The sequence below is a fragment of the Myotis myotis genome, unplaced genomic scaffold, assembly GCF_014108235.1.
Source record: "Myotis myotis isolate mMyoMyo1 unplaced genomic scaffold, mMyoMyo1.p scaffold_m19_p_6, whole genome shotgun sequence".
Taxonomy (NCBI): domain Eukaryota; kingdom Metazoa; phylum Chordata; class Mammalia; order Chiroptera; family Vespertilionidae; genus Myotis; species Myotis myotis.
The window spans coordinates 56,497,402-56,747,997 of NW_023416368.1; the positions used below are offsets into that span (position 1 = coordinate 56,497,402).

A 250,596-nucleotide genomic window follows, 5' to 3' on the forward strand; every position below is an offset into this window, starting at 1 on the left:
AAACTTACAGCAAACTATAACTTCGGCAGACTCAAAAGGCAGCCCTATCACTTACATGACTTCTCGAGTCCAAAAAGAGGTCACAAGAACTTATTTGAAATGTCCAAGAGAAATGCAAACGTACTTATATATCTCCCCCCCCCCCCCAAAAAAAAAATGTATAGAATAAAACTCCTCTGGAAAGCCCCCAAAACATTTCCATTAGCAACATTTACTTTCTTGGCACAAAAGTGCACGGGAGCATCTTCATTTTGCATCACCTCTCTTACATCGAAAGAGACAAGACACTGCCCCATTGAGGTCAGCAGACTTTTGTGCCGCTACCCATGGAAAAAGCCATCCTCGGCCCCAGTGAAGCACATGGCTCTCCCTTTTGAACTCCTGGTTCCTACACCCGATGAAAAGTGTCTAAGCTTTTAAAACAGGGTCTCTACTTACCAGGTTAAAGACCGTCTCGACGAGATCCCTATTGGAGACTTCTCCAACTTCAACCAGCCCGGTCAACACAGCAAATTTCATGCGGATGCCCCTGATGGGGAGCCCGGGGGCCAGGGACAGGGCACCCTCCTCTCCGGCAGAGGTTCCTTCTCCTCTCCCTCCGCCTCCCCCGTCATCACCTGTTGGTGGCGGGGAAGGGACCTTGGCGTCTTCACTGGCCATGGCCGGTTCCCGAGAGGCTCGAGTCACTTACAGGACGGCGATCGCTGCCCTGGTGTAAGGAGCACACGCCACGCAAAAACCGAGAGGGGGGGCCGCTCCCCCAAGTTGCGGAGAACCCCCAAAAGCAGTGGAAAGTCCTTGGCGTCGCCCTCCTCCTCTTGGAGAATAGTTGTCCAATCTCTCGCCCCGAGGCTGACAACAACGCCAAACCCTATTGGAAGATGAAATAAGCGTTAAATAGGCTAGGTTTTGTTTTAGGGTGTTTTAGGGGGGAGAAGGGGGATCCTTATTGCGCGTCCCGTAAGTTAGGAAAGGGGCCCCACCAGCAGCCGCCCGCTGCTCCCGGACTCGAGGAGCGAGCGGGCTGCGGAGGGGAGGCGGGCGCGGGCGGCTCCCGCACAGGTTCCGCCTCCCCCACTCGCAGGTTCCCGGCGCCGGGCAACCTCTCCTCACAGGTGCACCGAAAGGGAAACTGTCGCTGGGCGAGGGGGCGGGGGGGGGGGGTGCCGGAGGGAAGGACGGGGCCCCCGAGCTCCCACCGAGGCGGAAAGTTACTCCTCACCCAGATCCTCCGGACCCGTCCTCGCCCCCGCCGGGGCGCCGCGAGACGAGGTGGCGGCGGAGATCCGGGCAGGAAAAGGCGGGGGAAGGGGGCGGTGATTCCTCTCCACGCTCAGCCCAGGGGGAGGAGTGGAGCACCTCTCGGGCACCTGAGGTCCATGGAGGAGAGGAGGGCAGGTGTGTGGCGGCCAGAAGGGAGGGGAGGCCTGGCGGAGACCGCGAGGAGGGAGACGCGGGGGGGGGGGGGGGGGGGGGAGGTCAGTGCACCTGGTCGCAGCCTCCAAGTTTCCCTCTAGTCCGCTTCCCAGGAGTCCGCGGCTGCACAGAACTCCGTGGCTTCCTGGTCCGCCCCACCCCTACGGTCAGCCTTTGCAAAACGAGCCGCCGCTGGCGCTCCGGCCGCGGGGACCCAGGCTGCTGGCGCCGGTGAGGATGCTACTAGCACAGCCAGCCCCGCCTCGACTCGCGCGGCCGTCCCCGTGCGCGCTGGCGCCGCTCCCCGCCGCCATGACAGCGCCGAGGCTGCCGGGCGCGGCGTGCGCGTGCGCGGGCGCGGGCGGAGACGCGCCGGGGGCCGAGGGGGTCCGGGGAGGGCGGGGGCGCTGGGCGCGGACTTGCTCGCGGGGCCGCGTCAGACACACGCCCGAGTGGGCGCGCTGCTCACGCAGCACCAGGTGTGCCCCGGGCCGGGCGCGGAAGCCCTTTCCCTCCCGGAGCCGGCTCTTCCCGCGCCTCCCTCCCAGCCCCTGACCTGGGGAGGTGCCGAGCCCGAGGTCCTGACGCTCCTGCTGCTGTGGCCGGAGGTGCTCCGGGCGCGCGGGGAGCCCGCCCCACGTTGCCCAGGTGCCGGGCTGGGCTTGGAGAAGGACACCTGGGGGACCGCGGCGGCCCCGGGAGGTGGCGACGCTGGAGCCAGCGAGGCTGCGGTCCTCGCCTTAGGGGAGCGGAGCCCCCGCCGCTGACTGCGTTCAGCTGTTGCCCGCCCGCCGCTTTCTTGGAAGGAGGTTCCCACTGGGATGCCCCGGCAGCTGCCACCATTTGGGAGGGGGTGGGCGGGGGGTCGTGCCCACGAGGAGTGGGGAAGATGCCTTGCTGTGCAGCTGCCGCCGCGCCAGACCTCTCCCACATTCTAAGGCAGCGAGGATTCCCGGGGCAGCTGCTTCAGGCATCGTGCAGGCGGGGTGAACCTTGCCTGCACGTCTCTCAAGGGGTTTGTTGTTGTTTTTTCCCTCTAGTGATTTTCCAGTCTGAAAGTTAGGTGCTCCTCCTCCTCGGATTACTTTAAAAGACAAATTATATTAGGATGGAAACCAGCCCAGGTCATCATCACCTGTGCCTTTCCCCTGCACTCCCACAATTCACGGCAAAGCATTCTTCCTCGTGTATCAGTGAAAACCAAACAGGAAAGTGGTTTTTCACCCTTATGATTCTTTAAAGTCATAAAGGCCTTTAAAAAATAATAATGTTTACAATACTGGCAATTCCCTAATATGAAAGAGAAGCAAAAAGTGAGGGTCAAACAAAAGAAAGTACTGTGGAGGAGTCAGAAGAAAAAAAAAATAGTGCATGTTGATCTGGGAGATGAAATAGTTTCCTAGAGAGGGATAGTTGAGATGGGCTTGAAAAGCAAACTGAATTTTAACTATATCACATGGAAATTTGGGAGGAGGGAGGCAAGTAAGAAAAGATAAGCCCAAGAATGTTGAGAGAAGTGTTACCTTTTTAAAATACTAAAATGAGTTCAGCTGCACCAAATCTCATGTGATTGCAAATGTGTGTTGAAGATTTGTCTTCCATAAGTGGGTTTAAATACTCCGAAGATGAGGTAAACATTTTCCTCCTGATCTGAATTAGCGACTCGTGCATCGCCAGGGTAAGAGGCAACATCAGTGGCTTGCCATTCTTAAATTGCTGAAAAAACTATTTTAAACACCCCAGGTTTATAGTTCCGGTAGTGAAATGACTAAGTCTGGACTAGGGAGTGGGGTGTGACCTTTAACACTTCTGTAGGGTGGGAGGGAGAGAGGCACTAAACAATGGAAGGCTTCTAATAGCATTTTGCTTTCTCAGATTTGAGCAAATAGTCTAACTTTGAGTATCCTCCTAAATAATAAAAGCCTAATGTGCAAATCGACTGAACCTTGGAATGACCAGTCGCTATGACCAGGCAAGGCAGGTGCCAGGGGGCCCTCCCCTCCCCCTGATCACCCCACTGGTTGCCCCCCAGAGGGAGGTGACCGGCAGCAAGCCAACCAGGGGCAGCTTTTGCATTGAGCATCTGGCCCCCGAGAGGGAGGCAACTGGTGGCAGTGGCAGGACCATGGGGGGGGGGGGGGGAGCCATGGGGGGACAGGGCCAGGCTGGCCAAAGTGGGTGCCAGTGGGTGGCCCCCCGTCACCCTGCCAGTTGCCCCACAGATCGGCCCTGATCACCAGCCAGGCCTAGGACCCTACTCGTGCATGAATTTCGTGCACCGGGCCTCTAGTGTTAATATGTTGGGTTTATCAGGACTGTAAAGTATTTGTTAAATAAATAAATGTTCTCCATTAAGAAGGGACAGATGATAGTGAGAATGCCCTAAATACAGTGTGGTGACAATTATTCAATCTAAATGATCTAGGGCTAAGGTTTCTGTCTGTCCTGGATTTGCCAACTCACTATTAACACTTCTGGTGAAACAAAAAGGGACTGAAGGCAATCACACATATTGTCAACCATGAAGTGTAAAGAATAGAACCGCCCTAACCGGTTTGGCTCAGTGGATAGAGCGTCGGCCTACAGACTCAAGGGTCCCAGGTTCGATTCCGGTCAAGGGCATGTACCTTGGTTGCGGGCATAACCCCAGTAGGGGGTGTGCAGGAGGCAGCTGATTGATGTTTCTCTCTCATCGATGTTTCTAACTCTCTATCCCTCTCCCTTCCTCTCTGTAAAAAATCAATAAAATATATTTAAAAAAAAAAAAAAAAAGAATAGAACCATGAAAGTGCTTCAAGGTGTAATGGTCTATCAACTGTTAAGCTCCTTCCTGGCACAATACTCTGAACACTGTAGGTACTCGATACATATGATTTGGATTGAGTTAAAACTCTAACTTGCTTTAATTTTTCTGGCTGAAAGCCCTAGCTTGAGTCTATACAACTACTATCCGTTAAGAAGGAAGATCTTTGTCTATATGGTGATCTTAAAATGAAAAGCAGTTTTACCATTTGTTAAAATTTTGACTAGATTTCTAGGAAAAAAGCCTTCATATGAACTATCAGCAGATGTGTTTATCAGACTGCCTTCCCTGTATCCCTCTATCATACACTCAGCTACTACACAAACAGGAAAAGAAAGAAGAAAAGCCAGTCAGTGTGCTCAGTGGTTGAGTTTCAGCCCGTGAACCAGGAGGTCGAGGTTCCGTTCCCAGTATGTGCTGGGGGTTTGCGGGCTGGGTCCTTGGGGAGGGGATGTGTAGGGGAACAGCCAGTGGATGATTCTGTCTCATCCACCTTTCTATCTATCCCTCTCCCTTCCTCTCTCTGGAATCAATAAAAATATATTTTAAAAGAGAGGAAGGAAAAATAAGCCTCCTGTAAATCCAGGCTTAAGTTTTCTATCACTATCTAATTTGTATCTCTCTCTGACATCACCATCTTGACAAAATTAAGGACTAAAGGACTTTCATAATTTTACTTGTCTTCAGCATACACTGAAACCATAACAGAAAAACAAAACAGTGGATTCAGAGCAGGAAGACTTGTGCATAACTCAGAGGAAGTCAAGCAAAGAGAATGTGATTTTATGGAGAAATCAAGATTATGAATCTAAAAACCCTTACCTATAATACAAAGAAAAGAAATTTTTTATAACAAAAGTAGATGGGATTTTCTACTAAAAAGAACAAGCAACCCGCTGAATTGTAACTTTTTGACATTTTCCTAGGATATGGATTACATGATTTGCTATGCACCTAGATGTATATCCATGAATGGGGAGTTTTGTTCAAATTGTTATTTAGCACGGCTTATGATATCACAGGCTGGAAACTCATAGTCCTGGCTTGCAGCACTCTCCTTGTGAGAAAGTCAAACATTGCTTTTACTAGTCATTAAATTTTACTAATGATAAATAAAATTTTAAATGTTAGTTACCTTTATCAGTAACTTATTGGCCCTGGCTGGTTTTGCTCAGTGGATAGAGCATTGGCCTGCAGACTGAAGAGTCCCAGGTTTGATTCTGGTCAAGGGCACATGCCTGGGTTGCAGGCTCAATCCCCAGAAGGGGGCGTGCAGGAGGCAGCCAATCAATGATATTCTCTCCTTGATGTTTCTATCTCCCTCTCCCTTCCTCTCTGAAATCAATAAAAATATTAAAAAATAATAAAATAACTTATTGGGCATTAGACTCTGGGAATTTTTAAAATTTAAGAGGAAAAGACATTGTCTACTCTTGTAGTTGGAAGCTCAAAAGTTTAAGATAAAATTTCATATGGTTGTTCAAAATCTAGAAGTTCAAAATGATCTTTACCCATTTTTTACATGTTAGGCACTTAAATTATTTTTTTTCTTTTGATATGTCACAATAGGGGTAGAGACTCTGAAAAGGGCAACGTCTCTTCACTTTCAGCAAGTATGCTAGCCAAAGCATACTTTTAATACATAAAAATATTAATGAACTATTTCAGTTGACATGAACATAGACTAAGTTTGTTGATTTGTCTTTTCTGTTTTCCCATCTCTATTTTGTTGTTAAGTAGTATGTAAATAGGTAGTTCACTTGCAGTGTTCTCTTATGATGGTAAAAGAGTAATTGTCATGAGACTTAAATGAAATGTATCACCACCCTATCCCAAATTGCAATCTATCCTATCTAATAAAAGAGAAACATGGTAATTAGCGTACAACCGCTACCCTTCCCATTGGCTAATCAGGGTGATATGCAAATTAACTGCCAGCCAAGGTGGTGGCCGGCAGCCAGGCAGCTTGAAACTAACATGAGGCTTGCTTGCCTCAGTGACAGAGGACTCCAACGCTCCCTGCCTGCCGCTGCAGGCCTCTGAGCTGGCAGTTTGAAACATAGTTACAAAAATAGGAGCTAAACAAAACCCCAGAAACCAGCTTTCAGCTAGCCGGGATCTCAGACCTGGAGTTGATACAGAGTTTCGATTGTAGAACCTAAACAAACCAGATACCTGCTTTCAGGAGCGGAGGCCTAAGAGCTGGAGCCTCAGAGCTAAAGCTGGCTCAGAATTTAAAAAAACAAAAGACGAAAAAAAGGAGCAGTTGGGAGCTTCAGTCACCCGCCATCCTGAAAACAGCCCTCAGCCCCTCACCCAGACTGGCCAGGCACCCCAGTGGGGACCCCCACCCTGAAGGGTGTGTGACCAGCTGCAAACAGCCATCATCCCCTCACCCAGGCTGGCCAGGCACCCCAGTGGGGACCCCCACCCTGATCCAGGACACCCTTCAGGGCAAACCAGCCAGCCCCCACCCATGCACCAGGCCTCTATTCTATATAGTAAAAGGGTAATATGCCTCCCAAACACCGGGATCAGCGGAGCTGCGAGGTCTCCGGCACTGGGATCAGCATGACAGGGGGCAGCGCCCAAACCCCCTGATCGCCCTGTGGCTCTGTGTGTGACAGGGGGCGGGGCCACAACCTCCCTATCCGCCCTGCTCTGTTCCTGACAGGGGAAGGCGCCCCAACCCCCTGATCGGCCCTGCTCTGTGCTTGATGGGGGGAGCTCCCCAACCTCCTGATCGCCCTGGGGCTCTGTGTGTGACAGGGTGCGGCACCTCAACCCCCCCACCCCACGGGCCCTGCTCTGTGTGTGACAGGGTAGAGCCATAACCTCCCCATCGGCCCTGCCCTGAGTGTGAGAGTGGCGGCGCCCCAACCCCCTGATCAGCCCTGCTCTGTGGGTGATAGAGGGCGGTGCCCCAACCCCCCCACCCCACGGGCCCTGCTCTGTGTGTGATGGGGTAGAGCCATAACCTCCCCATCGGCCCTGCCCTGAGTGTGACAGTGGCGGCGCCCCAACCCTCTGATCCGCCCTGCTCTGTGCGTGACAGGGGGGAGCCCCCCGACCCCCTGATGGGCCCTGCTCTGTGCATGACAGGGGCGAGCTCCCCAACCCTGATTGGCCCTGCTCTGTGCGTGACAGGGGGGAGCTCCCCAACCCCCTGATCGGCCCTGCTCTGAGCATGACGGGGTGGCACCACAACCTCCCCATCAACCCTGCCTTGAGTGTGACGGGGGCGGTGCCCCAACCCCCCAATCGACCCTACCCTGAGCGTGACTGAGGGTGGCATCGCAACCTCCCAATCCGCCCTGCTCTGTGCATGACGGGGGGCGGCGCCCCAACTTCCCAATCGGCCCTGCTCTGAGCCCGACCAGGGGCTGCACCTAGGGATTGGGCCTGCCCTCTGCCACCCGGGAGCAGGCCTAAGCCAGCAGGTCGTTATCTCCCGAGGGGTCCCAGACTGCGAGAGGGCACAGGCCGGGCTGAGGGACCCCCCTCGCCCCCAAGTGCACAAATTTTTGTGCACTGGGCCTCTAGTCTATATTATAAAAGCCTAAGCAACTGGATGACTGGCTGGTAGCTATGACATGTACTGACCACCAGGGGGTAGACACTCAACACAGGAGCTGCCCCCTGGTGGTCAGTGTGCTCCCACAGTGGGAGTGCCGCTCAGCTGACAGACGGGTGCCAGACACTGGGCTCACAGCTGTCAAGCTCAGCTGCGGTGGCACGAGCCTCTCCCACGGACACTCCCGCTGAAAGCCTGAGCAATGGCGGGGGGCCCGGGGGGCAGGCACAGCGGGACCCAGATGAACAGGAGCGGCACGGCACCCAGCCCAGGCTCGGGCTCCTCCCTGGCTGCCTGCCACTTCACGCCCTACTTCATGCTGTGTGGGAGCAATGCCGACAGCGGGCTGGAGCCCTAGGAGCTGGTGGGTAAGGCTGGGCTGTGGTGCACGGAGGTCCACTGATCCCAGCAGGCCAGGCCAAGGGACCCCACCAGTGCACAAGTCTCTGCACTAGGCCTCTAGTCTATATAATAAGTGCATACCAACTACCAACATTATCAGCTAAATTCTGAATTACTTGTCCAGGTGATGTCTCTTGAAAGTTCAGTGTGTCCCCTAAAACTGGTAGATTATCATTTCAGTCATCGACAGGGTATTTCACATAAGAAATGAGACACCGGGAGACTGACTTCAAGCAGACAGGAAAATAAATTACTTTTTTGAGCCCTCACCTTATGGGGTTTGAACTCTGAAGTGCTTGCTATTACTCCAAGTAGAGAGAGAAAGATGACTACTGTGATGTAGAGGGTGGGGGACAGGGTGGAAGAATTGGGGAGACATCATCTAAGGGTACAAACTTGCAACTAGCAGATAAGTAAGTCCTGGAGCTTTCATGCACAGCATAGTGATTATAATCAACAATACTGAATTATAAACTTTAAAATTTCCACCATAAACTAATCCTATATAATAAAGAGGTGATATGCAAATTGACCATCATGCCCTCGCACAGATGGCCGCCCCCATGTGGGCACAAGATGGCCGGCAGGGGAGGGCAGTTGGGGGCCATCAGGATGGCAGGGGAGCAGGTAGGTGTCAATCAGGGTGGCAGGGGAGTGGTTAGGAGGTGATTGGGCTGGAAGGCAGGTGAGCAGTTGGGAGCCAGCAGCCTCGGATTGTGAGAGGATATGTCCAACTGCCGGTTTAGGCCCAATCCCTGGCAGTTGGACATCCCCCGAGGGGTCCCAGATTGGAGAGGGTGTGGGCTGGGCTGAGGGTCACCCTCCCCCCCCCCCCCCCCCGTGCACGAATTTCATGCACTGGGCCTCTAGTAATAATAATAATTATTATTATTATTATTATGTGACATGATAGAGATGGTAATCATATTGTAGTATATAAATATCAAATCAACAGGTTGCACACCTAAACTTACACAATGTTAAACGTCAATTATATCTCAATATTTTAAAAAAGTAAGAAAGCTTCCTGGAGATGGGAATGCCTTGACTCTTAAAGGAAAAAGAAGACAGTGTGACAGGAGAAAAGGGTGTTTAAACCAAGACAGCGAGTGTACAAAGACCTAAAGGTGAGAAGCACAGGTTCCAAAGTCTGTGGAACATCAAAGGGGAAATGTCCAATGAATAATTACAGCTGGAATTGGAGATACAAATGTGGTATCATCCACCAGAATGAGAAAGTGCATCAGGGACAGTGTCAAGTTAGGAGAGGAAAACAACTACAGACTATGGGTCTTGTAGTAGGCAGCAGCATACCCACTCATCAGCCCCAAAGATACCCACATCCTAATCCCCGGAACCCGTGACTATATTATCTCACATGGAAAAAGGACTTTGCAGATGATAAATTGAGCATCTTGAGGTGGGAGATTACCCTGGATTATATAGGTCCAATGGAAGTAATCCCAGGGTCCTTATAAGTGAAAGACAGAGGCAGACAGGTTAGAGTCAGTGAGAGATTTGAAGGTGCTACCCTGATGGCTTTGAAGAGAAAGTGGCCACAGGCCAAGGAGTTCATGCAGCCTCTAGTGGAGAAGGTGGAATAGGTAACCAGTCTCATCTATAGTCTCCAGAAGGAATGCAGTCCTGTCAGTACCTTATTTCAGCCTAGTCCATCCCATTTTGAACTTCTGACCTCTAGAACTATAAAATAATAAATGTGTTGTTTTAAAGCACTAAAAAAAAAAAGAATATATTGCCACCTTTTTTCATACATGCAGCTAGTCTCAGGTGTAGAAAATGATATCTTGGAGCTGTAATGCCTAATTCTATGGATTTTAACCTTGGCCTTACTTTAGAATAACCTGGAACCTTTTATAAATCCCAATGCCCAGGCCAATTACATCAGAACCTTGAGTAGGACTCAGGCATTAATATTTCTTTACAGCTTCCTAGGTAATTCAAATGCAAGGGCAAGGTTTATAACCAATGAACTAACTTACTTTTGTTTGATTTAATAATACTCCTTTGATGACACATATATACCAATAAGGTTAATGTTAATAAAAATAACTTGCATAAAGATTTTAGTGTCATTCATTTAGATTATTGGGAACAAACTAGAGAATCCCTAAACTTTGACAATCTGGACTATATATTTCTATTCCAAAAGCAACAGTCTTCTAAATCAGAAGGAAGAAGAATTGAGAGTTCTCTGTAAAGAAGAAAAAGAAAAATGCTAGATCTCATGTTAAGGGCACCACAGAAACAGTGTCAACTTCAAAATGGTTTATTTCTAAAGTAAAATGTGGTTAGTAAACAAGAAATTACCATTTAGGAAAATATACCCTAATTTCCAAGATCTAAATGAGATTACTGGAAATTCTGTAATCAGCAACTATGGGAAAATTATATTATATAGTAAAAATTAGAATGGCTTTACTCCTCTGCTAAATCCAATCTCTCTTAATGGGAAGTTGTTAGACAGTTTAACTTTGTGTTTAAGCTTAAAAAAAAACCAAAATGTATTTTGCTTATGTCATTTTAACCAGTTGAGAAAAAACTAATATAGAAAGTAACACATGGCAGAACTGATCTAGTTCTAGTTCTATGAGTCATAATTGTAGAAGCTTAGAAGGAAAAAAAAGAAAGAAACTACTGAAGTCCTGGGAAAATGAGGTAAAACTAACTTAAGTGGAAACAAATTTGCTAAGCCACCCTCAGATTATAATGCACATTTACTTCAGTCTTTCTGGTCTGTTCTTTACAGGTGGATGAGAATTAAGAATAGAATAGAATTTTCCTTTTAATCAATTCTCCATCAACCATTATTAACCAAGGTGGTAATAAATATGTGTTGTTTTAAACCATTAAAGGTGGTAATGTACAAAGTTAGAGAACAAGTGAGCAAACAAATTTTGTGTGTGTGTGTGTGTGTGTGTGTGTGTGTGTGTGTGTGTGTTTAGGTTCCCAAATATTTGGCTGCTAGGAAACCAAAGTGAATTCACTTTTTTTAGTGCTAATAAATTAATTCTGAATTCTGATCATTCAGACAAGCTAGGCATATTTTATTTTTTCAATAGGAAGAATGGAAGAATACTAGAGCCACATCTGAGTTTTCAATTCCAAATCCAAAGATTAGTACAACTGGCTGTGTGTGAAGAATGGATGATGGTCAGGCAAGAATAAAAGCAAAAAGACCATTTAGGGTCAACCTGAAATAGCCTATAAATAGCCTATGCAATATGGAGGCTAAAGGGGGAAAGAAAAGGATTTAAGATTTTACATATATATTGTTGGTTAGAACCAACCGGACTTGCTGATGTATGGGATGTGAAGAGGTGAAGATGAGGAAAAAGGAACAATAAAAGATGGCTTCTAAATTTTTGACTTGAGCAGTTGGTAGATATGCTATTTACTGGGGTGGAGATGGCTAGCATTGGGCCAGGGGGATTGTGAAATCAAGGAGTTGCTTCACTGACTTGTTACTAGCCTGGCTCCTGAAGGAATTTAATTTTCTTTTTTTTCATCTGGGGTAGATGTTGAAGAGGAGAATCAAGGCCAAGTCTGGGGCTCTTTGAAATGTAAAGGGAGGTGAGGAGAAGAGAAGGAACCATCAAAGGGGGTTGAGAAAGTGAGGCCAATGACTTGTAGATGGAAAGTAGGAGGGGGAGGCACAGAAGCCAAGGGAGGAAAGCGACTCAAGAAGGAGGAAAATGATCAGGATATGACTGCGCTTACTCATGGCCCTGGTTAATAAGATATTGGCTAATGGAAAATTATGAGACATAGCTGCACTGGTGGCTGCACCTGTGAAAGAAATTGCTGCATTTGTATCGCAGCTACATTGATTGATACGTTAAGTTCTCCTCACCCTTCTTTCCCCATACAATTCCAGTTATCTGTCACAAAATTAATGATGGTATATTTGTTACTCTGTACTGTGTTTCTCTCTTCTACTTTAAATAACATTGAAGGGTCTTACATAATTAGAAAAGTAATGCATGTGAATTGTAGAAAGTTTGGAAAATGTAGAAAAGTTCAAAAGTAAAAAATAAATATATACACTCATAATTGCAACACCCAGTGATATTCTCTCTCTCTCTCTCTCTCTCTCTCTCTCTCTCTCTCTCTCTCTCTCTCTCTCTCTCTCTCTAATATTAGAGGCCCGGGGCACGAAATTCATGCATGGGGGGGGGGGGGTGTCCCTCAGCCCAGCCTGCACCCTCTCTAATCTGGAACCTCTCGGGGGAGATGTCTGACTGCCAGTTTAGGCCCAATCCCTGTGGATTGTGAGAGGGATGTTACCTGCCTGCCTGCCTGATTGCCCCTAACCGCTTCTGCCTGCCAGCCTATCACCCCCTTACCACTCCCCTGCAGGCCTGGTCCCCCCAAACTGCCCTTTCATGCTGGCCTGGTCACCCCCAACTGCCCTCCACTGCCAGCCTAGTTGCCCCCAACAGCCCTCCCCTGCTGGCATGATCGCCACAACTGCCCTTCCCTGGAGGCCTGGTCCCCCCAACTGCCCTCCCCTGCAGGCCTGGTCACCCCCAACAGCCCTCCCCTGCCGGCCTGGTCCGCCCCTAACTGCCCTGCAGGCCTAGTCTCGCCCAACTGCCCTCCTCTGCAGGCCTACTCCCCTCCAACTGCCCTCCCCTGCAGGCCTACTCCCCTCCAACTGCCCTCCCCTGCAGGCCTACTCCCCTCCAACTGCCCTCCCCTGCAGGCCTACTCCCCTCCAATTGCCCTCCCCTGCAGGCCTAGTCCTTTCCAACTGCCCTCCCTGCAGGCCTAGTCCCCTCCAACTGCCCTCCCCTGCAGGCCTAGTCCTTTCCAACTGCCCTCCCCTGCAGGCCTAGTCCCCTCCAACTGCCCTCCTTGAATTTGTTTAAATTCAAGTTGTTTCCAATGTTTTGCTATTATAAACATCATAAAATTGTGTAGTAGGTAAGAGCATAGATTTTGACATATAACACATCTGGCTTAAATTCTATGTTCATGACTTACTGGCTGTGTGCTCTTGAGAAATTATTGAACAAATTATTAAAGTTTCAGTTTCTTTATCTATAAAATTATTATGATAATAGTTCCCTTTGTAAGGGTTACAGATGAAGTACTTAGCATGGCAACCAAAAGTAATTAGTGCTTAATAAATGTAAGCCATTATTACAATAATTAAAGTGTATGTTGTTAAATGACTATATTTTTAATTTTGGAAAAATTATATAAAAGTTTTTCTGACCAAGTTAGCTATTTACTATGCTATTTACCAGCTAGTCTGGTTAACATTTGGGACACCCATATAATCCTTGACTCAGTCACAAATTCCATTAGTTTCTTGGACCAAAAGAGGTAATTTTTTTTTAATCCTCACCCGAAGATATTTTTCCATTAATTTTTAGAGAGAGCAGAAGAGAAAGGGAAAGACAGAAAGTAACATCAATGTGAGAGAAACACATTGATTTGTTGTCTCCTGCACATGCTCCTACCAGGGCCCTGGCCAGGGAGGAACTGCAACAGAGGTACATGCCCTTGACCGGAATCGAACCCAGGACCCTTTGGTCTGCAGGCCAACGTTCTATCCACTGAGCCAAACCGGCCAGAGCCAAAAGAAGTAATTCTTGGCAACAGATTCTTCTTTGCTCACTCAAACCATTAGGAATCCATGAGGCAAAACAAATTCAAATGAGTTTTTCAGAATCAGAATCTCAGATAAAATTCTTCCAAATCACATCAAAAGTACTAATCTGTTTAAATATATCAAAAAGAATCTAATACTAAACACAACAAACTGGTACAGACTCCTGCTATGCCTGCTCAGCTCCTGCTGTTGCCTACTTCCTCTCTGCCACTTTTATTGTAGGTAATAAATGGAGAGAAGGCTAGGCAAAGTTCATGTGGCATCTAGGAGGATGACTAGAGTTACTGAATTCCATCTTGCCTAATACAACAGCCCCATCATCTTAAACCCTCTTCTAGCACACCCCACTGTTCATAAACTGCACTAGTTTCCAACCTTACCAGATCCTTTTCCTCCTGTGTTGACAAAGAATTGTGCTGACTTCCTTTGTAATAAAATGAGTTCTCACCTATTGTCTTGGTGACCTTTTTATCACTGAAAATTCTTTGGGGTTCCCACATGTAAGCTATTTGAATAAAAAGTTTTGACCAGAAGATGTTTTGAACAAAGCCGGAGCAGCCAGACACCCTCACCATTCCCCCTCCACTTTCTAAATAACCTCTATTTTGTGGATTGTGGGTTGTCTACTGTGCAATGGAAAGTGGAGAAAGTGCAGGTGCTATGTTTACACAGCCTTTATTTCTATTTACAAAATCTCTCTGTGTAGTTTGCAAAGTTTTTTTGTGTTGTTTTTTTTTTTTACTGCTACACCTGTTGGTCCAACTTTAACCATCAGCCAAAGAGCACTAAGGTCTGAAGTGAGTTTCTGATGGGGGAAGTGGGAGGGGTACCCATCAAACTGGTTTGACTGCCTGAAGATGACTGATTACCCAGTTTTAGAAGAAAAAAAAAAAAAGGAACATACAAAATAACATCAGTCTTTGGATTTCCCAACACTGAAATGGAATTTGAGGACTGTGAACAACTACAAATACATTTTCCACTTTTTAACCATTTTAGGACTGCCATGTAGACAGAGCTTTAGAGAACTGCATTGTTCTTACCACCATTACAGACTATTGCACTCTCTTGAGTTAAAAGAGTTATTATGTCCCCAAGCACCTAAACCAACTGCTGGGTCACTTTGACAAGAAAGAAAACGAGTCTCCTGTAGTCCATACAATTTAAGTGCTGGTATTTTGCTTCCCCGTTTAGTGAAAACCAAAAGAAAGAGTATACTTAAATAAACATTCTTCTTGCAGTTCCCTAAAGACTTCATTTCAAACAATGAAAAAAAAGAGAGAGAGTTTAAATCTATTTGAGGACAGTTTCCTACATTCTTATTTAATGCCTCTGAGTTTCAATTTCATCTGTAAAACAGGGCTAATGATACCTACCAAATAGGACTGTTTTGAGGGTCAAATGAGTAAAGGATTTGATAATCACTTTATAAAGAAAATTTTAATATTTATAGTATAATAAACCTATAATACAAGAGGAAAACAATTTTTCTTTAAGAATCACACAAACTTTATAACTTAGTGTTTTTCTTAACCAATGGGGCATTAGTAGCAAATGCCCTCATAATTAGAAGCAAGAGAGGACTGTGTTTGAAAAGTTCTGTTTGGCTGGGAAAGAGAACAGGAGTAAGGGAATGAAGAGAGACCCATATGGAAGGGATTTGTAAATTGCAATAATTTAGACTTAATCCTAAAGACCCAGGTGAACCAATGAAGAGTTTTAAGGAGGGGAATGGCTTGATCAGATTTGAGCATTCCCAAACCAGGATCTGACTGAAGATGGGGCACCTTGTTTAGAAGCTACAGCCTAAAACCAAGGGCATATAACTTGGGTCTATAATAGACTGACCTTGGATTTGGGGGAGGCGGGGGAGAATCTTAATTTTTACTGATCTCTCATTGAAATTTAGGAATTCCTCTAGTTATAAAAGTAGGCAATCAACCACAGTACTATTAACGATATCAGTGATTTTACTAGTATAACCAATGGAAATCAGATATTTTCATAATGCCTTCCAGTTATTATAGACATCTCAAATATTGTTTATCTTCATCACTAGTGAAATCATAGTAGCTATTATACCTACTGCTAGACCTAATATAAATAGATTACTAAAGAAATACATACAGCCCAGCCAGTGTTGCTCAGTGGTTGAGCATCAATCCATGATGCAAGAGGTCATGGTTCATTCCTAATCAGGGCACATGCCCCAGTTGTGGACTTGATCCCCAGTAAGGGGTGTGCAGGAAGCTACCTATTGATTATTCTCATCATTGATGTTTCTTCTCTCTCTCCTTCTCCCTCCTTCTCTCTGAAATCAATAAAAACATCCTATCTAATAAAAGAGAAACATGGTAATTAGCGTACGACCGCTACCCTTCCCGTTGGCTAATCAGCGAGATATGCAAATTAACTGCCAGCCAAGGTGGTGGCCGGCAGCCAGGCAGCTTGAAACTAACATGAGGCTTGCTTGCTTCAGTGACGGAGGACTCCAACGTTCCCCGCCTGCCTTGCCGGCCTCTGAGCTTGCAGTTTAAGAAACATTGTAACAAATATAGAAGCTAAACAAAACCCCAGAAACCTGCTTTCAGCGAGCCCGGGATCTCAGAGCTGGAGTTGATACAGAGTTTCGATTATAGAACGCAAACAAACCAGATACCTTCTTTCAGCAGCAGAGGCCTCAGAGCTGGAGCCAGAGCTAAAGCTGGCCAAGAATAAAAAAAGAAAAGAAAAAAAGGAGCAGTTGGGAGCTTCAGTCAGCCTGAAAACAGCCCTCAGCCCCTCACCCAGACTGGCCAGGCACCCCAGTGGGGACCCCCACCCTGAAGGGTGTGTGACCAGCTGCAAACAGCCATCATCCCCTCACCCAGGCTGTCCAGGCACCCCAGTGGGGACCCCCACCCTGATCCAGGACACCCTTCAGGGCAAACCAGCCAGCCCCACCCGTGCACAAGGCTCTATCCTATATAGTAAAAGGGTAATATGCCTCCCAGCATGCCGGGAGCCGGTCCATGCTTGCTGTTTCAAGGGACCTGGCATATATGGCATACTGTTCTTAATATGTTTGCTCACCTTCTTGGCACTATGTGTTTTAACCAAGGTCTCTGAGAAAGGTTGTTTCCCCAGGTAGGGATTTTCCCCTGAAGTTAGGGAGGGAATAAAACCTCTTAACTAAGTGCCAGGTGGGTAATTAATCACTTTAACTACGAACAATCATGCTTAAGCTACATAATCTTTACTCCCTGGAATGGAGATAAGAAACGCCCTAACCTTTGTAATAGAGATTGATAGGATTGAATCAACTGGTATAAATACAGATGTAATAAGACAGCAAGACACAGAACTCAGAAGACAGAACTTAGAATACAGAGCTTAGAACACAGAACTAAGAAGACAGAACCTAGGCACAGAACCTACAGACAGAAGAACTTCGCTGGAAAGAACATGGCAAAAGATCCTGGACTGAACCTGACTACAGAAATTGGCAAGAGAACCTGACTAGAACCTGGTGACTGAACCTGGCTGGAGAACCTGGACAGAACCTGGCTGGAGAACCTAGCGAGGGAACATGGCTACAGAACCTGGCTGGAGAACCTGGAGAACCTAGCAAGAGAACATGGACACAGACCCTGGCAGGAGATCCTAAGCAGAACCTCTCTGGAGATCCAGACCAGAACTTGGCTGGAGATCCTGGCTGGAGATCCTGGCTAGGCTGCTGATCAACTGAACACTGTCTTCATGTCATTCCTTCTTCGCCGACTCCGTCCACACCTTTGGGGACCCCTGGACCCGCTGGGGTTGGACCCCAGCAAGAGTCAGAACTTAGAATACAGAACTAGGAGAGACGGAACCTAGGCACAGAACCTACACAGAACATTCTCTAGAGACAGAAGAACTTCGCTGGAGAGAACATGGCAAAAGATCCTGGACAGAAACTGGCCTCAGAACCTAGAGACAGAACCTAGCGAGAGAACATGGCAAAAGATCCTGGACTGAACCTGACTACAGAAATTGGCAAAAGAACCTGACTAGAACCTGGTGACTGAACCTGGCTGGAGAACCTAGCAAGAGAACATGGACACAGAACCTGGCTGGAGAACCTAGCGAGGGAACATGGCTACAGAACCTGGCTGGAGAACCTGGAGAACCTAGCAAGAGAACATGGACACAGAACCTGGCTGGAGATCCTAAGCAGAACTTCGCTGGAGATCCAGACCAGAACTTGGCTGGAGATCCTGACTAGAGATCCTGGCTAGGCTGCTGATCAACTGAACGCTGTCTCCGTGTCATTCCTTCTTCGCCGACTCCGTCCACACCTTTGGGGACCCCTGGACCTGCTGGGGCTAGACCCCAGCACCAGCACTGGGATCAGCGGAGCCGAGAGGCCTCCCAGCACCGGGATCAGCGGAGCCGAGAGGCCTCCCAGCACCGGGATCAGCTTGACAGGGGGCAGCGCCCAAACCCCCTGATCGCCCTGCAGATCTGTGTGTGACAGGGGGCGGGGCCACAACCTCCCTATCTGCCCTGCTCTGTTCCTGACAGGGGAAGGCGCACCAACCCCCTGATCAGCCCTGCTCTGTGCCTGATAGGGGGGAGCTCCCCAACCCCCTGACCGCCCTGCGGCTCTGTGTGTGATAGGGTGCGGTGCCCCAAACCCCTGATCGGCCCTGCTCTGTGTGTGACAAGGTGCGGCGCCCCCTCCCCCCATGGGCCCTGCTCTGTGTGTGACAGTGGAGGCGCCCCAACCACCTGATCGGCCCTGCTCTGTGGGTGATAGAGGGCGGCGCCCCAACCCCCTGATCCGCCCTGCCCTGAGTGTGACAGGGGGCAGTGCCCCAACTCCCCAATCGGCCCTGCTCTGAGCCCGACCAGGGGCTGCACCTAGGGATTGGGCCTGCCCTCTGCCACCCGGGAGCAGGCCTAAGCCAGCAGGGCATTATCTTCTGAGGGGTCCCATACTGCAAGAGGGCACAGGCCGGGCTGAGGGACCCTCCCTTCCCCCCGAGTGCACAAATTTTTGTGCACCAGGCCTCTAGTCCTATATAATAAAAGCCTAATATGCAAATTGTTCGACTGGGAGTTCAACCACTCGCTATGATGTGTGCTGACCACCAGGGGGTGGCGTGGAACATGGCAGGTGTCGGCGACATGGCGCTGGAAGCAAGTGGCAGTAGAGGTGCTGCCGGCCCCAATGGGCCCCAATGAGAGCAGGACTGCAGTGGGATGGTGGAGCAAGTGAGTGGGTGGTACCAGGCCAAGGCAGGTGTAAGCTGGGGCCTGATTGATGGGCCCACCAATAGATCCGCAGATAGTGACCAGTGGCGGCGGCAGTGGGGAGGGCCATCACCCCACGCCCAGGCACTGAGGGAGCCAGGCAGGGGGCCCGGCCCCAACCGATCACCCTGTAGATGGCAACCAGTAACCAGCAGGCCCTGATCGCCCAACCAGGACTGGGCCCCCAGCTGGGACGACAAACTGGGGGTGAGTGGTGGCAACCAACCTCCCACGGCACCCAGGCAGGGGGCTGTGACCTCTTGCCAGCTACTTGGGGGCAGGGGTAATGGGGACGGAGGTGCGGTGAGAATGTGGGGTGTCCGCTGAGCTTGCTCTCACTCCCCCTGCTTCCCTCCCCCAGGACACCTGGGCTCGCGCTCTGGGGAAGCCCCCGTGCTCAGGTGCTGGTTGCCCATGCGGAGCCCACCCCGCACCCATGTGGCCTCTTCCGGGTGAGCTGGGCCACAGCCACGGGAACTGCAGGGGCTGGTTGGGCTCCCCATGGGTTTGCGCAGGAGCCGGTCTGCGAGGCTGGTCGTGAGAGAGCGCACTGCCTGCCCAACTTCCATAAAGCACCGTTGGGCGGCCCAGAGGCCCACACTGTGCCCCGGCCCACAGCGTCCGGCTGTGCTCACCACATCTTCACGTGGGGACTTGGGCACTGTGACTCAGGCAGTGGGAGGTGCGCGGGGGCCTGGGGGCCCAGGTGCTACCCAGGGCCCAGAGGTCAGTTGGGACCTGCCTTTCCATGCCAGATGCTCACACTTCGATCACCACTCAGGCCTAGGGACCACACCCATGCACAAATTTCATGCACCAGGCCTCTAGTTTTTAATAAAAATAAACACACACATTCCACTTGTATTTTAAATATTCTCATCACTGTACTGCAATTATTGTTTCCTACTTTATACATATAAAAACATTCCTCCCTGGAAGGATTCATTGGATTTATCAGTGGACAAAGAGGGCTATAGCACAAAAATGGCTTCAAATCCCGGCTCAGGCTCAAGTTGTACGGAAATACCTATGACTCCTCTAAAGCACCAGGCTCCCCTCTCTGACCTCCAACTACTTGTTCAATGTCTTCTGCTTCAAATGCCAGCTCTTTTCTCCACCCTCAGACTAACAGCCTCAGATCTCACCTAAGGATTCCCTGCACCCACCCTCATCCTCACTCAAGTGTCCTTTCTGTGTACCATCATGACAACCTGCTTTTACCCCAAACGTAGTATTTACCACATGGATCCCACATCCCACAATTTAACATTTGAAGTTTTAAATATCACCAGTGGCCCTGAAACTCCAGGACATGTAGTAATTTGTCAGTCTGCTGAGGCATGAAATAGGATTGTTACTGCTGAGATAGAGTCACTGAGCCACTCAGGAGACTGACCACCCAGGATCCACATTGCTACATGCTGTTATTTACTGCTCGCAACAATGCTATAAATAAAGTTACATTATTCCCATTTTACAGATGAAGAATTTGATGAAATCATAAATTAGAGTACAATTAGAGGATCTGGAGATTGTTAAAGGTCTTCAGTCACAGCCCTTTAAACTACTATATTGTTTCTGGCTCAACCATAAGGAAGTGAACTCTCTGAAGTTAAAGACTATGTCTTTTATCTTGGCACCCATAGGGCACACAATGGGCCTGACAATAAGCATGTGCTCCGTGAAGAGTGATCTAACTAACGAGGGGAGGGAGGGGTCCTAAGAATTCTGCCTTCCCTCCCTGAAAGGGGATTTCCTGGAGGTCATGGTTTCTATCTTGATCCCACTGAATTCCCAGCTCCTAGAAAATTACCTGGCTCATAAAAAGTGGAAGTATTTATTAATTCATTGTCTAACTCAACTTAAATTTGTGTTTGCCACCTGACACACATTTTCTTTTATCGGAGGTTGTCTATAAATGTCTTTGAACAGTAAAATAATGTACAGGTGAATAAGACCAATTTATAGATAATTAATAATTAAGCCCTGACTGGTTTGGCTCAGTGGATAGATAATTAATAATTATTTTCAGTTTTCAATTTTTATATTCTTTGGAATAACTTGAATATCAATCTTCTTGATTATTACAGGGAGTTTTTACTTATAAAATATGGGGAGAGAAAACTATATTTTGATTTGGCTATTAATCATCTGTAAACATACAACTGGTACATACAGGTAAGTGTACTTTCATATAATCATATTTTTCCTTAGGTACTATATAATTAAAATAATATTTATTAGTTTTTTTAAACTAGTACTTTATCTTACAGAATGGAAAAAATTAGACAAAAATAATAGAAGAGTACATCTTTTTCCATGTCTAGAATGTGTTGAATAAAAAAAGTGTCCTATCTCAAAACGCTTCCCTTCCTGACCAATCCAGAAATAGACACTTGAGATCCAAATGTGAAATGCACAAATTTCTACTTTAAAGTTCTTGCCCTTTCCCCTCATTACCTTCAGCTGAGCTGCTGTTGTTCAGATAGTCACTAATAACTATGTGCCTCATGTATATTTAGAAGCCACCTTGCAGGGGCATTTGTTTTTGCCACTAAGTAAGGACTTTCAATAGCATTTCCGTGACCATTTCTGGCATGTCACAAAAGCCTAACTTTGTAAAACAAATCACTTTCACTTTTTAAAAACAACAAATTTTTCATGTCATAAGGGATGACAAAAACATTTGGTACTGTTTCTTTATATGGCATTCAATGAAAGTAAATTTAATAATGATTTTTAAAACAATATCTATAAATAGAAGAAAAATAAATATAAATACATAAATAAAAAGAAAAATGCATATAAATATATGGATAAAATGTAATAAAGGAAAAACAGCTTCAGTTCTTCTTTGTAAACTTGGGGATACATTGACAAATAGGAACATTTTATTGAATCCCTATATATCCTGAACCTACATATAAGTGGGGTGACATAATGGGATCAAAATAATCTCCCATCAGTGTTCTTCCACACCTGAAATGTCAACAATAGGATTGGTCATTAAAGGTTTTCTTAGCACACAAACATACCCAATATGTTAAGTCACTCTATTGATTTTGTCTATGAATTCATTACTACTCATGTCATCTAGAGGAAACCATAGCTCTGAACATAACAGGTAAAGTTTGTTTGTTTTTCAATACGTTTTTATTGATTTCAGGGAGAGGAAGGGAGAGGAAGAAAGAGATAGAAACATCAGTGAGAGAGAATCATTGATCTGCTGCCTCCTGCATACCCTTTCCTGGGGATCAAGACCACAACCTGGGCATGTGCCTTCACCAGGAATCAAACCGTGACCTCCTGGTTCATGGGTATATGCTCAACACTGAGCCACACTGGCCAGGCAACAGGTAAGTTTTGGAGAAAAAAGTTCTTCTAGAGAAAAAGGCCCACCTCTTGATATTCCAAAGTAGGGACCCAGCATAGCCAGGAAGGAATGCTTCATCTTTCTCTACAGCGAGTTCCAGTCTCAAGGAATAGTGACTTTGACTTGGGAAAGAGGTAAAGAAATTCAGCGGTTATTCAAGCCTCACACATATGTCTTGCTAAGTGATGATTCTAAAAGTCAAATCCCAAAAGTTCCCACCCATAGCACAAAAGAGACAAAGTTTTAGTTCAAATCTAAAGAATATTATAATCTTATAACTACACAAAATTAAGTAAATTAAAAAAAAATTCCTAAATTTATTAGTTAGGATAGCAGATCAAACAGAGGCATTCATTTTCCTTCCAACACCACCAAAACTTTAGAAGTACAGGGAAAACAGATGGCAGCATCAAAATTTTGGAAGCTGAACCCAAAATAGACCAATAGTAACTGACTTATATCCAAAAAAACCTGAATCCCAAGACATCAGTAGGAAAACTAATAACCAACTCAATTTATTCTCAGGGTAAAGGCAGTTTGACCTCCCCTTTTCCAATGGGGAGCGATTACTCTTTCTACAAGGTTGGTGATAGATCATTTATTCTCTGACTATGAAAGTGCCTGGTACAGTTGAGGGGGATAGGTTTTGTGCCCCAAACAGTGGATTTATCAACTTTATGCATATTGAATACTCATTACAGAGGACCCCACCCCTTCCCTCACTTAGTGCCCAGAATGCTGGCAGCCGGGCACGTATCCACCTGGCAGATTAGGTGTTTCTCGCCTGGTGAATCTAACTCAATAGTTAAACTTGCCTGCCCAAGTTACCCTACAGTGAGGTATAAATCAATGAGCCCCATATTCATCACATTCAATAAGTTTATTTAGTCCCTCATATTTAAACATGGGGTTAAATATTCTTGCTTAATTGTAGAATTACATAATCAAGGATTACCAGTTATTGAGGGAATCTTCTAATGTAAAAGATACAGACAAATACAAACAGGGGGAAAAAGCAACTTGAAAGAATCAAAGACTATTCAGAGAGAAAAAACTTTAAAAAAATATCATGAATATCTTTAGAGTAAATTTTAAAAATACCAGCATCCATGAAATAAGAATAGGATGTCATAGAACAGTAATTCTTAGAGAACAAAAAAAGTCCTCGTTAGGAGAAGAAGAAGAAGAAGAAGAAGAAGAAGATGAAGAAGAAGAAGATGAGAGAAGGAGGAGGAGGAGGAGGAGGAGGAGGAGAAGGAGGAGGAGGAGGAGGAGGAGGAGGAGGAAGAAGAAGAAGAAGAAGAAGAAGAAGAAGAAGAAGAAGAAGAAGAAGAAGAAGAAGAAGAAGAAGAAGTTGTTGTTGTTGAAGGAAGCATCCCTGAAAGTAGAACAGAAAAAAAGATTAGAAAACCAAAGGAACAGAAAAAGAACAAATGAATCAGCAAAATCATTCAAGAAAAATTACCAGAGTTTAAGGACTTGACTTTTCAGATTAAAAGAACCCCCGCTGGTGTGGCTCAGTTGGTTGGGCATCATCCTCTGCACCAAAAGGTTGCTGGTTCAATTCCCATTCAGGGTACATGCCCAGGTCTTGGGCTCCATCCCTGGTAGGGGGACATGCAGGAGATAGCCAACTGATGCTTCACTCTAACATCTGAAAATCAATTTTAAAATATTGAGAGCTGAAGAAAACTGATGAAGATGAATTTATAACAAGTCACCCATTGTGAAATTTCAGAACACCTGGACAATGAAATGACTCTACTAGTTTTCAGAGGGAAAAATGTAAACAGGCTGGTTACACACAAAAGATACAGAAACACAATAGTTTGAGATTTCTCAACTACAGCTCTGGAAGCAAGAAGATAGGCTTTCAAAAAGCAAGAGAAGCCAAAACTGGTTTGGCTCAGTGGATAGAGCGTCGGCCTGCGGACTGAAAGGTCCCAGGTTCGATTCCGGTCAAGGGCATGTACCTAGGTTGCGGGCATATCCCCAGTAGGAGATGTGCAGGAGGCAGCTGATCGATGTTTCTCTCTCATCGATGTTTCTAACTCTCTCTTTCCCTTCCTCTCTGTAAAAAATCAATAAAATATATTAAAAAAAAAAAAGCAAGAGAAATGCATTAAAAATTCTGGACAAAATGCTCTCCAATGTGGAATCCTGTCCTTAGAGATTATCAATCAAGAATGAAGATTGCCCTGGCCAGTGTGGCTCAGTTGGTTGAGTGTCATCCCATGCAAGGAAAGGTCGCTAGTTTGATTCCTGGTCAGGGCATATACCCAGGTTGCAGGTTTCATCCATGGTTGGGGTGCATACCGCAGTCAACCAATCTGTGTTTCTCTCTCACATTGATGTTTCTCTCTCTCTAAATATATATATACTAGAGGCCTGGTGCACGAAATTGTGCGCGGGTACAGTCCCTAGGCCTAGCCTGCAATCAGGGCCATCTTCCCCAGTTGTCAGCAGCTGGCTCTGCCCCCACCCCCAACCCCAGTTCCCCATTCGTCATCCAGCGATAGGAGCCTGACAACTGGGGGAGGGACCAAGAGGTCGGCTGTTTCCGCCTGCTCGCCAGCCCCACCCCTGCTGCCAGTCGCCCTTTGTGTGTGGGGCGACCAGTGGGGCAGGGGCCTTGTTCTGGTGTTGCCCACATCCCCTGCCACCCACCCCAGTTCCCTTTTCGCCATTGGTGGCAATCGAAGCCTACAGGCCAGGGGGAGGGACCAAGAGGTTGGCCCATTCCACACACTCACTAGTCCCGCCCCCTGCCACCACCCACCCCAGTTCCCCGTTCCCCAGCTCGCGATGAGAGCCTGACGGCTGGGGAGGGACCGAGAGGTTAGCCATTCCTGCCCACTTGCCGGCCCCACCCTCGCCACAGGTCGCCCTCTGTGTGTGGAGTGACCGGCAGGGTGGGGGCCTTGGCCTGGCACCTCCCGCATCCCCTGCCATCCACCCCGGGTCCCCATTCACCATTGGCAATCGGAGCTTGCCAGCCGGGGAAAGGGACTCAGAGGTGGTCAGTGCACCTCATAGTGACTGGTCAAGCAGTCGTTCTGGTCGTTCTGCCATTATGGTCACTGGGCTTTTATTATATAGGGTACTAGAGGCCCAATGCACAAAAATTTGTACAAGAGTAGGCTTTCCTTCCTCTGGCGTCTTCCCTCCAGCACCTGGGACCTGGGCTGCTTCCCTCCTCTGGCCCTGGCAGGCACCCGGGACCTGGACTGGCTTCCCTCCAGCCCCAGCTTTGTCAAGAAGGATGTCCAGAATGACGTCCAGTCTAATTAGCATATTACCCTTTTATTATAGACTAGAGGCCCAGGGCACAAAATTCGTGCATGGGTGGGGTCCCTAGGCCTGGCAGTTAATCAGGACCAATCTGTGGGGCGATCGGGGGCCCCCCTGCTTGGCTGACCTGGGGCCTGTGGGCTGGGGGCAGCTCCTGCGTTGAGCATCTTCTCCCTGGTGGTCAGTGCATGTCATAGCGACCAATGGTCTGCCAGTTGTTCTGCTGGTCTTTCTGCTGTTCGGTCAATTTGCATATTAGGCTTTTATTATATAGGATATATGAAAAAAGATTGGACAAAGGTATTTTCATACATTCAAGGTATCAAAGAATTTATTTCCCACGTATCGTTTCTTAAGAAGTGACTAGAGGATGTGCTTCACCAATAAGGGAGACTAAACCAAGAAAGAGGAAGATAGATATGCAATACAGGAAGTTAAAACTCCAATAGAGGGGAAAGGAAATCCCAGATGACAGCTGTGTCCCACACATGAGGGTAACCAATCCAGCTGGGGCAGTATGACTCAAGAATCAGACATGGGCAGCACTGTCATCATCTGAGGATAGAGTACCTGGGTACTTTTCTGTACTGTTTGGCTTGTCTTGACCACATACTGATGAAGTTTTATTCTCCTCTTCATCTGTGGACAGTCATTTCACCCCAAAAGATTCTGGTTTGGTTTATTCCTAAAACCTAGAGATAGGCCATGGGAATTAAAAGTAGATACTAAAGAGCAGCCTTCCCTGTCTGACCAAACTTCGGCTGTGTAAACAGTACCTGATCCACAGTACTACATCCATGTCAGATGGATGAATTCTAATAAACTCTGTTTCCCAGGAATTACTACAGACAGAGAAAATCTCTTATAAACTCTCAGAGGAGCTGAAGCCAGACTATGACCCTGAGACTCTATTCAACATATTTTTTCCTGATAGCCTTCAAAAGTGATGATGGTATTGTTTTTTCCTCATACAAGTAAGTGTGTGATTGCTACTCTAGTTTTCAAAATGAAATAATGTATCATTTGGAGATATGTACGCAAATGGTGGGGCTTTGGGAAATCAAATGAATGGAAGACACAAACTAACAGTTGCCTCTCTGGAGAAAGAGGTGATGGAGAGGGGCACACAGAGCACCAGTACTAGTGACCCAGGTGGGGGGTACACAAATGTATCATGATTATTTGTGGCTTATACACTGTTCCCGAAATAGACATTTTATTAACATTATTTAACTGCATTTTATTAAATATACCTCTATTTTATAACCAACTTTGATTTCAGATCTTAATAAAATCTGAAGTGTTTATAAAACTTCATCTCTCCTGGTGCAACTATTTGTTTCAAATAAGAGCATTTAGACAAAAAGAAAAAGAAAAACCTCATTTCTCCTATATTCATGGAACATTTCAGCCAAAAGGAAATCGAATGATATAATATTGCTGCTATGTAGAAGACAGAAAGCAATTTTCTTCCAAACAAGCATAATGGAACATGTTTTGTACTGAGTAAGTTTTCTTTTGCCTTGACTGGCAATATACTTGGTTATACTATAAATATAAAAATGTAGGAATATTTGCTCAATATTTGTAATAGTTTTATAAGCAGCTCTTTAAGCCATTCAAATAAATATCAACTAAATAACAACATTATTTAATTAGGTAATTTAATAAATGTATATTAAAATCAGAAGATCTAATGTTGCCACTGATTTACCAATCTCAAGACTTTTTACCCTTTCTAAAATACTGAAGTATATATTCAGATTTATTTATTAAATCAATTGTGGCAATCTGCTTAAGTGAATCTGCTTATCTTTGTTTTGTGTGTGTGTGGCCTTTTTTTTCAATCCTCACCCGAGGATATGTTCTTACTGATTTCAGAGAAAGAGATAGAGCAAGAGAAAGAGAGAGAGAGAAACATTGTGAGAGAGAAACATTGACCTATTGCTGTCTGTATGCACCCCGATCTGGAATCTAACCCGAAACCTGGGTATGTGCCCTGACCAGTAATCGAACCCTTGACCTTTCGGTGCATGGGACAATGTTCCAACCAACTGAGCCATACTGGCCAGGGCTTGCCTTTGATTTTGAGACTAGTTGATGCAATACACTGATATTTTGATGACCCTGTTTTGTATTTTGATTTATTTTTTAATCCCCAAACATTGCTGTGGTCAGGTAAAGGAATTTTACAAAGGTTCATAAAACATGCAAATATTTATTTAGTTTGACTAAATATAAGCTATAGTTAAGAAATTTTTAATTTTCCTCTGAACACACTGCTTCCGGCAAATATCTACTTTTACCTATGCCCAGGAATGTTCTGACTCATCACTCATGAAAACTGCAATTCTCCATATATCTAAAAAATGCTAATTATAGGTACCTTTTCTAATATGCACTGCAATTGCAAAGCCAATGCCAATCTAAGACTAAAAATAAGTCAATTGCTCTAGTTATCAATAGCCTAAGTAGTTTCCATATAAAAATCCCTACTGTAAAAAGTGAGGTTTTGCTAATTAAGTAAACAAAATTTTATTGAGTACCCACTATGTGCAAAGCACTGTACTAGGAACTTTTGATATATCAGTGTATAAAACAGACAAAATCACCCTAGCCCAGTGGTTCTCAACCTTCCTACTGCCGCGACCCTTTAATACAGTTCCTCATGTTGTGGTGATCCCCAACCATAAAATTATTTTCGTTGCTACTTCATAACTGCAATTTTGCTACTGTTATGAATTGTAATGTAAATATCTGATATGCAGGATGTATTTTCATTGTTACAAATTGAACATAATTAAAGCATAGTGATTAATCACAAAACAACATGTAATAATATATGTGTTTTCCGATGGTCTTAGACGACCCCTGTGAAAGGGTCGTTCGACCCCCAAAGGGCTCACGACCCACAGGTTGAGAACCGCTGCCCTAGCCGGTTTGGCTCAGTGTATAGAACATTGGCCTGCGGACCAAAGGGTCCTGGATTTGATTCCCATCAAGGGCGTGTGCCTTGGTTGCAGGCTCCTCCCCGGCCCAGGCCCTGGTCAGGGGCTTGTGCAGGAGTCAACCAATTGATGTGTTTCTCTCACATGGATGTTTCTCTTTCTTTCCCTCTCTCTTCTACTCTCTCTAAAAATCAATGGAAAAATATCTTTGAGTGAGGAATAACAAAAACAAAACAAAACAAAAAGGAAATAAAATTCCTGACCTCTGTGACATAGAGCTTATATTCTAGTGGGGAAGGGGAACAGGTGATAAAAAATATAGGTACAGTATATAGCAAGTAAGACAGTAAGAAGAAATGTGAAGGAAAATATAGCAGGTAAGGAATGTGTATGTCGTGAAAGTTAAAATTTTTCAATAGAATTGATGAGGAAGGCCTCACTGAGAAAGTGCTATTTGAACAAAGGAGTTAGGTAATAAGGGCCTGAGACCCGCGACTATCTGGGCGAAGAGCATTTTAAGCAGAAGGAACAGCAAGTACAAAGATCCTGAGGTGTGTGCCCGGTATGTTTGTGAAGAAGGCCAGTATGACTAGGGAAGGAGTGAAGATTGTTGTACATGAGATCAGAAAATTAAGGGGCCAGATCATGGATTGGAGGAGTCCGATGGAAAGCCATTGGTCTGGAGCAGAGAGGACGGACATGGTTGGCATAAAATTTTTAAAAGTCACTCTGGCTGCTGGATTGAAAATAGGCTGCAGGCAGGGCAAAAGCCAAAGTACAAAGGCCAGTTAGCAGAATCCAGGCAACAGACGATGTTGGCTTTGACCAGGACAGTAGCAGTGGAAGTGCTGAGAAGTGGTCAGATTCTGAATATAGGAGATTGTGAAGACAGAACTGATATATATAAAAAAAAGAGAGGAGTTGAGGATATTTCTAAAGTGATCTACTGGAAGATTCAGTTGCTATTACTGAGATGAGGAAGGACCCACTCTATCGTGAATATGAGCCTCTGGGTTTATAAATGTTGTGAATTTATTTCTAAGTAATGTTTTATTATCACATATGCTGAAAGACAATTATTTATAACTGAAAAGCAACTTGAATTAGAGTATGATTTTTTTTATTCTGGAGGATCTGATAAGTGAAAAAACATTCACAATTATTCTTTTAAAAAAGCACTTCTTACATAATGGTTAAGTGTTGAGCTGATTAAGTCCTTGTTGTCTCATTGTAGGTGTTAAAGTGCTGGTGATACATGCTGGTACTGTCTCTATTGCACTTTAATTATAGGAATTATCTCTTAGCCTATCTGTCCTCTGATTTTTCATTGTATTTAGAGATAATTATACATAGAATTTCCACAATGATTATCACCGCCCTACACTGGTGACTCCTGAATCTGTTCATCATGATGTAAATAGGACCAGAATACGGGCCCACTACAGGGTCCCTTTCTAATACACAAATAATCCAAATCTAAAAATATATGCTCTTTTCTTCCTTGTTTCTTGAAAGGTAAAATTATTTGTTTTTAGAGCTTAGCTTTTATTTCAACCATGGTTACTATGACTGCATTTCATTCTGGTATTCTTTAATGGGAATGTACTGATTATTTCTGTAAAGTGGGTTTTGTTTCTAAGATTCTAGAATTCTGTTGTTACCGCCACGGTAAATATTGGTCTGTTTTTAAAGTCTTTTCTGTTGTTGTTGTTAATCCTCACCAGAGGATATTTTTCCATTGATTTTCTAGACAGAAGGGAAGGAAGGAGAGAGAGGGGGAGAAAGAATGGAGAGAGAAGCATTGATGTGAGAAAGACACATTGATTGGTTGCCTCCTGCATGTGCCCCAACCAGAGCTGGGATGGAACCTGCAATCTGGGTAAGTGTTCTTGACAGGGAATTGAACCCTGGACCCTTCGGTGTGTGGACTGATGTCTAATCACTTAGAAATACTGACCAAGGCTGTTTTGTATTCTTTTACCCTTAAAATTATATGGGATCAGATGCTAGAGTTTATTGAAAGCTTAGAAGTAATCTGAGTTTACTTAATGTCTAAATAAGTAGGTACCCAGGTCATTTATTTTAGCCATTTCCAATATCCAGGAGCCCACTACACCACTTAACTGTCCATTGCATTTTTAAAGAGCTCTAATTGCTTAAGTTCTTTCTCACAAATTATTAAAGTTGGCCTTCCTATAGCTTCTCTCAATAAATCCCTGGAGCTACAAAAAGTACAACTGCCATTGATTCAGTCATCCGGAGTTCTATTCTCAGGTCAGCCTGTAACTAGTCCTGTGACCTTAGGTCAGACTCATAACCACTCTGAGCCTCACTTCTGATCTATAAAAAGAGGGTGTTGGACCACTAAATACCTCTTAAGGTTTCTTGTAGATCTTCTATAGGATTTTATGATACCCAAGAGTAAAAATAAAATTTCTTCCTAAATTTACCTTTTTCTACTCTAATGTCCCGAGTTCACTCAAGGATTCTTTGTGTGATATAGTTTCTAGCTCCTTCACAATCCTTATCACTCTTCCCCAGAGACACTCCAGATTGTCAATATGCATAAAGATAGCACCCAGAACTGAAGAAAATGTTCTAGATGTGGTCTGGGTACTGAATTCCATTTTACTAGTACTCCATTGTCCTTGTATTAGTTATCTATTCATGAATAACAAATTACCTCAAACTTTGACAGTTTAAAACAACAATAAATATTTATTAACTTACAATTCCATGGGCCAGGAATTCAGAAAAGGCTTAGCTGAATGATTCTCGCTCAGCATCTCTGGTGAAGTTACAATAAAGTCATCAACCAAGACTGAACTGGAGCTGACGGATCTCTTTTAAACTCATTCCATGTGGTTGCTGGCAGGCTGAACTTCCTCATGGGATATTGAATAGGGCCTCAATTCCTCATCACACCATGTGGGCCTCTCCATAGGATTGCTCCCATCATGATACATCATGACAGTTTACTCGCCAGGGAAGAAGGGAGGGCAGAAGGTGGGGGGAGGGAGGGAGGCAGGGAGAGAGATAGAAGGGTGGATAAGGAAGAGAGAAGAAGAGAGAGAAGCCACAGTTGTGTGTGTGTGTGATTTTTTTATAATACAATCCCATATTCTATTTGTTAGAATTGAGTCACTAGGTCCAGCCTACAGGATTACACATAGACATGGAACATCACAAGGCAGGAAGCTGCCTACTTCAGTTGTGAATACCATCTTTCTATAAATGCAGTCTAAGATTGTATGATGGTTTTATGCCAATGGCTCATGTTGAGATTCTGGTCAATTAAAACAAAAAGTTTCTTTGTTTTACAAGTCCATTGATTTTACACTTAATCGTTTGAACTTTGGGGCAGAAATGATTTCTGACATTTTATTCCATGTATCTCTAATACATTTTAAAAAAATCACCTCCTGTTGTTTGTGACTCCCCCAAAATCTTATCTTTCTAACCCAGCTGAAATAACGTTAATATTAGATATAGTATCCACTTGGAGATTTATCCTCTATTCATTTTCTTTCTAATTAAAGTCATACACCATACATAAAATGAGAATATACAGCCCTAAAAAATGACACAGTCGCCTAGGTTTCAGGTTTGGTCCTCATCAGGGCACACACCTAGGTTGTAGGTTCAGAGGCAGCCAATCAATGTTTCTCTATGATGTTTCTCTATCACAATAATGTTTCTCTCTCTCTCCTTTCTCTCTCCTTTCTCTCTCCTTTCTCTCTCCTTTCTCTCTCTCTCTCTCTCTCTCTCTCTCTCTCTCTCTCTCTCTCTCTCTCTCTTTCTCTCTCCCTCTCCCTTTCTCTCTCTATAACATTCTCTCTCTCAAAGCAATCAATCAATAAAAAATGTTTAAATGACACAATTAATAATGTTTAGACTACAGCATAGTTCATTACATTTAAAAATTTTAAATTTTTACTTTAAATTTTTTTGGATTTCAGAGAAAGAGGAAGAGAGAGATGAGAGAGGAATGTCGATTTGTTGTCCCACTTATTTATGCATTCATTGGTTGATTCTTGTACGCGACCTGAGAGTCAAACCCACAACCTTGGTGTATCAGGAGGATGCTCTAACCAACTGAGCTACCCAGCCAGGGCTCATTACATTTAAAAAATCAACAATATAGCCCTAGCCAGTTTGGTTTACTGGGTAGAGCGTTGGCCTACAGACTGGAAGGTCCCGGGTTCAATTCTGGTCAAAGGCACATGCATGGGTTGCGGGCTCAATCCCCAGTGTGGGGCATGTGGGAAGCAGCCAATCAATGTTTCTCTCTCATCAGTGATGTTTCTATCTCTCTCTCCCTCTCTGAAATCAATAAAAAATATTTTTTTAAAAATCAACAATATAAAAATGTATTTAGTGCTATAAATATTGTCTACTTCAGTTTTTTAAAATTTTTAAAAAATATGCTTTTAGTGATTTTAGAGAGAGGGAGGGAAGGAAGAGAAAGAGATAGAAACATCAATGAGACAGAAACATCAACATCAATTGGCTCCCTCCTGCACATCCCCTACTGGAGTTCCAGCCCCTCAAACCCCCAATGTAGGCATGTGCCCTGAACAGGAATTGAACCTGTGACTTATTGGTGCATGAGTCAACACTCAACCATTGAGCCACACTGGCCAGGCTTCTTCACTTCAGTTTTTAAATAATTCCTTGTCCTTTAATGGAGAAAAGAAAACCTAAAAAATAAATATGAATAAAATGACATCTTTAAATGTTGAAGCTGTGCTGTACTGGTTTTGCAAAATATGAAACCACCATCTTTTGAGTGGCTATTTTTAGTAGTATAGATGTGTACTACAAATGAAAGTGTATTCGAGTTAAGAATCAGTGATCTGACTCAGAAATCTAATAAAAATAACATTGTATAGATTTTTGATAAGTGCGAGAAAACAGGGTTCACTTTTCTTCTTCTTCTTCTTTTTTTTTTTGCCCCTTTCAATAGGAAGAACCATTTTATTAAGAGTCTAAAGACCTGGGCTCTGGACATGGCACTGCCTCTATGGTGTGACCTTAGACAAGTCATCAATACTTCTACATCTTAGTTACTGGTCTATAAAAGAAAATGGTTGGATAAAAAAAAAGATGAATGATTTTAGGGCAGTGAAAATACTCTGTATGATATTATAGTTCCTTTTAGATATCGTTTCTGATTCTGTGAATTTTCTACTGTTCTCACTCTTTTCCTTGATAATTTCAATCTAAAATTGTAAGGAGTTGTAGAGAAGGGAAGCATAGGCAAAATTAAGCGTGCATCTGGGCTCTGGTCCATTGCTATAGCTGGGAATTTTCATTCCTCTGTTTTCTTTTAAAAACTTTATTTTTTTAAGGACAGTTTTAGGTTTATAATAAAATTGAGAAGGAAGGTTCAGAGATCTCTACATACCCCCTGTCCTCACACATGCATAGCCTCTCCCATTATTACCATCACTCACCAGAATGATACTTTTTTCTTTTCTTTTTTTACAAGGATGAACCTACATTTACACATCAAAATAACTCAAAATCCATAGATTGCCTTAGTCTTGGTATTGTACATTTTATAGATTTAGAAAGAAGAATAATGACGTATATCCATCACCATAATGTCATATAGAGTATTTTCACTGCCCTAAAATCATTAATCTTTTTTTAAAATCCTCACCTTCCTTCATTCCATGCCTCCTCCTGGTGGTCATCGAACATCATAGTGAGTGATCGAATTCCCAGTCTCCCTGTTGAACTCCCGAGGGGGCACTTTGCATATTAGCCTTTTACATATATAGATTTGTTTTTGTTAATCCTTATCCCAGGAGATTTTTTTCCACTGATATAGGGAGTACAGGGAGGGGGAGAGAGAGAGAGAGAGAGAGAGAGAGAGAGAGAGAGAGAGAGAGAGAGAGAGAGAGACACCCATGTGAGAGAGACACATTGATTGGTTGCCTCCCTCGCACACCCTGTCTGGGGCCAGGGATCAAGCCTGCAACCCTGGTACATGCCTCTGACTGGGAATCAAACCCAAAACCCTTTGGTGCTCAGACTGCTGCTCTAATCAGTGAGCAACATCAGCTAGGGCAAAGTGATTGTCTTTTTATTACTGAATGTAAGAGCTCTTTATACATTCTGGCACCTTGGCCAGTGCAGCTCAGGTGGCTGGGTGTGGTCCCATGCACCAGTCAGGGCACATGCCAGTGTGCATGAGGCAGCCGACTGATGTTTTGCTCTCACATAGATGTTTCTTTTTCTCTGTCTCCCTCTTCCTCCCTCTCAAAAAAAAAATCAAAATAATTTAAATAAATAAACAAACAAACAAACATACATTCTGGATACAAATCCATCAGATATATGATTAACACCTATTTTCTCCCATTCTTTGGGTTGTCTTTTAACTTTCTTAGTAGTGTACTTTGAAGCAGAAAAGTTTTAAAATTTTGATGATAAATTGCTTTTTAAACAAGCCATTGCAGATCTAGATTAAGAATGTTTTGTAACACATAATGAATAGTTTCATAGAACTTTAGAGCAGATAGGAAAGTAATTCAGGAGTATATTACAAGGAGAACAAGAGAAACTAATTGATAATTAAAAGAAAAAATACTTTGATAGGTAGAAAATTAAATTTCATATAGTTAATATATAAGAATAAAGGCTCTCTAATATATTTTGACTTTTTTCATATGTGTAAATGCACATAAAGCAGATTGCAAGAAACTATTTTACGAACACAAGCCATAGAAAAATATGTGGTTACCCCTAAACCTGACTAAATGAAACTGAAGGGAAACAGAGTTGATTACTCAGGTTAATGGGGTGGTGTCTATAAATGACAAATGGCTATATTAAATAAGTTATTACCTTTATATACTGAACTATTGCTAATGATATTTTAATTAAATAAAAGTTGCTCTTGAAATAAATATTTCTGGTTAATTTATCCCCCCTCTTTGGAATCGTTGGTAGTTAAACAAAAAACTAAATTCAATATGCATCTGAAACTTTTACAACAGTTCATGCAGAGGATACAAAGTTAACAGCTTATAAATTCTCCTTACCTCAGGAAAGAAAACAGGCATGGGAAATATGAAACACTGTTGCGGTCACTCCTGTTAAAATACTTCTCCAGTGCACTTTAGGCTACTCATTTCCTTCTTGTAAATACTTTTCATCGTGCTGTAAATAAACATGAAGGCACAGAAAGCCAGAGAAGGAAAGGTACAAGAATTCAGGTAGGCAGGTGAGGGGGAGCTCTTGAAGGTAAGATTGTAAGTAGTCCCTTCACTTTGCCAGTAACACAGGCAACAAGATGGGCAATATGGAGTCAGAAGCATATTCTAGCAGTGAAAAGAGGTCAGCACTCAAGCAGAGTTTAGATGACAGATAAGCTGGATCTTTATACCTGCGAATTTTTAATGCTTTCTGCTAAGAAAAGAAATTCTCAAACCTGGCCTGAATCTGCAATGGAGGTCAGTGGCTATAAGAAAGAGAACAGCAGCTTTTGACATAAACTAACCCTGACAATATATTAAGGGCTGGGTACCTGGGAGAGTTTCTAAAATTTTGGAGCCATGTATATTCTCCAGAGGGCTCTCTAATGACACTGAAAATACAGGAGTCATAGGAAGCAGTTTAGTAGCCCCTGGGGGAAATCAGTGTTACCACGTGGCACTAACAGTCAGTAGATCAGTTAGAAGGCTTTGGCTGTAAATAATTAATAAAACCAATAATACTCCAACAAAAAGAAATTGATTGTCATATAACAAGGAAGTTCAGAGGTAGGGCAGTGTTGATAGAGGCAGGTGCATAATGATGTCGTGAAGCATCGAGGGTTCTACCATCCCTTTACTCTTTCATCCTTCATCCTTCTGGTAACAATTTCATCCTCAGGCAATAGAAAGATGATAGCAGAAATTCTTGGCATCATAGCTCAGGCATGTCAACATCCAGAGAAAGACGACCTCTCTTAGGAGTGAGAAAGTATTTTTTAAATATATTTTTAATGATTTCAGAGAGGAAGCGAGATGGAGAGAGAGATAGAAATACCAATGATGAGAATCAGCTATCGGCTGCCTCCTGCACACCCACACTGGGGATCCAGCCTACAACCTGGGCATGTGCCCTGACTGGGAATCGGACCGTGATCTCCTGGTTCATAGGTTGATGCTCAACCACTTAGCCACATTGGCTGGGTGTGATGAAGTATTTTTAAGAACTCTAGCACAATTGATTATATGACTAATTTGGAACTAATTACTGGCAAGGATAATAGAATAATCATGATTGCTTTAGACCAGCCATCAGGGATGCATTAAATGTCAGTTAATTATTTATACTCAATACAACTTTGCTTTTGTTGGGATTTCCTTAGTTTTCCCTTAAAGTGCCTATAAATTGTTATAAGTGATAATCATTGATTGATGTCAGTTAATCTTTTTGCTCATCCATTTTGGTAAAGAACTTCCCCACCCCTTGCCCCAAAGCAATGAAGCCATAACTGAGGTGGCACTGTCCTTTTGTACTAAATAGATATATCTGCGTACCTGGCTAGTAAACTAAACTGATAAAGTGATGAAAAATGTCTCAGAGATAAATTAATTCACATTAACTATGGCATACATATATGAAACAGTTTAATCACGTGTAATTCAGTAAGATTAAGGTTCAGAATTAATGGTATAAATACTTACGATTGAACTCCAGGGAATACGGGGTGTGAGAGGGAGCATTGTGCCCTGTCTTGATCCCAGAAAGACATTTACATTATACAATGACACTTGAGCTTATCAGCATCATAATAAAGACCACAAAGACCAAGAAATTGAGGGGTGATGAGTGGTAAGTAGTTCATTTTCTCTAGATTACAACTGGTAGTCTTTCAGGGGAAGAGTCACACTCTCCCTGCCCATCAGCAGGCAAGGGTGAGTCCTGACACAGATGTGACAGGGAAAAGCCTAAACCTTTCTCTTCTTTCAGAAGAGATTAAATAAGTTCAAATCCCACCAAAGATCACTCTTTCCAGGCACCTAACCTCACCAGCAGCAGATGTGTCTTCATTCCTGGCAGGCCAAATAAAAGTGTTGACAGAGCTGTGAACTATTAAGCAATGCAAAATTCCTGAATGAAAGCAGCCAAAAGAATTTTTTTAAAAAAAGGGGGGTTATTTTTTACATGTGTTAAAGGGAAAAATCTCCGAGGGCACAAATTATAAAGTGGAAAAAAACACACACACAAGGAAATGTAAGGATTTCCCTCCCTTGATAAGTCTGATTTCATTAGATAGATACCAGTAACAATGGTTTTCAAACTTTTCTGATCATAACCCACAGTACAAAATACGTTTCACATGGTGACCCAACACACACACACACACACACACACACACACACACACACACACACACATTTCATAAAAATTGAAACAAATGCTCATAAAACCATGAACTTTCTATTTCATTTCACTTAAAAACAAGTGCTGATTGACAACCACTAAATTGATTTCATGATCTACTAATGACCTACAGATTGAAAAACATTGTTCTGAGGTAAATGGATAGGGAAACCCTGTCTCCCCCCCCCCCCCCCCCCAATATAAATCACCTCTCTGTTCCTCCTTAACAGGCAGTGGAGGAAAGGATACCTCAACAAGGACAATGGTGAGAAGTGGCTGGGCTGCTTAACCCCAACTTTGATGCCCCGGAGTTTTACCTTCCTTTCTGGAAGCTCACAATCAGTGCTGCCACCTCCAGGCTGGCCTCAAAAGTACCTACTTCCAATGTTTAGCCTGTGGTCTAAGTTGGACAGAGCTCTCTCTCTCTCTCTTTTTTAAACTCCTTGTAGCCTAGTTAAATCAGGCTGAAACATTTGAATAAGATTTTACCAAAGGCCTAGGGATAACAAGAGGGGAATGAACAAAAAGAGTAACATGAACCTAGATAATCTTTTGTTAAGATAACAAAAGCTTTGGTGCCGAGGCTTTCTGCAGAGATCAACTTTTCTTTTTCTTCCAGGAGGGCCTTAAAACGACTTCTCAAGTAAACAAGAGTGACTCCCAGTCAAATACCTCCAGTTCCCCCTCTCAGCCCTCTAAGATTCTGGTTTCTTGTTTCAATTCCCACCTCTTCTCTGATCCTTAGCACAGGAACAGTCCAACTCTTTGGTGGAGGCCCTCACCCCTACCTCAGGAGTGTCACCTTGCTCTGTGGCTTCATCCTTCTCAGACTATGATGTAACAATTCATCATTATTAGAAGGGATGTACATAAGGAAGTCTTTTTGTGAGTCCCCAAAGAACTGATTAAAATAAAATGTTCAAACTTCCAGAAAGCAGTAAATTGATGCTGGCCCTTCTGAAAGCAAACTGTGATAAGCTCGAATGGAATAGAGACATGATCAGAGCAGCAAAGACACCATGCTTCTCAGTTTTAACTTTTTTTTCCTTAAGAGCACAGGCTTAGGAGTCATGTGCGAAGTCCAACTCTCCTCATCTTAAAAGGCAAGCTTCTTGTTCTCTCTGAACCCCGGTTTACCAATCCATAGATGGACCTAAGTAGTACTCACTTCACAGGGTTGTAAAAAAGAAGTAGCTAATAAAAAAAAATATATAGAATTCACTTAGCAAATGATCAATAAATGACACCTGCTACTTATTTTAGGCCAGTTGGCGATAGACTGAGAAAGCAAATATTATCAACTCCTTGCTTAGCAAAAAGCGTTTTATGCTGCCCAATATTTCCTGGTCTGATGTTTTCCCCGGGGAAGCTCCAGATAGGCCAGTATCTAAAAGGATACTGCTATTTGTCTTCTAGTCTGGTAACTTCTGCTGTAACAGAATACTGACTGTAGGCACAGTGCATATAAAAGAAGACAAGCCCTAGCTGGTTTGGCTCAAAGGATGGAGGGTTGGCCTGCGGGCTGAAGGGTCCAGGGTTTGATTCCCACCAAGGGCACATTTCCAGGTTGCAGGCTCGATCCCTCAATGATTTTCTCTCATCATTGATATATCTATCTCTCTCCCTCTCCCATCCTCTCTGAAATCAATAAAAATATATTTAAATAAATCATCATAATAAAAGGCTAATATGCAAATGGTCATCACTCCTTGATGTGTAACGACCGATCAGCAGGGACCTGAGGATGGGTGACACCTGGCCAGGGTGGGGGACCTCAGGCCGAGCCCCACCCAGCGGAGCTTGACAGGGGACTTCAGGCCACGCCCCCTGCTCAGTGCTAGGCCTGGGGACCTGAAGCTGTGCCCTCCCCCCCCCCCCCGCCCCTGCCACAGGGCTTGATGGGGGGGACCTGAGGCTGTGCCCCCTGCCCAGCAGGGCTTGACGGGAATGGGGCTGCCGAGGTCTGGGTCTCACCCAATGGGGGTGGGGCCTGCTGGGTCTGGGTCTCCTGCAATTCCGAAGCGCGTGCAGGTGGGCAGGGACTTGACTCAGATTCTGACAGGAGGGAGATTTTCATATACATTTTACTAATTTTCTTTCATCTCTGACACTTCTATTATAGAGAAAGGGCAAATAGTAATATTAAAATATTCCCAAAGACCAACCTTCACCATGAATGACACGTAACCATCCGGACCAGGAAGTTCATGACCAACAGACTACTTCAGTGGAAGCAAATGGTCATTGATGTCCTTCATCCTGGGAAGGTAACAGTACCCAAGACAGAAGTCTGGGAAAAACTAGCCAAAATGTATGAGACAACACCTGATGTCATCTTTGTGTTTGGATTCAGAACCCACTTTGGTAGTGGCAAGACCACTGGCTTTGGCCTGATTTATGATTCCTTGGATTATGCAAAGAAAAATGAACCCAAACATAGACTTGCAAGACATGGCCTATATGAGAAGAAGACCTCAAGAAAACAGAGAAAGGAATGCAAGAACAGAATGAAGAAAGTCAGGGGGACTGCAAAGGCCACCGTTGGTGCTGGCAAAAAGTGAACTGGAGATTGAACTACAGAAGGAGTAAAGATTCTTTGGTGACTTTATCTGTGATGGTTGTGCAAATTTTTCATGAGAGGATTAATAAACTATAAACTTAAAAAAAATATATTTCCTCTAATTCCCTTTTAATGTGCACGAATTTCGTGCACTGGGCCACTAGTAAGTAAATAAATAAAAGATGACAAAAGGGCAAATAAAGTTTTTCATGTATTTCTTGCCATTCCTACCATACCCAATTTAGGGGCTTAAGGGGCTTAGACTGTTATAAATGATCTTGGCCTCTAGTTCATCTCCCTCCAATTAAACTTGTGATGCCAGATGGATTTGCTAAAGCAGAATTCTTATCGTGTCACTGCACTGCTCAATAAATCGTCATGGCTCCCCACAACCTACCAGAGTAACTCTGAACTGTATATTTTGGCAGCTGGCATACCATATGAAGTAAAAGGCGCTAACTTAAAGAAATTTTTTAAAAATCAATTTTTTCTGTTTTTTTTAAATTAAATTTATTGGGGTGACCTTGGCTATTAAAATCATATAGGTTTCAAATGTACATTTCTATGATACATGATCTGTATATTGCATTGTGTGCCAACCACCCAAAGTCGAATCATCTTCTGTAACCATATATTTGGCCCCATTAGCCCAATTTTTAAAAAATATATATTTTTTATTGATTTCAGAGAGAGGAAGGGAGAGGAGAGAGATGGAAACATCAATGATGAGAGAGAATCATTGCCCTAGCCAGTTTTGCTCAGTGGATAGAGCATCGATCCCAAGTGTGGTGCATGCAGAAGGCAGCCAATCAATGATTCTCCCTCATCATTGATGTTTCTAGCTCTTTCTCCCTCCCCCATCCTCTCTGAAATCAATAAAAATATGTTAAAAAAAAGTGGTACCAATTTAAAAAAACAAACAAAGAGAAAATCATTGATTGGCTGCCTCCTGCACACTCCCTACTGGGATTTAAGCTCACAACCCAGGCATGTGCCCTGACGAGGAATTGAACCTTGATCTCCTGGTTCATGGGTTGATGCTCAACCACTGAGCCACACCAGCTGGGCCCATTACCCAAATTTTAAAATCCTTTTTTTTAAAATATATTTTATTGATTTTTTACAGAGAGGAAGGGAGAGAGATAGAGAGTTGGAAACATCAATGAGAGAGAAACATTGACCAGCTGCCTCCTGCACATCTCCTATTGAGGATGTGCCCGCAACCCAGGTACATGCCCTTGACCAGAATCGAACCTGGGACCTTTCAGTCCGTAGGCCGACGCTCTATCCACTGAGCCAAACCGGTTTCGGCATTAAAATCCATTTTTATTGTTGAAGCTGGTTTGCTTTTTTGTACTTTCTGGGTTTTTATTTCACCATTATTATGGTAAAATACAAATAAAATTTACCATTAGTGTCATCTATAATAATAAAAGGGTAATATGCTAATTAGACCAGATGACTTCCAGACGTCATTCTGGACATCCCTCCTGACAAAAGCTGGGCTGAAGGGAAGTCGGTGCCGGAAGCCAGGGGGAAGGAAGGCCTACTCCTGCATGAATTTTTGTGCATTGGGCCTCTAGTTTAGTATATTCACAATATTGTGGCACTGTGACCACTACCTAGTTCCTGAACATTTTCATCACCCTGAAAGGAAATCCTGCCATTAAACAGTAACCACTTATTTCCTCTCCCTCCCCTCCCTCCTCCTGCCCCTCCAGAACATCACTAATCTGGTTTGTGGCTTTAAGGATCTGGTAACTCTGGTCTTTTGTGTCTGGATTCTTTTACTTAGCATAACATTTACAAGGTTCATCTATGTTGTAATATGTGCCATTCTTTTTTATGGCTGAATAATATTCCAAAAACCTGTTGTTTATCTATTTATCTGTTGATGAACTATTGGGTTATTTCTCTTTTTTTGCCTTTGTGAATAGTGTTGCTATAAATATTTGTGAGCAAGTTTTTGTTTGAACATCTGTTTTCAACTCTTTGGGTTATATACCTAGGAATGGGATTGCCAGATTATATGAAAACTCTATGTCTAACATTTTGAAAAACTGCCAATCTGTTTTGCAAAGTCACTGCGCAAATTAATATACCCACCAACATGTATAAATGTTCTGATTTCTTAATATCCTCACCAACATTTGTAATTATCTGACTTTTCAATTATAGCCATCTTAGTGGTTGAAGTAATATCCCATTGTAATTTTGATTTGCGTTCCCCTAAGGACTATTGATGACATTCAGTTTTACATGTGCTTCTTGGCCATTTATATATTTTTTCTTCTCTTTTCTTTTCTTTTTTCTTTTCTTTTCTTTTCTTTTTTTTCTTCTTTTCTTTCTTTTCTTTTCCTTTCTTTCTTTCTTTCTTTCTTTTTTTTTTTTGAGAAATCTCCCCTCAGATCTTTTGCCTGTTTAAATGAGATAATCTGTCTTATTATTGAGTTGATAGAGTTCTTTATATTTTCTATATTGAAACCCCTTCACAAATATGATTTGCAAATATTTTCTCCCATTCTGTGGATTGTCACTTTGTTGATAGTGTCATTTGAAGCTAAAAAGTTTTAAATTCTGATGAAGCACAACTTACATATATGTTTTCCTTTTTTTGTTTGTGCTTTTGGTGTCACATCTAAGAGTCAATTAACAAATTGGAGGTCAAAATTTACCTCTATTTTTGCTAAGTGTTTTATAATTTAATAAATTTATATCTTTGGCCCATGAGTTATTTCTTGAATATGGTATGAAGTGAGAATCTAATTTCATTCTTTTGCATGTGGCTATCTAGTTGTTCCAGCATCATTTGTTGAAAGAACTATTCTTTCTCCCTTCAATGGTCTTGGCACACTTGTAGAAAATTAGTTAATCATAGACACATAGTTTTTTTTCTATTTATGCATTTATTTTGTACTTACTCTATCAAATTTATCCCTAAATATTTTATTCTTTTTAATGCTATTGTAAATAGAATTGTTTCTTAATTTCATTTTCTAATTGTTTATTGCCAGTGTATAAAAATATAATTGCTTTTGGTATACTGATCTTGTTATCCTACAACCTTATTGTACTAGTTTATAGCTTTAATACTTTTCTTTGCATTTCTTTTTATTTTCTATATATAAGATCATACAATCTGTGAATACAATTTTATTTCTCCTTTTCCAATCTGGATGCCTTTTATTTTTTCTTTCTTGCCTAATTTCACTGCTAGAACCTCCATATAATGTTGAATGGAAGTAGCAACAGTAAACATCCATGTCTTAGTCCTGATCTTAGGAAGAAATAACCTAGTCTTTCAAGTATACAGTTAATGGTGGGATTTTCATAGATGCTCTTTATCAGGTTGAGGAAGCTCCCTTCTATTCCTAGTTTGTTGTGTTTTTATCATAAAAGTGTTTTGGCCCTAACCGGTTTGGCTCAGTGGATAGAGCATCAGCCTGTGGACTCAAGGGTCCCAGGTTCGATTCCAATCAAGGGCATGTACCTTGGTTGCAAGCACATACCCAGTGGGGAGTGTGCAGGAGGCAGCTGATTGATGTTTCTCTCTCATCGATGTTTCTAACTTTCTATCCCCCTCCCTTCCTCTCTGTAAAAATATCAATAAAATATATTTTTAAAAAAGAAAGTGTTTTGCAGTTTGTCAATGCCTTTTATTTTTTTCTTGTTCAATCTACATAAAGGTTTGTCATCTATTGAGGTGATCATGTGGTTTTTACTTTTGTGTTGATATGATGTACAACATTTATTGATTTTTGGATATTAAGCTATGTCACTTTCCTGAAATATATCCCATTTGATCATTGTGTATAACTTTTATTTGTTAGTATTTTGTGAGGATGTTGCATCATAATCATAAGAGATACTGGGTTTTAGTTTTCCTTTTTGTGATGCTTATCTAGTTTTGTTATCAGGGTAATACTAGCCTCATAGAATGAGATGGGAATGAGATTGCAAGAGTTTGTGACAAACTAGTATGAATTCTTCTTTTAAATGTTTGGTAAACTTTACCAATGAAGTTATCTGAGCCTTGCTTTTTTGTGTATGGAGATAGATTTTTAGTACCAATATATTTTATGGGTCTATTGCATATTGAGTCAGTTTTGTGTCTTTATTTTGTCTAAGTTATCTAATTTACTGACATATAATTGTTCATAGTATTCTTTATAATTCTTTTTATTTCTGTAAAGTCAGCAATAATGTCCCCTATTTTATTTGATTCTAATAATTTGAGTCTTTTCTTTTTTCTTGGTCAATCTAGATAAAGGTTTGTCAGTTTTGTTGATCTTGTCAAAGGACCAGCTTTTGTTTTCACTTATTTTCTCTATTGTTTTTCTATTCTCATTTCATTCATTTCCTCTCTTATCTTTATTCTTTCCTTTATTCTGCTTGCTTAAGATTTAGTTTGCTCTTCTTTTTCTTGTGTCTTAAGGTAGAAGGTTATTACTAAAGATCTTCCTTCTTTTTTAATATATTTTCAGCTATACATTATTTTTGTTCCTCTTATTTGTTTTTACACATAAGTGCACAAAAAAAGGAGTGTGTATGTTTCAAGAGTGGTAGCCTGAGTTGTTCCCTAGCTAGTACATTCTGGGCTTCCAACACAATGTTTAATATTTATAAGCACTTCTTTACTTTCCTCTCATAAGTTTTTTCATTGTTGTACTTTCATTCTCATTTATCTCAAAATTTTTTCAAATTTCTGTATTTTTCCCCCTCCTTTGACCCTTTTGGTGTTTAGGAGTATGTTGTTTAAATTAAAGATACTTGAGTGGGCCCTCACGCACAGTGCACTTCCCTGAGCTGTGGGGCTTGCATCAGGGACTGGGCTCAGACTTATGCAAAAATAAATAAATAAAACATACTTTTGAGTTTCCCCAAATTCTTTCTGTTATTGATTTTCAATCTCATTCCATTCTTGTTGTGGGACACATTTTGTATTATTTCTATCCTCTAAAGTGTATTTAGGTTTGTGGTATGGTTAGTGTATGGTCTATCCTGGAGAATCTCCCATGTGCACTTGAGAAGACTGTGTATTCTGCTGCTGTTGGGTGGTATGCTTTTAGATGTCCATTGGACCTAATAGCACTGTTTAAGTCTTCTATTTTCTTACAGGTCTTCTATCTAGTTGTTCTATCCCTTTTTATCTGTAAAAGCATTTTTTGTGAACCAACTTGGAGTATTTTGTCTGATATTAGTACAGCCACTCTAGCTTTCTTTTGTTGTTTTCATGATATACCTTTTCCACTTTTACTATCTTAAAATCTAAAGTGTAGACAGTATAAAGTTGGATCTTTTTCTTTAAATCCACTTTGACCATGTCTGCCTTTTGATTGGGTTGGTTAATTCATTCAGATGTAATGCTGTTGAATTGGATTTGCACTTGCTATTTTTTTAAATCTTGTTTTCTATATGTCTCATGTGTTTTTTGTTCCTCTTATTTTAGTGCATAAGAAAAGGAGTGTGTGTGCTTCAAAAGTGGTAACCTGAGTTGCTTCCTAGCCAGTACATTCTAGTCTTGCAGCCCAATGTTTAATACAGTATTACAGATACTAGACGATAAATACAGCAGAGTCTTGCCCAGTGAGTCTTTTTTTTTTAAATAAGTTCTTAAGGGACAATCTATTTATGTAAGTATGCATGCATGCGTGTACGTTAATCCTCACCCGAGGATATTTTTCCATTGATTTTTAGGGAGAGTGGAAGAGAGAGGGAAAGAGAGAGAGAAACATCGATGTGAGAGAAACACATTGATTTGGTTGCCTCCTGCACGAGCCCCGACCAGGGCCTGGGCTGGGTAGGAGCCTGCAACCAAGGTATGTGCCCTTGACAGGAATTGAATCCGGAACCTTTCAGTCTACAGGCTGAGATTCTATCCACTGAGCAAACCGGCCAGGGCTTTCCCAGTGATTCTTAAAACATGGATCCCAGTCCAGCAGAATCAACATCATTTGTGACTTAGGTAGAAAAAAAAAGTTAATCTCTGTAATGAAACTTGGGGTTGAATTCCTGCTCTACACTTAACAGCTGTGGGATTTGGGGCAAATCATTAACCCACTGAGTCTTGTTTCTTCATTAAATAATCCTACCCTACAGCATTGTTGTGAGGACTAAAATGGACTGAGATAACGTAAGTAATTCTACTCCTAGGTTAGGGCTTCCATAACATTAATTTTGTTTCCTATTGCCATAATATATTACCTTTTTCCTCAGTAGTTCCAGCGGCTTAAACACATAAACCACTTCTCATTTCAACAATTATTAGGAAGGAAACATGCAGAAACAGAAACAGGAATTGTAAACATAAGGTTGTTTGGTATTTCAGCAGAGAAACAGAGAAATTCAGTCTGAGCTCATCTTTCAAGGTGCTCCGAAAAGTTTGGTGACAATTTAGTATTACCCTGGATGCTAGTGTATGTTCAAGGCCTGAAACCATAGCAATTAAAAAAAAAAATGACTGTTTATGTAAGTTTTTTTTATTTCTACTGAGATCATGGCAACAAGCCTGTCAAGTGGACAGGGCTAGCTAGCATTACTATCTCCATTTTATAGGAACCTATAGATCAGAGGGATTAAGTGACCTGCCAGTGATTACAGGACTAGCTGGTAAGGAAGCTGGGCTTGAAGCCATGTCAGTTAATGACAAATTACATAGTATCTAAGTTTTTGAGAAAGTCTCAAGTAGTTAGATAATACTATTGAACAAATAAATATTTTATTTACAAGTAAAGATCTATTGCAATGAATACCACTGCAGAGATCCTATTTAAAAGGATCTCCATGCTATTTGAGAGGAGACTATGCTATTTGCAATACTGATTTTGGGAGAAGAGGATAGAAGTGTATGTGGATATTGATTCTGACCAAAAGTTTAAACAATATGCGTAATGTTTTCAAGGGCTTTGTATTCTGACTTGACTATGCATGGACTTTATGGTAATACACACATTGCTATTCTACCGTACCATTTGAAGGTGTCACTGAGTAGAATCCATATATAGAGCAGGCAATGTGTAAGTAAGTATACGGGTCTGCATTACTCAATCTCCTTAGCATACTAAGATTCTTGAAGGCACAGCCTATGCTTTATTTTCTAAGAAATATGGAATGCTTCAGGAATTTGTGCATCATCCTTTTTGTGCAGCGAGCGCCACCGCCTGTGCTTCTTCCACCCATTTTATAGTGTCTACTACTAATTAATGAATAAGCACATAAATGAGTAAATGAATGCACTTTCGTTAAGATTATCCTTTGTTTACTCCCCATTTCGTCAAAAGCACTTTTTTTACACCTGACCCTTGAAGGTCAACTTTTCTCTCCTGTCAATAAAAAATATTTCCACCCAAGCCCAGACTGTATTCCCTCAAGATCCTTTCTTCCCCAGGCCACCAATTTATCCCTTAAGCAACAGGTCAAAGTGACTCTCATAGTCATTTGGACCTTGACTATGGTGGGGTCCCCTGAACTGCTCACATAAATTTGCTTACAACCATTTCCATTATCTTATTCAGTTCTTATTAACCAAGCTTCTGATCAAAATCAGTACATACGAGGTTCTTTCTGGTGCTTCCCTTTACCAAGCTTTTTACTTCTGCAGCACCTCCCATGCACTTATTATAGTGTTCCACACTATTAGAAGAGATGAACTTTGTGATTAACCAGTTAATAAACAATAAAAAAATAGTAACAAAAAAGAAAAGAAAGAAATCTCCACAATTCTTATTTATATGTTGTCAATGTAGTGCTAATACGTGGCTGTTGGAAATAAGTTTCCTTTTTGGGTAAAAGGGTGAGAGTAGGGTTATGGAAAAAGAGAAAGGAAGAACTTTTTTTGCGCATCTACTTTATGTGATATACTTACTAAATTCACAAAAATCTTACAATTAAGGCAGAGAGAGAGTAGTTGTTTCTAAATATCCATTCTTGGAAAGTAATAGATTTTTTTTTTTGGAAGATTTTGAGTTTTATAGCAAACCATACTGTACAGACCCGGGGCCCAGCCCCGCTGAGTAATAGAATTTTTGGTGGGCACACTGCTATATAACTAAGGTTTACATTTCCCAGCCTCTCTCACAGCGCGGGACGGCGAGGTGATATGGGTAGAATGGAGGTGTGGAACTTGTGGCTTGTACTGCTCAAGGTAAGCAACATGCCCTCCTCTTTGCTTTCCCTCTCTCTGCTGGATTAAATGTTAACTTTTCATCTTGGGCCACATGGACAAGAGCAACACATTATGGATGGTAATAAGAGCAATAAGACTGAAATCATTAAAATCTAAGTCTCCAACACTGTGGAGTCTATACATCAGCCCTGGACTGTATACACTTAGTCACGTAAGTAAGAAAGAATTCCTATCTTGTTTATGCCACCATTATTTAGGTCTTTGTTACAGTTTCTGAAGAAAGTTTCACTCCCTGTGCAATCGATGTGAGTGGCCTCCCTGAAGACGTGCAACATGGCAACCTTGAACTGAACTTCCAACTAATAGAGTAAGGAGAGACAAATTCAGAAAGATTAAAAACTTCTTAAACTACTCTATGATAAGGTTAGAATAAGCCAAATCTACATGATACCAAACAGTGACAATACTAGATTCTAGCCCTCGGTTTTCACTTTGTGGATTGTTGAACAAAAGAAAAGTTCTACCACTTGGAATCCTACAGTGTGAGGAAGGTGGTTTCAATTCCTACCTCAAACAACAACAACAATAATGGCTGTGTGGGTATTGGGAAAAAAAATGGGTGTCTCCTGATTGTGTACCGTTCTTAGTGATAGTAATGGTAACATGGAATCTAATTTGATTGTACCATTGTACATTCGTAATGACACCAATATCACTGTGCGTAGATTTAATCTCGGTTTTTCTTCTCAATTCTCTTGCTCTGTCTCCTGGAACAAGTTTCTTCTTCCCATCTGCTATCCCCAACAAACCACCCAGGAAGGGGTAGGCAGGAGAAATTATTCCAATAAGAGCAACACTTGACATTTAACAAGGTTACGGATAGAGAGCTGTTGACATGAGTGTGAGCTGGTATTTATTTTGGAGAGAGAGAGAAAAGGAGAGCAAACAGTTACCGAGTACCTGCTATATGCGAAGCCCTGTTCCAGGCATCGACTAGTAAGTATATTGTGTAATTTAAGCCTTCAAATAGCCACAGGAGGTAGGTATTGTTTAAAAAGGAGACAATAGGCCCAAAATGGAGTAAGTTATGCTAGACCCTACATCAGTAAACCAATATTTAATACTTAACCTAATTGCAGTTTCAGTTTCCCAGGAATCTAACATTTTAAAATATACATATATATATTTCAGAGAAGGGAGAGGTAGAGAGAGCTAGAAACTTCAAACAATGATAGAGAATCATTGACCGGCTGCCTCCTGCACACGCCACACTGGGAATTGAGCCCACAACTCAGACATGTGCCCTGACTGGGAATCAAACCATGACCTCCTGGTTCATAGGTCCATGCTCAACCACTGACCCACACCTGGTGGGCAAGACTCTAACTTTCAACATGGAATGACCTGGTCAGCCCTACTGAGATAATCTACCCAACAGATACCTTTGGTTCCTCTTAGGAGGATAGCCTTCCTTGAAACAATGCACTCTTTGCTAATAATTTCCCTTTTTTCCTGCCCCTTTTGCACCTTTAAAAACTTTTCATTTTCTATAGCTCTACAGAACTCCTTTCTATTTGCTAGATGGGATGCTGCCTGATTCAAGAATCTTTCAATAGAGCCAATTAGATCTCTAAAATTTATTTGGTTGAATTTTTGTCATTCAACAGTATTCTCACTTTCTGGTGAGGAAAAAAAAAAGACAATATAAAGTCACAAAGCAGGTGACAGAGCAGTGATTTGAAACCAAGACTGACTATAAAATCCATGTTCTTTCTACTACACCTTGCTGCCTTTAAACTTTTTGAAGTCCTTTCAAAAACTGCATTTTCTTTATATATATATATATATATATATATATATATATATATATATATTATTGATTTCAGAGAGGAAATGAAAGGGAGATAGGAACATCAATGCTGAGAGAGAGAATCATTGATTGGCTGCCTCCTGCACGCCACCTACTGGGGATCGTGCCTGCAACCCGAGCATATGTCCTTGGCCAGAATCAAACCCGGGACTCTTCAGTCTGCATGCCAATACTCCATCCACTGAGCCAAACCGGCGAGGGCGAAAAACTACATTTTCTAATTTTCAAATACATTCTCCAGCAGGCTACCTCGGGTTTCTTAAATTAGTGAGCTCAAGTGTTCTAAAGAGCAGAAAGAGAGCAAGCCAAATACGTTTGGCAGCCTTTTTTTAAGCCATTGCTTGAATCATAGCTGCTAATGTCCCTTGGCCAAAGCAAGTCATGAACAGCCCAGAATCAGTGTGGGAGGGGACTGCACAAGGTCAGAGATACAAAGAGGAGGGGAAAAAAACAAACAAACTGGGGCAATAGGTCCATGGAAGGTGGGTTGCATATTAAACTAGGCTTAGAGTTTCCAGGGCAGGGTTGGATTGAAGGATAAGGCTGCCAGCAGGTACAGCGTTTTGTGAGAAAACTATGGGCTGCGGCTGAGAAGGACAGGACATGAGATCAGGAGGTATTTATGGGAGAAAATGATAATTAATTCTGGAACCCCTTTCAACGCGTGTGGGAGGTGCTCCCACATCAACAAGCAATTCTGACACACTCTACCAATAGATAGTGTCAGATCCCACAGGTTAAGGGCTCACTTCTGCCAACTGCTGCTTCCCTTCAGATGCCAGTCTCAAGTCCCGGTTATCACCTGGCATTCACAGAACTCAGAGAAACATTTTACTTACCAGATTTCTGGCTTATTGTAAAAAAAATATAATATTACAAAAATATATAATTAAAAATAAAAATATAATTCATGGAAGAGATGCATATGCCAAGGTATAGAGAAGGGGTATGGAGCTTCTAAGCCAGTGGTTCTCAACCTTCCTAATGCCGCGACCATTTAATACAGTTCCTCATGTTGTGGTGACCCCCAACCATAAAGTTATTTTCGTTGCTACTTCATAACTGTAATGTTGCTACTGTTATGAATCGTAATGTAAATATCTGATATGCAGGATGTATTTAGGCGACCCCTGTGAAAGGATCGTTCGACCGCCAAAGGGGTCGCGACCCACAGGTTGAGAACCACTGTTCTAAGCCCTCTGAGAGCACCACTCTCCCCATATATCCAGGTGTTCACCTATCCCCAATTACAGCTTTTTGGAACCTCCTGGGTTGCCCAGGAAGCCAAAAGCCAAAAACTAAATTAAAAAAAAAAAAGACAAACCTCCTTCCCATAAAACAAAACAAAAAAACACACCAAAAGCTAAGTGCCCGCGGGACTCTGTTTGGCAGGATATGCAATATTCTTTCTGGAAGAGGATATCTTCATCCTAGGCCTCAAAAGCAATGACCAGTACACAAATATAACTAGGAACTAGAGGAAGCTAGACTTTCATGAGGGAGAACCAGCACAAAAACAGACATTAGAAACAGTCTGGCAGACTTCAGATACTGGAACTCTCATACAGTGACCGTAAAACAATTATGCTAACTGGGTTTAAATCTATATTGAAGATACCTGCAAAGAATAATAAACTACGGCGATAAAAATGAAGTGGAACTTTTAGAAATAAAAAAAAACACTAATAAAAATTCCAACAACATTGGATGGATTTAATAGATTAGTCACAGATGAAAAGAAAATTAATGAAATATTGCCTGGCCAGTGTGGCTCAATGGTTGAGCATTGACCTATGAACCAGGAGCCCGGGTTTTGGGATCAGTCCCCAGTGAGGGGCATGCAGGAGGCAGCTTATCCATGATTCTCTCTCTCTCCTTCTCCCTTCCTCTCTGAAATAAAAATATATATATTTTTTTAAACAAAGAAATGTTGAAACCTTACTAGGTTTGATAGATTCTGACATTTTTCTATTACATTGTATTCTATCTTAATTTTGAAATTCTTAGATGGTTGAGAACCAAGAAACTAATTTTACCCGCCCATGCTGTCTTTTTTCAATATAATTTAAACTGATGATTGCTCCATTTAATGTAACAGTGCAGGGAAAAAAATTTTAAAGCTTTTATTATAAAACAAAGTTGAGGATTCAAATATATACATCTGACAAATCCCTTAGGTCAGTGGTTCTCAACGTTGGCTGCACATTAGAATCACCTGGGAATCTTTTTAAAATCCTGATTTCTGGGCCTCATCCTCTGGAAATTGTTTCTTTGTTACTAATGTTGTGGCTCCACCCCATAACAAAGAAACAGAATTTCCGGAGGATGAGGCCCAGAAATCAGGATTTTAAAAAGATTCCCAGGTGATTCTAATGTGCAGCCAACGTTGAGAACCACTGCCTTAGGTGCTGGTGTTGCTAGAATAAACCAAATGCAGTTGATTTCATTAATGTCTCCCCTGTGGCTTTTTCACTCTTGGGCAGAAAGAGGAATTTGACCAGGAAGAAGGCAAGTTTGGTTTTCAAGCTGGGTTATGTAGCCTTGGAGTCTATAACATTTTCCATTGGGAAACTTTAAAACTGGTGAACTGCCACTTATAAAAAAAACTTAGTCAAGGTTACTATACGTATAGAATTAATACAGAGTTTATTAGACTCAATATTATATTTAGGAGGGACTCACTGAATTCTACTGGTCACTAGTTTTCACCAGTCTGCAATTAGACAAAAATAACGTCTACAGAATTTTTCATAAAGCTGATTTATTTAAAAGGATTGACCTTTTGTGGCCTTCACAGAAAAAAATAAAAGGGCCCACCTTTCAGAGGATATGTTTTTATTTTTATTTGGGGGGCGGGGGTCTAAATAATTTTAGAATGAAATGATGCGGATAGCAAATGGCAGTTGTTTTTTGTTTTATAATGTGGTGAAATTAAAAAATTGCAGTCCTATTGGTTCCCCTAATTATTTTGCAAATCTGGATTGATTCATGAAGTTCAAAAACTGGGACCAGCACTTATGTCATCTACCTCTTATGTGTTCATCCAACAAATATTCTGAGGGCCTATTACGTGCTAAGAGATGGAGCACAGATATGAAGGAGACTGCACTGTGTGCTCACAGGGAGAAAGGGACCAGTTGAATCATTAGTTACTAAGAAGCTACGCAGGGCTAGGTTTCCTGGGAGCCTGTCTGGGGGGATCAATCTCTCACTGAACAACCTGAAGCTGAGCTGTCTTGAAAATGAGCAGATATTTGCCTGCTGATGAGGGAAAAGGAATGAAGGCAAGAGAAAACCATTTTGTTCAGGGAATTTTTAAATAGTTCTAGATGCCTGGTGTTGGGGTATCTCGTAAAGCAGTGGTTCTCAACCTTCCTAATGCCGCGACCCTCATGTTGTGGTGACCCCCAATTTCATTGTTACAAATTGAACATAATTAAAGCATAGTGATTAATCACAAAAGCAATATGTAATTATGTATGTGTTTCCCAATGGTCTTAGGCGACCCCCAAAGGGGTCGCGACCCACAGGTTGAGAACCCCCGTTAAAGGCTAAGATGTGGTGAGGATGAAAGGGATAGTGAGTAGAGCTTGATAAAGGTGTGCTTGTTAAGCTTGGCCAAGGACTTTAGTATTTTTTGTTTTAATTGTGGTTAGAAAAACAAAAAAAAAAAACCACACCTAACATAAAATTTACCATCTTGACCATTTAAGTGAACAGTTCAATAGCATCAAGAACATTCATATTGTTGTATTCATTTTTTTTCTGTGAACGCCACAAAAGGTCAGTCCTTTTAAATAAATCATATTGTTGTGAACTAAGGATTCTGACACTATCCTATAAACAAATGAGATTAATGGAATTATTGATTCCGGAAGATTTAGAAGATGAGGGGGGGGAGGTAGTAGGAGGTAGGGGATGGAGGCTAAAATTACTGGGAGGGATTGCAGGGGTCCTCAAACTACGGCCCGCGGGCCACATGCAAATACAAATATTGTATTTGTTCCCGTTTTGTTTTTTTACTTCAAAATAAGATATGTGCAGTGCACATAGGAATTGGTTCATAGTTTTTTTTAAAACTATAGTCTGGCCCTCCAATGGTCTGAGGGACAGTGAACTGGCCCCCTGTTTAAAAAGTTTGAGGACCCCGGGATTACAGGATTTCAAGGCTTGTGGGGTGTTGTGGGTGGGGATGTTTGTGGCTTGGTCAGAGGGTTTTTTTTTGTTTTTTTTCAGGAGGGGAAGTTAGAGAAGGGAACTCAATATATCCAAGCCTGCATGGGCCAGCTTTCCAGAGGCTGCTCACTTGAAGCTAATCGGCCACCTCCAGCCGGGATAGAATCTGTTAAACCCCTACAGTTGAAAAAAATTTGATTAGTTGCAAAAATTGAACAATTTGATTTCACACTGGAACCATAGTCCCTCTGGGAACCACTTAGCAAAATTCACTCAAAAAAACAAAAACAAAAACAAAAACACACCACCACCACCCCACAAAACTATATATCAATGTATGAGAAACGTATAGAAAAATATACAAATACGTGTACGGCTTCATGGATGTTCACAAAGCGAACATACCCCACGCACCAGCACCCATATCAACAAGTAGAACATTACCAATAAGTACCTCCGGAGTTACACTTATTTAATCCTACTAACAATCTTGTGACGTAGATTATATTACTATATCCATTTTATTATTCCTTTTTCTTTTTTTACTTTTCACTTTTTTTTTTTTTTTTTTAACTGACCTGGAATCGAACCCTCAATCTTTGGGTATACGGGACGATGCTCCAACCAACTGAAACCCCCAGCCAGGGCTACTGTCTCCATTTAAAATACGAGGAAACTGAAGCACAGACAGGTCTCAAGGCTTAAATACTGTTGACGAGCATTTGGACCTGGATCTGCCCATTCCAAATCCAATGCTCTGGGGAAGAAACAGGTTTACAGGTGAGATGGAGAGTTCAGTTTTGAACGAGGTTGAGTGGGCGCCTCCTTCCACGGAAACTTAATTCCGGGCACCGGAGCCACGGAAACCACGGTAACCGAAGCCCGCAGCCCGGCCTTCCGCGCCCCCGCCGGTGGAGCACAGTCACCCAGCGAGCAGTTTCACCACATTAGAGGGCGCTGTTGCCGCTGCAGTCGCGGGAGTGCCTTCCTGTTGTCGCGATGTTTCCGGGGCCCGAGAAACGCAGGGGTCAAAGGTCACGTCGACGGCGCGCCCCGCCCCATTTCATACGCCTAAGTTCTCGCGCGAGTTGCACTTCCGCCCTTTTGGCTCTCTGAGCAGCACCATGGCGGTGGGCAAGAACAAGCGCCTTACGAAAGGCGGCAAAAAGGGAGCCAAGAAGAAAGTGTAAGTGGCGACTGTCGTGGCTCTCCACTTTTTGGGGTTCTGCTAGAGTCGGCGGGAGGGATCTGGGTCGCGGCGTGGGCCGGATGGCGAGGATGCCGGTCGGATTGAGCTGGCTGTGCCGGGTTGGTAAACTCCGAACCGCGGCCTGGCAGATGTGGGTGCTGCGTCTCGGCGGGCCGGCTGCTTTTCCCCCGGCCGTCTGGGTCTGTGCGCACCCCTTTGAGCCCGGTGGCCGCCGCGACTCGGGCTGACGTGTTCCGTATTGTGGGCTCACGGGCCGCCTGGGTTCCACAGGTAATGGATTCCACTCCAAGAGCCGGAGTTGAGGAAGGCACTCTTGTCCACCCAGGACCCTCACCGCTCCTCTGATTGGGCCGGGTGGAACCTGGGCCCTCCAGGGGGGCTTTGTAAAAGAGCCTGGGTTACCAGTAGGTGTCTTCCTGCACCAGTCAATCCGTGCCTGTGCTTTGGGGGCAGTGCCGCCTGCGTGGTGGCGGGACCGATAGGGTGGGAAGTGTGTATGTACATTGGTGGCTTAGAGACCAACACTGCGAAGGGCTCGATTGACACACGCGCCCTTCACCTCCCTCTGGGAGGGATAGAACCGTCCACTGCAGTGCTTACAGGCTAGTTAGCCTTTTAAAATCATTAGAATGAGGAAAGCAGAAAAGTCAAGAATTATGTATGATTTGCGATAAAACTTTTTTTTTTTTTCCCCCAAATCCAGGGTTGATCCATTTTCTAAGAAAGATTGGTATGATGTGAAAGCACCAGCTATGTTCAATATAAGAAACATTGGAAAAACACTGGTTACGAGAACTCAAGGAACCAGTGAGTATCTTATTCTTGGTTTGGGCTTTTTAAAATTGGTCTGTAGGTCCTGTGGTGGGAGGAGGCTTTATAAAGAAATGTCAACCCTTGTTTGCAGCTTTGGCCCCTGTTGTGCTTGTTTTTGGGACACCACTTGTAGAAGCAAATTTTAGAATTTTGCATGGGTAGTTTTGAGCTTTTAATGGGCCCTGTCAATAAGTCATTGGTGTCCTTGTGGATTTGGTTAGCAAAAGTTAAGGTCTTTATATAGTTTACCATTAACTTTGTGAGCTCAACTTTATGCATGAACCTTACCTTTGTTGGCTTGACTGCTTCTGTGGTTTGTAACGTTAATAAGACAATTGATTCTTGTTTTATAGAAATTGCATCTGATGGTCTCAAGGGTCGTGTTTTTGAAGTGAGCCTAGCTGATCTGCAGAATGATGAAGTTGCATTTAGAAAATTCAAGCTAATTACTGAGGATGTTCAGGGCAAAAACTGCCTGACTAATTTCCATGGCATGGACCTTACCCGGGACAAAATGTGCTCGATGGTCAAGAAGTGGCAGGTGAGAACAAAAGTTCCTCAGAGTCATGGTGTCATTACAGCAAGGAGCGTATCATACAGTTGAGGTTTAAATTTCACTTTAAAACCTTGATATTTTCTTGCTTAAAAAATTTTGAAAGAATTTGGCACTTGAATTTGAGCAACAGCAGTGAGCAAGCCATGACCCTCCTATTTATTTAAATTGAGTTCAACATACAACATTAGGTTAGTGTGGGGTTTTTTGCTGCACAAATTAGTGGCTCATTGAGGAACGTCTAGATTTCAGGTTTTTAGTTTTGCCTGTGTTCGGAATGTCTTTGGACCTCAAAACCTAGTGGATTTTAAAGTAGAGGGTGGTTTGGGCTAGTCCTGATTACCTCTGGCCATACATTATAGCATAATAGTAGCATCGCCTCTGGTGTGGAGTTGAAATCTTGGCTCCATTTCCCAGTTGTGTTCTCTTTTGCCAAGTAACTTAAAGCTTGTTAAGCCTTAGTTTCTTTATCTCTGAAATATACGTAAGAGTGTCTTCCCATGGAGTTAGGATGAATTCCACATTTTTAGTACAGAGCTTGACACATAAAAGCATTTACTAAACGTTTGCATTGATTCAGATGCCTCTGGCTAACCAGTTTGGGGATATTTTGTATAAGGGAATGAATGATGACAAAATGTTTTGGTCTCATGATACATACTGATTATACCATTAACATTTATTTTTGACATTTTTCTAAGGTTATATGGCTGCATTTCTGGGAATGTTTTAAGGTCCTTTTGCTATCATGGTAATATTTATTTTTTAAAACCAAGGTGTAAACTTTACAAAATGCAGAGGAGGAGATTCAGTTTTTGTTTTTGTTTTTTAAATTTAGGCAGTAATATTACTAATGGATTTTTACATTGTGTTTTAGCAGAGAAATTGAATATTTAATCCTCAGCATGGTTTTAGTTTGGAACAGGACATTTAAAAGTATATATATGCATTTAGTGTTAATAACATTTTACTTATTTGGAACACTTTAAAGATGTTACAAATAAGTGTAGATATCTATATTGTAGAATCTCTCATAGAACTTATTTTCCTCTTGTGTTGCAGAGTTGTACAGCTGAGTTGAGGGGAAGAATGTTAAAGGCTGTCATGTATTTGTAGAAAGTGTGGGGGTGGGTGCTGTTGCCAGTAATGGTGAGGATAGAGAGGAAAGAGGAGGGAGGACTGTTGAGAGGACTTATTTAACTGGATATGAAGGATAGTAAGAAATTTGGTAAGTTCACTTCAAGGAAGTTAATTCTGGAAATTTTGTGTGTACAATATCTTTTTTTCACTAGACCATGATTGAAGCTCATGTCGATGTCAAGACTACCGATGGTTATTTGCTTCGTCTCTTCTGTGTTGGTTTTACTAAAAAGCGCAACAATCAGATTCGGAAGACCTCTTATGCTCAGCATCAGCAGGTTCGCCAAATCCGGAAGAAGATGATGGAAATCATGACCCGAGAGGTGCAGACAAATGACTTGAAAGAAGTGGTCAATAAATTGTAAGTTTCTTTTTCATCACACAACACAACCCTGAATCTCTGATTAACCCAAAGATGAAGGAAAGCATATATGACAAGGTGCAATCAAACCGGTGTTTCTGTCTGTAAAACAATCTACCTACATCCCTTGAAATGAAAGCATGCTAAGTGCTCTGTAAATGTGATTTCGTTTCTTTATCCTTTTTTGGATGAAGCTATTTTATGGCAATTAGTAAGCCTGGGAGCACAGAAATGCTTGTCTTAGAAAATACACTGAATAGACAAAACCCTCCACAACCAGAAATGTATGGGAATAAGTGATGACAAAATGTTTCGGTCCCAAATGATGTCCAGTGATAAAACTTAAACATTTTTCTGATGTTCCCATGCAGTTGGCTAAGAGGGTGTAATGAAAAAGGCATAAGGCTTGGACTCAGAAGGCTCAAATGTGGATTAACTAAGGGGAGAGGAGCTCCATGTAGATTGATTCTAATCTATTGTTACTGGTTTGCAGGATTCCAGACAGCATTGGAAAAGACATAGAAAAGGCTTGCCAATCTATCTATCCGCTCCATGATGTCTTTGTTAGAAAAGTCAAAATGCTGAAGAAGCCCAAATTTGAATGTAAGTAAAACACTGGATCCCTGAAAAAATTTATGTGGCCAAATAGCATTTTTTGGGGTGGCAAGATAATGGCTTTTTTCTATCATGCCTATACAGTATTGAAGGACCGGTTTCAAGATATGGTATGCTATAACAATTTTCTTCTTCCTTTTAGTGGGAAAACTCATGGAGCTTCATGGTGAAGGTAGCAGTTCTGGAAAAGCTACTGGGGATGAGACAGGTGCTAAAGTTGAACGAGCTGATGGATATGAGCCTCCAGTCCAAGAATCTGTTTAAAATTCAGACATTTAATGACAATTAAAAAAACCTATTTGTGATATTTTATTTCTGATCATTTAAAAAAATAATCTGGTGAATTATGCTCTGAATTGATAGTAATGTGAACTTTTCTGTGCTGTTGTGTGGATTTTACCTATTTCCCTAATTAGCTGAGAAAGGATAGTGATTATCTGGAGGTGTTAGAGATGGCTAACAAAAGAACATTTTTTAAATTTTTTTACAGAGAGGAAGAGAGAGGGATAGAGAGTTAGAAACATCGATGAGAGAAAAACATTGATCAGCTGCTTCCTGCACACCTCCTACTGGGGATGTGCCCGCAACCAAGGTACACGCCCTTGACCGGAATCAAACCTGGGACCTTTCAGTCTGCAGGCCGACGCTCTAGCCACTGAGCCAAACCAATTAGGGCGAAAACCGTTTCTGAACATAGTTTAAGTTTTGATGGTTTTTAAACCATCTGGAAAGATAGTTAAAATATTGCAGGCCCCTGCCCCTGGAGTCATGAAACTTTCATGTAATGCTGATGCCCAGGACCACTTTGAGAACCATTGTGACAGACCGACTAGCAGTGGTTCTCAACCTTCCTAATGCCGCGACCCTTTAATACAGTTCCTCATGTGACCCAACCATAAAATTTTTGCTACTTCATAACTATAATTTTGCTACTGTTATGAATCGTAATGTAACCATCTGATATGTAGGATGTATTTAGGCGACCCCTGTGAAAGCGTTGTTCGACCCCCAAAGGGGTTGCGACTCACAGGTTGAGAACCGCTGGACTAATGGAAAGGAAAGAATCAATTGGCTTTTGGTTTTTTGCTTTTAAACCCAAATACTATCTCCTGGAGCTTTAAAATGCCCCACTGTGCACATGCACTGTGAAGCTGAACTCAGCCAGAGAAATTGATTACTGGTGTATTAATAAGTGGCCATTTCATGTCCACTATCCAGTAGTTACTCCTCCACTCAGTCTGTTCTGTATCCTTCCTTTTTAAACCTCTTTGCACTCAGATGATTCCCATGACTCCACCTTGCCACTTACGGGTGTGTGCACATTTCCTGCCTTACTGAATTTTTCGGACAACTATCCCATTTGAACGTAGGACTTCCCTCCCTCCTGCTTAATTAAGCTCATTGCTCCAGCAATTCTCACCTTTGTCAGTATTCCTTCTACCAAAGCTAAGTGTTAACCATGTTTTTTGCATCTACTTTTTTCTTGAATCTGCTACAATTGGGCTCTCTTCCACACCACTCGAAGCTGTTGCTGTCAAGATTACCATTGCCTTTGTTGCTAAGTCCAGTGGTTCATTCTTGGCCTTTCATTTTACTTAGCTTGACCTCTATTAAGTGATATTTGGTAGTTGATAACCTCCAGTTTTTAATTGCCCTTAAAAATCTCACCTCAAAGTTTTTCTCACATTACTGGTTACTCCTTTTGCTAGTTCATCCTCAAACCTAGGCTTAGTCCTTGGACATTGACCAGTACTGAACTGAAAGTGACCTGTGCCCTTATGTGGGGAAAATGGGTCACAAGATGCCTCTATTTCTGGAGAGTTTTTAGCCCATGTATTTTCTCTATTGACAGCAACTCCAAGAATTAGGTCAGTTTAAACTCGCTAGTAATAAATAGTCTGGCCTTAGAATACATAGGGGCAACTTAAGATCTGCTCCTCCACCCCCCCATGGATTTATTCAGTCTGGGAATCTGAAGAGAATGAGGTCAATGCTATAAGTTGGCTACATCTGTTACTTTGAATCTTAATAGATAATAGCTTTAATTAAATGTATGAGATTATATAACCTTGTTAGATTAATCAGTGGCTGATGGAGGAGCATATGTAAAAATTAGAGGCCCAGTGCACAAAATTTGTGCATGGGTGTGGACCCTAGGCCTGGCCAGCGATCGAAGCATAAGCATCTGGCATGGAAGGGCAGGTCCCAGCTGACCTCTGGGTCCCCGTGCACTGCTCTGCCTGAGTCACAGTGCCTGAGTCCCCACAATGAGATGTGGAGAGCACGGCTGGACACAGCGGGCCGTAGTACAGCGTGGGCCTCTGGGCCACCCAGCAGCACCACATGGAAGCTGAGCGGGCAGCGTGCTCTCCTGGCCAGCCTTGCAAACTGGCTCCTGCATGAACCCATGGGGACCGTGACAGGCCCCCATGGTGCCTGGGGCAGCGGCCCGGCTCACCCGGAAGAGGCTGTGCAGGTGCATGGCAGGCTCCTTGTGGGTGCCCAACACCTGAGCGCAGGGAGTGGGGGGCTTCTCCGGCATGTGAGCCCTGATGTCCCTGGGGAGGTAGCAGGGGGAGAGAGCAAGTTTGGCAGACACTGCACTCTCACCGCACCTCTGTCCCTGTCACCTCCGCCTCCAGGTAGCCAGTGAGAGATCACAGCGCATCACTGACTGCCATGTTCAGCGCCACCCCCTGGTGGTCAGTGCATGTCATAGCGAGCAGTCAAATTCCTGGTCGGACAATTGCCTGAGGGGATAATTTGCATATTAATTAGGGTTTTATTATATAGGATTTTAGTTTGGCCAAGAACATGTCATGCAAAGGAGTGAATTGTGAGAGGCAATCAGCTATAGATCCCATGTCCCTGCATGCTCTTGTTGGGTATGTCAAGACTACAGTTCTCTGACTGCTCTTTATCTGGGCTATTTCTCAGGGTTGTATTTGCATCCACATGAGAAACCTTGAGGGGTGAGGTAATGTCTCCCCCTGGAAAAAGAGCAGACTTGCTTCCACTTAATAGTGGTAAATCTTAGTGTACCTCTTCTGTAATGCAACCCACTGTGATCACTTTGCATCACTTCTTTGAGACTTGAGGGGAAGGGAGACAAATGAGCTTGAACCTCTGATTACTGCTTTTGCAGTGAGTAATAAAGCCCTTTTTGAGTCTTGTGTCTTGCCAGCATCCATGAAACTGGCAGGCTGACTTTTTAAGCTAAGTTGGGTAAAATGTCAAAGCAGCCCATTTCCTGACACCCCCTGCCCAGTTAATTTTGAAAAAGCATTTCAGCATATATCTCTAAAGTGACTTTTAAAAATAGTATACATGCTGCTGAGGTGGGCACTCATGATTTCTTGCCCAGCCAGTGTGGCTCAGTGGTTGAGTGTTGACTTATGAACCAGGAGGTCATGGTTGGTTCCTAGTGGGGGGTGTACAGAAAGCAGCTGATCAATGATTCTCATCTCTGATGTTTCTACTTCTCCCTCTCCCTCTCTGAAATCAATATTAAAAAAAAAAAATTTCTTAAAGAGGAAACAACCAGTCATTAACTCTAAATTTATATAATTCCGTAATATCATTCCAGTCACACCAATTTAATGGGTAATTCTTTACTGGATATAATGTGGTAGGCAATGTAAGTGTGAAAGCTAAGAAGGGTAGCTTCCTTTTACTAAGAGTAATTCTGAAGTCAAAAGTCAGAATTACTGCTGGTGTCATTAGCTCTTAGAAGTTTATTTGCAGTACTGTAATTGTGTTGTATGAAAATATAACCACAATGGTGGCAACTGACAATACAAATAGACTGACAAAATGTTGGTAAGGATATGGAGTAACTGAAACTGAAACATTAATAGCGAGGTATAAAATGGTATAACCACTTTGAACAATGGGCAGCTCTTTTTAAAAAAGTATATATTTTTTATTGATTTTAGAAATGGAGAGAGAAACATCAATGATGGCCCTAGCTAGTTGCTCAGTAGTTAGAGTGTCAGCCCTCTGGGGTTGTGGGTTCAACCCAGGGCACATACCTGGGTTGCAGTCTCAATCTGTCTGGCCCCAGTTGGGGCGTCTGCAGGAGACAACCAAACGATGTGTGTCTCACATTGATGTTTCTCTCCATGTCCCTTCCCCCACTCCCACTTTCTCTAAAATCAATGGAAAATATCCTCAGGTGAGGATTAACCAAAAAAAAAAAAAAAAAAAAAAAAGGAAAGAAACATCAATGATGAGAGAGAATCACTGATCAGCTATCTCCTGCACATCCCCCCATTGGTGATCTAGCCCGCAACGTGGCCATGTGCCCTGACTGGGAATCAAACCGTGACCTGTTGGTTCACAGGTTGACCCTCAAACACAGCCATGCCAGCGGGGCATGTTTGATTTTCCAGGTAATGTAAATATAAACTGTCTACATAGAACTGAGAAGCTGAGCAGGAATGTTCTTCGATGAAATTCAAGGCTTTAATTCACTGTAACTTGTTCTAGTTCTATTATATCTAAGAAGTCAAAGTTGTACAGGCCAATGTGAAGGAGCTGTCTCCACCTCCCATAGTTCTTTTTCCCGTGTCTTGTCTGCCCTGTATGTTCCTTTTCCTATACCTCCCTAGGCAGCCTGGGGAAAGTGGTTGGCTCAGGGTTTGACAGAAGGATGACAAATAAGTACTGTATTAATAAGAAAAGAAAAAAGTTGTACAGGCCAATAAAACGGATCAATTATACTTGTTTAACTGCTAAAGAGAAATGTACCACTTCAGCACAACAAATGGACAAAGTACTGAATTGGTAAATCAGTGGAGCTAGGTTTTGCTTTAGGTTCTGCCATACCTGTATGGCCTTAGGCAAATTATTTAACCTCTACAGGTCCAGCTCTGGTCTGCAGGCTCTCCTCCTCTGTGGTGTAACAGGATGAACTTGCCATTAGGTGAGCAGCCCCTAGATGGTGCTGTTGTTCTGAGATAGGCTTTGTATTTTTCCCCCCTCTATAATTACAGTGAAGTAAAAAGGCATAGGTTAGAAAATGATTTCCTATTCTGGAAAAATTCAGTGTTAAGAGCTCATTCAATGGCATTCAAAATGACAATGAATTATAAGTCATATGCATGGCCCATATGCATCTGACATTAATTAAAAGGAATAAATCATTAATGAATATACCAAATATCTCTGTATACTATGCCCATATAGCCATCAGTATTTCTTTAGGTATATTTACCTAAGCCTAAGATACTAAATAAAAATGAAGTAATTATTGTTAAGAATATTGATGTATAAAAACCCTATATAAAAATATTTTTAAAAATACTAGTTCTAATAATAAATTTTGATGAATGCACTGATACTTGGAATGTTTCAGATTGTATTCAAAACCTGTGATTTCCATGAACACAATGAAAGATTATATTACCCCTCCAGCTATGTAAGCAAGGGCATCTTTTAATGAAATCTGTCTTCTGGTGTTTAAACAGGTAATCAAAGGATAATAATAATATGTTAAATGTTCTCTAGTTTTAATAAAAATTTTTAAAAAAGGAGTAGGCTTAGATGAACAATATCAAGTTTTCACTTAAAATTCCCAAAAGGAAAAATAATACATTCCTATTTTTCCTTATGACATTCACAAACTATAAAATTATGCTCAATCAATATACAGAACAAGAAAGTATCTATGAAAACCTGTACCAAGCTACATTTTGTCTTGTCACTTGAGTGAATAATAAATGACAAGCAAAAACTGTAGCATGACAAAGTGAAATGACATATAAACTGCAAATTTTTGTTTCAATAAAGATTTTTGTCAACAAATTAAGGAGGAAAGATATTACATCTCAGTGTATCCAAGATGGTATTGCTATATAAGTTACCCATCCATCTAAACAATCAACCTTTATTGATATTATATTGAGCAAAGGGCTGGAGTCATAAAGAGAAGATACCATTTCCATTCTCAAAAAAAAAAAAAAATCTAGTTTGAGAAAAGTACTTTGAAAAGTTCAGTTTATTATAATGTCAAGTAGATTTACAACTATTGCACTTATCATTCTGCTGACTGCCAAAATTTAAGAGGATATTTTTCTCCAATAAAGCTAAGTTTCCATGATTTTTTAATGTAAGATGTTAAGATTACACAGGCAAATATGTGTACCTCATGTCCTTTTCCAGACACACACCCTACTTATTACACAGCTTGCTGCAAATGGGAATTTAATTGGGATAATGCTTTAAGTCCCATTTCTCTTGAAATTACTTCAGTAAAATTTGACACGAGTTTTCTTTATATCGTCTTCTTTACCCAAAACAAGTAGAAGAAACAGCCCCCATATCAATTATAACCACATAACTGGCAGATGACCTTTAATCAAAGACGAAGTAAATAACTCTTCCCTTAGAGAACACCATCTCGTGTTTGACCATTAGCTGCCTAACTTTTTGGACAATGGGAAACAATAATAAAAGCTAAAAAGTGGCCCTGTATATGAAATTCTTCTTAAAAATCGAAGAGAGTCATGAACATTGTTGGGAAAATGTTTCACATTTCCAATGAAATTCTATTCCATTGATCTGTTTGGAAGATTGTCTTGAACCTGTTTGGCTTTAGCCCATAAACCAGTGATGGCGAACCTTTTGAGCTCGGTATGTCAGCATTTTGAAAAACCCTAACTTAACTCTGGTGCCGTGTCACATATAGAAATTTTTTTTAAAAATATATTTTATTGATTTTTTACAGAGAGGAAGGGAGAGAGATAGAGAGTCAGAAACATCGATGAGAGAAACATCGATCAGCTGCCTCCTGCACATCTCCTACTGGGGATATGCCCGCAACCCAGGTACATGCCTTTGACCGGAATCGAATCTGGGACCCTTCAGTCCACAAGCCGACGCTCTATCCACTGAGCCAAACCGGTTTCGGCACATATAGAATTTTTTTGATATTTGCAACCATAGTAAAACAAAGTCGTATATTTTTTATATTTATTTTATATATTTAAATGCCATTTAACAAAGAAAAATCAACCAAAAAAATGAGTTTGCGTGTCACCTCTGACACGCGTGTCATAGGTTCGCCATCACTGCCATAAACTGTAATTGATTCAGTGGCATGAAGAACTGCTTTTATCTTAAGCCTGGCATGCGTAACAGTGGATATAGCAGGAAAGTGTGTTTTTTTTTAATTTTTAATTTTTTATTTATTCTATAATTGTGAACGGATGAGCTGGGGAAAAAACAACAAAAAGTATCAGCCTTCAGTCTTCTTAAATTATTTTTCATTTGATTATATTGGGAAGAAATGAGCTGTGGGGCTTGGCATTGTTTTCCATCTTAACAGTTACTCTGTATTTGGGATAATGTGATTCATAATGTATCACTATAACAAGACACAGCTTTTATATATTACTGGGGTAACACAAAGAAAATGAATTTTTCTTTGGGTACCAGTAATTGTCAAAAGAATGATTGCAGATTCAGAAAATGTGCTTTATAACAACCCTGTATAAAGTTATAAATGGAGGAAAGAAGTAAGTACAGCAAGTATGTGGAAGAGTTAGTCATATTAGCAAGGCATCTCAGGATGGTTTTGGTTCTTTTGACTAAGATGCTTCAAATTTTAATCCCCTTCAAATTCTTGGACAAAGGGGAAATACTTATTAACACCAGAAGCATTTGGTGAGCATGAGCTGATTCTCCACGTTCTTACACAGGCTCCAACTAGTTAATAAACTACCCCCTCCTGAAACAAGGATTTGCCCTGATAATAAGGGAAATGTGCTCAAGCTGTTAGAATTAATTTGAATATCACAAATAAAATTTAGATTACCAACCATGTCTTGATGGTTACAGCATGTAGAATACTGAATGTCCTCTTTTTAAACTAAAAGAAAAAAAAGTGAAGAAGCACGTTTAATTGACTTTTGCTGATGAAAATAGATGTTAAAGCACAGCTTTTGTGCGTAGGCCTCCTTGTGCTGCCATGTCACCAGGCACTTTCCCTGGGGGAAGTGTTTAATTGTCTTGCTCATACAGCTGATGTTTTCCTTGGTAGAATACTTGCTCATGGGTTTTCATGTGTACGTTTCTACTGTGATGAAATCCAGACATTTTCTACTTTCAGAAAATTCTAGTGTACCATTACAGCATAGATATTTCTTTCAGTTTAAAAAATAGTGCAAAAAAACCGTATCTGATAGTCAAAGTAATAGTTCTTGTGCCAAGGGACACAGTCAAGCTTCACCTTTAGCCGACTTGTAAAACCTGAACATAGTTTTTGGGAAATATTCCAGATTTCCCCATTAGTTCTCCACTCATCCAGTCATCGTCTACAGATTCCAGCTCTGTTATTGTATCTCCAGCCTGTAAGAAGACAGGAATTGGAAATAATTTTTAGTTTCTGTTGAGTACAAGCATGCTAGGCAGTATCTGGAGAGGCTTGTATTCTCTGACTTGCCGACAGGATTAGATGATATACCACAAAGATAATCTATACCTAATGGATGCCATTCCTTTGCCATTGTCACCCTTGTTGCCCTTTTATTTTCCTGCTGTATTTTGTGCCCCCTAAATTCACTCCTAATTTAAATTCTTCTTTAATAAATAACAATACCAGCTATTATATATATGTATTTGTGTGTGTGTGTGTGTATATATATATATATATATATATACACATATATATATATATATATATATATATAATTTACTAACAATATATATATATATGTGTGTGTGTGTATACACACACACACACCCCTCATGCCCCATCTAACATTTATTGAGCACCCACTATGTTTCAGACACTGTTATTCTGGGCATTATGGATACATCAATGAATAAAGAAGCCATTCTAGAGTGGGGAGACAAATAAGCTGGCAGAGAAAGAAAGTGTGGGGTTGGTTGCTATCTCATTAGAGCAGTCAGGGGAGGCCCCACTGAAGGTGACATTTAAGCCAAGACTTGGAGATAAGTGAGCCATGTGCTTACTGTATGTCTTGTCCTATTTTATGTACTTTATAGGAATTAATTCATATACACAACAGAGCAGTCCTAGAGAGATATTTGTATAGATTTCCTTATTTTAAAGGAAAGGAAATTTAAGCTCAGATTAAATAATTTGCTCAGTGTCCCATGTCCAGTTAGTTAGTGGTAGAGACATGACTCAAATCTAGTGTGATTTCAGGGCCCTTATTGCTAACCATCAAGCAAAACATGGCCACCACATTTTACAGCGGACCTCTTCACTTAGAAAGGCTTTTACTGTAATTGTCTTTTTTTCCACATCCTGAGCATTTTGTACTGTACATTTACTCTTCCACATAATGGTATTCTCTGCCATTTGGTTTATTCCATCCTCCCTGGCCTCAATAGCAAATTTGCATTCTTTCCTGTCTTAAAGAGCTTCACTGACCCAGAACACTGATTTATTCTCATCAGGACAGTCAAAGGGACTGTGTATCTTATTCATGTGTAAATTATAATTCCTCAGCAGATGACATCATTTTTGAAATTATCTCCTGGAACTATTTTGTTCTTTATTGTTTCTAACCATCTCTTAGAATCTGGGTTTAAGATTCTATAATGGTCCAAAATGATCCTGGCTACTTGAAAGATTATCAGGCTAAATGGATTTATTTGTAGCCCTAGTACATAGCCCTCTGGAAAAATGGTTTGATTTAAGGCCTTTCTTTATGGAAAATGGAAAGGAAAAATTCTGACTATCAAATGTCATTAATTTACTCTGCTAAAATCTGTTATACTTCCAGCTACTCAAAGTTTCTATTATAAAAAGTTCCTTCTGGTTCCTAAATTATAACATAATGGCTGATTAAAACTATTTTCCTTAGCTCTGTTCCATATATACATAGTATGTCAATTTTTCTGAGGGCTAGCACACTTTTAATATATTTTTTTTATTGATTTTTTACAGAGAGGAAGGGAGAGAGATAGAAAGTTAGAAACATCGATGAGAGAGAAACATCGATCAGCTGCCTCCTGCACATCTCCCACTGGGGATGTGCCCGCAACCCAAGTGCATGCCCCTGACCGGAATCGAACCTGGGACCTTTCAGTCCGCAGGCCGACGCTCTATCCACTGAGCCAAACCGATTTCGGCAGGGCTAGCACACTTTTAAAAAAGCTTTATCTACAAATATTTTGTGGATATTTATTAAAATATTAATGATCAATATTGAAGGCAGTGCAGAATCCCTTAACTCAAACCTCTAGAACTATCTTGCTTAGAGTCAGTCATTTGTAAAACAATGACCACCTATTTCTTTCTTTTTTTTTGTTTTTTTTTTTTTGTTAATCCTCATCCAATGATATTTTTCTATTAATTTTTAGAGAGAGTGGAAGGGAGGGAAGAAAGAGAGAGAGAGAGAGAGAAACATTGATGTGAAAGAGACACATGGATTGGGTGCCTCCCACAGGCGCCCTGACCAGGGCTGGGGAAGACCTTGCAACCCAGGTATGTGCCCTTGACTGGAATCGAACCCATGGCTCTTTGGTATGTGGGCTTACACTCTAACCATTGGGAAATACTGGCCAGAGTGACCACCTATTTGCTGAAAGATACTGTGAATTGTTATTGATATGCCTAACTTAAATGAATGCCAAAATAACATCCAAAAATTTTGAATCTATATTGTTCACTTTAAGTAACAATCCATGTACAGATAAAAGAAATGAATTTTGAGCTACTGGGGCAACAACTTAGCTTCCAAACATTTGGATTATAAGAACCAAGAACCTTTAGGAATAAATAAAAAAAACAAATAGATAAATGGATATAGGGTTACCAAATTATAATTTTGCATCAGAAATATCTATCATTTACTAACAGTATTTTATCATAGAAATGACATTTTAATATGAAAAAGATAAAAGAAATTCTCAGAAGGAACACCTCACTACAAAATAGGAAAGTTAACATCCTTATAACTGACATATCTCAGCATACCCCTTTTACCGACTCCCCAAAGGTCTGCACATACCCAATATCACCTAGTTTTACTCATTTTGTTATAGACAGGTGAAAATGTTGTTTGGGCACCCATTGTTTTAAAACTCATCTTGTCCAATCACTCCTTGATGCTTTCATTCTTTCTGTGGCATCTTAGCTCTCTGAATACCTCCAATGATGGAGAATTTGCTGCCGTCTGATACAGGCTCTTCTGAGAGCAATGACTACTAACCTTACCCTTCTTCCTCTGGCACAGTCCCAAAGTATTACAAAGGTGGCTTTCCTCTGACTATGGTCCAACTATGGACTGGGGAAACAGGATCATGAAAACATTCTGTTTTTACTTAAAAAAGAGGCACTTTTTAAAAAATTGTTTTATTGCTTAAAGTATTACAAAGAGTATTATATATGTCTCCTTTTTTTTCTCCCCTTGACCCTCCCCTAGCTTCCATGGCCCCCAGTGTCTTGTGTCCATTGGTTATGCTCGTATGCATGCATACAAGTCCTTCGGTTGATCTCTTACCCCACCCCCCCAACCCTCCCCAGCCTTCCCGCTGTAGTTTGACAGTCTGTTCGATGTTGCTCTGCCTTGGTATCTATTTTTGCTCATCAGTTTATAATGGTTTTAATTATCCATAAATGAGTGAGATCATGGGGTATTTTTCTTTCACTGACTGGCTTATTTCACTTAGCATAATGCTCTCCAGTTTCATCCATGCTGTTGCAAATGGTAAGAATTCCTTCTTTTTTTTACAGCAGCATAGTATTCCATTGTGTAGATGTACCACAGTTTTCTAATCCATTCATCTGCTGATGGGCACTTGGGCTGTTCCCAGATCTTAGCTATGGTGAATTGTGCTGCTATTAACATAGGGGTGTATATATCCTTTCTGATTGGTGTTTCTGATTTCTTGGGATATATTCCTAGAAGTGGGATCACTGGGTCAAATGGGAGTTCCATTTTTAACTTTTTGAGGAAACTCCATACTGTCTTCCATAGTGGCTGCACAGGTCTGCATTCCCACCAGCAGTGAACGAGTGTTCCTTTTTCTCCACATTCTCTCCAGCACTTGTCGTTGATTAGTTGAGGATAGCCATTCTGACAGGTGTGAGATGGTACCTCATTGATGTTTTGATTTGATTTGCATTTCTCAGATGATTAGTGACTTTGAGCATGTTTTCATATGTCTCTTGGCTTTCTGAATGTCCTCTTTTGAACAGTGTCTATTTAGGTCCTTTGCCCATTTTTTGATTGGATTGTTTATCTTCCTTTTGTTAAGTTGTATGAGTTCCCTATAAATGTTGGAGATTAAACCCTTATCGGAGATAACATTGGCAAATATGTTTTCCCATGCAGTGGGCTTTCTTGTTGTTTTGTTGATGGTTTCTTTTGCTCTGCAGAAGCTTTTTATTTTGATGTATTCCTATTTGTTTATTTTCTCTTTAGTTTCCAATGCCCTAGGAGATGTATCGGTGAAGAAACTGCTTCAGCATATGTCTGAGATTTTGTTGCCTTTGGATTCCTCTAGTATTTTTATGGTTTCCTGACTTACATTTAAGTCCTTTATCCATTTTGATTTATTTTTGTGTATGGTGTAAGTTGGTGATCTAGTTTCATTTTTTTGCATGTATATGTCCAATTTTCCCAACACCATTTATTGAAGAGACTGTCTTGACTCCATTGTATGTTCTTGCCTCCTTTGTCAAATATTAATTGAGCATATTGGTTTGGGTCGATTTCTGGGCTCTCTATTCTACTCCATTGATCTATATGTCTGTTCTTGTGCCAGTACCAGGCAGTTTTGAGAACTGTGGCTTTGTAATACAGCTTGATATCTGGTATTGAGATCCCACCTACTTTGTTCTTCTTTCTCAGGATTGCTACAGCTATTCGGGGTCTTTTTTTATTCCAGATGAAGTTTTGGAGAGTTCACTCTAGGTCTGTGAAATATGCTGTTGGTATTTTAATGGGAAGTGCGTTGAATTTATAGATTGCTTTGGGTAATATGGACATTTTAATGATGTTGATTCTACCAATCCATGAACATGGTATGTTCTTCCATCTGTTTATGTCTTCCTCTATCTCTTTTTTCAACATCCTGTAGTTTTCTGAGTAGAGTTCTTTTACCTCTTTAGTTAAGTTTATTCCTAGGTAGCTTAATTTTTTTGGTGCAATGGTAAATGGGATTGCTTTTTTGGTCTCTCTTTCTGAAAGTTCACTATTGGTGTATAGAAATGCAATAGATTTCTTGGCATTAATTTTGTATCCTGCTACATTGCCAAATTCATTTATTAAGTCTAATAGTTTTTTGATGGAGTCTTTAGGGTTTTTTATGTATAATATTATGTCATCTGCGAATAAGGACATTTTTACTTCTTTTCCAGTTTGGATGCCATTTATTTCTTCTTCTTGTCTAATTGCAATGGCTAATACTTCCAGTACTATGTTGAACAGGAGTGGTGAGAGTGGGCATCCTTGTCTTGTTCCTGTTCTTAGGGGAAATGGTTTTAGTTTTTGTCCATTGAGTATAATGTTGGCTGTGGGTTTGTCATATATGGCTTTTATTATGTTGAGGTATGATCCTTCTATTCCCACCTTGCTGAGAGTTTTTCTTAGAAATGGGTGTTGGATTTTGTCAAATGCTTTTTCTGCATCAATTGATATGACTGTGGTATTTTTCTTTCAATTTGTTTATGTGATGTATCACATTTATTGATTTGCGGCTATTGTACCATCCTTGCATCCCTGGGATAAATTTATTCTTGGTTCTTACGTAAGTTATTGATTTTTTCATCCATTTCTTTTTGATTCTTACATAAGTTGTTGATTTTTTCCCTCCATCCAGTTTATGCACTCTAGGACCCTTAATCTGAATTCTTTTTCTGACATGTTGCATGCCTCTGTTTCACTTAGCTACTTTTCTGGTGCATCCTCCTCTTCTTTCCTTTGGGAGTTTCTTTGTCTACCCATGTTTGATCTCACTGATAGATCTAGATGTTGAGTCGTTTAGGGGCTGCTCCTTTGGTGGCTGTGGCTCCTTGGGCTGCGGTTGCTCCTCGGGCAGTTGTGGTAGCAGTTGCTCCTCAGTTGGCAGCAGCTCCTCTGGTGGGTGCTGTTCACAGCCGTGGTGGCTCCTCTGGCTGGTGGGGGGAGGCTTCTCACACAGCTGCTGTTTCTCAGACAGAGGGTGTGCTGACCACGAGGCTGCTGTTTCTTGGATGGGGGAAAGCTACACACGCAGCTGCTACTCCTTGAACTGGGGCGGACTGCTCACGTGGCTGCTGTTCCTTGAATGGGGGCTGGCTGCACGCTGCTGTTGTTCCTCTGATGTGGTGGGCTGCTTGTGCAGCTACTGCTCCTTGGATTTGGACAGGTTGATTGCAAGTCTGCTGCTCCTTGGATAGGGGTGGGCTGCTTGCACGGCTGCTGCTCTTTGGACGGGGGTGAGCTGCACGCGTCGCTGCTCCTCCTCTCCAGGTGTCAGGTTATGTGGCTTGCTCTCTAGCACTTTAGCCAGACAGGATAAAATTCACCTTAACAAGACATGATTCAAGGGGAACAAAGCATGAATGTACCCATGACACCGATAACCCCTATATAAGTGACCACCTGAGAAAAGAGAATTAGGGGAGAGAAAAGAGAGTACAAATGATATCTAAGAGAGAGAGAAAAAAAAGAAGAAAAAAACGATAGGAGAGAAAAGAAAAAGGAGAATATATATATATATATATATATATATATATATATATATATATATGTAGAGAGAGAGAGAGAGAGAGAGAGAGAGAGAGAGAGAACACCACAGAACCAATAGATAAACCAAACAAATACAAACACCAAACACCCAGTAAAGTGGGTGGGGGCAGAATCTGTAGAGGCTGAGCTGATATCAAGAGGCACTTCTTTGATGAAGTAAGATTAAATTGTAATTTTCTAAAAGAAACCCCAAAACGACCCTTGGAAAAGTAGCTTAACTTTTTGGGATCATTTCCTGGCCAGTGTCTTCCTGGACAAGACTCACTCAGTGTCTTATGAGGCCCTGGTGCAGTGGCCAATTGCAGCAGGTACCTGACTTCTCCATTGATTTGATAGACATGACAATAGCAGGCAACAATGGCCATATAGAGAATCATCCTTTATTAGGTCTACCAATGAAAACTCCAATATTACTAACATCGAATGTTACAAGGCCTACAAATAAGGAATTCGTTTGGGGATTGTGGGGTTATCAAGCCAATTCAGTTTTATTTGAGTACCTAAATGCTTTGCTGATATTTGCCTAATCTTTTTCTTTGGATATAGGACATCAGATATGTTCATACTTGGCAAATAGTCAATATACCACCCAGATGTTCCACCCTTCAATGGGAGATATTTCAAAATTTATAATTGCTTAATACAGGAACTAAAAATGTACATTCTGACCTTGAAGGAAAGCTCATCTTCATTGTCCCCATGGAAATCATACAAGGCTTTGGCCTTCCTCCCCTTCAGTGCTAAAGGAGACATACTTTTCATGTCAGCTGTGGAAACACCAAAATACAGAACATACTAAAACACAAATCCAACATTTTAAGAAACCTCCTTGTTATCCCCAGGACAAAATATTTTCAATTTATTCAAAAATAATGTTGAATTTATTTAACTTGCAAAAAGATGAAGGAAGTTCTCTTAGCAGGAAAAAAATTATCTATCTATATAAAAGCCTAAGCTACCATTATAACCGAATGGATGACCGAACAGGCTGTGTGGGGCAACCAGGCCAGCAGGGGGGTTAGTGAGGGGCGACCAAACGACCAAGCAGCAAGCTGCGTGGGGCAACCAGGCAGGCAGGGGGGGCAATTAGGGGCAACCAGGCCGGTGGCGGGGGGGGGAGGTGTAGTTGGGGATGATCAGGCCAGCAGGCAGAGGCAGTTAGGGGTGATTAGGCTGGTGGGGGGGGGCAGTTAGAGGCGATCAGGCAAGCAGGCAGGTGAGCGGTTAGGAGCCAGTGGTCCAGGATTGTGAGAGGGATGTCCGACTGCTGTTTTAGGCCCGATCCCCAGGATCAGGCCTAAACCAGCAGTCGGACATCCCCCAAGGGGTCCTGGATTGGAGAGGATGCAGGCTGGGCTGAGGGGACCCTCCCCCACCACCTGTGCATGAAATTCTGTGCACCAGGCCTCTAGTAGAAATATATTATAGAAATATATTTGTATGTTTCTAAAAAAATTATAGAAAATTGGCCATTATCAAATGAAGGCATTTTTATCTTTTTCCCCCCTATAACTCAAACAAAGTATCAAGTATGAAGAAGAGCTTACAAAACTTTATGAATCAACTGTTTAAAATGAAGGCAAACAACTTAAACTGATCATGGCCAGAGGGAAAAGAAATATATATTGCTTTAAAGGTCTTGGGCTCCCCTTAGAGTGAAGAACCACTTCCCGGAGTTGTTGTACCTGGGCAGGGCCGCACAAAGACTGCTGGGAAGATCCCCTCCCTGTCTCGCAGTCTGCCCTTGTACCAGTCAGAGTCCAGCCGCTGTAGGATCAGGATCCGTTCTCCCCTCCTGAAGGGTAAGTCATCACTGGTCTCCGCTGTAAAACTGTGAAGAGCTTCACACCATTCTCCAGAAAGACTGTTATCCTGTTACAAAACAGAGGTTTGATAAGACATTTAAGATTTTATTTGAAACTAGAGGCCCGGTGCACGGATTCGTGCATCGGGGAGGGGGCATCCCTCAGCCTGGCCTGCGTCCTCTCGCAATCTGGGACTCCTTGGGGGATGTCTGACTGCCAGTTTATGCCTGATCCCTCAAGGGATGTAGCAGTGTGCCAAGAGGCAGGCAGCCAGGGAGGAGCCCGAGCCGGTGCCATGCAGCTCGCGCTCATCCTGGCCGGTTGTGCCTACTGTCGCTGCTCAGTAGTACTGCCGCAGAGTCAGGAGACGTTCCGCCACCGCAGCTGCGCTTGCCAGCTGTGAGCCTGGCTTCTGGCTGAGTGGTGCTCACCCTGTGGGAGTGCGCTGACCACCAGGGGGCAGCTTCTGCATTAAGCGTCTGTCCTCTGTTGGTCAGTGCACATCATAGCGACTGGTCAATTGGTCATTCTGGTTGTTCCAGTCATTCGGTCTTAACGGTCACTTAGGCGTTTATACATCTAGATTTATTTCTGCAGAGCTTAAAAAATGGTGGGGAAAAAGCTAAGGGGTCATAAGATTTCAAAGCCTGAAGCTTTCTTTAAATCACCCAACAATTTATGTTGCTATCAAGTTTCAGAAATAAAAATTTCCAAAAAGATTTTATCTTTGAAATATAATTCTATATGACAGATGTGATAGAATTTGTGGCTTTCCTGCTTTTAAAGGGTATATAATACTTAAGAAAAAACTTTTTTCTAATTATGATCTATGATATTAGTTCTATCTTAAAAATTAGGTAAAAGCATACAGTATTCATATATAGTATTTATTACACTATGAAAGAATTCTGGAAAACAATTTCCAGTGAAACTCTTTAAATTATGAAGGCTCATGCCAAAACCGGTTTGGCTCGGTGGATAGAGTGTCAGCCTGCGGACTGAAAGGTCCCAGGTTCGATTCCGGTCAAGGGCATATACCTTGGTTGCAGGCACATCCCCAGTAGGAGGTGTGCAGGAGGCAGCTGGTTGATCTTTCTCTCTCATCGATGTTTCTAACTCTCTATCCCTCTCCCTTCCTCTCTGTAAAAAATCAATAAAAATATATTTTAAAAAATTAAATCTTTAAAAAAAAAATTATGAAGGCTCATAATGGGCAGTCTGTTAGTTCCTAGGTCTTTACTTGATTCAGAAGCTATCAGATTCCATGGCACAAGACTTCATTAATTCACTATTAATTTTATAAGGCGTAGTTAGCACTAAAGCTGGCAGAATAACCACCCAAATATGGTGGGACAGTATGGTGGAATGTACCAGCAAGAATGCTTTCATTTCTACCAAGTTAGGATGGGAGCCCTATGTTCAAGAAACAATCAACTGAGCTACCCCTACCCATCCAGGGCTAGTATGTAAAAATTTTACTCGTTTTTTCTCTCTCCCATTAAAAAAATAATACAAATGCTCCTAAATATTAGGTAAGTTCAGAAATGTATGAAGAAGCAGGGGAAAAAACCTACCCACCCATAATCTTACCTCTTAGGGAAATATGAATATTAATAAATATATTTCCTTGTAGTCTTTGTATGCTATATATTCAATTCCCTATAACATTTTCTTCCCATTATGTTTATTTTATAAAACTAGTTTTTCATGGCCTCAGAACATTCTACCATTAATGATCATATTTAGGTTGGTTCCAATTTTTTTTCCCTATGATAATAAAACCACTATGACTATCTTTGTGACTAAAACCTTCTCTTTTTTACCCTATTTGGAGGGTAAAAATATAAAAATAATCATTTTTACTTTCTTGTTTTTTAAAAAATATATTTTTATTGATTTCGGAGAGGGAGAGAGAGATAGAAACATCAATGATGAGAATCATTGACCAGCTTACTCTTGCATGCCCCCCACTGGGGATACAGCCTGCAAGCTGGGGCACGTGCCCTGACTAGGAATTGAACTGGTGACCTCCTGGTTCATAGGTCGATGCTCAACCACTGAGCCACACCAGCTGGGCTGTACTTTGTTTTTAATACTCAAATAATTACTTGTTTATTGTTGAGTTGTATTGAATCTTTGTTAACTAGATAAGTTAAATGGTATTTCATCATTGCTTTATAAGGCATTTTGATTATTAGTAGGGTTAAATATTTTTTAATATCAGCCACTTATACTATCTCTTTATCTCTTCTATTCTCCAATCATGTCTTTTCCCCCGTTTTCTATCAGGGTTTACATTTCTTTCTAATCCATTTGTATGAGCTCTATATGCAATAAAGATGTTAACCATTTGCCCACAGAGGTGGGCAAAAGTGGGTTTCCAGCTGTAATACAAATAATATAATAACCCTATTAATAAAAGCCTATGTGGTCGTCATGCCCTCATGCTGTGACGCCCTCATGCCGTAGTGAGCGGTCACCAGGAGACTGAGTGCGTAGTGGGCACATATGGGCGGGCAGGGCTGTGTGCGCATGTGGTTGGGCGGGGGCTTGACGCTGTGTGTGCGGTGTGGAAGGGGGTCCTGTGGCTCCGTGTGGCAAGGCCTGGGGGTCCTGTGGGTCTGCGCGGTGCAGAGGCGGGTCCCGCGGCTCTGGCCTACCTCTTTGGGGCAATCCATCAAGGAGCCCTGGATGGGTGAGCAGGGCCTACCTCTTTGGGGCGATCGATCGCGGGGCTCCTGCACTGTGAGAGGGCAAAGGCCAGGCTGGGGGAGCTCCCCCCAACCCCCACTGAGTGCACAAATTTCGTGCACCGGGCCTCTAGTTAATACATAATGATACAAGAATAAAATCTGTGTTTTGTGTACTCACAATATAAATCTACTTTTGCTCATCCCTGTATTTATTTCAAATATTTACTATATGAATTGAAAAATGCTTTTATAACATTCTCTCCTGATAATTACAATTTTAATATCCTTCCCAGAGTTGAAACCTGGCTTTCATTATAGTTATCTATCCAAGCAGCCTACCTGAGAATTTGCTCCAGAATCTTCTTTTTTGGTCTTCAGTGGTACCTTTGTGCCTATGTTAAAAAAAAGTCAAAACTTCAGATGTAAAGACCATATAGTATTGGAGAAAAACCTTAGGGGAGAGTGAAAAGTCTGGGGTTGCAGACCAGTCTCTTCATAATTCTGACCAGGCACTGTCCTCTCTGGGCTTTTTCCCTTTTTTGTACAGTGAAGGAAGATACCATTAGTTATACTCTCTATCCCATTTCTGTTTAAAGGTCTATGATTATCCATATGCCATTTCTGATATGAGGCTATTGCTATTTACCTAAAATACCAACACCAGCTCTCTGAGAGATTACTTCAATAAGAGCTATCCCACACAAATGACCATTTTTAAATAATTTCTCCTTCTATCTTAAAAAATATGGCAATATGGATTATTATGCAGCTCAAGCACTATCCTATTATTTAGTTTATTTCAATTAAGACAGAATATGATAAAAAACGATACTCTCTGTACTCACTGAAAACATTTGTACCAGAGGTGGGTTGATCCTCAACAAGTTCCACAAGGTTAAGGGGGGAAGTCCTAGTTCTGCCTCGAGGTTCTCCTCCAGCCCATTCTTCATTCACATACTCATTAGGAACAATACTTTCTCCCTCCAAGAAACTTAGCACATCCTTCTGGTCTCCAATATATTCAAACTGAGTGCCACATCTTGGACCTCTGAACAAAGATTACATTTGTGGGTTAAACTAGAGAGTACTACTTTTTCAAAATGCTTTAAAACCTTTCATTCAGTCTTTCAATAAATATTGTGTTTACTATGGAACATGGTATACTAGACACAATTTAAACTTTTCCATGATAAAACTTTTTCAGATATGAACGTGTTCACCTAGAAAGGCTAGTCAATGTCACAGAGACACGCAGAATTCCATAAGCTGGTGGTCAGTTTGCACTGCCATGTCTCATGAGCAGTCTCTACATCTTTGTATTCCTGGACCACAGTAATCCATGGCTCAGTCTGAACTCTCTCAGTTATAAATGCACTGAGTTTAGGAGTGCTAACCCTAAGAATCTCAGGGCAAGACATCAAACTTCCATGACAGAATGCAACGGGCATCAGCTGGGCAGACTCAATGCACAATCAATGTTGACTCAATCATGAGTTGTATACATAGATGAATGATCTTCAAAATTAGAAGGTTCGAATAAAACAGAAACTCAGCATATTATCTTATAATACTTAATCTTTTACCTAACTCTGTTGTTTTAAAAATGATTTTTGTATCTCCTTTAAAAAAGGCTTAATTTCTGATAATTAGAACAATCCTTAAATGGTCAGCAATTCTGACTGAAAATAAGAGATAAAACTGTGTTACTGGAAGGCATGATTTAATACCAAACCTTCCATTTGAGGTGTTAGAAAGGAAGTTTCAATAGCAACAGGCTAAGGAGATGCGAATGCCTGAAAAGAAAAGGTTGGTACAGTCTCCAATCAGGTTCTGATTTAAGTCAGGTCAATGGACTGAGGGGCTGAGAGAGCCCACTTCAGATCCAACCTGCTGACACATTAAACACGGCTTAAAAATAGGAGGAAAAACTGAACCTGAAATAGAATTCCACTATTGTGGCATCAGTTTTCTTATTTGTGGTAACCTTTGCATTTATTTTCTAAAGCCCTCAGGGAGCATCTACATATGTCTGACCTATTCAAAGACAGGTTTACAGTCTTCAGCAAGTAGTGAAGTCTATTATTTTGCTCATTTAACTGGAACATAAAGTTGCACTGTGGCAGTGTTTTAAATCATACAAAAAAGTTACAATGATGCATAGAAAGGTCATTAATTCTTCAGACATAAAGGAAGACCCCTCCAACTTAACTCTTCCTTTAGTTTCTTCTAGTTCCTCTTAAAAACAAAACAATACAAAATGTCTAGCTGTTTTTGTAGGGTTCATATTTCTATAAGGTTAAATATTTTCTATGACAATAATTTTGAACCTTCTAAAAATGTGTTAGTAGATAAATACCAGCTGGCCCAATAGATTACACTGGATGACAAAGTGTCTCTGTTTAAGCCATGGCGAGGCGGTGGGAAATAGCAAGGTGGACTCCTTGTGCTGTCTACATGTCCTGTATTGATATGAGGAGTTGCTTAGGTCAGCTTGTACCAGCACGTTGAATTTTCATTAGCATTTTAATCCACTATGGCTTTTAAACAAGTACACTTTTCCTCATGAATCAAAAGACACACTGGGAATAAATAATCACACATCTGAAGTGTATAAGCTTGGTAATTATGATATAACAACAGGCCTGGTTCATGGGATTCGTGCACTGGAGGAGGTGTAACCTGTGGGGACGGGCTCACTGTGGGAGTGCTGCTCATCCTGGTCAGCTGAGCAGCTGTGGACCTGCCCTATGAGCGACTCAGCCCAGTCAGCCGAGTGGTGCTCCCACTGTGGGAGCGCACTGACCACCAGCGGGCAGCTCCTGCGTTGAGCATCTGCCGCCTGGTGATCAATGCGCGTCATAGCAACCAGTCGTTCCAGCGTTCAGTTGATTTTCATATTAGGCTTTTATTATATAGGATTGGTCACCTCCTTTGCATTTTGTGCAAAAGAACACAAATAAAACTTACTTATTAACACAATGAGATGAAACTGATTCTCTTTTCCCATTTCCTCCTTCTGGAACATCAATCTAGTAAAGACAAATCAAGGCAACCATTGTATTTTTTTCAGATTTTAATAAGATGAATTTAAGGCTAGGTAATTAGAAAATACATGATTGAAATTAACAAGTTTAGACAGGTGTTTAACTGGTTAAGTGGTACCATACGTGCCAAAGTTAAGAAATCCAGAATTTGGTTTTAAAAACACACACACACATAACTTGTGAGGCAGCCTTCCTTGAATAGCCAACCAATCCATTTCTTATTTCCTGGAATAAGCATATTAATATCATTCCACCCCTGACTGAATTTTCTCTATCCCATATCCCCTAAGTTGGAAACTTCAGATGAGGAGGACTTAAATTAGAGACTAGGCATCAGGCATTTGGCACCACTGCCATGCCTATTCAAAGTGTTGGTAAAATTCTGCAATACTTTCCGGACCCCAAAATAAAACCTTTTAATCAAACTTGTGGATACTCTCCATTTTCATAACTCTGGAATATTTTTTTCCACCAATGTGAATAGAAAAGGAATTAGTACTCAGTGGGCATCTACTAAGTGGCAAGCACGTTATATAATACCGCACTTACAAAGCTCAATGAAGCTAGGTTGTAATAAAAATTTTTGACCAAAGTATATTCAGTCTTTGAGATCTATATTAAATAAGTCAGTGCCCTTCTTAATGAATTCTAAAAGCTCAAAATTTCAAAATAATTTTTTCAACTTGCAGGCTTAGAAATAATACTTATACCAATAATGTGGCAGATTCAGTGTAACTTATTTGAGTGACGTAACTGTGCTGTAAAAAATACTGTTACATTGGGTAGGAGAAAAATGAGGAAGGGTGCTAAAGCTAACATTGTTCTTAATATTAATTTAGTGAATGTGGATAGATTTTTCCAACGTATCAGGGCATATTTACATTGGAAAATTTTTAAAGCCCACATTTTGTAATCCAAGAGACTCAAACTCATTTATATTAGAAAAACACAGGTTTAGTGCTTTAGTATTCCCAAGTCTATTTTTCTAAATGATGGAAATAAATGGAATGAAAGAATGAAAGAACCAAAAACAAAATGTACTTGAAAGAAAAGGAAAAGTGGTACCGTAAGCTCAGAGAACATTCCTTCAGAATAATCTTGTACCTTTTGAGTCTTGTTTATTAAATTTTTCAAATAATTAACATATATTCTTAAGTGCTTAACAATCCTCCAAGAATAGCTGATCACCAGTTGACCTATAGTGTTTTTTCACCTTAGGATTTCAGATAGCATTTAGAAATTAAGTTCTAGACCCCTATAATATATTAACAATTAAGCATTATCTAGTTGAAAAAACTTTTATTTTCTGAATTTTCCAAACACCAAATGAATTAATGGAAGAGAGAGAAGTAGAACCCAAGAATCAAAGCTTCCGATTACTTTTCCCAAAATGCACGTTACACAGAACCCACTGAACATATGACCAATTAAAACAATCATGACCCACTTACAATTACTTTGACATGGTTGGCAGGAAATACCCCAGTCTGGTTTCTACATTTCCCTCTGTACCAATCTGTATCTATTTTTTCCAGAAGATAAACAATTTCTCCAGAAGTGAGATTCAAATCACCAACTTGCTCTATAAAATAAAATTATAATTATGTATGATAAATTATTCTGGTTGCATGCAGATCTGATTAAAGCAGAGCACAAAGTATTTATTTCTGTCCACCGAGGCAGTATGTTCTACTGACTCTGAGAACAGATTATACTAATTGAATAGACTTAAAAATATCTTTTTTTTAATATTGCTGTTATGAGCTTCCTCTTTTAAGATCAAATTAAATACATTTATTATGCATTGACTGATGAGAAATGGTTAAAAAAAACCAAAAAAACAAAAAACCCCAAACACTGTGCTGGCCAATGATTCCTACTGTGTCAATACAAACCTTTTGCTGAATACATATTGAACTATGAAAGGGTTTTATAGATGTAAAATATTCTTATTCTCATTCATGCTTAAAAATCATTGCAATCTCAAAATATTAACTAAGCAGTGGTTCTCAACCTTCTGGCCCTTTAATTACAGTTCCTCATGTTGTGACCCAACCATAAAATTATTTTCGTTGCTACTTCATAACTGTAATGTTGCTACTGTTATGAATTGTAATGTAAATATCTGATATGCAGGATGCTCTTAGGCAACCCCTGTGAAAGGGTCGCTCGACCGCCAAAGGGGTTGCGACCCACAGGTTGAGAACAGCTAAACTAAGGGAATACTACTCTTTAGAAAGTAAATTTACTCACATTAAAATAAAAATCTATCAAGTAAATAATATATAAACTTATAAATAAATCAGGAGTTTATCTGTAGTTTTGGATATAAAAGATATTTAAAAGTTGATTTAAAAATTATATTTTCATCTCATTAGTAATAGCTGAGCTATATGTGTACGTTTTACAATCCTTAGGAGAAAAGAATTTTATTTATTAAATTTGAAATAATTTCACTATAATTATTAATTGGAACCCACTATTTTGAAAGAGGTAAAAAGTTTGCAACTGGTAGGTATTTTGCTGTTTGTGCATGTGTAGGGAAACACCCTCTTTTTCTCTCCTTCATGGGGAGTTTCAAAAGCAAGGGTATCCAGCTAAGCTTTCTGGAATGGTTGGGTACAATTGACCATTCCTGAAGGTGGGTGATTGACAAGATGACCTCTCCAGTCTAGGATTCTGTTGTGCAGAGAATGAAGAAGGCTGGCCTCAGAGATTAACCTAAGGAGGATGCCTGCTCCTGGATTCTAAGGGCTCTACCACTTTATTATTTATGTCCTTACCTGCTGGAAAATCATGAAGAACGACAGCATGAGGAGCACTACTGTCAACAGGCTTCTGAGTGTGGCTTGGATCCTTTGGGGGAAAACAGGGCTGTGAGTGAAGTATTCAGGATGGATGCTGGATTTACATTCACTCTGAGACCAATTTTTCCTCCCTCACTAGCATCCTCTTGACATATGAGTACAAGATGCAAAACATAGTTGAGCCAAATGAGAGAATCAATATCAAGTTGCAAAGGCATGTGTCCTTGCCCAGGGAGAACAGCAAATAACTCTCAATTATAATATCCTCCAGCATTTTTTAACAATGAGAGTAAAACAAAATGGAATTACTGAACTTTAAAAATTTTTTTCACTAGGACCTATTCTACCCTGAAGTAGTGTTTTGTTTGTTTGTTTGTTTGTTTGTTTAATCTCTTTTCCTATCTGGAGTAGCTTTTTCCTAAAACTGTGAACAGGACTAAATCTTAAGAACAGAGCCTTAAAAGTTGTATCTTCATTAAGATGGGAAACGAAGAAAGTTCTGCAGTTGATATGCTTGCCCTTTAATGAAAAGAGCTAATGACTTTCACAAAAGTATAATTCACAAAAGTAAAATCTACGTCATTTAGTGCCACTTAACTGAATGCTTTCTCTAATTTAAAAGCTAACACTACCTCCAGTGCTTGGCCTAGATTTTCTATTTAATCTGAATGGTTTATTCAATACAATTCTAAGTAAGTTAACAAAGAGAATTCAATATTCTCTAACCATATGGCCAACTGCCATAGATTGGCTAGAGGAGAGGAGAAAGCTGAAGAGTGACCTTTTCTTATTAATAAGCAGTTGTTATTCTTAGTTTCTTTATATAAACTGACAGGCTAATAATCCCTTCATCATCATCAAATCTGATTAAAGGATATTATTTGGAGTTACAATTTTAAAACTCTTCAATACTGGCAAACCTGCGAAATAAATGTAGGCACATTTTTTGTGTCTTTTTTGTCTCTTCAACCCAACTCTTGTCCCCTCAGGGGTATCCCCACGCTTCTATTCCTCTGCCCCTCCCTGGCCATGATGTACCCAGTTGATCAGACTGCACTGTGGATAATGGTCCACCTTCTCCATTTCCCTGCAGCACCTCTGCTCAGATCTTTTCTACATCTCACCTGCTCTTTCAACCAAAATGCAACTGTGGAGGCATGCTGCATTCTCTCAAGGTAGGTAAACTGAAATACCAATTTAGGTCAAGACAGTAACGGCTAATGGCAGTTTATTATATGAGTTTACAAAGTAACACTGACATTTTCTTAGGGGCCACTCAGCACTTTCCCCTAAACAAATGAGCATCATGGGAATTTCAGGGATTGCAGAAAGAAACTGTGACATATTTTAAGTCTGGAGGGGCTTTTAAAAAAATAATTATTTATGCCCTGGCCAGTGTGGCTCAGTTGGTTGGGCATCCTGTGCACTGGAAGGTTGTTGGTATGATTCCTGGTCAGGACATATGCCCAGGTTTTGGGCTCAATCACCTGTGGGGAAGTGCAGGAGGCAGTCAATCCATGTTTTGCTCTCGCATCAGTGTTTTTCTCTCTCCCTTTCCCTTCCTCTTATTCTAAAAATCAATTTAAAAATCTTAAAAAATAAAAGTAATTATCTACATAACTTATTATGTGTTCATATGTAAGTTTTTCATTACCCACCCCCCTGATTTATGTCTGTGGAAAAAAGGAATGACTACTCAATAAATTGTATTAGGCTAACATCCGGTCAAAATGGCGTAGGTCTATGCGGTACTCGCATCCTCCCACAACCACATCAAAATTACAACTAAACTATGGAACAACCAACTTCAGAACCACCTGAAACCTATAGAAATCCTATAACTAATAATACAAAGAAGCCACTTAATATGAATTTGGTAGGAGGGGTCTAGATGTGGAAGGGGCTGAACCTACACCCACATGTAGCAGATAAGAATTGGGAGGATATTGCCACTACAGAGGTCTTCCCTGGGTAGTGGGGTCCCAGCCCCACACCAGGCCCCTGAGCCCAGGGTTCCAGTGCCAAGGCACACATTAGAATCAACCAATGAGTCCTGGCCTGGTGGCTCAGTTGGTTGAGTGTCATCTGTGCTTTGGAAAGTTGTACGTTCGATTCCTTGTCAGGGCATATATCTAGGTTATGGGTTTGATCCCTGGTCAGGGCTTGTATGGGAGGCAACCAATTGATGTTTCTCTCTCATATCCATGTTTCTCTCTCTCTCTCTAAAAATCAATAAAAACATATCCTCAGGTGAGGATTAAAAAAAAAAGAATCACCAATAAATGCATAAATAAGTGGAACAACAAATTGATGTGTCTCTCTCTTCCTTCCTCTCTGAAAAAAAAAAAAAAGAAAACATTTAGAAAAAAAAGTACAAATTGATAGTTACACAATAGTCATGGGGATGTAACGTATAGGGTAGGGAATATAGTAAAAAATATTCTAATAACTGTGTATGGTGTCAGATGGTTACGAGATTATTAGTCATAATGATCACTAAGTTAAATAATGTCTAATTATTGGGTTGAAAGTAATATAATATTGTATGTCAACTCTAACTGAAAAATAAACAATTATATAAAGTAAAAAATAAGTAAATAAATTGTGTTAGGCTAGATGGCTATCCATTTGGAAAATAAATGATATCAGAGGCCTACCCCACACAAAACACAAACATGAATCTCTAAATGAACCAACAACCTAAACATAACCAGGCCTGGGAGAATAAAAGAGGAGAGATCTTAACTTGTGCCTCCCAATTAACTTCCCTCTCTGACTTCAGTGCATAGGTAACACTAGGAATGCTGCTCATCAACCTGGTCTGGAAGGTGAAGGGCAAGATGAAAAGGCTAAATAAGGTTGGCCACTAGAGGTCAGTACAACTCAGACCACACCATTAGGTAAATCTAATATAATTTAAAGCTCTTTTTAATATGACTCTGCTAATGCAAATGCGTAATAAAAGCCTTCATTGTTCCCTCACTGTGCTACTCACTGAGTTAAACACCTTATATGCGTTAATTAGCTCATTTAATTTTTAAAAACATTTTTGAGATATAATTCACATATAAAATTCACCCATTTAAAGTGTACATAGTTTTACTATATTCACAGAATTGTGCAACCAACACCAGAACTGAAGTTTAAAACTTTTTAAATCATCCCCCCACCCCAAAGAAACCTACCCATTAGCAGCCACTCCCATTTACCACCACTCCCCCCCGCCCCCCCCCCCCCCCCCCCAACTCCCAGCCCTAGGCAAAGCACTAATCTACTTTCTGGATTTACCTATGCTGGACTTTTATATAAATAGAACATATATGAATTCTAAAAACAACTCTGTGAGGAATTATCATACCTATTTCACACATTTAAAAAATGCAGCTTAGAGATAACTACCTAAGGTGGTGGGAGGGGAACTGAAACCCATCTCCCTGACACTCAAATCTGTGTTTGCAACAAGATAAACAATCTCCTACTTTTCCCATGATCTGCAGAGTCAACCTCATCTAACAGCATTAGATATTTTCTGTTTACTAAGATAGGGGAAAGTATAGCACATTTTCAGAGATCTTTACCTTAGAACTAGGCTTTCAAATAGGTAAGATTTATTTTCTAAAAAATGTAATGCTAGCCATGAACCCAGAAACCTGAATGAGGTTTCAGTTGAGCATCACTGTATGTAGTTGGCCATCAGAGGCCAACTCTGCAAGCCTACGGTACACGATGAGTGAGGCCATGTTTAATGTGGAAAAAAATTTGGACTATTAAAAAAGAATTCTCATCTTTTTAGCCCCTTCCTTCCTTCCTTCCTTCCTTCCTTCCTTCCTTCCTTCCTTCCTTCCTTCCTTCCTTCCTTCCTTCCTCCCTCCCTCCCTCCCTCCCTCCCTCCCTCCTTACCTTCCTTTAAAAAAACTTAAATCTTTATTGTTCAAAGCATTATATATGTAGCTTCTATTTTTCTTAAAGAAAAGCTTTTTGGCAGCCCAACTCCCATGGTTACCCCCCAGTGTGTTTGAGAGAGGAAGGAAGGCTGCGACAGAGGGATAATGCTGGATCAAAACAAAGAGAAAATGAGTGATAGAAGAACTTTCTGTACGTGAATTAAACTTAGAATTTTCAGTATCCCAGCTACAACTAGCTTAACATGTGTCTTCTCTGCTCTCTAATATACAAATTTTTAGTTTCTCAGCAAACTTCAAAACATAAACTGCCTTCTAAGAAGAAAGAATTGGACTAGATTATGAAAACTAGGATGAATGGGAAACCAAATACTTTACTTAGATTAAATGATTGGTGGATATTATTTTTCATGTTTGCTACATTAAATAACAGTCAAAAATTTAACTGGTTAACTTAAAAAGCTCTTTTAAAAAATATACCTCTAAACATAGTTCATTGGCATTTTTCTTGCTAAACAAATGAACTTCGATGATCACTGTATTCTCCCAGGATCCACAAATTTGTTAGGCTTAAATTGTAACTTCAGGTTGTTGGATTACATTTCATTTCATTACTTTATGAGCTATAATCAGAGAAATGAGGTTTACACTAAGCTTAAATCTTACAAGGGAAGTGCTTTTTTATGGCAGACTAAGCATTTATAGGGGCCCCTTTAAAATAATTATCCATTCTGCTGGGAAACTAATCTCTGGCACTTCAGTAAACATCTTTACATTATTTAAAAATAAATGGCTCTCACAGTTGAAAATTAATGACTGAGTGCTCTGGTTGCTGTAAGTCAGCACGATATGAAGAAGGCAAAACACATGGTAGTCACTGTGTACCAAGGTGATTAGTAAGGCAGTGGCAAGTCTCTTAGAAGTAATTTATTCTTCAAATGGAATAAAATGCTACTGTAATTTTCACTCTGGTTAAGAAAATGCTAAAACCTGAGGATGAGATATAATTAATTGTTCTTTGAAATGTGCTGCCATGGGTGATACGAGGGCTGTACAATATTAATTCCTTTACGTTTGGTCTGCTCCTAAGATGTTCATCAAGTGGGGTGATAATCTTCATCTGAGGCAGGTGAACTCTACCAGTGACTTTTCCCTTTTGGCATTCCCAGTAATTATTTCCTGCCTCCTTCAGCAGCACAAGTCCATCCCCACGCTGTAAGGTACAATACCACTCTCTGAAGCAATTATTATTTAATAAAACATTATTACTTTTCCCACATTTTAATCTTTGGAGCCTAAAGCATTTAATAACGTGTAAAGCAGTAATAACAGAGGCTGGTGATTTTTTTACATTTGTCACTAAAAAAAGAGCTCTATTTTACCTTACAAGAGAGTTCTCCGGGGTTTGCAAGACAATGTATTCATTGGCAATCCCATGAGGCACAGACAACTTAAATATAACCCAATAAAAGGATTATTCACAATCAAAAAACCCTCATCATAACTTGCTGGTCATTTGGGGATTTGGAAGGTGTAAAGTACAACTTCTCCAGGAAAATCTTCACCTGACTTCCTCATGCTCCAGGTCTAGTGGGGCCTGACATTTCTCATGGAGACCGAGTCCTTGGGAGTGTGGAGTTGAGCCTATAGCTAAATGTGGCCTAAAGTTCTCTTTTTACAACTAGAACCAGGAAGTTCTATTCTATAGGACAAGGTCCACCAAGTCACCTGGTGCTTGAAGGATAAATACTCAGCACCTGAGCTCACAGCCTATAAAGACCTACCTTTGAGTAAGGGTTTTCAATGGCTGTTGTCTTCTGAAGGCTGATGGGGGCGGGCAGCTCCTCTACAGGCTAATGACTCCTTCATTTGCCTTGAATCTCATCTTACAAAGCTTCTCTGCCACAAAGCGTCTACTTAAACCCAGTTCATTGCCTGACTAGTCACTTCCTGGTTCACTCAGCTCTGTCTTATTTTAGAATGGTTTTTATATCTGTACCCAGCCCTGGCCGGGGGACTCTGTTCCCTGCCATGGTCAGTTTTGGCTGGTGAGTACAGGTCAGAGGCCTTTACAATATAAAGGCATTCCCAGGGAATGTGATCACACAAGCTCACTTTCAACAAGCAAAGAGGCTGCTTGGGCCCCTCCATCACTCAGGAGCAAAGATGCAGAGTGCGAGGGGTTAGGTACTGATGCTTCCTAGCATTTCTGTCAGAGTCCCAGGGCTCCCAATGTACCCAGGTTCCTGGTTAGCAACTTAATGGCAAGGTAGCCTTGGAAAAAATGAGGAATTTAAGAAATTATTTCATAATGAGACATACTCCTCTAATATACCATATTTTAAATTTATTAATTTGATTCTTTGACTGCTTTATTGATATTACATGGCTATGCTAAGAACCATAAGTACTATTTCCATAGCATGGCATAATGGTTAAGAGCATAGGCTCAGAGTCAGTTGATCTGTGTTCAAAAGCTGGCTCCACCATTAACTAGCTTTGCTCCCTATTTTTTTAAATATATATTTTTTAGCCCTAGCTGGTTTGGCTCAGTGGATAGAGTATTGGCCTGCAGAGTGAAGGGTTTGATTCCAGTTAAGGGCACATGCCCAGGTTGCAGGCTCGATCCACAGTGGGGGCTGTACAGGAGGCTTCCAGTCAATGATTTTCTCTCAGCATTGATGTTTTTCTCTCTCCCTCTCCCTTCCTCTCTGAAATCAATAAAAAAAACCCTATATATATAAAAGCCTAAGTGACTGCCTGACCGTACAACCGCCCAACCGGTAGCTATGATGCACAATGACCACCAGGGGGCAGACGCTCAATGCAGCAGCTGCCGAGCTGTGGTGACTTGGCAGCTACGGTTCTCCGGTGATGCAGCTGGAATCAGAGAGGAGGGAGCTCGATTCTGGGGTGCATCACCTGAGAACCATCCTCTCGCAATCCGGGACCCCTCAGGGGATGTTGGAGAGCCGGTTTTGGCCCAATCCCCACATGCCAGGCAGAGGGACCCCACTGGTGCACAAATCTGTGCACCGGATCTCTAGTAATAAATAAAATGAAATATATTTTTTATTGTTGATAGTATTACAGATATCTCCCATTTCCACCCCTTTACCCCTACAGTTACTTGATGGCTCTGTGTACTATTTTTTTCATCTGTATAATCGAGATAATAGTAGTATCTACCTCACAGGGTTGGTGTGATGAATAAATGAGTTATTTAACATACATAATGTGCTTTGAACAATACCTGGTCCATAATAAGTGCACAATACATCAGGCATTATTTTTAAATAACCAAACCCAAATAATACTTCTGGGTTTTAGCAATTAAAAATGTCATCAAATTAAATGAATATGAATATATATATGAATACACTCGTCTTTCTTATCTATCCAAGGAAAATTTTATAAAACCCTATATGGCTTAAAGTGAAAGTAATTTCTGGCTCAATGATGGAAATGTAGCACAATATAAAATTATTAGCTGCTGTTCTTGATAAAAGCTACTGTCATGCAATTGTTTAAAAAGTACAAACAGGCCCTGGCCGGATAGCTGAGTGGGTTGAGGGTTGTCCCGATAAGCCAAGGCTTGATCTCTCTGGTCAGGGCACATACAAGAAACAACCAATGGATGCATAAATGAGTGGAACAACAAGTCAATGTATGTTTTTTCTCTCTCTTTAAAAATCAATCAGTAAAAAAAAAGTACAAACAGTCCTGATCTCCCTATTTTTTAAAACAAGTTTTCATTGATTTCAGAGAGAGAGGAAAGGAGAGGGAAGTATCAATCAGCTGCCTCCTGTACAACCCCTACTGGGAAGGTGACTTTTTGGTGCATGGGAGGACTCACAACCAACTGAGCCACACTGGCCAGGGCTCCCTATTTTTTTAAATATATATTTTTTTATTGTTGATAGTTATTACAGATACCTCCCAATTCTCCCCCCTTTACCCCCACAGCTCCCTATTTTTATTTGTCTTAGATTTTATGAGGTTAACCAAACCAAAGTGGTAAGAGCACATCAACTCTGTTTTTAAGTATGGAAAATGCAGCCAAAGGTTTAAGGTCATATGATGAGCAAAATATTCATAAAAGAACCAAATTAATACCTCAGCTATTCCAATTATTAATGAAAGCTTCTAATTGGCAACATGATAATTATGTTTACAAAAGGGGAATAACCATTCACCTTAATAAGACCTTTCTTTCTATTTTATTTTAAATTTTTACTCTGTGGGCAAGGGATATAAACTATAAAATCTGTCAGATTTTATAAAAACCCATTAGTGTAACTTACTGGTCAGGTTTCTTAGAGTTGCTGTTTGTTCAATTCCTGTCTGCACTGCCTCCTATTCCTCTATTTCTCCTAATAAAACCCTGCTTTAAAGACCTAGGTTTTATTATGGACTACTTATCTAAAGAACTCTTAAGGTCAAGGATCAAGTCTACATCTGTCTTATCATCTTCCTCTAAGGCAGTGGTTCTCAACCTTCCTAATGCCGCGATCCTTTAATACAGTTCCTCATGTTGTGGTGACCCCCAACCATAAAATTATTTTCGTTGCTACTTCATAACTGTAATTTTGCTACTTATGAATCGTAATGCAAATATCTGATATGCAGGATGTATTTTCATTGTTACAGATTGAACATAATTAAAGCATAGTGATTCATCACAAAAACAATATGTACTTATATATGTGTTTTCCGATGGTCTTAGGCGACCCCTGTGGAAGGGTTGTTCGACTCCGAAAGGGGTCGCGACCCACAGGTTGAGAATCGCTGCTATAAGGAATAATGGATCTTATATATTACTTTAGGACAAACCTCTTGACCACTAACATTTTTAAAAGCTAAATTTACCATGTATTTCCTGTAGAGAGGGTGTCCTGGTTTAGGGCGAGGGGGTAGCACCGGATCTTCACTTTTAAAAAATTGACTCTTGGTTTTTGTGAGTCTGGAAGCCATATTATTTTGTTTTTTCTGAAGATCCATGTCAGAAGAAGACCGATTAAAAGGCAGTTTTTTATTTGATGTTCTGGTTGCAGAAACTCTCGGGGGAGGTGGTCTTTCAGGGGCCCCCTTGGGAGGAGGCTGTCGAGCTGGTGTGACTTTTCCATTTATAGGTCTGAAAGGCAAGGTGGGATCTGTGAATCAGTGTTTGATCAACATTAGGTTCTGTTTGCTCTCTCTCTCTCTCTCTCTCTCTCTCTCTCTCTCTCTCTCTCTCTCACACACACACACACACACACACACACACACACGTGCGCGCGCACACGTGTGCACAGCTTTCTGCTAGTACAATTACCTAAACACGCAGGTTATGCTATTTCTGAGCAAATGGCTGCTGCATTAAACATTATATTATTAGAGGAAATGTCGATGTTCCAGCTTCCTCTCATCCTGCACTAGAGATTCATTAGTTCAAGACAAACAAGCATTTACTATCATGAGCTCTCTAATGCCCCATTTGCTTGTAAACACACCATGACTGTTTCAGGAAACTAAGCACATTCTACCAAAGTCTGAGATGAAAAGCTTACAATAAGATGTCAGGTATATGTGATGTGATCTAGTTCATGATTAGAAAAGGAACATCAAACTACCCTAATATTCATGTTATAGGAATTACTATTCTAACTCTGGGTTAGATTAATATAAAGAAAGCTGTTTTGAAAATGAGCTAGGACAACCATTACTTTGAAAACCTTTCCTTAATCCCAATGATAAAAATAATTTGTAACATAGGAATAGCTTCTGATAGTATCACAGCTTTTTGTTCCAATAGCCCTGGAACTCAGGCAGGCTGATCACCACGGTTCCTCATAACGGAGAGTGGGTGACAGTGTGAAAGTGAAAGTGTGAGTGTATAGGTGTGTGAGTGTGTGTTCATTCCAGAAGTGGAGTTGTTCCAGGTCCAGAAAGGAGTCTTGTTTGTTGGAGGAAAAGTAATAGAGATCTGTTTGTGTTCTGTGAGTTTTGGGGATTGAGTTCAAAGAAGCAGCAGAGATTCCTACAACCTGCTGTTAGAGCAGACTGTAGGCTAGTGGCCTGGGTGAATTCATGAGTTTAAAATGTATCTCTAAAAGAATATCTAAGGCCAACAGCACTCAGTTTTGATGACAGAAAGGGGAGTCCAGTCTCTGAGGCATTAGCTGCTCTCTTACTTTTTAAAACCTTTCCCACACTGACCTTGGTGGAAGCCTGGGGGGTCCTCGCACAGAGCCTCCCATTTGGCCAGCCTGGTCGGATTCCTGCAAGTATCAGAGAATGATTTTTAGTTAAGGTTCATCTGAAAGAAGACCTTGTCAAGAGGAGTTGTGGACAACTTTTTGGCTGGATCTATAAGTGGAAATGTAGCTGAGTTAGAGAAAATAAAATAAGTTAGAGAGAAAGTAGAGAAAGATTTTAGTCTTGAGCAATATTAACTCATCCCATGTTCCCACCTAAATTGTCTACATCCTAATACAAGTGAAGACATAGAGGAGGAGACCGGCGATCTGCTATTGTAGATCATGACCCAACCAATTTCCCTGCACCGCTGAACACCCAGCAGATTCAAAGGTATCAAGGATGATGCTTCAATCATGATGGGTTACACAGTAGCAATTTAAGCAGGAACTGTAGAAAACTAAAAACAAAGGCCTTTATTTATTTCATGATGACATGTAAGATATGTACTGCTCCTAAATTTAACACATAATAAGTGAAGTGGTGATTAGTTTGTTTTGCCTGTTTTGCCTGTTTTAGAACAGGCAGATCTCTCATCACTGGATGCAGTGGGTTCTGAACTAGGAGGCGACAGAACAATGTGAGAAGTTTAAGGGACGGCCTGAAAGGAAGGCATGTGAGGAGAAACAGAAAAGGCCCAAGAAAACAGAAAGCTGGGACCACTAGAGCAAAGGGGTGGGGTGTGCTGAGAAGAGATTTAAAAAAAAAATTTAATCCTCACCCAAGGATACGTTTAGAGAGAGGAGGGAGAGAGAGGGGGTGGAGAGAGGGAGAGGGGGAGAGGGAGAGAGAGAGAGAGATAGAGAGAGAGACAGACATATGTCCCCCAACTGGGGATCAAACCCACAACCTTTTGGTATACAGGATGACTCTCCACCATGCCAGTTCTGAGAAGAGTTTTGTAGGAAAGAGTATAGGGGGTCATGTGAAAAACAAAAGACAGCTTGGAATGTTTTAGCTTAATAGCACATGAGAGAAATTGGAAGTGTGGAGATCTATAGAAAGATTTTTCTAGGGAAAGGGCTTCAAACTGGGTCATTTAAGTAACTTTCATGGAGATGGTGTAGCCCAAGGATTGGGAAATGAATATAATACATGGAAAATATTTTCATATCTTCTGTTGAATGAGAAATTAAAACTTTTTTTCGAGGGAAAAGTCCTCACCAAATTATTCTAATTCTAATTGAATCTCCTTTTTTAACCTTTTCTACTTTCTAAGCACTGACTTCCAGGAAATAATATTTCTCCAGGACCTCAAAAGGAGAAAAATGCCAGCCCTTTAAAATTACACTGCCCTTATTTATTTATTTTAATATATTTTATTGATTTTTCACAGAGAGGAAGGGAGAGAGATAGAAAGTTAGAAACATCGATGAGAGAGAAACATCGATCAGCTGCCTCCTGCACATCTCCCACTGGGGATGTGCCCGCAACCCAGGTACATGCCCTTGACCGGAATTGAACCTGGGACCTTTCAGTCTGCAGGCCGACGCTCTATCCACTGAGCCAAACCGGTTTCGGTGCCCTTTTTTTTTTTTAAAGGAGGTTTAACTATACCTTGGGAGATCTTTGAACTAAGACTGTTTCACTCCTTCTCTTATATAAATGAGTTAAAACTCACTTCAATGGATTTTAATTCAGACTGAATATTTATAACTTTTTCTTAAGTACCAAATGATTAATTGCCAATAACTGTGATAACTGAAATGTGTTTCAATGTTTTAAAACCCCATTTTTAAAAACAAATTAAGCTTGCCCTTAAAACTTGGTTTCACTAATGAGTTCAGTTAATGTAGTGAAGAGAGTCACCAGCTCATAAACCCTGCAATATTCCGGACTATAATCCATGCCTTATAAATACGCTGCTGCTGATATTTCCCCCTGACAAATACTGCTATGATACTCAAAAAACTCAATTATTTCTTTGGCCACTTTAAAAATTAAAACAAGAAAGCAGAAAAACATTCTAGCAGATAGGCAGGAACTTTTGTTGTTTCTTCTCAACATTATAGTTTTTAGACAACTTAATAATTAAAAGCAACTTTTAAAAAATACAGATGTATAAATTTGACATAGAAAGTTATAGATGTACTGTAATAAATACATACCATATAATCCTAATCTAGTACCAAATACTAGATGTAGTTTTCTCCAGATGGTGGCATTTTATAAAAATCTTAAATATCTTTTTCTCAATTTTCTACAATGAGCAAACTCTAAATCAGAAAAAAGGCAGTATCCTCAAATCCCCGATGAACATTAGGCACCTTTTGAAAGGCACTGCTGTATCTGACACACTGAGTATAGGGAAACTGTTCTTGCAGAAGCCACTGCCTTAGTATTTGCTTAAATTCAGGTTTATGCAGAGGTTCTGCCAACAGTCTTTGGGAGATTACTGATTAGTGCTTTCCTCCTCTTCAATAATATTCCACACCTAACTGGAGTTGCTCTGACCTCTTTGAATGAACATACAATGGAGTCAAGACAGCCTCTTCAATAAATGGTGTTGGGAAAATTGGACATATACATGCAAAAAAAATGAAACTAGGCCACCAACTTACACCATACACATAAATAAACTCAAAATGGATAAAGGACTTAAACATAAGACGGGAAACCATAAAAATCCTAGAGGAATCCACAGGCAGCAAAATCTCAGACATATGCCGAAGCAATTTCTTCACTGATACATCTCCTAGGGCATTGGGAACTAAAGAGAAAATAAACAGATGGGACTACATCAAAATAAAAAGTTTTTGCACAGCAAAGGAAACCATCAACAAAACAACAAGAAAGTCCACTGCATGGGAGAACATATTTGCAAATGTTATCACCAATGAGGATTTACTCTCCAACATTTACAGGAACTCATACAACTTAACAAAAGGAAGATAAACAACCCAATCAAAAAATGGGCAATGAACCCAAATAGATACTTTTCGAAAGAAGACAGAAGAAAGGCCAAAAGACATATGAAAACATGCTCAAAGTCACTAGTCATCCGAGAGATGCAAATCAAAATGACAATAAGGTACCATCTCACACCTGTCAGAATGGCTATCATCAACAAATCAACAAATGACAAGTGCTGGTGAGGATGTGGAGAAAAAGGAACCCTCATGCACTGTTGGTGGGAATGCAGACTGGTGCAACCACTGGAGAACAATATGGAGTTTCCTCGAAAAACTAAAAATGGAACTCCCATTTGACCCAGTGATCCCACTTCTAGGAATATATCCCAAGAAACTAGAAACACCAATTAGAAAGGATATATGCAACCCTATGTTCATAACAGCACAATTTATAATAGCTAAGATTTGGAAACAGCCTAAGTGCCCATCTGCAGATGAGTGGATTAAAAAACTGTGGTATATCTACACAATGGAGTACTATGCTGCGGTAAAAAAGGAGTTCTTACCATTTGCAACAGCATGGATGCAACTGGAGAGCATTATGCTAAGTGAAATAAGCCAGTAAGAGAAAGATAAATATCACACGATCTCACTCATTTATGGAATATAATGAGTAACATTCTGGCTTTTTATGTAATGTGTGTGGATAGGCATTTTAGTTCCTGGAGAAGTTGGTTTTTCTGCTGTACTGACCCTATAGATGCCATCTTTTTTGTTCGCAGATGCTTCTTCTCTTCTTTCTCCAGGAACTGGTACCCTCTTTGTCCTGAATTCATGAGCCACATTCTGTGCTGTACCTGTGACACCCTCCTGCCCTAGCTGGCAGCCTCCTTGGGGAAGGCTTTGGGAGTCTTGGGTTCCCATGGTGGGCAACACGGCACACAGAACATCTGCCTCTGCTGGCAGAATGGCTCCAGTGGCTCCTGATGCTCCTCACCATGGAGCCCTTCATTGTTTAAGTGAAGAAAGTGAGATTTGGCAACGATAGCCATTGTCCTGAGATGGAAAGTTCCTCAGCACGGAAGGCATGAGAAACAGGATAGGGTTTTATGCTGTGCCACATAAGAAGACAAAGTGGCAAAGACCAAGCCTGTCCTCATGGGTCGTTACGCTGGAGAAAGTTTTCCCACCGATCCTCACCCACACCTGAAGTCTTTATGGCCTCTGGTCCAAAATCATTCAGTAACTATAACTCTCAAACGAAAGGAATTTCTCATAGATTTGACTTTCTGGCTATCTATTTGTGTGATTTCAGCCAAATTATTTAACTTGTGGTCTGTTTCTCATCTCTTCTTCCTTCAGACCCAGTGTGTCTATTATGAGATGTATTTATTACAGTTTAGCACAGAATGCTTTGACCCCCCACCCCTACCTTATAAATAGTGCAGACAGGATTTTCCTCATGTTGGTCATGTGAGGTACAAAAAAAATGTGAATATAGTACTTCTCCAGATGGCTTAGTTTATTCTAACTTCCTTTTCTTGTTTTTCTAAAATGCAGGAGTTGCTTTGTGGACTGCTTAACACCAAATGTAATACCGCGTGCTTTAATAGAGCGTTATGGCTTACAAAGCCCATGACTTAAATGAACGATATGTACGCCTACTCATTATTCTCTCACTCTCTTGTATAATCCTTTAGAGCAGATGCTGTAGCCTTCTCAGATACTTTCTCCTCTGTGGAAATTTTGGACTTTCCTATTCAACAATAGTATGGTAGGGGCCCTATCATCCTCTTTGGGAATTTTTGGGCCCAGTATTAATAAAAATTTATTAAAATGTAAGTGATCACTTTGAAAATACAGGTGATCACTAAATTTCAATTCAGCCTACAGAAAAATCTCCTTAACTTGATCTTGGCTAATTCAATTTAATGTCTTCTTCCAAGATATTTCTCTTCAACTAGATGATTAGATAGTTTGGCATGTAAAATAAGCATAGTTAATACACAATGCAAAACTATTATGAAATTTGAACTGAAAATTTGTTTCACAGACTTTAAAAATTGGTTCCTTTTGAAACAAACCTTAAAGATTATCTATCATATGGGAATTTCAAAAAGTATAGGGAAATTGTATTAAGGTTGAAGGGAAAAAAAGTATGTATAAAACTCTTGGCCCACAATTTGTTAAGAAGCACATGGTAAAGCACTATTTTTTAAAATTTAAAAATAGTTCTCCCCTAAATTTCAGAGTAACACATTTTTATGGTAATTATCTTTTTTTTTAAAATATATTTTATTGATTTTTTACAGAGAGGAAGGGAGAGAGATAGTTAGAAACATCGATGAGAAAGAAACATCGATCAGCTGCCTCCTGCACATCTCCTACTGGGGATATGCCCACAACCCAGGTACATGCTCCTGACCAGAATCGAACCTGGGACCTTTTAGTCCGCAGGCCGGTGCTCTATCCACTGAGCCAAACCGGTTTCGGCTATGGTAATTATCTTAAAATTATGTCACTAATTGATATTTTATTTTATTTTATTATTATTTTTTTGTCTTTTTTTTTTTTTTTTAATATATTTTATTGAGTTTTTACAGAGAGGAAAGGAGAGAGATAGAGAGTTAGAAACATCGATGAGAGAGAAACATCGACCAGCTGCCTCCTGTACACTCCCCACTGGGGATGTGCCCGCAACCAAGGTACATGCCCTTGACCGGAATCGAACCTGGGACCTTTCAGTCCACAGGCTGACGCTCTATCCACTGAGCCAAACCGGTTTCGGCACTAATTGATATTTTAAATAAAAACTGATCATTGAAATAAATCTATTTCCACAAATAGTACAGGTTTTTAGAGATTTTTCATAACTTCCTCATTATTAGGGCCATTTAGAAGAGATGGCTGATCAAAAAATAGACCCAGAGTCATAGAAGCTTGAACATACTGTTGAACCTCAGAGGGAAGGCAGGGGAGGGTGAATGGGAAGAGATCAACCAATGAACTTGTATACATAAAACATAACCCATGGACACAGACAATGGGGTGGTGAGGGTGGGGTGGGGTGGGGGGGAACAGAAACGGGCTTAAAGAGGTTAACGGGAGAAAAAGGAGGAACTATGTAATACTTTCAACCATAAAGATAAAAAAAAAAGATGACTAGAAATGAAAGAAAGGAGGCCATTATATAGGTACTAGAGGCCTGGTGCACAAAATTCGTGTATGGGAGGGGTCCCTCAGCCCGGCCTGCACCATCTCCAATCCAGGACCCCTCTCACAATCTGAGACTGCTGGCTCCTAACAGCTCACCTGCTTACCTGCCTGATCGCCCCTAACCACTCTGCCTGCCTGCCTGATATCCCTAACTGCTTCCCTGTCTGCCTGATCACCCCTAACCACCTCTGCCTGATCACCCCTAACCTCTCTGCCTGCCTGCCTGATCACCTCTAAGCACCTCTGTCTGCCGGCCTGATCACCCCAACTGCTGCCCTGCCAGCTGGATCGCCCCTAACTGCTCCCCTGCCTGCCTGATCACCCCTAACTGCCTCTGCCTGCCAGCCTGATCACCCCTAACTGCCCTCCCCTACCAGCCTGGTCACCCCTAACTGCCCTCCCCTGGTGGCCTGGTTGCCCCTAAGTGCCCTCCCCTGCCAGCCTGATCGCTTGTAACAGCTTCTGCCTTGGCCCCCAACACAGTGGCTTTGTCCAGAAGGATGTCTGGATGGATGTCCGAAAGATGTCTGGTCTAATTAGCATATTACCCTTTTTTTAGTATAGATAACATATATGCCCCTAAAAAGTTATTTTTTTTACATACTTTAAATTAAATTATACAGTACATATTCAACCTCTTTTACCCGTTTTTTTTTTCTTCTAAATATATCGATTTTTTTTTAATGGAAAGGAAGGGAGAGGGATAGAGAGTTAGGAACATCAAAGAGAGAGAAACATTGATCAGCTGCCTCCTGCACACCCCCAACTGGGGATGTGCCTGCAACCAAGGTACATGCCCTTGACTGGAATCGATCCTGGAACCCTTCAGTCTGCAGGCTGATGATCTATCCACTGAGCCAAACCAGTTAGGGCCCCCCCACTTTTTTTTTTTTTTTTTTAGATTATCCACGTTTATAGATATGGCATTAGTTCATTTTTCCATTGATTTTTAGAGAGAGTGCAAGGGAAAGGGATAGAGAGAGAGAAACATCAATGTAAGAAACATCCCTGCTGTTGCTTTCCTTAGGAGCCCTGACCAGGGATCCAACTTGAAACCCAAGTATGTGCCAGGCTGTGCCCTGACCTAGAATCGAACCTGCAACCTTTCCATGCACAGGACCACACTCATGCTCAACCAACCTATCTACTTCAGCCCGGCCATTATACGATTTCTGGAATTTTATTTCAATTAATTCTTGCAGTCTGTGGGTTAGGTAATATTCACATTTTGCTGATGAGAAAAAAAAACAAACCCGCTTCATTTTGAGACATTATTCTTCACTCATTGCCACGTTTTCCTGCCAACCCTAGAAAGGCTCCTGACCGCAGTTTCACTGGGTATCCAGAGTCAGAAGCATTCTCCTCACCACCACCCTTTCCAAAGCCGCCTCTGCACTGGCACTGAGGCTGCTCTGGAGAGCGCGGAGGCTAGGTAATGCAGACAATGACAGGATTTGGACCACTGGAGCCACCGTACCCACCTCTCCTCTCTCAGCCTTTCTCTGCTGTGCTGGAGACAGGCCAAGATTTGCGGTGCTAGCACTTCGGACACAGGAAGTGCTGCAGTTTTTCGCTCTCCAGAGCTGCTGTTGCCGCCTGGAGGTTATAGGGCTGCCCTGGAAGTCCTCAGCATGCCTCCCGTCGGGGCAAACATGATGGTGGACTACACAATGGAACTGCTATTTTTAGATACTTTTAAACACCCCAGCACTGAGGTAAGACTCCACTTCTTGATTCTGACTCTGCTTCTAGACCAGTGATGGCGAACCTATGACACGCGTGTCAGAGGTGACACACGAACTCATTTTTTTGGTTGATTTTTCTTTGTTAAATGGCATTTAAATATATAAAATAAATATTAAAAATATAAGTCTTTGTTTTACTATGGTTACAAATATCAAAAAATTTCTATAAATGACATGGCACCAGAGTTAAGTTAGGGTTTTTCAAAATGCTGACACGCCGAGCTCAAAAGGTTCGCCATCACTGTTCTAGACTGTGGGACATGTACAAAAAATCCTTAGGCATGCCTCGACTTTCGCGATCAGGATCATGGGCCGCAGGCAAAGCGGCTCCTGGGTCCCGGGGGTGCCACCTTGCCTGCGCCCGGCTTTCTGATTGTGATCACCGGCTGGGGGGTGGGCAAAGGCGGCCCCGGTTCTCCAATCCAGGGCCGGGGGGGCAGGGCAAAGGCGGTCCCCAGGGCCACCTTTGCCCTGCCCCCTGGCTCTTGCCTGCTGCCTGGGTCTCTGATCACCGTTCTTCTGTCCTTCCCCTTTTGCCTCCCATCATTGCGCCTACGTATGCAAATTAACTGCCATCTTTCTTGGCAATTAATTTGCATATCGTCTGGATTAGCCAATGGGAAGCATAGTGAAGGTACGGACAATTACCCTGTTTATCTTTTATTAGATAGGATAGGACAAATTATTTTATGATGAAGTACAATGAATTGGCCTAATTCTTTTGTTCTATAGGGGTTTGTAAAATATAAAGTATCACATTAAAATAAGTACATGAGACTTAGAACCTGATTTGTAATAAGATATTTTTTTAATCTGACCAGTAAAATAATTTGCACATATTTAAATTAGCGCATCAGTGGGTCTTCAACCTACAACACTCTATAACGACCACTTACCAAGTCTCTAGTTCTGTCAACATTACTGGGTTTTCCAGATACTGTACTGTAAGTGTTTCCAATAGGCTTTTCAATAGGGAGAGGAGGTGGGCTTTGTGGATCCTCATGTAAACCTGGAAAAATAGCAGTAATTCATCAATAATTTCTGGTCTTTGGGGATTCAAAAGAATGAAATGACTGCAGCTTGGTTCCTTAGGAAAATAGCTACTGTAAAAGATCCACACAAAGATGGATAGCTAGCCATGCAAGTGAGAAAGAACTCCCAGCAAACTTCAGAAAACTGATGGGTTAGTAGACATTAGTTATGAAATATTTTATAGAGAGTAAAAATAATGCTAAATCATTATGACAGCAGCCAACATTTTTGAGAACTTTCTATGTGCCAGGCATTAAGTTAAGGTACTTTATTCACATACATTTCTCCAACGAACATCTATCTATGCACTAGATCTGTGCACCCCACTAGCTAGTAGTTATATGTGGTGATTTAAATGTATTTCTTACTTACTTAAAATTAAATAAAATTAAGATTTCAGTTCCTCAGTTACACTAGCCACATTTTAAGTACCCAATAGCCGCATATGGTTAGTGGCTACCATATTGTACAGCACAGATCTGGAATATTTCCATCTTTGAAGAAAGACCTATTGGACACTAAATAATATTCTACCCGTTTTTCAGATGAAGAAACTGAAACTGAGAAGATAATATATGAGTCACCCAAGGTTTTAATGCTAGTAATTGTCAGAACCAGGGTTTTGAACTCAAAAGACTATGCTCATTGTAATAGGCATGCTGCTTCTTAACAGGTGGGGTAGTCAACCTTACCCCATCCAAATCATTAAATGTGTTTTGGAATCCATTAGCTCCAGATTAATGGGCATAACTGCCCCCTCAATTTAACAAATAATATCCTTACAGCCAAACTACATCCTTACCTCCATCATCGTGGACTCCCAACTTATTTTAAAAAGAAGAAAACAAAGATGACCAGATTTAATTAGTGACAACTAATTAAAATCTGTGTGCAAAAACACATGGAGAGGGGATGATTGCAACACACAAAGGAGGCTAAAACCATCTTTTACGCATGGTGTAGGCATTTAAAGGAGGTGGGAGGTTTTCCCATTCTTTCAAAAGACACTCTGCCTCCATTTCACAGGAAAAACCTGTAGCGAGAGGATGATCTGTCAGGTTCCTATTTTATCCAGAGACAGGAAAACACTCAAAAGGAGGAAAATACCCAGGCCAACTACTAGACAAACAATGATTTAGAGATAAGTGTTCTCAGTGAGAGACAGCGCTGCTCTGGGAATTAAGACACAGGAACATTCCAACTCAGTCACCATCTGGAAGCCTTTCTCTGTGCTGCAGTTACCTTATTCTTAACAAGGAAGTAATGAATTATTTAGGATACTAGAGGCCCGATGCACAAAAATTTGTGTACTCGGGGGTTCCTCAGCCCGGCCTATGCCCTCTTGCAGTGTGGGACCCCTCGGAGGATGTCCACCCCATTGGGGACCCTCACTCCATGGAGGTTTGGCCAGCCTGGGTGAGGGGCTGATGGCTGTTTTCAGGCTGGCCACACCCCCTTTAGGGTGGGGGGGTCCCCACTGGGGTGCCTGACCAGTCTGGTAAGGGGCTGAGGGCCGTTTTCAGGCTGGCCAAGCACCCTGGCGACGTAAGCTCCCAGCCTCTCCTTTATTTATTTATTTATTTATTTTTATTCTGGGATTTATTTACCTTCTATAATTCGTTGCTTTCAGTGGAGCTCAGAGCTGGGCCGCAGCAGGCGGGGAAGCTTGACTTCCTCCATCACTGGAGCAAGCAAGCCTCCTGATCACCCCCCACTTCATGGCAGCTGGCCGCCATCTTGGTTGGGTTAATTTGCATATAGTCGCTCTGATTGGCTGGTGGGCGTGGCTCAAGGCGTAGTGAAAGTATGGTCAATTTGTATGTTTGTCTTTTATTAGTATAGGATGATATTGTTGTGACAAACAATTACAGGTACAAAGTAGTAACAATATGCAAGGAGAGAGGAGACAGCTGACTGGCAGGCAGGGACATAGGAATTATCCGGAGTGGGTATGTGGGGAGATGGAGATTTCCAATTTCAAATAATGTGGTCAGCAGAAGTCTCAAAGAGAATAGTGGCATTTGAGCAAAGACCCGAAGGAATGGTAAAGAGGGGAGCCATGCAGATATCTGGGAAAAGAACATCCTAGTTAGAAGGAACAGGTCCCCAGGGGAAGGAGCTGACAGGTTCAAACAAGAGCCAGGGGTTTTGCACCACAAAGCTGTTCCTTCCTTCACTTATCCATTCCAAGTTCTTCAGACACCAAAAGTCTTACTTTTCTTCCTCCACGGCATATATGCATTGCTTGATAATTGTAATGATAAAATTCTTGGGAAATAACTCTCTGGAAACTGGCAATTCAGTTCTCTCAAATATAGTTTCTGGAGCTTTGTCAGGATAATAAGTAAAGGTGCTTCCTCAATATACCCGTTTCAGGATTTCAGAACTATTATTCCAATTTATAAGGGTGCTGACTGAAGTAATATACTTCCTATATATAATGGGATAATATGCTCTCTATGATAGACATATATAACTTCATTTGCCATCAGTTTTAATTCCTTTCCTACCATATCTTTACCAGAGGCACCAGAGGATATTATAATTATTCTGAGTTTTAGTCTCCCTCTATTCTCTCTACTTAAAGACATTGTTAAAAAGAAATAAAATCCAAATTTACTGTACTAATTGTCTAAAGAATTGTAAAAAAAACAACAACAACAACTTGCTTTTAAATGTCCTAGACTACAAATGATAATAAATGGCTGATCACACATACTTTCAAAGCAGACATTGATAAAAGAGCATGTATTATCCCCAGGCTCTTGGAGAGCAAATAAAGAAGGCATAGAAGTGCTTACATTTTCCTGGTTTGGCTGGAATTCGAATCACAGTGGGCTTTCTGGTGGGTGCTGGTTGAACTGCTGGTTCTTTTGTTGGTTCTGTCTTTGTGGGGACCTGGAAGGGATCTAATGAAAAACACAGTTTATTTTGCATGTTTTAGTTAACATGGACTCAAACAAAAAATCTCATTCATAATTAAAGAGTCATATTTTTCAGGCCCCAGGGAAAACTATTCATGGATAAACAAAATCTCAGTTTGCAGAGACAAAAACAAAGTCGGAGCTCATGAAAGGAAATAACTTGATGCTCTGTAAATAATTCATATGGCTTTTCTTCCTCTCTGATGAGAGGGATCCAGGACAATCTTGAATTATGTAGAAGCTATCTTTCATGGGAGTGCAATCATTTCCTAAGTGTCTGCCTGAAAATGAGGGGCAAGTGAACCGAAGAGCCAATTTTCCCTTAATGTGAAGCCTCCCAGGCCCCCAGGAAGAAAAGACCTCCGCTCCCCACACGCCTGTGCCTGTGGAAAACTTACCCACATGCCTAGCACATGCTGGGTGCTCAGCAGAGTCTTAGATTTTAATACTTTAGTAAAATGACACTTCAGTAAAATGAAAAAAACAAACAAAACGTTTTATCCTGAAAATAAGACATCCCCTTTCAAATATATCATTTCGGGGTAAGGATACATGACCTGGCATTTCTCTATCTTAACTGATTCATTTAAAATAGATAGTATATGCCCTGGCTGGTGTAGCTCAGTGGATGGAGTATCAGCCCAGCACCTGAGTTGTGGGTTCGATTCCTGGTCAAGGGCACGTACTTGTGTTACAGGTTCAATCCCCTGCACCTGATGGTGTGCATGCAGGAGGCATCCAATCTCTCTCTCTCTTTCTCTTTCTCTTTCTCTCTCTCTCTCTCTCTCTCTCTCTCTCTCTCTCTCTCTCTCTCTCTCTCTCTCTCTCTTTCTCCCTGTCCCTCCCTCCTCCTATCTCTAAAAATCAATGGAAAAAATATCCTTGGGTGAAGATTACCAAAGATAAATAAATAGGCAGTATATGCTTAGAAAAAGTATTTTTTTAAAAAACATATCCACTGAACTTTTTTCCTGAAAGGAATATTCTTTTTTTCTTTAATGTCAATGTTCTTTTCAGTAGTTTGGAAAAATGAATAAAATTTTTTGAAGATGAGAAATCTCAAAATAATTAGATTAGCAAATATAAAATAAAATGCTGTATAACTGATACTCTACACTGCACACAGGATCTCACGAGGCCACCTCTGCCTTTATTTAACAAGAGGCAGAATTAGTATAAGCTGTAATTCTGCACCTGCTCTCTGAGTATTTGCCTTAGGGAGACACTCCCTGTAAAACAATGCACCCCAGAGCTCCTGTGATGAACAGGACTCATGTTCTGCCCATTATGAGCTGCAGTCCAAGAAGCACCTTTTGCTGACCAGCTCTTTGCAGGATATGTGAAGAGCTGAGCTCAGAATAAGAAGGCCCTTCAGCTTCCTGACACTTCTCCTTGCCTTCCACCCAGTTCGCAGGCAATCCTACCATCCTATACCCCCCAAGGGTATCACTCACTTGCTCACCTATGTATGTCTGCCATGTGCCAGTAACAGTGCTGGGTGGGGAGATAGAAGAGTAAAGTACAATCCTATTTTAAGTTTATTATCTACCACCTAAGAAGGGCCTCCAAATGGTATGCTAGGTAAAATTATTATTAGATTACTGAGAAAATAAAATTAGATGACCCCTCTGTGAAACCCTATCAGTTCACAAATGAGGCGAGTCTTATCTAAGTTCAAAAAAACCAAGTCAAGATTATCAAAACATCAAACTTTTGAAAAAGGCTCTTGTAACAATATAACTTTCTTTCACTGTAACCTATGTCCCCACAAAATAAATAAAGGTCCTTCTTTTAGGCCTAACCAAATTCTTTAATCCTTACTTTGTTATAGCATTATTTTCTACTTCAAAAGTAATATTTATTGTAAAAATGGGAAACATATGACAGAAAATCTCCTGTGATCCTATTCCTCTGGGAGTAATTATTATCTAAGATGTGGTGTCTCTGTCTATAATTTTTCCTATAGTACATGTATTATTATCTAGGTATTTTGCAAAACAAAAACAGGATAATTTTATATCCATTTCTTTGTAGTTTGTTTTTCTACTTTTCTTACTCAGTATTGGTTGGGTGCCTGCTACACATCAAACAAGCTAGATGCTGGGAATACTTCAGTGAACAAAGCAAAGAACTTTGCCCTCATGGTACTTTTACTGCAGCAAGGAGATGGAAACAGTAAACAATAAATATAATAGATAAGTAGTTCATGGGGTATATTGGAAGGCAAGAGGTACTACTGAAAAAGGAAAAAGTAGAGCAAGGTGAGGCACTTCAGGTGTGGGCAGAGGGACACAGACTGTAGCATGAAACAGGAGGGTGAAGTTGGGGAGGGTGCCATGACCGTCTTTCCAACAACTGGATTTTACATATTCTAATAGTTCTTCTAACTTGAGTAATATACATTGGTCTTTAAGAAACAGCAGTACCACTGGATAAAAAGAGGTAGATACCCCTGTATTAATGCCCACTATTGCAAATATTACCTAAATCTGAACTCTCTGAATAGTTCATTTATTCTGAGTAACCCTAGCTAAAACAAAAGAATCTGAAGAGCCCATGTAATCTTGGCATTTTATTCAAATACAAAAACACAGTATCTTTCCTCTGTGTGTATTTTTCCTTTCTGTTCTTCTTTCTCGCCTGCCTTTGCCTCTGCTCTGCCAACATGACCCTTGTTGGCACCCAGTGAGCTCTAAGGAGCCACCTTCCTTCCCCAGCTGCTGTAGACTTGACTGTCCAAGAACTTGTCTGTCCTCCCTCTCCCAATCTTGGTTGTAATATCCCATTCCCTCAGGGCTCTGTTGTCTGCTGTGCCAGTAACAGTGCTGGGTGGGGAGGTATAAGAGTAAAGTACAATCCTTTTTTTTTTAAAATATATTTTTTATTAAGATATTACATATGTGTCCTTATCCCCACGTTACCCCCTTCCCCCACACCCCGCTCATGCCCTCACGCCCCCGTTGTCCGTTTCCATTGGTTAGGCCTATATGCTTGCATATAAGTCCTTTGGTTGATCTTTCCCCCTTCCCCCCACCCTCCCCTACCTTCCCTCCCAGGCCCGACAGTCCAATCAATGCCTCTCCGTCTCTGGATCAGTCCTTGTTCATCAGTTTATGTTGTTCATTATATTCCACAAATGAGTGAGATCATGTGGTATTTATCGGCTCTCCAGTTCCATCCATGCTGTGGCAAATGGTAAGAGTTCCTTTTTCTTCTTCCTCTTCTTAAAGAATACCTTTCAGCATTTCATATAATGCTGGTTTGGTGGTGATGAACTCCTTTAGCTTTTTCTTATCTGTGAAGCTCTTCATCTGACCTTCTATTCTGAATGATAGCTTTGCTGGATAAAGTAATCTTGGTTGTAGGTTCTTGCTATTCATCACTTTGAATATTTCTTGCCACTCTCTTCTGGCCTGCATGGTTTCTGTTGAGAAATCAGCTGACAGTCGTATGGGTACTCCCTTGTAGGTAACTGACTGTCTTTCTCTTGCTGCTTTTAAGATTCTCTCTTTGTCTTTTGCTCTTGGCATTTTAATTATGATGTGTCTTGGTGTGGTCCTCTTTGGGTTCCTTTTGTTTAGGGTTCTCTGTGCTTCCTGGGCTTGTAAGTCTATTTCTTTCACCAGGTAGGGGAAGTTTTCTGTCATTATTTCTTCAAATAGGTTTTCAATATCTTGCCTTCTCTCTTCTTCTGGTACCCCTATAATTCTGATGTTGGTATGCTTGAAGTTGTCCCAGAGGCTCCTCACACTATCTTCATATTTTTGGAATCTTTTTTCTTTTTTGGTTGGGTATTTTTTGTTTCTTTGTATCTCAAATCTTTGACTTGATTCTTGGCATCCTCTTGTCTGCTGTTGGATCTCTGTATATTATTCTTTATTTCAGTCAGTGTATGCTTAATTTCTAGTTGGTCTTTTTTCATATCCTCCAGGGTCTCACTAAATTTATCGGCGGTTTCCATAAAATTCTTGAAAAACCTTATAAACATGGTTTTGAACTCTATATCCAGTCGTTTGCTTTCCTCCATTTCTGTCATTTGTGACCTGTTTCTTTGTCTCCGCATTTTTTATGCTTCCCTGTGTTGGTAGAGTGGTTTTGCGTGCTAGATGTCCTGTAGGGCCCAGTGGCTCAGCCTCCCCAGTTACCTGAGGTGGACACTCTTGGTGCACCCCCTTGTGGGCTTTGTGCACAGTCTTGTTGTAGTTATGCCTTGATTGCTGTAGGATCACTGGGAGGAATTGACCTCCAGGCCAACTGGCAGTGAGAATCGGCTGTGTCTGCAGTGGGAGAACTTCTGTGCTGAAGACACCCTTCTGGGGCAAGACTTGCTTCAGTGGGGCTTTGGTGCTCACTGAGTCTGCCCTGAGTGTGTCCCTTATGGATCTGAGGAGTTGTAATCCGGGTGGTCCCCCTCTGACAACACTGGCTCTTGGATCTAAGGAGGTGCTAATTTAGCCTCGGCCTGAGGTTACCCGGCAGGAGCTATGAAGAGAACTGCAGATTCCTCTTCCTTTTTTGGAGTTTGGAGGTGCCCTGATGAGGCCCAGCTGTGAAGCAATGCAAGCTGCTGTGGGGCCTTGGGCCTTCTCTTGGAAGTTCTGGGTCTGTCTGGCCCAGCTGCAATTTGTTAGGTAATTTTCAGGTTGCAAAGGGCCAGGGCATTCATATGCAAAAGCCTCTGCCACAGCCTGGGTGGGGCGGGGTCTCAGGGAATCAAAGGGCGGAGCAAGCAGCTATGGTGGATCCTTAGCCCTGCCCTAAGGGGCCGCGCGTCTCAGTGTCCCGGTAATTGCTGCAAGCACCTCTGAGGGAAAGCCGCCCTTGAGTTCCGAGTTCTGCCTGCTGCCAGACAGTCCAGTTTCTCCCCGTATGAGTCCTGGGTCCCCAGAGACTTCCCGGAACCAGAGTTCAGAGCAGTCGGGAGCTTGTGCCTCCCTCCTGATTCAAAAAGACAGCCGAGTCCTCAGGTGCCAGCCCCTTTCCGCGCATGCGAGCCTCCATACCTCTGCACTTTACTTCCGCAGCTCCTCTGGCTCTCAGTGTGCTTTTCTTTCCTTCTAGTTGTAGAATTTCCACTCAGCCAGCCTAGTTCTGGATGATGTCTGTTTTGTCTTTTCATTGTATTTTTGAAGTTGTTGTGGGAGGCAGCAATTTCCCGGTATTTACCAATGCCGCCATCTTAGTTTCCCTACAATCCTATTTTAAGTTTATTATCTACCACCTAAGAAAGGCCCCCAGGGAAAAGGACTGAAAAAATCAAGAGAAGGGTTAAGGCTGATAATTGTTCATGGTGTTTTACTTTTCAAGTGGCATTTCTTCTCTAAAGGCTGCTTTTGGTACCTGTAATCTGCTGGTTATTAACACAGTGGAATCTTGGTTCTCGAACTTAATTTGTTCCAGAAGTCTGTTCGAGAACTGATTTTTTCGAAAAGCTAATCATTTTTTTTCACTTCTCTATATATAAAAGCCTAAGCAACCAAACAACCGAATGAGCGGTTGACTAGTCGCTATGACGCGCACTGACCACCAGGGGACAGATGCTCAATGCACAGGATTGGGCTCCCTCCTGTCTGGATTAGGCCTGTGAGGATTGGGCCAAAACCAGCTATTCAACATCCCACGAGGCGTCTTGTATTGCGAGAGGGCGCAGGCTAGGCTGAGGAACCCCACCGGTGCATGAATCTGTGCACCGGGTCTCTAGTTAGAAACAAAGTAAATTGAGTTAATCCATTCTAGGCCCCGAAATGATTCCATTTTAATCTTTCCAAATTGCCTGTGACCCTTGTTTCATGAGCACTTTCACATCCTTAGCAACATCAGCACTCTTGATGGCCCCTTTATGTTTTAAAATTGTGCTAATCGCCCAGTTGTGGTGGCTCAGTGGATTAAGCGTCTTCCCATGTACCAAGAGGTCCCAGGTTCTATTGGCTCCAGGTTCTATTCCCAGTCAGGCAGGTTGCGGGCTCAATCTCCAGTAGGGGGCATGCAAGAGGCAGTGGATCAGTTGTTTTCTCTCATTGATGTTTCTATCTCTCCCTTTCCCTTCCTCTATGAAAATCAATAAAAATATTTTTTTAAAATCATGCTAATCATCGATTTTGCCATGCCATACTTGGTAGCTAGATCATGCACACGAACACCTCTATCATACTTTGCAATTATTTCTTTTTAAAGCTTTATCATTGTTCACTTTGCTGCTATCATTAACCTTCTCAGAACCTATGGTGAATTACTGTATATATTTAATAATAAACAGCAACAAAAGCAAAAAACCACAAAAATATTCACAGCACAATTTCCTGATATGATAACAATGTGAGGTTTAGCAGTAAACTGACTCATACTCGCTCATTATCTCTTTTGTCACCTGAGAGATGCATGACTGATCGTAAGGTATCAGCATGAAAGGCCTGTTGGGTCAAGAAGTTTTGTTCAATAACCAAGATGTTTTTCTGTGAACAACTTTGTTGAGAACTGAATTGTTTGAGATAAGGGATGTTTGAGAATAGAGGTTTGACTGTATAGGTTTTTAGTTGATGATTTGGGGGGAGGTGCGTGGAGGGAAAAGCATGGAATAACTTCATTTGTTTCCCAACTCATACCAAATTCTGGGCCAGTATACCACCTACACACAGGCTCTCAAATTCCAGGAGTGAGGGCATTGAACAAGGGGGCAGGGGAAGGAGAAAAGAGGCAATCACTGCCCTTACCGGACGAGACACAGGGGGCACCCAAATGTGCTTGATTTTGGAGGACTAATGCCCCACCCCAAGTCCCACACACTGCAGCAGATCTCACTATTGCATTAAAGGGGTCCAGGCATCATTTTTAAACCTAAAGGATTTAAATTTAAGTAGCAACTATGCAACTTCAATACAAAGTATTCAAAGTCTCCTAGCCATCCACTCTGTCTCTTTTTTGTATTTATTTTTATTTCAAAGAGGAAGGGAGAGGGAGGGAGGGACGGAGGGAGAGCGAGAGCGAGAGCGAGAGCGAGAGCGAGAGCGAGAGAGAGAGAGAGAGAAAGATCAATAATGAGAGAGAATCATCAATCAACTGCCCTCTGCATGGCCCCCACTAGGGATCGATCCTGCAACTTGGGCATGTGCCCTGACCGGGAATTGAAGCATGACCTCTCGGTTCATAAGTCAATGCTAAACCACTGAGCCACAATGGCTAGGCTGGTCTTTATTTTTAATATCATTAGCTGCTCTTTAAGAATTAGCACTCAGATAACTGGTAATTATTCTACTATACATGCCTTTTTCATAAAGTGGAGCAAGGAAGCCTTAGTGTTCCAGCCCTGCGGGCTGTTTGGCAGGAGTGGGCTTGTTTAATGATCTACTTCAGCTGTGCTCACTGAGTCAGTGAGCTCGGCATCTGTCTCTTTGTCTGCATACTGTCCTGGGCTGTAATCCAGACCAGGTGTGCAGATTCGTGGAGAGGACAAGCAGGGTCACTTCAATGAGAAGGTGGAGCCAGAGGCCTGTTTTTCATCTTGATGATGGTGTGCAAGTCTCTCTCTAGTTACCCAGTATGAAGTTTACTCTTTATCTTTTCTTTTCTTTTTTCTTTTCCCCTTCCCTTCCCTTCCCTTTTCTTTTTTTCTTTCCTTCTTTCCTCTCTTCCTTTTCTTTTCTTTCTTTTTATTGTCTAAAGTTTTACATAAGTCTCCTTTTTCCCCAATTGACACGTCCCCCCAACCCCCCGCCATTCCCACCCCGGGAAAGTCCCCACCGCCCCAGTGTCTGTGTCCACTGGTTATGCTAATATGCATGCATACAAGTCCTTTGGTTGCTCTCTTACCCTACCCCTCCCCTGCCATTTGTCTCTGGATCTATTCTTGTTCATCAAATTATGTTGATCATTATATGCTACATATGAGATGTGATATTTATCTTTCTCCAACTGGCTTGCTTTGCTTAGCATAATGCTCTCCAGTTCTATCCATGCTGTTGCAAATGGTAAAAGTTCCTTCTTTTTTATAGTGGTGTAGTATTCCATTGTGTAGATGTACCACAGTTTTTTAATCCACTCATCTGCTGATGGGCACTTAGGCTGTTTCCAAATCTTAGCTATTGTAAATTGTGCTGTTATGAACATAGGGGTGCATATATCCTTTCTGATTGGTGTTTCTAGTTTCTTTGGATACAGTCCTAGAAATTGGATTGCTGGGTCAAAAGGGAGCTCCATTTTTAACTTTTTAAGGAAACTCCATACTGTCTTCCACAGTGGCTGCACCAGTCTGCATTCCAACCAGTGTGGGAGGGTTCCTTTTTCTCCACATCCCGCCAGCACTTGTTGTTTGTTGATTTGTTGATGATAGCCATTCTGATAGGTATGAGATGGTATAGATTTGATGTATGAGATTGTTGTTTTGATTTGCATCTCTCGGATGATTAGTGCCTTTAAGCATGTATTCATATGTCTCTCGGCCTTCTGTATGTCCTCTTTTGAAAAGTGTCTATTTAGATCCTTTGTGCATTTTTTAAATTGGATCGTTTATCTTCCTTTTGTTAAGTTGTATGAGTTCCCTGTAAATGTTGGAGATTAAACCCTTATCTGAAATATCATTGGCAAAAATGTTCTCCCATGCAGTGGGCTTTCTTGTTGTTTAGTTGGTTTCTTTTGCTGTGCAAAACCTTTTTATTTTGATGTAGTCCCATTTGTTTATTTTCTCCTTAGTCTCCACTGGCCTAGGAGCTGTGTCTGTAAAGATATTGCTATGGCATATGTCTGCCATTTTGCTGCTTATGGAGTCTTGTAGGATTTTTATAGTTTCCCACCTTACATTAAGTCTTTTATCCATTTTGAGTTTGTTTTTGTACATGGTGTAAGTTGGTGATCTAGTTTCATTTTTTTGCATGTATCTGACTAATTTTCCCAACACCCTGTATTGAAGAGCCTGTCTTGACTCCATTGTATGCACTTGCCACCTTTGTCAAATATTAATTGAGCATAATGGTTTGGGTTGATCTATGGGTTCTCTGTTCTGTTCCATTGGTCTATATGTCTGTTCTTGTGCCAGTACCAGGCAGTTTTCAGAACTGTGGCTTGGTAATATAGCTTGATATCTGGTATTGTGATCCCTCCAACATTATTCTTCTCAGGATTGCTGTGACTATTCAGGGTCTTTTCTTTTTTTTTTTTTTTTATTCCAGATGAATATTTGGAGAGTTTGTTCTAGATCTTTGAAATATGCTGTTGGTATTTTAATGGGGCTTGCATTGAATCTATAGATTGCTTTGGGTAGTATGGACATTTTAATGATGTTGGTTCTACCAGTCCATGAACATGGTATATTCTTCCATTTGTTCATGTCTTCCTCTATCTCTTTTTTCAATGTCCTGTAGTTTTTTGAATACAGGTCTTTTATCTCCTTAGTTAAGTTTATTCCTAGGTATCTTAATTTTTTTTGCGCAATGGTAAATGGGATTGTTTTTTTCGTGTCTCTTCCTGTGAATTCATTATTGATGTATAGAAAAGCCATAGACTTCTGGGTGTTAATTTTGTATCTTGCTAAATTGCTGAATTCATTTATTAGGTCTAGTTTTTTTGATGGAGTCTTTGGGGGTTTTTCTATGTATAATGTCATGTCATCTGCAAATAAGGACAGTTTTACTTCTTTCCCAGTTTGGATGCCTTTTATTTCTTCTTCTTGTCTGATGGCTATGGCTATCACTTCCAGTACTATATTGAACAGGAGCGGTGAAAGGGGGCATCCCTGTCTTGTTCCCATTATCAGGGGAAATGAGTTTAATTTTTGCTCATTGAGTATGATATTAGCTGTAGGTCTGTCATATAAGGCTTTTATTATATTGAGATATGATCCCTCTATTCCCAGTTAGCTGAGTTTTTACCAAGAAAGCATGTTGGATTTTGTCAAATGCTTTTTCTGCATCCATTGATGATTATGTGTTTTTTGTCTCTCAGTTTGTTTATGTGATGTTCACACTTATTGATTTGTAAATACTGTACCATCCTTGCATCCCCAGAATAAATCCCACTTGGTCATGGTATATGATCTTTCTAATGTAATGTTGATCTGATTTGCTAGAATTTTGTTGAGGATTTTAGCATCTATGTTCACCAAGGATATTGGCCTGTAGTTTTCTTTTTTTGTGGTGTCTTTATCTGGTTTTTGCAATTAAGGTAATGCTGCCTTCATAGAAAGAGTTCCATTGGAAAGGTGCCTTCCTCTTGAATTTTTTGGAATAGTCTGAGGAGGATAGGTTTTAGTTCTTCTTTGAATGCTTGGTAGAACTCCCCTGTAAAGCCATCTGGACCAGGGATTTTGTTTGCTGGAATATTTTTTATCACTGTTTCAATTTCTTCGGTAGTTATCGGCCTATTCATGTTTTTTGATTCTTCCTGATTGAGTTTTTGGAGCTTGTATTTTTCTAAGAATATGTCCATTTCATCTAGGTTGTCCATTTTGTTTGAATAGAGTTGTTCATAGTATTGTTTCATAATCGTTTGCATTTCTGTGGGATCGGTTATTTCGTCTCTTTCATTTCTGATTTTTTAATTTGGGTCCTCTCTCTTTGCTTCTTGGTGAGCCTGGCTAGAAGTTCATTAATCTTATTTATCTTTTCAAAGAACAAGCTCTTGGTTTTGTTGATCTTTATTATTATTATAATTATTATTTTTTGTCTCTATGTCGTTTATTTCTGCTCTGATCTTTATTATTTCCTTCCTTCTGCTTACGCTGGGCTTTTCTTGTTGCTCTCTTTCTAACTCTTTGAGTTGTAGGGTTAGGTAATTTATTACCATTTTTTCTTGTTTTTTGACGTAGGCCTGTAGAGCTATGAACTTCCCTCTCAAGACCGCTTTCACTGTGTCCTATAGATTTTGGATTGTTGTGTTTTCATTGTCGTTTATTGCTATGATGGTTTTTATTTCTTCTTTGATCTCTTTGGTAACCCATTGTTTAATAGCATGCTATTTAGCCTCCAGGTGTTTGACTTTTTTCACTGTTTTTATTGTAGTTGATTTCTAATTTTATGCCATTGTGATCTGAGAAGATGCTTGATATAATTTCTATCTTCTTGAATTTGAAGAGACTTTGCCTGTGTTCCAATATGTGGTCTATCTTTGAAAATGACCCATGTGCACTTGAGAAGAATGTATATTCTGTGGTTTTGGTGTGAAATGTTCTGAAGATGTCAATTAATTCCAACTGCTCTAGTGAGTCATTTAGGATTGGTGTTTCTTTGCTGATTTTTTATTTAAAAGGATTTATCCAGTGGTGTCAGTGGGGTATTAAAGTCCCCTACTGTGACTATATTGCTGTCAATCTCTCCCTTGATATTTTCCAGAAGTTTTTTTTTATGTATTTGGGTGCTCCAGTATTGGGTGCATATATGTTTTACCAGAGTTATATCTTCTTGTTGAATTGCTCCCTTTAGTATTATGAAGTGGCCTTCCTTATCTCCTGTTATGGCCTTCACTTTGAGGTCTAATTTGTCAGATATAAATATTGCTACCCCAGCTTTTTTTAAATTTCCATTCACCTGAAAAACCTTTTTCCATCCCTTCACCATTAGTTTATGTGAGTCCTTTGTTCCAAGGTGGGTCTCCTGTAGACAGCTGATATATGGGTCATGTTTTCTTATCCACTCAGCTACCCTATGTCTTTTGATTGGGGCATTTAATCCACTTACATTTAAAGTTATTATTGATAGGTATTTGTTTGTCACCATTTTTATTCTTTATGCCTGTGTTCCTTCTTCCCTTCCTATTTCTTCTTTTTACAGCAGTCCCTTTAACATTTCTTGCATTGCTGGTTTGGTGGTAATAAACTCCCTTAGTCCTTTATTGTCTGTGAAGCTCCTGATTTCACCCTCAACTCTGATTCATACAGTATTCTGGGATTCAGATCCTTGCTTTGCATGACTTTGTATATTTCATTCCATTCCCTTCTGGCTTGATGTGTTTCTGTTGAGAAATCAGTCAATAGTCTGATGGGAGATTCCTGGTAGGTAACTTTCTATCTCTCTATGGCAGCCTTTAAGATTCTTACTTTGTCGTTGGTGTTTGCCAACTTAATTATAATGTGTCTTGATGTTGGTATTTTTGGGTTCATCTAGTATGGGACTCTGTGAGCTTCTTGGACTTGTGTGAGTTTTTTCTTTTTCCCAATATCAGGGAAGTTTTCTGTCATTATTTCTTCAAACAGGTTTTCTAGTCCTTGCTCAGTTTCCTCTCCTTCTGGGACCCCTATTATTCGAATGTTGTTTCATTTCATGTGTCCCAAAGTTCCCTTAGGCTCTCCTCCTGTTTTTTAAGCTTTTTTTCCAGTTGCTGCTCTGTGTTTGGGTATTTTTTCCTACCTTGTCTTCTGGCTCACTGATGCAGTCCTCCACTTCTTCTAGACTACTGTTGATGCTTTCTATTGTGTTACTGCAGCGATGTCATTTTTCATTTCTTCTTGCTACTTTGTCATTTCCTCTTGGTTCTTACAAATATTGTTGTTTGTCTTCCATCCTTTTCAGTGTCTTTATGACCAATGCTCTGAAATTTTTCTCTGACATATTGCTTGCCTCCATTTTGTTTACTTCCTTTTCCGGTGATTCTCCTTTTCTTTCATATGGAGGCTGTTTCTTTGTCTTCTCATGTTTGCTCCTCTCAGGGTGTCTGGTTATGTAACTCTGTATCTCCTGCATTGACTTAAAGGCACAAAATACAACACGACAAGACACAACACATAGGGCACCAAACACAAATGTATTCATGATACCAATATCCCCAAATAAAAGTGACCACCAGAGAAAAGAGAAGTAGGGAAGAGAAGAGAGTGCAAAAATGATATTGAGAAAAGTAAAAAATGTAAGAGAGAAAAGAAAGAGAAGAAAAAAGAAGGGGGAAAATATATGTATATGGGGAGAAAACTCAAAAAAACCCCAACGGCTAATCCAAAAAATGCAAACAACAAACACTCTGAGATGAATGCAAACAACAAACAACAACTAATCCAAAAAATGAAAACAACAATCACCCAGCTGAATCTGAGGCAGAGCTCTCTCTAGGCAATCTCTGACCTTTCCGTCCATGGATTGCCTCACTAGCAGTGTTTAATTCATCAATTCCAGGTGGGTGTTGTTCAATTCAGCTGTTCCTTCTATCTGCTCTGTGAGAAGGCGCAGGGCTTGCCCATGTTTTTGGGGCTGCTTTGTCTTCCCCTGGACAAACTTTTTAGGCACCCGTGGCCAGGGAGGCTGGAGTCTCAGTGGTTGTGGGTTCACAGCTAAGGCAGCTGGTCCCTGGGAGATGTGGTTGTTGGGTCCCAGGAGGTATCTGAAGTCTCCCCAGTTGAAGGTAAGGCTGTGTTTCTGATCACAGCTGCTCTACTCTTCAAGATGGCGTGGTCTCTGGGGCAGAGCCAGCCGCTGCAGGAGAGATTTCAGCAGTAGTAAAGGCTGCCCGGCCAGGGGAGCCTGGTCTGCCAGTCCCCAACAGTGCTGTGGAACATAGCTGATGCACACTCATAAATACAGACACTCCCGCATATCCACACACTCTTCTTTCGCTCTCTCACACACTATCTTGCAGCCTGTCCCGTTGGCCACCATCATGGATCCTTCTACTCTTTATCTCTTTTCATGAGAGGGCACCTCCCTCTCCCCCAAAATGTTAGTGGACAACATATCGAGCAAAGACAGCATTCATGTTTGGGGACTCCAAGCAATGCCAGGTAGGAAACTGGATCAGTGGAACTATTAAAATGTTGAAAGTTCAAAACTTGGAGGTATCACGCTACCTGATATTGAATTATATGACAAGATTATGGTAATCAAAGCAGCATGGTAATGGCATAAAAATAGGTACAAAGATCAATGGAACAGAACAGAAAGTCCAGAAATAAATCCACACCTATATGGAGAATTAATGTAACAATGGAGGCAAAGATCTAACCATTATTCTGTAAACATAAAACTAATATAATATTGAATATAAACTGTAATTGAAAAAAAAATTTTAATGTTTAAAGTTCATAACCTTTTGCCAGTAGTCTCACTTTTGGAAATTTATTCCTCAGAAACAAAAGCACTAGTAGAAATGAAAATGTTTTTTAGGAGACTTTACTGCAGCATTTTTTGTTGTGGCAAAAAGAAAAAAAAAATTCTCCAAATTTGAAAACAAATAAAACAACCTGCTTGTCCATCAATAGGGGAAATGTTGAATCAACTGTGATGCACTCAGGCAGGTATAAGGACACAAGGAGTTAGACTTACATCTACTGGTCTGAAGAGAAGTCCATAAATCTCATTGTTAAATGAAAAAAAGCAAGCTGCTGAGTAATAGGTATAATACATTAAAATTTTTTATAAAAAGCTGGAAAAAGCACATGCATATATAAATATATATGTTCATAAGCTTTGGTTTGGAATGTCTAAAGGCACATATAACATTGCTCCCACTGGTTAGTCTGGGGATTTGGATTGACTTAGAGGGAGACTAATTTGTATATTTCACTAAATGTTTATATTGCTTGAGTTGTTACAGCAAATATATGTTATTTTGTAACTTCAAAAAATCCAATAAAATAAATTCGCTATCAAGAAAAAAGTTGTAACACCCCTCTCAAACAAACAAAGTAAAAACCATTTAAAAATAAGGGGAAAAAAGCAAAAACTCTTGTCCCTTTTGTTGCTTTTTCAAGGCAATAATGGCCATAAAATTTTCCACAAAGTAACTTGAAAAATAAAAATTCTGTATTTTTTTCCCCTTAATGTTCCAGAAGTGCTCTTACCGCAACTTTGCCGAATTATCCCCATGAGTAGAGTAGGCCTGTTGTCTCACCCTGCTCCTGCACCATCTAAATGTATAGGCACCTGTGGCTGATGAGGTGCTGTTTGTTCCTAGGCTGTTCTGTTCTTGGTGCGGAAAAAAAGCGATCATGTATGGTTGATGGCAAATATTTGAGAATAAAAACATCTCAAGTTTTCCAGCTGAGAAGTAAACTTGGCACCACAGAATTACTTATTTACAAACACTTTTAAAGTACTTACTCTGTGCTCGAGGTTATTCTGGTTCCCTTGAGTTAGGTACAAGTATCATCCCCATTTTACAGATGAAGTAACAGAGGTACAGAAATCACCCAATAGAGAAGTAGCAGAGCCAAGCTTCAAACCCAGGAGTCTGCTTAGAGTTAGTATCAGTTGGGGTTCTCCAGAGAAACAGAACCAATCGGGATTGGCTTATGTGATTATGGGGGCTGGCAAGTTTGATATGTATAGGGCAGGCAGGCAGGAAGTGATACTGAGGTCTTAAGACAGAATTTCTTTTTCCCCAGGGAAACCTTAGTTTTTCTCTTAAGCCTTTCAACTGGTTGGATGAGGCCTATCCACATTGTCAAGGAAGTCTACTGATCGTAGATGTTCACCACATCTACAAAATACATTCACAACAACACTTACAGATGAATGTTTGAATAACTGGGTACTATAGCTTAGTTTTGATGCACAAAAACTAAACATCATGGGGCTCATACTTTTACATGTTGGGTCTAAGATTTATAATAAACTAAAGATAATTTAGTAATGGGCTACCCCATTACAAAATAGTGCTCCTCACCTAATTAAAATAGAGATTAAAATAGAATTTGAATCTCTTTTTCAATTCAAGTAGCTTCTAGCACAAAATATTGCTTCAAGTAAGTGTTCAATAGATAATATTGAAAGAACGAGCAACTGAATTATTTAGGTGATATTTTATAAGACTTTCCAGGCATTGAGACCTCTGGCTCCCCTTTTAAATTTAAAATCATTTTGCTCAAGTGACATACAGGTTTTATGAATGAAAAATGGAGAATATCTGCATAAAAATTCTCTTTTTTATATTATTCCTCAGTGATCCTATTTGATAGGAAATAATGCAGATATATATATTTTTGAATTTGTCTAAATTAGACAGACTTAGTTCATAATAATTAGCTCTTATTTTTAACCTTGAAAAATATAACTTCTTTTTCAAAGGAAAAAGAAGATTTGCAAGTTAATCATATTCTCAGAGTTCTGTGATCCAGAAAGGGTTAAGAACCGCAGTGCCACAAGTCTCTCCATCACAGACTGTTTGCTCTGGCTTCTCCAGAAAAAACACAAAGCATCTCCAAAAGAATCTTTCATCTAAATCTCAGGAAGGCCAATGGCATTTTTCTCTACTTTTATTTGCAGTGTTATTCTGCCCTCCTTCTAGCCCAGGGGTGGGCAAACTTTTTGACTCGAGGGCCACAATGAGTTCTTAAACTGGACCGGAGGGCCGGAACAAAAGCATGGATGGAGTGTTTGTGTGAACTAATATAAATTCAAAGTAAACATCATTACATAAAAGGGTACGGTCTTTTTTTTTTTTAGTTTTATTCATTTCAAACGGCCGGATCCGGCCCGCAGGCTGTAGTTTGCCCACGGCTGTTCTAGCCCCTCACGCACATAACCAATTATTCTCCACCTGCCAAACTAGCAAGCGGCTTTACACCTGTATCCGCATGCTTTTCATTACCGGATAAAGAAAAACATTGATGATAATGTAGTTTTCTGCCCATTACCTGTCTCTAATAACATGCTTGTCATCATAATTAGTTTCACCATCCTTGGCTTGCTTTTCTGTCATTTCTTTCCCTTGAGTTCTGTTAATACCAGAAATTGACTGCTACACTATTATTCTGTTCTGTGTAATGGGGCTGACAGCAGAAGTATTCTGCCTTTTTGACAACTGGATATGATTGGTAAAGGTGTGAAGAGGAACTGCTAATACTTCTCAGCTCTATTATATTAACCTGGAAGGCATTCTACCCATGAAATGAATCCAATATTAAACTGCCTGTTTTATGAGTTTTTCTTTAATAAATTTTCTAATCTTTACAATGTTTTCATAGTATCAGTATTTTCTGATCTCTATTTCCTGAGATTAATATGGCAACTTCATTATATGAAAACTGTTTTATTAGATTTTCTTTATTTTTCAGAAAATAGAAAGAGAAGGAAAGACATATCTGTGAGTTTCTCGCCTTTATCCTGTGTTCCTCTCCCAGTTTCTGGCTGATGCTAGGATGATTAAGCAAGGTTTCGCAGAGACATAATCCAAAGACAGTGCTATTGATATGCCATCAAAAAGTCACAAAGTCCGAAAAAAAAAGTCACAAAGTCCAAATAAAAATAAATAAATAAACCCTCTACATGTTGAGGAATTCAGAGATGATCCTGGAGGGCAATAAGCAAAGAAGTCACAAGGTCCAATGTACACTCTAGAAATATTGCTTGGGTAGCCGTAAGATGGACGATGCTGCATTTGTGGAAGGAGGAGAGACTCAATTCAGGAGGCCACTGCAGTGATTGGGGCATAAAGGCCTAGGACAGGGCAGTAGCAGGAGGGATGGAAATGAGAGGAAGATCCGATCACTATTCAGAAGGTAACGCAGCAGGTTGGTAACTAATTGGATGTGAAGGGCAAGAAATAACAACAACTACCACTTAATGAGCACTTCACATGTTTCAGATCATAGGTAGGGCTTTCCTTCATAATCACATGTATCCTTGAAATACCTTGAGGAGTATTATTATCATGTTTTATAGATGAGGAAACCAAAGCATTGTGGGATTAAGTAAATTGTCCAAGGTCATATGCCAATTAAGTGGTAGACCCAGACCAGTCTGACTCCAAGTCCAAACAACTAGCCACTGTGTGACAGGAAGACTCAAGGATATCTCTAGGATTCTCTAGGGGAGGCTGGGAGTCTGACAGTACCACTAAATGAGGAGCAGAATATAGAAAGAGGTGTTCAGTTCAGTAAAACTCCACAGTCAAGAGCAATGGCTAAAGTCAGGCAGGGCAAGCAAGTTACACATTTTGCTGAAAGACTGCCTCAATAATTAAACGTTATGCAATGAAGTGGTAGAAATTATGAAACAGAAAAGGCTCAGGATGAAGCATGAGACTGCATTAATGTTGAATGTATGTTTTTGACCTTGTTTTTTGAAGATGACTGTAATTATCTGTTTAATGACACAGAAATAGTCTCAGCAATTATTAACTAAGTGCCATCCCCACAGAATCTAGCAGGTTCTATAAAAGGAGGCATTTCTTTGGCCTACACAATTGCTACCCCTTAAACAGCTTGCTGCTGTTAATTTACCCATCCCTGTCCTACCTTGAACCTTGTAACACCAAAAAGGCTTAAATAAGAAAATCGTATAACCAAGACTTGAAAAATTTTTAATGTATTGCCTAATATCAGTGGTCGGCAAACTGCAGCTCGCAAGCCACATGCGGCTCTTTGGCCCCTTGAGTGTGGCTCTTCCACAAAATACCATGTGCAGGCGCGCACATACAGTGCGATTGAAACTTCGTGGCCCATGCGCAGAAGTCGGTATTTTGTGGAAGAGCCACACTCAAGGGGCCAAAGAGCCGCAGGTGGCTCACGAGCCACAGTTTGCTGACCACTGGCCTAGTTTAAGGCTTCATGAAAAAATTGGGTAGCAACATGATATAGTGAAAAATAAACTAGGCTTAGAATAAAAAGATTGAATGCCCTGGCTGGGTAGGTCAGTTGGTTAGAACATCAGCCTAATGTACCAAGGTTGCAGATTCAATCCCCAGTCAGGGCACATACAAGAATCAACCAATAAATGAATAAATAAGTGGAACAACAAATCGATGTTTCTTTCTCTTTTCTTTTCTCTCTCTCTCTCTCTCTCTCTCTCTCTCTCTCTCTCTCTCTCTCAATAAACTAAAAAAATATTTTTTTCTAGAATAAATAGATTGAGTATGAATTCTGCCTTGGAAAACTGTAGTTTTATGACACTGGGCAAATCACCCATGGATCTTCTCAGCCTCATTTTCTTCATCTGAAAATTGAGGCTAATGATAGCTTACAAAGGATTTCTGTAAGTATTCAATTAAATAATAGATGTCAGGGTATTTAGTACCTGGGGTTTGGAACACTGCAGAAACTCAATATATCCCAACAGCTTCCCTTCGACTCCTTATGGGAAAGAGGCATGGTGCATGTTGTGTGTATGAAAAATATTTAATAAATATGTATTTATTATCATTTAAAATACACCTATGCTGTGCAGAAGCTGGTTTTGAATCAGAGTTTATACCACGGATGCATGTTAAACATTTTTACAGATGACAACTAACCTTTTGAAAATACTATTAAGCTTATATGATCAAAAATTCTACCCAAATAAGTAAACAGCAGTAAAAAAAATCTTATTAATGACAGGCAGAGCAGCTTAGTTTGACAAATCAGACATAAGCTTCACCATCACACCCTCTGCTGAACAGTGTGAGGGGAAAAAAAAGCACTCCTCTGCCTCTTGGGAAATTTAATTGTCCTGATCCTGGCAGGAAACTTATATTTATTTACAAAACAGCATTCTCAAGGGAATAGTTTATATAAAGATTATGGGGGGGGAAATTGCAGCATATGGCTGGGTTCTCACTTCTTGCATTGGTTTTGCCAGAGTCCTACCCAGGGCTGGCCCCTCTCCAGGCACTCCCAGCAGGGCTGGTTCAATCTCAGGAGCCCTTCCAGACACACTGCATGACTTCCCATGTATGGGAAGTTTCCCTGCTTCCTGCTCATGTTTGAATCTCCATCTGCCAGAGTAAGGGAGCCGGCCTCACATCTGGTTTGGTCCCTCATCCCAGGCTTGGATAATAGTAATCAACGTGCGTGTCTCCCTCGTTCTCTGTCTCCATCTTCCCATTCCGTATTTTCCCTTTCCTCCCTCTTAACACATTTCGTACCACTCAGGAGTTTTCTCGTGTTTCCGCGCCATCTCTTAAGGACCGCTCTCGAGTGTTCTCGTTTTTCACACCCATGGAAAAAGGTGCAAATCTAGATACTTATGTAAATTTTGTTTGGTCCCTCTTCATAGAGGAAAATGTTTTACGCAGTACCATACGTTAAAAAAGAACTAGGAACTTTGTTTGTTTTTGAAAATAAAAATGTTATAATTATTGAAAAACAACACCTAAAGTGCATTATGATGATTTAAATAATGTGCAGTTTGCCCAAAATGTGCGGTCCCTGGCGTATGTCTTAGAGATTTCTATGCGGTACGCAATGTGTTAATTTCCATCTCCCACCCAGCTCCATGTTTTTTAATTTCTCTGTGTTTCTCCCTCTCTCTACACATACACATCTCAATAACATATGTACTGGAAACTAAAACAGCAAGTGCCATTCAAGAGACCCTATGAATTTAGATTCCCCTCCACTTCTGACTTTTACTCACCCAGTGCCATCTCTGAACCAAGAGAGTCTTCAACCACATTCCCAGGTGGGATGGGTAAAACATCATCATCAAAGCTGATGAGGTCGATGTCCCCCAGAGGCTTGCTTTGCAGACCTGGGGCTGCGGGGTTGGCTGAGGCTCCTTCACCCAATGACCTGAATGCTTTGGCTTGTGATGCCACTGGGGGTCGGGGAGGAACAGTGACTGGTTTCAGCAAAGCGGCAGGGCAGCTGGGGTTTTCTGAGGAAACCGATTTCTTCGGCAGCAAAGGTCGAGGAGCAGGAGTTGGGACTCTCTTCCTGCCATCAGGGTTCTCAATCACAGGCCCTCCCCCCAGAGTCTCATGATTAACACTTCGTGTAAGGCCAGGGTTTGGTTTCTTTGGCAATTCAGGTTTGGTTACTGGGATGCTCCCTACTTCTTGCGGTGGAGAGTGTGGGGTGGGCCCTTCCCCTGAGGCCACCTTGCGTCTGTTTTCACTCCAGGAGTCCAGTTCTCCAGAAGCTCTGTTAGCAGCTGGTTTGGGAGCCACAGAGGGTTTCCCTGAGGGAACAGCAGGCCTGGGGGGGAGTGAGCGGGGAGCAATCTCTGGTTTCTTGGGCAGCTCAGAAGTTTCAGTATTTGTCTGACTATCCAATGCTTTGATCCTTGAAACAATACTATTTTGGCTTCGTTCTGTGTTCATAATGTTCATCCCTGCCTGACTGTCCAAGTCGTTGGTATTGTCCAACAGAGACTGGGGTTGGCTTGGGGCTGACTCCTCTTCGGTGGCCGCTGAGCTGATTTTCTGGAGATTCTGTCCTTTAATGTGAGAATCTCTGGCTACTGGTCTGAGGTTGCTTTTTGATCTTGGTTTTGGCACTGGACATCTTGTAGCATTGGAGTTTTCTGGACAAGTGTGTTCCTCAGAAATGTCAAAGACTATTAAAGGTGCCACATTTGTGGGAAGATCACTGGCTGAGACCCCTGGGGCAGGCTGAAGAGGTTTGAGAGGTGCCTGCAGTGCTGATAAGATCAAAATGAACAAAAATAAGTTGCAACATTATAATTTAAAAGAAAAACATAATAGAAGATAAACAGATTTTTAAAGATATACATGTAGAATAGCAAGAGAATTTGGTTCTCTCAATTAGTAAAAAGTAATTCCCAAATCAATGTGGAAATGTTTATACTCAGCTTTCTGCAGTGTTCAAATTATATTTATTCATATAAGAAACATTCATTTTGTAATAATTTAAAACACTGTTAAATTTCTGATTCTCAGTAGACTTATCACAAAAATCATTTCTCTCTCGCTGTCAAAATTCTAATGATTCTTGCTTTACTTTTCCAAAGTAACTTATTTCCGTCTGTTATCCTAATACAATGCATTTAAAAAGCCTAACAGGGCAAACACCTTTAGCATCCTATCAAGTTTACATTGCTAAATATAACATCCTTCTCGGTGGGAATAAAGGGCATCAGCAGTAATACCAACATGAGTTAAAGGATGTTTTGTGTTATGAATTAGGGTGAGCCCAAGGAAATGGGGCTTTGGGTCCTGAGAATGAACTATTATAATCATAGCAAATCCAAATAAAGAAAGCACACATGATCACACTGACTGGGAGGCAGAGCTCAATAAATTATGTGTGAATTGAAAATTATTTTTAAGACTAGAGCCTACTGATTACTTTCCTAGAACCAGGTCAGAATTAGGGGAGACAAATTACTTGCATTACTTTGAGGCAGGTGGTTGTCTATTTCTTCTGAAAAGTCAGTCTGAGTTGCAGAAGTAATAGTGTGCCTTGGAGAGGCAGCAGCATTATTGTTATTTGTAGTATTAACTTGAACTTGGTTGATTTCTTTTATGACTTGTTCATAAGATGGTGGGAGCTACAAAATAAAGAATGAAAATGTTAGACATCTATGGTTGACAGCCAACATGTTAACAGTCTCACTGTTCTAATCTTTGAATTTCATTTTAAAAATAAAATGTGAAGAGATAACAGGGTACTTATTCACCTCAGCAGGAACCAGCTCCCTGGGCCTCCAAGGGCCTGCTGCAGAGGGTGGGGGAAATGCCAATCCTGGGGCTGGGGCTCCTGGAAACCACGAGGCTGGCCTCAGTGGCTCAGCGGCCACAATGGTGATCTCCGGGCGCCTAGCAGACAGAAGCCTCAGTGAGATTTTGCAAGTTGGTAACACGCTATTGTCTATTTGCAAATGTTCAAAGCTTCATGAAAACAACTACCACCCAAACAAGTTACATAAGAACTACCGCAGTCACAGAAATGACCTGTGCAGTCTCTAACAGTACACCCAGGTAGGCTTCAAGGGATCAAATGGCAGCCATCCTCTATGAGTTTGGGCACAAAAAGTTAGAGATGTACCCTAAGCACACTTAGCTCTGCCTTGGTTGATAAGAATATGGACTAGGTAAGGTCCATACAAGCTCTTCATTCCAGGGCTCTGCTATCTAGCCTATAGACAAACATAAATATACCATAAGTAGAAAAGTGCATGGATCAAACAGAATTGTTTAGTTTTCTGTTATTATAAAGTATAAACTCAAAAATGATACCATATAAATGGAATACCTTCTTCCTCCTCACTCTACATCTGTCCCAATTCCAAGTTATCTTTAAGTACGTATTTAGAGTTCACATGTTCATTTCTAGACCCTGATGTGTGTGTCTGTGTTCCTTGTCAGTTTTGTACACGAATTTGATGATTATTCTTTTAACACTGAGGAGCCATAGTAATTTAGGCATGGCTTCTTTCATAATTTTCTTAACCTGATTATACAGTTTCATGTTTAAATCTTACCTTCAACCTGACTTCCTAACAAATACCAACTCTGAGCTGATCAATCACCTCTCTGAGCCTCAAAAGTTTCTGTTCTAACAAATAATGACGAGGATACCTGCTCTTCCTTTTTCTAGCACTCTATGCCAAATAAAAACAAAACCAAAAAGCACTATCATTATCAAAACTGTGTATAGCCTGGCTGGTGGCTGAGCATCAACCTATGAACTGGGAGGTAAGAGTTCAATTCCTGGTCAGGGCACATGCCCGAATTGCGGGCTCATTCCCTAGTGTGGGATGTGCAGGAGGCAGCCGATCAATGACTCTCTCTCATCATTGGCATTTCTCTCTCTCTCCCTCTCTGAAATCAATAAAAATATTAATAAAATAAACACCCTCCCCCCCCGACCCCATGTATAGACATACTCTCATGCTAGCTTGTGAAATGGCGGAACCTGCTTATTAATTACATTTGAATGGCAGTACCTAAGAACCTCTGCTTATAGCTTTTGTTTAACTAAATAATGAGTTACTAATTAATAAATTTTAACCACTCTACATGCATTAATCTGTATAACAACCTTATGAGGGAGGTCTGGTTTGTACTGCTTTAATGATGGGGATATTGAAGCGAAGAAGGGTTACATAGCTTGCCAAGGTCACATGGTGAGAAAGTAAAGTCATGATTTGAACTTGCATAATGTCTCACTCTAAAGTCCTTGTTTTTTATTCCCAGGTGCCATACCCTAAGAAATCTGAAAGCATGGAAGCTGTTTTATAAAAATCTATCCATTTATCCACCTGCTAATCTTTCCATCCATTCAGCCCTCTATTTGTCCTTCTTTTTGTGTATTCAGTGACCTTCTTCCCTTTCTCCAGCCAACCATCTTCTAGCCACTTATGCATTCAGCTATCTATCCAGCCTGCCTGCCTGCCTCTTTTCTTTTCTTTATCCTTCCACTCAATTTCCTATCCTGTCATTCATCATTTATCTATGCAACATGTACTAAGTAGCTATGAGGTACAAAGCACTCCTTTGAAGCAGTTCTGATAATGCTTTATATATAGTAGTTGCTTAATAAACATTTTCAAATTGATGTCAGTAAATAATTAGTCTCAAAGAACACTTTTAGGCTTGTATTGCTTCTCCTCTCAAGCAAAGTCTCTATCATTCAAGCTTATAGATTAATTCAGGAAATGTATTGATGAGGCAGAATGTTGTAATACACTGCTTATGAAAGAGAAATATTTAACTTACTAACTGATAAAATTTTTATTTCATTATGAGCAGAATATATGCCCTCTATTATAAATATAACCATACCTCCTATCTCGATGAAGCTCACTCTGTATAGAAGTCCGAGAAGCTATAAAAGAAAGAATACATTGATGTAGTACAAAATTAGTATATTCAATAAAGGTTTAAATTTTTATAGGGTATATTATTGAAAAAATAGCTTATACTTGATATCATACAGAATTATGGATTTTTTTCAAGGATTAAAAATAACTTTCATTTATTTTTTGCAAATCTTTTAATCACATCTTATATTTCTTTTATAATTAGAAATAAATTATAGTTATTAAAAACCAGTAGCTAATGATATATTTCTATATACTGAATTATAGATACAGATATAGAGACATAGGATAGTGCCTTAAAGAAAATGTTTTGATAAGGATAGAAGAAAGAAAGAAAGAAAGAAAGAAAGAAAGAAATATAAAGGTATTTTATACCTGAATTAGGTTTAGAGGGAATGATATCTAAGAGGAACATGGAGAAAAAGCAGAATGTATGTATTTTAACAACCACAGTAGAAAAGCAAATCAAAATGATCTTTTCATATGGTATCAAGTTAAGTATAGCATATATTTGAATTCATAAGATAGCATAGATTCAAAAACCCTGCAAAGCACATTCTGAAGTTCTGAAAATAAGTTAATGAATGAACAGAGGGAAAAAAGATAGCTATAAATAGAAATTGCATGACTAGAGCATTATAATTACATGAAGTAACAATGGGCAGAAAACTTTGTTACATGTCTATTCTGATCTATGACTATACTTTTATAAAGTTTTTTTATAACTCTATTGTAAAGAGAATAAAGGTGGTTAAATTTTCATCAATTTTCTAACTTTTCTGGAGTTTTATAGTCTTTGTTTTAGTACCTAAATTAAAAAATAATGAATACAAGAACTGTCCAAATCACTTTTATAAACATATTTATTATAGCATATATTATTATATATGCAGCACTAACTTTTCCCTCAAAGCTTCAATCTCAAGAAGCTAGATCATTTAAAAATTTTCCAAATTTTATTTTAAAATTAAATTAAGTCTTAATCAGATGATCTGGACAATATGTCACATATAGGGTCACATAGTACACATATGTGCAATCCAGAATTATATCCCTATTTTCAAAGAGCACATTCTAAAGATATCTTTTTTTTAAAATCTTCCTACACTACCAGGTATATCAAAATGATTTGTGCATAAACAGGAATTTGTCTCAGATATTAACTATTTCTGCCAGTTGCCCTCCTATCTCTCCAATACTCTGATTTTTTCAATTCTTCTGATTTGTAAAGGTTGAAGATATGAATCTTAGCTTTTTTCCTCTTATTAACTTCTGGTTCTCTCTGAACAAGGAGACTGACAAAGCTGGGAAGACAGGGTAGAGGTGGCTGTGACAGCTGAATCTATTCTGGGCTGGCAAAGCAAACCCAACATTTGAAACCAAAACTCTTGGATATCAAGTTGGAGGATGTCTTGTATTCATATCATCAACTGGTTTGACTTCAATTTTTATCAAAAGTTAAACCAAGCTGAGGTGCATTTTGTCTATTGCAATGAAAGGACAGAGAGGCTAGAGCTCTGAGTGGTGGGTCTGATTGGTAAGGCTGGTTTCATTAAGTAAGTGGCTCATTAAGTGTGCTACAATCACATCACCATCACCACTAAAGCCAGAATCAGCAGGCACAGCACTTGTACATGACATCATATTATTCGTCACAAACATACCTCTTCCACGGGGCATTTTTGCTGTGCACTATTCATGAGTGCTAAGGGAAAAAAAGAAGGGGTTATAGAAGAAGAAAGGGAGAAAAAAGAGTGAACCCAGTTGCTTATGCTCTAAAAGGAATTTGAGAGCAAGACTGTCTCACCATGCCACTCTGCATACTTCTACAGAAAGGAAAAGTTGATGAACCATAGTTTCAGGGAGTAAAGAAGTGTGCTGTGGCAAAGACATGTCTGTACAGACCAGACATCCACACTCATAAAAAAATAAAATAAAAAATCTACCTATAGTTTTTAACAACAGTGCAAAAAATATCCCTAAAAACCATTCTGCAAAATCAATTTGCGACTTCAATAGGAATCAATATTAAAGTATACATAATACTTAAAAGGAAATTCAGTATTCAATTTACATCATTTTAAATCAGTTGCTTGTTACTTGATTCAGCCCTTGCACACCACAGGCCATTAGTAAGAGGGCCCCCCCCCCGGTTAGCAGAGTGGCATTCCCACTCTGGAAGTAGCAAATGAGGGCAAGAAGGTCTCCCAAACATAACTCACAGATCTCTGCATCCTTTCAGAAGCACTGCCTTCTCCTTTCCTGCTCCGATTTTTTTTCACATTCACTCATTTGTGAAATTTCTTTTCTCTCTTGATCCCCATAGAATGACTGGCTCTTTTTGTAAATATTGAACAAGTTTAGCAGCTAGAAACACTTTAGATGTTCACGGCAGGTTTTCGTGTAGTATTTCACACTCTTCCGGCAAATTTCTTAACCACCCACTTAATCCATTCTCACTTTCCCAGATTAAACAGATTTGATGTAGTTGTTGCCAGGAAAACTGAATTTGCCACCAAAGCCCATACAGACAGGGCTCTTAACCCCTGCCACAAACTGCTGCTAGTCTCTTGTACATTTTGGATTAAACCACAGTATAAAGGCAATATGTTCAATTAAAGCTGTTGTATCATTTTGAAACTTTTCTAACTCATATAGTTAAATTCTAAGTACAAAACAAATTAATATTCAGCTGTTCATAAAATACTGAGACCTGGATCTGCAATATTAGTACTAATAAAGACTCTGCCTATGCTCCATCAGGATCATAAGCATGAAAGGACCCTCAGTGATCATCCTACTCCAACCTTACAGATGAGGAGACTGAGACACGGAGAGGTTAAATGGATTATCCCAGGGCCTACAGCCCATTACAGGAAGGGCTGGGGGCAGTTTGTTCCCTGAAGCTGTTTAACTCCTTGTGGAGCCAGGAGAGCTGGATGCTTCTCCTGATTCTCAATAATTCAAAAATATCGATAAAATGATGGTCAGAAGAAATAAACACACAGAAGGATCATCTATATATATAAAAGCCTAAGTGACCATCTGACCAGTAGCTATGATGTGCAATGACCACCAGGGGGCAGATGCTCAACACAGGAGCTGCCAAGCAACAGCAACTTTGCAGAGTGCCCTCTCACACTCTGGGACCGCTCGGGAGATGTGGGACTGCTGGTTTCAGCCCGATCCCCACAAACCAGGCAGAGGGACCCCATCTGCTGGAGGACCCCGCTCACTCAGCAGACATCCTTCGAGCCCTGGCGCCACTCCAGGTACATCCAGCCAGGGAAGGACCATGGGAGGTTGGCTCCAGGGCATGTCCAGCTCATCTCTCCCAGTCCCGCCCCATGGGCCACCTTCTAATTAATTTCCTTTCAATGAGCATGGACCCATGCACTGGGCCTCTAGTTATATTATAAGCTTCCTTGCTATAATCCTTACCAATGAAAATCACAATAATAAAATATAACTAACTACATTTGCTTGAGACAGGGTATGAACTAGATGCCTATGACATGGTAACAAGAACATCCATGCAATGGAAAAGCTCATGGCCTCAGAGTCTCGGGAAATCTAGGTTCACATCTAAGCTCTACCTGATGGAGCCATTTAACCTCTCAGTGTCCCTACCATGTATAAAATGAGGTTAACACCTAGAATGTAGATCATTATTTTATAATGTATAAGAACAGTTCCTGACTTACAGTAGGCAATGAATATTAGCTATTTCTGAATTTCAGAGAATAATTTTTCTTTTAAAAAGTTAATGAAAGGGAAAGCATGAAATCCTAGATATATCCAGTTAGAATATTTTATGATCTTTACCCAAAATATTTAGGAGTCATAAAAACAAATGAAAAAAGAAAGACCTAAGGGCTTGATTGAAACCATACTCATCATGAAAGAATTTAAAATACAACCAGCTAAGGAACATTGCCTTAAAAATGTGATAGTTTTTCTCCTTGGCAGGGTTAGATGATTATGTTTGGGATAATAAAGCAAACATTTCAATGTATTGAGTAAATAAAAAATTTCTTACAATTTTTTCTTATAGAATGAGCAAAAGGGTGCCATAATTATTCTTCATTCTGTATTTACATGGCATCATGTGAGAATCTGTTTGTCTTTTTATTTAACACTAGGGGCCCGGTGCACGAAATTCGTGCACTGGGTGTGTGTGTGTGTGGGGGGGGGGAGTGTCCCTCAGCCCAGCCTGCCCCCTCTCACATACTGGGAGCCCTCAGGCGTTGACCCCCATCACCCTCCAATCGCAGGATTGGCCCCTTGCCCAGGCCTGACGCCTCTGACAGAGGCGTCAGGCCTGGGCAGGGGACCCTCGTTTCCCCCCATCACTGGTTCTGCCCCCAGCCCAGGCCTGATGCCTCTGGCCCAGGCATCAGGCCTGGGCAGGGGACCCCCAGACCCCTCCCACTGCTGGCTCTGCCCCTTGCCCAGGCCTGATGCCTCGGCCAGAGGCGTTGACCCCCATCACCCTCCAATCGCAGGATTGGCCCCTTGCCCAGGCCTGACGCCTCTGACAGAGGTGTCAGGCTTGGACAGGGGACCCCCATCTCCCCCCGATCACTGGCTCTGACCCCCGCCCAGGCCTGAGGCCTCTGGCCCAGGAATCATGCCTGGGCAGGGGACCCCCATCTCCCTCTGATCGCTTGCTCCACCCCCCGCCCAAGCCTGACGCCTCTGACCCAGGCTTCAGGCCTGGGCAAGGGGACCATCATATCCCCCCAATCCCCAGCTCCGCCCCCCCAGCTCCCCGCGGTTGCAGGCTCTGGCCCTGCCCAGGCCTAATGCCTCTGGCCTGGGCGTCCGGCCGGGGCAGCGGGGACCCGCAGCTGCAGCGGCCCGGGATTGTGGGCTCCGCTTTAGGCCCAGGCAAGGGACCCCTAGCTCCTGGGACTGCCAGCTTCAACCGTGCCCAGCTCCCATCGCTGGCTCCACCCCTACTTCCTGCTATCACTGGCCAGGGCGGCAAAGGTGCCTGATTCTCCAATCATGGCTGGGGGGCAGGGCAAAGGCAGCCCCAGGGCCGCCTTTGCCCTGCCCCCCAGCTCTTAGCTCCCCCCTGGGTTTCTGATCACTGTCAGTGGCAGGGGGCTTCTTCCTGATTTCCCTTTCGCCTCCCTGCATTGTGCCTACATACGCAAATTAACCGCCATCTTGTTCGCAGTTAACTGCCAATCTTAGTTGGCAGTTAATTTGCATATAGCCCTGATTAGCCAATGAAAACGGTTCGCCGTATGCCAATTACCATTTTTCTCTTTTATTAGTGTAGACTAGAGGCCCAGTACACAAAAATTTGTGCATTCTGGGGGTGGCCCCTCAGCCCGGCCTATGCCCTCTCAGTCTGAGACCCCTTGGAGGATGTCCACCTGCTGGCTTAGGCCCGTTCCCTGGGGGATCAGGCCCAAGCTGGCAGTCGGACATTCCCTGGCAGCTCAGCAGCTCTCGGGGGATGTCCACTTGCCAGCGGGGAGCAGGCCTAAGCTACAGTCGGACATCCTTAGTGCTGCTGAGGAGGTGGGAGAGGCTCCCACCACCACCGCTGTACTGGCAGCCGTCAGCCTGGCTTGTGGCTGAGCAGAGCTCCCCCTGTGGGAGTGCACTGATCTCCAGGGTGAAGCTCCTGCATTGACCGTCTTCCCCCTGGTGGTCAGTGTGTGTCATAGTGACCAGTCATTCCCAGTCATTCTGCTGTTAGGGTCAGTTTGCATATTACCCTTTTATTATATAGGATAGAGGCCTGGTGCATGGGTGGGGGTCGGGTGGTTTGCCCTGAAGGGTGTCCCGGATCAGGGTGGGGTTCCCGCTTGGGTGCCTGGCCAGCCTGGGTGAGGAGCTGATGGCTGTTTTCAGCTGGTCACACCCCCTTCAGGGTGGGGGTCCCCACTGGGGTGGCCTGGCCAGTCTGGGTGAGGGGCTGATGGCTGTATGCAGGCTGGTTAAGCACCCCCCACAGTGGGAACCCTCACCCCCTAAAGGTTTGGCCAGCCTGGGTGAGGGGCTGATGGCTGTTTTCAAGCTGGCCACACCACCTTTAGGGTGGGGGGGTTCCCCACTGGGGTGCCTGGCCAGTCTGGGTGAAGGGCTGAGGGCCATTTTCAGGCTGGCCAAGCCCCCCCGGTGACAGAAGCTCTAAGCGTCTCCTTTCTTTCTTTCTTTCTTTTTTTATTCTGGGATTTATTTACCTTCTATAATTGAAACTTTGTAGCCTTGAGAGGAGCTCAGAGCTGGCCAGGGAGGGTGGGAGGGAAGCTTGGCTTCCTCCATCGCCAGGGGCAACCCAAGCCTCCTGCTTGCTCCAGCTCTGTGGCTGCTGGTCGCTATCTTGGTTGGGTTAATTTGCATATAGTCACTCTGATTGGCTAGTGGGCGTGGCTTAAGGCATAGCAAAGGTACAGTCAATTTGCATGTTTGTCTTTTATTAGTGTAGATCAGCAATACATACAACCAACAAATATTTCTTTAGCATATACTAACTAACACATAAGAATTAAAGACAAATGTGTTAATTTTTTTAAAAAGGTTCTTCAAAGCAAGAGTTTTCCCATTGTTTCACTTCCTCCTTCCTTTCTGCCGGGGTTGCTTCACCAATTTTCTCTTCACTCTGGCTGCAGTTTGATCTCTCCCCAGATTCCTTCCCTGCTGCCTACAGAGGCCTCCAACTTCCTCTTCCTAAATAGTCTGTGAACATGTTCAAATCTCCTCTCTGCTTGACCTTCATGCCTTCTCAAGCTACAACCCTTTCTTCTCCTATTTACCACCATATTTCATAGAAGACTAGCCTACCCCAGCTGTCCCAGCTTCTACATATTCCATTCATTGTTCAAATCAAAGTGTGGCTTCCAACTTCAATCATCTATTTAAACTGCTCTCTCAAAGGTCACCACTGACCTCCTGAGTGCCACATATAATGACCTATTCTCAGCCACCTTGTGCCTGACCTTCCTGCAGCATTAAGAGATATTTGTGGTCCACTCATTCTTTTCGAACCTCACTTCCTTTGACCTCTAATACACAGCCTTCTCCTAGTCCCCCTTCCTCCCTCCCTCCTTCCCTCCCTTCCTCCTTTCCTTTCTTTTTTTGTTAATCTTCATCTTAGGATATTTTACCATTGATTTTTAGAGAGAGTGAAAAAGAGGGGAAGAGACACAGAGAGAGAAACATTAATGTTAGACAGACACATCTCACATTGATTAGATACCTCCAGCATGCGACCAGGCCAGGGATTGAGCCTGGAACCAAAGTATGTGCCTTTGACCAGAAACGAAACCTTCAGTCCGTGGGCCAACACTCTATCCACTGAGCCAAAATGGCTAGGCTCTCCTAGTTTTTCTATTATCCTGACCACTCTTTTTCAGCCTCGTTTTGCCCATTCTTTATTAAGTACCTTCTCCTCAAGCCCTGCATGGCACACAGCCTCAGGGTAAGCAAGATCCATCCTGAAGGATCAATGGGAAGTCAGGTACAGATTTCAATCCCCAACAAAGAAGTCCTGAAACCCAAGAGAGAGAAAAGTAAAAAGCCAGAGGACAAAGGCAGGAGCCAGAGGACAGGACTCAGTGAAAGGAGGCCTCTCCTCAGCAGGACTGGGTTTTTGGGTCATGCATCTTTGCCCTACAGCACCTTTAAAGCACAGCTTAGTGCTTTAAATATCATGCTTCCTAAGATTCTGTCCTCTGTCATCTGCTGCATCCTTTACACGTTCTCTCTAAATGGTTAGCTATTGCCAGGATTTTGCCTATAACCTTGATTACCCCAAAATTGTATCTCCAGGAAGAAATTTTTTTTATTTAAATTTTTTTTTTGTTTAAAGTATTACGTAAGTCTCCTTTCCCCACCATTGACCTCTCCTCAGCCACTCCCACCCCCACCCCCTGCAGGAAGAAATTCTTGCCTAAATTCCAGACCTATTTAAATGATCTTTCTCCCCTTTTCTCTACCCATTCTCTCCCCAAGGGCTCTAAGGCATGTAAAGCTGTCATGAATTTTTTATTTTCATATTTGAACTCCCTTCAACATAAACTGTGGCAGCCCCACGTTTTTATAATTCACCACCAACAATAAAAATGAAATGTGGAGCAACATGGAGAACTGTGGAATTTCTTTCTGTATTGCCACCTTACAAACTATTCACTGCAATGAGTTCAAATGCATAGTCTTCACAACCTGTGGATATCCTAAATTCATACTGAATACTACAAATGATGTTTCTAAAAATAGTATACATTTTCCTTAGAGTGCTGATCTCAGCTCAAATAATGTGAAGAACATCTAAAATCCTTGTCTTATCTCTTTTTATAATGAGTAAGCCATGTTCTATTTGGAAAAGGGATCTTTGCTCAGCCTTTATTAAAAAGAATGTTGAGCCTGGCTGGCTTGGCTCAGTGGTTGAGCGTCAACCTATGAACCACGAGGTCAGGTTCAATTCCCGGTTAGGGCACATGTCCGGGTTGTGGGCTGGATCCCCAGTGTGGGGTGTGCAGGAGGCAGCCGATCAATGATTCTCTTTCATCATTCATATTTCTATCTCTCTTTCCTTCTCCCTTCTTCTCTGAAATCAATAAAAATGTATCTTAAAAAATAATGTTAAAATCCTACATACCAAGAGCATGTTTCAACGCTTTAACCAAGAGGTAAAGTTAGTAAGTATGACTCTACCATTCTGGAGAAATTCCATTAAGTCACTTCTACCTGTATGTGGAAGTATGAGCCAATCTCCATAGGCATTTTTACAGATAAATAAAAATACTGTGAAAGCAAATAAAAAAGGACAGGGCTTGTTTGGTATTTTTCAAATCCATCAGATGTCTCTACCATTAGAAAATGGTTACATAAAATTTATATTAGATCATAGAAACTAGGTAGATAATCCAGATTATTTTTAACAGCTTAGTGCTATAAGGGAAAAATGTTCTGAGGAACTGGCTTATCAATGAATAAAAGTTGAAAAGAAAGTTGAAAAACTAGCTGCATGTCTGAAATGGCTTATTACTCCTTAGGACAGTGATGGCAAACCTTTTGAGCTCGGCGTGTCAGCATTTTGAAAAACCCTAAGTTAACTCTGGTGCCGTGTCACATATAGAAATTTTTTGATATTTGCAACCATAGTAAAACAAAGTCTTATATTTTTGATATTTATTTTATATATTTAAATGCCATTTAACAAAGAAAAGTCAACCAAAAAAATGAGTTCGCGTGTCACCTCTGACACGTGTGTCATAGGTTCGCCATCACTGCCTTAGGAGAAACTCTTCTTGTTGGATTCTTTGTAAGATTCATCAAACACAATCACTTGCTAGAAATCTAAACCATCATTTAAAATTATTAGAGAGGAAAATGTAGAGCAGGAAAAAACAAACTTACATCTCTTGATTACCGCTCGAATGGATGACAAGGGTCCTTGGCTAGAAAAAGAAAGAAAACTTATTACACATTCATTAATCCTTTTGAAGAAGAATCATTGATCCTGCCAGGCCATTTCTGGACTCAATATGGCGCCAAGTAGCAAGTTTGATACATTAATTACTGGTCTATTCTTTTTATAAAACACAAATTAAAAAACATTTAAAAATTGCCTTTGATATTTAAAATGTTTTATGGGAGGCGAGGAGGCTGATGAAGTACATCTGCAGTATAAATAAAATTTTGCCTTGAAGTTGCTTTTATAGCTACCTACATACTGTCTCTTCCAGTGAACTTCTTTATTTTATTTTATTTTATTTTATTTTATTTTATTTTATTTTATTTTTTCCAGTGAACTTCTTGAAGTTAGGTGGCAATTACCTGGTGCTCAAATTAGGTGCGAATTACCTGGTGCTCAAAATTTTTTTTTAACCCTGCCCTCCATCTCCTCGTGTTTGACCTTGGAATTCTTATCTTCTCAGGTCAAAACAGATTATTTAAAGTCAATTTGACCTAAGCACCAATAGTATTTCACCCTAAGATTAGAATTAAAACATCACCACCTAAAAATAAAAGTCTGCTTTGATTTTTGTTCAATAGCTGGTTAGTCATGACTGCCTCTGACTGTGCAACCTTGGGCAGGTCACAGACCTCTTCCAAGCTTCTGTTTACTCATTTGTCAAAACCCTGTAGAACTGCAAAGGTTATGCTATTAGTTTTCCAGGTTGTTTATCTGTATTCATACCAGGTAGACTAACTGTTTTTGAATCATTTAGAAAAATATGCAAACATGAAAGTTTAATGCTATGATTTAGAAAAAAAAGTTATTTATGAAATTCTTCAGTTTTTTCAGAATAGTCTTTTAAAATTTATACTTATTTTTGAATTTATACTCTTTTAAAATTTCCACTTGTGTAACCTGTATAAATACGCTTGCTGTATCTTAGATAACTACAATAGGAAGACACAATAATATACCAGTCCATTTTATGGAAGAGATACTTTAAAAATATACTATTCTGCCACACAAGAAAAAAAGAAAAGTTCTATAATACCACAAAGCTAGGACAATAATATAAAAACGTGTTTTCAGTAATACTGATTTTTAAAAAATGTCTTGAAAGCTTTCTGTAAACAATTACTTGAAGAAAAAAAAACAGTATAAGGTAATATATAAGCGGTAATAGCACTAAAACCCAAATAGGTCGACTGAAGGCTTTAGGAAAAACTTCTTGGTATAAAACTGGAGTGAATTTGTATGTTAATATTGTGTCTATTGACTTAGGCACAGTAATTAAAAGAATCAAAATCAGTATTTAGAAGCAAGGGAAAAAAAGCCACAGTACCATCTGTGCACAGGCAAGACATAGGGATGTTATTGAATATCTACATCATACTCTCCTTGCTCATTAACACTTATTTGGTGTGATATTATTATTACTTAAAAATACCTTTGTTGCCTTTGTAAAGAAGAAAGGTGTATTGACTGAAGTAAAACATGGGGGGGGGGGATATTTGGGTCAAATTGCCCCTCCCCCCAAATATATGTTGAAGTCTTAACTCCCAGTACCTCAGAATGTGAACTTATTTGGAAATGGGGTCATTACAAATGTAATGAGTTAAGATGAGGTTATACTGGAGTAAGTGGGCCCCTAATCTAACATAACTGGTGTCTTTATAAGAAGGTTATGTGAAGACAGAGACACAAAGGGAAAGTGCTGTGTGACAACAAAGGCAGTCTTGAGTGACACAGCTGTAAGCCAAGGAATGCCAGAGTGCTGACAAATCACCAGAAGGTAGGAAGAGGTGAGGAAGGATTCAACTATGGATTTCAGAGGAATCATAGCCCTGCCAACATCTTGATTTCAGACTTCCAGCTTCCAGAACTGAGAGACAATAAATTTCTGTTATTTTAAGTCACTCAGTTTGTGGCACTTTGTTACAGCAGCCCTAAGAAACTAACACAGGGGGAGACAGGTCTTCTGAGGTGCTGAGTAGATGTGATAATCAATTGAGCTGCACACTTTGTGCAATTTTCTGTATGTTATACTTCAATAAAAAGTTGGGGGTGGGGAGGGAATCTTGGCCCCAAATAGAATTTTGACTGAGTTCAGTCCAAGTTCTACAGTCCTCAAGATTTACAGTGTCATATTTAGACTAGATCTATAAACAAACCAATGAACCAACTGATCAATGAACCAACTGACCACCCAACCAACCAATATTTTATGTCTAAAATGGCATTTCCCAAACTCTAAAACAGGGGTCCTCAAACTTTTTAAACAGGGGGCCAGTTCACTGTCCCTCAGACCGTTGGAGGGCCGGACTATAGTTTAAAAAAAATCTATGAACAAATTCCTATGCACACTGCACATATCTTATTTTGAAGTAAAAAAACAAAATGGGAACAAATACAATATTTGTATTTGCATGTGGCCCACGGGCCGTAGTTTGAGGACCCCTGCTCTAAAAGTTTAAAGTTCTCCTTTAGAGGTTAATGGGTTTTCTGAGAGGAACAAATGAAAAAGAAGGCCTGTGGTCAAGTACATTTCCATGAGAAGTAGTTTTGGGATATGCTGGCTGTGCAGTGCATACCATTTCTGTATCTCAAATGCAAAAACTGAGGTTTAAAGATGTTCTGCAGAGCAAAGACTAGAGGTGAAGTTACCACTCTATTGTCTGAGAAAACTTCATGGGAGTCCTCCCTCAGCATAAACTCAGGCTCATGTCTTAGCTGAAAACCTCCAAGGAGGGCCACCCTGGAGGTAGACATGGTCCCATGACCACTGATCAAAGGAGGGACAGCAGAGCCTGCTGGTTCAGAGAGCTAGTTCTGGAATCCAACTATCCATATTCCCTTCTGGTGCTCCACTTGATGGCTAGTGTGACTTTGTGCAAATTACTTATTTCTCTAAGGCATCTTGTTTCCTCATGTGTAAAAGCATGAGGTTGTTATAAAGAGTAAGAGGGAGAGTCCATTAGGCATTTTACACAGTGCCTGGAACAAAGTGTGTGTTCAATAAATGTGAGACACAATTATCATTTGTTCATAATCTTTAGGGGCAACACAAAACATCTGACAATACTTACAAACCTTGGCAGGTTCCCCCTTAGGGGTCTGATATCATGCAGATAGTAGGCCTAAGAGTTCACTGTATTTTTCTATATATAAGACGCCCCCCACACTTTTCCAACCCCAAATTAAGAAATCAATATTTTAAACATTTTGCTGGTTTCCCTCTTAAGGCCTTCTTCATTTTTGGCACCTTAAGGAGTTGTTCTTCCTGTTTTCTCTACTGTCTGATTATACACTCAGTGGGAGGAGGTTCAAATTGTCTCTGCAGCTCTATTTCCATGCTCTTTTGAATAGCTGATTACATTCAGTTTGAATTTTGCAGAATAAGACAATCGCTTACCAGTATTTATCTTTTTATTTTTTGACATAGTTATGGGCTCAGAACACTCCAGTCCCTGTTGCATCTGCACACTCTCCACCTCCACCTCCAATTAAGGCATCAGCTGACATCAGTAACAATAAGGCTCGTGATTGGAGGAAGCCTCTTTGACAAGGTATGGGCAGCTATACATCCGTGGGACTCCCTCCTTGACTTCCATGTATAAGATGCCCCTCAATTTTCAGTCTAATGATTTTAGAAAATAATAGTCTTATACACAGAAAAATACAGCATGTTTTTTAAAGATTTTTTTTTTCCTTTGCCCTGGTGGGGTAGCTTACCTAGTTGGAACATCATCCCATGCACCAAAAGGTTGTGGGTTTGATCCCGTCAGGGTGCATACAGGAGGCAACCACACAGTTTTTCTCTCATATCAATGTTTCTCTCTCTCTCTCTCTCTCTCTCTCTCTCTCTCTCTCTCTCTCTCTCTCTCTCTCCCCCCTCTCCCCTTCCTATCTCTCTAAAAACATATCCTTGGGTGAGGATTAAAAAAATAATTTTGTTTTCTTTGAGATTGCTATCCTCTGGTTTCTGCTGTTCAGATGGAACCTGAGCCTAAGTCCCTTCATGATAAAACAAAGGACTGCAAGACTGCATCTTCACTCCATCTAAATTTATAAGCCTACGTCCTGGCCATTGGCAGAGTTAATCCAAATCTTTTGCCTTTGGTTCTTAAAATATATAGATATAGATATATAGATATATAGACATATAGATATATAGATGTATATATATATATATTTTGCCCTAGCCGGTTTGGCTCAGTGGCTGAGCATCGGCCTGTGGACGAAAGGGACCCAGGTTCGATTCCATTCAAGGGCACGTACCTTAGTTGCAGGCTCCTCCCCAGGCCCTGGTATGGGTGTGTGCAGGAGGCAACCAATTGATGTGTCTCTCTCATATCAATGCTTCTCTCTCACATTGATGTTTCTCTCTTCCACTCTCTCTAAAAAAAGATCAATGGAAAAATATCCTTGGGTGAAGATTAACAACAAAAAAACCCCCACACAAATAAACAAACAAACAAACAAAATATATATATATTTTAAATTGAAGTTGACATACAATATTATGTTAGTTTCAGGTGTACAGTCCCGTGATTAGACATTTACATAACTTATGAAGTGATTACCCTGATACCTACACTCTAAGCCTCATTTTTTTTTCATGGTAAAATGGATTGTGTGTTGGGCACACATAATAATAAACTTATCATCATCCTCATTGTTGAAAACTCATCATTAGAAATTAATTTCATTTGGTAAAGACACTTTAAAAATGCAGTTTTCATTCTTGAAAATACCTTCTTAATAACTAAAGTTATGTGCAAAGGTAGTTAGAGAATGGTCCTACAGCACAGCCTGAGAAGGGCTTATCAAAAGAGGGTAGGGTGGAAGGCTAAAATGGGATTCTAAACAGATAGAGAGCCCCCCAAATCTTGGAAAAAGATAAATCATTAGGCAATGAGACCAGAGACAATTCTCTTTTGATCCCAGCTTTTGGTTCTTCTCCTCAGGTTCTGAAAGCCATTTCCCCTCACCCTTCATTTCCCTTTTGGAAGGGTCTTTGACCCTCACACCTCAGCATTAGTTTTCTATCCCACCGAGAACAAGGACACCTCGTAACAGCAGCAGCAGTCCTTAAAAGGCAGAAGGCAGGCTTCCGGTCAAGGCGGCTGTATGGGTAAACCCGGTACTCTGGTGCTCAAAACCTCCCACAACCATAACTGAACTACAGAACAACCATCATTCAGAACTGCCCAAAATTTAGCTAACAGAAGCTCTACAACCAAGGATGTAAAGGAGAAGCCACATCGAGGAGGTCCCAGAGCCAGTGTACCTGGTGGACAACTTCAGATCATGCAGAAGTACCACCCAACCACCTCCATGAGCAACACTCTAAGGGTGTACTTATTGGGTACCTGAACCCCACCGAAGTGAGTTCTGCTCCTGGGGTCTGCCCTGCATAGCAGATCCTTCACAGTGGTCATGGCCAGTCCTCCGAGCCAATTAGCCTGGAGGTAAATACCACCCATTGATGTGCCAAATGCAACCAAAGCTCAACTACAACAGGAGAATGCACCTGGAGTGCCCAGTGCGAGTGAATGGGGAGGCTGTGCCACTGGACCCTACAGGACACCTACTACAAGGCCATTCTACCAAGCCCCAGAGACATAGTAGCTCTATCTAATACATACAAACACAGGGAGGCAGCCAAAATGAGGAGACAAAGAAACATGTCCCAAATGAAAGAACAGAGAACAAAACTCCAGAAAAAGATAAGCTATCTGCCAGATACAGAGTTCAAAACAAGTAACTTTCTTATCGATGGCAACTAAATGGTGTTTGTAGCATTTTTATCATACAGTAGATTCCATCCATTCACTGTACTTTTCTAACTCAGATGTCCTACATGCAAGTACTTGTCTTTAATGTTGTCTGTCTTCTGTGCTGTTCCTGTAAATTTGCTATTAAACTACATTAAACTATCCTATATAATAAAAGGCTAATATGCAAATCAACCAAACGGTGGAACAACTGGTCACTATGATGCGCACTAACCACCAGGGGGCAGATGCTCAATGTAGAAGTTGTCCCCTGGTGGTCAGTGCAGCGGCAGTGGGCTCCCACCACTGCACCTCTGTGGCAGTGCTAAGGATTTCTGACTGATGGACATCCCCCGAGGGCTTCCGGACTGCGAGAGGGCATAGGTTGGACTGAGGGCTGCCTCCCCCAAGGGCATGAATTTCATGCACTGGGCCTCTAGTAATATAATACTGATAATTATGGCAAATTTAAAAAAATTAAGCCCATTTTTAAAGTCCTCTCATCATGTTCAGATTCTGTACTATAAAATATTTTAAATCATAGGTAAAGAACAAGTCTCCTAAAAACAACTGACTCATCCATTACACCTATTTAACAATGACTTTTAAAGGGTGTAAAAAGATGTTCTTAAAAAACTTAAAAAAGGAATAGGCCCCATAGACCTTTCTCTAAACCCGTCATTTCAAAAACTATATGCAGCAGAGCACCTACCAAAAAAGGTTGACAGATCCCTTTGGTCACTTCCTTATGCACGTTCAGGGAAAACCTGGTTCAGGGAAAATTCCTGCAACACACATGAAACTGTCTATCAGGGGACATCACCTAGCAAGAAAAATTAGGACACAGAAAACTTGCTGGAAATCCAAAGAGTCACTTGGTCATATTGCAGAAGGAAAATTTAAAGGCAAATATTTCCTTCATCACAGTCGATATACAGAGTCCTAACGCCTATATAATAAGCAGCAAAAACCAAGTAAAAGCCCTCTGCTCTGTCCAAGGGTGAAAAAAATATTCAGGGAGAAAAGAGCTCTAATAACACAGTAGTTTATCACCTACTTGGAAAAAAAGTCTGCTTTATGGTGTTAGTTCGATTTTTACTAAACATTTTCAAGTATTCCAATATCTTTTTATCAGATCACATAATATATTTTTCTCTTGGTTCTATTACACAAAAGGACAGAAGATCGTGGGATGTAGAGAGTGGTAATGATACCACGTCTTATACTTGTTGCTGTAAACTCAGAGACCTACCTGGTAATACTTTTCTGATGTCCAAGTTATGGTGAATAGCTCTTAATTCTAACATTTCTGGCTATAGCTTTTAGATCTCTTTTTATTTTGTTACTGCATAAACAAACCTACCTTTAAAAATAACCTAACATCAATTCTATTTCTTTATAGATAAGTAACTGGCAGTATCTATTATTTGAGTTTTAAGTCATATTAAAGATATGGGAAGAGTGGGTAGGAAGAATGAAAGGAGGAAAAGGAGGAATTAGATTCCATACACAACCTAATAAGTCTATAAGAGTAAAATGAGGGGATTAATTATTTAACGGAGATACAATTAACACAGACCAATATTTTTGGTCTTTGTTTTGACATCGTTCCTAACTCACTTTGAATCACTTAGTATTAAAACTTAGAAAAGAGAATCACATAGCATAGGTGCCTGGTATCTCCTGATGATGTGGCAATCAAGACCAGAACCCAAATTCAAAAATTTCAGAAGCAGCTGATATTTGGAGGTAGGTACCAACAAAATATATTATAAACAAAGTGGTTAGAGAAGAAGCCTTAACCTGAGCATGTGGCAGTTTTCAAATGAGACAAAATTCATCTCACTTAACCAGTATAATATCCTCTTGTAAAAAATAAAACCTTACTACTAATAAAAACCAACGAAAAATCAGTGGGTTTAGTAGAAGGCAGCAGGGGAAGAAAAAAGGTGAGAAACATGCTTGCGTGTTTTTCTGTTTTTTGTGGGATTAAAATAAAACTGGTGAGGGATGATAGTTTGCTGTATTTCATTGCAAAAACAAATACATATTTTAAGCATCTGTAACTGATTAGTATTAATTGACATTTCCAACAGTTAGAAATAAATTAGGTCAGTTTGAAACCCTGAGTTTAAAATATAAAAAAAGTTTAACTTCTCAAATATTAATTAGCTCCATTTTTTATTTGAAATACTGAGGCAGATATTTTGGTTTAAATGTTATTGAAAATGACTAAATTATTAAGCTGTTATGAGAAACTAAGATTTTCCTACACCAATAGTTTTTAAAAAATCTTTTAAAGGTCAATAACATAGCCACACATTTCTTAGCTTTGTAATCACTTGATCAAAGGTTTAAAGTTGGCTAAGCCCTTCCTTTTTTACCCTTTTAGAACTTCTTACAGCATTACATTTCTATCTTTTCACCAAATCTCACTGATGTCTAAGCCAGAATAAAATAGGCTCAATCTATGGGGGTGGGGGATTCGAGTGGGAGTAACAATGAAGAAATAAACATACAAAACTGCAAAATCTAATTAATGTAAATTATATATAAGGTCTTTATTAATAAAAACTAAACCCCATTTTTAAAAAGTCATTTAACCAAGTCCTTCAAAACCATGCAGTTCTTAAAGAGTTCCCGTCATAAAGCCAAGGACTTTGACCCAGAATGTAAAATGGAACACAGAAACAGCTGAGTTCCTTCTAACAACACATGGATTTGTTTGTTCTTCTCTGGAAATTGGAAAAGAAACTTCAACAATGGGTAGGCATGAAAACTTTTTTTAAAAATCCTCACCCGAGGATATTTTTCCATTGATTTTTAGAGAGTGGAAGAGAGAGGGAAAGATAGAGAAATACTGATGCGAGAGAAACACATTGATTGGTTGCCTCCTGCAGGAGCCCTGGCCAGGGCCCGGGCTGGGCAGCAGCCTGCAACCCAACTGAGGTATGAGCTCTTTTTTTTTTTTTAAAGTATACATTTTTATTTTTATTTATTTTTATTTTTTTTTAATTGATTAAGGTATTACAAATGTGTCCTTATCCCCCCTGAGATATGAGTTCTTGACTGGAATCAAACCCGGAACCCTCTGGTCTGTAGGCTGACGCTCTATCCACTGAGCCAAATTGGCTAGAGCCCTGGTTGGCAAACTGCGGCTCACGAGCCACATGCGGCTCTTTGGCCCCTAGAGTGTGGCTCTTCCACAAAATACCACGTGCAGGCGCGCATGTACAGTGCAATTGAAACTTTGTGGCCCATGCGCAGAAGTCGGTTTTCGGCCTGGGCGAGTCTATTTTGAAGAAGTACTGTTGATATTTGGCTCTGTTGACAAATGAGTTTGCCGACCACTGGAGAGCATGAAAACTTTTTTAAAATTAAATTTATTAGGGTGACATTGGTTAATAGGCTCATATCGGTTTTAGGTGTGAGTTTCTATGTTACAGGATCTGTATATTGCACTGTGTGCCCACCACCCAAAGTCAAGTCCTCTTCCGTCACCATGAACACTTTTACTGCAAGTATTTAAGAACTTCTCCAATTGCTGCATACATAAATAGCATAAGCAGCATGTCCACCAGATAGTATCTACTTTTTGCAAAGGCACTGGAAAACTTTTACATTGGATACCAAGAACATATCTGGTAGTTAAAGGACTTTAAAGTCATTTAAAATGATGACCACCAATACTTATATGAAATTACCCAATCTATGACATTTCTAGATTGAGGAGCCCAAAGAAAAACAAGTTTTAGGACACATATTATGCATTTCAGGATACCTTCATTTAAGTGTATGAATGTTCATTAAATCTGTGGACACTGAGTACCACTGCCCCCTAACAAGTCATTTTATTTTTTCAAGATATTTAGAAAGATTTATAGAGAGTAAATTTAAATTTGCCTACTAAAAACATGGAAAAGAAGCAAAAAATAAGAAAGCAAGAAGATGCCAAAGAGAATGTGGAAGAAAATGGCAGATACGGGGTCCAGGTGAACATTGAATGGAGCATTATATTGTGGACGAGAGGAGCAAGGTTTCCAAAGACTCTCAAGGTGAGGACACTGCCTGAGGAATGATGAAGCCCACCATACCTTAAAATAACCCGCCTGCTACACAGGAGATTTATGCTGCCCCTGTTCCCATTCAATCTCTCCTCTTCCCTCTACACTGAAGAGGCATTTATACACCCATTCTCACCTAATCTCCCATGTGACCAGCTCTACCTGCTGTGAAATGGCCTGAAGTATAATCTGGCAAAGCAACAGAGCATGACCAACTGATATCAGAATCTACTTCTATGAGGTAGACAAACAGGTACGCAAACGGAATATTCAGTATGATCCCAACCTTGTTTTTAAAATCTTAGTCTAAAAAATAAACACCCAAATATATAAGTAAACATATTTATGTTTTATTTATATACAAGAAAAGTGAGAACATATCTATGTATTCAGTGATGTGCATGAGTCCACTCACACTGGCTCAAGAGAGCTAACAAATTCTCAGAAATTCTGCAGGCCAGTTATTAAATATAGCCATTATTTAAAAATTACATAAACTTATACAGATTATATAAACTTATATTTAAATAAATCACACAAAAACAAAGGCAATAAATACTTAAAACTAATTATTTCCTAATCATTTTACCACTATTTAACTTACTATTATCCAGGCTCTTGAGACTATTTATGCCTCTCATGTCTTTACAGTGGAAATACAACATAATGATGTATTACTGTCAATATCTTCCCCATTCACCATCAGTGGTGTCCTGTCGGTAGCTTGAAATTGGCCATAGTAGGTATATTTATAGCACAAATACTGGCAAACCAGAGCCTAATTTATCATTTTCTTGATTAAAAAAGTGACAGAGAAAATGTTAATAATGCATATTCACCTTAGCTGTTATGTTATGAATAGCACACAAATTTGAGGAAACATTCTTCCAGTATTTGAAAACTATTATCCATCATTGACAAAAAGAGTGGGAATTCTGACATGTTTTGGTTGTTTTCACTTTCATCTTACTCATTAATATTAATAAAAATATTAACCAACATTTATATTGGAATTGCACTAAGGGAGCTGGTTGTTAAACATTTATCAGCACATCACTGCCTATGCCCAAAGTGTTAACAATAGTTGGCTTTAAGAGGTGCAGAATTATGATTTGTTACTTACCTATGTCTCTCTATTTTCCAAATTTTATATAATAAACATTATTCATTTTGTTTTATTTTTTAAATATTTTTATTGATTTTAGAGAGGAAGGGAGAGGGAGAGAGAGAGACATCAATGATGAGACAGAATCACTGATTGGCTGCCTCCTGCACACCCCCTACTGGGGATCAAGCATACAACTAGGGCATGTGCCCTTGACTGGAATCAAACCTGGGACCCTTCAGTCCCCAGGCCACGCTCTATCCACTGAGCCAAACCCACTAGGATTAACATTACTCATTTTATACTTTTAAGTTATTTTTTAAAATATTTGCTATGGCAAAAAATAAAAGAAAAAAGAAAAGTATTTGGTTCATGTTAAATTCATGAACTTTGAATAATCAAAATTACATTCAAACCATGAGATAACCAATCACTCTCTGGAAATAGACTGAGGTCAAATCTTACAAGCCATTACAGGGGTAAAAACCATCCAGAATTATAGTATGCACAGCAGCATGCATATGATTTCAAAACTGCTTACAAAAAAAGCAAAAACAACAACAAGGAGCTATAGATTTAACAAACCTGTACTGCTTAAACATAAAACAAAAAAAAAATAAGAAGTTAATAATAAAATTAAATGAACAGAAACACTTAGAATTAAAAAATCATTAATGTAACTATTATTTCCTTAGTGTCTTCTATGTTCCGGGGATTCTCCTAGGGACTGAGACAAGAGTAAAAAGATGAGCCCCTACAGTAAAAGAACTTATGGTTAAGTGAAGAAGAAGAAAAGTAAATAGGCAAGCTTTTAGTTCTGGGTTTTTTGGTTGATTTTTAAGCTGGCAATTGTAATACAGATTAGAAAATGTGGAACCACCTAAGGATATCTAGACTCTGAAAAGAAATATCACCGATTCTTTTGTAGTTCATAAGCATTATGATCGGATGTTCACACTTTTGTGTGAGTTGTGCCTCCCACAAACCTTATTATGACTTTGGCACATTACCCGTCTGACATGAAAAAAAAAAATCACAAATATAGAACTAATCATGGATGTCAACTCAAGTTAAATACAACTGAAAGAGAGATTAAAGTATAACCAAATTTTAAAAAATAATAAAATAGATTCTCATTGGCAAGATTGCGGATATGAATAGTAATATTTACCTTCTTGCAGCAGCCAAAGTCACTCTGTAAATTCCCAGGTAGTCCAGTGTTTGCATTGTTGTTTCACTTTCAATCCTGTTTAAACAGGATTGGCAGGACAGTCCAGTCCTAATTCAAACCTCAAGTGGCACTTAAGATCATCCTGCTCACACCTTTAACCAGTGGCTATGTCACCTTACAAATGTCCATAACATATACTAATTGTTTCTTGGGCCATGACCCTTCAAGAATTCATAATAAATAGCAATCAATTGAAATCAATGTGTGATTGGATAGATGAATGAACAGGTAGGTAGGTAGAGATAGGCAGGTAGATAGACTTGTTTTTTCTTAACAGCCTTACTGTCAAAAAAAGAAGATACATTATCTAGTAATTCCCTCTACATATAGGTCTGCCTAGCTAGGTAGCAAATATCATTCCTGTTTTGGTGGAGTGGCAAAGAGATGAAAGCCTTTCCAAACACCCAAGGCTGGTGTGATAAAGTTACATATGTTGCTTCCAGACAAATACTCTGACTCTAAAACTGAGGCCACACTTTTTCTAGGAGAGAGATATATAGCTGTTGCATGCTGAGTTGAACCCCTGAGAGGATATTTGGGATTCTTCCTGGAATTTCAAGAAAAAGAGAACAAGAAGAAGATGGGGAGCAAAGAGCAAAGAGAACTGTAACTATTGTTGGTGGGGTTAGAATCAAAGACATGCTTGCAAGCTGTACTCCTGATTCCACCTCATCTCCACAAGCCACCTGCATCTGGACAACCCTGACACCAGGGTCTAGGAAGGACTGGGTGGAATTCCCATGACAGGATGATCAGCAACAGCAGAAACAGTTTCCCTAGAAAGTCATCTGATGTTGAACAGTACCCATAGTGGGGTAGCAGGGCTATTGGATGATTTTTCTGCCTGAGATAATGACAGTATGACAAGGAAACCAACACAAAATACAAATCAGAAAGCTTTTCTCCACCCTATTTATTTACTTTTGCAAATAGCCTCAAAAAGAAATACATTTCTTGCAGTACTCAGATTTCTAGTTGTTTCTAGCTCACTTGAAAGTGTCTCCTCTTAAATTAGGAAACATTAACCACTGATCATCTGTTACATACCAAATATGGAGATACAAAGATGAACAACTGCTTTGGGGTGAGGAGTCAGACTCATAAATCCTATCTAATAAAGAGGGAATATGCTAATTGACCCTCACACTGTTGCAAAGATGGCGGTACCCACAGCCAATAAGGAGGGAATATGCTAATTCACTGCCAAAGATTGCAGTGCCCACAGCCAATAAGGAGGAAATATGCTGATTGACTGTCACAAGATGGCGGTGCCCAATCCCCTCAGCCCCCCAGGGCCAGCCCAAGGCGCAGGCAACCAGGGCCGGCCGAGGCTTGCACTGCCAGCAGTGGCAGCAGCAGAGGTGTGATGAGGCATCGCCTTCCTCTGATCACCAGGTCGCCTCCCACCCCTGAGGGCTCCCAGACTATGAGAGGGGGCAGGCCAGGCTGAGGGCCCTTCCCTCCAGTGCATGAATTTTCATGCACTGGGCCTCTAGTATAATTATAAACTATAATACAAGTTGATTTGTGCTCTAGATACAATTGTGCCAAAGTAATTAAAAATCAGCCTTTAGTTCATTTTTGTTCCTGTGATATAAAAATGTTTCAAACTTTAGACAGCCTTTTACAATTTTAACATAAAGACTGTACAGTCATGCATTTCTTTTTTTTTTTTTTAATATATTTTTTATTGATTAAGATATTACATATGTGTCCTTGTCCCCACGTTACCCTCTACCCCCCCCCCTACCCCCGCTCATGCCCTCACCCCCCCGTTGTCCATGCCCATTGGTTAGGCCTATATGCTTGCATATAAGTCCTTTGGTTGATCTTTCCCCCTTACCCCCACCCTCCCCTACCTTCCCTCCAAGTCCCGACAGTCCAATCAATGCCTCTCCGTCTCTGGATCAGTCCTTGTTCATCAGCTTATGTTGTTCATTATATTCCACAAATGAGTGAGATCCTGTGGTATTTATCCGCTCTCAAGTTCCATCCATGCTGTGGCAAATGGTAAGAGTTCCTTTTTCTTCTTCCTCTTCTTAAAGAATACCTTTCAGCATTTCATATAATGCTGGTTTGGTGATGATGAACTCCTTTAGCTTTTTCTTATCCGTGAAGCTCTTTATCTGACCTTCAATTCTGAATGATAGCTTTGCTGGATAAAGTAATCTTGGTTGTAGGTTCTTGCTATTCATCACTTTGAATATTTCTTGCCACTCTCTTCTGGCCTGCATGGTTTCTGTTGAGAAATCAGCTGACAGTCGTATGGGTACTCCCTTGTAGGTAACTGACTGTCTTTCTCTTGCTGCTTTTAAGATTCTCTCTTTATCTTTTGCTCTTGGCATTTTAATTATGATGTGTCTTGGTGTGGTCCTCCTTGGATTCCTTTTGTTTGGGGTTCTCTGCGCTTCCTGGACTTGTAAGTCCATTTCTTTCACCAGGTAGGGGAAGTTTTCTGTCATTATTTCTTCAAAAAGGTTTTCAATATCTTGCCCTCTCTCTCCTTCTGGTACCCCTATAATTCTGATGTTGGTACGCTTGAAGTTGTCCCAGAGGTTCCTTACACTATCTTCATATTTTTGGAATCTCTTTTCTTTTTTCTTTTTCGGTTGGGTATTTTTTGTTTCTTTGTATTTCAAATCTTTGACTTGATTCTTGGGGTCCTCTTTTCTGCTGCTGGATCTCTGTAAATTATTCTTTATTTCAGTCAGTGTATGCTTAATTTCTAGTTGGTCCTTTTTCATGTCCTCCATGGTCTCCCTATACTTATTGAGGGATTCATTAAATTTATCGGCGGTTTCCATAAAATTCTTGAAAAACCTTATAACCGTGGCCTTAAACTCTATATCCAATCGTTTGCTTTCCTCCATTTCTGCCATTTGTGACCTGTTTCTTTGTCTCCGCATTTTGGCAGCTTCCCTGTGTTGATAGAGTGGCCCTGTGCGCCAGGTGTCCTGTAGGGCCCAGTAGCTCAGCCTCCCCAGTTACCTGGGGTGGACACTCTTGGTGCACTCTTGGTGCCTTGGTTGTTGTAGAATCACTGGGAGGAATTGACCTCCAGGCCAATTGGCTGTGAGAATCAGCTGTGTCTAAAGTGGGAGAACTTCTGTGCTGAAGACACCCTTCTGGGGCAAGACTCGCTTCAGTGGGGCTTTGGTGCTCACTGAGTCTGCTCCCTGAGTGCGTCCCTTATGGATCTGAGGAGTTGCAGTCTGGATGGACCCCCTCTGACCACTGGGTACAGTGGCTCCTGGATCTAGGGAGGTGCTAATTCAGCCTCTGCCTGAGGCCACACAGCAGGAGCCACGAAGAGGCTCAGCTGTGAAGCAATGCAAGCCGCTGCGGGGCCTTGGGCCTTCTCTTGGAAGTTCCAGGTCTGCCTGGTTCGGCTGCAGTTAGGTACATTCACATGCAAAAGCCTCTGCGGCAGCCTGGGTGGGGCGGGGTCTCAGGGAGTCAGAGGGCGGAGAAAGCGGCCATGGCCGATTCTCCGCCCGGAGTCGCGCGTCTCAGTGTTCCGGTAACGGCTGCAAGCACCTCTGAGGGAAAGCCGCCCTCAAGTTCGCTCGCTGCCGGACAGACCAGTTTCTCCCCGTATGAGACCTGGATCCCCAGAGACTTCCCGGAACCGGAGTTCAGAGCCGTCGGGAGTTTGTGATTCAAAAAGTCAGCCGCGTCCTCAGGCGCCACCCCCTTTCTTCGCGCGCACGCCGCTGTACCTCTGCACTTCACCTCCGCAGCGCCTCTGGCTCTCAGCGTGTTTTTCTTTCCTTCTAGTTGTGGAATTTACACTCAGCCAGCCTTCCTGTTTTTCTGGATGATGTTTGCTCAGTCCTTTGCGGTAATTTTCAATTGTTGTATGAGGCGATAATTTCCCGGTGTTTACCTATGCCGCCATCTTAGTTCCACTCCAGTCATGCATTTCTTAACCATGACGTTATTAGATGATTTTGTCATGTGAACATCACAGAGTGCACTCACACAAACCTAGATGGATAGCCTACTACACACCTACGCCATATGGTATGGCCTATTGTTCCTAGGCTACAAGCTGTACAGCAAGTTACTATACTGAATACTATAGGTAACTGTAACACAATAGTATTTGTGTATCTAAACATAGAAAAGATGCAATAAAAATACGGTATAAAATATAAAAATGGTACACCTGCATAGGGCATCATAAATGGAGCTTGCAGGACTAGGAGTTGCCCTGGGTGAGTCGGTGAGTGGGTGGTAAGTGAATGTGAAGGTCTAGAACATTACTGTACACTGCTGTAGACTTTATAAACACTGTACTCTAAGGCTACACTAAATTTATAAAAATATTTTTCTTCAATAATTAGTTAACTTTAGCTTATTGTAACTTTTAACTTTAAAAACTTTTAATTTAACTTTTTGATTTTTGTGTAGCACCTAGCTAAAACACAAACACATTGTAACAACATTACAACGGCTAGGACGTCAGTAGGTGATAGAAAATTTTCAGCTCCCTTATAATATTATGGGATTGTCATCATATATGCGGTCTATTGTTGAACAAAATACCATCATGTAGCACATGACTGCACTTGTATTCCCTTTTAATGCTAACATCTCAGTAGAAATGTTTGTTTTGGACTGTGACTTCATGAGAGACACTTAGCTGGAACCACCTAACTAAGCTGCTCCCAGATTCCTGACCCTCTGAAACAGTGGAAATGCTGGCTTTTAGTCATGGTCGGCAGTGTAGGGAAATGCATCCTCATATCCTCCCACAACCACATCAAAATTATAACTAAACTACAGAATAATCATCATTGAGAACTGCCTGAAATCCAGCTGAACAGAAGTCCTACAACTAAAGATATAGAGAAGAAGCCACATGGAGACAGGTGAAGTAAACGTCTCAGAATACAAGAGCAATCTCCCAGCAACTGGAGCCTGCACGGCACACATGGCCTCTTACACAGCGGGTCCCTCTGGGCCCTCCCCTCCCTCTACACTGACCCCCAGCCCCAGTGACAGGCTCAACCTTTGCCTCTGCAGGGACCAAAGTGCTCTGTGGAAACAGTTTGAAAACCCTGGCCTTGGATTTCCTCTCTGCATGCAACTCCCATGGGTTTTAGGTTAGCCTTAGTAAGACTTAACTAAGGTGGGGGTTGGTGTTGAATTTTTTCTTAGTAGCATGAAGTGACAAAGGCAGATAACTTGTAGAACAGTGAGAGCATTCGCTTGTGCAAACTCTAAGCCCTGCTGACCAGTCTGGATCCTTCCAGCTCACTGTAGCCCATGGCACCCCTGTCCCTCACTGTGTCTCTCAATGGGATCTCATCTTCAAAAAACATCCATGTCAGCATCAACCCAAGACAGACTAGATGATAGGTCTTATGACAAATCCTTCCCACCTCTGTGGGGCCTTCTCTCCCACGCTTCTTCTTTTTAGGAAGGGTAGGGGAGCTTCTGCAAGGACAGGGCTGGACCAGATCCCTGTCCCTGACCCTATCCTGAACTTCCAGTTCTTGTTACTGTGCTAGTGCTGACCTGGATCCCACCAACCCACTAAATAAAGATGCAGCTTATCAGAGAAAAAAGAGTTTGTTTTCAAAGTACAACTTTCTGTAAAGAGTTTCCATATACCCCAGTTCCCCCTATTGTTTGCATGATACATTAATGAAACATTTGTCACAATTATGTATGTGTGTTTTTAAAACTGATATGCAAACTCTACTTTTCCATGTTTTATTTGTAAGATGTTACAGAAAGTGCTAGAAAAGATCCTCTACAAGCAGAAGTGTAACATTTAACTGTAAACACTGAATGATAGCATTATTCCCCAGAGCAATAAAAATTGTCAAAACCCACATATTTTTTCTCAAGGTGAAGTCATATTTAAACTGAGGAGTGAGGTCAAGCAGGCCCATTCTCAGGGCCTACCGCATGAAGACAGACTATTTGGGGTGCCGTTTTATAAAGAAGAGAAGTCAGGGTGGAATCTAAAGAACAAAATAAACTGATAAACAAAATAGATCCAGAGACATAGAAGCATGCAACAGACCAACAAATCTCAGGGAAAGGGGGTGGGGGAGAGCAGGAAAAGATTAACCAAAGAACTTATATGCATATGTGCATAACCCATGGACACAAACAATGGTGCAGTAAAGGCCTGGGGAGGGTGCAAGAGCAGGGAGGAGGGAGTCAATTGAGGGGGGGAGAGGAGAGACATCTGAAATACTTTCAACCACAAATATAACTTAAAAAAAATACATGCAAAAAATAAAATAAAATAAAAATAAAGTAAAATAAATAAATAAAAAGAAGAGAAGTACTAGTAAAAGGATAAAAATGCTAACTAGTAAAAGGATACAGGATGACTGCTAACCTTAATAGAGTTTAAAGTAAGTCAGGGTAGGGCAAAATTTCTGTAATTTAATTTTTTAGGGTTTCAACTCCCTAAGTTTAGCACAATGCCTAGCAAAGTGCTTATCACACACAATAACTATTTGTGGAATATAAGTGAATCCCACTTTCAAATATATCATTGTACAGGAACTCCAATATATCTGTTTGATATAAAACATGTACTTATCAATGTTTCATAGAGATTTTATTTAAGTCGTGATCCTTCCAACAACAGGCGTATCATAAATGCAAGTTGCGGTTTTGCCTCAGACCTAAGCCGAACAAATCTATGGGAGATTTGAAGGATATATTCTCAGTAAGCACTATTTTATTTTATTATTTTTTGTTAATCCTCACCTGAGGGTATTTTTCCATTGACTTTAGAGAGAGTGGAAAGGAGGGGGAGAGACAGAGAGAGAAACATCAATGTGAGAGAGCCACATCAATTAGTTGCCTCCTGCATCTGCCCGACCAGGGCCGGGGATTGAGCCCACCACCGAGGTACATGCCCTTGACTGGAATCGAACCTGGTACCCTTAAGTCCGTGGGCCTATGCTCTATCCAATGAGCCAAACCAGCTAGGGCAAGTAAGCACTATTTTTAAAAAAGTCAAGGGTACTACTTTATTTAAATACCCAGATTAAGTTGCTTCTTTTGGCAAGTAAAGGGCCAAAGAGAGCAGAGGTAACCTACCCTTGTGCATAAAGCATCTGCTCGCATTAAGTCTACTAGTATAAATGAATTCTTGGAGACACAGGGCATAGAGGGCTCAGGACCAAGGATCATTCTGATAGTTTTCAAACACAGAGAGTGAACTGTATGAGCGGGATTGAGGTTCAGTTTCAGCCCTGCCACTACTTGCTCTGTGAGCATAATCGTATAACTTAATGTCAGTTTCCCCATGTATAATATAAGAGTATTGAGTATGTTTGGATGATCTCTACCTACTCCTCTAAATGTTTTAAAATAAGAAACTTAAAAAACTCCAAGATCCCGATTTAAATTCCACTTAATAAAAATCAATTACTTAATCCAACTGAAGTAAAGAGAGTTGGACTTGATAACGAACCCACTCCAAAAGTAACAGGTAGCATAATTGAGCACTGCTCTAATGCCTCATGTCTTTTGACTCACTGAATCCACACATCCACTTTTAGAAGAGGTACTATCATTATCCCCATTTTACAGATGAGATATATCTAAGGTCTCATAGCTTGTAAATGATGAAGCCAGGATTTGAACTTAGACAGTGTTCTTAGTTACTGTGCTTTCCTGCCTCACAAAAAGTTCACCTGAATGTTGAGAGGAAAACACAAAAAAACACTTATATAAGTGACAATTGTGAATTAATTACCAAGGAACCCCGAGAACTTGTCTTCTTCCACTGAATATCCCATGGCTTGGAAGATTTAACTCAAAGGCAATGGTAGAGGAAGGGGGAGGTGTTTTGAAGAGTATTAGAAAATGACTGATGACTTTCATCACTTCTGGATTTATTTATAACATGTAACATGTCAAGGGATATATGCAAACAAATGTTTGGAAATTCATGGGTCTGGCTGTATTTTGTGTTGTTTTAGGAGATCCCACATTAAAAGAGGTGTGTGTTGTTTTTGTTGGTGGAAAAAGACAAAACAATGAAGGCTTCTATTACTCAGTAAGGCATAGATCTGATGTCAGTGTTCATAAGACAAACAATACATTTCTTCCTTCACACTCTATATTATATGGCAGGGATTTGGTTTGTACATAAATACTTTAAGGTACTATTCTGCTCTGTTTTTTTTCAATATATTCATTGTACCCTAACCTAGAAATAAATTCATGGAAATAAATCCTGAAACAAGGCAATAGTTTGGGTTAGTCCTAAAGCCAATATAAGTATGTTAAATGTGTAATTTTCATTTCTAAGTTATAATATATTTATGGTTATTTCTTCTAATGGCATCATATTATCTTGTGAGGGTAAAAGCATCTGAAATTCCTTTAAACTAAAATTTTAAAATGAGGTTTTACTTATGAGCATATAAGGGTATTTCCACAAACAGCAAGTGCAGGTGAACTTCAAGCAGCCCTGGGAAACAAGGGGGCTTCTTGTACAAGCTCTTATTCTTCCTCACATTCTCTGAGGCCACACTCTCTCTGCTTCCCTCTTCCATCTTCTGCTAAAGTTGGACTAGCTCTGCTTGTTCATCAGTGTATCTGTCCTGTGTTCATCAGTATATATGTCCCACCAAACCCAAATTGAAACAATTTTCAAGCTCTGGAAACCATGTCTCTCAGCTCTATCGTTAGTTTAAACTTTCAAGAGAAAGAACTTGATTATCAAAGCATCTGGGTCAGAAGTCTACCACCTATGGTCAAATGTGGTAAGGCTGTGTGAAAACCTGGTTCCCTGAGTCTGGGAGGCAGTTCTGAGAAGCAGGCAGGGATTGCTTGCACTGCAGCCACCACTCCTGCATGAGGTAAGGTTTAGTAGGACTTCAAACAAACCAGTCATTGAAATGTAGGCTTAGAAGCCACAAGAGGATCTACTGTAGGCATTGTGTCCAGAGCTACTGCTAAAAGCTTTGAAACCCAAGACCATTAAGGAAGTATCCTAACAACGTTTATTGTGCTTTTTCCACTCGCTATTTTACTCCTGAGTGGCCAGTCTTTCCTACTTTGAGTGAGGGAACAAAGAAGACAGCCTCCTGTATTCAGATTGAGAGGAGGTTAGGGTTTCTTATGCTCAAAGGACTACAATTAACTTCCCAAAAGGAAGTTCATTTGATATGTAGAATCTTGGCTATGAAAAACCAGGGCAATTAAAAAGATAGGACCGAATCTGTATCTTTTCTATAAGTAGCCAAAGCTAGTATCATGTCACTATGTCAGAAACCTATGGGACCCTCAACAGTTCGGACAATGCCAGACTTGACCAGTCCACACAAAGCAGACCTGTGTAGCAGTGTGCTCATACAAGCATGGAAGGGTAACACAAATATGGTAGGAGCAGATACCACCAGTTTATGTTCCTGCATGGAATCCTGCCATGACCAGGTTCCAACAGAGAGAACCCTTTAGGATTATGAATAATGCAACAGTACAGTTACTCATGACAAAACTAACAGATATCAAATATCTGTCAGAAAGAACTTGGTTATATAGACACTTGAAGAGCCCCGAGCTTGAAAATTCAGTCCCAAGTGGGTTTAGTCTGCCTAACTGAAGTTCAAAGCAACTGTGATGATCAATTTTATGTCAACTTGGCTAGGCTACAGTCTCTAGTTATCCAATGAAACACAAATTTATGTGGTTAAAGTTCATAATCAGTATGGGAGATAATCCTTGATAATCTGAGCAGGCCTCATTCAATCAACTGAAAGGCCTTAAGAGCAAAGCTGAGGCTTCTTTGATGAAGAAAAAATCCTGCTGGTGGATGGCAGCTTCAGTCCATGTTCAGAAGTTCCAGCCTCCCTTCCTAGCGATCTGCTCTATGGATTTCTGCCCCCACAATCACATAGGCCAATGAACTTCGATAAATCTCTTAATATACTTCTGGTTCTGTTTCTCTGTTTCAACTCTAACTGATACAGCAACGAAATAATCATCAAAATAAACCTAAGAGGTATTATTATTATTAGCCCCATTTACAGATGAGTAAACTGAGGTACACAAGAATTAAGAAACTGCACAACGGACATAGTTCCTAAGGGGAAAAGCTGGATTCTAATTCAGGCAGCCTGATGTTCAAACCCAAGCACTTTATCTTATATTTCACTGCCTTTCTGAATGATTTTACCAATATGAGCAGAACCTAAATAGCTGAAAAGGTATTTTTCAAAATCCATTTGGATTGCCCTAAAAAGTTCTCCAATCTTGGGTATGATCTGGGAGTATTTTTTGTATTCATTTTGAGTCACTCTAGAAGTTCCCCAAACCTGAACATAACATTCCTGATTTCAAATACAACATAAGGGATAGGCACTGGTGTCTATGCTTCTAATTCAGGTGATCTGACTCCTAAATGCCCTTGGAGAAAGGCCTCTAAAAGGCTCTGGGCAAGAGGATTTATGGGGGCTCTGAATTAGTACAAGATTCTTTTGGAAAGTATTGTTTGGGGGTCTGAACTAAAAATTACAGAAATGGGCCATGGTTAACAAATCTGAGCATTCTAAAATAAAAATATGAGTCAAGTTGAAAGAAAACGTCCTTATTCGTTATTTTCTAGTTCATTCATAAGCAACATGGGGGCAAGAGGTGATCTTCAAATAAAGTTATAGTGGTGAGACTACAACCTTTTAATGAGGCAATTTGATAGTACATGTACAAAGTCTGAAAACATTTTTTTGATTCATTAACTTTGACCTATTAATTTCACTGCTAGGAACTTATCACAAGGAGGTAATCAGTGATGGCCTATTAAAATGCAGAGATAAGAATCTTACCACCGCACTGTTTATAACAGGAAAATATTGAAAATAACCTAAATGTCTGACAACAGCAAAATAATTAAAGTTTGATATCGACATGATGGAATACCATTTAAAATCACATCTTAGAAAAATGTTTATCAACTCTTGTTTTGTAAAAAAAAAAAAAAAAAAAAAAAAGGCAGCCTTAGCTAATGGTTTAGCTCAGTGGATAAAGCATCAGCCCTCAAACTGAATAGTCCCGGGTTCGATTCCAGGCAAGGGCACATACCTCAAATCCCTGGCCCAGGTTGGGTCGCATGTGGGAGGCACCCAATTGATGTGTCTCCCTCACACCGATGTTTCTCTCTCTCTGTTTCCCCCCTCCACTCTCTCTAAAAAATCAATGGAAAATATCCTTGGGTGAGGACTAACAAAACAAAACAAGGTAATATACAATACTATGTGCAGTATAATCCCAATTATATTTTATAAAAATACACTAAATATGCACAGAGAAAGGCTGACCCACCAGTATACCAACAGTAGTTATTATTCAGTGGTTGGACCATGAATAACTTTAATTTTTTTCTTTTTTTAAAATAAACTTCCTATAATAAAAATGTATTACTTTGTAGTAGAAAATATAATCATAATTTATAAGACTACTAAAATGGGAAAATGTTTACGATATAACATTAGATGAAAACAATTTAAAAGCAATATATTCATGAGCCTCTATGTTAAAATAATAGCATCGTATAAAAAGATAAAAACTAGAAAGAAATATATCAAAATATAATAGTGATTAACTATGAGAAGGTGGACTTATAGATGATTTTTTCTTTTATATGCTTATTTTTTCCAAATTTTCTATCATGAACATAATTTGCCTTATAATCAGAACAAGTGAATATAATTTCATTTAAGACAAAAAGAATAATGGTGTTAAAGATAGGAATTTGCCATATAGGAAAATTCTTAACAGTGTAGTTCAGCTTATTAGGGCTTTTTACTTGGAGCGTCTTTAGAATCTGTAACCAAAAGAAAAAGTATTGGGCAATAGATGTCCTATTTAGGTCCTATTTGTCATCCCTTGATAGCATCCCTTGACTGCCTGGACAACACATTGTGCCAGGAGCAATATTATCTCCAGGAAACAGATTTACAATTGAGGGGATGTTTGTACTGGGTGGGGAAAAATAGGTTTACAGTTGTATGTGAAACACAGTTTATTCCTGTATTATTATTTATTAATTATTATATTATTTTCCACATGAACCTTCTTTTGCCCCACCCTGCATTCTAGATATGTTACTCTAACTAGGGCAATCAGACAAGTGATACTTTCCTCCTATTCTTTTATTTTCCTAGTCACCAAAGCATACTGATTCTCAATCCTCCTTTCCATAAGGAGAGAGTCACACAAAAGTCCTTTTTTGGCATGCCTGCCTTTTTTTGCTGCATTTAAGTGTTGTACAGGATGGGCAGGCTCACTCTACATCTCTGGAAAGCCACTCTACAACTGGAACAAGATTGGAAGTGACAAAAGCTTGTCACTACGGCAGAATGCTCTGATTTTGAGCAGCGATTTTCAACCTTTTTCATCTCATGGCACACATCAACTAATTACTAAAATTCCACGGCATGCATGCATATACCTATACACAATTATACCTATACACAAAAAATAGGTATAATTTTGATTCACTTACACTGAATAACTATTATTTTGTTAGCTATTGTAGGGAGTGGCTATAGGGTTAAGCCTTGGACAGATCTGTTGGCAAAACCACAAACAAGTCCCAGTTTAGAGGGCACAGCCCTCTTAGCATAATTAGACTTGACCTTATGATACTCCCTAGATGTATCTGGGTAGCTAATGGGCTGTGGGAGGTGCAGCAAGTGCTGCCAAAACAAGTGAAACTCACAAGAACACTGTAACTATGGTGATCACTACCCTGTTTACCTCTGGCTATAAAATAAAGGCTCAGTTTGCTGTCTCGATCTCTCTCTGTGGCCTCAGCCAGGCACAGGAAGATCCACCAGACCCAGCTTATTCTCTTTGTCTGTCTTTTCTACAATCTTCGCCGTCCCCCCTCAGGCTCACCAAACCTTGGCCGTGCTGGCACAGCACAAGCTATTATCTTTTTCTTTTCTTTTTTTACAATCTAGGGAAAAGAGGTCGGTGCCCCTGACTAAATAGTCAGATATTGCATCTTTTAAAAATTCTTGTGGTACACCAGTTGAAAATCACTGATCAAGAGCACCTGATCAAAAAGGAAGCCCCAACCCTGACATTGTATTTTTGGGACCAGGCCTGTTTTCTGGTTTTGAGAAGGGTTTTATGTATAAAGACAAGACTAAATTTTAATCAACAGCCGTTTACTATTACTGAGACAGGAGATGACTGGGCTACTAAATGACTATTTAGCAATTCTGTCCCATACTAAGATTCTTCCAGGAATTAGCTAGTATACTTCTGTGGTTAAAAGTCCTAATCAATACATTTGAAGAATGTGATATATGCTATGCCAGTAAGAGAAAAACATTAAAAAAAATTATAGTCCATATGTACAAGGATATTTATTAGCTGGGGTAAAACCATAACCTAGGGACAGATTGAGATCCACAAAGATGTATACAAAGTTTACTCAACTGAAGGCTATTTAATATAGATTTTGTAGAACTGTGTAAATAACGGCTTCTAAATTACACTGAAGAAAAGTAAAGAACTAATATAAAATATAACTAACCCAAGGGAAAGAGAGGAAAGAATTAGGATGAAAAATTTAAGGGCTAGGAGTTCTATGTGCTCCCTAGACTGCTGAGAAATGGCTGGCTACAATACCCATCTTGAGAAAAAGTAATAAAACAGGAGCAGCTGCTGTTCTAGAGTTAACTCCTGCTGATAGTTTAATTTGAAACAACTCCAGAGAAGCCCCCACACTAAGTATTAAGCGCCACACTAAGCTGGCAGTGGTAGGCCAGCTGATAAAACTTTTCAATTACCAACTGATATACCATATAGATGCTTCAATTTCATTCCCATCACTCCAGGGGGAAATGCTAAAGTGACATTTCTTAAAACCACAATAAAACAACATTATATATATATTTCTCTGTAGAATGACATAAAATGCTAACAATCCTTTCACATCTCCCACTGCAAAAGGATTTTTTTCCCCTCACAAAACCTGTATACACTTTAATTTTTCACCTCATTTATAGCATTACAGGTGCTATAGCTAAAGTAATGTTTCTCTTATAGCTTAGAAAACATACTGCCAGAAAGTAATTACACACAAGCTATAGTTTATAGAGGTATAGGAATCAAAACATATGGGCAGAGAAATGCTACAGAATTACAGTAGTTAAACTAAGCCCAGCAGAGCATAACATTTTAATAGACATATTTAGAAAGAAGAAAAGCAAAAACAAGTTAAATCTTTTGCTTTTAGCTAATCTATTTAAACCATAATGTGTTGATGATAAAGTGTCAAGATAAAATCCTCAACATCAATATAAGATCAACATGAGGGTAACCAATGCAGGGTACCATGACTCCTTCAAATTTTAATAATAAGACTTTATTTACAAAGTCAGGTGGCAGGCCAGGTTTGGCCCATTGGCTGACCTTTGCTTAATATAAATGATATCATACTTACCTACCCTTTTGCAACTTGCTTTTTATCATACACAATTATGCTTCTGAGATTTATCCATGTTGTCATGTTTATCTGTAGTTAGCTTAATCCAAAAAGTGCTATTCTCAGCATTCTTATACAAGGTTCCTTTGGCACATGTGAAAGAATTTCTCTAGGGTATATAATACCTCCTGGGTTGTATGGTACCGGCATTTTCAGCTTTACCAGATATTGCTCAATTGCTCTCTAAAAATGATATATCAAATTATTCTCATGCAGACTTGTCAGTCATTGAAATTTCTGTGCCAACTGGATGGAAATGAAATGGTATCTCGTTATCATGTTACTACACATCTTCTGAATAGTAGCAAGGTACAGAATCTTTTCAAATAATTAGCTGGCTACTTGGGTTTCCTATTTTGTGAGTTCCCTGCTCCTATCTTACTGAGTTACTTGTTTTTTTCTTTCTGATGTATATTTTTTAAGGCTGGACACTAATTTTGCACCTCTGAGCATTGATTGTACAGTCATGACTTGTCTTCTCTCATGCTTTTGATGTCTTCATGTATACAGGTTTTAGATTTTTTTCACATAGGCAAATATTTTTCTTTGTGGTTTGTACTTGTTGAGCCTGAAGAACTCTTTCCCAACTTCAAAGTCATAAAAATATTTATTCAAAATGTTTCAGCTTTACTTTTACAATTTCAAGTCTTTAGATTCTACCTGACATGATACAATAAACTGCATCTGAATTTTTATAAATATGGGTAATCAATTGTTTCTGCACCATCTATTCACATGTCCACTTTCCCCAATGATCTGTAATGCCACCTCTATCTAGCATATAATACATAATTACATGTGTCCATCTGTGTCTGTTGTGGACTCTGTTTTGTTACATTGACTTGTTTCTCTGTTTGCTGACAAAACACTGTCTTAATTACTTGTAAGTCCTTCTCCTTCTCCTGATCTTCAAAAATACCTTGGTTATTCTTGGTCTTCCTTATGAATTTTAGAATCACTATAATGAGTTCAAAATTTTTTTTTGTGATTTTCATTAAAATTTCATGAATAGGTATGAAAGGGGATTTTATATAACAGGTGGTTTTAAGAAGGCTTAGAAGACTAAGATTCATATGATAATTTTTGAGAAACAGATTTGGAATTCTCTGTTTTGCTGTTGTAAATTATTTCCTTGTAATAGGTAAAACACTTAAGACAAAGTAGCTGGTTTTGCAGCCCGCATAAGTCACTGAGCTCTATTACTCAGTTAGTGAAGTGGTAAAAAAAAAAAAAAAAAAAAAAAAAAAAGCTCCTAATTTTCCATTTCTGGCACCAATTGCCACAGGGCTTAACTTTCTCTATTACCTTTAGCTCTTACTTCCCACTGGATTAGTTTACCAAACTGCCATTCCATAGTACATTTTTCAAGATGTTGTTAATGGCTGTCTCTAGGAAAAGAAGTTAACAAATTCAAACAAAAAATTTTAAATCAAGAATAGGCGAGAAACTAAGATGGCGGCATAGATAAACACCGGGAAATTTCTGCTTCCCACAACAATCGATAAATGCATCAGAAACACAAGGTGGACATCATCCAGAGCTACAGGAGGGCTGGCTGAGTGTAAATTCTACAACTAGAAGGAGAGAAAAGCACACTGCGAGCGGGAGGAGCTGCGGAGGTGGCGTGCAGAGGTACGGGGGCTCGCGCGCGCGCGGAAAGGGTCTGGCACCTGAGGACACGGCTGTCTTTTTGAATCCGGAGGGAGACACAAGCTCCCGACGGCTCTGAAATCCGGTTCCGGGAAGTCTCTGGGGACCCAGGGCTCATACGGGGAAATACTGGACTGTCTGGCAGCGGGCGAGCTTGAGAGCGGCTTTCCCTCAGAGGTGCTTGCAGCCGTTGCAGGGACACTGGGACTCGCGACTCCTTAGGGCAGGGCTGAGGCTCCGCCATAGCTGCTTTCTCAGCCCTTTGATTCCTTGAGACCCCGCCCCACCCAGGCTGCGGCAGAGGCTTTTGCATATGAATGCCCCGGCCATTTGCAACCTGTAATTACCTAACCGCAGCCGGGCCAGATAGACTCAGAGCTTCCAAGAGAAGGCCCAGGCCCCACAGCGGCTTGCATTGCTACACAGCTGAGCATCATCAGGGCAGCTGATTCTCGCTGCCAATTGCCCTGGAGGTCAATTCCTCCCAGTGATCCTACAACAACCAAGGCATAGCTACAACAAGACTGTGCACAAAGCCCACGAGGGGGTGCACCAAGAGTGTCCACCTCAGGTAACTGGGGAGGCTGAGCTACTGGGCCATACAGGACACCTAGCACACAAAGCCACTCTATCAACACAGGGAAGCAACCAAAATGCGGAGACAAAGAAACAGGTCACAAATGGCAGAAATGGAGGAAAGCAAACGATTGGATATAGAGTTTAAGGCCACGGTTATAAGGTTTTTCAAGAATTTTATGGAAACCGCCGATAAATTTAATGAATCCCTCAATAAGTATAGGGAGACCATGGAGGACATGAAAAAGGACCAACTAGAAATTAAGCATACACTGACTGAAATAAAGAATAATTTACAGAGATCCAGCAGCAGAAAAGAGGATCCCAAGAATCAAGTCAAAGATTTGAAATACAAAGAAACAAAAAATACCCAACCGAAAAAGAAAAAAGAAAAGAGATTCCAAAAATATGAAGATAGTGTAAGGAACCTCTGGGACAACTTCAAGCGTACCAACATCAGAATTATAGGGGTACCAGAAGGAGAGAGAGGGCAAGATATTGAAAACCTTTTGAAGAAATAATGACAGAAAACTTCCCCTACCTGGTGAAAGAAATGGACTTACAAGTCCAGGAAGCGCAGAGAACCCCAAACAAAAGGAATCCAAGGAGGACCACACCAAGACACATCATAATTAAAATGCCAAGAGCAAAAGATAAAGAGAGAATCTTAAAAGCAGCAAGAGAAAGACAGTCAGTTACCTACAAGGGAGTACCCATACGACTGTCAGCTGATTTCTCAACAGAAACCATGCAGGCCAGAAGAGAGTGGCAAGAAATATTCAAAGTGATGAATAGCAAGAACCTGCAACCAAGATTACTTTATCCAGCAAAGCTATCATTCAGAATAGAAGGTCAGATAAAGAGCTTCACGGATAAGAAAAAGCTAAAGGAGTTCATCACCACCAAACCAGCATTATATGAAATGCTGAAAGGTATTCTTTAAGAAGAGGAAGAAGAAAAAGGAACTCTTACCATTTGCCACAGCATGGATGGAACTTGAGAGCGGATAAATACCACAGGATCTCACTCATTTGTGGAATATAATGAACAACATAAGCTGATGAACAAGGACTGATCCAGAGACGGAGAGGCATTGATTGGACTGTCGGGACTTGGAGGGAAGGTAGGGGAGGGTGGGGGTAAGGGGGAAAGATCAACCAAAGGACTTATATGCAAGCATATAGGCCTAACCAATGGGCATGGACAACGGGGGGGTGAGGGCATGAGCGGGGGTGGGGGGCGTGGGGGGTAGAGGGTAACGTGGGGACAAGGACACATATGTAATATCTTAATCAATAAAAATATATTAAAAAAAAAAAAAAAATTTTAAATCCTGTATAGTAAATCTCTCACTTGGAGTTTTATAATGTACTTTAGTATATCAAAGACTCTTAGTAGAATCAGAGTAAAGAAATATCTCCAATTTTGTTTTAATTCACCATTTCACAAACTTTTTTATGCATGAATTTTTATTTCTTGCATATTGATTAATATCCTACAGAAAAAATATTCCATAGGACATCAATTTTGGAAATGATGTATTTAAACAAATAAGAAAAGGACAAGAAGAATTCAGATATTTCTGACTTGCACACTGGTCAATGAGCAACAAGCAAAATTTAAAAATGCTAGCATCAGAAGAAAAAGCACCCTGTAAGACTTATAAAAAATGCTAGGCATTGTTTTTTCAACTTGGGGTCTTAGCATCGGGCAATACCTAATAAAACTTTTTCTTTAACTTGATAGGAGTTATGCTTTCCTTCTTATTTCAGCACCAAAATGAAAGAATAGGCAGACATCCCAGATTTATTGATCTCTCACTGTCAAAGCTATAGGAGTGTTTGGTCTTATGGAAAAAAAAGAAAAAAGAAATGCATTTCTCTTATCCTTGCTGGGCCTTGAGCCTATCATTCTGGCTGCCAAGTGGCCTGAAGATAACCAACAAACATACCAAAATTAAATGACTTTTTGTTTATATCTTCTTTCTGCTCTATTGATGCAGCAGGTATTAATCTGTTTGATGCATTGCTGGCCTGGCGGGGTAGCTCTGCTCAGCTGAGGATGGCAAGAGAAGAACAGATCACTGCCAATCTCGGTAGACACCCAAACAGAAAACAATGGCCTTGCTGTTTCGATTGGCTGCCTCCTGCTTACCCCCGACCAGGGATAGAGCCCCAAACCTGGGCATGTGTGGACGATGCCCACCCATCTGAGGCACACTGGCCAGGGCCCATTTCTCCCTTTTTTTTAAAAAAAAATATATTTTTTGATTTCAGAGAAGAAGGGAGAGGGAGAGGAAGATAGAAACATCATTGATGAGAGAGAGTCATTGATTAGTTGCCTCCTGCACACCTCCTACTGGGTATGGAGCCCACAACCCCAGGCGTGTGTCCTGACTGGGAATCGAACCGTGACCTTCTGGTTCATAGGTCGACACTCAATCATTGAGCCACACCAGCTGGGCAGGACATTACTTCTTAATGTTGCTGTAACAAACATTCAATAATAGTCATGGGCAAGCTTTTGAGGATCAAGTTCTTCCCAATTTGCAAGAGGAAAATATTGGCATTTCCCTTTCTCTCTTGAAACTACATAGGGCATTTATTCAATAAACATTTATTTAATAGGGGCTTATTATAGACCAGGCACTATATTAAGCTAGGGTTACTAAGACTAATAGCACAGTCCTTGAGAACCTAACAGTATAAATCAGAGATTAATGAATAAAATATCTCCTGAATACCCTCAAGAGTACCAAAATACTGCCTGAAGTAGAACTATAAAGATTTGAATCCTGACTTTAGAGTAAACATGCTCTCAGAGATTGGGAGTGTAAGTCCAAAACAATGGGTGCTCCATGCTCATAAAGTTGGAGACTTTTCTTTGTTTTCTCTTGTATCCTGAGCCTGGATTAGGGCCTCTCAATAAATATGTATTGGTTATCGATTGTACACAGGGCTGCAGCCATGTGTGAACCTTTTCTAGTCTACCTTTTCCTTGCAGTATTTCCTCACATGTGGTCCATTCCATCTTTGACCAGCTATGTCACAAAAGCCATCCACACCCCCAATGTTCCACCCACAGATTCACATCCTGCCCTCTGGGACTTCATGGAACACACAGAACAGTTCCCTCCACTGCTACTTTTTATTTTGAAAATTTTAAGTCTACAGAAAAGTTGAAGGAACAGTACAATTAACACACATATACTTTTCATCTAATCACCGATTACTGATATTTTCCCGTATTAGCTCTGTTTTACTTCTTGCTGTGTGTTTTTGTTGTCATGAATCATCTGAGAGTATGTTGCAAATCTAAGACTACATCATACCTAACACTTCAGCATATATCTCCTAAAAATAAGAACATTCTACCACATAACAGCATTCCTATTGTACATCTAAAAAGGTAATATTAATAAACTATTATTTGGGTGCTCTCCCACCCAGACACACGCCCACACCTTTCCCTTCCTCCTCTTCTCCCACAAGCATGCAATCCTAAACCAGTGGTTCTCAACCTTCTGGCTCTTTAAATACAGTTCCGCATGTTGTGACCCAACCATAAAATTATTTTCGTTGCTACTTCATAACTGTAATGTTGTTACTGTTATGAATCGTAATGTAACTATCTGATATGCAGGATGGTCTTAGGCGACCCCTGTGAAAGGGTCATTCGACTGCCAAAGGGGTTGCGACCCACAGGTTGAGAACCACTGTAAACTCTAAGGGTCCCCAGGAGACTTGCAACCAGGGAAGCAATGGGCAGAGGAAGCTCCTCTGGGCTACCCTCTGAACCTGTCTCCAAGGCCTCCTTTTCTCTGATTCTCCAGTGAGCTGACATCAGTCTCGCCTAGGCTCACTTCTTTCCCATAACATTTCTAGTAAGCCAAAGCAGCCCTGTCTAGTCTCTCTCCTGTTGCTTTTTCTGTCCTAAGCCCTTCCTTGTTTCACTGTCCCAGCTTTAATAAAAGGACTCTCAAAAAAAACCCAAAACCATTATCTAAAATGAAATTCACATGAATATTTTCTCAATTATCCCCAAAGTGTTTTGTTTTAAATATGGATTTTAAAATTCCAGTTTAAAAAGAAATTCAGTCTGTTTTTAATCTTGAATATTTTCCCAGCCTTTTTGTATATTTCATGACATTATTTTTCTTTTTTGCCAGGACTACAGCTATATAAGTGCTAGCTACATGTACTACTGATGCATTATCTGGAAGCACATACTAATGATGATATATAATTGACCACTTGATAAAAAATGTGATCATCAGATATTTTTATTGGAAAAGTAATTTCTCCTTTAATAATTAAAAATGGAATAACATATTTTAAGACAGTGTGAATATCTATTCCTCCAACAACTTTTTGCCCAAGTTTGAGGAGCCTCTGATGATTCTTGTCTGAATCAACTATTACATTGAAAATTATAAAATTATGACTTGCCGATTCTGATTTTTTTCTACATGAATGTTTTAAAAAGCCAATTCGTTAGAATCCATTTTCACTGAGACATTTTTGATACTCAAATTATCCCAGAAGTGGCCAGTGGGAGCCTCCTGAAGCTGCCTCCTAGGCCTTCTTTTTTTTTTTTTTTTTTAAAAAATATATTTTATTGATTTTTTACAGAGAGGAAGGGAGAGAGATAGAGAGTTAGAAACATCGATGAGAGAGAAATATCGACCAGCTGCCTCCTGCACATCTCCTACTGGGGATGTGCCCGCAACCCAGGTACATGCCCTTGTCCGGAATCGAACCCGGGACCCCTCAGTCCGCAGGCCAATGCTCTATCCACTGAGCCAAACCGGTTTCGGCGTCCTAGGCCTTCTTGACATGACTCCATTAGTTGAGCATTTCCTATCTTTCTGTCACATCAGAAGTCTAGGCTCACTTACACTTTCCCTTTCCCCAGACCTGGAATCAGACATTCCCCCAAGATCCCCATTCCCTTTTAGTGGGGGATATTGCATTTATGAGGAATCATTTTCCTGGTCTCTTCTACATGCCAGCCCTCTAAATGTTTGAGGCCAGTTATTTCTGTCTCATACACCTCCCAAAACTTCTACACTTAGGCTAAATTCACCTGATTCCTTATATTGTCTCCTATAACTTAGCTTTGATCTTTATCCTACTCTTCTCTTTCATATTGCCTGTCCCAACTCAGCTGCTATTTTCTATTCCAGGGGTTCCCAACCTGACTATACATCAAAATCACTAGGGAACTTCTTTCATGTATAGATTCCCAGGATCTACTCACTCAATGCTTACTGAATGAGAATATCTGGGAGCATGGGACTCTGTGTGTATGTTTTTTAAGCTCCCCAAGTGATATCAACTACTGAACACTTTGATTTTTCGAGGGCTTGTGGACCCAGAGTTGAATACAACATCAAAAGTACAGTTTAGAGTTACGACATTTTTGAAATATTGGACACTACAATTCTTTCAATGTAATTAAATCAATGCTGACATTTTGAGGGAAATGGAGGCAATAACATAAAAATTTTGACTCATGGAGAATTTGTGAAGAATTAAAACCTTAATACTTTTCAAATATATTGTTGTCACATCTCCCCACTTCATGTTCAATTTTTCTTTCAGACTTAAGTGTACATAAGGATTTACATTTGTTCCAATTAAACCTCATATTGCTTTATTCAGTCAAACCTTAAGTATGTCAAAGGTCTTATGGATCCTGATTGTATAATCTTAAGTATTTTTTCATCCTTCCAACTTTATGTTACTCACAGTTAAGTATGCTGTCAAAGTTCTCTCTCTTACATTGTCTTTTTTCCCCCATTACTATTTTTTTAAGTATTAAAAATATCAATTTCACAAACTTTTCTGATTGTAGTGGTGGTCACATAACTGTATGTTTGCGAAAACTCATAGAATCATGCACCAAAAAGAGTGAATTTTAATGTATGTGAATTATACCTGAAAAATATCAGCCTTATACTTCAAATATTTAGCTATATTTCCCCCCCAGATTAGGTCTCATTAACTTATTTTTGATTGACAAATCCTGCAAAATGTATTGCTATTCTAACTAATGGCAGTTTCATGAATTTTGTATTTTTATTCATTGAGATAAATGCATTCTAGGGTTTGATACCTTGCAAAAGCATCAGGGTTCGGTTTACCAAGCCAGTCAACCCAATGAATGAATGAATGATCATCATTTTATCAGTTCCCACAACATAAAATGCAAAGAAAAAGTTATAGAATGTGGAATAAGGAGAAAATAATATTAGAAAAATTATAATCCTTCACAGAACGGGTTTTTAAAAAATTAAATTCTTGCCTAGGAGTGGAAGTTAAACAATTTTCTACTGGTAAGTTTGGCAAAGATTTTAAAAAATACTTTTTAAGGCTGATGAAGATCTTGTAAAACATACTGTCACAGAGTGATTAAGAGACTTAAGTAATATAAGCCATTTGAAACTATCTAATAAGAACTTAAATAATTCAATTAGAATACATATATACTAATAAATAAAATCTAGAAGAAATTACACCAAATTTTTAGCAGTAGCCAGCTATCTCTAGCTGATAAAAGGCAGACTGTTTTGTTTTTCAAAATTTTAAAAAATATTTTTTAAAATTTCTACAATGATTCCATGTTAGTTTATAATTAGAAAGAAAAAAAGCAATACATGCTTAGAAAAACACCAGTAAAAGAAAGGGGAGGAAAATAAACCACAAAAGGGAGGAAATAGGGATATAATAATATTTTGTAAGGATTTAACAGTCACTGATAGGAATTCTCAAAATAAAATTCTATATAATAAAAGCCTAATATACTGTCTGGTCATCCGTTCAACCAATCAAAGCGTAATAAGCAAATGATATGCTAAGGCCGCTCAACTGCTCACTATGATGTGCACTGACCACCAGGGGCCAGACAGTCAACCGGTTGACCAATTGCTATGACATGCACTGACAACCAGGGGGCAGACACTCCGACCAGTAGGTTAGCTTGCTGCTAGGGTCTGGCCGATCAGGACTGAGTGAGACGGGCTGGAGATGCCCTGGAGCCCTCCTTGGCTGGCCAACCTTCCGCGTCCCCCCCCAGCCCCGATTGTACACTGGTGGGGTCCGTCGGCCTGGCCCTCTCGCAATCTGGGACACCTCAGGGGATGTTGGAGAGCTGATTCTGGCCCCATGGCAGAACAACTGGTCACTATGACATGCATTGACCACCAGAGGTCAGTGCGCTCCCATAGGAGGAGTGCCACTCAGCCAGAGCTGGGCTCACAGCTGGTGAGCACAGTGGCGGTGGTGGGAGCCTCTCCCATCTCCATGGCAGCGCTAAGGATGTCCGAATGCTGACTCAGGCCCACTCCCCACGGCCTAAGCCGGCATTCGGACATCCCCTGAGGGCTCCTGGACTGCGAGAGGGCGCAGGCCAGGCTGAGGGACCCCCTCCCCCGAATGCACAAATTTCATGCACCGGGCCTCTAGTATCTTATAAGTAGTTAATAATTTTATTAAACCTGGACTCAGAAAACTATAGGACACTGAAAAAAGGGATAGAGGACAACATAAACAGATGGAAGAACATACCATGTTCATGGATTGGTAGAATCAACATCATTAAAATGTCCATATTACCCACCCAAAGCAATATATAAATTCAATGCACTCCCCATTAAAATATCAACAGCATATTTCACAGACCTAGAGTGAACTCTCCAAAAATTCATCTGGAATAAAAAAAGACCCCGAATAGCTGCAGCAATCCTGACAAAGAAGAACAAAGTAGGTGGGATCTCAATACCAGATATCAAGCTGTATTACAAAGCCACAGTTCTCAAAACTGCCTGGTACTGGCATAAGAACAGACATATAGATCAATGGAATAGAATAGAGAACCCAGAAATCGACCCAAACCACTATGCTCAATTAATATTTGACAAAGGGGACAAGGGCTTACAATGGAGTCAAGACAGTCTCTTCAATAAATGGTGTTGGGAAAATTGGTCAGATACATGCAAAAACAATGAAACTAGACTACCAACTTACAACACACAAAAGTAAACTCAAAATGGACAAAGGACTTGAATGTAAGACAGGAAACCATAAAAATCTTAGAGGAATCCACAGACAGCGAAATCTCAAGACATATGCCGAAGCATTATCTTCACTGATACAGCTCCTACGGTAATGGAAACTAAAGAGAAAATAAACAAATGGGACTACATCAAAATAAAAAGATTCTGCACAGCAAAAGAAACCATCAACAAAATAACAAGAAAGTCCACTGCATGGGAAAAGATATTTACCAATGTTATCTCCAATAAGGGTTTAATGTCCAATATTTACAGGGAACTCATACAACTTAACAAAAGGAAGATAAACAACCCAATCAAAAAATGGGCAACAGACCTAAATAGACACTCTTCAAAGGAGGACATAAGGAAGGCCAAGAGACATATGAAAACATGCTCAAAACCACTAATCATCCGAGAGATGCAAATCAAAATGACAATACGGTACCATTTCACACCTATCAGAATGGCTATCATCAACAAATCAATAAATGATAAGTGCTGGAGAGGATGTGGAGAAAAAGGAATCCTTGTGCACTGCTAGTGAAAATGCAGACTGGTGCAGCCACTGTGAAGAACAGTATGGAGTTTCCTCAAAAAACTAAAAATGGAACTCCCATTTGACCCAGTGATCCCACTTCTAGGACTCTATCCAAAGAAACTAGAAACACCAATCAGAAAGGATATATGTACCCCTATGTTCATAGCAGCACAATTTATAATAGCTAAGATTTGGAAACACCCTAAGTGCCCATCAGCAGATGAGCAGATTAAAAAACTGTGGTACATCTACACAATGGAATACTATGCTTCTGTAAAAAGGAAGGAACTCCAACTATTTGCAACAGCATGGATGGACCTGGAGAGCATTATGCTAAGCGAAATAAGTCAGTCAGTGAAAGATAAATAACCCATGATCTCACTCATTTGTGGAATATAACAAACAACATAAACTGATGAATAAAAACAGATCCAGAGACAGAGAAGCATCAATCAGACCATGAAACCTCAGAGGAAAGGCAGGGGAGGGGAGGGGCAAGGGGGAGAGATCAACCAAAGGACTTGTATGCATGCATATAAGCATAACCAATGGACAAAGACACCAGGGGGGTGAGGGCATGAGTGGGGGGCGGGTATAATGGGGGTGGGTGGGTAGGGACACATATGTAATACCTTAATCAATAGAGAAAAAAAAATTATTAAAATATTAGAGGCCCGATGCACAAAATTTGTGCAAGAGTTGGCCTTTCTTCCCCTGGCTGCTGACACCTGGGACCTAGGCTTCCCTCCGGCCTCCAACAGGCACCCGGGACCTGGGCTTCCCTCGAAGCCCTGGCTTCATCCAGAAGGATATCTGGTCTAATTAGCAAATTACACTTTTATTATTATAGATTTTGTTCAGAGAAATTTCCCTGTAAAGCATCTTTAATGGCATAGAAAATTCAAATATACAGTAACTCTAAAAGGAATACATGCATTGTTTCCAAACAATATTTTTCAAATGAGAGCTTTATGCAGAATTATTAAATATTTTAAGTTCATACCTTGAAGAACGATGCTCTGGTTTATTTCGTTCGTTGCGATCTGTAAAGTAAGAAGATAGTTACATGCCAAAATGCTCTTTAGAAGCCCTGGAAAAGTTCTTAAATACCAGCTCCCATACCATTATATTTCATAAGAACTGCTCAAAGGTTGCTGTGTCTTCTTCTGTGTAAGGCTGTTCATCAGAGTTAAGAGGGTTTGTCTGACAGAAGAGGTAGAAAGGACACAGAGAAAGACAAGCATATACAGTTTTCATGGTTGTTTAAAACTTGGAAAATATATCACTTGGAACTTGTCTACTTGGAAAATATATCATTACGTGTATTATTTCATTTCAAAGATCTTTGCTCTTTTAAACACTTTGCAAAAAACCAAAACAAATTTAGCTAAAAGAAAGTAAGGAAATTCAAAAACCACAAATTACTCAGCTCCAAAAAATCATTCCATGAATCATGGTTGGCAAAAACTTCTAACAGGATGAGGAGGGGAAAAAACCAGCAGTCAGCTACAGCAACATCTGCAAATACACTAAGACCAGTACAACCTCATCCTTAACTCTCTATCACCCAGAGCAAGTTGGATTTCAATGTTTGAAAGATAATTAAGTCTAATGTGCCTTAGGGCAGTGGTTTTTAACCAGGGGCAATTTCACAGTCCATCCTCCAGAGAACATTTGGCAATGTCTGGAGACATTTTTTTTTATTGTCACAGCTAGCATCTAGTGGGTACAGATCAGGGATGCTGCTAAACTTTCTATAATGCACCCTACAACAATCATCTCATCAAAATGTCAACTGTGCTAAGGTTGAGAAACCCTGCTTGAGGGTAAGAGACAAAAGCTGACTGCTTAAAGTTTTCAAAAACTGCCTCTTTGGGATGCTGTAAAATGTTATCAATCATCTTTAAGACTATTATACATAAGATAAAGAACCACAAAACCCACAGGCTGTCTTTTTCTACTCTGAATAACTTTTTTTTTTTCAATACATGCTCAAAAATAAATAAGATCAGTGTTAAGGGAAAACTAACAACAGAAAGTAAAGCGTAAGCCACAATAAAATCCTATGCAATGTTGTCAAAATATAGTTTTCTAAAGTATCTTCTAAATTATTACTAAGATAATAAAATTTAACCCTAAAAGAAAGAGTAGACAGGAATTCTTTTGTTCCCCTTAATTTTATTGCTGGTGGAGCAGCATAAAGATAATGAGAATATACTATAAAACTTCTGGAGAGAATTATGTAAGAAAAGGAATCAGATTTACATAGGTAAATGTATATATCGATTCTTTCTGAATGGCTCATGATAATTAAGAAATGTTTTCTAAACCAAAAAGTCAGTACACAGGAAAACACTGTTGTCTGAAAGACTAACAAGGAGGAAGACTCGTAATAAAACATGTTTGTTTAGATATAATGCTCTCCCAAATGCACACTGTTAATATGCTTCTGGCTCCAATTTCTCTTGACTTATTGTCACTGCCACTTTTAAAACTTTTGTTTTAATTTAACTTGGTTTTACCCTGCCCTTAAATAAAAATACCAGGGTTTTTCACTGTTGAATATTAAAAATTTAGTCACAGAAATACAGCACACATTTTAACCATATTTTCAATCATTCCTCTTCAGCTGTCAGCCTGCTAGTTTTGCTAACGAAAGTAAAGTATAATGTCTCAAAGTAAAGCTAGAAACTGGGTGCAGATCAGATAACAAAGCAACAGCTCTTACCTGTGGCTAACGATGAGCTCAAAGTCTGCCCGTAATACCATTTGTTGTGGCTGTGATCCTAGTTTCCTACAGTTTACTCAGGCATTCAATCCCAAACTCCCCCACCCCCCCCAAATCTTCCTAGTGGTACAGCACACAAGAGGAGGGGAGAAACAGAGTCACAATGCGTGTAAACAAGACTCAGCATCTGAGGGCTTCCCTGAAGGGCCTGTTCTGATTGGCAGATGTGCTATGACCAGTCTGCACAGCTGGAATGCGGCCACTCAGGAAGCAAATGGCTCGTAGCTCTCCTTCATTCTTGGTTAAAAACAGGAAAGTTTATGACATTTTATACTTTCTGAATTAAGAAACTACAAATGCCTCCCCACAGTACTTCTCTACTGAGCTAGTAATTAAAGTCCAAGAAAATAAGTTGATAATCTGTTGAAGGACATTTTAAACATTTCCTCTCAAATTCACTCAGTGTTATATGTGTTACATTTATATGTAAATATGCATACACAGTGTTTGTAACCTATTACTCCTAAATCCCACATAAATTATCTTACTCACAATATTCCCATCCTCCACCTCTTAACAATGGAAAACAAATTAAAATACATGTTTTTGATGTGATCTTTTTTCTCAAAGTATACAAATAATTAGACTTCAAATTTTGCCATAAGCCATCTTTTAGCTTGAATACATATAAATATGTAGTGTGTGTATGTTGTGTGCCTGTGTCTACACATATTTTTATATACTAATTTTAAGCAAAGTAATTTTTATTACAGCCAAGAATATTGTGTAATTGTCAAGAAACACACTAGTGGTAATGCTGAATTTCTGGCAAAATAATATGTGGTTGTTATTTTGGTCCAAAAGACAAGACTGAACAAAACAAAGCACTGAGGACAGATTCAAGATCTGGGTCTTGCCGATGGTAAAAAACAAAACAAAAACACAATAAAACATTTGGGTAAAATCCCCGAAGTAAAATGATAACTGACCTATAGCAAACATGGAAATTTCATCTTGCTCTGTGCAGTGTTGTAAGCATATGGATCTTATTTGTTTCAAATCAAATACTTTTTGGCACATTCCCCTTCCCGTTTTTAATTCAGAGTTTCTAATTTTTAAATAATTAGAAGAAAATATACTTGCAAAGGATTCCTGAACTTCTACATACTTGGAAATCATATAAATAAACACACTAGCCCAAAGTCTCACCATTTCTACACAAAAAAAATATTTTAGCTCTATATTTTATTTTTTGCAAGAAACTTTTTTCCTCATCACCATTTATCCCCTCTATGCCCTCATCTACCTCCAGCTCCCCCTGCTCCTGCTCTAATTCTAATATTTAGTTGCCAAATCCTGCACATTTACTGTGGACAATGCACTAACTCCATGGGCCCACCAAGCTGAGCATAATGATTTAGGTCAAAGATCAGCAGTACAATCTCAATGTGAAGGTCAGCATGGCTGGATGGCCATGTAAAAGTCTGTTGGTTTTTGCAGCTATATGTATGTCACAGACACATACAAACAGGGCATAAGAGTACTTGCATTCCCTATCCCTACTCATCCATGTCTCCTGGTTAATAAAGCTAATTGAGGAAATGGAAGAATACCCTGCAAGTAAAACAAAGGCAGAAAATAAGGCAGAACAGGTATAAAGGTGTTGGTGGTGATTGTATGTGTGCATATGTGAGGAGAGGTAAAGGAGGCAGTGAGGAAACCCACAGTACACCAAAGGGACTGAGAATCAGGAGAGTGGCAGGAAGCTGCACTGAGTCAGTGATTATGTGTGAGAATGCCACATTACCCAAATTTTCCTGCCATGATGACTTCTGGATCTAAGTAGTCTGGTCATACATGATTCTAATGTTTATGTATTTAGGTGGTATGCCACTTAATATAGAAATGGGCCCCTGTTCTGGCAGAGACAGCTTTTTGAGAATGGTTAGAAGATTCTACTGATGTGTAACCACTCAGGGTGACTCTGAATCGAATAATATGACAAACACTTGGAAATGAAGATGACAAAAATGCAAATGCTATTTTTTGCTTTGATTAAAACTAAGAAGAATGGCCAACTCAGAACTTCTGAGAATCTATTGTACGACACATAGGCTTTAATGATTTGGCTTTGATCACTTAACAGTTAAGTCTTTACTGAAGAGAAAATCAAACTCCATTGGGTAAGAACTTACACTGATAATTTAAGTTGGCAGTGAAAGGTTCCTAAATTGTTCTCTGAAATTAGTGGGAAGACTCAGTCTACATAAATGAATACACCCAGACACACTTGCAATAGAGCACAAAGTGGTATAAAGGAATCTGTCATGTACAAATTGGAGTACTGAAATCTCTCTTTAGAATGAGAATTATCTATGAGGGGATTCTGCATCACATTCTCAAGCATCACTCTCAAATTCCAGCTTGGGTGTACAGTAGGTCCTCAGGTTACGTCGGAGATCCGTTCCTACGGCGTGATGTAACGTGATTTTCGCCATAAGTCAGAACCCACCTACATAAGCACCTACGTCACTCACATGGAGGACATACACAGCAGTAATGAAGTGAAACAGTAAAAAAAATTTAAAAGAAAGATAACAACTCCTGACCTTTACTTGTGGTAAATTAATAATAAAAAAACATAAAGCACATATGTACATACGTCGAAATGACGGAACTTTTTTTTTAATAAATAAATGGGAGATGGCAAAGTAACCATGAAACGATGTACGTCGAGTCTGACGTAACCTGAGGACTGTCTGTAAATACAGTATATTAATTTTTTAAAAACGGATCAATCCTATAGTAATGTTTTACACCATTCAGTATTAGCTAAAGGATCCACATAATCTGAAAAGGAATTCTTTGCAGCTATAATATCATTACCTCTTTACCTATAATAAGCAGAATAAATAAACCAATGTATCCGTCCATTACAAGACAAAAGATATCCAGGTTTCTAGACTCTTATTTTGATGACTCTTTAAAAGATAACAAAACTGGATCAAATAGAACGTAGATGGAATTTTAACTGAGGCCAAAATTTCAGAAGCTTTTCTAAAATATTTAAATGGTTCTTATATTTAGGCAGAAAAAATTGCAAACCTATGTCTACTTGAAAAGAAGCTAATGGTCACTCTATAATATTACCGACACCAAGCAATATCTAATCACTTCCCCTTTCTAATTCCATTTCATCATCCTTGCTCAGATGGGTTTCCAAACTGATTTTCAGTCACTTTTGAGACTCTCACAGTGACTAGTATATTGCTCTTTTATATGGCAGGTTTTCAATAAATATATTTATTGTTGTTAGCGCTATCTCTTTTGATTTAAAACACCAAGAAATTGAAGACAATTTCTGTGAGTTACCACCACAGGAGAGAAATGAGGCATAATACAGAGAAGTGTACATGCCCTCTGCCCACACTTGAGGGTAAGTGGAAAGCTTGGTCTATAGCACTGTCAATACTGATACCTTTCATTAATTCCAATTATAAAGTGCCTAAACTCATTAAAATGCAGCACCCTCATCACACAGGGAGGAGATATTAGAGATAGAAGCAAAGTTTCTTCAATACAGGAGTTATGTTTCAATAAAGAAACAGTTTGTGGAACCCATTTTCTCCTCCTCATACCCACTATCTTTACCTGCACTTTAGGTTCTGATCAGCACTTGTCTGTGCTGTTGTGTCTTGACTGGATTTTCTGGTTCCAGACCCTTTCCCTCCAATTCAGCCAGATAAACCCATGCCTCAGAAAACTTACAAATCACTACATGCCAGAGATTCTGAGAGGATTACATGAGATTCTGACAGGGACATCCTTAGCAACTTGCCTGTGCACAGTGAGTGCTCAAAAATGTCAGCTTCCATTATGTCATTAAAAGGCTAGCTATTAACTAGTTGTTGTGACTAGTACTACACTGTAATGATTATACAATTTACTTAATCTCTTTTAACCTCAGTTTTCTCATCTGCAAAATGGGGAAGAATATTATCTTTATAGAGTTTTTGTGAGGATAATGGATTAAAGGATATAAAGAGCTTAGCCAGAACATAAATTTTTTATTTTAATTGTTACTATTACTCTTAATGTCTAGTTTAAGAACCACCTTCTTCCTGAAACTGTCCCTGACTCCTCTTTCTCTTCAGCATCCTTATACTAATTTCCTATTGCTGCTGTAACAACTTACCACAAACTATGGCTTAAAACAACAAAAATTTATTATCTTGCAATTCTAGAGGCCAGAGTCAAAACAGGTCTCAACTGGGCTAAAATCAAGGTGTCTACAGAGCAACATTCCTTCTGGAGACTCTAGGAGAGAATATGTTTCCTGCCTTTTCCAACTTCTCAAGGTCACCTGCATTCCTTGCCTGTAGCTCCTTCTTCCAACAATGGAACATCTTTAAATCTGGTTGACCTCCTCTTCTACTTTATTTTTTTAAATATATTTTTATTGATTTCAGAGAAAGGAAGGGGGAAGAGAGAGATAGAAACATCAATGATTAGAGAGAATCATTGATCGGCTGCCTCCTGTGTACCCCCTACTGGGTGGGGATCAAGTCCACAACCTGGGCATGTGCTCTTGACTGGAATCAAACCTGGGAGCCTTCAGGTCACAGGCCGACGCTCTATCCATTGAGTCAAACCAGCTAGGGCCTCCTCTACTACTTTAAAGGACACTTATGATTACATTGGGTCCCCAGGATAATCCAAAATAATGTTTATGTCAAGGTCAGTTGATTAGCAACCTTAGTTCCTCCTTTCCATGCAATATAACACAGTCACAGATTCTAGGGATTAGGACTCAGGCATCTTTGAGGGGGAAGCTTTGTTCTGCCTACCACATCCTATCTGAAATCTCGTACTATTTTACCACTCACTTGACAGCACACAATAGTGTGTATTATTATTCAAGATTTTAGGCATGTGTCTGTCCACTTATATCTAATCAGTGTGTCTGAGGAAGGCAACCTGTCTTAGACTCTACTCACAATCAGCCCTCTGTAAATGTTTGTTGATAATGGTTATTCCAATGCCCTGCCAATCCCTTTACTGCCCTGCATCCTTTGGGCTGTAGTAGGTTCATTGTTATATCTGATATTGCTGAAAAATATGTCTTCCTAAGAATTCCCATACATAATTTACTTTTTATAAACACAGTAGTAATTTAAGAGTCACCTTTGTTGTAAAACAGTCCACATTTGGTCTAGTCTTTTATCTCAAAGTAGCTCTCATCAAATCACACCACACTTTGGAGGGAAAAAACCAGCACATTTGAATTGAAAGAAGAATCAGCTATTTAATAATGGGCTGCTAGTTCTTTTTAATAATTCTTTCAAATAGTTCAACTGAATTGTTTTGATTGCTGAATTCAACTAACTATTGAATCAGGCTTTTTATGACTTGGGTTTTTTTATGTTAGTAGTTTCAGAAATGAAAAATCCGAGCCACCATCTGTATTGCCCCTTTTCACTCCAAGATGAATTTTGGTAGAGGCTCAGGAAGATGGACATTTCATCAGGCCACTCAAGTTGTGGGAAGCAAGGCAGTGAGGGGAGCAGAAGCAGGATTAGGACAGGTCGCCATTAACCCTCCTTACCTCAAGCTACCTAATGATTCTCTTAATAATTGCTTTCATACCTCTTTTTGTTACAAAATCTTACTTTTTCATCACATGAAACTTATGATTTAAGGAAGGATAAAAGATCTTTTAGTTAAATATAAATCCAATTCCTGCCAAATTAAAAATATTAGGTCTATATTCAAAATATAGGCCATTCCCACAGCTTTTTCTAAAGGAGTAATACATTTTACCTGGAATAAGATATGCTGTAAGAAAGGTAACCTAAGAAAGTGTGGATGAAAAGGAGGCCATATACTAAACCTGACAAGCTCAGGGGAGGCCTGCCTGGTGGCCTTACAAACTTACTAGCAGACTGAAAGCAATCACATTGGACGGTCTGAACATAAAACTTCTTAACTAAAGAAATCATGGCAGGTAGTCAAGTCCTAGGCCATAATCTTTCTTGACAAAGGTCAATCTTTACCTTACCTGAACCTATTGTCTTTTTTGCATCTAAGATAACATACTTTTGGAATACTTGCATAATCCCTGTTTCCAGACCCCTCAGGGACAGTCTCCCACCAGAGCCAGACCACACAGAACCTCTCATTGTAGTCTTGTTCCCGAATACCATCTTTTTGTGCTGTAAATGTTCATTGTTAACTATCCTATACCCACCAATATAAAAGTAGTATTTGTCTCCTTTTTTTGTTTTGTTCCTTTTTCCATTGATTTTTAGAGAGAGTGGAAGGGAAGGGAGGGGAGAGAGAGAAACATCAATGTGAGAGAGACATATGCCTGACCTGGGATCAAACCCGAGACCCTTCCATGCTTGGGCCAACACTCTAATCACCGAGCAGCCAGCCAAGGCAGAAATATTTTTCTCTTCATTTTACTTCTTATCCAATCCCAGAGATTTCCCCACTTTGCTTTCTTCCACCTCCCTAATCTATCATAAATGACTTTTATATAACCTTCTATATGTCTCCTCTTTTGATTCTCATGTATAAATTAAGGTGCAAAACTACCTTCTCTGGAACACACACACACACACACTCTCTCTCCCATAAGATTTTTTTTAAAATATATATTTTATTGATTTTTTACAGAGAGGAAGGGAGAGAGACAGAGAGCCAGAAACATTGATGAGAGAGAAACATCGATCAGCTGCCTCCCGCACATCTCCCACCGGGGATATGCCCGCAACCAAGGCACACGCCCCCGACCAGAATCGAACCCGGGACCCTTCAGTCCGAGGGCCAATGCTCTATCCATTGCTCTATCCATTGAGCCAAACTGGCTAGGGCTGGAGCATTCTCTCAATCTGTTGAGATTTTGCTTCCTGGCAATTGTCATCAGTTTGGCTCATATAAATTCATAAAAATTCTTATAGGTTTGGGCGTTTCTTACATTGACAAGAGTGGCCCAGTAACAGGGATTGCTTTCAGTGTTTCCCAAATTACAATAACCTCTTGGATGGTCACAAAGCAGATTAGTATCTTAAAGGTTCTGAGAAATTTTGTAATTAACAAAATTTAGCTTTGTAGGATGAACCATGTCTTACAAAATCAGACTTGACATCTGGTACCTCAGCATGAACAATGTTATATTGCGTTACCTCCATCCACTCCCCTGGGAAACCAAGGTTCTTTATACAGAGCTTGGTGTTTGTCATCTCCATCTCCCGCACCATGCCTGTTGCATTGGTGACACTTCTCTAATGAACTGAAGTCCTCCTGGTGCAGGGCCAGGCACAAGATCCAAACACAATCAGAAGTAGGAATTAAGGTCAAAAGAATCTCCCTTCCAATCCAATCAGGTCAAACCCTGATCTTTTAAGATTATATTAAACGTGTCCTTTCTTTAATCCTATTACTTATCTTTGAATTTGGGTTGTTTGAGTTAATTTGTGTATTTCAGAATTACAAGGTTTCACAAAGAAGGCAAGCACTTAGTGTCTCCAGGTATCTACTACTACTGGGTCAGACCCATAATGGGAAATTCATAAGTATTTCAGTATGACAACTTAGGTGGATGTTAAGAGCAAGAACTCTAAGTCAGACAGGCTTCTTTTGAGTTCTTGCTTCACTATTTATTACCTGAATGGCCTTAGTAAGACATTTAACCTCTGTAAGCCCCAGTATTTATATCTGTAAAAAGGGATAATAGTACCCATCTCAAGTTGAATGAAGGTGAGGATTAAGAGAAGAAATGCACCTAAAGGGTAGTAAGGTTGCTGACTATAATTAAGTATTCAACAAATGTTTTCTATTATTATGATAATATCAGTGATACAGAATATATGTAGAGTTCATAACACTGTGAGTAGAATTATCTAAAAGATTAATTGTCCTTTGTCCAATATGGAGTTTTTAATTCTGTAAGATTTTTTTTCTTGTTTATCACTGCTCAAGACAGGAATGTACTCATAAATAACTTCCAAAACTTCCCTTATCCAATGGCTCCAGCCTCTTTCCCTTTCCAGCCTTTTTATACCAAAAGTTACAAAGAAAACTTTTCCCAATGCAGCTTCTGACAAAAGTGATACATAAGCACTAAAAATAAGCAGCGGAAGGGAGAAAGAGAACTAAAAGGCAGACAGAGGCAGTTCCTTCAGGATGAAAAACTGTGCCAAGGAGTGGGTCTCTCCCATTCCTTGAAGCCCATTCCTTGAATTCTTTCCCCATCCCTATTCATCCTGTGCATACTAAGCCCTTGGAGTCATTTTTTGAGATTCAAGAAGTCTAAATAAAATGACTTTTCCGAGTAGGATGAATGAATGAAAATACTGAAATCAGCCTCCATATTTTAGGATGGTATGAATTTCTTTCATAAGAATCCAGAAAACAAAGATTTAAATAGTTATTTCTGGTGCCAAAGGATAGATAACATTTAACCACTGGTTGCGTTTTCAGCTGTTAGGGTAAAGAAATTTTTTTTTTCCTTAAAGAGCAAAATGCCCATTCTTATTGTCTCCTCTTTATTTCTGATTAATTCACAGATATCATAATAAAGTTTTACTTTGTACATCTGGCTCTGCAAAATGAGCAAATATTAGAAACCACTGTAACCAAAAGACTCCGTCATCTGTGAAGAAGCAGGAAACAAAGGGAAAGCCACATTATTCTAATACGAGGCATGTCAATCTGATGTAAGGCTCTGCAAACCATTTTTATATGGATGAGGATTTTTCTAATCTGAGTCTCCAAACTGAGATTTTTATCCACAGTGGGACAGTCTTGATCCCTAATCTAGAGTGATAAAAAAATTTTTCTTTTAATTAAGAAAAGGTAAAGCCACCTCCAGCCCTTGCTGCATCACCTTACCTAGGGATAGAGAACATATTCTCTGGACAACAACACAGTGCTTCTGGTAAATTCAAGTCCGCCCATCTTCTTCCTCTTCACTTTATTTACAAACTTCCATCCACACAACTACCTTAAAAACACTACTGAAGTCCTAGCTGGTTTGGCTCAGTGGGTAGAGGGTCGGACTACAAACTGAAGGATCCCCAGTTCGATTCCAGTCAAGGGCACATGCCCGGGTTGCAGGCTCGATCCCCAGTAGGGGGCGTGCAGAAGGCAACCAATCAATGATTCTCTCTCATCATTGATGTTTCTCTCTCTTTCTCCCTCTTTCTTCCTCTCTGAAATCAATAAAAAACATATATTTTTAAAAAACACATGCACTACTGAACACAAGAATGCCAACTGTCTCATTCTATTTTTAAACTGTGTAGAATCTCTATAAAGTAAGTGCTCCGTTCTGATTTTCACAGTTATAAAGATACACAGGATCTTTGAGTGAGAAGAGACATTGCCATTTCTACACTGAAGCCTTACTTGATTTTTCACAGGGAGAAATAATGGTCACTCCCCGCCCCCCTCCATGCCTCACACACACAGTGCCTAGTACCTGTTGGCACACATCACATTTTGCCTCACATTGTAATTCTTTTTATGTATGTCTTGTTGCTTCGACTATTACAGGTTTTTCAAGACAGGGCCTTTATATATCTTGTAATGCCTGGCAGAGTACCTTACACACAGCAGGTATAATGTAAGTATCTATCACTGAGTAATATACCAGTGTGGATCCTCTCCAACACCTCTGCAAATTGGAAATCAGCTGAGCTAAAAAGCCCTTGTATTGTTTGTGTTTCTTTTGGGGCGGCAGGATGGGGAGCAGTTATCATTAATTCACAGAGAAAGAGATTGGGCATTGCCATGTAAGGCCTCAAATAATTTCAACTTGGAGTGAAAGCATTTTGAAGTCCTACTTCAGAGTTGAAGAATTAGTAAAAACTTTATATTCATGTAATATAAAATGTACGGTTTGGGGGCTGGAGAGACAGTTATCACAAAGAAGTAGAGGAAGTTACACAAAGAAGTCACTTATGTGGTTCCCAGGTCACAGAAAACAGCCGAGATGAATTCAAGACTTGGCTATCAGCAGAACAATCATGACAGCTATTATTCATGAGTGTTTACTACATTAGAGGCATTCTTTTTTTTTTTTTAATATATTTTATTGAGTTTTTACAGAGAGGAAAGGAGAGAGATAGAGAGTTAGAAACATCGATGAGAGAGAAACATCGATCAGCTGCCTCCTGCACACTCCCCACTGGGGATGTGCCAGCAACCAAGGTACATGCCCTTGACCGGAATCGAACCTTGGACCCTTCAGTCCGCAGGCCGACGCTCTATCCACTGAGCCAAACCGGTTTTGGCTAGAGGCATTCTTAATACATTCCCATTTAATCTTCACAGAAGTCCCATGATGCAAGTCTTTTCCATTTTATTATAAGAAAGCAAAGCCTCAGAGAAGTTAGTTAAATAAAAAGGGAGCATGTATTTTCAATCCTGGATGTGAGGAATCCCAAAGTCCCTGTTCTTTCCACTACATCAGAAGTCTGGAGGTCTCTCTTGTTTGATGAACTACAGGGTAAGTGTATAGGAATTCTACTCATCACAAGACACACTTATATTTCAGTATTAGATGGTATGTTGTTTAGAGAATGAATCCAGGGCCTCACATTCTTTCCGAATGTCTCTGTGGTTTTCTTTAGCTCCACAAAAGCATATTAAACACCCTCTTATAAATTCCTAAGAATATAGATGATTTTGACTTGGGTGTCTTATGACAAAATAGCTGAGCTGGGAGAACAGCTCCAATTCACTACCTAGTACTATCGATAATCTTAGGCTGCTAACATTAAATTTCTAAGCTTGACAGAGTGTGAATATAGGTATATGATGATAGAACCAATTCATATAAAATTAACAGATTGTGAGGCAAGTTTAAATTTTATTGCAATATTGTTTGTTATTAATTTCTGTACCCTCAGAATAAAATTTAAAAAATTTTTTTTCAGGTGTACAGCATAGTGGTTAGACAATTATATAATTTATGAAGTGATCCCCTTGATACTTCTAGTACCCACCTGGCACCATACATAATTATTACAGTATTATTGACCATATTTCCTATACTGTGCTTTATATCCCCATGATTATTTTGTAACTCCTTACTTCTTTTACCCTTTTCACCAACCTCACTCCCCTATCTGGTAACCCTCAGTTTGTTCACTATATCTAGGAGTCTCTGTTTTGTTTGTTCATTTTGTTCTTTAGATTCCACATATAAGTGAAATTATATGGTATTTGTCTTTGTCTGACTTATCCCACTTAGCATAATATCCTCTAGGTCCATCCATGCTGTTGCAAATGGTAAGATTTTATAGCTGAGTAATACTCCATCATATATATGTATCACACTTTCTTTATCTATTGATGGCTTTTAGGCTGCTTTCATAGCTTGAATATTGTTACAATGAACACAGGGGTGCATATATCTTTTCAAATTAGTGTTTTGGATTTCTTCAGATATATTCCTGAAAGTGGAATTGCTAGGTCATAAAGTAGTTCCATTTTTAATTTTTTGAGGAACCTCCATACTGTTTTCCATAGTGGCTGCAAAAATTTGCATTCCCACCAATAGTACATGAGGGTTTCCTTTTCTTCACAGCCTCACCAACACTTGTTGTTTATTGATTTATTGATGATAGCCATTCTTCCAGGTATGAGGTATTATCTCATTGTGGTTTTAATTTGCATTTCTCTGATGATCAGTGATGTTGAGCATCTTTTTTATATGTCTGTTGGACATCTGTATGTCCTCTTTGGAGAAATATATATTCAGATCTTCTGCCCATTTTTAATTGGATTATTTGGTTATTTTATTGATGAGAGAGAAACACTGATGTAAGGAGAAACATTGATTGGTTGCCTCCTGCACACTCACCAGACTAGGGATTAAACCTGCAACTGGGTATGTACCCTGACTGGGACTTGAACCCATGACCTTTTGGTGTATGGGATGATGCTCCAAACAACTGAGCCACACTGGCCAGAGCCAGAGTGAATTTTTTTAAAAAAGAATAAAGTGAATTGAAAGAATTATTATATTTTTACTAGAGGCCTGGTGCACAATTTCATGCATGGGTGGGGTCCCTTGGCCTGGCCGGCTATTGGGGCCATCGGGGCTGGCCAGCTGGGTGGAGGGACCGTGGGAGGTTGGCTGTGGGAGTGCACTGACCACCAGGGGGCAGCTCCTGCATTAAGCCTCTGCCCCCTGGTGGTCAGTGCGCGTCATAGTGACCAGTCAACCAGTCATTTGGTCCCTTAGGCTTTTATATAAATAGACTAGTGGCCTGGTGCACGAAATTCATGCTGGGGGGGGGGGGCGGTTCCCTCAGCCCAGCCTGCACCCTCTCCAATCAGGGACCCCATGGGGGATGTCTGACTGCTGGTTTAGGCCCGATCTCACAGGGATCAGGCCTAAACCAGCAGCCACATATCCCTCTCGCAATCTGGGACTGCTGGCTCCTAACCGCTCACCTGCCTGCCTGATCGCCCCTACCTGCCTCTGCCTGCCTGCCTAATCACCCCTAACTGCCCTCCCCTGCCGAACTGATCTTGCCCCCAACTGCCCTCCCCTGCCGACCTGATCATGCCCCTAACTGCCTCTGCCTGCCAGATTGCTAACTGCCCTCCCCTGCTGGCCTGATCTTGCCCCCAACTGCCCTCCCCCTGCCAGCCTGGTTGCCCCCAACTGCCCTCCCCCTGCCAGCCTGGTTGCCCCCAACTGCCCTCCCCTGCCGGCCTGATCACCCCTGCCTCTGCCTTGCCCCCACCACCATGGCTTTGTTCGGAAGGAAGTCAGATGTCTGGAAGATGGCCAGTTGACCCCATCTAATTAGCATATTACCCTTTTATTAGTATAGATAGATTATATAGGATAGGCTTGCTTAAATGGGGAGGAAAAGCCTTTTTCAGCAGGAGGAGATGCTCTTGGCAGACAAAAATACATAATCCCTATATCTAGATTGATAGCCAGTCATATTCACTATACTGCCAAACCAGTCATTAAAAAATTGAACCACTTTCTTACACCTTACACCAAACACCTGTTGCCCTTAAAACCCCTCCTCAGCCCCCACCTTAGGTTCTGCCTTCACAGTTCACCCAGATTAGGTTCTGATTGGTCGGTTTCTATGCCAGTCAGCGTCAAAAGCTCTGCCTCCTAGGCAGCCACTGGCTCCTCTCACTTCACCTAGATTTGGTTCTGATTGGTCGGTTTCTATACCAGTCAGCATCTCCAGGCCTATCTCTGGGCCTGATCAGAGAGGTGGGGCTGATCAGCAGCCCCTGTGGAGGACCAGAGAGAAAGGAGAGGCAAGGTCTGATCAACAGCTGCCATGGAGGCTATGGATCAGACCCTGCTTCTCTCTCCGGGCCCGATCCACAGCCCCCTCGGCAGTCAGTGCTGGGTGGCCGTGCCCGCAACGGTGGCAGTCAGTGCTGGGTCGCCACAGCAACCCAGCACTAACTGCAGGATTGACTTCTGGTTGGTGAAGCCCTCAGTCGTTTTGGACATTATGGACCCTGGGTTTTTATATATTAGGACTAGAGACCCGGTGCACAAAAATTTGTGCACTCAGGGGGGTCCCTCAGCCCGGCCTGTGCCCTCTTGCAGTCTGGGACCCCTTGGGGGATGTCCACCTGCTGGCTTAGGCCCACTCCCCGGGGGATCAGGCCTATGCTGGCAGTCAGACATCTCTCTGGCAGCCAGGGAGCCCTTGGGGGATGTCCACTTGCCAGCAGGGAGCAGGCCTAAGCTGCAGTCGAACATCCTTAGCGCTGCTGAGGAGGCGGGAGAAGCTCCCGCCACCACCACTGTGCTGGCAGGCATCAGCCTGGCTTGTGGCTGAGCAGAGCTCCCCCTGTGGGAGCTCACTGACCACCAGGGGGCAGCTCCTGCATTGAGCGTCTGCCCCCTGGTGGTCAGTGTGTGTCATAGTGACCAGTCATTCCCAGTCCTTCTGCTGTTAGGGTCAATTTGCATATTACCCTTTTATTATATAGGATAGGACACCAATATGGGTGTTGCAGATTTTCTTTTCAAATATAATGATTCATCTTTTATTGCAATACAAAGTCCACTCTTAATGATGATAGTTAAAATACACAAACACTGGGTGATGAAAAGGAAGAACTATAAGATACATTTGCTACATACTAGAAATTGGCTCTGGGGTAACTTATGTGTTATTTATGTAAACCAGACTTTCTACTATCTTGGGTCTGCCTGTCATTATTATCTAAGATTTTCATACTACTCCACACCCAGACTCATGAACACATGTAGAAATATATCTGTTTATATCATTCAAGGATTAAGAGATGTACCACAGGCAATTAAAAAACATGTCTGAGCAACCTTTGGTCAGGGGATACTTTCAGCAATACAGAGATGAAATATAGGACCTATTCTACTTTATCAGAAACCAAAGTAAGGTGTTGTGTGCTTTCTTTCCACCCAGCTATAGATGAAACACCTGCAGATACAGGTGAGTGACACCAATATTGGTCACCCTCAGAGTTTGCTCAGGCTTGGATCTCTTTGATCTTACCCAGCTCTGGCCCAGAGAAAAAAGGGAAAAGATCATGTTGATTGTCCTGGGGGATATGAGGTTGAAGAATACAGTTGGAATACAACAAAATCTACATTCAATAAACAATAAACTAAGAAATTTTCAAAGGCTTCCCAGAATACGGAACATTTGATTTGAGCATATTTTTAGGTTGACTAATTTGAGAAGTAGATATGGGATGAAGGGCATCTAAGTTTAGGAGAACCATATACTATACAAAAGAGTGAAGGTGCATGAAATTGAGGAAAAGTGTTGAATAACTCAGCTGTAGGTAGAACTCAGGATATAAGGAAAATATATTGATTTATTACGAAGTTAACTCAGGATTACTTGGGGCAGTTCATGAATGTTATATGAGACCTTAGCATCTGTACTATTCTGTAGATAATGGAGAAAGGATAACCTGTGGGAAGGACTGGGGTGGAGGGATGCCGAATGAAACCAGAGAGCACTAACAGCAATATATACCAGGACAAAAAGCCTGGCCCCCCAAAAAAGAGTAACAGGAAATGGAGAGGGTCGAATGGAAATAGACAAGATTAGGCATGGACAATTGAAGTATGGTACCTATTTGCTTTGTTTAACAATGGACAGGTTATTTTGATTTTCTGAATTGTAGAAATCATCCCATTCGATTGAATGACTATCCCATTGATTGTTATCATACTGGTCTTAGCACATTCTTCTGTACCTGGAAACAGGACAGCACATTTACCCTAAATTGTTTTAGTGGCCACAGGTGGTGCGTTCCAGCTGACTTAGTGGTTCCGAGACCAGAACAGCACAATTACTCTAAATTGCCCTGACAACTCAGTGGTCGGTAGACCCGAGGGCTCTAGATAATGCATGATCCGGAGACCCAAAACTTTAATTTAGATAACATGTCTAAGTTTAACCCAGGTTACCCAAGGGCTCTAGATAATGTATTTCTGTCAATTCAGTGACCCCGAGACCCGAAACTGTAATTAACATGCTTAATTCTGCTTCTGTAATCTGCTCTTTTTGCGAGCCAGGTGCCTCATTCCAAACCCTGAGATGTAATCAATACCTGTGTGATTTTTTGCCTATATAATTCTGGAACTGTGACCAAATGGCTCCTATGAGATTTGGGAATGGCTCCTCATAGTCCCGGATTGCAATAAATGTGACTCTTTAATTCGACTTCTTGAGGCATCCTTCTGTGATTCGCGGGGTACATTACAACACAATATGTGTTGAGGGAGGAAGCAGGAATGATGATATGGTACATGGTGATACAGGCTATCATTAACTGGGGTCAGGTACAAAGCAAGATGAGGAAGCAGGATGAAAGAATGGGTAGGAATATATTATGATGAGGACATATTAAGTTTGAGGCAAGAGAAAAATCACAGACTCATTCAAGATGGTCCAATAAGAAGTTACATCAAATTTGCCTTCCTCTAAAAGTGAAATGACAATAAAAATCTGCATGGCACCATAACAACATTAAAAATAAAAATAAAAACACCACCACCACCACCTTCGCAAAAAATAATAAACTCAAGAATGAAAGTCATCAATAGATCAGACATCCTGAAAATTAGAGATCAGGGTCCAAGATATTAGAAGTTAAACATATACACTCCCCAGAAAGCTCCTTGTTAGTTAAAAAATAAAAAGTGTGCCTTTAGGCAACCACGGAAGGCAGGCAATTAAAAAGCTGCATTCAGATGACCAGGTTCAGCTACTCAGCACTGCCCAGCCCACTCCACAACTAATTACACCTCAGAACCAGTCAAGGCTTCCTTTATGAGCTAAAGGCAGAACATTACTATCAATATAAAGTTGAGAAAACTCCCAGCGTGGGACTTTGGTCTTCAGGGGACAAAGAGTTGAGTTTAGGGTAGTTTAAAATTTAAGGTAACTTCAGACCCAGAAATTGTTGGGAGACAGAGAGGAATGACAGGTACAGCAAAACACTCCCTTTCCAGGTACATCTAACCCCTAGGATGACAACTTTCTTATTTTGGTAATTTTGTGAGTGTGAGCTTGCCTTCTCCTCCCTTACAGGAAAGCCCACCTGTTGGTATGTCCCATTAATATACCCACTGACACAGTTCATTATTTCATTCAGAGAAAAGCATTTTTTGGAGGAAAAAACCACAACTTATATCAGTCTTTTAATCATAAACATGTACCTACAACCAATGATAAACAAAGATTTAAGAAAAATGATAGTGTAAAAGAGAAAGACCAAAATGTATGATCAATTCTGGATCATAGAAAAAGAGAATTTAGGAAATAGAAAAGAATATTTTATTCTAATTGGTATCCTCACAGATGAAAAAGCATGTTATACCCATAAGAGTCTGCTATGAAAAAGGAGAAACTTGAGAACAGAAACAGTTCTTGGAAATTAAATATATGATTGTCCATATAAAAGATTAAGCAGATATAAACACAGATGAAAATTGAACTTGTAATGTGAAAGATAAGTTGACAGAATTTTAGAGGACACAAAGAGATGGAAAATATAAAAATTAAAAGAGTAGGGGAGATCAGACACAGGAGGCCCACATCCTTCATAAAATTAGCATTTCAAGAGAAGAAATAGAGATAATAAAGGGAACAAGATACTCAAAGAAATGGCAGGTGAAAAAATATGAATGGGAAATAATCCACCCTGAGAACTTAGTATATAAATGTCCAGAAGGAGATTTATTTTTGAAAACAAACTCTAAAAATCTGTTAGGAAAATCTCTCTCCAGGAGAAGGAAGGGCAAAGGAAAGACAAAAGGAAAAGGTATTATGGCTCTTCCTACTGTGTTATAATATCTGTAGAGACGGGTTGCTGACAGCCACACGCTAAGCCCAAGTGAACTGCTGGAACAGAAAACTGAAAAATCAGGGGACAATGAAATAGAGATCGTGGAAATAGGGGAAAAGTCTATGGAAGCTCTGTTCATCACTAGGCATTCAATAAGTAGAAGATTCTGCAATAGGAGGCTTAACTTCTCAAACACTCTTACCACTGACCAGCTATTACCAAAGGATGAGGGCTATGATTTTTATATATTCAACTTTAAGAAGCTGCTAAAATCCACAATGAAATATCATTTGACATCTACTAGTAAGGCCATAATAAAAAAGGCAGAAAACAACAAGTGTGGGAAGGGAAGTAGAGAAAATGGAACCCTCATATACTGCTGGTGGGCATGTAAAATATATGACTGTCCATATAAAAGAGGCAACCACTTCAAAAAACAGTTCCTCAAAAGGTTAAATATAAAAAGCCACCATATAACCTAGAAATTCTTCTCCTAGGCGTATACCCAAGAGAAATAAAAACATATATCCACACAAAAACTGTACACAAATGTTCGTAACAGCCCAAAAGTAGAAACAACCCCCAAATCATCAACTGATTAATGGATGACAAAATGTGGTATAGTCATACAATGGAATGTTATTCAGCAATAAAAAAAAGTGAAGTACTGATACATGCTATAAATGGATGAACTTTGACAATATTATGTAAGTAAAAGAAGGCAGTCACAAGGAGACCACATATTGAATGATCTCATTTTATGTAGAATGTCCAGAATATGTAAATCTATAGAAAGAGAGAAAGTAGACTTGTGATTGCCTGGGGCTGGAGGTGGTTGAGGGGTGAAGGTAAAAGGTTAAGGGTTTCTTCTTGGGGTGATAAGAATGTTCTGAAATTGTGGCAATGGTTTGTCATACCGAATTTTTGGACTGGAACCCGGATTCTTTGTCCGTCGGAATCGAAGAATGAATCCACGGACATAAAGTGGTAGAGCAAAGGTGGAGATTTATTGAAGAACAAGTACAGACTCCCATGTGGGGAGAGGGAAGAGTCCCACAGAATAGGGAGGGGGAAAAGGCCCCACTGGGTTCCCTTTTCCTAAGACTTATATAGGCTGCAGATCCTGGTGCCTTGATATCCCCTCTGATGGGTCACTATGCCCTTAGACTGGTTACTACAAAACTCCTGGGCTCCAAGGTTGAACCTCACATGCATGTGAGGTCCCCCCGCCCCCCCACCCCGCACTTCCATATTGTTTTCCTATTCCCTTTGGGCTTTCTTCTTCTCCTTCTGAATGAAGGGCTTCCTTCTCTTTATTTTGTAAATATAGACCTTTCTTGGCTACTTCCAGTTCCCTTGTCTTACGTAAATATAACTGTTGCTGCTTCCTTAAGGAAATGTAACTGCACCTGGCTTCCATGTGTTATGGAAATATAACTTCTCCCAGTCTGCAGCCCCTTGCTTTTCCATAGACCCCAATTCTAAAAAATCCCTAAGCCTGCCTATGTTCCCCCAAAATTCCTGCTTCATTTGCACAACTCTGAATATACAAAAAAACCATTGAATTTTATGCTTTAAATGGGAGAACTGTATGATATACGAATTATATCTAATAAAGATTTTACTTAAAAAATTGTGAATAATAATAGTCCTGACTAAACAAGTGAATGGCTGAGGTTTTCATTTTAATATTTATGTAAGTATAAGACTACATGAATTGAAACCGAGATAAATATACTTTCAATTGATATAATTTGGTATGACACTCAATTTTAAAAGTTCAGATTTACAATTAATAACATTCTAGAAATGAACCTCCGGTTCTTTTTTGTTGTTATTCCTCATCCAAGGACATTTTTTTCCATTGATTTTTAGAGAGTAAAAGGGAGGGAAGGAGAGGAAGAGAGAGAAAGAAACATCTGTGTGAGAGAGACACATTGGTTGGTTGCTTCCTGCACATGCCCTGATCAGGGCCAGAGGTGGAACCTGAAACCCAGGTAGATGCCCTTGATGGGGAATCAAACTCATGACCATTCAGTGCCTGGGCTGGTGTTCTAACCACTTGGAAACACTAGCCAGCGTGACCTCTGGTTCCTTAAGCAAAATATTTATAAATTTCACATACTGGCCTGGTCAACCTGGCCGAAGTGAAAAGTAATGATAATAATCAGAGCTGTGTTTGCTGCTTTCCATTCTATGTGCCAAGTGCATCAACTCTAATCCTCATAGCCCTGCAATTACTCCCATTTTATTTTTATTTTTGAAAGGGCGAGGGCTACGCCCTCCATCTTACCCTAACAGCCATGTGCTCGGCAGGGCTTCTTCCCGGAAGCCCAGGCCTCTGCTAGCCACGCCCAGGATTTCTTTGAACTAGCCAGTGACGGTCAAGGGAGGTGCATGCCATGGATATGACCACATCCTGTGTGGCGGGACCTGACTTGCACCTGGCCAATCGGCAGGGCCCACGGTCACCTTTCCTCCCCTTACTCCACCCCCCTATAAAACTCCTTCCCACCGGGCTAGCCCTCTCGCTGCCACTTGGCTTACCGTTGGTTCGGTGAGTATGGTCGGGGAGCCGAACCAGTTCAAATAAAAGACTCTCTGCTTTTGCATCGGACTCGCTGGCTCCCTGGTGGTCTATTGGGGATCTTGAAATCTGGGCATAACAATTTTGAGCATATGTTTATTAAAGCTATGGATAGTGAAACAATAAAGGGCTTAGTTACAGTGATGGCGAACCTATGACATGCGTGTCAGAGGTGACACGCGAACTCATTTTTGATTTTTCTTTGTTAAATGGCATTTAAATATATAAAATAAATATCAAAAATATAAGTCTTTGTTTTACTATGGTTGCAAATATCAAAAAATTTCTATATGTGACACGGCACCAGAGTTAAGTTAGGGTTTTTCAAAATGCTGGCACGCCGAGCTCAAAAGGTTCCCCATCACTGGCTTAGAAGAAGCAACAGGAAAGAGCCTAGGTGGGGCTGCTTTTGGTCCACTGAAAAGTCAGAAAAGGGGGCCTTAGAGACAGGTTCAGGGGGCTAGCCTGGGAAGAGCTGTCTCAGCCCCTTGCTACCCTGGTTGCAAGTCTCGTGGGGGCCCTTATAGTTTAAGAGCTGCATGCCTGAGAGGGAAGAAAGGTGTGGATGCCCTCCCGGGAGGGAGAACTCAATTATGCCCATTCTAAAAGGTGGAAATTAAAGTTCTCAGACTGGTCTTGTCCAGGGTCACAAGACCAGCAAAGGGTTGATCAGGGATGGGAGCTGATCTGGGACTGGAAGCAGCTTGGTCTGACTGCGATTCCATCTTCCAGATGGCTTTTCACAACAGTACATTCCTGATGTATCTTTTAAAATAAACAATAAAAGATAGTAAAGACATCACACTTCTATTAACAAGTCAGAGTTTTGCTTGTAAAGAGGAAAGGAGTATTTAGAAGGATAGGTTTTATATGACTTTATATGGTTCTCTATACCCTTGGGTGACAGTTGATTGGGAAATTAATGACAATATTCTAAGACATAAAACCTCTGGTATGAGGGCTTCAATATCAAAGGAGGTTATTAGATTCTCAATCTCTAAATATGATACATGGGAAATAAAAAAGATAAAATTATATTTTGAAAAAAGCTGTTAAGAAAGTCTCCCAGGTATAGATAAGAAGCTGAACACAGATTTGGCATTGATAGTACAGCTAACTAAGCTGTAGGAATCAAGAGGGAAAACAAAGCAGAGGAATTTCCCAATAATAATTCCAGGTGACAGACACATTGACAATTCCAGGGGAGTAATTCTGACTAGTACACAAACTATAAAAAGAGTTAGAGATGATAGAATATCTCCAAACTTCCACTTCCCCAGAAACAAACAGCATAGTAAAGCGGAAAGACCTCACCCTGGTTATCTCTTCTTAATTTTTATGATGCTATCAAAGTAAGAGGAAATAAAGCTGTAATCAAGAATTTGTACACTTCCTGTCCTTGCTAGGTGGCTCAGTTGGTTGGAGCATCACCCATACACCAAAAGTTTGCAGGTTCGAGTCCCTAGTCAGGTCAAATACATAGGTTGCAGATTCAGGCACCAGTAGGGTGGGTATGGGAGGCAACCAATTATTGTTTCTCTCTCACATGATGTCTCTCTCTTTCTCCCTGTCCCTTCCTCTCTATAAAAAATAAAAATAAAAATCAACAAAACATATTAAAAAATTGTACACTTCCTGATTAATCTGTGTCCAGATATTTATGAGAAAAATCATTTAAGCCCTGGCTGGTGTGGGTCAATTGGTTGAGTGTCATCCTGTGCACCCAAGGTCCTCAGTATTATTCTCAGCCAAGGTGTGTACTGGAGGCAGCTAATGACTATTTCTCTCTCAAACTGATGTTTCTCTCTCTCCCTTCTTCTCTCTCTAAAATCAATTTAAAAATAAATTAAGAATATATAAAGAAAAATCATTTAATATCTAAGTGAAGAGTACTCTGGGATGATCAAGTAAAAAGTTTAGGAAATAAAACTAAAAGGCTTTATATTATAAAAGAGAAAAATAAACGTCTCTTACTTCCTATTTCCCTCCATAAATATCATTAAGATGTGGGAATCAAACTGTATAAGCTGATGTCATAGATCCTCAAAACAAATATGGGGGTAAGTAAGGCAATTCCTGTCCCTGGTAAGGATGTATAAACAACATGAAGTTCTTAACTATTTTAGGCGTTCATATTATGTTATCTACTGGCAGAAATTAAGTCATATAAAGATATTTATTGCACTCTTTTATAATAACAAATACAAATGGTCAACAATAGAGGAATGACAAATTTTGACACAACTTCAAAAAATATATATTTTTATTGATTTCAGAGAGGAAAGGAGAAGGATAGAGAGATAGAAACATCAATGATGAGAGAGAATCATTGATCAGCTGCCTCCTGCATGCCCCACACTGGGGACTGAGCCCGCAAAACCTGGGTATGTGCCCTGACCAGGAATCAAACCATGACCTACTGTTTCACAGGTAGATGCTCAACCACTGAGCCACACCAGCTGGAATGACACAATACTTTTTAATGAATTGTGTAGTTATCATATTCAACATTTATTGCTTTACTCACTGGGCCTTCACAAGAACCCAGTGCGCTAAGTTCTCTTATTTACTGGTTCCATTTTACTGGGGAGAAAAGGAACAAGTTCAATTACTTCGCTAAGGTCACGGAGCTAGGAGGTGATGGTACTAGGATTCCAAACCAGTCCAGCTCCAGAGACCAAACCATTCAGCACTATACTAAGTTGCTGTTTTGTATGTCACTTTTCAAATGTGATAATGGATTCTATTTTATAATTTTTCTTTCAAGGATTGTTGTTTCAATATTCACAAGCCAAATTAACCTCTGGTTTTCTTTTAGGAGAAATATATTTTCCTTGTTTCAATATCAATGTTATTTTTCCTTCACAAAAATGAATTTGGGCCCTAGCTGGTTTGGCTCAGTGGATAAAGCGTCAGCCTGCAGACTGAATGGTCCCGGTTCGATTCCGGTCAAGGGCACATGCCTGGGTTGTGGGCTCGACAATCAATGATTCTCTCTCATCAGTGATGTTTCTATCTCTCTCTCAAATCAATAAAAATATATTTTTAAAAAAAATGAATTTGGAAACTTTTCTTCATTTTCTATGCTCTGAAATAGTTTAAGATAACATTGGAATAATTTGTTTCTCAAAGTGGTGGTAGAATATCCTTATAAACTAAAGGGAGGGTAGCTCTTTAACAACATTGTCTATTTCATCAATAATAAATGTTCTTTAAAATTTTCTGTCTTCTGGGATCACCTATAGTCACATATTTTCCATTTCATTTTTTTTTAAATTTAGCAGTTTTATTGAGATAATTTACATGCCATAAAATTTACCTGTTTGAAGTATTACAATTCAATGATTTTTAGTAAATTTAGAGTTCTGCAGTCACCATCACCATGATTTTAGAACACTATCACCACCCTATAACATGCACATGAAGAGAAATTATATTATATTAAAAGGATTTACTTTTCAGAAATTAATGTTATGTTATGCACAAGTGGTATAATTTTCTTATAATTCATTAACGCTACCTGGTATTAATGGAAAAAACAAACAATATGATTGTTCTCATTTCCTTATGTTTAGTACTGAGACTTCCATAAGCCTGTACTCTTAATAGCCCCATTGGCAGCAAGCAATAAGAAGCAAATGCTAAAATATGATCCCAATAACCACCCTGCCTCCAGACATAACAGAAATGGTGATTTTTCTTTACTTCATGTTAACCATATTCTCTTACTATGAAATAATTTTAAAATACTTCCTTTTTCTTTCTTTTTTTTTTATTTTTATTTTTTATTGACTTCCTTTTTCTTAATTCCTTTTTTGAAACTTTTCCAATTCAAGTTTGGAAAAAGTCTAGCTTTTTCTGAATTGGACAAAGTTGTTTTACTCATAATATTCAGGAATTTAATGCTGAAAATTAAGCCCAGCTGACTAGAAGTTCAGCCAATGTATATTTAGTTAGCATTGAATAGAAATTTCTCTAATTAGGAAGTATTAGTGTCATTTCATTTCTTATCCTTGCCTCAAAGTTCTCCCCATACAATAGGGAACATTAAGTATAAGATTAAATCTAATTTAACAAGAAAATAGTTTTACATGTTCAAACATGCATAATCCAGTCAGTAGCATAATTAGATCTAAGATTAGGAAAAATGACTTTGAGCACTGAAAATTTCTTCCAATGATAAAGGTCAACAGAAAACAGGCTTGGAAAAATGGAAAGAGCATTGGTTTTGGAACTATAAACATGGATCCAAATCCCTCTTTCTTCCTTTCCTCCCTCCTCCCTGCCTGGCAGTCCCCTTGTAAAAACGAAGCAAGACAAAATGCAAACAAAAGACTTAAGTGGAAACATACTCCCAAGATATTCTTAAAGTGAATTTATACTGACATAAATTTTTCATTCAGGAACTAAAAGCTACAAAATTAAGTTGCTTCCTTGTCAGCTTAATATCCTTGTTGGCCATCTGTTACTTTTCTATCATCTTCTCTAAGACATAAAGTGAGTCTCAGAAACATCTAAGTGCATATTACAAGATTGTTTTGAGTTTTAAACAGATGCATAGTTACATGAAAGTCTGACTATAAAGCACTAAAGGGTATGTAAATCTTGGTCTGACAAGTATGAATGCACAATAAAGGAATCCAAAACACATATATTTCACACATATATTCAGAGTCTGTACATATCCTTTGTCCTAGGTACACTGAGTGACCAGATTATTATGACCACCTGACATTTGTAGGTAAATTAGCTATAATTTCTCGCTGAAGTTGCTAGAGGGCCAGATCATTATAAACGTCTGAATAGCACAACATACCTAAGTATCATTGTTGATCAAATTCATCCTATCATGTTAATGGCGTATCCCAATGGAGATGGCTTCTTCCAACAAGACAATGTGCCATGCCACGGTGCTTGTATTGTGCAGGAGTGGTTTCAAGAACATGAGGGAGACTTTACCTTGCTTAGGCGGCCCCCACAATCACCAGATCTCAATTCAATTGAACATTTGTAGGACGAAGTTAAAAGAGCCATCAGGCAGCTGGTTCTACAACCATCAAATCTCACAGAACTGGACAGTGCTATTCATCAGGCATGGTGTCAGATTCCTTGCATCACCTTTCAACATCTCGTGGAGTCAATGCCAAGAAGAATTGCCACCAGTATTGAAGGCAAAATGTGGCCCAACGAAGTACTGATGGGCCATAATAATCTAGCCACTCAGTGTACATACTCATTATGTCCATAAAATTTAGAACAATTTTCTTTTTAAAAAATATAATTTTATTGATTTAGAGAGGAAGGGAGAGGGTGAAAGAGACAGAAACATCAATGATGAGAGAGAATAACTGATTGGCTGCCTCCTGCAGGATCAGGGATCAAGTCCACAACCTGGGCATGTGCCCTGACCAGGAATCAAACGGTGACCTCCTGGTTCATAGGTCGACACTCAACCACTGAGCCACCATGGCCGGGCTAGACCTATTTTCTTAATTAAGTAAAAGAAAAGGAATTTTATTTAGCTCTTCTATTTTCATACCTGAGACTTGTTTCCCCAAGTATTTCTCTTAAAAAAGTATTAGAAAGTTATCAAGCCATCAATAATAAATGTGACTTTTAACTGGAGGGAAATCGAAATATCCTATATAGAATAAGCATGAGAAAATTAAAAAGTAGTACTAAATCTGTACTATTACATTTTAAATATGTACTATTACAGGTCTCTCCTTCCAAAAAAGGTCACAATTTAAAGATCTGAAAACCTATTACTAAAAAAAATTTAGAAACATTTCCGGCAACAGAAAATCAGGTCTGTCCTTTTATTTCGATGACTTCCGTTACTGTCCAGCACTGCCCCCACCCACTTCATCATACCCACTTCAGAACACCTCAGCCTGGTTATAGCCAACCCTCTGCCCGCTCTACGCCTCCACCTGTGCTGCTTGGGAACACTGCCTGTGAACACACTTCAATGCCAATTTCACTTTAAATGCTAGTAGATACTTTCTGCGGCACAGCAGTCACACTGTCATGTCGCTGGTCCATTCATCTCCCACACTCATACATCACTAGTTCACTCCTAAGTCCTCAACACTTCCCTTCCCATTCCTACTTTCGGCAGATGATTCCTATTCCTGTGAGGAAATGGAAACAACCAGCAGAGAACTTCTACCACCACACCTCCTACCAAATGGCAACTAAGTCCACATACTTGCTTTTGCTCCTGTTGTATGAAAGACCTGTCTGTGCTCCATTCTAAGCATCCTCACCCCTCAACCAATGAGTTAGGTTCAGTTCCCTCCTGTCTATTCAAGGACACCACTGCAGCAATTCTCCAGCTTTCTCTTCTGCATCATCAGCTTCTCCCTCTTCACTGGGTAATCCATTAGCACGCAAACATGACGTAATTTCTCCCATCTTAAAACAAAACTAGAAAAAAACCAAAACACCCTGCACCACCCAGGCTTTTCTGCCAGCTATTTCTCAACTTCCCTTAACAGCAAAACTACTTTTAAAAACTGCCTATATTTGCTGTCTCCAATTACTCCCTTCTTACTCTTGAATCCATTCCATGATGCTACCGTAAATCTGACGGTCAGTTCATTTTCTCCAGCATTTGGCAGCCGAGCACTTCCTCCTCAAGACACTTCCTCTACTTGGCTTCCAGAATATTCCTATCAGTTCTCTGCTTACCTCACTGCTGTCCTCTTAGTCTCTTACTGATTCCTATTAATCTCATTTCAGCTTTCGTGTGGTCAATTCTTACAACTCACAGTGGGCTTTGTTTATATTCATGCCCTAGGTGACCTTATCTCATGGCTTTAAATACTATGACATGCTGGTGACACCCTAACCTAGCCCTTCGGTTTGTGGCAATCTCCTGATTCCAGATTCATATATTCAACTGCCTACTGGACATCTCCAATAGGACATCTATCAAGCATCTTAAGCTTAATATGGCTATAAATGAATTTCTAATCTATTCCCCGCCCCAAACCTGCTCCTCCTACAGTGTGCTCCATCTCAGTAAATGATAATTCCACACTTCCAGGGCTCAGTGGTTGATCGTCAACCTATGAACCAGGATGTTACAGTTCAATTCTCGGTGAGGGCACATGCCTGGGTTGCAGGCTTGATCCCCAGTGTGGGGCATGCAGGAGGCAGTTGATCAATGATTCTCTCTCATCATTAATGTTTCTATCTATCTATCTCTCCCTTCCCTTTCTGAAATCAACAAAACTATATTAATAATTTTAAAAAAGTCTTTAAAGTCACTCTCTCATACCTTCAACCAACCCTTCAGCAAGTCCTATTGGCTCTATCTTCAAAACGCAACCAGAGTCTGCCACTTCTTACCACTTCTGAGCAAGAAACTGGTGTCTTAGTTACTTCCAATAAAGTTTATTTCTAACTAAATTGGAACCAAAACCAAAAATATATTTTATAAAATGTTAAACAAGAGATTATATGAACAATCCAACTAATATGTAAAGAATATTGATCAGTGACTTCAGACTTGCCTAGAAATATAAAAGTCCAAAGATATAGGACAACCACAGGCTCTCAGAGTGAAAAGAGTACCTGGTCAAATTTTTGTTCCTTTGATAAATCAACAGAGCTTTGATGTCTTTGCAAATGTGACTAAATAGTTAAAATGACCTGACTGCTGTAAGTTAATTGGAGTACCCACATAGATTGTAATAGGAATAAACCTTTTCCTTCAATTAAATGAACAGGTCAAAAATCACAGGTTGCAATATTAATTTCAGAAAAAAAAGTAGGTGAAAAGTACTAAGAGAATTGTTATCTTAATACATAAAGAGGTAATATGCAAATTAGGCCAGGACACCATAACGGGACGACTGGACAGGAGGAGGCTGCGTGCGGGTGAGGCCTGGAGCGGAGACAGAGACAGAGATGGGGGCCTGCCCAAGCCAGTGCTGCAGCTCCGGTGGCCTGGAGTGGACACAGGCAAGGGGCCGGGGTGGGGGGGGGGCGGGGGCCTGGGGTGGAAGTCAGGCACAGGTCCTGGCTGCCCATGGTGCCGGTCTGGCCTGACTCCCATGGCAGCCCTCGGGGCACCTCCTCTGGGTCTCTAGTATACAATAAAAAGCACAGTGAGTGATAGAAACATAACCAGAATGAATATATAAGCCACACACACACAAATAGGTTGCATAAAAGAAGAACCATTAAAAAATGTATGGAGAAGCCCTGGCTGGTTTGCTTAGTTGATGGAGTGTCATCCCATACATCAAAAGGTTTCAGGTTCGATCCCCAATTGCTTGTAACTGAACAAACCTTACCAAAACGACTACATTTTTCGTGATTCTATTATTTTTTAATTATTCATGTGTATCTTTCAAACCTCCCAGTATTTTAAGCTACAAGAGAACAATAAGATGCTTTAAGACTTCAATGAATTTGCCTCCACAGACCTAGTACCCTACAAACAATTGGTACAGAAAAGGCACAAAGATGAATTCTATAATCCACCCTGTGCTGCACCACCTACATCCTCTTTCAGAACTGAAGCATTCATTCTCCTAGCAACCAGGAGTGTTGGCTGCTGACAGTTCACAGCAAAGATTCTAAGAAATGCCAACAGAGCCACTTCACCCAAGGTAATGCCCCCTCCTTGGAGGCAGCCTGCATTCAATCATGCAGAAGTCCCAGAGCCCAGACTTCTTGTTTCAGTTCAGGACATCTTTGAAGGGCCACCTCAAAGAAACTTGTGGGATGAGCTGAGGCCTTTTCTGAAAATGCCTAGAGTTAAACTCTCCCTCTGTCCAATCCTGCTTCCATCTCCCCTTGAGGTGGTGATTCTGAGATCACTCCCAAATAAACTTTTTGCAAATAAATCTCTACTTAAAGTTTATTTTCCATAAAATTTGACTTGTAGTATATTTTAAGGCTAATACGGTATCAGAGTGGAAAAAAAATTAGGAAAAATTAGCCATGTACAGGGTTAATTTCCTTTTTACCACGTCTTTCTTTTGAAGAATTCTGTCCATCTTCCATTTTGTTGCTAGAGAAAGGGGTCCTGTTCTTTCCAGTGGCTTCCAATTTACAGGGGCAGGTAGCTACTGCAACCACTCTCCCCCACCCAGCAGGTACTGTGCTCTCCCTACACAGCAAGGAACACCTCAAGCCCCAGCTCCCCACCCTGGGTCCTTCCTACTGCTGCACTTCTAAAATCTGGTCCCTTCAGTGCCTGGCTCTGGGTGAAGACCAAAGGAGAGGAAGGGGTGAAGCAGAGGAACCCATCTAGGAGAAGCTGATCCTGCCCCTTCCTCTGGCTGCTCCCCAGCTGGGCTCTGCCTGGAAGCCTGAGTCCAGGAAGCAGGGAGTGCTGATTCTGAGGACAGAGACATGGGCCCTGCTGGCAGTGTCTTCCTGCTGTTCCTTGTGCTAGGTGAGCTTCAGGTGGGCTTGGAAGGAGAGAAGGAGAGGTTTTTTTTTGGCTCAAGAAGTTATGGTGTAGAATAAGATGACATGTCACCCAATAGGATCTTACTTATAATAGTGTGCCCTGAGAAAGTCCTGAGAGGATACTATATGCCAGGCATCTTTCTAAGTATCTTAGATATAGTTGTAAACAAAACAGAGATCCCTGCCCTCATGGGGTTTATAAACAATGCACATATGGAATATGTAAATTACATAGCACTTTAGAAAGTAATAAATGCTATGAGAGGAAGGGGCATCAGGAGTACAGGGACTGGAGGCATGTTGTAATTTTAAATAGGGGAGTCAAGGTAGGTTTCATTAAGAGGGACTCACTTGAACAAAGATTTGAAGGAGATGAGTGATTTAGCTAAGAGGATCTAGGAAAAGAACATTTCAAGACTAGGGAACTGGAAGTGTAAATGCTGTTCAGTGATTTCAGCATAAGCCTGTTCATTTATTTTTTTGGCCCACAGTGATTTAAAAGCAGGGTAGGCTGAGAGTAGCCAAAAGATAACAAGTAAAAAAAAAGAAAGATACACAAATACTGAAAAATGCCAATTTAGTTAAACAGGACAAAAGAAAACAGCTTATAAACCTCAAAAACATCTGAAAGCATCACTGTATGTACAACCTAACATCTTAATATTCCTGATGACAGCCTTGAATCACCAAGTAAAAATTAAATTACGTCCCATGTATGAAGGAAGGTAGGTGTGTAAAAATTATCAGGATTTCCCACTAATGGGTAAACATTCATAAAATTTTTGCCTTTAACACCAACCTGAGGAATTTAGTATGTGGAAAGCCTCTGTTCAGTGAATTTTAGACACTGTGTTATCATATATTAATGATACGGTGTGTGCCTGTCTTAGGGTCTTGGGCATGCTCTTCTTCCAAAAAGAACGATCTGCAGTCAGGTGAGTGGTCTCCATTTGGGCCCAAAATTGCTGGGTTTGGAACTGGATTAGGATGGCATATGGAGCCTACAAGAATACAGGTTCTAGGGGTGGATTTGGAAGATGATGAGAAAATGGGGACAATGGGACACCCAGACCACATTTCCTTCTCTCCCCTTTCTCTAGTGTGTGGACGACCTGTATACTCAGGCCGTATTGTGGGTGGCCAGGATACTGTTGAGGGGCACTGGCCTTGGCAGGTCAGCCTGCACTACGGCCAGACTCACATCTGTGGAGGTTCCCTCATCAGTGACAGATGGATACTGACAGCTGCACACTGCCTACAAAAGTGAGTTCTAGGCTAATGGCTAGCACAGATGGAGTCTCAGTAAATATTTGAATTATTTCTTGAATGAACCAATAGACAAATGAAAGTGGCAAGATGAGTAAGAAGAAGGAAACCCTAGGTACCTTGGACTAGGGACAGGACAAAGAGGTAGTAAAAGAAATAATGAAAATAGACACTGTATTAGAAGCTTATTTTTGGTTGTTAATCCTCACTTGACGATATTTTTCCATTGATTTTTAGAGTGAACAGAAGGAAGGGGGATAGACACAGACAGAAAAACATCGATGTGAGAGAGACACATTGATTGGTTGTATCCCAGTCGGGCCGGGAAGAGAGCCAGCAACTGAGGCATGGGGCATGTGCCCTTGAGCAGAATCAAACCTGCGACCCTTTGGTCTACAGGCCGACGCTCTTTCTGCTGAGCCAAACCGACTAGGGAGAGAAACGTTTCTTACTTTTTGCCAAATTACTTGCTAACCACCAGTCAGGGGATTTTGTCTTAAGCTTGGGGGTCATAAACACTACCTGAGCTTTGAGCGAAGTAAGGTGCCATATGGAAAGTAGCCCCTAGGGATTGTTCCATGTAAAACTAGCATTACTACCCAATAGCTAGTGAAGACTCCAAGCCTGCCAACATAAGTGAGTTTGGAAACATTCTCCTTGAGTCAAACTTTGAGGTTGACTACAGCTCACCTAGATCACAGTCTCATGAAAGACTTTGAGTCAGAGGCACCCAGCTAAGTCACACCTGATTCTTGGCCTACAGAAACTATGAGATAAATGTATGTTTTAAGCCTCTTGGCCAGCAGTTCTCAACCTGTGGGTCGCGACCCCTTTTGGGGTCGAACGACCCTTTCACAGGAGTTGCCTAAGACCACTGGAAAACACATATATCATTACATATTGTTTTTGTGATTAATCACTATGCTTTAATTATGTTCAATTTGTAACAATGAAATTGGGGGTCACCACAACATGAGGAACTGTATTAAAGGGTCGCGGCATTAGGAAGGTTGAGAACCACTGCTCTAAGCTTTGTGGTAACTTGTTATTTGACAATAGATAACTAATATATACAGAAATTAAAACAACATGACTTTTCAATAACACTGCAGGGTCAAAGAAATAACTTAAAAATACTGGGAGAAAATGATTTCCAATCTAGAATTCTACTCATATGCAAACCATCAATCAAGTGTGGGACAGAAACAAGACATTTTCAAATATACAAAACAACAAAAATATTACCTCTCATGCACATTTTATCAGGAAGCCAAAGGAAAAAAGTGCTTCACCAAAATAAAGGGGGTAGAGGGGAGACAGGAAAACATGGGATCCAGAGAAAAGATGATACAACATAGAAGAAAATCCCAGGAAAATGATAAGGAAAAGTACCAAGACTGGAGCAAGAGGGCAGAGGGAAAAAAAAAAAAAAAAAAAAAAAGAGGAGGAGGAGAAGAAAGTATTGATATTAATATACTGAGAAATATACATTTCAGGCAGAGAGTTTGGGGAATGAATGATGAATTAATGATAGGTAATTAGAAAACTAAGAAGACACAGAAGTAAGACTACATTATTAACTCTAGGACAAGTGCAAAAAATTCATAAGAAATGTATTCACAGGATCCAATATGGTCCAGTAGTGAATAATGTTTACAAAGTCACAAAAATATACACATTAAATATGGATCTAACACAAAATCATAATACTTGGTTAGGAAGCTGGTGAAAAGAAAGTGGGAGGTTGGCAGTGATTGTTGGCTCAATTCTCACCTTTCATAATAGAAATACAGTATTCTATTAAAAAAATTAATAGCAATAAATAGGGCTTCTTAAAAATACTAAGGAAAATATCTTAGAGTTGAAAGTGATTGTCTTTGGGTAAGGGTTAATTGTGGGCAGTAGGGCAGAGAACTTTTGTATTTATTTAGTACATCTTATCAAATTATTTGACATTTCAAATTATATATATATATATATATATATACACATATATATAAATATATATAACAGGTGATAATACTTTGCTTTAAATTGTTATTAGAAATAAAGGTCTAGTACTCAGAAATAAAAACTGGCAATAAAAAAGGCCAATGACTATTAAGCATTGGTGGAAACCAATGGTGATGGCTGAAACCATGGAGAATGGGAGAGGTGAACAAGAGAACCAGAGAGAAAATGCAGGACAAAATGCTGGCCATAAGCATATAAGAGGAGACCACAGAAACATTAGACAACAACAAAAAAGAGCAATCAGGGAGGGAGGGAGGAAGAAAAGCAGACAAACCAACTCTAGTCAAGTTGGAAGCAGCCTGGTTAATTCTGAGTCTGTTACCCTTCTTCCTTAAGGAGTGTTACTGCTTGCTACACCTAGGCAGCTTGTTCTGACCCAGCTGTAACACATATGCATGCCTCACTTTTATTTTCCTCTTTCTCTTCCCCTTAGGACCTGGATTCCTTTCATATATTCTGTGTGGCTGGGATCGATTAAAATAGACTATTCAAATAACGGTGTGAAACATCATGTGTTCAAAATAATTTTCCATCCCCAATCCCAAAATACAACTGCAGACATTGCTTTATTGAAACTGGCCTCTAGAGTCACCTTCACTTCTTTTATCCTGCCCATCTGCCTGCCCAATATCACAAAGCAGTTGACAATTCCTGGCTCTTGCTGGGTGACTGGATGGGGACAAGTTAAGGAAAATGAAGGTGAGCATGGGTAGAGAAAGGGGTTGTTTTATATGTCACCCTCTTATACCCATTCCAGAACACTCAGATTCTAGATGCATTTTTACCAAGGTAAATATTTTTCAACAAAACCAGATCAACCAATTCATATTTATAAGTCTTCAAATAAAATGTAATTTTTGACATTTTTATCTCTAATTACTCATATCCTGCCTAGAGTATGCAAGAGCAGATACTAAAACACATAATTACCTCTCTGAAACAGGTTAAAAAAACTTGATTTAAAGTTCGGACAGAGTGTAGTGTTTTTTTAATTTGTTTTTAAAGTGTAGTGTCAACTATCTCCCAGAATGGGGTAATGACAAGACAGGAAATGATCTGGGAGCAGAAAAGTGGGAAAGGTAAAAGTTTTAGAATATTCACATCCTTCCTTAATTAAAATGTATCTGAATTTCTCTTTATTTGGAATGTCAAGAATACCTCACATTGGCACATTAGATAAACCTCAAACAAACAGAATTAATTTTGAATTATCTGTTGTTTTAGATTAAGTGTTCCAAAAAATTCTTCCACTAGCAAATATGATTGGAAAGTGATTATATTCTGCTTTTGGATTCCCATTCAGAAATTTTGTACATCATGACTGAATAGTGCCCCTGCACCTTTTCAAATTGCTTTTCCTTTAATTCCTGTCTATCTCTCTACAGGTAATTACACTTCCACCCTCCAGGAAGCAGAAATACCCATCATTGACCGCCAAACTTGTGACTATCTCTACAACCCACTCATCGTCATAGTACCAGAATTAGAGGCAATCATCAAGGAAGACATGATTTGTGCTGGTGATATTCATAAAAAGGACAGCTGCAAGGTTAGGGTTTACTCTTGAAATTTTTTGTATAAAGTCTTTTTTTTTTTCTTAATTTATCTTTATTGTTGAAAGTATTACAGATATCCCCTGTCCTTTATTGTCCCAATCTAGCCCACTCTCATCCCCTTCCCCAGCCTTCACCACACTATTGTCTGTGTCCATGGGTTATGCATATAAGTTCTTTGGTTAATTTCTTCCCACACACCCCTACCTTCCTTCTGAAATTCAGTCTGTTCCTTATTTATATGTCTCTGGATCTATTTTGTTCACCAGTTTATTCTGTTCACTAGATTCCACATATGAGTGAGATCATGTGATACTTGTCTTTCTCTTACAGGCTTATTTTGCTTACCATAATACTTCCCAGGTCTTAATGTGGATCTAGGTATTTCTATCTGTAAACAACAGTGGATTAGGACTCAGGAGATAAGAGTTCTGACAATAATTCTTGTGTTAGTCTGGACAAATCACTTAACCTTTATCTAGGAATTTAATCTCTTCAACTGTTCATTTAGAGCATCTCTAACCACTGGTCACTGGGTTTTTACAAACTTGTCAATTTTTCTAAATATATTAAGAGGTTGATACAGAATTGCCAACTTTTTTATTTTTTCAAGTAATAATATTTCATTCTACATTTAAAAGATGTTATTCCTTTGTCTCCTGATCATAACTGTCTGATGAAAAATTAGCCATCAGTTGTGTCTTCCTCTACTGAGTGTGACATGTTTTGCTCTGGTTGCTTTCAATTTTCCCTCATATTTGATTGTCAGAAGTTTGATTGTGATGTGCTATGTAGTTTTTGTTGTATTTATCCTGTTTGACATTTGTTGAGTTTTGTTTTTCTTTTAATCTTGTTTTTATTTTTTTATCAAAACTTGAAATCATTGATGATTTCTTCCAACATTATTTTACTTCATTTCTCTTTTTTCCTCTTCTGATTAAAACCACAAATTTATAAATTTCACCTTTTTATATTTTCACACAGGTCCCTGAACCTGTTCATTTTATTTTTCTCTTTTTCAGTTCTTTAGATACTTTTAAATTAATCTGTATTCAAGATCTTTGTCTCTTTCCCCTGTCACCTATATTTTCCTGTTAAGTTCATCTAGTGAAATTTTTCAAATATTTTATTTTTCAGTTCTGAAATGACCATTTAACCTCCCCTCCCCCCTTATATGCACAGGTGAGGACACACACATACACACACTACACTTTTCTATATCTCTACCAAGATTTTCTATCTGTATATTCATTATGCAAATCAAACAATGAGACATGGCTTCACATTCACTCGGATGGCTACAATCCAGATAGATTATGATGCCCTCGCCGGTTTGGCTCAGTGGATAGAGCGTAGGCCTGCGAACTGAAAGGTCCCAGGTTCGATTCTGGTCAAGGGCACATGCCCGGGTTGTGGGCTCGACCCCCAGTGGGGGACTTGCAGGAGGCAGCCGATCCATGATTCTCTCTCATCATGGATGTTTCTATCTCTCTCTCCCTCATCCTTCCTCTCTGAAATCAATAAAAAAATATATATATTTTAAAAAAAGATAGATAATGACAGGAGTTGATTAAGAATCTGGAAAAATTGGACCTTCATACACCTAGTGGGAATGTAAAATGGTTCAACTGTTTTGGAAAGTTGTCTAGTAGTTCCTCAAAAGGTTAAATATAGAGTTACCACATTACCTAGGAATTCCACTCCTAGGTATACACACAAGAGAAATAAAAACATGTCTATATAAAAACTTATAAATAAATGTTCATAATAGCCAAAAAATGAAACAACTCAAATGTCTACCAACTGATGACTAGATAAACAAAATGTGGTATATCCATATAATGGGATATTATTCAGCCATTAAAAGGAATGAAGTACCAATACATGCTACAACATAGATGAACCTTAAAAAGAATATGCCTAATGAAAGAAACCAGACACAAAAGGTCACATATTATATTACTCCATTTATACAAAATGTCCAGAATGTGCAAATCCATAAGGCAAAAAGTAGATTACTGGTGTTGGTCTAGGACTGGGAGGAGTGGGAGGAAAAGACGAAGACTGCTGATGGGTATGGGGTTTCTTCTGGAGATGATGAAAATATTCTAAAATGTGCCATGGTGATGGTTGAGAAACATTGTAAATATACTAAAAACCACTGACTTGTATACTTTAAATGGGTGAATTGTATGGTTGTGAATTATAACAATAAGGCTGTTACCAAAAGGAAAAGCAAGATTAAAGATATATTACCAACTATTTATTTATCACTATCGTTTTGTAAAAGAAAGGATTGACACTAAAAAAGGCAATAAGAACCTAAGAACCTAAGGACATAATAAGGGCAGTACAGTAAATTAAATAACTTTAGTGAAAAAACTCATCACATGAATTTCTCTTTCTTATCACAAATGAATATTTTGAAACTACTGATATATTTAGCTAAGATCTCTGCCAATTTCAAATTCTATAATTCTAGACTTTCTGTGATCTCCCGCCTAATGCTGTGGGACGTCCAGCGCCCTCTAGAGTTCTGTAGCTCCACAGCCTCCACTGCCCCATTCTAAGGAACTCTCTACCTCTTGTGACCACATTCCTATTCATGGTCTTTTTCATTATGCTCATGACCTTTATCTCTTCCTTAGGGTGATTCTGGAGGGCCTCTGTCATGTCATATTGATGGTGTATGGACCCTGATAGGGCTGGTAAGCTGGGGATTAGGATGTGCTAAATCTCTTCCTGGAGTCTACACCAATGTGACCTACTATCAAAAATGGATTAAAGCCACTATCTCAAGAGCTGAGGTTTGGGGGCCAACAATCTGGATTTATCTGACTTATTGTTCCCTATTTTGCTGTTCTCTTTGGCTCTCCTGTTACCCTACTGTGCCTTTGGGCCTAACATCTTACCAGGAGAGTACACAGTAAAGCTAAAGCCACTGACCAAGTACAGGGCTAGGAAGAGAAAGCATGGAGAGTAAGTCCCAGCACAGAGAATGCACAGAACACTCACTGGGAACTCTGGGTAACTTCATTAAAATGATTAGAAATAATTCTGTTTTTGAAGTTCTTGATTCTGAAGTATGGTTTAGTGGTTCAAATGTGAACAGCTGAGAAATAAGGTTGCCACTTCTGTGCATGGCATTCTTTGTCCCTGGCTATGCATCTTGCAAGGCAAGAAGGATGCCTTCTATGAATAAGTATTTATGGAAACAAATTAAATGGCTACTGGAGAAGCAGGCAAGAAAAAAAAGTATCTGTGAAGGCAAAAGGGAAGGTCCTCAAGGAAGTAAATTACGGTTTTACAGTGGAGCCTTGACTTATGAGTTTAATTCGTTCCGTGACGGAGCTCGTAACTCAAATTAGTTGTATGTCAAATCATTAAAGTGAACGAGTGAGACACGTGATGCTGGGCTGATGTTACGGCGTTCACTGTGGCGTTCACTGTGACGTTCGCTGTGCCAACTAGCGGTGGGGTATCTGAAGCTGGCTCGTAACCCGAATTTTAGCTCGCAACTCAAAGCAAAAAATCGGCCGAGAGACGGCTCGTATCTCGAAAAACTCGTTAGTCGGGACACTCGTAAGTCAAGGCCCCACTGTACTTCCTGCCCATGGGCTGCATTCTGGGCTTCTTAGTAGGTCTAACATTTCTTATCTCCTCTACTGTCCTACGTTTCCCTTCTGTAGCAAGGGGTCTAGTAAGAAATACATTTATGTGGTTCAGCTCTGGAATTTTTAGAAATTTTTACTCTTTGAAATACCAATGTAACATACTGCCAAAAATGGATTAACGCCATGATTATAAGAGCTGAAGTCTTGGGTTTCAATAATCTGGACTGATCCAGGTTAATATCAATTGTATAGTAAAGTAGTTTAAATGTTTATAAGAAAAGTATTACATTCCTTACTTAACCAGCATGCTTCTTTTGTTAAACAATCACATGACTTATACTATGTCCTTCTCTGCCTAGGCTTCCAGGAGCTCAGAGCTAAGTTTTAAACTTAAGCTCAGTCATCATTTTTATCCTAGATTATCTGGTATAATTCCATGTGTACCCCTTTTTATTTAAATCATCCATTTCTCATTTGAATGAACTTAAGTTTTATCACATCTGTATAAGTTAACTTTCAAAAATAATTTTTGGATAAATAAATACATTTAATAAGAAGTGAGGGTAGGTTTGGAAACATAAAATCCTTTCTAACCCCTACCCTCACCTCTCATGTGGTCTGCTGCAATAGCCTCCTAACTGGAAGTCACACCTCCTTTCCCTCACTTATACCTATGCTTAACTCCACTTATTCTTCACAGTATTCAGACTAATGTTTTTAAAATAAAGGTATGTTTTTATACTTTTCTCCCCCTTTCCCCTGCTTACAGCACTTGAATTGCATCCATGGCACTGCTCCTTAACAAGACCCACCAAACCATGTAGCATTTGATCCCAGACTGCCTCTTCAGCCTCATTCAGCATCATTCCATCCTGTTCTATATGCTTTCACTTTCTCAAATACTCCAAGATCCTTCTCAGCACTGGGATTTTTTTAAAAAAATATATTTTTATTGATTTCAGAGAGGAAGGGGAGGGAAAGAGCTAGAAATATCAATGATGAGAGAGAATCATTGACAGGCTGCCTTCTGCATGCCCCCTACTGGGGATCCAGCCCACAACCTGGGCAAATGCCCTTGATCAGAATCAAACCTGGGACCCTTCAGTCTGCGGGCCGATGCTCTGTCCACTGAGTCAAATCAGCCAGGGCAGCGCTGGACTTTTGCATCTGCTATTCTCTCTTTCCTGCTGCCTTTGCCTACTTAATTCTTACTGTGCCTTCAGATCTCAGTTCACCCTTCACTTCCTCAAGGAGGCTGTCCCAGCTCTCTTGACCAGAACAAATCCCCCTAATATATATTCTCATGGCATTATAGAGTTCTCCTTCATAGGACTCAACATAGCTTTAATTTAACATTTGTTTGTATAATCTTTTACTTAATGTATGTCTGTCTTACCAAAATCTGTGTATGGTCCATGAGAGAAAGAAATTTGTTTTTGCCAATCACTATATCCCAGTCTTAATAAATATTTGCTAAATGAATGAGTGAATTAATGAATAACACTCAAACCTCTTTGTCTCCCCAACTGAGAACCTGGAGGTTTTATTTACTGGAAGTGGCCCAGAACCTGGCACAGTGTTTCACACAGTAGGTTTTCAAATATTAGTTAAATAAAAAAAATGAATGTTTCAGCCTGTTCTCCCCAACCATAACAAATATGAGAAAAGAGTACACAAAGCAAGTAAATGGAAAGGTTTCTCAGAAGCAAGAATTGATGCTAAGCAAGCTCTAGAACAGTGATGGCGAACCTTTTGAGCTCGGCATGTCAGCATTTTGAAAAACCCTAACTTAACTCTGGTGCCGTGTCACATACAGAAATCTTTTGATATTTGCAAACATAGTAAAACAAAGATTTATATTTTTGATATTTATTTTATATATTTAAATGCCATTTAACAAAGAAAAATCAACCAAAAAAATGAGTTCGTGTGTCACCTCTGACATCACTGCTCTAGAATGACATAGGGGGCAAAGCAAAATGGCAAAGAGAGAAAAGAACAAGAGAAAGAAATGAGGGGTGAGGAGAGAGGACAGACTAAAATGAAGATCCAGAGACCAACAAATGTTTGAGTCAGGAGGACACAACAACAGGACATAAAGAAGGTCAAGAAAGCCAAATATTTCTGCCTATCATTCCCTTAGACCGTAGGAAGCAAATGTTCCACAGCATGGCAGGTAGCAAAATTTTTCTCATGAACCTAGAGTTGAAATTCAAAAATTTTCAAGGGACGAGCCCATTTAAGTGGGGAGAAGGGGATATTGAAAGAAGAGGTCCATGTGACATCACTGTCCTGGCTACTACTGGTTGGATGTATCAGAATGAGCATCTGACTTAACAGCTGCTCAGAGGGTGGTGAGGCAGTTAGCCAACAACAGATGTACTCAATACTTGACAGCCCAACAGATCCCTTCTCTCGGGAAGTCTGAAGAACAGCATGCCTTCAACAGTATTAACTGCCCACAATGATCCAGGCACCATTCCAGGCACTAAGGATACTGCAAGTACACAAAAAACATCAAGCTTGCCTTCAAGGAGTTTACATTCCAGTGGGGGAGGAACAATATAACCAAATGCAAAGGGTTTATTATAATGTCACATACAGGAAAATCTTATAAAGAAAAATAAAACAGAAGAAGCAAATACAGAGTATCAGGGTGGGAGATCCCGCTTTAGATTAAGTGGTCAAAGAAGTTTCTCCAAGGAGGTGACATTTCAAAGAGGCCTGCATGAAAGAGGGAAGCAAAAACAAACACACACCCTCGGGAAGAACACTCCAGATAGGGAGAACAGCAAGTACAAAGGTTCTGAGGTGGAAGTATGCTTAGTGTGTATAAGGAAGAACAGAGAAGTCAATGTTGGAACATTGTGAGCACAGGGGGAGAGGGATAGGAACTGAGACCAGACAGGGAGCCAAGCCCCTCAAAGAAGGAACTAGCAGGTGATGCAGAGCCTGGTAGGCCTCAGTAAGAACTCTGAATTTCATTCTTATGAGAAGGCACTGGAGGGATGAGAGCAGAGGAATGATGAAAGAATAGAACAGAAAATCGCCATACCATGCTCTTGGGATTATGCAGAGGCCATGGGGGGGCAGGGGGAGGGTTGGAACGGGGCTAGAATGGTGGAGAGGGTAGTTGATGATAACAGAGTTAGACAGGCTGAGAATGAGAATCAGGGGAAAATACTCTAATACCAATGTACTAATGAGGAAAACACTAGAGGGCTATGGTACCCTGAACATCAGGAAGGAAGGTTTGATTCTATGGAACTGTTTGCTATCTCTTGTCTTCTCTTCCTGATCCCTTAGAATAAGGCCCCATTAATGGATGTGAAGAAAGACAGAAGCCCACTCTTCCTTCCATCTACTTTATAATTCATCATTAAGACACCTACCTTACTTCTTATTTGTTTTTTCCTCATACCCAGACCAATATTCTTCCTATTCCTTCATCTTACCGAGTATTTCCACCTCAAGGCCTTATTTTATCTGTTCCCTGTACCTGGAATACCCTTCTCTTATATACCTCAATCCATTTATTTCTTTCCACTGATTGGAAAAGGAGGTAGTAAATATCTGAAAAACACATCGAAAAGAACCCTAGGAAAAGGTTTTTAAAATTAACAGGGAATGGGTGAACTATAGTATGTAAATTATATCTCAATAAAGCTGTTTTTTAAAAAAATGAACAGGTGTTTCTCCAGCTTAAAAAACAAATGATGGATTTAGGGCTCTCTAAAGAGCTTCTAAATAATTCATGTGATTATCTTTGTTAAAAAGCTCAAACTAAGTACATACATTTTTCTGTTTCAATTGCTACAACACAAAATGTAAAGCTTAACCCAATATAGGAGCTACAGCACCTGGTAGCATATTACTGGTAATGAATTTAGTCAATGACACCACAGACTGACTAAATGAGGAGGAAATAAATAGAAGTATCTTTACACTCTATTTGGAAGGGGGCTCAACAGCATTTCTGCCTTAAAAGTTAATTTTAATTTGCAGAATACTTTTTTTCCTTAGAATATCTGATTTAACATGCTCCAATTTTCATTTTCACACCTTGAGGAATTTTAATTAAGGTGGGATTTGCTAAGGTCACATTTAACATAAAAGCTGTATATACTAAGGCTGCTGAAAACCAGTCATCAATTTCCCCCCTAAAGGTGGGGGGAAGTTATGTAGTTATTTCTAGATCTCCTAGTCATATAAAAAATAAATTATTTCAAGTGATCACCCATTTCCCCCTTTATTTCACTAAATTGTAAAGACACCCCCTAAATGACAGAACATTACTAAAAAAGGTTGTAGAATAAAATGTGGAAAGTTATATTTTGATATTATTTCAACAGTGGGTATTTTTGTCTTTTCATATGTTTGACTTCATTCTGAAATGATAGTATTCTCCCCACCAAATCTGACTATGTATCATTCATTTTCATTCTAGAAATCAACTGCCTGAGAATTTTGTTAAACATATTCCTTCTTCAGGAAGGGGAAGAAGAGTGAGTCATTCAGTACAATCAGAGATTACATCAATTTTATTCCCCACTTTTAATAATTGAAAATGTTCACTGTCATAAGAATAAAGACAATTGAAATCTTTAATGGGAAATTCTAATTGCTTTTCAGGATAATTATTCTCAGCCAACCCAAATTCTCTTCATAGTATCTTCTACCATGTAAATCTTCACTTCCCATCCCCATGCGGTTAGAATAAAGTGATTGGGGTGTAATTCTGTGGCACTTGGTGCCACTCTATGACACCTAGACCACACTGCCTTGTACCATAAATTAGCTATGAATACCCAAGAGTGAAAGAATAGGATAGGATGAGGGCCTAAGGATCCAAAATGCTAAAGTCACTCTGATTTTAGTGGAAATTACTGAGGACAGATTCTAGGTACAGTTGATAAAGTCCAGATACAGTTGGTAGATTCTAGAAACAGCAGAACTGAAATTACAGTTTGATTGGATTTGTACTGACTTGATGGACTGGATGTGGATAGTGGAAGTGAGGGTGGTAATTGGGATTAGGAGGATGGTTAAGATAAGAATTTAAAAAGAGAAATCAAGAATGACTCCCAGGTTACTGGTCTGAGATTGGTCATATTACTAAGTGAAATGAGGAAGGCTGGAGGAGAAACAGCTGTTGGGCTATCAAATCCAGTGGTAGGCTGAATACTGGCCCCAAAGATATCCATGTCATAATCCCCAGAACCTGTGAATATGTTACTTTACCTAGTACAAGAATCTTTGCACATATGATTAAGTTAGTATCTTGAGATGGGGAGATGATACTGAATAATATGGATATGTTTAGTATAATTCCAAATATTCTTGTAAGAGAAATGCAGGAAACTGAGATGCTTATGAGACTATGCAGAAGACATAAGGATGGGAGCAGAAACAAGAGAGGAGGAAAGACACTATGCTGCTGGCTTGGAGGATGAAGCAAGGAGCCATAAGCCAAGAAATATAGCTGGCCTCTAGAAGTTAAAAAAACGGCCAAGATGTGATTCTCTCCGAGAGCCTAGGGATGGAATGCAGCCCTACAAACATCTTGATTTTAGTCCAGTGAAACTATTTCAGACTTTTGACCTCCAGAACTGTAGGAAAATAAATTCTTGTTGTTTAAAGCCACTAGATTTAGAGTAATTTGTTACAGCAGCAACAGGAAACTAATACATACATGTTAAATTTGAGATGTCTATTAGATATCCAAGTAGAGGTGCTGAATAGACAGTCGAGCTTATCTATCTATCTATCTATCTATCTATCTATCTATCTATCTATCTATCATCTATCTAAAACCCTAATATGCAAATCGACCAAATGGCAGAATGACTGGTGGAACAACCGGTCGCTATGACGCGCACTGACCACCAGGGGGCAGATGCTCAATGCAGGAGCTGCCCCCAGCCTGCAGACCTTGACCAGCAGTAGCAGCAGGGGGCGGGGCCGGTGAGCGGGCAGCTCCAAGCCAGCCAAGGCGGGTGCAACCAGGGGTCCCCCGATCGCCCAGCCAGTCACCCCACAGATCAGCTCTGATCACCAGCCAGGCCTAGGGACCCTACCCATGCACAGATTTCGTGCACCGGGCCTCTAGTAGAGAAATAAAACCAGAAGAATCTGTTTGAAGTATAAATCCTCATCCCCACAAACCCAACATCCCAAAAAAGCACTCATGCACATACACATTTGTTATGTAATTTCAAGATGTTCAAGAATCCCTATATTCATAGAACCTCCAGAATATTATACGTAATCACAAAGCAGCCTGTTCTAACCCTGATAAGATTGCTCCCTCCCTAAGGAGGAGGAAACCAAGTAATTTTCCATTTTAAAAAAATCTTTAAATTTTCCCCCAATTCTGCTTATTAAAAAAATCAAAATGTTACAGAAATATCTAACACAGAAAGTTCAAATGCCCATGTAACTGCTTGCTCATCACACGTACCTATACACCCTCATGCTTAAGAATGTGTCAATATGCCTCTGATTCCTTTTTAAATGTTTATACAGATGTACAGTTTTTTTATACTTGCCTTTTTAAATGGAGCTTGCTTTTCAAAATTAGCTTGTAATAACACAAAGCTGTCGTTACAACTGCAAAGCTTTAGAGCTCAGAGACCTTTGATTCATTTTATTAAAAATTCCATGTAACTAGCCTACACAAAAAGAAAAGACAGCAGTTGGTTGATCAAAGAAAGTTTGTGTCAATGAATTTTAAATAATGAAAACATTTGGCCTTTAAAATTACTAGAGCATTTTCAAAGGCAAGAATTTGGGTTTTTGAAGTAACCTCAAGCTCCCCCCCCCCCCCCCCGGCTCAGTTCAATAAAGCTATTTTTATTTCTGATACACAGAGCTAACATTAAAGGAGATAGTTTTTTTAAAAAATACATTTGTTTCATATTCTTTTTGTCCAGATGCTATTGAGTTGGTATATAATGAAAAATAAGTTAGCTCACTTAGAGGCCCAATAAACTAGTTCCAAAATGAGCACAGCCAAGTCTTTCTAAGAAGGAACAATCCATTGAACATCAAGATGGAAGCATCCTATTGTTGGACCATGGTCAACACTGTACAGCCAGCTGTGCATAATATTTTTCATCAGGTGATGGAGTCTCTACAAGTGAAAAACATCTATCAAATACTGTGTGAGTTCAAAAAATACACTCAAGAAAAAAATCTTTCTAAAAGATATTGTTTTTACAACTATGAAAGTAAATTAAGCATAACAGGATAGACTTGGCTATTCCCAGAAGAAAAAAAGGTGAAAGGCCATGTTGAATTTGAGCTTAAGTTTGAATGCAGGGGAATAACACAATCAGTTTGCATTTTAGAAAAATCATTTTGTCAATTTGCATTTTAGAAAAATCACTTTGGTGGTTGTGCAGAGAATAAATTACAGAGAAACAATTCAGGAGTTAGAAAGGCTAGTTACAAGGCTATTGCAAATGGTGAGAGACACCTGGACCAGGTTGCAATAAGGATGGAGAGAAGAGAATCAATTCAAGAGCCACAAAGGAGACAGATTCAATAGAATATGGTAACTGACTAATTAGATGTAAGTATTCATGGTGAGGGAGAAAGTTAAGAATTTCACCCAGGTTTCTGGCTTAGGCAACTTAAGGTGTGTCATTCAGTGAGATATGGAACCTTGGAGAAGATAGCTGAGGAATAAGAAATGTAAATTAAAGACATCAAGAGTCTATAAAAAAGAAATCCAAACAGACACATTTCAATCTTACATTGTACATTTATTAAATAAGCAAGTTGAGAGAATTAGAATATGTTCCAAAAGCTCAATGGACCAAGTTCTAGTTAGTTATTAGTTGCATAGAGTTTGTGAAAAATAATACACATCAGGCCCTGGTCAGGTAGCTCAGTTGGTTAGAGTGACATCACAATATATCAAGGTTGCAGGTTTGATCCCCGGTTGGGTTACAATAAAAAACCAACCAATGAATGCATAAATAAGTAGGACAGCAAATCAATGTTTCCCTCTCTCTCTCTAAAATAAATAAATTTAAAACACACACACACACAATTAGTTTCAGTCTGCTCACACTAGTGAACCTTTTAAGGATGTTGTATTAGATGTTGTTGTACCAATGATTCATTGCCCTCCCCATGGAAGGACTATCCACCTACTTGAGGTGCCAGGTGACTTGCAGGACATCCTGCAAAAGGATTACAGTTCCCTGCATCACTAACATAAAGCTGACCAAACACATATGAGTAAAAGCATTAGTCTTAAAAGCTGGCACACGATTTGTTCATTGCTCTTATTCCCAGATAGTATAAACCCTAAGAAGACACCTAAGAAACTAAGAAGGACTCCTGGTGGCTAACTTGGCTTAAATTAAGCAAAAACAAAAACAGGACCTAGTAGCCATTTCTATACAGAGGCCCTTTACACAAACTGCAGTTCAGGGAGAAGCCTGCACTTAACTACTTGCAGATAAGGAATTGCATGCATGCACTGTTTCTTGCCACCTGAACCAGCCCTTATAAAGAAGTTCCTGGAATCCTATTTCAACCAATAGGACTGAGGCTTTCCCCATCTGATCTGACCAACCAGTGTGGCTCTATTCCGACCAATCATGACAGTGCCCTCATTTGCATAAGGACAGACCAATCAGGGACCAGGAGAGGGTACTTCTGTTCATATAAGCCAGCTCCCCTCAACTCCTCTCTGGCTCTGAGAGTGCACTTTCCCTTTCCACTAAACGGCTGAAGACTGTGATTCCCAGAGCAGAGCAGACCAGTGCAGTGCAAAGCAGACCAGCAAGAAGAGCAAAGGCATCCATCCAACAGCAGAGCAGAGCTGTCTAGCCAGAGAGGCTAAGAGGCCAGGCCCAGGGTTGTCTCACAGCTGAGCTGTTTCCAGAGCCATGCTATATCATAATTGAACTGTTTTGTACCGAATAAAGTTTCCTCTTCACCAAACCCCAAACTGGGAATTCCTGTTGATGTTGCTTTGGTGCCAATGATCATCATAGGTTGACAATAGGCTCCTTCAGCCAGGATCCCAAAATGGAGAAGATAAGTGAGGCTGAGCTGTGGACTCACCAGTTGAGTATAACTGTTATAAGATATTGAGCTCCAGAGGTTGTTTGTTAACACAGCATTAATAACAAAATAGGAGGTATACTGGTGTCTAACAAATAACAATTTTTTTGTGTGTTTCTCCTTTTCTAATCAAAATTTCTGGCTATCTGCTAAGAAGCAATCTGATGGAAAAATTAAAAAGTTGGCCCAAGTACACCAAAACTAAAACAAAGAATTCTGAACCTGAAAGGAAACTTTCTGTTAAGGGCTACATGGTAAATATTTTAGGCTTGCCAACCACACAGATATAGCATAAAAGCAGCCATAGGAAACATGTAAATGAATTAGCATGTCTGTGTTCTAATAAAACTTTATTTACAAAAACAGGCAGTGAGCCAGATTCGGCGCACAGGTCTATAGTTTCTAAACCCTTGGTCTAAATCCTTCATATTGTCATTGAGGATTCTGAGACCCAGAGAGATTAAATCAAGGTCACACACCTGGCTAGTGGCAGGTTGAGCATTAGAATACAGGTCTCCTGAGTGTAGTCCTCTAGAATAGATTCTGTTGGGTCACAGTATAGAGATGAAATACATAAGAAAAAAATAAAGAGGATCAGAGAATGGTAAGGTGGCTTTTGATTATGCTAAACAGCTTTTCACAGTTTGATTATAAATGAGGATTTGCTTTTCAAGAGATTATGGCTCTTATAAAAACAAGTGAGTGTCATAAAACCAAACAGGTAAACAAATGATAAGTTAGCCAGTGTTTGAAAATGATCTTCAGAGGAAACTATTCTATACTTTCTTCCTATTATCATTTCCTGGAACACTATCAATCATTTGTTTTATCAATAGGACAGCATTTGCTATGATCACTGCAATAACTTATCTTAAGGCAGTGGTTCTCAACCTTGGCTGCACATTAGAATCACCTGGGAATCTTTTTAAAATCCTGATTTCTGGGCCTCATCCTCTGGAAATTCTGTTTCTTTGTTACTAATGTTGTGGACCCACCCCATAACAAAGAAACAGAATTTCCGGAGGATGAGGCCCAGAATTCAGGATTTTAAAAAGATTCCCAGGTGATTCTAATGTGCAGCCAAGGTTGAGAACCACTGTCTTAAGGCAAAACAGGTTTTTAAAAAACACCATAACATGAGCAACAAATACACTAGACCAGCAGCAGGCAATTGTTTCTCATAGTACTTTAAATTTATTTTTTTTATTTCTAATTTCCAAAGTAATACTCATTTGGAGGAAACTTAAACAATACAGAAGTATATAAAGTGACACATTCCATGCTCTGCTCAATTCCATTGCCCAGAGTGTTAACACATGACTGATTTACATCAGAGCAGTTAATAAAAATCCTTTCTCTGAGCCACTCTTTTTTCCCCCTTTATTGAATAAGATATTACAAATGTGTCCTTATCCCCCCAATGTCCCCTCATTCCCCCCAATCCTGCCCTCACCCTCATCCCCTGATGTCCACATCCATCACTTACGCTTATATGCATGCATACAAGTCCTTTGGTTGATCTTTCCCTCTCACCCCCACCCTCCCCTGCTTTCCCTCTGAGTTTTGAGCATCTGATCGATGCTTCTCTGTCTCTACATCTGTTTTTGTTCATCGGTTTATGTTGTTCATTATAATCCACAAATGAGTGAGAGCATGTGATATTTATCTGAGCCACTTTTAACAACAAAGAGGGAGAGGAGTTCCCCTGGCCAGATATCCCTTCGAAATCATGTTTTTAAAAGCAACAGAGAGGTTAGGGGTTGTCTGTGGCCTGCAAATGAGAAAAGCAAGCTGCCCATGCACTATAACCATATGAGTGGGGCTCCTGAAATACCTTGATAATACTACTGTAGAATGTACAAACACTTCAAAAATGAATATCTATTTCTTCTCTTGGTATTTTACTAGGAAAACTTGGGCCTGTTCTCTCAGTTTTGAGTGAGTGAAAATAGCAAAGTAAGGAACTCCAAAAGTTTTTCCTCCATAAAAGCAATAAAAAACTGGCAGAATCAACTTTTTTGGAAATCTGGAAACTAACCAAAAGCTTGCAGAAACTACTTGATGCACTTCATAACAGTGAAACACTTAAGAAAAACTAGCTGGATTTTGGTTAGAGCAGTGAGCTTTGTGGCATTTCCCTATTCTCCAGCTCAGTCTGTCTTTCTGGTCCCAGTGACAGTACCAAAGGGGGCAGAAGGACCTCATTCACAAGGCAAAGAATTGTAATAATTTGTGTTTACCTGTCTGGTGGTGCCCTGGAAGACTGGCACAAAAGATGACTTTATCTTGCCTCATTCAGAACTCTCCAAGTGCTAAAAAGTGGCTAGCTGGAAGGAGTTTGTTGAAAACATTTACAAGCGAAAAATAGTTAGTTTGGTGCTGCATGAAGACACCAAAGAAGTTGGGAGAGAATGAGAGGCTTTGGAGAATGAGGGCTTTGAAAAGCTCCCATGTATTCCTGGGAATCTAAAAGACCATGTGCATTCCCAAGATGAGTACATGCTTAGAAAAGATCTGAGAAGGCCCTAAGCTCCCATCTCTGGCTCACCTTCAGGTTCTGCTCAAGGAGGAAGAGAAGGCTAAGGGAAGTTGTGCAGCAATACACAGAGCCCATCTGTAAATACTAAGATATTTTATTGTTGTTGTTCTAGGCACTTAAGGAAAACTGTCCAATCCCTAGAAGACCACTCAGCTAATGAAACTGAGACTTCAGTGCTATACATCACAAAGATTACATACTTTACAAAATTAGTTCAGAAAAGTCACTAAACATACAACAACCATAATAAGCAGCAATAACAAACCTTGGAGAGGAAGATGAATCTGATTGGCTATACTATAATATTCAAAATGTCCAATTTTCAACATAAAATTACAAGGTATACAAAAAACAAGAAAGTCTGGCCCCACAAAGAAAAAAAAAAGTAATACAAAAGGTTCCTGTGGAAGCCCAGACATTGCACTTACTAGACAAAGACTTTATATCTACTATTTAAAATATGTTCAAAGAAACTGTTAATAGAAGGGGGTGGGGGGTTGTAACCCAAAAGAAATATTTTCAAATGTCATATCCAATAAAGAATTTGAATGCAGAATATATAAACAACTTTTAAAAATTGCACAATATGAAAATATGCAAAGATTTGAACATTTTTTGCCAAAGATTAACCACATGAAAAGATGCTCCTCATCATTATCCATTAAGGAAAGGCACAATGAAAAAATCACCACGCATTTATCAGAATGGCTAAAACAAAACAAATAAGAAAAACCTGGTATACCAAGTGCTGGTGAGGATGGGGATCAACTGGAACTCTCATACACTGCAGGTTTTACATCAAGTTCTGGAAAATGCAAAACTATGAGACAGAGGACAGATTAGTGATTGCCAGGGGTTAAGAGTTTGAGGAAGGTTTAACTACAAGGAAATTTCCTGTTCTTCACCCAGACTATGGTGGAGGTCACATGAATCTAAGAAGGTATTAAAGCTCATAAAACTATAGTTAATACCGTATTGCATATTTGAAAGTTACTAAGAGACTACATCTTAAAAGTTCTCATCACAAGAAAAAATATTTTTGCGACTATGTATGGTGATAGGTGTTAAGTAGATTTATTTTTGTGGTGATCCTTTCACAATATATAAACATTGAATCATTGTTTTACACACACCTGAAACTAATATAATGTTACATTGGCAATTACGCATCATTAAAAAAAAACAAACCTCATAGAACTATATACCAAACAGAAGTCAGTTTTACTTTATGTAAACTTAAGTATGTAAACGTAAAAATGAAAGGAGGGGGGAAAAAAAAACCTGCAGGGGTCCGAACCCCAGCACTTCTCTTTGTCCCATTTTCCTCATCTTAACAGAAACTGCCTTTCTTTGTTAGAAGAATTACTAAGTTCCTGGCATATCTTAAGCACTAAATAAGTGGTTAATAAATATAAGTAGTTGATAAAATAAAACAAAAATTTTCATTGATTTCAGAGGGAGGAAGGGAGAGGGGAATCATGGATGGGCTGCCTCCTGCATGCCCCTCACTGGGGATCCAACCCACTGGGACCTCCTGGTTCATCGGTCAAGGCTCAACCACTGGGCCACACCAGCGGAGGGATAAATCAAGTGTTTTTTAGTCATGCTAAATAGTAGGTACTTTAAAAAAACACCTACAACAGCAGTCCCGGGCCCTGTAGCTCAATTGGCTGGAGCGTCCTATACATCCAGGTCGAGGCACACACCTAGGTTACAGGTTCGCTGTGTGTGTGTGTGTGTGTGTGTGTGTGTAAGAGGCAATCAATAGATGTCTCTCTCTCACATCAATGTTTCTCTCTCTCCCTTCCTCCCTCTAAAAAAAAATCAATTAAAAAAAGATTAAAGAATGAAAGAACCTTTAAGTCAAACCCCTAATTCTTCATTACCTTCGTTAAACAGTCACTGGGAACCCGTGAGGTGCTCGTTCCAAAACTGCGCTGCCCTAGGTCTGCGAAAACCCTTGCGCTCGTGCTCGTCCTTCTATTTAACACCAACTGAGGCTCCATGCCACGTGCGGGGCGTCACCGCCCCTCCCCGAGAGACTGTCCAATGACAGCCTTCCTTCTCTTCCCGTCGGGGAACCGAGCCGGGCTTACCAGACGGGCAATCCTTCCTCAGAAAGATCCTTTGCCATCCATCCCCCATCCCACAGAGGTGGGCAACTGAATGGCGACTCCTTCCTTCCCAGGGTCCCTCTGCTCATCTGAACATCAGCCTCCCTTTCTGGGCCCAATCACCAAGGCGGCGTTTGAACTTGATAATCAGATGCCACTGGGACCCAAGATGGCGGCGCCCGGGCCAAAGGGAGCTCACGCAGAGAACAACTGACAGCTGTGGGACGCTCGTGCGCAGGCGCGGTGCGGGCGGTGCGGGCGGCGGGGCCGCCAGGGTGAGAGCCTACGCCCAGGGGTTCGAGGCCCCCGCGGCGCTGCTTCACCGGGGCGGCGGAGCAGACCCTGCAGGGCGGCGTCGGGAAGGGCTGCGAGCACTGCACTTGGCCTCCATTTGCTGCCCCTCTGCCCAAAGCCTGGCGCCAGCCGTACTGAGGGCACCAAGGGGCAAACGAATCCAGCTCTTAAATTAAAAGGGACGCAGGAATATGTGCAGTTCTTGCACGTCAAGGAGTATTGTCTCTTCTCAACAGGGTAAGCTATGGGCACAACAGGAATTCGCTCTCCATCATTGTGTACCAAAGGACTTGGGTTAGAATAAAATGTACTAAAACTTAAAAAATAGTTACAGTAAATAGTTTTTTTTTAAAATTCTATTCTATTTGATAAATATATATAGAACGTAAGTACCAGACACTGTTCTGAGTCATGGGGCTATAACAAGGATTTTCCAACCAGTGTGCTGGAAGATTTTTTTAAAACATTCAATACCTGACTATTTGTCAAATAAAAAAAAAAAAAAATGACAACAGCCAACACAACAATAGCCGCCCGGGGTGAAGGAATCAAAATGATACCTTTTCTTTTGTCAGATTGGCAAAAATTGTATTTTTTGGTGTGCTGCGTAATTTTAGTAATTGGTTTACGTGTCCCTCGAGATGAAAAAGTTTAAAAATCGCTGGGCTATTACAGTGAACAAAGTAAGTGCCTCCCCTCGCAGAACTCAGTGAAAGTCAGTGCTGGGTCATGCATGGCGTCCGCCAATGTTACTCTCTCCATTCTAGGAAATCTCCAACAGCCCCCAGGCCGGGTCCCTCAGCTGCTGGCGAGTCTCCATGCTAGAATGCGGCGGCCAGGCGGGGTGGCTGTGGAAAGGTAACGATGTCTACTTCAGCGGTCGCCAACCCTTCGGACCTCGCGGACCACCAGTGGCCATTTGTCATTGGCCTCCGAGGTAAACTGGCATGAGAACCCTGCCCTTAAGGGCCACTCTGTGCCAGATGGTGGCTGGCCATCCTACTTAGAGCTCGTTCTTGGGGAGACTCACTGTGAGGAAAACAAAACAGAGCCAATTACTCAGTAACTCACAAGCCACGGGAGCAGACAGAGGCACACTGAGCCCAAGGGATGTTCTCTGGACTGACTATTTGCGGCCACTTTCCTCGGGCTACTCTATTTCCAGCTGTCTTCTGAAGTCACTTTCTGTGTGTGCAGGCTTACCTATGCATCCTTACGATAAGCCCCCATCAGCTGAAGTTAGCAGGATAGGCCTCTATGACAGCAGACACTGCTTTCCAGTGACTTCCAGGAGAGCGCCTTAAACCATTCTTTACGTGGAGCCTTCTCTTCCACACAAGATAATAGAGGGATTGAATGAAATTCATTGTAAAATGCATGGTGGATTCGTTTGTTTATTGTTTGACTAAAAATCATCACAGCTTAGGATGGAAGAACATAACAGTTTAAATTACAAGAAATCACACCGAAACCACTTAACATCACATTTTTTTAATGGGAGCCTACGCTGAGTGTCACCTCACATAGAACGTCAAAAATCCAGCTCCCAGCAACTATTCCAGAGGTAACTAATTGGGAAATCTGAGGGGAGGGGGTGGTTATGAGCATGTCTTTTTCAAAGCTCCCTAGTTGATTCAGCTCCAAGCCAGCATTCAGAACCCTGGCACTGAGGGTCTTATTACAGAAAGTGTGGTCCGGGAACCAGCAGTAGCGGCATCACCTGCAGCTTGTTAGAAATGCAGAACCTCAGGCTCCACTCCAAACCTACTCAATCGGGACCTGCATTTCTAGGAGCTCCACGTGACTTGTAGGCCTATTACAGTTCAAAAAGTACTGTTTAGAGGTTCCGTTGCTACAGAAACGTGAGCAATTCCAAACCATCTTATAAAGTTGAAATGTTCTATGAAAAAGAAACAGAAATAGAACAGCACAGGAGATCAAATGTTTGTGATATTAGGCATTTCACATATGCATGGAGTCTGCCAATTTTACCCTCATCTAATTAAGAGTAATATTCAAATGCAAGTCGCAGTATAAAACTTGCAATACCACTCCTTATTCCAACTGAATTCCACTCACAAACCACACCCTCCACTGAGTTATACCTGAGCTAACACAAATCTACCTTTTAATCTCCAGATAGCTTTAGCAGTATGTGCTAGTATGTTGAGGGGGAGTTCTTGTGAGGAAATAAACACGGGGTGTTGGGATAAGACAAGAAGGGATCATTTACGTGAGTGGCCTCCTGCTAGGGGGGTGGGGGGCTGCCCTTTTTTTGTGTGAACACATGACTATTGGAAATGGCGATATTTATCGCCAGAAAAACTAATTATCGATATGCTGTGCCAACACTTTTTTCTGTGCCCCTTGTTCTTGGCCACCTCTCAGAGAAAAAGCATTTAGCTATCCTCCAGTAAAGCGATTCCTTGATTAATGTACCTTCAGGAAACAGTGCTCCGGTACAATGGAGGCAGCCATATTGCAAAAAAAAAAAATGAACTCTGAATCCTAAGCAGCAGCCCTGGCATGCATTATAGGGCTCATCAGCAACTGCAGTTGTTACTCTGCTCTTATGCATCAGAGCAGGGACAAAATCACCTTCCTTCACAGCTTCTATTTATTCATTCCCTGAGAAGTATCCAAACCTGGCACTAGGCAAAATCACAAAAACAGAAACTGTTTTCACATTCTATAGGGTTCCTTTTCAGTACATCACCTATGATACCTTGAGGTTTACAAGCATGTTCCCCATAATGAAATTGTAGGAGTAGTTAGAGAATAATTCCTATTCAAAAGATGCAAATAAAGGGAGGGGGCTCTGAGTGGTTTGTCCAAGGTCATCTATAATAATTAAAGGGAGTATGCTAATTAGACCAGACGTCCTTCTGGGCGAAGCCCGGGTCCTGGGTGCCTGAGGGAAGCTGGTGCAGGCAGCCAGGGGAAGGAAGGCCTACTCTTTCACAAATTTTCGAATTTTCGTGCATCAGGCCTCTAGTATTATAATAAAATACAAAAGAACAATAAGAATCTAGGTATCCTAAGGGAACCTCATGTTAACAAAATGAATTACAGCCTTGTGGTAAGGAGAGAGAAACAAGATGATCAAGTTAGAATTTGTATCAGTTAAGATAATTTTGTCATGTATTCAGGGACTAGTTCTAGAGACCTACGGTAACAGTGGTTTAAACAAGACAAGAGGGTTTTTTTGTTTGTTTTTCTCAGATAAAGGAGGAGGCATGCGATCAGAATCTCAGATGATGACTGTATTGTTGGGAACTGAGATTCCATCTACTTTTCTGCTCCATTATTCTCCGTGCATGGATTCCATCCTCAAGATAAGCTCACGGCCCATAATGGCTGCTGTGAGTTACACATCCTTGTCTCTGGTAGAAGGGGGAAGGAATATGATAAAGGTAAAAGGATATTCTGTGCAGTTGAGTCCTCTTTAAAGAGCTTTCCTAGAAATCCCACCCAATAATTTTTACTTGTATCTCCTTAGCAGGCTGGCAGAAGTAGTTTTGTAGGTTGACAAACTGCTATAGTCAGCAATACAGGATTCCATTGACTCAGGAAGACGAAGGGAATGAATACTAGGTAGGCAACTAGGAGTCTCTGCCACAGAATCCTATTGTGTCACTTGCTAGCTGTGTGACCCCAGATTATTTACCCCCTCCAGGTCTCATGTTCCTCATCTGTAAAATGAAGGAAATGATCACATTTAGTATGGAGACTAAATGAGAAAAATACATGTAAAAATTAGAATACTACCTGGCACCCAGTACATAATACATATTAACTCATGATTATTTGATTATCCTAGTCTAGTGCTTTTCCAGATTCTTCTCCTGTTCCAACTTCCTTTCTAGTTCCAAATTTGGAAAATAATTTATATCAGTCCTTTTTGTACCTGCTGAAACTTTAGTGTGAATGAGTTTTAGTCATAGATGATATACATGTGAAAAATTATGTAAACGGAGCCACTTCAAAACGGAGTTGGAGCTGCCTTTCCAGAGGAACTGCCTTGCACGTCTTACTCCTCAAACCTTTGGAATGTTTAATCTGGGCAAAAGAACCTTTAGACTGGGCCAAAGCAATATTGTGTCCCAAAAAAGTGCTTGCAAAGCTAACAGGAAAGCAGACATTCTGACTACCAAACTAAAAATTAAAGACATTCTTTAGAATTAACACCATGTATAGCTAAAGAATAACTTCATTTATTTACATCTATAGAAATTCCTTCCTTCTAGTCATGTAATTATCCCCCCTTCCCTTTCTCATAAAATCCCTTGCCTTCACTTCATAATCAAAACACTTTTTGGGTTTTTGCCTGAATCAGTGCTTCACAAATAGCTATTTTGGGGAGACCTCAAATAAATACTATTGCCTCTCAACTTTGGCCTTTTATCCTTAGGCTAACAACATAAATAAGTGCTAATCTATAATAATAATTAAGCGTAATATGCTAATTAGACTGGACATCCTTCTGGACGTCCTTCCGGATGAAGCCAGGGCTGCAGCTGCAGGATGAAGGCAGCCGCTTGGCCCATGGCTGTGAGGGACAGATCCAGGCAGCCGCAGCGGCTGCGAAGGTCTACTCTTGCACAAATTTCGTGCATCAGGCCTCTAGTAACTTTATAGGTATTTACTGTGTGCTTAATCGTGTCCTAAGGGTAATACATATACTAACTCATTTAATCTATAAACCCTTCATAACAGGTTTTATTAATATCACTAGAGGCCCGCTGCACAAAATTCGTGCACTGGGGGTGGGGGGGTGATGTCCCTCAGCCCAGCCTGCACCCTCTCCAATCTGGGACCCCTCAGGGGATGTCTGACTGCTGGTTTAGGCCCTCTCACAATACAGGACTGCTGGCTCCCAACCGCTCACCTGCCTGCCTGATCGATGCCTAACTGCTTCCCTGCTGGCCTGATTGCCCCAACTGCCCTCCCCTGCCGGCTCGATCACTCCTAACTGCCCTCCCCTGCTGGCCTGGTTGCCCCCAACTGCCCTCCCCTGCTGGCCCAGTCCCCCCCCAACTGCCCTCCCCTGCAGGCCTGGTCCCCCCCAACTGCCCTCCCTTGCAGGCCTGGTCACCCCCAACTGCCCTCCCCTGCCAGCATGGTCGCCCCTAACTGCCCTCCCCTGCTGACCTGATTGCCCACAACTGCCCTCCCCTGCTGGCCATTTTGTGCGAGGGTGTGACGGTCAATTTGCACATTACCTCTTTATTATATAGGATTGTTTTACAAATAATGAATGGAAGCAGAGAAGATAGTAAGAGGTGATCCAAGAAAAGAACCAAGACAATCTGGTTCTCTTATGCTAAACTCCAGTTGATAGTCACCATGGACTACTTTTTATACTTATTTACCTTCTTTAAAGTGTATTAGTCTTACCTTCCCTAATTCCCTGTTTTATATATCTCTTTGTATTCCTTGTATGTAGAAAATACATTTTGCATATATTATATTGATGGGGATAAAAGAACTCAGTGAATGCAGGATTTTTAATGTGTAAAACAATGTGTAAATCTATCTATATATATAAAAGCCAAGTGACCAGAACGACCAAAACGACTGGTCGCTATGATGCACACTGCGGTGGCCAACCAGCCTATCGGGGCCCCAATCAGCTCCCCCCACCTCCCATAGCCCCTTCCCCCAGCTGGCCATGTCCCTGATCGGCCCCCCCACCCTGATCAGGGGCGGGGCCGGCAGCCAACCTCCCGCGTCCCCCTTGCCCCCACTGGCCTGGCCCCAATCAATCTCCATCAGGGCAGGCAGCCAGACCCCACCCATAAACAAATTTGTGCACCAGGCCTCTAGTATATCTATAATTTCCATGGGACTTATAATAATTTTGTCAAAATAAATTGGACAACTTTGAAATTCTAATAGTAAAAATGGTAAGATGATAACCCAGAAGGATTAATATAGTTTTCAAAACTAACTTATTAGAGCCACAAATTCTCTGAGCCATAGGTTATATAAAGCAACTCAAAGAAACTATAGTTTATGACTTGAAACTCACAATAGAGGTAACTTAGGTGCAGTTATACCTAACTGTGATATTTTAGATTAAGTATTCAACATTTCTGAGTCTCAATTTACTCACCTCTAACACGGGAATAAATAATAAAATCTATCCTCTTTCCTCTCAGTGTCTTTAAGAATCAAGTTAAATGAGGCTGCGAAAGTCTTTCCCAAGCAGGAAAAAACACACAGATGCTAAGTATTTCTAAATATATAACAAGGAACATGCATGTATAAACGTGTGAAGCATTAATATCAATGGACTATTATTAACAGCCAGCGGGATAGTTTGGAAAAACATGAACTTTTAGGTTGGAAAGACCTGGATTCAAGTTCTCATCCTGCCATTTACTAGCTGAGGGACCTTGGGGATGTTGCTTAAACATATTTCTGAGCCTCAGTCTTTTCAATTATAAAATGGGGAAAAAATAATACCTACCTAACAGGGTAGAACATGTAAGAAGCACCTGGTTCATGGTAAACACAACAAATTTTATTCTGTGCCCTTATACTGACAATATTAGTTATTTTACTCAAGACACATCAGAGAAGTTACATCAGTCCTTCCAGAGTTTATACATTAAGACATCAACATATAGAAAGCCTACATTTATTTAGTTTTTATTAAACTCTATTAAATGCCTACCACTCTTCCAGGTGATTAGGAGAGGATCTAGAACTTTATATTCCCTGCCCTGTAGATCAGTCAGAGGTTCTCAGATCCGGTTGACAGTCTGATGAAAGCTACATCGCCTCTCTCCAGAGAAAGTTACAAAACTTGTAGGAGACAATACAAGAGATATAGGAGAATATCTTCATGACCCAGGGGTAGGGAAAGCATTATAAAGGGAGAGTGCAGAGAGGAGGAACACTCTAAAGAAAAAGATTCACAAATACACCTACATTAAAATTAAGAATTTCTATATCAAAGAGACCATAAAGAAAATTTCAGGAATAAGCCACAGAGTGGGAAATATTTACTAGTACAATACATACAATTAAAAAAAAAAAAGTGAGATTCCTGTGTAAAGAACTTCAACAATATTAAAACATGTTTATATAATGAAAATAAACTACAGCTGCATGTAATAAAATGGGTAAATCTTACAAACTTAATATTGAGTGAAAAAAGCATGACACTAAAGAATAGGTACAGGATGATTCCACTCACGAACTTGGAAAATGGATAAAATGAAATAATATTGTATAGGGATGCATATGTTATGCATATGCATATAAGGTAAAACAGTACAGAAGAACAAGGGAATAATTATCACAAAAGTCAAAAAAGTTGAGTGACAGGGATCAGAGTCTGCTTCTAGATTGCTCGCAATATTCTTTCTTGACTTGAACACAGGTTACAAGGGTTTTACAGGCACACTGTTTTATTGAGTTTCATTTACTTTATTGTGCTTCACAGATGTTGCATTGGAGGGAAGGGAAGACCCTCCACCAGCAAAAAGATACGACTCACTTTATTGCGGTGGTGGTAGAACCAAACCTGCAATATCTCTGAGGTATCCCTATCTTTTATAATTTGTAAGTTTTATATGTTATTCTGAATGTACACTGCAAAAATAAACAAATACACTTCCACCACCACACCTAAAGCTAGCAGGGAGAGAAGGAGTTCAGACTCCTTCAAGCCCCTGAACACCAAATTTATGGTGTCAAGCTACATGAGATCAAAGAAAAAAGAAAATCTTTAGAATGTAAAGTGGTGGGGGAAGAAGGGAGTGATGAGAATAGGGAAAGTCCAAGACTGGAAAGGGATCTTTAAGCCTCTGGGTCAGTTCATACTCTCACTTGGAGAGAGAACTTGCAGCCCAGACATGAGGAACAGATGCCCAAGCTTGGTAAGGAATGCGATGGTGTCTGAAAAACATAGTAACTAGTGCGGGGATGGAGCAGCACATCTTGTAAAGAAACGTAATCTATTAAATAATGTCTCCCCAAAGAAAGAAGACCAGTAAGCTGAACCTTCTCCCCACTCCTTAATATCTCCTCCCTTCACCCTTAAATGGTGAAAAACCACAAACAACAGTTTCTGAGTGAAAAAGTATACCGTGTCATGTCTCAGCAAAATACTATCACAGAACTTAGAAAGGCCTCTGTCAGCCTTGGGAAATTAAGGAACTGGTAAAAACAAGTTACAAAAACGCCACTTCCACTAGCCTTGGAATAAGTACACATACGGCGACTGAATGATAAGCCTACACCTGGATTATAGTCTGACCTCCAGTATCGACAGCTCTTCACAGGACAGTCCCTCCTTAGAGAGAGTGAAGCTTTTTGCTGAATAGGACTCCAAGGGAGCCCGCACTGTTCAATGGAAGTACACCTTTGTAAATGTTTTAATTGTATCCCTGCAAGAAATATTTACTTATTTTCCATTATTTCATGAGGTCTGGATTTATACTGAACAAAACTATCATTTTCCAAACGGATGGTGTCAATTGGTTATTTTGATTTTTAAAAAGTCCTAGTAAGGGGCATACGGAATTATTTTTAAGTTTCCAAGGGCTTGAAGTTGACCATTTCCTCATACTACACTCAAATTCTTTCTTTCATTCTATTTTCTACCTGCCTGTTTGTTCCCTCACAGACCCATAACTTCTCTTAATTTCTCCACGACTTGCGAAAGAGGCTTTAGTGAATGTTTTCATCTCCACCTTTCTCACTTGTTTAGCTCCCTTTTGTAGTCAATTCCCTAGGTTGGTTCTCTCTTTTTAGATAACTGGCTTATCCAGTTGGAACCAAAGGCCAAAGAATTCCCTCTCTATTATGTCTGATGGAAAAGCTTCCGGGGAAGAGAGAAGGGGTGTGGATCTGTACTTAGTCACTCTTACACTTCTGCGGCAAACTATTGACCCGTGCCGCCTTTGTGCACCCAAAAGAAGTAATTTTAGGCCCAGAAATGATTCTCAGTCCAAATGGGTCGCCTTTTGGAATGCTATATTCTGCAGCACTCACAAAATAACTCTAAAGCCAGCCCTGCACAAAACTGGTGCGCTCCGAAGGAGCTGGGGGCAGGGAGGAGAGTCGCAGGTCCGAAGTTCAGAGACACTGAAACCAGACTAGACAACTAGCGCGCGGGTCGACCTGGTGGCGGCAGCCCAGGCAAAACTGTCCGGAGGGGGCGTCCCCCACGGGTCTCTGACTCATCCAGAGATAAGTCATCACCTGGGCCACCAGGTCCAAGGCACCAGCTCCTGGATTTAGTGTGCGCATGGAAAATTTGTAGTTTTGGCTCCTGGGCCCTAGCAGGTAGAGAGAGACCCGTGTGGTTTCCCTCGGGCTCCGCCCCGAAAGTGAGGATGAGGATGGAAAAGCCATTCTCCCTCTCTCATCTCCAAGAGGTGCGGGTCCCCTCCTGGCGGGTGAGCTAGTGAGGGAGCCGCCGCCTTCTAGGGCAGGACCTGAGCGGCCCCAGGGTGTCCAGCCCTCGGTCCTGCTCCCCCCATCCCCCCGCCCCTTGTGTCCCTTCCCCACCCCCCACCCCCCGCCTCGTGCTCCTCACGCCCCTCACCTGCAGCCGAGTGGCCCGAGAGCGCCCGGCCCCGGGCGCGGCGCCCCAGCTCTTCCTCCTCGTCCTCCCACCGCCGGCCCTCAGCCATGGGCGAGGCGAGGCGCAAGGCGCAGCTGCGGGACGATGGACGAGCCCCGAGGGCCCCCGCGCCAGCTCCCTCGGGGCCGGGAGGAAGGCCCCGGGGAAGAAGTGGCAGCGCCTGGGGCTGCGGAATCGGCTGCCTCCGCGGCCTCCACCTGCAGCTGGCGGGGCAGCGGCGGGGCACCCGCGCGATCCCGGTTCCCCGCCTCCTTCCAGCAGCGCACCCGGCCTCTTTCTCCCAGCTTTCGCTCTCCCACTCTCTTCCCCCTTCCTCTTTCCCTTCTCCGCCCCTCGGACTTGGAGCCAGGGACCGGGGCGGGTTCGGGCTGGGCCTCGCCTCCTCGGGGAGGGGTCACCCGCCACTGAGGACGCCCCACAGCCACACACCCTGGAACCACCTGCTTGCTGGACCCAAACAAACGCGTACAGAATCAATAAACAGGGGTGGGGGGAGGTGGCCTGGCCTCTTCCTGACCTTTCACAGTATTCCGGTGTCAACAGGAAACCCATTTGCTTGACACTTAAACAAAAGGAGGAGGAGGAACCTGCCCCTAGCGGGACTAGGAAAGATGGGACAGCCGGGAGCCGCAGAACTTGGGAACAAACTAGCTGAGAGATTGGCTGAGACTGCGTAATTTTTTTTTCTTTCCCTCTCTTTTCGCCCTTAAAAATCGAGCCTCATTGGTAATGGTCCAGTTCTTGAACTGAGTGGTAGGTTGACTGGTGCTCATTGTACCACCATCCATTATCCGGTATGCATGAGTTACATTATTCGTATGTATTAAAATATTATTAATAAAAACATTTTATTTAAAAAAAAAAATCGAGCCTCGCCAGAGCACAGAGGACTTTTAGGGCAGTGAGTCTACTCTGTATGATAGTATAATGGTGGGTGCATATTATTATACATTTGTCCTAACCCATAGAATGTACAAGGTCAAGAGTAAATAAACCCCAATGTTAACGGAAAACTTTGGGTGTTGATATAGGTTCCTCGATTGTAGAATGGACCACTCTGTGGGGAATGTGGATAATGGGTGAGACTGTGCATGTGTGGGGCAGGGGTTATATGGGAAATCTCAGACTTTTCAGCTCAGTTTTGCTGTGAACCTAAAACTGTTCTAAACTATGAAGTCTATATTTCAAATATTTTAAATTAAAAAATGTATTCTAAAAAAATGGTTACAATCCCTATAAGAAAATGTACTTCAGAGCCCTGAACCTGATTATGTGTAGAGAGGCCATTTGGAGAAGTGGCAGGAGCACTGGCTCTGGAGTCAGAAACTGGAATTTGAAGCACTTAGCGGTGAGATCTACCCCTGTGAAAGCTTTTTCATGCTTAAGGACATTGCAAGAAAGTTGTTGTGTACCTATTCTCAATAGCACATATCTTAGGCTCAGCACTTGCACACACAGAGAGGCAGATTCTGGGAAGATACCCAAGTAGCAGACAGGAACACTGCCCAGACATGAACCCATATGAAAGTCGCCGGGGGCAGAACAGGCCCTTATTTTCAGCCTCTTGCTCTATTTCTGAGAGACTGTGAGAGCTTCCAATTGTTCAACATGTAAGAGAGGAAAAGAGAGGGGAAAGGGGGTCACTGAAAATAGAATTGCCTGCCATACCTGAGTGGTGTTTCTTTGCCTTTTCATTAGTGGTGGTTGCGGCCTGAGAAAAATCTTTCTGCTTTTAGGCAGATAAGAGCCACAATTGATTTTGTGGAATTGAGGTCAAATCCACAAGAGAAAACTTTATTAACTGATAAGCAGTTAAATGAGTAGACATCTGGAGAACTTGAAATTAAAATGGGGGGGGGGGGAAGGTTCTAGACCTTTAGGGTTATTTTAAGTGTGTGGGTTCACTATTAAGTGAAAGCATATTTGTTACTTAACCTTCAAGGAAAATGAATCATTCTGAGGTCCCTACAGCAGCAGAGCGTCACAAAGCTGTTGGGGTCAGTCTACTATTTTTCAGATTCTTAGCTTGAAAAGGGTTCAAGTGTTCTGATTCTCCCACACAATCAGAGCTTTAGGGACCCACACCGTTATTTTGGGGTGCATGCTCAAGCCCACTGTACATTCAGCAAACACTTATGGTCACCACTGTGTGACAAATGCCACACTAAGTGCTGTGGGGGTGCTAGAGGCATCTCTCACCAACACCAGAGAAGTGTTACCATTACCCAACAGTCCCCTGAGTCAGTGGGAGAGGAACTGTTCCCAACCTTAATCCTTTTCTTCTTAAATAAATGAATTTTTAAGAGAGACCTTGACTGTGTTGTGAAAAGCCAATTTATTAAAGCAATTAAAGCACGCACCTTTATTGAAAAAGCAAAGCAAGCAAACAACTATACTGTACATCTGGCTTATGAAGTGCAGACAGGTTCTCAGCTAATCTGAAGAGCTAGTTGGGTGGGGGTCTATAAGTTTCAAAATTCCTTTGCTGAATATTTTACTACAGATCCATTCTCAAGGTGCCCATTTTTTCTTTGTTTTGGCCTCGTCAGAATTCATGAGAAGCGCTTGGCAACTTTGTCTTGCCAGACCTCGAGACTGCTGGCTTCTCTGCTTTAGGGAGAAAGCGGCCCTTTTCCCCTTTCCCCTTTCCCTCTCCCTCATTGCATTCTCATTAGGGAGGTTTTTAACTATTTGCTCTTAAGTGTCCTTGGCTGGGGAAGATAATATTAGTTTCAAGCTGGCTGTCGATTGCCCTCACTGTTTGGCCTTGTTTTAACTTTCCTGTCTCAGTTTCCCTATTCCTGGAATCCTGTAACAAGGGGAGGGCTCAAAAGAAGAAATGAATTATTTCCCCTGGGGTCCTATGGTCGGTGCTTTTCACATAGGTTTTTCTCATTTTAAGTGAACAAATATGTTTCCAATCCTCCAGTGATGGAGGAAGATCTATGCAGTTTACTACAAAAGTAAGGGCTAGAACTATAAAGCTCTTCAAAGAAAACATTAAATCTTTGTGACCTTGGGTTAGGCAATAGTTTCCTAGGGTGACATCAAAATGTGTAAGTGACAAAAGAAGAAATAAATTGGAACTCGCCAAAAATTATAAATGTATGCCTCAAAGGACATCATTAAGAAAGTAAAAAGACAGCCCTCAGAATATGAAAAAATACTTGAAATCATATATTTGATAAGGTATATAGAATATATAAAGAGTTATATGTACAACTAAACAATTTTTTAATTAGCCCAATTTAAAACTGGACATTCTCTAAAGAAGATATACAAAGGCCAATAGAACATGAAAAGATCTTCAATATCATTAGGGAAATGTAAATCTAAACCCCAGTGAGATACCACTTCACACTAAATAGATGGATAAAATAAAATGGAGAAATTTCAGTCTTCATACATGACTGGAGGGAAGGTAAAACAGTGCAGCCACTTTGGAAAATAGTTTGCAGTTCTCAAAAAGTTAAATTTAAATTTACCATATAATGTAGCAATTCTACTCAGAGGTATATACCCAAGAGAAATGAAAATGTGTCCACACAAAAACTTGTATGTGCATGCTCACAGTGACATTCATCATAGCCCAAAAGTGGACACAACCAATTGTTGAATGGATAAACAAATAGTGGCATATCCATACAGTGGAATATTATTTAGCCATAAAAAGGAATGAAGCACTGACATGTGCTACAACATAGGTGAACCTTGAGAACATTATCTGGCTAAGTTAAAGAAGCCAGAGACAAAAGACTATGCTGAAGTGTGATTCTATTTCTATGAAACGTCCAGAATAGGTTAATCCATAAAGACAGAAAGTAGTTTAGGGGTTGCTGGGTGCAGAGGATAATGGGGAGCTATAGCTAATAGGTACAGAATTTCTTTTTCTTTTTTTCAAGGATTTCTTTTTGAGGTGATAAACACTATAAAATCAGAGTTGTACAACTCTGAATGTACTAAAGGATGAATTTTATGGTATGTAAATTATATGTCAATAGAGCTGTTATTTAGTGGGGAGAGAAGTATAACCTACTCACTATGAAGCAAGAAAACAAAGATTAAGGAGAGGACTGCACTCTGAAGTCATTATATTTAAGTAGAGAAACCAGATAGGGATTACAAGCAATGACAATTTAATCATATGAAAGAAAATCAAAGGTGTGGCTGACTAGCAACCAAATAAACATGCCAAGCATCTTACCCATCCTGGTGACACAACAAGAGCCAAACCCACAGAAGGAAAGTGTTAAACTTGGAATGCAAACTTACAGACTAAGGGTAGAACAAGACTCTCCTTCAAAGGTTGAAGGTACTAAGAAAAAAAAAAATTCTAAGAAATACTGAAAAACAACCCAATGACAAAGGAATACTTCTCACTTTGGATGTATAACTTGAAACAAAATAGGTACAAATAGAACACATGAAAAATAAGAATATACTATTCAAATACATATTTAGTACAGGGCTTGGCAAATAGAAGCCACAATAAATATTTGTTTAATGACTGAATGAATATACTTACATATTTTTTCTGCTGAATCACCAGAAGGCCTGAGCCTCAAGTTAGTTAACTTAAATAAAAATTAACTATCTGGAATTTAAAATTTACAACTGGGAGAACCAAGATGGCGGCATAGGTTAACGCCGGAGTTTGCTGCTTTGAACAACTACTTCAAAAGTGAAACCAAAAAACGGAAGGGACATCACCCAGAACCACAGGAACGCTGGCTGAGTGGAAGTCCTACAACTAGGAGGAAAGAGAAACGCATACGGACACTCAGAGGAGGCGCAGTGCTGAAGTCAAATTCTGAGGTGCGGAGTGCGCGGAGCGGGCTGGCGGCGGAGGGCGCGGTTGGCGTTTTCAATCGGGAGGGAGTCGCAGACTCTGAGCTCCAGATCCGGGCGAGTCTTTAGCGACCCAGACTCAAACGGGAGAAGCGGGACTGTCTGGCTTCAGTCAGAGCGAGTGTAGCTTTCTCTCTGAGCTTTGCAGCCGGGGCTGGGACTCAGAGAGGCAGAGCCCCTGGGGACAGGACTGAGAGCCGCCATAACTGCTCTCTCCGGCCCACCCTGTTGATCCTGTGCGACCCGCCCCGCCCAAGCCCTGCACACAGGCATTTGCCGGATAGCCTCAGGCAAAGGCTAGATTAGCACCTCCCTAGAGGACAGAAGTTCTCTCACTGCTGACACAGCTGATTCTCATAGCCACTTGGCCTGGAGGTCAAACCCTCCCTGGAATTAGCTACAACAATCAAGATTTAACTATAAGACTGCGAACAAAGACCACTAGGGGGTGCACCAAGGAAGCATAACAAAATGCGGAGACAAAGAAACAGGACAAAATTGTCAATGGAAGATATAGAGTTCAGAACCACACTTTTAAGGTCTCTCAAGAACTGTTTAGAAGCCGCCGATAAACTTAATGAGATCTACAAGAAAACTAATGAGACCCTCGATCTTATATTGGGGAACCAACTAGAAATTAAGCATACACGGACTGAAATAACGAATATTATACAGACTCCCGACAGCAGACCAGAGGAGCACAAGAATCAAGTCAATGATTTGAAATTCGAGGAAGCAAAAAACACCCAACCGGAAAAGCAAAATGAAAAAAGAATCCAAAAATGCGAGGATAGTGTAAGGAGCCTCTGGGACAGCTTCAAGCGTACCAACATCAGAATTATAGGGGTGCCAGAAGATGAGAGAGAGCAAGATATTGAAAACCTATTTGAAGAAATAATGACAGAAAACTTCCCCCACCTGGTGAAAGAAATGGACTTACAGGTCCAAGAAGCGCAGAGAACCCCAAACAAAAGGAATCCAAAGAGGACCACACCAAGACACATCATAATTAAAATGCCAAGAGCAAAAGATAAAGAGAGAATCTTAAAAACAGCAAGAGAAAGAAACTCAGTTACCTACAAGGGAATACCCATACGACTGTCAGCTGATTTCTCAACAGAAACTTTGCAGGCCAGATGGGAGTGGCAAGAAATATTCAAAGTGATGAATACCAAGAACCTACAACCAAGATTACTTTATCCAGCAAAGCTATCATTCAGAATTGAAGGTCAGATAAAGAGCTTCACAGATAAGGAAAAGCTAAAGGAGTTCATCACCACCAAACCAGGATTATATGAAATGCTGAAAGGTATCCTTTAAGAAGAGGAAGAGGAAGAAAAAGGTAAAGATACAAATTATGAACAACAAATATGCATCTATCAACAAGTGAATCTAAGAATCAAGTAAATAAATAATCTGATGAACAGAATGAACTTGTGATTATAATAGAATCAGGGACATAGAAAGGGAATGGACTGACTATTCTTGGGGGGGAAAGGGGTGTGGGAGATGCGGGAAGAGACTGGACAAAAATCGTGCACCTATGGATGAGGACAGTGGGTGGGGAGTGAGGGCGGAGGGTGGGGCGGGAACTGGGAGGAGGGGAGTTATGGGGGGAAAAAAAAGAGGAACAAATGTAATAATCTGAACAATAAAGATTTAATTAAAAAAAAATAAATAAATAAAATAAAATAAAATTTACAACTGAAGACCTTAAACAAGAAAAAGCAAGGATGGACAAGAATATACAGTGGATTTTAAAAGTACAGTATCTTCACCCTAGCCAGTTGCTCAGTGGTTAGAGCATCAGTCCATGGACCGAAGGGTCTCCGGTTCAATTTCTGGTCAAGGGCATGTACCTTGGTGGCAGACTCAATCCCTAGCCCTGGTCAGAGCACATGCAGGAGGCAACCAATTGATGTGTGTCTCTCACATTGATGTTACTCTCTCTCTCCCTCTCTCTCCTTCTCTCTCTCTCTCTCTCCCCTCCCCTTTCTCCCATCCTCTCTCTCTATAAATCAGTGGAAAAATATCCTCAGGTAAGGATTAAAAAAAAAAAGTACAGTATCTTCAGAGTTTTCTTTCTTATACTAAATGAACCAAATATGACAGAATTTTAAGATTTATTAAAGTAGGATATTTCATTCATGAGTGATTATTATCTTATTCTCCATATTTTCTGTATGCTTTTAAATTTTCATTAATTTCATTAAGCAAAAAACTGTTGTAGACTTTATAGTACAGTTTCTGTTTGCTTCTTGCACTTCCCTCTAGGGAGGTCTCCCTGTGGTAGATGGCTTGCAAAAATGTCCCCATTATCTCTTCATCTGCCTATACACTTTATAATGTGACTTTGTATCTCCTCTAACAAGAGGTCGTTTCCTACACCATGAACTTGGACTGGCTTAGAGATTTGCTTTGACCAATAAATAGAGTATGGCAGAACTGACAGCGTGTGAATTCCAAGTCTAGACCACACGAGGCCCTGCTTGTTCTTTTGGAAGCCTTCTACTACCATGTGAATGAACCAAGGTGAGAGAACGAGACAGTATGTGAAGGAAAGACCAGTTGTCCAAGTCGAGGCCAGTCAACCCTCAAACAGGTGAAGAACCCAGTAGAGATCAGTAGAGCTGCTTATCTGACCAAGAGCTGACCACAGACACATAAGTGACCTAAGAACCAAACTGCTGTCCAACTGGCCTGAAAACTCATAAGCAGTTTTATGTCACTGAAGTTCTGTGGTTGTTTGTTACACAGCATGTGCTGGCTTGAGATCTCTGGTTATGTCACTGAAACATTTATTAGAGAGGAACAGCTGTGAAAGGAACAGGAGAGATAGAAATATTGGTCAAAAGAAATTGTTCATACCACTATGCAGACCTGACAAAGCCTGTGCCAGTCCAGTAGTATGAATGGCTAGGCTTTTTAAAATATATATATTTTTATTGATTTCAGAGAGGAAGGGAGAGGGAGAGAGAGATAGAAACATGAATGATGAGAGAGAATCATGGGGATAGAGCCCGCAACCTGGGCATATGCCCTGACGGGGCAAACCATGACCTCCAGGTTCAATGGTCAATGCTCAACCAATGAGCTATGCCGGCTGGGCTAAATGGCTAGGCTTTTTTTTTTTGCTTTGTATTAAACAAAGGAATTTATTTTCTTTGTATTAAAAGAGAAATTCCTGAAATAGCAATATACTATAATGCCATTAAAATCCAACCTGATGAATTTTTGTTTTGGCTCTTAAATTCTATCCAAGAATATTAATTTTCTTTTTTTCCTGCAAAGTAGGTGGGTCACCCTAGGGGCAACCTTTGCCCGCTTAAAAATTCGTCTCACATTAACAGTGAGGATTTTGGCATCACCCTGAATCATTATTTTCCTTAGTCATAAGTTTAAGGCATGAGAATATTAATTGTCTTACTGTATTGTTTCCAGGCTGCTTGAAAGCTGCGGCAGACACCTAGGGAGATACCGACTAGAGGCTATTTGCTTACTGTATTCTTTGTACCTGAGCACCAAGAGCTTTCTTGAAGGGTGTGGCACATCTCTGTGTTAACCATAGTCCAATCCTTGCATTATGCAAAACCATTTCTCCATACATTTCAAGGGGGTAGCTCAGGTTAACCTCCACCACTGCAGTTGGGTCTCAGAGCCTCCACTAGTACGCCTAGCCTCCCTTCTCCACTACCCAATCTAAGCCCCTCTTGCCTTCAGCTACCACCTCTGCTGGTCTTGGTGGCTTACCTGGTAATATGGCCCAAACTTTCATTATT

General features: G+C 40.6%; 4 protein-coding genes and 4 non-coding genes across 21 annotated transcripts in view; 5 read left to right on the top strand and 3 right to left on the bottom strand.

Annotated features, from left to right (window-relative positions):
* Nucleotides 1-1,990, bottom strand: part of LRBA (LPS responsive beige-like anchor protein) — a 559,344-nt gene extending 557,354 nt beyond the window's left edge. For 3 of the 6 annotated variants that reach the window (XM_036315413.1, XM_036315412.1, XM_036315408.1), the window contains exons 1-3: nucleotides 1,489-1,733; nucleotides 1,223-1,370; nucleotides 439-871 (exon numbers count right to left, since the gene is read on the bottom strand). In XM_036315413.1, the coding sequence (XP_036171306.1) occupies nucleotides 439-660 (222 nt within the window). In that variant the 5' untranslated portion in view covers nucleotides 661-871; nucleotides 1,223-1,370; nucleotides 1,489-1,733. Of the gene's footprint in view, nucleotides 1-438; nucleotides 872-1,222; nucleotides 1,371-1,488; nucleotides 1,734-1,972 lie in introns of those variants that run through there. The other 3 variants (XM_036315411.1, XM_036315409.1, XM_036315414.1) reach the window with 3 other exon arrangements.
* A 38,246-nt stretch (nucleotides 1,991-40,236) lies between these two features.
* LOC118658836 (40S ribosomal protein S24-like) lies at nucleotides 40,237-40,737 on the top strand. Its single transcript, XM_036314574.1, has one exon. It carries the CDS (start codon nucleotides 40,311-40,313, stop codon nucleotides 40,662-40,664), a length of 354 nt encoding a protein of 117 aa, XP_036170467.1. The 5' UTR covers nucleotides 40,237-40,310; the 3' UTR covers nucleotides 40,665-40,737.
* A 15,128-nt stretch (nucleotides 40,738-55,865) lies between these two features.
* Nucleotides 55,866-59,833, top strand: RPS3A (ribosomal protein S3A). The gene is made up of 6 exons (XM_036314217.1): nucleotides 55,866-56,020; nucleotides 56,748-56,851; nucleotides 57,211-57,398; nucleotides 58,703-58,911; nucleotides 59,405-59,514; nucleotides 59,669-59,833. The coding sequence occupies exons 1-6, from the start codon at nucleotides 55,959-55,961 to the stop codon at nucleotides 59,788-59,790; spliced, it is 795 nt and encodes a 264-aa protein (XP_036170110.1). The 5' UTR covers nucleotides 55,866-55,958; the 3' UTR covers nucleotides 59,791-59,833.
* LOC118659445 lies at nucleotides 58,032-58,103 on the top strand. Its single transcript, XR_004968563.1, has one exon. It is a non-coding gene; the product is annotated as a small nucleolar RNA SNORD73 (small nucleolar RNA).
* On the top strand, nucleotides 59,203-59,273 carry LOC118659444. Its single transcript, XR_004968562.1, has one exon. It is a non-coding gene; the product is annotated as a small nucleolar RNA SNORD73 (small nucleolar RNA).
* A 6,653-nt stretch (nucleotides 59,834-66,486) lies between the features above and the next one.
* SH3D19 (SH3 domain containing 19) lies at nucleotides 66,487-242,311 on the bottom strand. Of its 9 annotated transcripts, none has more exons than XM_036312666.1 (21): nucleotides 241,931-242,164; nucleotides 178,799-178,838; nucleotides 152,431-152,505; nucleotides 140,271-140,311; nucleotides 130,852-130,894; nucleotides 128,745-128,883; nucleotides 128,462-128,615; nucleotides 126,741-127,745; nucleotides 106,372-106,479; nucleotides 103,435-103,547; nucleotides 94,687-94,748; nucleotides 93,358-93,622; nucleotides 89,561-89,701; nucleotides 84,563-84,635; nucleotides 83,231-83,361; nucleotides 81,703-81,764; nucleotides 79,581-79,783; nucleotides 79,075-79,127; nucleotides 75,923-76,109; nucleotides 74,907-75,004; nucleotides 66,487-67,875 (listed from the first exon to the last, which is right to left on the bottom strand). In XM_036312666.1, the coding sequence occupies exons 1-21, from the start codon at nucleotides 242,016-242,018 to the stop codon at nucleotides 67,759-67,761; spliced, it is 3,198 nt and encodes a 1,065-aa protein (XP_036168559.1). In that variant the 5' UTR covers nucleotides 242,019-242,164; the 3' UTR covers nucleotides 66,487-67,758. The 9 variants fall into 9 exon arrangements, with proteins under 9 accessions (XP_036168559.1, XP_036168564.1, XP_036168565.1 ...); XM_036312671.1 differs by lacking the exon at nucleotides 152,431-152,505 and adding an exon at nucleotides 132,554-132,594 and having other exon boundaries at nucleotides 241,931-241,992; XM_036312672.1 differs by lacking the exons at nucleotides 152,431-152,505; nucleotides 241,931-242,164 and adding exons at nucleotides 132,554-132,594; nucleotides 180,524-180,624.
* On the top strand, nucleotides 152,176-152,279 carry LOC118659522. The gene has a single exon (XR_004968623.1). It is a non-coding gene; the product is annotated as a small nucleolar RNA U13 (small nucleolar RNA).
* A 7,764-nt stretch (nucleotides 242,312-250,075) lies between the features above and the next one.
* LOC118659549 lies at nucleotides 250,076-250,224 on the bottom strand. The gene has a single exon (XR_004968634.1). It is a non-coding gene; the product is annotated as a U12 minor spliceosomal RNA (small nuclear RNA).
* Between the last annotated feature and the right edge of the window lie 372 nt (nucleotides 250,225-250,596).

Coding starts and splice junctions, on each gene's coding strand:
- RPS3A (XM_036314217.1), top strand. CDS start 55,959: ATGGCGGTGGGCAAGAACAAGCGCCTTACGAAAGGCGGCAAAAAGGGA. Junction 56,021..56,747: donor AAGGGAGCCAAGAAGAAAGT/GTAAGTGGCGAC, acceptor CCCCAAATCCAG/GGTTGATCCATTTTCTAAGA. Junction 59,515..59,668: donor GAAGAAGCCCAAATTTGAAT/GTAAGTAAAACA, acceptor TCTTCCTTTTAG/TGGGAAAACTCATGGAGCTT.
- LOC118658836 (XM_036314574.1), top strand. CDS start 40,311: ATGACCAACAGACTACTTCAGTGGAAGCAAATGGTCATTGATGTCCTT.
- SH3D19 (XM_036312666.1), bottom strand. CDS start 242,018: ATGGCTGAGGGCCGGCGGTGGGAGGACGAGGAGGAAGAGCTGGGGCGC. Junction 128,884..130,851: donor GAGCTTCATCGAGATAGGAG/GTATGGTTATAT, acceptor TCTGTCTGCTAG/GCGCCCGGAGATCACCATTG. Junction 128,616..128,744: donor GGGAGCTGGTTCCTGCTGAG/GTGAATAAGTAC, acceptor TTTATTTTGTAG/CTCCCACCATCTTATGAACA.